At 39.7% G+C, this 288,358-nt stretch overlaps 5 protein-coding genes across 11 annotated transcripts; 3 read left to right on the top strand and 2 right to left on the bottom strand.

Moving 5' to 3' along the window:
- Positions 1-1,237: 1,237 nt before the first annotated feature.
- Positions 1,238-21,483, bottom strand: SH3GLB1 (SH3 domain containing GRB2 like, endophilin B1). Of its 3 annotated transcripts, none has more exons than XM_038144074.1 (11): positions 21,231-21,483; positions 18,314-18,455; positions 15,611-15,739; positions 14,785-14,918; positions 14,305-14,397; positions 12,202-12,288; positions 10,808-10,831; positions 8,467-8,556; positions 7,902-8,002; positions 2,684-2,915; positions 1,238-1,710 (listed from the first exon to the last, which is right to left on the bottom strand). In XM_038144074.1, the coding sequence occupies exons 1-11, from the start codon at positions 21,300-21,302 to the stop codon at positions 1,603-1,605; spliced, it is 1,212 nt and encodes a 403-aa protein (XP_038000002.1). In that variant the 5' UTR covers positions 21,303-21,483; the 3' UTR covers positions 1,238-1,602. The 3 variants fall into 3 exon arrangements, with proteins under 3 accessions (XP_038000002.1, XP_038000003.1, XP_038000004.1); XM_038144075.1 differs by having other exon boundaries at positions 12,250-12,288; XM_038144076.1 differs by lacking the exons at positions 10,808-10,831; positions 12,202-12,288.
- Positions 21,484-21,540: 57 nt separating this feature from the next.
- Positions 21,541-48,511, top strand: ODF2L (outer dense fiber of sperm tails 2 like). Of its 4 annotated transcripts, none has more exons than XM_038144927.1 (16): positions 21,541-21,977; positions 31,114-31,275; positions 32,763-32,825; positions 33,059-33,130; positions 34,879-34,995; positions 37,130-37,315; positions 38,627-38,736; positions 40,209-40,344; positions 40,893-41,003; positions 42,251-42,355; positions 42,962-43,108; positions 44,977-45,062; positions 45,147-45,309; positions 46,231-46,356; positions 47,011-47,063; positions 47,268-48,511. In XM_038144927.1, exons 1-16 carry the CDS (start codon positions 21,867-21,869, stop codon positions 47,497-47,499), a joined length of 1,980 nt encoding a protein of 659 aa, XP_038000855.1. In that variant the 5' UTR covers positions 21,541-21,866; the 3' UTR covers positions 47,500-48,511. The 4 variants fall into 4 exon arrangements, with proteins under 4 accessions (XP_038000855.1, XP_038000856.1, XP_038000857.1 ...); XM_038144928.1 differs by having other exon boundaries at positions 40,188-40,344; positions 47,011-47,121; positions 47,268-47,464; XM_038144929.1 differs by having other exon boundaries at positions 40,188-40,344; positions 47,011-47,406.
- A 31,939-nt stretch (positions 48,512-80,450) lies between these two features.
- COL24A1 (collagen type XXIV alpha 1 chain) lies at positions 80,451-205,980 on the top strand. Of its 2 annotated transcripts, XM_038144923.1 has the most exons (60): positions 80,451-80,758; positions 86,314-86,375; positions 92,628-93,928; positions 102,024-102,077; positions 105,339-105,392; positions 107,403-107,456; positions 109,491-109,544; positions 114,888-114,932; positions 116,077-116,130; positions 117,313-117,357; positions 119,107-119,160; positions 119,837-119,881; positions 124,508-124,561; positions 127,051-127,095; positions 130,948-131,001; positions 131,094-131,138; positions 131,527-131,580; positions 132,202-132,255; positions 133,908-133,961; positions 140,814-140,867; positions 145,208-145,261; positions 145,605-145,649; positions 151,125-151,178; positions 152,230-152,274; positions 161,163-161,216; positions 162,937-162,990; positions 163,689-163,742; positions 164,489-164,542; positions 169,950-170,003; positions 170,262-170,306; positions 170,404-170,448; positions 171,523-171,576; positions 174,388-174,441; positions 175,405-175,458; positions 175,677-175,730; positions 176,981-177,034; positions 177,624-177,731; positions 179,235-179,288; positions 179,748-179,855; positions 180,763-180,816; positions 181,592-181,645; positions 182,957-183,013; positions 183,955-184,008; positions 185,016-185,069; positions 185,175-185,228; positions 187,328-187,381; positions 189,030-189,137; positions 190,883-190,990; positions 192,450-192,557; positions 192,645-192,698; positions 192,994-193,056; positions 194,153-194,206; positions 195,784-195,819; positions 200,658-200,693; positions 200,789-200,815; positions 200,984-201,049; positions 201,795-201,963; positions 202,643-202,752; positions 203,853-204,068; positions 204,565-205,980. In XM_038144923.1, exons 1-60 carry the CDS (start codon positions 80,703-80,705, stop codon positions 204,709-204,711), a joined length of 5,073 nt encoding a protein of 1,690 aa, XP_038000851.1. In that variant the 5' UTR covers positions 80,451-80,702; the 3' UTR covers positions 204,712-205,980. The 2 variants fall into 2 exon arrangements, with proteins under 2 accessions (XP_038000851.1, XP_038000850.1); XM_038144922.1 differs by lacking the exons at positions 183,955-184,008; positions 200,658-200,693; positions 200,789-200,815; ... (3 more) ...; positions 203,853-204,068; positions 204,565-205,980 and having other exon boundaries at positions 195,784-196,849.
- A 639-nt stretch (positions 205,981-206,619) lies between these two features.
- ZNHIT6 (zinc finger HIT-type containing 6) lies at positions 206,620-239,337 on the top strand. The gene is made up of 11 exons (XM_038144481.1): positions 206,620-206,785; positions 206,818-207,013; positions 208,175-208,240; positions 208,325-208,431; positions 208,516-208,601; positions 209,839-209,942; positions 217,793-217,861; positions 218,596-218,676; positions 219,185-219,265; positions 234,115-234,239; positions 238,464-239,337. The coding sequence occupies exons 2-11, from the start codon at positions 206,943-206,945 to the stop codon at positions 238,547-238,549; spliced, it is 876 nt and encodes a 291-aa protein (XP_038000409.1). The 5' UTR covers positions 206,620-206,785; positions 206,818-206,942; the 3' UTR covers positions 238,550-239,337.
- A 7,150-nt stretch (positions 239,338-246,487) lies between these two features.
- CCN1 (cellular communication network factor 1) lies at positions 246,488-251,005 on the bottom strand. The gene is made up of 5 exons (XM_038144967.1): positions 250,849-251,005; positions 250,526-250,742; positions 249,842-250,189; positions 249,508-249,710; positions 246,488-249,398 (listed from the first exon to the last, which is right to left on the bottom strand). Exons 1-5 carry the CDS (start codon positions 250,906-250,908, stop codon positions 249,099-249,101), a joined length of 1,128 nt encoding a protein of 375 aa, XP_038000895.1. The 5' UTR covers positions 250,909-251,005; the 3' UTR covers positions 246,488-249,098.
- Positions 251,006-288,358: the final 37,353 nt, after the last annotated feature.

The raw sequence follows: 288,358 nt of genomic DNA, 5'->3' as shown, positions 1-288,358 counted from the left end.
GGTTATTTCTACTTCCTCACTATTATTATTGTTTTCTCTAATATTTGCATTTAATAGACAGAATAAATTTAGGATTTTCTTGGTAGTCAACCCAAGAGATGAACCAATGCAATACATTTGTTCTAATGCAACTTCTGCACTCTAAAAATGAAAAAAACAGTAATATTGGAAGTGAAATTCAAAATAAAAATCATCACTTTTTAATTAAATAGCCATAACACCTAAATCAACATAGTTTTATCCATCCCACTGAAATAATTTCTATTGCTGAATGTTTCATCACTACGTGCTTGCAATGACAATGTTCAAAATTTGGTAAGGAAATGTCATTGCAAACAAAGTTGCCAATCAAAAGCAGTTTGTTAAGCACTGGTACCAGTGTTCCCTGAGAGCTAAACTGGACTACTGGTAATGTTGCATTATCTGCAAGGTGAAGAATTTCCTTCTCAATGAACGGAGTTTCATTCTACAAGTCCAACCCAATTAACTAACTATACTGAAACTAAATGTAGAAGAAAGACAGGAAGATTCCCCTCAACTACACTTTTTAAATCTTTTTACAGCCTTAAAATCTGCAACTTATGAAACACTAAAGGGTGCAGTGTTTAGGAAAATGCTATTTTATTTACAAATAATACCACCTTTCATAAAACCATTTTTAGATTCAAAACATTTTTTCCTTCCTGCATTGAAAGGAGATTCTCTTGCAAAGCAAAATGCCTAACACTAATTGAATCCAATTAGAACATGACAACAAACTGCTGCATAAGAATTGGGGATGCAGAATTTCATTACAACCTATAATCTGAAAAATTGTATGCTCATCTATACAACTACTTAAATGTAGGGAGACAGTGCATATTTGGTTAGCAAAATGCAGTGCTTAATTTAACATAAAGGCTGATTTGCAGTTGAAAGAATTTTTATAATTACTAATCAAACTGAATTAGTCTCTTTTCTGGAAAGCAATTAAAGGAAAAAAAATACAAGGCAAGGTTAAAAACAAAGTCAGAATTGTATGTTCCTACTTTGTGTCAATCCATCTAGGTGCAACTGAAAATCTCAGCATACTGGGAACTTGCTTTAAGTTTTCAGAGGTGACTAAATGCACAAGACACTCCGCAGAAGCCATGTGTGCCTCAGCATGTCTGAGCTCCACAAGTGTTGGGAACAGAACCACATGGTTGATGTTTCATGTTTGGTTTTGGTTATTGAAATAATGTGCATTACACCTGCATCAGTTCACAATAAGTTTATTTTATGTGAAGAAAAGCTTTGCCATTAATGAAAAATTTCAGTAGAAAACAGTACCTCCTGCTTTCAATCTAGATTACTCAAAAGTAGAAGCTTGTATTAGTGAAAACTTCAGTAGAAACAAATCTGTAGGAAACGTTCTTGGCACATGAAGTAAAAGCTTTAAACACATTAAGTTTGAATAGAGTATTGACCGTGCAACCATGCTGGCAGAAAAGCCAGTTTTTAATGGCTGGTATTTGTCCCTAAAGACAATAACATGGAAGACACATAAACCTGCTTACATAACGTTAATTGTATATAAATATGGTGTTGCCATAATCGACAGTCTCTATTCAGGCCAACCTTTTAGTTTAGCAGTTCTAAATAAGTAATAGGCACTTTGCCTTTCTGATTTCCCCTTTCACCCATCAGCCAGTCTGAATCCATGCCAGGGATACTGTACACTGTTATCACCTACAAAAAGAGAAACACATTATTATAAACTTCATTTGCAGGAAAGAGAGTTACAGTCTATCTTCATGTATTATCAGGGTCTTGGAATTGAGATTAACCAGGTTAAACGGAGCATTTAATATGAGCATCCATGGAACATAATCTAATGCTCATAAAAATTATTTCACTGGTCCACGGAAAAGAACAGACACAATATCATATTTTAAAGTACCTTTTTTTTTCTGTTGAATTCTATTCATCAGTGTTTATTTTCTATTATGTTTTATCTTTAACTTGTGTATCCTCCCTCAGCCTTAACAGAAATTTCTGTGGAGTGCATGACAGAAAGACAGATGGTGTTGATATGCTACATCCTCACAAAAAATCTGAGCCCACAGCTTCTATCTAAGTCACTCTCTAGATAAGAAAAAAGTCAAATAAAAATATTGAAGTAATGCACATTAAAAAACCCCAAAATCCTGAATATTCTTTTTTCAATTTCATCTTCAGCATTAAGCTCCATTCACATTACCAGGTGAATGCACTGTGCTTCACCATCTACCTCCATCTGCTTTGCATAGACTCTCTGACTTACGACTGCAACCCAACTGGAACAGGAATAAAAATAGCACAACCTTCACCATCAAAGCAAGAAGTAGATGTATTTTCATATTCTTCCCAAATTGCAATATTCAATGTTTGAAAGACTAATTATATTGACAATAGTGCGAAAGGTGTGGTGTAAAGTAAAGAGCAGAACTGCATCTTGACTGTCCAGCAAATGCTCTTTCAAGCTAAGATGGTGCCACAGATGTTGACTCTGACTACAGAATATTAGACTATATAGGTACAGGACAATGCTCCAAAGGTATTATTGAAATTTAGTTATAAAAAATCAACTACACAGACTTTTTGATGCAGCACATCTTAACTGGCTACTCACAAAGATTCCCATTTCACTTTCAAATAATTAAGGTACATAGAAAACTCATACCTCATCTGCAAGTAGAGATAATTCACTGCTGTTTGCAGCATCATAATCATAGAGAACTCTTGCTTTTCTGCTGCCACTTGATGACTTCAGTTCACTGAGGCCTGAAGTAACCATTGAATTGCTCACTGAAGGCAATGAAGCAGAGGCTGAGGCCAAGACTGAGGGAGAAGAAACACTCTGCACAGGAGTTGTGGAAGACTGGTTGTTGTTAGAGAGGAAAGTAGATGGAAAGCTGTGAGAGGAAGAAAAAAAGAAAATACTTCTGAGTGAATCTGTTTTACACATGGCATTATACATGCTCCCATGCCTAAATTAGCATTCTTATTTTTATCAGCAATAAACACCAGCAGACAGCAGTAAGAGAACAACACTGAGACTTGTATAATGTAAATAAAGATATTTGCTCCTGATAAGTAGCATAAATCAAATCAATGTAATTTAAAAAGAATACTGCCACCTTAAAAAACCCTGGATATTTGTCTCTTAAAAAAAGGCAAAACCAAGAAAGCACTGTTGGTTAAACTTAATTCAGACTGCACTCTGATAAACATTTCTTTTGACAGCTCTGCCAGGAAAAGTAGCCTCCACCTCCTCCTGCTCATTCCTCAATTATGTGGTTACACAAAAGATTGTGCTGACGAGCCAGATCAGGGAAATATAATACAACTTAAAATCACAGCCTCCCTCTGAAAGCAAGAAAAACCACACTACTATTTTTGTAATCTAAATCAGTTCATTGATTCAGCTAACTTCATGCTGTTATTTTTTAGACAGAAAATGAACTTATAACAACTTAAGCCCCTCATTTCTAGGTCAGGCTGCTACTTGCTCAGTGCCAGCTGTAGTGCTGGCCAGACCCTCCCATGAAGTCAATTAAATTCATTAACCTGACTGAAAAAGAGGGGAAAAAAGTGTATAATCTCCTACTTAGTTAATGAGCTCAGTCAGAAAAAACTGTTCTGAGTGACAGAGCAGATACAAGGGAAAGCACAGAATAACATGACTGAAAAATGGAAAAAGCAAAAAGAAGAGCAAAGCAGCAAGAGATTTTGGCAGCGGAGTAGGAAGAACGGACCAGCAATGATGAGCTCTGAGAGCATCTCATGTCACTCTGCCCTACGTTGTGGAATGCAGTCCTGTGGCAGACTAAACTCAGTTATTTAGCAGCTGATGGAACAGTTTCTTGTCCCTTCGCTGCCTTACTTGGTTCTAACACCCATTTGGATTCTACCTCAAGAGTAGGTCAATAGGGGTTTTAAAAAGTGACAGAGACGATGCAGTAAAAAAGGGCCAGCAGCTACGAGTTAGACTGAGTCATGATGACCTGGAACTGTAGTTGTATTTCCTTCAATTATTTTGACCAGTGAATTCCCACACCTAACTCCCCTCATCAGTCCTTCTACATGGATGCCTCTTCATTAACATCTGGGATATGGGCATATTACCTCCCCTCTCCTTCTGTGTGCCTGCTCTTTTGACATAAGGAGGATCTACCCATACCATGCATATGAACCCACCAGAAAACAGCTTCATCTCATCCCTGCCCACCTCTGCTTCCCAGTCAGATTCTTTCTGAAGTCACAGTTCAGTGGCAACTGTACCCATGTAAATCCAGATCAGTATATTCCTAACCATGTCTGCACCATTACTGGTGCTCATATGATCATAAAAGGAGCTGCTTTAGGGAGCTGATAGAGGTAAAAACTGAACCCATTAATGCAGCAACTAATTTTTGGTTCATGTGACAATAAATAGTGGAACAAATGCAGCTCATATCTGTAACAACTGCAGCAGTCCTGCACACAAGGTTCCAGGTTCACACTATATTTAACCTGGTAAATGCGCAGTGCCACCAAAGAGGATAGACCCACTCCTGTACCTCTTTTTAGCACAAATGTTCATTCTCCATCATTTGAGTCAGATCTGGCAATCTGCCGCTATTGATTCAACAATCTGAACTAACCAAAAATCAGGAAGATAACTAACTTTGCATGAGAATAGCTTTTTAAACATGTTCATCTTGCAGTCACAATTGTATCTGACTGAAAGGAAAGAGCAGCAGTGTGGTATGGAGGACAGCACTAGTCCCTTGACAGTCAGACCAAATTGCATGTAAAAATTGGGAAGATTTTCAGGAAACTGTTCTGAATTTAGGCAGCAGCTTACTACAGTGCAAAGGAGAAAGTCCCACTTCCCTCTGTGGCTTACCTTGACCCCACCTGATCATAAAGAGCTGGTTCAACTCAACAAGAAGAGAAAGCAACTCCACCAAATGTTTTGGGGTTTTTTTTCTCATTTGCTAGATTAGTTTTTCAAACTAGTTCATCATGTTCCCTGAACAAATCCAACATGCAGAATAAAGGGAGCCAAAACCAGACCCCACATTTCTGTAGGTATAAGTCAGCTGTGTCCCATGATGTATTTATTACATGATGAGTTGGCATTCAGCCAGAGGGATTTCGTTTTAAATGACAATCAGCTGTTTCTCAATATTGCTAAACGATTCAATACACTGCTAAACCTGTTCTCATTTAACACAGTAATTACCTGTAAGTTATTCTGCTCAGTTCAAAGGGTCACTGGTTTGTACAGTCAGTAGAACAGGAAGCCAAAACTTTATAACCAGTCTGTCAATCAGTGGTGCATTAAGTCTCACTCCTGTTGCAAAGCCATATGTAAGGCCTTTTACCGGAAGGCTTCAGCTATACAGAGATTGTCTGGTTTGGGTTTTTTTATTTTGAATGCTTGAGTAACAGGAGTTTCACAGCTTGTAGAGTAAGATACTAGTAATAGATAATCTGAAAAAATTATGCCACAGCTTACATTTGTCTGTCAGGGAAGCTGAGAAACTTCAGAGCAAAAGCAGTTATCAGGAAGGAAAAAAGCAGCCAGAGTAGCAGAATATTTGAAATAGATTTGTTTAGTTTATACTGAGGAACTGAAAATAAGAAAAAAAGGAGATTTGATTTAAAGAATCAAACCAGCCTCACAGGAGGGGAAGGCAGTACAGAGATAAGCAGCTGGTGCTGCCTTGAAGAGAAACATCCACAAAAATATGTCTATTTATATAAAGAGAACTGAATGCAAGTTTTCCCTCCACCTTCCTCGCAGTTGCCTCTGGAGAGTCAGGAAGATCAGCACTCAGCTTTGGAACCAGGAAGGGGTGTATTCCCTAGATACTGACCCAGGAAAAATGACATATACATCTCCTCTGAGAACCAGGTTTCTGGTTTATTTTAAGTAACAAACTAATCTCACTTACAAGGCTGAATGCCTCTGGTCCATCAACAACCTCAAAACGAAACTCAGTCCTTCACAGTTCTTGGTCTTTTATGTGAGAATATTGCACAATACCATTCTCAGATGTGTAAAGCTGTGTAACTCAGCACTAGTGTTAACCAACAGAGCACAGTCAACATCTGGCTGAGCTGCCTAAGTTGTTTATTTGGTCTGTATGTGCCCACATAACCTCAGGAGCACAGAACACAAACCTACTCACCTGCTTATTTAATGCAAGGGCTACACACCACATCCCTGTGAATGGAAGCAAGGAGCACAACCTGAGACCCTGTCCCAGTGCTCTGTTATACTTCAGTGGGATTCCCTTGCACAAGGAAAGACACACCCAAGATTTAATACCATAACTATTTTAATTAACAAAGGCAGAGAAACTTCATTTCACTGTTAGAGGTATTTAGAATTTTGCAAAGCTTCCATGCTTTTGGTTTTCTACCAGCCATAGTAATTTTATTAAAAATACGAATCAGATCACAGCCACATAAAGACACATCCTTCTGTTTTCCTAAAGGCACTATTTTCTTCAAATAGACTTTTTTTTATACCTGGTAGCAACTTATGCAAATTTAAAACAAAAACAGCAGTTCTGGGACAAGCTACACATCCTAAAGCAGAATTTAAAGAGGAACATGTTCTTCCTTAGAATAAGGGTATTATGTTTAAGGCTTTCTGTTTAATAAATACACTAGGATAAAAGTACACATTTTAAAAATATCCTCTCAAAATAGTTGTGTAAATATGTTTCACTTAATTTCTAATTTAATAGTTGTTTTTCCTTAATACTGTAAATTTTTGTTTGTTTGTTTTCAAGCTTTCAATTCCATAACTTGTATTTATGTGCTACCACATTTTATAGTTGAATATCTGGAATGTATTAGATTGGGATGTAACTTTAAAGATGCAGCTTTTTTTAGATCGAAGTTTTAAATACTTTAAACTACAATTTAGTAGTTTAGTCTTCTTCAAGACTAAAAAAAATCTTTAAACTACACATTTAAACAAACTGAGGAAATCAAATGCCACAGGAAGTTGCAAGTCAGGAAAAGGGTAAGACTCAAGAACACTTTTGTTTTTACTTCCTTGTCAGGGAAAACATAAACACAGAGACAGTTACCTAGAACAGACACTACAGTAAACTTCTAAGTACAGACAATTCTTCTGTGCGTACATTCACGTAAATAACATGATCTGTGTAACTCTAAGAAAGGGTGATTTGTGAAGAACTAGAATAGAGAGACTTTATGAAATGTAAGTATGTAGATCTCTCTACATTCCCACCCATTACACAAAAAAAGATTAAGAGCAAAAACTAACGTCAGCTTCTTCTCTCACTTTAAAAATGCTAAACCCATGAAACAAGACAAACTTGTTCATTCTATTGTGTGTGCTCTGGATAACAGATAGGATGAAGTAGATTTCTGCCTATACAGTATCTATGCTGGCAACTCAGTTAAGAGTGGAGAACAGGGTTTCATCAGAAAATCACATAATGACCTGTAGCGAATTAAAAGGCAACAGGAATTTATAGTAAGTATAAAAACTTTTCCCACACCACACAGTGGTTTAGTAGCATGAAGCATAAGACAACTGAAATACTGAGACTACAACTGAGACTACAAATAAATCCCTAGAAATTTCTTTTTGTCACATAAAATGAGGTTACCAAGAGCTCGCCTTCCTCAATTACACAATATATAAAATCTCAGTAGATCATCTCTCAAAAAGCCTTAGTGCTGTGTGTAGGCTTAGGGAAGTAGTTGCACTGGGTAATTGCATATTAATTACCTGAGAACAGATACATTTCCTTTCAGTCCAGCATGCCTGTGTGTCCACCACTGTTTTATCAGTGTACGTTTTCCTACTATTAATGAGCATTTATTAAAAACTGAGCTTTTTCCTGAAGTTTATACAGTATTACTACCTTCCAAGTTGTTTCTGGAGATCCAACATATATTGGTAACATTGTGCATAATAGGTCATCTGAGCTTCCACAAAGTCATTCAGACAGCGAAGATGATGTGCCTGTAACACAGCAAAGAATTCAAGAGTTTAGTCTACAAGGGCACCCAGGTGCATTAGAAGGAGTAGGCACCTAGTCAGGTGCTAATGCCAATACTGGCACTTAGGGATAAACACCAGATAGGCAGAGTGCCCGGATTTACCAGGCAAACAGAATAAAATGTCACAAAAATTAACATACTTGAGTAAACATTTTTGTGGTTTCAACACTCAATTGATCTGATGAATGGAAAACTGGGTATGAAAATGAAAGCTCCTGCATTCTGAAGGTTAATGGGAAAGTAAAGTTAAATTCAGTGGATATTAAATTAGAATTAAAAGAAAAAACTACCCAACCTTCGTGGTTTGATGCTTTAATGCACTGAAGTGAAACCTCATAGACCAGAGTTCCCAAGTAGTTTACTGCAGCTATCTTTAGAAGGCACCCTGATATTGACTTTCCTCCTCAACACCTTTTGGGTACTCACATGTGTGCTGCTGATTCCTTCCAGCAGCAGTCTGGTAATCTCTGCTTGACGGTCAAACTCACTCTGAGTAATTCGCACCTCCTGTTCAGACTAAAAGCAAGAATGCACATCAGGAACTGGTACAGTGCTCTGTGCTACACCTGCCTACTGCAGCAGTCCTACTTGATGCAGAACTGCTCATACAAATGCATGAATTAGGTGTTTGAAATGGGCTTTTCTTTGCAGATCTTTACTAGGCAAAAACAGTAATTGCATTCTGGGTTCAGAAATGTTGAGGCCCTGTGAACACAGCAAGCAGCTGATTATCAGACACCTACTACATATGCAAAAGAAAGGCATTTCTTTGCCAGCATTATTACCCCACCTCTCCCAAAACAAACCAAGTGTTCACTGGCACAACCATGTCTGCACCAAGGGTTTTGTCAGCATACCAATGGCAGCCAAGAATAATGTAATTTTTTTCTATACATCAGCTTAAGAGATCTCCGATGAAATAATTCAGGGTAAATCTGACGTTATTTTTGCCATGTAATTGCGCAGCAATCAGCTGTACATAAATCTTCGATGTGATGTTTTACTAGGATGTCTCATAATTGAATGTCTTATACTGGCCACCAAACTACTACAGCTATTTCTGGAGCTTGTAATCAAGGAATCTTTGAAATAAATAAACCTGAACTATACATATTAAATAAAATCACCTTGCTAATGTTGTTTTACCAGACATGCTTTTAGTAAGACACTGGTAGTGGAGGATATACAGCTGTGCCTAGTTTTCAATATTTCTCTGAAATGCAGAGTTAGAGGAAGCTAAACTGAAGAAAGTTTGTCATTACCACCATGAACATCTTATATTCTAACTCAAAAAAAACAAAACCCCTGTAATTGAGCCAGAGATGACTGAATGGTCTGAATTCTTTGCTGGGAAGCTTATATTTAAATTTAAAGCATTTAAGAATCTCCTCCTCCAACTCTCAAACAGAGGAGGACAGAGTGCCTTTAGAAATGTGAATGGATGACTGCTCCACTGGCTGTACATAATGTTGTCATTTCTTCTCAATAGTCTCTGCTATTTATATACTAAATAAAAAAGGGGACCTTGAATTATGTAATTTATTACAAGAGCTAAAGTTTTCTGTCTTCTTTATGCTATAGTTAAGCACTTTGTAGTATTTCTTCTTTGCAAGACAATCTGTTAAATTTCACTACCCTTAAAATTGCTTGTCCTTGTCTCTGAAAGGCAAATAGCTTCAAGATTAGTTTTCAATACAGCAGTATTCTTTCCCCACTATAGGACCAGCAGACAGGTTTCCTGCTTCCAAATGTTACTTCACTTAATTCATTAAATAATTCTCAGACTTTGAGATCAAAGTTGACCTCATCCTCCTTTTACAGTTAACCCTCCTTTTACTTTAAATGGCTCCTTCCCTCTGAACTCGCACTCATCCTCACCTGTGTGCACCATAAGTCACAGAAAGCTGGAAGAGCAACTCCCACAACTCCTAAGATTTCACTTGAAGCTGCATATCCCAGCTTCTCCCTACACCTCCCACACCTGCCTAGCTAGTTCCCCATTAAAAACCATACTCCAAAGCCCCTGCTCTCCTTCTATTGACATAATTTTAATTACCCGTCCTCTACAGAAATCCACTAAGAAGCCCCTCCTTCCCTGTCCTCACAGCCTGTTGCCAATGCTGGTTTGTCAGAGCCAGTGAGCCTACGAACGAATGGCCCTTCTCAAGCACTGCAGCAGCCACTGCCCAACACCCCATTAGCTCCTCCGAGTTTGTTCCTGGCCAAGGGATAGCCCAACAGAGCAGGCTGTAATGCCCATCCCAAGGCTAATGAAGCTTACAAACCAGCTTTCAGGGCAGGTTGTTTTTAGATGTGCCTAACTTAAGCTGCTGAAGATCTAGTGACACTGGGGAGAAAGGTGAGGTGTTCCATGTTCTGGGTAAAACTTGAAGGTCAGTGTTTTCAGGAGAGTTTAGATTACTAGACGCAAGTATTTCTGAAAATTTTCAAATAAGCTTGTTCTTATGAGGATATCATACCAGTAAATTTTGAGATAAGTCCTGTAGTTGTCTATTGTATCTTGTCCCATGAGAATCATATGGTACTGGTATTAAGTGACAGCCAGAAACAGGTTACTACAAAACAAGTCCCAGGCATTGTTTTGCCACTTAAACCTGAAAGGCCCTGGAGGGGCCCAGTGTACTTTGATGTAATGCATCAGGCTGCCAGCATCAGACTGAAATCAACAACATGTAATATCCCTTACTACGGAGACCAGCACAAGTTATGATTTCAGAATTCTGCAATTTTAAAATTGTTTACTTACTTTTGTCACTTCCTCAGCCCATATCTAGTCAGCATTAAGAGTGGGGGAGGAGAAAATAAAAACATACAAACTTAGACACTGGTGGTACTCTATTACAGTATATAATCACACTTTGGCTTTCAAGTACTGTCCTCGGAACATCACAGGGATTTGAGGAGTGCTACAAGTCAGTTGCCCAAAGCTCTTCATACACAATGAATCTATTATGAATATGGAGAGCATTACATCTATGAAACAAGTTAGATACTGAAGAGAGTGTGACTTGTAGAACTCATGTTTTACAAGAATCTACTTAAAACAAGCTATTACAACACAAGACATAACTACTTTAAAAAATGACATGAATCAGACAAACCAAATTACCTTAGGAGGAACTTAAGTTACCTAAATGCGTTATAATAATGGAAAATTATGGAAAGCTATTCTCATTTTTACACTGAAACAGATGAATGCTTTCTCTTGCTAATTTTATTACCAGTTTTCTATTTCACAAGCACTTTGACTGAAACCTAAATTTAACTGAAACTGCTACAGAGGTATCTCACATTGAGTATTAGAGTAGTAGCAAGCAGCACAGCAAAATCATAGAACTGCAAGGGATTTAGTCTAAAAGTTAATTACTTCAGCTTGCTCTTTCAATTCCCTCTTGCAATGTGGTTCTTCAATTTTCATCTTCTGCCATTGTAAGATGATGACACAATCAGGAATAGGAAGAAATGCGTATAAAGGTTGCAGGAGCAAACTGTAACAGTTCACTCATTTTTTTATCTGAGCACAGCTGAGAAATCTGGAATGCTAAATTGAGATGAGACCCAATATGCTGTGCAGATCCAAACCCCAACCAGAACAGGCGGGACAGCACAGCCTATGGTGTACAGCACTAATTAATCACTTTCTCTTCCACTTTCACAACTATAGTGCTACAACCAGCTGCACTAGGGAGTCTTTGAAACAAGTTTAGGATACATTGTACTCTCACTTCAGCCATTAACTTGTGTGACATTATTCAGTTGCAGTTCTTTATGTAACAAGCAATGTAACACATTGCTTACATATTCTGTTCTGTTTCACATAATTCACTTTTACTCATATTAAAAAGATAGGAAAACGAAATAATTCCTATCTTCTAATAGCTGAAAATAATTCCAGAAGTGAAAAATTAACTCCTTTGTATCCTAAGTTTATATTCATAAAATCACAGAAATTACCATATAATACTGTGTATTTCAAACTATCAGAAATAATCTGATAAAAATAACATCCAATGCTGTACTGACATAAGTGTATTTAGTGCATTACACCAATTCATTATTGAATGGAAATCAACAAAAAGAGCTGGATAGCAAGAGGAAACATTTAACAGGAAAATGAATGAACACAGGAGGCCAACAAACCTTTAGCCATTTTACATGCAGCAAGTTGAGCATGTAAGAGACATTTACCATAATGTTATTGTCTTCAGGCTGAGAGATGTTTAGTTGCTTAAGTGTATAGATAAAAAACAAAAGCAAGTTACAAAACTGCAAATATAGCAAGTAAATAGATTATCAGCACAAAGCACTTCAATTTTAAGAGAAACAAGACTGTGAAGTGAATACAGATAAATAAAACAGTTTAGATTTTGATTTTAAACACTGAACTAAGCTGTTTCAGTTGTACAGTAAGCATGGGACAAGTAATTTTCAAATTATTTTTCCCAGTTATAAAAATATGTAATCACATGTAGATAAAATTTAGCACTTTAATCTGTCACAGGAAATAGTAAAGCATAAAAATTTGCATCACAGCTCAATACACTTCACTAACCTACTATCACTCCAACTGTGTTTGTTAGGTTTCTTCCTTTATAAATAATGGAGCCAGCAGAATATAACCCATTTGCAGCACACCTACATCCAGGTTAGTTCTCACTTCTATATTGCAGAGGATAAAGAAGAGCTGCAATTTTGTTATTTCTGTTGGCATTCTACAATCTGATACTTCTTACACATGCACATTAATTTTAATTACATTTTGACAACAAAGTATAAGCAAAAGAGTGAAGAGGTTTAGAGTTTCATGCTCTTCCAGCACTAAATTATGTGCATAAAACTGCATACTTGCTGTATGAATACTTAGGATCAAGTAGCAGCAGCAGCAATTGGCACCAAGCTCTGAATGACTGCACTGCTGATGGAATTAAAACTTCAGTCTAACATATACATATGTATATAATTTTAATACCAGGCTCAAGGGGAACAATTCCTTATGGTCTTTTCATTGCTTTAGAAAGTAAGGTACATACTTGCTACCACACCACAAATGAAGCTAATAATAAAAACACTTTTTTATTAACTTAACTCTGAACAAAGTCAAGCAAAGGAATAGTTTACTATCCAATGCTCTTCTATCCATTGCTTCAAAATTGCACTACTTGCTGATCAAAACCTTCTCTGTTCTCCATAGTTAGTCTAACAAGTAATGAAAGCTTGACAAATAGAGAAGTGACTCTTTTTACATAGAATTTACACGAGGGAAAATAGACTTGGGTATACAGATAGTTTAAATACAGAGGGACAGTGTGCACGACATGGACTGACACACAAGAGCAGAACTGCCAGGTAGAGATTATGTTGGTTTTTAGATAGATCATGATCACAAAGATGCAACGCACTTCAAAGCTCAAGATGATGTCTCTGAGCTCTCTCAGGACAAACACCCATTCTGAAAAGCCAGCAAAATCTGTCAGTCCTTCTGCCTCTCCATCGTGTACACTGTCCCTGTGTATTTAAATTGACTGGATTTCTTTATTAGCATGACCCTTACTGCATTAACCCTTACAGGAAAAATCACTTCACTGTCCATCATTAACTGCTGAACCTTTTTAAAGAAGTCAAAAGATACCTATGAAAACACTATAAATATATCCTGATGAAACTACATACAGTCAACAGTCCATTCCTTCACTTAGAGCATTTTAAGAGTTTAAAAAGCAATAACCTTTTTCAATTTAATCTCCTTGAATAAGCATTTTTTGAGGGAATCAGAATGGTTAAGTCATGTGAGTTGAAGCATCTCACCTCTGTTTGGTGTAAAACAGTAAGCAATACATAAAGAGAAACTACAAATACTTTTGACATAGACAAATTAAGTATAGATAGGTTCATCAGTTGAAAGCAATTATACACACACTTCAACATTTGCAGAGATTCAAGTATTTGTATTTACACCCATATTGGCAGGATGTATCAATTAATTATTGACAGTACAGGCTCATCTACTGTAAAACAGGAAGGAAGTATAACTTGATGGAATATTTAAAACTAGAGGACTAACACCTTGACCAGTAACTCACTTCTGTTACCTTGTGCTCCACTAAGTCATTTCTTACAAAAGTACCTAGAAAAACAACCAGGGTAAGAAGGTAGGACTGGAAACATAACCAAGCAGTCGAGTTGATAAATATGTATCAATATGTCTGAAAGTTATGGACCAACTGAAAAAAACCCTCTACTTACTGCAGCTCGAGCTTCTGCAACTTTTGCCTTCTTCAGTCTGGTTTTTGCAGCATCCAAATCCAATCTTTTATTTTGTAACAGTTTACGTTCTTTCTGAAAGTGAGTTAGGTTAGTTTGTGAGAATGGGTACACATAGAAGCAAAAGATTGTCTACTTGGAAATGCTTTTAATGAAGTATCATGTAAAAAAAAGTTCTTCAGTTAAAGAGAGAGGCAGAATTAGATCCTAATTATTCTCATACCGTTTATGCTCAATATGCATACTTCTTATAGAACAATAGTTACCAAACAAACATTTTCATCATCATTTTGTTTTTACCTCGGCAAAAAAACCAGAAAATACTTCAACGGCACAAATTTCACTTGATTCTTTCTATATTACCTGGAGGAAAGTAATAATGCACCATTATCTACTACTACATTTTGAAGACTGACAGTTACAATTGGTGTGCAACTCTGAAAAATGTACAATTCAACTTACAGTAATAGTTTTGTAGTCTCCTTCAATAAAATTTCTTAGGGGAGTGAGAAAGTTTATAGCAGAAGTTTGAATGAGTTCTCTGTCTGCTGCCCCAATTCGCTTTTGTGTTTCTCCACATTTAATGAGTGCATTTCCTGCAAAGGAAAAAATATGTTAATCATATTGTTCAGGCAGGAGGTTAACAAAACAGGTTGCCACAGTCAGGAAAGTTTAGGCCAGCAGTTTGAAAAACAATCCAATGCCATGAAAAGGGCCTTCAAAAGAAAGAAAATGTGCAAAAAACTCAACTCCACCCCCAGAAAAACCACTCCAAACCCGCCAAAACTAAACACCAAAAAAAACCTGAACATAAAAACAAATAAAAAGCCCACACCAAAATAAACACCCACATAAACAACAAGCCAAACCATTTTTATATAATCAATCACAGGTCAAGGCAAGATTTCAGTGAGACCACTTATAATGGCAACTCCATAGTGAACACCTATTTCAGAACTGAACACCATACCTTTTTATTTTAATCCAACAACTTCCTCTCCTACACAACATTCTTAAGACAGGAGTAGTTGGTAGCAAGGAAAAGATTAAGATATTGGAAAATAATGTGCTTTTCCTCACCGCCATCTACGCAAACTTCTAAACATGTATTTGCACATAAACCAAGCAATACTTCAAAATTTAGTTTTGATCTCCTAACGCTCAGTTATACAGCAAGTCAGCTCAAACTGATACAAATGTCATTAAACAGCTTTATCTAGAGGAAAACAAGAAATACATTTTTATATTGTTAAAAAAGCCTGTATCTGTGGGGTTTTTTACTTCTTACCATAGGCTGTTCCTGGGCCAAATTCATTCCCAGCATCAATCATATACTGGCCTAGTAACTCGGGGTTATTCATGCGACTTGGTGCTTTGCGGTCCAGTTTCTCGTAGACAAATTCTTCTATTCTGGCATCTAAAAACGTTTATTTTAAATAATTACTGTCATTTAAAGCACAAGTTAGAAAGAGAAGCAAGCAAACAAGAAAAAGGAACACAAAAGAAGAATTTCAAAATCCAGCCATTAAACTCAACATTAAGTGAACAATATTAAGCTGGAGATCCTGTTCCTGAAAACTGACCATGTTCCATGTTTGCCATGCCATGTTCAAGTGTTTCCTATAGCCATCTGGGAAAGTGAAAATTTATACTTTTCTTCTCCATTAGCATTGTTATACAGCTTTTCAGAATTTTGATCAGAAGTCTCCACAGTAAGAGCAGTAACACAACACTTCTTGAAAAAAAACCAATTTTTTGTTTCCCCTCCAGAAAAAAGACAAAAAATTGCTCACTAAAACTTGCAGTAGGAATTAAGTTCAACAACTACTCAAAGTTCCCATTAAGATATTCTGAAAGTTCAATAGCCCCAGAAATTATATCCTCCTTCCCATGCCCTATGGTCCCTTGAAATACTCTGAAAGAAACCATTAAAAGTTATTAGAAAATGTTTCATTTTGTGTTCTCGTATTTTCTTAGTCTGAGCAATGAAATGATCAGAAAAACTTGTCGAGACTATGTGAGCATTACTACCCATCTATCACAATACTAAGCCACAGGGAGCTTCTTAGGTGGAAAGGTCTCACACACATAAACAGGGACTCTGTAATTGAAAAAGCAAACTCCTCAGATACAATACCCAATTCCTCTGACCAATCGCTTTCATTTCTCACCTAGCTGGCTTTATTTATACAGTCAGTAAGAACTAATTTCAGTCTAAAACAGTACAGACAGCCAAAAGAAGCTTTCCAGTGAACAAACCTGCCACTTTAATACTACTTGTTAATTAGACAACTTTCAACAGCAGTGAATTAAATAACTACTCTCTCATGAAGGTCATAAAAATTAATCTAAGACAGACAATTTTGGGTATCAGCGCATTCCCTGGCAGCAAGAGTAAACAGAAATTATCAAAAGTGATTTGCTTTCTTTACTCAAGTCATAATCTTTATTTTTTTACTAAATCACAAAATAACTGGAAAGTAATCTAAAATTATTGGACTATTACAAGGGTCTGATTTACAGGTACAATTATAAATGGGACTGAAAGTGATTTTTCCTCCCCCAGACAGGGTCACTCCATTAACAACCACCAAAAGCAGCTCTCTGCAGCATGTGATCCTTCTCCCAAGTAGGCCAACAAACAGCTGAAGTTACATTCACAAAGATCACTGCTCAATGCTGAGTATTTTTAGCCATAAGAAAATGGACTGGAGAGCATAACTAAGACACTGCTACATATCCTTCTACTGAAACTTCTTTATACACTTTCACTAGCCTCCAGTCAGTGCTTCAATATTCAAAGCTTACAAGTTTCTGAAAAAGTCCAAGGGATACTACAAATACTGAACTGAATGAAACAGACAACTATTTCCTCTGGCCTAGACAAAAGTAGAAATGTGAGCTAGAATATTCTGCAAGTTCTACTGCATCCTTCCCACATGATTAGTTGGTTTATTTTTAAAATACTGTTCTTATGGAACTAAAAGATGCAACACACTTCCAAGGTAATACTTCAAACATCTCTGTAATAAAGAATTTATCCACTTGGCATTAGCGAAGTGTTAGCAGTGTATGATTTACCTTTACTAATAAATCCTAGCTCAGTATGGCATTACAAGGAGAATATTTGTTTTCAGTGCAGAGGTAGCAGCAGTTTTATTATATTATCATTTCAGCAAACTCAAATGAGGTTTAGATTCTTTCAGTGAAGTAGTTCACCCTCTTGACTTAAAATCTAGATCTATACACTAAGCAAACTCCCAGAGCTCCAAACTCTAGTACAACTATAAGGTGATTCTGAAACTGATGTCATCAACTTTACTACTCATAGCAGCAATTTCAGAAACAAAATTAATACACCATAAACTTCATTACTTCTGCCCATGTTTTTTTCTGTTACTGTTAAAGTAAGAGACTCAACGGAGATGAAATCATATTTGACACTTCTTTGTATTGCTTAAGTAGGGTGCTAATTCTTCAGTAATGGAATTAACACTCTACTAAAATACCTGTAGGTAATTTAAGTATTTTAGTTCATCCTGCCTGCTTCAAGCAGATTTGTATTGTGCAGAGAGTTTAAATAATTAAATAGTGATGAAGTTTCTTGAGCCACTGTATCTATCCCATGAAGAACTTCAGAGTTCTTATAGCCATCCAAGATATCTGGAATTCGAATGGGAAATTCAATTAAACAGTAAACAATTGAAAAAAACAATAAACTGGGACTGAGTAGAGCATGGAACCAATAGGACAGTTTAAAAAGCTCTGCATAAAGTTTTCCCCATTTGAAAGGTTCAGGAGGTATCAGCAATTGGCAGCATCTCCAATTCTTACCAGCTCTTCAAAATGTACTTTCCATAACTGCAGCCTTCCAATTTTAAAACTGCTGTATTTAGTCATTACTTATGCAATAGCTATTGCAGTAAATATTTACACGGGCATAACTATTAATTCAAAAGTTGAAAACAAAAAAACCTGAAGGGCTCCTTACTTGGATTTGGCTGCAATAGTACTTCTGTTTGCTTCATTATTTTTTCTGTCCATAATTTAGTGCATTCTGCTTTGCTGAGAAGGTTCTCCAGATGAGCATCCAGTTCAGTCTTCTCTGCCTGACCAAGCTTTTCTTCTGTGAACTGCAAGTTAATCAGGTTAAAAATATTCAGTTCATAGAAATAATTTTCCAGGACAAATTTAAAACAGTCACTTCGATTAGTTTGAAGATGATGTTTTAAAAGACATAACCATTTCCCAGTCATCAGTAAAAATCTAAGGACAAATCTGAAAGCCATTAAGTTCACCAACACCTCCATACTATCAGGAAAAAAAAGGGCAGAAAAATATGGGAAAGGTAATTTGTAACATTATGAAGAAATCCTCTGCTAAACTTGTTACTGAGAATTCTCCCATGAAGCATTTTGCCCAGTTTTGCAGAGTGTTCTTTAAAACATTAACCAAAATGGAAGTCCAGAGGTAATAAAGAAAATTAAAAGATTACTTCAATCTTGTATATTTTGTAATTGTTTGTCAATTATCCTTGTGTAAAACCTGAAGACAAAACAGATTCTGATTCCAGCTACCTTGAATATATTGAAAAAAATGTCCTGTCCAGTGGAAACAGGACAAAAATAGGGAGTTTAAACTACAGTAAGAAGATTTAAATTATAATTAGACATTAAAGAAAGCTTCTAAAGACAAGGATTAAAAGCTAAAACAAACTTTCTTGGGAAGTTGTGAAATATATATCTTTGGGGGTGGGGAGTGTGTTGCTTTTTAGAATAGGACAAACCAGTGTTTGATAAACTCTTTAGATGTCCTATTACGCCTGACAGAAACAGTAAGACCACCTCTGCTGTTCTCGTCCAAGCTGTGATTTCACTGACCATGAAGTACAATATAACATCATTTAGCTAAATAAATCCACCAGACAATTCATTTCGCTTGATACAAAATTCATGCCAAGTCTTACTAATCCACAAGCAGTTTGTTTTTCAATCCCAGACAGGGAGAAGCTGCACATTTCACATCAGGGAAGCAAGCAAAGCAGGAAGTGAGGGCTTCAGGGCAGTAGTTCCTCACAACGATGATCCCATCCCTTGACAGCCTGCTGTTCAAAGTCAGGCATTCTCAGGAGAATCTGGCTTATGATTAAGTCACTAACAAATTTATTAATTAGGAACTTAACAGGACTAGAAGCATTCTGACTGTCCAACTTCACTCTTAACAAGTTCCTTGGTGGCCAGTAAGATACAGAATATAATAGAAGTAAATTGCATTGTCTAAGTTTGTTTTAATTTCTGTCACATGTAGATTAACCAACTTTGATAGCATGCACATCTCAATAAATGCTTCTGGCATTTGTAGTTCTACATAAAAGCAAACTGCAGTCATGAGGAAGTTCAGCTGCTGTGTAGGGAAGAAGGGAATTTATTCACAGACGTACTACTACTACTACTGTTTAAAAGGCTTTTAAAACTATGCCAGGTGTTCTCAAAAACTTTGTACAGATTCTTTACAATACAGTAAAAATAGGTGTGGAACTATTTTTTTACTACTTACAGATAAGAGTATTTGTATATAAAATTATTGATATTTCTCATTAATATTTTCATAAATCTTCTCAGCAGTGTGAAAATCGCTAAGTGAAGACCACAACGTTGGATTTCACACATACACTTAAATGAAATCACAAGGTCCCATCACAAGATCTTACAATGAAGGGTGAAACTGCATCTCCTTTTTTTCCCGTGTCCCAGAAGACAGAAAGTGGAGGCAGGAAAGGAAGAGTCGGTCTGGGAAGCAGGTAGATGTGGAACAAGCCAGGAGTAGTTGGGTAAGCATGGAAATACCTCCACCACAAAGAGAAGCAACTATGACTGCTTTAACGTCATTTAAATTTGAACAATATTTTTTGACGAGTTGGCATTTTCAGAGCTCTGCTGTGCTGCTGATCATTGGTTCTGCTTGAGTATTGAGATTTAGGGCAATACATCAGACTGACGAGACCAGATAACAACGCTTACCACATTCCAAACCTGACTGTGACCCAGTGAGAACTCGCAAGAAACCAAGTGGATTACTATATACTGCTTGGATGCCCACCTCCATACAGCAAATCTGTTCAAGTTTGATTATATAAGGAAAGGGGATTACGGCTCAAGACGAGCGCTAAGGAACAAAAGACAGTTACAATGCCCTTACTGCGAAGAAAGGGGAAGACCAAATCTGAAACAATGGGCTATCGAACTACCTTAAAAACGATAGCGAAGGTAAAACAAACAGCCTAAGCAGACACATACCGGACTTTCGTATGTCGCATCAGAGCTCGATTTTTACCGATCAAGCAGCGATATGAACAGGTTTCTGCAGCCAGTAAACCCCAGGTGTTTATTTCAGGCGAGACACACCTTTGTCCCTTGCATGCACAAAGTCCGGCCGTGTCTCCCGGCAGTTGATGCCTGCGCATCTCGTGCTACCAGCGCTGGCGCCTTCTCCCCTCTTTGCCCGCCTGACCTTGGGCTGTCTCACCCCCGCAGCCCCCCGAGGCTGCTGTTGTGCAGCCTGCCTGCCGAACCGCCGGGCCTGCCCAGCCCGCGGCCCAAGGGGCCGGCTGGAGGACGCTTCTCGCCACAGCCCATCGCCGCCCGGCCCGGCCAATGCTCCGGCCTCGCCCCCGCCAGCACAACCGGGCCTGGCGCTCCCTCCGAGCCGGGAGCCCGCGGCGGGCCCGGCCCCTCCCGGCCCCCGGGGCGGAGCCCAGCGCCCCGGCCAGCGCCCCGCACCGGGCCCAGCGGCGGCGGCGGCCCAGCGGAGCCACCCGCGGCCTCGACCCCGGCTGGGTGTTCCCGCGCGGGGCCGCCCCGGCAGAACCCCGTCCCGGCGAGGCCCCAGCAGGGCAGGGCGGCTCGTACCTGCACGGCGCGGCTCAGGAAGGTGCCCGCGTCAGCCGCCAGCTTCTTCACATTGAAATCCATGATGTTCATCTTGGGCGGGGGCGCTGACTCAGCCCGGGCACCCGCGGCGGCGGCGGCCGCTCCGGCCCGTCCCAGTGGGAGCCGCCGGGGGCGGTGCCGGGCCCGGCCCGGCCGCAGCGGATTGGCGGGGCCGCGGCGTCAGCCCAGGGCCCGGATCGGCCGGGTGAGCGGCGCCGGCGGCCGCCCCGCCCCGGCCCCAGACTGCCCCGGCCCCGCTCCGCCCCGGCCCCGCTCCGCCCCGGCCGCCTCCCGCCCCAGCCCTGCCCCGCTCCAGCCCCGGCCCGCCCCACGCTGGCGTGAGGGGGCGGTGGGCGCGGTGGGGTGGCGGGGCTGGCCCTGGTGCCTTGGCGGAATTTTCGTGCCGGCTAGCCCCGAGCGTTATCGGCAGCCCCAAGGCTGCGGCTGCTTCGGGGCTGGGTCAGCCTGCCCGCCAGCACTGGGCGAAGTAGACTCTGGGAGCCGGGGCGGCCTTTGCCGTGAAGACTCGCTGGCAGGGCGGGAGGCACAGGCCGAGTCCCCTCGGGGGGGCGGAGGTGACCCCCCGGGCACGTCTGTCCCCCACCGAGCGTGGAAATGTCGCCGCTCTCAGGGAGCGCGGCCCGGCCTATCCCGGGGGCTGGACTCCGACCCGGCTCTGAGAGGACGAGTCTCGCCCCCGCTCCCTTTCCTTGTGTCCCGAGTTCAGTAAGTCAAACCTTGTCTTCACGAAGAACAGTTTTTAGATAAACTGTCAAAATGTAAGCTGGGGATGAATTTTTAAGAAGTCGTTCAGAAAGAAAGCGTTTATTAAAAGATGTTTGGATAAACATCTACTGAGATGCAGCTAGGCATTAGCACCAAAACATCACAAAGAGAGGTTTTGAAAACCTTGAGTACAGTAGCAAACTTCAATAGCAGTAATCAAGCAAATCAGGAGAAAATAGTCTCTACATTTAGTAATTCCTATTATTTTAACATCTTTCATCACGATGATTGAATATTCTAGAAGAAAAGAAAGGACCTTTGACATGGCCAGCAATAAGAAAATATTTACATTGTGGCATCATTGGCAGCAACTTAATATACCAAGCTTGAAAATTATCCTGGTTGTTCAGTGAAGTAATTTATTTCATAATCCAAATAGTAAGTAATGTGTGGCTGAATTTGATAAAGTCAGAGGAAATCCTATGGCATTATGACAAGAGGTGAATTCCAGAGAAGGGAAATAACTAACAATCAAAGCAATCTTGCTTGCTTGCCGGTCAGATTCCAGGAATTAAAACCAAAACAAAACCCAGGCAGTGTAAAGTTCCTGTTGTACCTTTTATCCTGCTAAGAACAGGGCCTGAAAACTATTGTGTGTATGTTTCCTTTCCTTGAATCATTTTACCTTTTTCAGCTTGTATTGTCTAGCTTATACATGGGTATAAATGTTTGCATATAAAAGCTATATGGCAAGTTTGTCTCCATTTCCTAAAATGAATATTGCTGGTACATAGAAGTCCCAGGAGTCTCTCTTTCAAGGCCCAGTACTGTATGACCTGATGAAAGCTGATTACAGTCATTTAAGTGTGGTTACAATTCATTGTGATGTCAATTTAGCATACGTGAAAAGACATCAACATCAGAAATTTTACATTTATATCTACAGATGCAATTATTTCACTTTATGACTTCTGTTGGCACTAAGTTCCAGCAGTTCACGTTGATGGATTTCCACAAAAGAGATGCCCAACAACTGAAAGCAGTGGTGGTTGAGCTTGTAGCAGAAGCACCAGCTCAGCTGCAATGTACCCCAGTAACGCCTTGGCTGTGTGTTATTTTCAGGCTGGAGTGAACAGCCATCAAGTCCAACTCTTCCCAAATCAACACATTTCTACTTCTTCCCTGAAGCTTGCAGCCTGCTGCTGCCCATGACGTGTGAGCCTCTCCTGCCAGAGAGGAAAGTGCTGCTTTCTGTTGCATTGTCCAATGTCCTTGGTACTGCTTTTCCTTCAGAAAATGCTTGGCTGGAAGAGGAATAAGACATCCCATGAGTTAGAGTGATCTTGTAGGATTTGGAAAACCTACTTTTAGTTGCTGCTTTCCTGAGAAGCCCCAGACAGAGTGGTACTACTTCTTAGGAAAATCCCTTTAGTAGCAAGTATTTCCACCACTAGCAGATGGGTTGCTTGGCACTGGATCTGGTGTTTCAGTTCTCACTTTTAACATCCTTCCCCTTTTTATGAATGCTCAGTGCTCAGAATGTGAGTGAGAGGGGAAAAAAAATCTTCAGCTAGTGATTACTACACTTATTCAAGAGGAAGATCTGTTATACTGCATGATTATATATTTCATATAAAACTCTAGTTCAGATAATTTTCCCCATTTTGTATTTAATGCATAAATAAATCCATTTAATGGATCACAACCTAGAACTCCATGGTTCCAAAATTCCACAGTATTCTACTATTCTTAAAACACTACTGTATTTCTCCCCTTCTTGTCATTCTCCTTCTTTGTGCATTGGCCTTTTACATACTGTTCAGGACAAACTCTGGAATATTTTTTGGCATCCTAGAAGGTTTTAACAGCCTTATTTTTGAGATTGCTGTTGCCATTTTGAGAAATTACCACATGTCATCTGCCTTGTTCTTATCGGAAGCTTCAATATCTGGTTCTAGATGGAAATCAGGTCCCTCTCTACAAGTACTCTTCAGACCTAAAAGCACTGTCGGGTATTTGGGTTTGGGTTAAGCTGATGGATCTGGCTCAGGAGAGGAAAGCCATACCTTAGCACACAGCTTAGTTACAAGCCAGATACTGACACAGGGAGTGCTGAAGGTGAATTCAAATCGTGCACAGTGTGTAGAGATATACACCAACACATTCTGAGAAAATCAGTTGCAAGGGCTGAGGAGTTGCTGTGCTGGATGAACAGTATCAAAGAGTAGCTCTGAAGTGTGGGACAGACAGCAGGGAAAGTCACTTGTAAAAGTGCTGGAGCCATAAGATTTTCAGGCTGAAGAATTGTCTCAGGCTGAAAAAGAAATTAAAGCCTGCCATGTGCACAATCTCTGAGAATTAAGAGGTGTGTGACCACTGTACCAGAAGGTATGGTGAACAACATAACTTTGCCTGCTGTCTGATCTTCAGCCTTTCTTGTAACATACCCCAAAAGAAGAAATAACCTTTCATAGCATTTTACTGCTGGATATAAATGGACCCTGAAGCATCCTGTCCTATGAGTAGAAATAGAATTTGCCCAGAAAACGCAAACCAACCAACCAACCAACCAACTAACCAACCAAAATTATGTTAATTTAAAGGTTTATAGTATAATTAAAATTTATTAATTAATGTAAAGAGTAATAGGTTAGGACTGAAATGATTCTCAATTGACTCCCAGTACTGCTTCCTGACAATATGGGAAGGTAGTGTTTACACCAAAGGCTTTGGAGTCAAAGATTTGAAAAATCAATCCCAGAACTGTCTTCATAAATCAGTTTATATCCTGTGAAAAATACTGTAAATGAAACAAACACACTCTAGTAGCTCTCATCTAATCCCAATAATTTAGTGGCCATGTTAGAATTCATACCTATTTAATTCTGTAATACACTGAGGGTCACATCTTGTGTCACTGTGTGTATATCCACCACTTCTCTTCCCACTCATGATTATGTAACTGAAGCATATATTTGCATAGTATATTTTTATTAATTCTTAACATATTTATGTAATCATTTAATGCAGTTTAGTGGTGGGAAATTAAGAGGTCTGGCAAAGTCACAACTGGCACCAGTCACAACCCTGTAGAACTCCAGCTAATACTTTGAAGAATAGTAGCAATCCTGGAACCAGATTTTCCAGATAAATGTGTGTAAATTGTTTTAACATTTATTGATGTGTTGAAAAGACATATAAAAATAAAAGGAGCAGAATCTTTATTTAATAATCAAAACTTGTTTTACTAAAATAGGTAAGGGCATTTGTTTGTGTGTGAGTCTATAGATTCTTTGCCAACATTAACAACTGTAAGCTTAGCTTGATAATAACCAGGCAAAGATTATAAAATCAGTAATGCCAGCTGCCTGGCCTGTGTATAATCAGGCTTTCATGAAAAATGTGGGGACTGGATTTGAAAGAGCCAGAAAGCAGCTGTTCTCAACAGCCCACTTCCGCTCAGAAGCTGCAGCGATCTGAGGGAGAATTAATGCTCCTTTTCACATTAGTGCACCCTTTCAGTGGTCCTTGTGGCAGCTGTTGCTGTGCTTCCCCTAAACACTTGAACTGGAGTTGTACTAGGGTTGCATGCAGCAACTGGCAAAACATTCAGTAGGCAAAAGTGCTGATATTTCAGGGAACTGGACTAGGTACAGCATATGTTGTTTTCATGGTCTTTGTCCTTTCCTGGAGCAAGGATAATATTTTAGTCCCACACCCCAGCTGTCTATCTTAGAAGAAGTTGGCTATCTTATACTTGGAGGAAATGGCTCCTGTAGAAATAGAATTAAAATTTTTGGGCTTCTTCCTTTTACTATGCAATGATAGTTTAATAACTGGACATATATTTGCAGCTTTACTGCTTCCCTAATGGTGACTGTGAGAAAGTTGTTTCATCACATTGTACTACAGTTTCTCCTCATGTGGCATAGGAATAATTAAACTTACCTTTTTCATGGAACATCATGAAATCCATGTAGGAAGCTGGAAGCTGAAATTATTTTAAGAGCATTGGGAAGACCATTTGAGAACACAGTTTGTATGGTTTTGACATCAACTAACACATCTTTTCTTGCTAGCTTGAGCTGGCATGTGGCAGTTGTGTTGGCAGCTGGGACTGCAGCCCACGTAGCTTTTGAACATACATACATATACATATATATACACACATATTTATACACATACATACATACATATATACACACATATACATATAAACATAATAATGGAAATCAAAAGCCTTACCCTGTCATTTTACATCTGCTTGTCAGAAAGCAGGACAGAGCAATTGTTTTCTGTCTTTTATAGAGGTGTTTGGGGTAGTGCTCAATCCTGCGTTACTTGAACTGACTTCTTCAGAGCTTTTACCATGGACAGAGCTCAGTGAACATGAGCTGATAATTAAAACAAATCTTTCTCTTGCTACTAGTAAGAGTCAGCCTTAATTAATAAATTCAACCTCCAGCTATTCATATTTGATTGTACTTTTAAATATGTATTAATATCAAGGTCAGTGTTTTTGGAACATTTGGAAAAACTGGAAATGTAGCTGGAGCCCACTAGATGTCAGTGCCTCCATACAATAGACTACTGCAGCTCTGCTTGCTAGGCAAATAGGACTGGGTGTCCCAGAGTAGCAAGTGAGTTGTCCTGGATCACAGGGATTGTCTATGTAACATCATATTTTTACAGAACTCTGGGAAATAGTTACAGGAACAATGCTGCAACCTATTTATTCCGATTGTGTGATGTAGTTCCTATCAAATATTTTGTATACAGCAGAACTTTATGCAATAAGATTTATCAGAAGCAAACAAAAGGAGATATTTCTGACTGAAAGGGCATTCACTGACCTAAAAGCAATTAGAGGGAACTAGTACTAGGAAATAACGCTTCATCTCTGACTTTTTTTCTCCAAAGGAGTCTTTCTACTCTAAAATAACAGCTATTCTGGCTTTGATATGAAGTGAAGTTACAACATTGATTATTGCTTGGGAAAGTGAAATTTTAGATCTGAATACACGGTACTCTGTCTCTGCCTGATGTCCACTTCTGTGTGAAGCAGTGAGTGTCTAAGGATTGCTGGAGAAATCAAATCTGGTCAGTACTGCACCAAGCAGTGCATGCAAGGATGGGGAAAGAACACTATATTGACAGGGTCACAGCAAATCTGCAGCTTTTGCAATAGCAGGCTATTGCCAAAATTGACCAACACACAAAGAAACACACTGGACTAATGAATTTCTGACGTGGGAATGAAAGGTTCAATTATACCTTTAAGGCAGATGAAGTCATGTGCTGTGACAAACACTCAGCAGTGTTCCTGTGGTATCTAAAGAAGCTTCTCTCAAGCACATCTCTTTTAATAAGGCCTGTAATTATGTCATTGTGGAGCTGTGTGTCCTATTTCCTTTAATTATTTTCCCCTCTGTGGATTGTGCCACTGTCATTAAAATGTGGTTTTGAAGACTGAAACTTGTAATTCATTCTTTGTTTAGGAGGTACAGAGTGCAGTGCTAATTATCATGCTAATTAGCCCTCACTGCTGGATAGTGCTTGGGGTATTTTATAAACTATGACCAGATTTTTAGAAAATTTAAAAAACTTATTGCTTTCTTTTTAAAATAAGAACAGTATTATAAAATAATAACAGTGGTGCTGAAGCAAAGGTCTGTCAGAGATGGTGAGTTCTCAGTTCCAGGCTGTGGGTCCTAGAGAGAGCAAAGCCTTAGCCCTTTGGCACATGCAAAGACAAAATCTCCTCTGGAATTCAGGAACAAACAGGCACTCACTCCAGAATGCATAATGAAGTGATTTCATATCTACTTGAATTTAAAAGGTTGAAATTTAGCATTTAATTTTTATTACCAGGCACACAGGCTAGGTAATATTCTCCAAAGAGTATATGAAGTGAGTAGCTGCTCTCTGAAATTCCATTGCCAGCAATAGAAGAAAAAATACACTGGCGTGTTTACAAAAGATGCCAAAGGATATGTTTGATTTTTATTTTGATTATTTCTGTCAATCTTATTTTTTAATGTAAGTTGCTGACACTGCTATTTCCTACAATATTAAAAAGTAACATTTCTATCAGTATGATTTTTTTAAACAAAATGTACAAATTATAATTATGTGCAGCATATATTATTATATGAGCATATGTGTCTATGTACCTATCTACCTTTGCACCTGTACAAATGATCATGTTTGTATCACACGATCACTCTGTTTTGCACAATGTATGATTTGCAAGTGATCTTTCTGCATATCTGTTGCAGCGTCTCAGATATTTTATGAATTGCCGCCTCATCTGAATGTGGTTATTTAAAAATATGTGGCTTCTCTACAGTGTTTGAAAATGAATTGCCAAAACAGCATCACATACGGTCAGGTTACATGAATACTTCATGTTTAACCTCAGAAAAAAAAAATTAAATTAATGGAAACACCCAAAAAGCAATCATCTGGAGGATCTAAAGCTCCCCAGAGGTCTCCAGGTTTCTGGGCAGTAACCTCCTGGGTGCGCCGGGCACGTCCCGGCCGAGTAAGGGGCATAGCCGCTTCTTGAGGCGCCTTTGCATCCCAGCCGCGCCCCTCCTTCTCCCGGGGAACGGGCGATGCCGCCCCGCCGGGCCCGCGGGCTCTGCCGCCCCGGTGCTCGCGGGGAGAGTCGGGCAGGGCCGGCCCGGGGAGGGCACCGCCGCCTTTCCCCGCCGCGAGAGGGACCGGCACGGCGCCGGCCGGCAGAGGCACCGGCAACTGCAATGGCAACGGCACCGCCAGAGGCACCGGCGATGGCACCGACAGAGGCACCGCCGATGGCAACGGCAGTGGCAACGGCAATGGCATCGGCAACGGCACCGCCAGAGGCAGCGGCGATGGCACCGACAGAGGCACCGCCGATGGCAACGGCAGTGGCAACGGCAATGGCATCGGCAATGGCAACGGCAATGGCAACGGCAGTGGCAACGGCAATGGCACCGACAGAGGCACCGGCAGAGGCACCGGCAATGGCAACGGCAATGGCATCGGCAGTGGCAACGGCAATGGCAACGGCAGTGGCAACGGCAATGGCAACGGCAGTGGCAACGGCGCGTTGCTCCGGCAACGGCTCCCGGCGGCGAGGAGCGGCGGGCGCAGGGGGGGACCCGCGGGAGGAGCGCTGAGCGGCATGCCGCACTGGAGCGGTGCTGAGGGGACAGTGCTCCACTGAACCCGTGCTGGGGGGACGCTGTCTCGCAGGAGCGGTGCTGAGGGGACAGTACCCCGTGGGACCGGTGCTGGGGGGACACCGGTGCTCGCGGGACACCGAGGGGCGGGAGCCGCCTGCAGCGGGCACGGGGGCCTTTGGTGAGGTGAGAGCCCGAGTCGGCCCGGGGCCAGGGCTGGCGTTGAGTGACCTGTGCCCCTGAGCCTCCCCTCTGTGCTGGGGGAAGTGGGAAATAGCAGTTGCGAGCTTTACTTTGTCCTTCGAGTGTATTCAGTTTTCTGCTGTGGAAGGATTTGCTTTCTGCGTACTTTGTGAATTCAGTTCTGAGCACTTGCAAATTGTGAATTCTTGTGGAAGATTTCAGGTGCATTAGCTGTGTTACATCTCTGCTGTGGCTGGGGTTTACGTGGTCCAGTCCAGCAATCCCACTGTAGTGGGAACAGCCAGGCATGCCAGTAATGTTTCAGTTACTGATTTGTGGAACTCCAATGTATGATGACATATATTGTTTTGTTATACAGCATTAAATCGAAATGTCATCATCATCACCACCATCCTTGTCTTTACCTGTGCATGACTGTAATGCTTCTTCCTTGAACTTTGATCATCAGGAAAAGTTTATTCTTCTTCACACTGTTGAGGCAAGTTCATTCTGTTCCTGTTAGGCTTGATTTTTTTAAATTGTATTTGTTTTCTTAACAAGGTTAAAAATATACTTCCTAGTTATAGATGTGAAATAGATGTTATTTCAAATAATGGTGAAGTGACAGTGCTGGACATGGCAACAGTATACTGAAACTATGGCAAAATTCTTTGTTCTTTTCTGCTTACATCGATTGGCTATGATAATGAAGCATGATGTTTAATCTTCCAAGGTGCTGTTTTCACTGGAAGTAATTAAATTCAAGAACTTGCTTTTGGTTGTATATCCATGAAAAAGCTACAGAGAGTTGCCCTGTGTTACACAAGCTGAGGTCTGCCAGGAAATCTAATCCTGCAATAAAACAAGACACACACATACAGATATATAAAATAAAAAGCCTTAGATGTTTGATTGTACTTATTTGCCATCAGACAACAATTGGAAGCAGAGCAGTCTGCATTCTGATTCTGTGAGTAAGTGAATGTTTAAGATGGAACTTCCCAAATTTGTTACTCATTTTCTCAATTATATGAAGGGCAATATGGATATAAGAACTGAAGCTCTTAGTCTGACAAATTCTTTTGATGGAGATGCACCTGGCACAGGCTGAGCACGGGAGAAATGCATCCTGGTGGGTGGAGAAGGCAACACAATCCACTTCTGAAAAAATAATGAGTAGTCAGTGGAATATTGAGTGGAGTAAATGATTACTTTGTGCTTGGTGAAGGCATCAATCATTCTGGAGTGTCAGGGTAGAGGCAGGAGAGAGGTGTTTAGAGAAGGGTGAGGGTGATGACAGGTTGCTAGTGCCTGATAAGGAAGTGGGGGAATGGGATTCATTTAGGTTTTAGGTCTGATACAGCTCTTGACTTGCCATGGCATGGGCAGCATAATTTTCTTGAGCAGCCAGGCCTGGTGAGAAGTTTTTCTAATTTGGGAAAGGGGAAAGCCATTGCTGCCTCCAAATTGGAAGAAGTCTGCTGTGGAAAACAGCAACACTGGAATCTGAGCAGGTCTTGGCCTTCACCTTCACTGGAGGTAGTCTGCCTTTTCCTTGTGGATTTGCTGTGTTCTGTGAGCAAACTGTTTGAGGGTATGTTCTGTGACATGGCAGGCTTTTATCCTTGTTGAAAGTCCTAAATGATTCTTTGATCTTTAAACTTTCTCTTAAAATATTCTCTGGAGGAGCTGACTTGTTTTATGTTGATATCCTTAAATTAGCAATATCAGTGACCTAACCGTGAGTGAAACTTAATGTTACATAATTATGAATGCTATTTCAGGGAAAAACACGTGTGCCACCTGGAGAAACAGGAAAACTGTGTTCACTGATTCAGCCAGATAAAAAGGATTGTCGCAGAACTATAAAAGCCATCCAAGATGGGAAGTATTTTACTGATCTGAGCAAAGAATCTGACAGTCTAGAACACCAAGTAAGAAAACATGTAAGGCATAAATACAGAATCAATGGAAATGTACATTTCTTACACTAGTCTGAAAAAAAATGTAGTCATATAATCTTCTTTATTAGACATATTGTGGGAAGATTTTTTTTTTTTATGTCCTATGCACTAAGAAAGTTCCTAAAAATTTGGAAGGAGTTTGTTGAGCTATGTTTATTAAAACAGGAGGTGGATCTGAGTGAATTCCTGAATAAGAATAGACGTGTAGGACTCACACATGGAACTCCCACAGAAACCTGATGGAGTGAAGAGTGTAGATTGCTCTTAAAATTAAATGTAATTTGCCATAACTGACTTTCTTAACTCTCTTTCAGAAGCTAACAAAATGGGTGTTTATCGCAAAGTTTATTTTTTAATTTTGAAGATAATTTTTAGGTTTTCATAGACATTGCTAGTTGTCTTACAAGCATGAGGCTTTCTGTTGATCTTTTAACAAAAAGAAAGTTCATAAAGAACAAACTGTGGGGAAGACTGTTTCCTGAGAATGGAAAGATAGTGTGAGTAATTTAGGTTTCCGGTCACTTCTCAGTTCTGGGAAGCCTTCTAAGTATTTTTGCTGATAAATCAATGTCAGGTCACAAAACACCGTTCCTGTTTATATATTATTTTTTTGATGACAGCAAATCTGACTCAGTATAGTCAGGAAAGATTAGGACTTTTACTGAATACAATATTTATATATTTGCTGTGCATGCAAATGTGGAAACCTGGATGCAGAATTGAGGTCCATGGATTGACTTTACAGATAGGCATGGGATCGAGATTACAGAACATTATGAGGAAACATTATACATGCAGGCCAGGATAAGATGAAGGAGTTCTACTCAAATTTTGGTACCAAAGTTTCCAATTTGAGTTTGTGGGTTTATATTCTCATTAGTGAATATAAAATATTTTGGATTTACAGTCTGAAAGCCATACAAGTCTACTTTTTTAAAATAGGAAGTTGTGCACGCACGCACACAATAGAATATTTTAAAATAAATGTTTAGTTGACAATATCATGGGCACATAAATTCTACAAAGAGTTAACTCAAATTGATTTTTGTGATCTTCCACCTTATGCTTTCTGGCTCAGTCTTCAAATTGTCCTAATTAACTGGGGCTCCTGAAAGGCTTTAGCACTTAATAAGTCTTTGAAATATTGTGAATTCTACAAATGCTTTTACCCTTTTACCATATGCTTAAATAACATTTACCTATGGTATTTAGAGCCCTTCTAGATAAAACAAAGAAATATATAGATGTATGGAATGACCCTGGTTAGTTTCTTCAGCTACAAAGTTCCATGCACAAAATAAATTGAATCTCCAGATTTTAACCACCAAGTAGCTTGTGAGTATGTGAGCTTTTCTAGTCATGTACCAGGTTTAAAAATGTAGCAACTTATATGTAACCAATTCAAAACCATTGAAAAATGCAAAATCAGTTATAATCAGAAGAAATTTTTTATGTTTCTTGTGTTGCAGTTAAACAGTAAAAACGTTGACACTTGGATGCAGGAGCTAAGTGAAAGTGAAATTCAGAATACTGTAAGTAAATTAAAATTTGATTCTTTCTGTTCTATGCTGGATATCTAAAATTGGCTACCTTGTAGAGTCATACAATTTCCAGTAAGAGTGGCAAAATGGGAGTATTTGTGATTTACCATCACAAAATGGAATCTTAGTTTTACATCTGAAATATTCATCACTGTGCATTTCTGATGCTTTGTTGTATACAAACATTAAAATAATTTCTTTTTTGTTTCTTTTTTCCCATGAAGAATCTCAGAAAAAAAATTCTTGAAACTGAGAAACAGATTAAAGAACTTTCATCCATGCTCCAGTGTGAAAAAGTGAGTGATCAGTTCCATTAGAATGAATATTTTCTTCCAACATACTAGATTCCTAATTCAAAAATATATACATTTTGAGTAAAACAATTATTTCAAAAACCTATGAAAAAAGTAACATCCTGAAAGGTGTTTCCTACAGAATTATCTTAAAATCATCAAGACTGTAGGATACAGTTAAAGGATACAGATAAAAAAGGATACAGTTATTCTTAACACTAATATCCTAAGGTGGCTTTTGACTTCTCATTTACTGATTTGCAATATTCTGGGGAAAAAGTATTTATAAGGAATAATATGGAGTAAGCTGAACAGATACTGTTCACAGTTGGTTTCCATGGCTCTTTTAGGAAAGGTAGAACAGACAACAGAGCTAATCTCATCAAAGGCTGACGAGTCTGACAAGAGTTCGTTCATTCTTGGCACCAAAAAGAAGGGGCTCAGTGCAAAAACCAACACTGAAAGGGAAGAATTTTCCTGTATAAGAGGGTACTGTAAACGTTTGAAATTTTGCTGGTAGTTTGGCAATCTGTGTTACAGATTGAATACCTCCAGGGCACTTTGTGTGTGTGCCATGCAGCGGGGTTAGTGAGGGACATTAGTGCATTAGTGAGGGACAGGGTGGGCTCAGTTAAACCTTTCAGGGGACAGCAGTGTACTTTGATATTTGTGACTCCTTGCAGGTTTTTAAGAGCCATTGCTCTTCTTTAAGAGTTGTTTTTTGCTTCACCAAATGAACATATCACTTGGCTGCTCGATAAATTTAACCAGCTGGTCATAGTAGAGGAGCCACTGGGGGCTCTTGTCATGTCCTTGTCTTTGTCTTGAAGCGAAGGAGCACATTTTCATGGAAACATCTTTTTGCTTGAGAATAGAAATGCTGAACAGAAGAGCCTATAAAAATTCTGAAGACCCCAAGCCAGCAAACCTCAGTGTTTGTGGGATCTATGTGTCATACCATGCCCTGACTGGAGACTACCTAATGTTGAACAATTTAGGGTGCCTAGCATCTGAAAGGATAAATTATTTTCTATGCTATCCCCTTGTTCCTTCTTACATTAATTTAAATAAATGGCATTTTCATCAACACTTGACTGAATCTGCCTTTCTTACTGGTGTCTGTAATGAACACATCCACTGGTACATTCTTTTAGTCTCTTGCAGTCTATATGATAACACAATACTTATCTACCTTATTATTTCTGACTTAGAATGAGCCAAAGGAATCAAGTTGAAAGAAATTTCATAGAATTACCTGACCTGAGTGCTGGTGACATAAGTTTCCTCTTCCCTTATGATTTACATGTCCCCCAAAATTGGAGTTTGAATTAAATGTATCAATAGTTCTAAAAGGAGGTGGTGGTCTTAGGAATTTAATGAAGGTCAATTCAGGTCTAGTTAGTCAGAGCACAGCTGATCAGTGTGGCTTAGTGTTAGTCATCCTGCTACCTGGATGCCTTTCCTTAGCCTGGATGTATGAGTTCATGCTTCCAGGTCTTATTCCTGCTACTTAAACTCAGATTAAATATTATACAGAAAATTATACATAAATTGTTTCAAGTTGGTGATTTCTGTTTAACATTAATACAGTCAGTAACAAATTACTGCTTGTGAATATACTTGTAGAGCAGGTTTTTTCTTTTCCAGGTTTTGAGGACATTCAAATGTCAGTTAGAAACTACGGCATAGTAGAAAAAATACAGAGAGCATCATACAGCATTGTGCAATAAATTTGTGTTTATCTTTCCTAGATCAAGGTACAGAAAGAGGACCACCTGTCAAAATCAGTAAAGGAAGTACAAGCTCACCTGCAGCGTCAGATTGTAAGAAAAGAAGCAGAAAATTATGAATTAAAAGTGAAAATGCAGGTCAAAATATTTTTACTTGTGTTTCAGTTTATTGAAAAAAAAAAAACTGAAAAACCCGAAAACAAAGCCTTGCTGTGACCTGTTTTGAAATCAAATTATTATTGGTAGAAGAAAAATCCCAAACAGTTAAAATCATAAGCATTTATGTTTTGCAAGATCTGCCTGACCACATTGCTTGAATTGCAAAATTGTTTATTGGTTTTTTTTTCTTTTCTCAACTTATGCCCACTTGCACAGTTCTGGTGGAGCAAAGTGAAGCATGCATAGACATGTTTGCACTCACTTAACTGCACTGTCTAGAAGAAAGACATACTGTCAAGAGACAGTGCAGATATATGGTCAAGAGATAAGCAAGTCCCTATGGTGACTTCCTGTTCTAAGAGAACAGCGACAGCCACACCCTGTTTCTTCTTATTGTCTGTGAAGAATGGATAAGTCTCTTAATACTGACTGAAAGTAAAACACTGATGACTAATGCCCAATCTCACTTTGTTTAAGGTAGATTAAATTATTTCCATTTTCTGTTCTAAAAAGCACAAGTTAAATTTGAGTGTTACAATCAGTTACTGGCTTCAGAAAAAGGCAAGGAGGAGGTCATGTGTGAAAGGCTGGAGCTGTATGTGGCCTCAGAATACAGTGTATGAAACTTGTCAAGAACATAGACATGAATGAGAAAATATTGGCAAAAAAGAATGTATTTCTAATTTCCAAACTCTTTTACTAGCATACATCCCCTGCTAATTGAATCATTTGAGATTGTTACCCAGCCTGTATCAAGGCAATTTCAAATCACATGTCTATGCCTACATAAATGTCTCATGTTTTCTTCTAAATAAAATTTGCTTTCTTGTTCTACCTAGTACAATTATAGAATTCCAACATTTTCATTAGATAAAATAACTTGATATGCAGCTGTATTGCCATTCAATTTCTATTTAAAAGTTTTGTTCAGTTTCAGAAATTTTTTGAAGTCGTTTGCTAGCTTAAATCCTGGAGATGATTTTGTTAATAACTAGACAAGAGCTTGTAAAAGCTTAGCATTGCCCCTGTGAAATTAGTTCTCAATTCGAATTTACCTCGGCCACTGGCTAACGCCCAAAGCCCTTATTCTTAGTGTGATTCTGACCTCCTGTGGTTATAATAGGGGATAGCAGCTTTTTCTTATATTGACAGTTGAAATCCATACATAGATTTAAATTTTGTTTGCTGTGTTTATTGAAGGTGTTTATCCACCACCTCAAGTCACATCTTTGTTTATTAGGTGCCCTGTAAGCATTTATATAGGAAAACCACTTTTTATGTATTTGGGTATTTTTTATAATTTCCTTTTTTTTTTTTTTTTGAAGTAGTACTTCTGGTTTTCGGTGAATCCCAGTACCTGAGACCATCTTGCACTTGGAAAACCACATACATTTTGCATTGATTCTGTAAAAGTTTTGGGGCCATTAGCAGGACCTGTACTGAGAGATATCCCCTCATGTATAATATGTATATATTATAGCAACTGTCAATGAGTATCTTGAATAAGGCTGGCACATTCACAGATTCAGTAGTTAACTAGTAGTACATAGTGTAGTGTCAGACATTAATCGTTCCTACAATTGGATATTTATCACTGAACTGAGAAAGTTGACACTGTTGGCTTACCTAAATTGCTGGAGTTTGGTGGAAGAATAGTAAGAGATATGAGAACAGGATTTACACTTGTCTTTATGAAACTAATTGTCTATTGGTAGCTTGGTCATTTTTGATAAGTGGATCTGAGATTCTCCTTGAAACAGTCTGGTATTGCTCTTAATGAATATCATCATGTAGTGTTGATACCATGCCTTGTACGTGGAAATTCTGCATCCATTTGCAAGAGCACACAGACATGGTTAGATTGCTGTCTTTCCCCCTACTCCTACCTGCTCCTGCACCTTCTCAGCCTCTTCATCTTTGTAATGACTTTCTCTCTGTGTTTTTCTTGTCGACTGTTGTACTTAGCTAGCTCCTTGTATCAACCACAAGATTTGAGATACCGAGATTATATGGAAACAGATGTTATAAATGTAACAGCTCTTCCTGATTATTTTTTAGCACAAAATTATCTGTAAGGCTTGGAATTGAAGAGTTGATTTTAATTATGCTACAGACTCTAGAAAATAAAATAGCAGAGTGGAAACATCAAATTGGTGAATACAAGTGCCAGAAGTTAGCCTTAAAGGAAACAAGTGAGCAAAAGAAGATAGCTCTGGAAAAAGCAATAAGGTCCCAGAAACAAAGAGCTCAACACTTAGAAGAAGCTGTGAAAGATGTAACCTCTAAAATAAAAGAACATGTGAGTGACTATGCTGTGAGCAATGTTGTGTTGTATTGTTTGAAATTGAACAACTAAGGGATTTTCACCTGTGGAAAATAGAAAAAAATTGTTTCATTATGCTGTGCTTGTATGTCTTTTGTTTTGTTGCTCATTTGTTAAGGAAATGGTTGCTGTAGGTGTCCTGAAAGCTGTTATTATTAACTGCTTTTGTTTTGTTAAAATTTAGTGGTTGTCTTGAGTCAAGAGTTTGAACATTTTAAGCTGTAGTAAGAGGAGTGTCATCAGCTTTTGGTTAAACCTCTCCTGGTCTTCCTGTTAGTTCTCTATGGCTAAGCACCGACTAACTCAGAAATACAGTGTACTAACTAAGAATCCATGACTGAGGTTTGAAGTGTTAGTTTTCTTTATTTATTAATATGTGATGTCTCATGTGGTTACTTAGCTTTCAGTTTCTAAGCTGCTTGTTCTGAACCTTTTCAAAATCCAAGTATAAAACTTCCTTAATACAAATTGTTCTTTGAAATCTTGCTTTGCCTATCAATAGTTTGTAATTGTTCAAAAAGGCCAGCTGCATCAGAGCTGTGCTTGTTGTCCTCCATGGATTTCCTAAGAAGAATATGTTTTCATACTCTTAGATGTGCTGTAATAATTTTGGATATATCAGTATTAAAGATATATTTTTCCACTTAGTGCAGCAGGAGATGATTAATAATGGTTTTTGTATTCTTGGATTTTTGTGAGAAGACAGTAGTGAATCTTTAACTAAAATTAGCAGTACAGAGGGACAGAAACTACCTCTTGAACTTCTGATGTTTTGTAGTCACACTTGTTTCCTTCCTCATTGAAATCCTGGTGTACTTTCAAGATAGCCTGTATTGGTTAATTCATTTAAGGGATTTTACCTAATGCTTCATTTCTTACCTAGCTAGCATTTTTCATTCTTAAAATATTTTGGCACAATTTTATTCATTTAGTAAGTGATGTCATTTATATGCAGTGGAGATGTATCAAAGGCAAATTATTGGTAAGAAAAGATTGTCATCTTAAATTTTGAAATGTTGTATTCTACAGTTGATATACAGTACCAGGGTTTAACTGTGTCTCTGCCTTGAAAGTAAGTCTGTACTTAGATTTTGATTTTTTTTAAATGTGGGTAATTTTGTTGATTTTATTTTGAGATGACAGAAAATTTATATTGATTTGTATAAGGGAGATCCAATAAAACCATCTTATATTAAATATCTCTATTATCTTAAAATTTGTAGAATTAAATGGCATTCTTCACTGGCATTCTTTCATTACATAATTAATAATTTCTGCATTCTCTAGGAAGCCAAACTGCATGAGATACTGTCAGCTTCTGATGTCTGGAAAAACCAGCACAATAGAATAGTTGAAGAAAAGACAATGTTAGCAGTTCAAATAGAAGATCTTGAGAAGTAAGTTGGGCTGTTGGTCTTTTTTGTTTATTTATTTCTGTGGTCACAGGGTGTTGATATTTAGTAGTGCAATACTCAATGTTGACAATGTAAATGAGTTTATTAATATTTTAAAATTCTGAGCAGAATTTGGAAGTCAGAAATAAGAACAAATTTAGGATTTTTAGCCTCCTCTCTGTTGCATTTCACTTCTTTTGAAGTTTTATTCCCCTTTACCAATAAGGAACATATTCTTTTTCCTGCATACTTCTGATCAGCCTGAACTTGCTGGCAGTTCCTATGCAGCCTCCACATAACCTCCACATTTAATAACTGATTCAATATCTTGAGTGTTAACCCTTGTGTTTACAGAATAGAAAAACGTTCTTTGTCTTGTAGGTCCTACTTCAGACTAGAGATGGCCAAATTATTTCAGTTCCACTAATGTCTCACCTCAGTAGAGGATAGAGAAGGGTTCCTCTCAGATGCCATTCAAACAGTTCACTCATGTAAGGAAAAGCAGAACAAAATTATCCAACCTTATTCAAACTACACAGTCAAATCTTAATGTACATGAAGGATATGTTATTTTTTGGGCAGATAATGACAAATATCCATTTACCATTTCTGTTAGAAATATGGACTATAATTTAAACCAGCAAAAGAAACTGTTAGATGCCTTTATTCTAGGTCCAAGACAATGTTTATTTCACAGAGAACTTGATTTGTGCTGAAATATTTAACAGCTCACATTAAAATGGCTTGAAAGGCTTTTGGTTTCATCCCAGAAAATCTGGAATTTCTGAAAATTCTTGCAGCAAATTTTAAAATTTAACCACAGGGCAGGTAGATGACATGAGTCCAGAAATCTGTCTAGCCCACTTGTTGGTCCAGTGTATATAGGGAGGCATCTAAGAAAGAACAAATACTCATTCTGCTTCCAGCTGGTTTTTGCTGTTTTCATTTCAGCTGAAAATACAAGTCTTTGCTTGAAATGTGCCATTCTAACAAGACTTGTTCTACTAAGCAGTGTGTGGCTGACTAAACAGCAAAACAAATTTTGTGAACTATATTAACAAAAAAAAAAAAAAGGCAAAAAATGAGGCCTAGCATTATTTGCTGCTTTTAATAATAGAAAGTAACATTCCTAAAGTAGCTAAGGTGTGTTCTTAGTAGGACATTATGTGATATACCCTATAAATTCAATATAATTATATTTTGTATAGTGTGCACATGCATAGTTGTCTTGGAAGTATGATTTGGTGTTCTATAATTGAGCTAAGACACCTTCCTTGGAGTAGAAACCCTCCTCTTTCAGAGAGTGTATTTCAGAATATAAGTAGATAATCCTTTATTTATATGTGTAAATGCATTCCCATATATATATATATATATATACACTATGAAGGAGAATGTGTTAAGGTTCAATTTAATTTTTTGAGTGAGAGTTTTGTAAGCATTGTGTATTATAGAGAACTTGCCTGTCTTACAAGTCAGATCCGAGGCCTGATGGAAGATGTGGAAAGAAGGGAGGAATGGAGAAGAAACTCAGAAGAGGAAATTCTTGGAAAGCTAAATTCTGTTAACTCTGAAAATGAAAAGATTTACCTTGAAAACAAAAAATTAAAGGTGAGATTATAAATCATTGTTGAATGGCTCTACCTTTCTCATACGTGAATGAAGTAACCGTGTTAATTCTCTTTGGACTGTCTGTCTAGAGACCCCAGACCTGCAGAATAAGGTTTGCCATCCATTTATAACAGTAAGAACAAACGAGATAGTGAAAATTTTCCAGTGGAAATTCATGGCAAAGCTAGGAACAGGGTTTTCTGATGATATAGCTGCTTAATCAGGATGCTGTTTATTTTACTGTCAATAACTGCACAGTTTCTTAAGTAGAAATTGTTCTTCTATGTTTGTTCAACTTTCTTTCAAATGAAAGAACTGAGTTTAATTATTAATTTATATTTTGAAAGAGTTTGCAGGTTTTTATCATCTGATATAAGTGTTCTGCGGAGCTGACAAATGAACTATAGACTATCATTTTTGTTTCACAGGAAGAATACTTGCATCACTCTTCCTAGCGCCAGCAAGTCACTTGCTGGTAATATCATATAGTAGAATGCATTATTTTAGTAACAATCTTAAAATTTTTATGTTTTCTACTTTTGATCAAGGCTTCCCTTGCTACATTGGAGAAAAGAGCAGTGTCTGTTGAATATGAGTTTCTTCATCTGCAAGAAAAAGCAAAGCTGCAGGAAAACCTTTTAGAACAGCGTAAAAATGAGGTGACTTAACCATATTTGAAATCTTCAAGTATGTTTTTTTAAATTTGTAAGCCATTTTGAGGAAATTATAAAGATTTTGCTTGTAATAAATCCATTTTGTTGTCATGGGGATTGTAATATTTTTGTAATGAGTATGAAAGAAGAAATTGCTATTACAGACCATATGGAAGAATATTCTCCACACAGTTACAAGTACACATTGTCTGTACTGAATTGTGTGAAGCCCGCTTGAAGCTCATTGAAGCCAACAAGACAAGATTGCTTTGACAAGATTTGCTTGCTAAAAAGCAGGTTAGTGACTCAGTAAACCAGATATTTTAAAAGTTTGAGTCTGATGTCTTCAGTGGATATACAGATGATATTTTACCTCTACTTGGCCATATTTTATCTTCATATTCCTAAGAGCATATCAGTATTCGAGTAAGCTCAAGAAATCCAAGTTCATTCAAGAAATATATATTAGAATTATGAGTATAGGGTTATATGAGTTGTTTTATTTCAGTGGGTAAATCCACATAGAAATACCAGCAAAACAAATAAATCAAATTTATAATGAGCTTTTTATCAATTCAGTTTTTGTATTTGGCTTTATTCACACAGAAGTTTTAGAACATTGATTCAAACTTGTATCTACTTATGCTATTGTACAGACACAATTTCACTGACATTCTTCACTTACTGATTTTTTTAATCAGTGACAAGAGAAAAGAAAGACATGATACAAAATCTAGAGTAGAGCTAGAGAGCCTTGTCTTTCAAATATATAATATAATATAATATAATATAATATAATATAATATAATATAATATAATATAATATAATTTAAAGTTTCTGCCAGCTTCAAGATGGTAGATGTAGTTCCAGGTAAGAGCCAGCCTTAGGCAGTGAGTGGAGTGCCATTCCCTAGCTCAGGGCTGTAGTGACTCCTGATGGGAAGTGTCAGTGACAGTTGTTATGTGGGGACAGAGGTGTGAGTCACACAAGCTGCTTCTACAGCACAACTGTAGCTCATTCTCCGTTGTTGATAACACACTGCTGATATGACAGTTCTCTTTACCTGGTAACCCTTTTGTACTTGCTGTGACAAGTAGGATAATGAAAACAAATAACTTCAAATAATAACAAATTTTGAGATACTGTTTAGAAGTCAGAGGTTTTCCTTTATGATTCATACTAATGATTCTACCTTTTCTATATTTAAATGAAGGATGTTGCAAATGTATGTGAAAGATGTATGTTGTCCTAGGTACAAAAAAGACAAATTGCTGTGGAAGAATTGAAATCCAGATACGAAACAGTCTTAAATGAAAACAAAAAAACCCCAGTAAACAAATGCTTAGAAGCAGATAAGGTAAGTTTTCAAGTAATAAAGAATGTTTCCAAATAATTCTGTAGGACACAGATCTTTTCTACATTTCTGTGATCTTGTTAGAAGTCACAAGGTACTGTCTCTTGGTTTTAATTTTCTAAGAGTTTTACCAACTGCTATGTAAAGCTGGTGCTTTTTGGGAACTACACAATTGCAAACAATTGAGCAATGATTTCTAGTGCAATTACTTAGTAGTTTGGCTACTATTTTAGAATTCCAGAATTCCTTTGTCACTTTCCAAAGTGTGATTTTATTGTTGATGATTTGAAACTATCTTTTTGACAGAACAGTTGTGAAAGTTGTACATGGAAGCCTATTGTAAGTTCCTTTCTTTTTAACTAACAGTTAAGACTGAGACTCCATACAGAGATGAGTTATACATTTTTCAGCAGGTGGAGCTGAACACTGGAAGACAGCACATTCTTAAGTATCAGAAAAGAACTTGTATCTTTGTCAGTATTTTATAACATAGGTGACATGTAACTTGTATAAAATTTTAGCTTTATTACCTACATGAAAATCCATTAAGTATTACAATTAATTCATGGTTTTGCATTTACATTTTTCTCCTGTGATGCTACTATGCAGGTGGGGCACAAAATGGAGGCTGAGTTAAAGGAGTTGGAACATGTTTGTGACTTGCTGAAAGCAGCTGAGGAAAACCAGCAAAAGCTTCTGGCCTGGGAAAGGATCCATGTGCAGAAATGCAAAACCCTCAGGGAGCTGGAGCTTCAGGTGGTTAGAACATGCTGATTTCTAAAGATAAATGAGAAAATTATGTGGTAAAATGTCACTGGGGCATTTTACTATTGGTGTGTGTGACAGTGCTGAGATTTCCTTTGTTATTTTATTCCTAAATCAAAATTTCTGTGGAAATTGGACAATGCAAATAAAACTGTTGCAAACTGTATTTATGTGAATTCATTATATGGCAAGACTTGTAACTTTTAGAATGAGTATATTTTTGATGTTTTTGAATACTTATGTCCTGAGATGTGTTGCAGAATTCTTCCCTGGAAATAAATGCAAGTTTAGATATTTTTTGTATCTAGTAGAATAATTTAATTATACATTAGTTTTGTTTTTAATGGCGAATGTATAAACCATACAATATTTATTCAGATAAATTATATTCTTGATGTATAACATTTTAAAATGTTTTAGTTGAGTAAGTACTTTTAAAATATGCTATAATAGGATAATTGCAGTTTTTAGCTGTATTTAATACTAAAGCTTGTATTTTCTCTAAAGCCTGAAAATGAGTTTTCCTCGACTCTTTTTTTCTATTTTTTTCTCTGACATCAATTTCTGTGGCAGGGTAGGTTTGGGGGTTTTTTATTGTTTTTTGTCTTTCTTTTGATGTGCTTTTAAGTTAGAAGAGCACAAATGACAAAGGTTTTTAAGTTAGTAGTGTGGGAAAAGGGGCCTAATCATCTTGCTATGTCAGCAGGAAAACTACAGCTGAAGTACTCTAAGTCTCTGTGGTCCTATAGACTTTATATAAGACTCTTGACTTTTGATTCTTCCAGGAATGTTCATAAACTCTTAAATCAAGTACTTAAGCAAAAATTAATTTTGAGGTGCAAAATTTATACATCATATAAAATGATGTATGTAATTTTAATCTAACTACGCGTTTACTTGAAAAAGTGCAGAAGAACCTCTTAAGTATAGCAAAATAATTGGGAACATAATCGCTAGTCTGGTGGAACAGTAGTTAAATTTCAGCATTAAGTCTTGGTGATTGATGTACTTTACCCTTGACTCTATGACCAGAATTCAGGAAAATTCATTTTGGAGCAATTGCTCTCCTGCAAAAAACCTCTCCTGGGTTCAGCTGGACTAAATTCTGCTGCTACCTGAACAGCCTGTAATTCTGGTAAACATAATCAGGCAGATGAGCTCCAGTTGCTGGATGGGACTGCTTGACATGTCCCAAAGAATGGTGTGGTCACCCCTTAAATGATGGCACCCACAGGCCTGTTTATTGCTAACATGCTGTTGATGGGTGAAAGAAGGAGCAAGAATCTCATTGCTACTGAGATTTGAAAGAAAACATGTAAAAGTTTAGCACTCTGGATGCTGGGCAGGAGAACACTGTCTTCTAACTTCCTTCAGCTTCTGCTGATGTATCTCTTTTCATGAACTTGTCTTTTTTTGATAGTCTCTTCTTTCTGAAATTCTTTGCCAGTGCTGCACTGTTCTCCTGTGATAACTGTATGTATATGCAGTGTTATTTTTATGCTTCCTGTGACTGTAGTGTGAAGGAGCCTTTTTTGCTGGTCCTAATACACAAGGCTGCATGAGCAGCACATGGAGTTTTTTAGGACTTGGTTACATAGCAGGTTTTCAGCTTTAAGTGTTCACACAAAATTTTAGTCTCCAACTTTAGCTGTATTTTACTAATTTAACATAATTATACAAGGTACAATAACACAAGATAACGTTTACTTGATTATAGTATAATGTTTGTCTGAATAAACAGCATTTATCTGAAATAACAGTTAAATTTTTTGATGGATTTTAGTAGACAGGCTTACTTTACTCCAGTAAGATCCTGTATACAGGTCTCTTCAACTAAAACCAAATTGTCATTTTCACAGGATAAGCATAATGTAACTTCTATGGGCAATCTTTGCTTAGAAGAAGAGATCTGTAACATTCAGAAGAAATATGGAGATCTTCAAAGGTAACTTGAAGAATCTGACTAAAATTCATTCCTACACTTTTCTGCTATAGAGAATTATAATGCACTGATCTGTTTTGTGTAAAGGCAACTAGGACAGATGGAAAATCAGAATGAAGAACTTGCTTACCAGCTCAGGAAAGAAGATGAGAGTCTTCAGAGCAGTAAATTGCAGCTTGAAGAGAAAATTGCAGAATATAATGCATTAACCAGACAACTTGAATCTGCTTTGGAAGAAGGGAGAAAAATGGTATTGGTGATTTAATACATCTCTCAATCTAGTTTGCTACTTTCTGTTTAAAAATAGCATTTAAAATGAGCTTGAGAAAAAAATTATGGGACAAGACTATTTTGCATGTAGGGAGAAATACTAAAGAGTTACTGTGAATTTCTGCATGTTTTAAATATGATGAAACACTTCAATTTCTTTGTCAAGTTTGGATACTATGGAAATAAATACCAAGTTTCATTTTACCAACATTTTATTATTATTTTAATTTTAATTGACAAATCAATATTCTTTAACCACCTTTTATTAAATTCTACACTTATGGCAAAAAGTTTCTGTACAAAAGCTTAATCTTACCTTTTCTTCCTCATAAAAGCCTACAGGAATGTTGGTGTTGAAATCCTTCTCTTTTTAGAGAAAGATTTTGCATACTTTCTAAATTAAGCAGAATTTTATCATTTGTAGAAATTATGCAAACAGTTAATCAAATTCAAGAGGAAATTCAGGAATTTAGATTGTAGTGAATTCTATTAGTTTAATCAGAAAAAAATTCAGATAAAAAATGTAGAGATAACCATCTGATTTTTTTTCACTACTGAAGATATTTCTTTGGGTTTGAGAAAACTAAAATTTTGGCTTAACTTGAAAATAAGCTAAAAAGTGTTCCACTCCCACATTTACATTTTTTTCCTGAATTGAAACAGCTTTCAAATTTAGCCAGAATATTTCTCAGGTTTGTTTAAGTCTGGAGCGTGGAAAATAAATTAGGTGTTAGATTAAAGAATAGGAAATAGAGCTATTAATGTTAAGAGATAAGAAAATAATTTGATTGGGCCTTTAAGAGTAAATATATGGTTAATACATTTATAATTTATAAATATATTGTGTATATATATATATATATAAAACATATAAATCCTTTCTCTCTCATTACTTTTATAGGTAGCTGAAGAATGGGAAAAAATGTCATACAAAGAACAAGCCTTTCAGACAAAACTGCTACTTCTTGAAGCTGAAGTGAGAAAGAGGCAAGAAGAAAAAAAGCAACTCCTCTGCTTACTTCACCATGTGAGTAAATAATGCTGTTTGTGATTCAAGAAATCACTTACCACATCACCATTTACAAAAACAAGTTCCTTCTACTGAAAACACACTACTGATACAGTTGAGACACACTTTTCAGAGCAGTAAAATAATTCAGCTTGACAATATGCTTTGTACATTGACATTTTCCATCAACCTAACAGATGTTCAGTATAACTAAATCACTTGAATAATATTGAGTTTACAACTCCTACTCAGTCGAGTTTTCTCCGCAAGACAAAAAAAAAAGTCTGAAGTTGTAATTTCCCTCAGATCAATTGTGTTCAGTAAGTATATCTACATTTGATTAGATGCATAACAATCTCATGATGATGTAGTGATAACCTCTTTTTCTTTCCTGAGTTAATGACAGTAATCTGAATTTACAATTTTTATAAATGATTGTAGGCCTTTTTTTTATTTTAAGTCTATCCAAACATGTTCAGTTTGGTCCAGACAACATAAATAAAAACTTCAATCCTTTGAAGCTTTTTAAAAAACCTTTGATTTTGTGGAGCCTCTGAAAACTTTTACCGGTAAATAAAGCTATAAAAATTAGGCACTTTGTGTCTTAGATTATGAGTTTCGTTGATTTATATTTTGTTTCTAAGTTTCTATGCATTTTTCTTTTTTCATTAGAATGAAAAGCTTCATGAAGTACATTTGAAAGAGCTGGAGAACTGCCTACAGAAGTCAGTGATCAAGAACCAGAGCATCCAGAATTATGTCCAGTTTTTGAAAGATGCATATGTAACAATGTTTGGCTGAATTCTTTAATCTATTTTATAGTAGAGAAACTCGTCAAGATTGGGCTCCCAGTCTTGTTGGAGGCAAAGCAGTTAAGGCCTTAATGTTATTTTGACAGATTAAATTTTATAATGTTAATTCTTCCCTAGGAAAACATCTGTTGTGGGCAGGAGAAACAGGTCAGCCCTTGCTGTGTGTCCTAGTGGCTGGTCACACATGGGGAATGGAGCTGCTGTTCCTGACAGAAACCACTGTGTTATCCGTGGCACAGCAGTGCAAAGGCCGAGTGCCTGGCAGCAGCAGGTGTGTATGCGTGGGGTACGCACACAAAATGGGTCTGTGAATGTCCTGGCCTGTAAAATCTTACCTGAGACCTTTTAGTCCATGGTAAATGCAGGTAATTGCAGATTATCTTTCAATTCAATGATATCTAACCAATTAAAACAGGCAAAAATTGAGATCATTAGGTTCCTTCCCTTTTTTCCCCTGCAGTTTAGCCCCATTATAGCCCTACACTACATGGGAGAGTTGCCACCACAAGGCTGTCCCATCCAGCCACTTTTCTCTACATCTCATCATCATGCTCAGGAATACACTATAGTAGTATTTTATAAATATGAGTAGGAAAAATTTTTAGATGCAGGTATAGTTTAAGCTCTGAATGTGCTGATATACCCTGTTGACACAGCTCCAGTGAGATATTCAAGTATTTGTCTCAGTTCAAGAGCTGCTGTTCAATAAGACTGACTTGTGCCTCAAGTAAAACACATGTACATATTCGGCTGATACAGGATTAATACAAGAAACAATTCCTGATTTAATTTCAGTTCTAAATTCTAATTAGTTTTGTAGATAAGTTTTTATGATATGTTTTTTAAAATAGTACATTCAGTTAAATATATGTGGTTTACAATGTGTAGTTAAATAATATGTATTTTTGACCAAAACCTTAAGTTTGTTTATGCATAGGCAATACCCATTCTATTTCATTATTAGTTGTTAGTAATGTGTTGAATACTGACCTTTTTTCTTGCAAATGCTTATCCATCTTAAGAAATACTGATATGTGCTAATGTTCTGCTTCTGTGCACTTTTTAAAAATAAAATTGTCATTTATTCTGTATGACAGGTTAATAGCAAATGTTTATTTTAAATTTGGGGGGTTTGCATTGCACACACAGAAATATTTGGATTCATTTAGTTCTGACTGCGCTACTTATAAAATATCAAAACCTTTTTGAAAGTCATCATGTATGAAGGAAAGTGTTCAGAAATAAATTGTTCAATCCAGTGCATGAGTGGTTTTCCAGAGCTCATACTGAAAAACTGTACACCTTTCATTAGATTTAGGTTTTTTTCCTTTTTAGTTTGTTTTGTTTCTTTTTATTGTTCTCCATTACCTTTTTGTTTGTGTGGGTTTTTTTTTTTCATGGCAGAAATAGGACTGATAGTCACAAGGATCATTTGGTTTTACTCAACTCCTTTTTGAACTGGTGTTAGCTTATCATGTCTTTAGTATTTTAAAAATTAATTTAGGACAAGTTATTGTGGATTGTTTCTTTCTAATAAAGAAAATTACAAAATTTTGTTTAACTAATGAGGGATCTAGCATTTACTTGAGATTTCTGCTTGTACTTTTTAGTAACTGTGTAATGTATAGCTAAATTAGTTCTTGCCGTGTTCATTTTGCAGTATAGAAATCTGTATGCTGTGCCACAAAATCCTTGGATACAGCTGTACTGGTTTGACTGCATTTTGGGGTTCTACTATTTTTCTTTAAAGCAATTTATTTTTACCGTCTGCATCACATGGCAAAGTGACACAGTTTAATAGTAAGAAATAGACTAATTAGGCTTCCTTTTGTTGTCATCTCTAGCAATTTTAGAAGCCTTTGGTAAGGATGGTGTTGCCACCATCTCACCTCTCAGCCTTTTTTCCAATGTGATTTTAATTTGTCATTTCCCAAAAAAAGCTGAATATACTGTTACAGTTTTCAAATACAGTCAGACGAAACATCTTATTGCTGTATAGACAGAAAAAGTACAAAACCCAAAGTTCCTGGTCCATACTGTGCTTGCTTTTGTGATTATATTTTTAGTCAGGTACTGTTCTTTCACAGGGCCCTTAGCAAGCAGGAATGTTTCTCTTCTGCTGTGTGGAAAGTCCTTGGCCAGAAAAGGCGTAAAACCCAGAGATTCTGTATAAAAGTCTGACCATGCTTTCAGCGATGAGCTCTTCCAATAGAAAGGGATTTTAGCTGGTTAACAACAGAGCAGAGAAAGAAAAAAAGATTCAAACACTATATTCTATATCCCAGTTTATTTAGATATACTAGTAAGAAGCCATTTTTACTGTAGGCTTACTAAGATACACGTAAGTGTGTACATTGTGTGTGTTATAGAATTTTTTGATTTTGAAAGGATTTTGTAGTAATTTTTTGCAGAAGCTGGCTCAGTATGAGCCAAGGTATGTAAGAGAACCCATGGCTGAACTGATGCCAAGTGTTCTTGTAAATCAAATTAAAACCACCTGCAGTGTTACAATATCCCCCCTATATCTGTATATTGCTTTATTTGCTATCAATGTTAATTATTTTGTTCTTTTTTTCTTTCTTTTTTTTTTTTCTTTTTTTCTTGCTATGGAGTTTTCCAGGAACGACTTCAGTGTGATTGCCATGGATCTGCTTTTAAATCAGTTTGTTGAGACTCTGCCAGCAGAATATGCACAGTTTAAAAGCATACTTCAGCTCTTGATGGGTCTGCACACACAGAAGGTAGCCAGGACTTACGGAGCTGTTAGGGTGAGGATGAGTGTGCTCAAACCCCTCATGTGCAGTGTGCTACTGCTGGCCAGGCAGGCATCAGCTGGGCAGGTAGAAACAGGCTCTGGGAAGCAAATCTGACTGTTGCTAGTAGCTTTGAAAATCACATTTTAACATGTGGTTCAGAGATGATACCGCATTTGAATCTGTAGGGTGCCCCTTTGTCAGAGTGGGATACAGTGCTGCACACGTTTCGTAATGGGACAGGATTTCAGAGTTACAGTAAATGAAGTGATTGGAGGTTGTGATAGATTCACTTTCTAGCCAGTACATTTCCATATTCAATTATAATGTCATGGCTTTAGTTAGGTTAAATTGTAAGCATGTAGAAATCCCGAAACTAGCAGATTTTACAGACCTGACCTGGATTCCCTACTTCCTACTGCAATCTTATATGCTTTAGATTTGTTAGCATGTGGAAACACAGAATTTAAACCAAAGAGCATAAGTCTAGGGCTACTTGGGACCCTACCCCTTTAATCCTGTCTGCCAAGTATTTGTGGCTTCAGTTTGATAAAAGATATTTTTGTTTCTTGTCTACGTCACAAAAGCTGCTATAAATTCTTCTGTAAGAGGAAGTCTTTCCAGTAAGAGCAGAGATACTCAATTATTTTGTACCAAACACGACTCCCTAGGGGATATCTTTATAGAAGATGCACAGCAATCACTGAGCTCTGTATGGATGAGTCCTCAGTGGAATGTGGTAGGTTACTAGCCCAGCAATCCTGTTGAGAAGTTCTTTTGCCTAATTAATAGTGAATGAAATCAATATTTGGGTATCAGGGAAAGTTTATGGAGAGACTGCTGCTCAAAGTGTCTTCTGCTAGAAAACGTGTCCTGTATTCTGACTCAGAAAACAGCCAATTAGACTTTTTGTGACAAAATCACTTTGTTGATGATCTTCCTACAGGAGAAGTGACCTGGTTTCCTCCACTGATGAGCTGTTTAGCAGGGTATGCAGCTCTTTCTGCTCTGGGGAGCCTAGAGCTGGCCAGCACAAACAGGGATCAAAGCAGGGCCCCATAGGAGGAAAGGGTTGTGCTAAGCAAGGAGTAGACACAATGATTTCATACAGATTTTTTTTTTTTTTTTGCTCTTCAGTTTCCTGTGGATCACTTTAAGGTTGACATAGCTCAAACTCGTATCTTAAGGCCAGAAAATTGAGACAACTGTGTTGATGTCCACCAACTGGGAATTTAAGCAGTCAAAAACATGAAATTATTGCAGTCATGCAAGTCGTGCATTTGGGTTCAGAATATTTTCCTGTCTACTTCTGGCTGAACAACAATCACACAGCAGCTGTCACTCAGTAATAAAGCTTCCAAAAGTTGAAGGCGGCATGTTTTATATTGCCATCCATATCTATATGCACCTTTCACTCAGGATTACTGACATAATGCTGTTGGCTTTCAACCTTTAAATAAGGCTGCTACAGCTACTAAGAGTCCAAAGGCAAATCATCCTAGTGATAAGTAAATCATCCCCCCTCAGAGAAATCTAGTGCCTTTAAAAAGCTGGGTTTATTTGGAACATTATATGTTTCCAGGAAGTAACTGACTTTTTTTTCTTTGAGTGTTTGACAGACCAGATCAAATACCTGATTAACATATTGTAATGCTTTCTTGGCACATTAATCTACTTCATTTGACAGCGATAGGGAAAAAGTAGAGACTTTTATGTGTAGAAACTGCTGCAATCCTGCCTCCCTCTTGCAGCAGAATAAACATAGCATTTTGTTGGCTGTAAAACTGTACCTTCCAATTTATTGACAACATAAATATTTCATGTGCCACTCTGCCTTTCAGTAGTTCTACTAAAAATTGAAACCAGGTCTTACTGGTTAAGTTTTGCGTGCTTTTCATCCAGTTCAATCTTTCAAACAGATCTTTGATAACATCTAATTTCTAGAGCAGCTGTTAAAGATCCAACAACCATCTCCCAATCTCCCATCAACGTTTCAGGCATGTGGAGCCCTTGTTCATTATCATTGTGACCACATTCCTATTCTTAGCAAAGCTTCTCCTTTGCAGAGCAGCAGCCTACTCTGCTGTGGCAACAGTCCACTTACTAATTTACAACTCCACCCACTAAATGCTACTGTGAATTATAAACTACTGAAGTAAACCATGTATTTTTAACAGCCTCAATTTTACCATCATGGCTGTTTATAAAAGTCAAAGACATTTTTGAAATGCAAAAATGCTAAGTTGGCATTTCAGGTTGTTCTCAGGACATTTGCTGTTCCTCTACAGCAAGGTTTCCCTTTCTTCTCTCTCCTTGAGAAAATCAGTATATTAATATGCTGCAAAACACAAACTGGTTTATATCAACATTTCACTCTCTTTCTAGAGGAAAAAATCTAGAGAAATCTGAAGAAAGAGCCAAACTTAGGATCTTTCAAGTATTTCTGCAAATCCTTTGCAAGAGTGGAAAAAATATGCAGTTTCTTTCCATTTCAAATAAATTTCTTTCTTTTATTAAGTCTTGTTTTATTAATATTGTGGTTCAGGGGAATTTTTTGTGGATATTTATGAATAGATAAAAATGGAGTTCAAGTTCTGTGAGTGTTTAAATATTGTTCTGACCTTCACAGTTGTAATTCCAATCCTTTTTAACTCAATGCAGTTAGAGTCGAGTATATTGTGAAGTCTGTGTGATGCAGGAATAGATATTTATATATTTCTTTGTACACTTGTATTTTATGGGATATTTCCCTAGACAGGACCATTCAGAGGTAGCAGCCCTGTGGACTTCTCTTTCAGTGTGCACATATAATTATGGAGGGGAAATCTTATCTTCTAGTGACATGTTTCTAATAGACCCATCATTCCAAGATCTAAAGCAAAAAGAAGCTCAACAGAATGAAATAAATCCCAGCAGCAGACACAAAAACTCCATGCTGCTGTGTAGCACAAGATAATCTTTGTATCCTCCTAGGTACTGTTCGTGGATAGCATTTTTGGCAGGGCTAGTGTGTGAACTTAGTGTGTTTAAGCACCACTCCCATATGCTAGGGATACTGGGGACAGTGGAATTAAGTTCCTAATTTTCACAAAATACAGCTTGCTAGGTTTTAGCTCTTCTGGCTTCAGTTAACCCAAGTTAATGTCCAGAAAAAGGACAAATTTTATAAAATAAGCCTCCTTTCTTTCTAGCAGCCTAATAATTTCTCACTTCTTAGCATTATATCTGGCTTTAAATGGTGAATATAAAATCTTTCATTTCTCTTTGTATTGTCATTGTATTTAATGAACTACAATTTTGTGTTAAAATAGGAACCTTTTGGCAAACTCACATTACTTGGTCTAATTACTCTCCACAGTTTCTAAAGGACACGTTGGTGATGTGGTTGTGCTTTCTTAGAACAATGTGGAAATTCTTGGAGTGGCTTCCTTCCTTTTAAATTTTTTTCCAGGCAGAAAAAAAACCAGTTTTAAATAATTTTCTAAAACCTATTTTGGAAGCCAGATCAGAGATACATTGGAGTCACCTTTGCACACATTAGAGTCTAATGCTTGAATATTCTAGTGAAGATGTAATGTAGCCCCAAGACTTGTTGCTCAATTCCATTTTGTCTTTGCTTTACATCTTGCTATTTCCATCAGCTGTGGAAGTTTCAGAAACTCTGGATGATGTACTTCACAGATATTATATGACTCTACAGTGAAGAGTTTATTTCAAACAACCATTTCATTTTTCTCAAAAATGGCACATTTCAGTGACAGCTGTAATTTGGCCAATCAAGTATCAGAAACAAGGCAATCATGCCAAAAATTCCTCAGGGTGAACTCACTCATTATTCTCTGATGATAATTTTCCTCTTTGCCTCAACACAAGTAGCCCAGATCTTACATGTAGACTACAACAGCAACGGCCCCCGCACAATGTATTCTTTACCAATCTCCTTGCTTATTCAAGATCTTTCTAAACTTTCAGGGTTTTCCTGTTCTTCTTTTTTTCAAAACCTTATGGTTTAAAATCTTATTAGTCTCACGGTATAATTTACTTAAATAAAGGAGAAGTGTACTTTAGCGTAACTGTTACCTCCTGGATAAATATTGGTTTATAGTAGTGAACCTCATACTTCATTGTGCATGTCAGACTTCACTTCCGCAAAATATGAAGAGATGCATCTAAGAACTGTACACTAAACATGGATAAGTTATTTATAGTTATGTCCAAGGTTGCCAGGTTTGATTCCAGATTTTAATGATGTGACATCTACTTTGATCTAGAATGATATAAATTGAGTACTTCCAAACAGAGATCAAAATGAAGACTCACATACACTTGCAAAGTTGTGTGAAAGAACATGTGGATTACAGAGGTCCTTCTGAGGTGAATGTCCAAACAGCATGCTTTGAATGGCTGGCTAGATGTGGATGGTTTTAGGTGCAATGTCTGACTGTGCTGTCAAGTTGCTTCAAGAATGAGATTATATCTTTTATGATAGATGAGGCTTCTGGTGGGGCATGTGAGATGTGATCAGACTTCCTGCATTATCTTACCATTTTATGTATTTGATTAGCCATGCAGAAGCTTAAGTTCTTGAATCTAAAAATCTGGAATTAATTATCCTTGTTTAACATTTATCACACTGCAACAGATTATTCGTCCTTTGAACTAGATTGTTTCCATACCAGTACATTACTCAAGATTAACTTGGCCTTATCAAAATGTTATTAAATTAAAAATCATAGGCCAATAATAGAGGTTTCTGGGTCACTACCCGTCTCAGGCATTTCCTTCAAAGCAATCAACTGCTATCAGTAAACTGCTGTGTTTATTCTGAGTCTGCAATGGCTTTTGATGGTGTTGCTCATGGAAGGTGCTCCCAGCCACTGCGACTGGAGTGTGGTTCCAGTGCTTAGAGATGGAAGCACACATGGTGGTGATTCCCAGCCCCACACTTGTATAACAAGTGTGCTGCATCAGAAATGTGCAGACATATAATGAATCCCAGGCATGGACAGAAACTTTTCAAAAAAAGGGGGTTGTGAGCAAAGTGAGAGTGTGGATGTTTGTGGTCGCAGCTATTGTGCCCTCATGTCCTTTTGTCTGGCATGCCCACTATTCCTGGCTAAATGAAATAATACTCTCATACAGAAATATCTTAGAACATTTGGTTTCATTCCTCAACTTACCCTCCCTTTCTTCTTTAAAAATGATGTTTTTGTAATACTTCATGAGAAAAGAAACTCAATGTGAACTTCAGTGTCTTTACTTGGAAGTTCTACGCAATTTGTGCCACACATCCTCAGACACTATTGTTAGTTAAGCAGAAACAAAGGTAAGTTTTAATTCACACAATGTGTTACATTAAATGAGGCAACTCCTAGTCCTGTGCTCAGTCGCTATCTAAAACACTTTTTGATATTATAATAGTTACTTTTAGAGTCAGTGGACAGAGGTTTATTAAAACTCTATAGGGGTTTTACCAGTGACATCAACATGACCAGGCATGTATCAGATACTTTTCTACTCACTGTATGCAAATTAAAGAACTGTTTTCTGAAGCTGAGACTCTGTCTTATTCAGAACTGTGGATTGTGGATTTATTCAACCCAAACATGTAAAGGGATGTCACACCTTTTTACTCAGTGATGCTATTCAGGGATCCTCAGCTTGCCCGCTTCAAAATGTCTGTGTTAAGTGCTCACAGAGCCCATGGGACAAAAATATCCATGCATCTAGCCACTTAAATCTGTGCAGCATGAGAAATTTTACCCTGCATAATTCAATGTCTGAATTTGGCAATTTCAGTGACATATTGCACCACAACTCGTATTTCTTAAATATGTCCTTAATAATGGGAAATTCATAGGGTAAGGCACCTGGTAACCATCTGACAGTGTCAAGGCATTTGATATTAATTTTAGAGCTCTTACTCTTCCACTGTGTAAAATTTAGTATTATATTACCATCTTCATATTTAATTTGCATATGTGCTGGCAAATATAAAATTTATATTTGGACTGCACACCTGTCTGTGGGTGACAATTGACTCTGGCTGTATTTTTTAAATCACGAACAAAAGACTGAATGTTCATTTGAAAGCCACTCAGGAGAACATATTGCTGACAGCTGTTTTATTCTCTAGGTACTAAAACATTAAAAGAGGCTATATTTGGATTCCTTTAAACAAATAATCAGGGAGGTTGTAGTTCTTAACACAATCTTAAAATCTGTGGAACCAAATGGTGAGTTGGGGTTGACTCATTGGAGCATCTGCTCAAGAAAAAGGATGTTGAATAGTCTTTCAATTATGTTGAACTAATTAGCTGAAACCATTCTTATTGAGTATATTGATCTTATAAAGGAGAGGAGGTAATGATTTGAGCTGGTAAAAGTAGATGAAAATTTTACTCATGTTGAACAGTAAAACTTTATATAAGGCACACAGAAAATCCCAGACTCACAACGAATACCCTGGAAGAAATTACTTCCTTATTATTCCACTTTATTGTTCTTAAATACTCCCTGTACATCAGACTTTGCTCATTTGGTCCCTATGTGTTTGAGACTATCTATGTTTCATTCAAAGACAAAGAATTCTTGTAAAGCTCTGCTTGCACTGAGCAGAAGTCTGTTCTAATGCAGCTTTCAGTGTTAGCAGCTCAAGCACATCCATCTCCTGTGTCTTTCCTACCAGGGCACCAAATTGAACAGAAGGGATGACAGTGTTGCAAAAAGACCATAAAATCGTGTCCATTCTCCATTTTGCATTACACAATGTATCGAAACCTTTCCTACAGTAAGTAAAAGCTCCTACAGGCTATAGCCTGTGATTTGTGTCATATTCATTTATACCAGACATTAACTTTAAAAAAATGTATGCTCAACATCAATTCAACATCAATGAATGGTTCCTATAGATTTCCTTTAACCGTCATATGGAGTTATACATATTTATATATACATATATATACATATATGTATATATACATACATATACATACATACATACATACATATATATACATATACATATATATATATATATATATATATATATATATATATATATATATATATATATATATAGAGCTCATTCACATTTTCCTCAACCTAAAACAAAGAAGGTATTGATGTGAAAAAAGTCCTCTCAAAAAGTCCAGAGAATAAAGCTATATTATATCAAAGAATTGTTGAAGAAGTAGGGTCTCCTTTTAGGATTAGTACCCAAAGCAACACTCACATAAGTGCTATGTTTTTAAGAGCTTTTGCAAATTTCCTGCTACAAAACTGGCAGGCATTTTCAGCACAACTAGTTTTTAAAGATGTATATGAGCAATGAAGAATATATTTTTACATCAAATGAAATATAGTTCTGACTAATTCCTTGTAATTTACTCATTTCTCTCAGGTCTCAGAGTTTGAGCAGTGTGGCAGCATGACCCAGGCCATGGACAGTTTCTGCTCTTGAAGCAAGGGACTTGGATGGAGGTTCTGTGCAGGTGCTTTTCTTTGCTCCTGAGTCCCCAGCTCCTCTCTGCAGGCAGCTTTTGCAGTCTGTTTGACTGGAAACACAGTCAATAATAGGCTTTTGTTGCTACCCCTTGGTAAGTAGAGGCACATCCTTGGCCTTTTGGCAATCAGCTGGACACAGCTGCATATTAAATCAAACTTGCATCTTTTCAAATGTTCCCAACATCTTGTTTATTTGTTTCTGGCATTGCATAGTAAAATGCTGAATTTTGTTTCCACTAGTAGTAATGGTGCTCCAAGGAAAGTCTAAACATTTTTGTGACTGTGTATTATTACCATACTTACTGTTTTTATTCACTCTTACACTCCTATGGAATTATCATAAGTACTAACTACATCTGATTGAATAGTTGATATTTAATCCAGTAAGGACAACCAATTTCTGTGTCATGTGAGCTTTGAACTTCCATCAATTTATGAAACATAATGAAGCATTTTTTATCTCATTCTGGTGGGGAAAATTTCCAGATCAAAAGAACTCTCTTGTGTTTCTTTCATTTTACTATTCACTGTTTTAATTCTATAGGCTGTGACCCATCAGATGAAGATGCTTAATTAACAGTTGGTAAGCTACTTTGATTTCAGTGAAATCATTAAACAATTTACTTCAAAGATGCCAGATGCATTATGTTTACAGTCAAATTAACACCCTTGATCTATTTTTAGTGAAGTTCCTCAAAAAATATATTGCAAGTACACTTGCAAGAGGGCATTAAGAATAGGCAAAAATTAAAACTAACAACAGTCATCAAGTTTGCTGCTGAACTGTGCTTTGAGCCAAGCACTGCTGACTCTATTTTACCAGAGAGTAAAGGTGCTCTTTCTTGCCTACTGATTGTGGTCAGTGATATCTGAAATAAAGCAAAGCCATTCCAAACAGTCTCCCATTTCTTTCTGGTGGAGAAGTGTGTGGATGAAGCAGGTTCTGCACAAAGACATGATGCATAAACAGCAATGGCAGGTTCAGCAAAAGTGTAAGAAATATCAAGTGGAACATTGTATGTCTGGCCACTGCAAGGGCCACTTCTTTACTCACTGGATGAAAAAGAATCATCAGGTACAATAGCAAAACAATACAAGCTGTGTAGAAACTGTTGCCATTAAGTAACGTCAATCCAACAATCAACACTGTCCATGGAGGTAATCTGAAAACCACTTTAGAAAAATAGCAAAATATTTCCATGTTTATTTGTTCTGAATTGAATGGCTAATTTATTCACTCTGACTTTTCTAATCTAATTGCTACCCTGTTATTCCCCGCAGAGAACCAAAAGCTCAGCTTCTGTATTCACCTATGATTTTGAAAATATCCAACAGGATTATTATTAAAAATTTCTGTCAGTGTTAAAACCCTCAGTTTCCCATTATTTTTTTCTGCATGGATATCTCTTGATAATGCATTAACTGTTAGAAAAGGACCAGCAGAAATATACTTCTTTCAGCAAAGGAAAAGCCTTTCTTCAGACACAAAAAGTATTTGCTGTGTTGTGGGAGTGAAATCTCACTCAGAAATAGAAGAAAAGCAGTTCCTTGGTCAATCTGACATTATTTCATTTCACACCTTTTTTTCCCTGTGCCTTTCTGGCTTACTCCCTGATTTTCCACTGTATGCCAAAGCATCAACACCCAGTCCCTTCAAGAAGGCTCAGAAGAATGTAAAAGCCCTTCCATGGTAACTGGCAGTTTCTGCCTTTCACTTCAGAGTGATCATGACAGGTTATACTCACTCACGTACTACTGCTTCTGCAATTTCAGCAGGATTAATGACACAAGGCATGCTGCTTTTCACTGAAAGGCTCACTCCAGTGTCCCAGGCTATCAGCTGGAAACAGTCTCCAAAGGAGGTTTTCTTCCAGGGTGAATACAGACTGTCATGAAAAAAACAATTACGTTCCATACTCCATGCATGCTTTATTCTATCAGGTCAGGTTTCAGTAGTTCAGGCTCATCAGTTGCAACTTTACTGCCAGGGACCCAATAAGAAATTCAAGGTACATATTACTTGGTTACAGACTGCCCTGGAAGGATGATGATACTGTAATGAAGTGGGAAGATGTGTAAGTTCTTTGTACAGCACATCTAATAAAAATGTTTTGCAGGGAAAGCTCTAAGGAAGAGAACATATGGCACAAATCGTACCATAAGTGCTAAACAAATCTTAAACTGTAAACATCCTCTTGGCTTAGAGCTCTTTAGCACATTTCTGCTGTCTCTAGGATAAGCCAATGGCTCCAGTATATATTATTTTACTAAGAGTTTGTTTTGTTTACAAGTTTTATGTAAGAAAAGTGACTCAGCTGCTGTGAGGGGCTCCTTGGCAGTGGCACTTCTTGCATGTCCTCACGTGCAGGAGGAGCAGCCTCAGTCCTGAAAGGCTTCAAGCAAATGGGTGGTTGTGTGACAGCTGAAGATACCTCAGCTCCAGCTCTGCTGGAAATAGTCATCAGGAGCTCATCTTCAAGATGGAGCTGCATCTGTGAGTCAAATATGACTTTCTGTGGATGTGGATTATGTCCTCCTGTGCAGAAGAACCTTTCTCAAATCTTTTAAACTTTTGCCAATTAACTGCAAATCTTATATCTAACATATGTGGAGCTCCCAGCTGGACTCAGTCAAATAAAGGCACTCCAAGAGTGTTTCTGGAGTGTTTTTGTTTGATTAAGTGCATCCTATGGTAAGCAGAACCATTACCTGCACTGGGCATTATATATAAATATATTTAATTTTCTGCAAAATTATCATTAAAATTTACTCTGCTTAGGGAACATTTTTCTGTGGAATCTATCCCAACCATTTGGTATGAGTAACATCTGTCTGATAAACAGCATAATTGAGCTCCTGTTTATGCTTTTACTGGTTTGAAAGATTTAGTTTTAAGTCTGTAGCACTTTTAAATTTTTTTCAGCTATTATCTACTGTGAAAAAAATCTAGTGCTTGGCAACATATCTGTATATAATGTTCTGGAAATAAAAGACACATGTTCTCTTGACAAAAAAAAAAAAAAAAAAAAAAAAAAATTTGTACCCTGTAAAGAAAGAGGAAAATCTATGAAGTAGAGAAAAAGAAAAGTTTTTAAAACATTATCAAAATCTATTCATTCTATTCCTTGGTAGTTACCAAGAGCAGAATGGTGTATGAAATTGCCATATGAGTCTTGTCAAGGCAAGACTGTGATGTCTTCTTCACTTGGGTTAAAAGATTCATATGACTTCCCTCTTCGGAATTTGACTTTTTAAATTTACTGGCACATTAATTCTAGTACGCTGAATCCCAAAAGGCACAGTCTGCAGTGAAATACATTTTCGGGGTATCATATGTAGGAAGGATGCTCTCTGTCCTTGGTGGTGAAATGTGGAAAAGGTGGTCAGCCCTTGACCACGTCTGGACACCGAGCTGTTCCGCCAGGGCCCTGTGAGTGGAGCCACCAGCTGGTACCAGCCCGTGCAAAAGCATCCTCAGAAGCAGCTGCAGATGCAAAGACAGGCTTTGATGCAGCTTTTTGCTGTCTGACAGGAGTTCATCCCCTCTCATGCACATCTGGTGTGGATTTATGTGCTCTAGAATGTAGAGAAATAAAAGCTGAACATAGGACTCAACCCATTTCACCTAAAGAGGTGAAAAGTGGGTGTTTAGATATTATCGAGTCTGTAGCTGGAAGCCATATACTCGCTGTGTAAAACTCAGAGGCATCTGGCTGGAAAGGCATCCCCTGAGGGCAGCCGGCAGACCCAGCAGATGCCAGACCCCGAGGGTGGGCGGCACAGGAGGAGGGTTTGCACAGTTATGTTTCACAACGTGTCTGGTGAAGTTGGTAACATCCCAACATGGAATAATCTTGTGTTCTTTCAGCTCACAAGTGCAAAAAAGATCCAGGAAAAAAGCTTGGGAACAGATTCTTGTGTACAGCATGTGTTCCAGGTTTTTCTGGGTACTACACAGTGTCAGTTCAGAAATATTCTCAGTAAATTAGGTTTTGAGTAACAATGTCACCTCTAGTGAGACAAACCTGGGTTATCAACCCATTGTCCTATTTTGGCCCCAGACCTGGTTTAACTATGCAAACCCAGGACTAGAGGATGTTGCAAGACATTTTTTAGCACAGCAGTGTACTACATTTAAGAGAAGCATTTTGATTTTTGCAGGTCACAGAAACCCAGCAGTGTGATATATAATTTTGGAAGATACAGTGATGGTGTTCAGTACTGGATATAGTTCTGAACCTGCTTTGGAACGTGGCATTTACAATGACCCATGTTCACCAATGGTACAGGGTCTCTCTGTGGTGTGGACAGACACTGAGCTGCATCTGCTTACACCAGTGTATTTATCAATCTCTCTAAATAGCTGGTTTACTATCACTAGTTGACTCTACTTCAAAAGATGCTTACAGGCAAATGGTTTTGCCACATAAATCACTGTAGCATAAAGGTGGATGTGCTTTACACAGAGGTAGAGCTCATGCCTTCTTTTCATGCTTACTCATATTAACAGGAATGTGTATGCAAATTTCCTATCCCCAGCATTTACAATAAATTGCTCTTGGGCACTTGAACTCCTTCCAGCTTGATTTAGAAGTTCAAAAGAAATGTAAATACATCTATCCTCCCCCCTCCAAAAAAACAGCTGGGGAAAGGGAAGCTGACTGCTTGAGTAAAAGCCTTAACTCCATATTAGCAATTTTTGAAGGTGATGTGGTTTTGATGACATAGGGCTATTCTCCTTCACCCTTTTGTATGTGGGTTGCTGTTCAATAAGCCAGAAAACCATAGATAACATTGATATGAAAAACATAAAACATTGACTGATGATTAAATACATGTTGGACTTCCTTATGAGGCTCCAGCTGAGATGTATTTTCTCCAATTACAGTGATCATCCCCCAAAAAAAAAATCACCTGGTGTCCCTATATATCCTCCAGGCCCAAGCAGCTCTCCTTTCAATTCGGGGTGCCTAATGAGATGTCTTCTTGCAGAACTGCTGCTCTTTGGATGGGTGAATGCTGGTTCTGGGGAGCTATTTTGGGTGTGTTTCTAAGGAGGGATGTGTAAGTAAGGCTGTTAGAATGAGTTGTGGCTGGAGTGTCCTGCTTAATATGGACAGTATGTTGGAACAAAGTTGATTCAATGTAAAATAATGTTGGGGTTGTTTCTGTCTTTTTGTGGAAAAATGGATGATGTGCTTCATGCTGCAGTTTTTAGTGGTTGGTGGAATGAAGCTGCTATTGCACATGAATGGGGCTTTGAACCTTACATGGTTCCTTTCTGTGATACTTATATATAAATATGATTATGTTATTCTATACTTATATATGGATAGCTCAAAGCCTCTTTATTCTCTGCCCAGGTTGTGGGCATGGGCACCTCTACACCCTGAGCTTCCACCACTGAAATCACTTGCGCTGCATGACACACACTTGCACTTCTGTATTATAACTAAATTCTACCAATCTACCTTGAAACTCATCTCAGATGGGAGGAATCAACATGTGGCTGTCTCAAGCACGGACAATGCTGTGAAGGGATTTTACAGGTTCAGAGCTCAAATTCTCAAGTTCAAAATTTGGACTGCTTCCTGCAGAAATCAGTCCTCAATTTTCACATCTAAAGTGCCTTTACCTCAACCTGCATCATCAAGGAAATTAGTTTAATGCTTTAAATATTTCTTCAAATGCACACCCTCAACAACATTTTTGGGTGCTGAACAGTTCAAGTTGTTGGGAGTTGAGAGAATTCAGTTATATTCAGGACTTTCTTTGCCATGTTAAAAGTATGGAATATGTTTGAGTGAATACAGCATTAGAAAAAAAACCTACTTTTTTTGCCTTTATAGGCGAAGTATATTAGGCTTGTTTCAGAAAGCTGATATGCAACTCAATTTGACTGCTGAGGCAGACAGCAGTAATTTAATTAATGAAGTTTTATTCACTATTAAGATCACAAACTCTATACCACAAACTGATAAAACATGTTAATATGCTTGTACATATGTTGACAGAAAAATTAGGGTCACGTCTAGTTTTAGGGCAGAAACTTGTCCAAGAACAGCTGGTGAGAGTAACGTATGTTGTACAATAGTCCCACCTTGTCTCATGCCATGCCCACTGCAGAGGGGCAGACAGAACAATCTCATCATGGCCTCATGGGGCACATCTTTGCTTTCTTTCATGCTCTTGCAGGAAGCAAGAAGAACAGGAAGAATACGAAGCCTTCAGTGGTGGGTCATGAGACTTACCCTACTAAATCTGCAACAGGTGAGTGGAAACACTGTCATGGAGGTGCATTTACGGTAATTATGCTCACCTCTGGCAGTATTTGTGTTCACTCAGCTGGTGATAAAAATATCTCTGTCTTGAAAGGGCAGGGGAAACTGTCAATGACGGGCTGCAATCCAAAATAGCAATCCACTATCTCTGCAGTAGCAACATTATTTCCACCCCTTGCTGCTGCAGGGAGCAAAACAGGGCTGGATTTACCTTATCCACCTTTAAATTCATTGCTCAGCAAGCAATACTGTTATAGGAAAGTATTTCCACTGTTTTGGCATAGCTGCTAGATTACTTGTTTATTCTGGGAGTGTCATTTTGGGGACATAATTAAGGAGGACTGTGGTCTTTGGAGAAGAACTCTGAGGGAAGGGGAGTGAGCCTTTCAGGAAGAGGTAAAGCACCATAGAAGAGAACAGAAGGTCTGAAGTGCAATTCACCTGTGTGCTTCCATCTCTATTTTTCCAGCCTGCTTTTTCACATCTAACCAGTTTAGAAATGCTTTTGAAGACAAATATCCCTATGTTCCTGGTGCTGTGGGTGGGCTCTTCCAAAATTTCTGGTGTACTGAAACCAAGGTGATCTGGAGCTGCCTGGTGGGTCACTTACTGTTCACTGCTGGTTTTAGATTCACTCCTGGAATGGGACAAACCCAGATTTTGCAACAAACTGGTAAATTGCACAGAGCTCCTTCCTCTTTCATCCAAACTATTTCAGTCAAACACGGCAAACTACATGTTTGAGAGCTGCATAGTACAGGCTTTTATGTAAAAGAAGAAAGCTTTCTCAACTCTGATGCTCTCACTAACCTTGTCAGCCTACACCTAATAAAAGAGGAAAATTATAAATATCCACAATATCTACTTTCTCACTGAGTCAGCCTTGCCCGGTCTGTATCAAAAGGGCTGCACACATGGTTTCTTTGTAGCTTCATATAGCACCTGCTCTGCAATGGAGTTTCACTTAAGAATGGTGACCTATGGAGGATGTTTGGAGTCTGCAGATGTGTGGGTGCTGAGCAGGACTGTGCTGCAGGTCACTGCCCCACTGCTGCCCCCACAGCTGCACACTGAGGAGCTGGACACTGCTCAGTAGCAACCCTGGGGGAACTGCTACTTCACAAATACCTCTTCTGCCATGAAACACCAGGTAATTTGATAATAATTTTTATTGCAGTGAAAGTTTTTAGGCCAATGATCCTCCTTTTCCCACTCAAACTCTGGAATGAACTCAGGGAAGCCTTGTACACTTAAGCCTAGAAGTCATTTGGGATGTCCTCACTGTAAGCTGCTGGGAAGCTGTGAATATGACATTTCAGCCATACAGAAGCCCCTGATCACATTACCTACATTCAGAATATTTCTTCCTGTCCCCCAAGCCTTGCCAAAGGCACTTGGGTGAAGACGTGCCCCAGGCAAAAAATATGGTGATGCTTGGAGGGAGAGAATGTGTCACTTGAGTAAAGGGGGCATTGCAGGTGCAAGGCTGCTTCATGATCTCTAGGCACACATGTTCCCTCCTTCCTTCTATAAACGGTTTCCTCCTTGATTAGTGGTCTCTTACCACTTCTGCTTCAATGGCCTAATTTAGAGCAGGGCTACAAATTTGCATCCCTACAGCCAGCTCAATGTCCTAAATTATAGGTGTCTTTTTATGTCTAAGGAAAATTTCAGGTTTGGAAATGGATGGAGAGAGAAAACGTTTCTATCTTTGTAGCACTATGCATTCTTTCCCATGTACTATTTCCTGTAAAGACATCTGGGGCTGATTCTTGTTTATGGTAAAGCTGCTTTACATGAATGCAAAAGGGAATTGAAGCCTGAGTGATGGTGTTTTCTACTAAAGCAATGCTGGGGGACTGGCAGAAATGGAAACCCTTCAGGATACCAATGTCTGAGTGCAATGGCCCTGTTCTGAGGTATAGTCACTGGAGCCATCTCCCTCCTCCCCATCTGGGATGCTTCTCATGGAAGTCATGTTTATAACAGTGATGGACACATATAGTTTATCCTGGTTTTGAGAGGGACAAAAGGGGAGAGCCTCCTCAAAAGCACAAGCCAGTAGAAATGAATTATTTTAAAGGGTTTCTCTGTTTTCATTTACTATGATTGCTGTTACAAACTTCCTGTTGTATCTGGCCCTTTGAGCCCTTTGAGTCTTTCACCATCAAAGGTCACCAGCCAAAAACTGTAATTTCCAGAATATTTGTAATACTTGCTCATTCTGATAAGCTTCCTGCAAAAAAGGGTTTAACCTTGCCCAGAGTTAAGAGGAAACATGACAAAGCTGACACAGCTTTCCCCTTGTTTTGAATGCATCAGCCACAGTCTCTTCCATTTCCTCCTGTAAAACAAGTCTGGGAAAGTCATCAAGGAGATGCATTCATTCATTTCAAAAAGGTTGTTGAATCAGGATGGAAAATGAGATGGAAAATGAATTAATGCTGGTTTTTACTGTACAGCATCTGGGGAGATGGCTCCTTTGCTTTGTCACCAGTTCAGTTCTGTTCCAATCCCAAGCCAGACGTCAGTATTTAATATGCTTTGTAGATATCAACTGTTTTTGTTGGATCATTCAATACCCTTCTCTTATGGACATAATATCCTAGAAAATTATGAAAAGTACCTGCTGTTAAATGAAAATGCCAGATGTAACAAATTTTTCTTCATTTACAAATGTTTTGTGAAGAGCAGCAATACTTCCTTCAATTTTTCTTGTTACCATCAGTTGTTGGCTGAAGAAGTGTTACTGAGTAAGTCTGTCACATGTCTTGTTATTAGATGAGCTAAAAAAAGCCAAAACCAAAATGAAGACAATTTTCAGGGAATTTAGCAGGTCTGGTTCTATTCTTCTCATTAGTGTAAATCTAGGATAACATCATGAAAATTGGCACAGTTAGTGGAAACCAAATTTAAGTGAGGACAGAATTGATTGATTGTACATGAGAAATATAAGCAGCTGACCTGAGCAATGACTGCATTTTCAATTACATTTGCCTTTAACTCTGCTGTCCAAAGGGAACATTGTCCACTGAACCAGCCCTGCACACCTGTCTGCAGTGTCTGAAGTGCCTCTGCCATCAGGACTGATGCTGCTGTAGAGCCTGTGTGCCAACTCCATTGCAGTGAGGTTTGAAACTAGAAGTAAAAATAGGATCAGCGCAGTTTCTTGTTGCTTGCATTGGTCAGATCACATGAAGAATGTGTTGGGGAAGATAAAATGGCCCTTCAGGTGGGAATTGTGCTACTGAATTTAAAGAACTGCTGTTCTGGTGGTGGTGTTGGACACCCTGACAGGGCTGACCTGTTACCCTCAGGATGGCATGACAGGATTCAACTGAGACTGGCATTAGAAATGCCCCATCAAATCTGTCTCACCCCCATTAGCCCATGACACAGCAAGCTATGCCACCTTGACACCTCAAGTTTTCTCATTCTCACTACTATGTCAGCCTGAAACACTTCTACACTTCTAGATCTTTAAAGACTCAGTTATTTTGAGCTTAGTGGAGTTTTCTTTATGTTTTTTCCATAAGCAACTTTAATGTTCAGTGAAAGGTAGATCCTGGTTCTGTGAAATGTTCCCAAAGAAGCTTTTTAAGCAGCATCTTCATGCTTTTTCCCCCCCATGGTTTCTTAGTTTTTTTTTCCTATTCCTGTCACAGGCACACAAATATCTTACTCAAATTATCTGTGACTTTTGTTGCCCTGAAATGTGTTCTACTTTAGATGGTGTTTTGTGGTGGTGTGAATGTTGATAACATATTGGCATCTATTTCTTCAGTTATGATGGCACAAAGGAAAGCAGTTGCCTGCTTGGTTTTATTGAGGCTGAATCCAAAACACAAGTGGAAAGCACTGAACCTCCACTGTCCTCATGGGTCTTTGCTGCTTATTGTAAATATTTTACTTGAAACTGGTAGAGTTGAGATGTGTCCCTGTGAGAGACCTCTGTGAAAAACAAGTTAAAATCTGCCTCTTTGAGAAGAATATCATAGACTGCAACATCTTCCTTATATATTTGTATATTAAAAAAAAAAAAGGGTTGCTTTTTGCAAGTAGGAATTCTACAGAAAAGAGGATGTATTTGCTCAGCTTGATTAAACTTCAAGTAAAACAGGATAAAGAATTTCAGTCTTGGTGCTTACAAGGAGCTGGAGTAACATCTTGCAGCATTTTACTGTCAGTTAAGGATGCTGAAATACTGTATGCAGTATGAAAAAGGACTCATGAATATAATATTTTTTAGCAAAAATGAAGGTTTCTTAACCACTCTTCTCAAAGATAAGACCTGCAAAGTATGAGCTATGCTTCTGAATATCATTCCAGAGCATGGGTTCACTTGCTCTACTGAGAGACTAAAATTGATCCCCTGCGATGTACTTATTTGTAAGTAATTCTTTTACTCCTTTACATGTGAACCAGTATCCAACTTGTCTGGTGGAAAATTTCTAAATGATTTGCTATTCCTCTCACTATGAATTCCTACTGTAGTACATTTAGAAATCCACAATGCAAGGTAAATTAAGACTGAAAATTTGACAAAGGGAAGCAGACCAAAACAAAGCCTTGGTGTGAGATGTCGTTACCTGCTGCTGGGAAAGCAATTCAAGACTTCCATACAATTGGAGACAACATTTCCTGAGGTCAATTACGCAGTCAGAAAACAGTATAGAACTAATTTAACAAATGTCAGAACATCTTGGAAAAAAGATAAAAACCAAAACACACAAGTACAAGGGCAGGATAAAGCTATTCAACAACTGTCATGAGACTCAGCAAATGGAGAGGGCTGCTTCTAACACTTTGAAAGCATTTTGTGCAGCTATAATCCAGCTGGCTGAACTGCTCTAAATATGCTCAGTGGAGGAAGGGCAAGATTTTTTTCCCCTCAATATGATGGGTGAAGAAAAAATTTTAAAAATTATGTTGTAATTCCCTTTGAGTTAGCTGTGGCATGCTTCGACCACTGAATGACATTGTTGGGTTGCATGTCTGTTCAATAAATTTTAATAAAATTACATTACCAAAAATTATTTTTACTTTCTATTTTAAATGCCTATATGTAGTGCTATAATACTAGGCTATGTAGCCTAGTATTTACTGATGAAACCTTATGACAGATGGGTATGCAACAGAGGGAGAGGGGAAAAGATCAGCATGGAAAATGAGTCCATGCTTATATACAGCCAAGAGATTAAACACTGGTTTGGTTTGCCAAGAAAACCTTTGCTGATTATGCTGAAATCTTCTGTGAGAGGTTATCAAAATGCTTTAATAAGGCTATTGCCTGAAGACCACAAAAGTTACAAACAAAGCCATATACAAGACACAGCTCTATGGCTCACTTTTGGGAGTGCAGCTTTGCTTGGCTCCCTAATTGCCTCTGTGTGTGTTCTTCCCCACACAGGGAAGTTCAGCTGTCAATGAAAGCAGGACACCAAACAGGGTACCAAGCACTGACTGCAGCTTCACAGAGCACAAATGGAAAGGAAAAGAGCAGGAAAAGGGAAAGGCACAATCAGAAGTGAAATACAGGACTGGGGTTCCCTGGGGGGCTTGGGATATGGTCAGGAGGTGCAGCTGAGTTAAATGGGAAAATCAAATACCTTCCATTAGTAGACTGCTCCTGGTTTTGTTTTAAAATTGGGCAGGAATATCATCAGAGTGTAGTATGCTACTGTTTGCTAAACTTTTGGGTGTGTGAGCTCAGGCAGACAACAGCAAACCTGTGCTGTGGACTCTAGCGTGGTGTTAGAAATGTCAATCCAAATAAATGACAACTAAAAAAGTCACTAACAGAGCTGGTATTTTTTGGGAGGATAATATCTGCAGATTTTACATACTTACAGGACAAAAAAATTGCCCAAAGCAATTTGAAGCGCCACCATCCATTGAGCTTCTTGAATTTACAGTACTTGGAATTACACAACAGACTGGAAAGGAAGCAGTCTTGTGTTAAGAAACTTCATGCTACTATACTAGAGATTGAAAAGGCTGCCAAGGGCCAGGCTGCTATGATACATTTATCTGATATTACTGGGGAGAATGGTTCCTGCAGGAGAGGAAGCCACTGAAGGAGATAAAACAAGTCTTGCATCCCATTGAGAACACAATGTTACTGACAGTGCCTGACTGAAGGGAACAATTCAGGGGAGAGACTGACAGCGTGGCTAGCAGCAACCTCCAGCTGCCTGAGCTGCTTCAAGTGCTGAGTGTGCCTCTGCAAAAGGGGCATTCTGAAAGTAATAAGGGATCTCAATGGCCCAAGAAGCCAAGCAGTTTGAGGTGATCACCATGCATTATGGCAACCAATGGCATTTGTTATGTTTTGCATGCATTTAGTACTCTGTTTAGGAATTAGCAAGCAGTGCTGGAGGATAACAGGATGATGTACTCCTCTGACCTGGGTTTGCTTCCTTCTTCATCCAGCTCCTCAGGCTGTGGCTAGAAAGTGTTGCGGGCTCCTCTTTGTATTATAAATTGAGACCCTTAGTAAAACAAAATTGTTTAAATGATTCCATTAAGGGTTTGTTCTGTACTATGTTATTCTGAGAAATGTGAGGTAAGAAGGTAGTTAATATTTTAGGCTATAGGAGGTAAATGAAGGAGATGTGTGTGTATGGAGTGTGTAAGCCCAGGGTTGCTGCTGTTTAATGGACTGCAGTCACATATCACACCATGAGTACATGTAATTGTGTCCTAAACTGGAGACTGAATCCTTAAAGGTTCCCTTGTTACACATTACTTCTCCAAACAAGCTACAGCAATGTAATGTGGTGTTACCAAAGCAGATGATTCATTCTGATACGTTACTTAAAACATGCCAAGGACATCATCAGCTCAGCCAAAAGCTCCCTGTCTGAAATAAACATTGATCTGATGGACTCCTGCATTAATTTTTAAAACATAACAGCAGGGGGCAAGGAGGGACAGGGTTTTTTACTGAGACCTAGCTGCTTACACAATAGAAGTGAGGTATACTCTCTGTGCTTACTGCTCTTTTTCTTCCTAAATAATTCTCCCCAGAAACTGTGATTGCAATGGCAAAGTTTTGAAGAATTTTAAGGCTATTAAAGCTCTTATTTCAGAATAATTCAGTTTTCAGTAAATAGTCTGGAAAAAGCATCCTGCATTGCACATTGTGCATAAGATTGCAGAAATGTATTTTTAGGGTCATGAGCTAAATTAACATCTGGTTCAATGGATATTTCAGATGTATTACATGCATTTGGTCTGAATGTAGCTCATTGCTTACTTTTTTCCCCTCAGATTATGCAGTGGTATTTATCCCATGTGCTCATAGCATGCAACCTATCCCTAACATCTGAGTAAATGTTGGATTTTCAATTGTCTGGCATACTTATAAATTCTCCACATTTTTTATTATTTTGCTTACAGCTAATTATTCTGGACACAGCACAGTCTATTTATATGCTTTGTAAACATTCCCTCTTCCAAATACCTCATGGTATCATTTTCTTCAGTGTCTTTATGGAAGACTGTCAAATGAGGGAAGCAGCTGAACTGGAGAGGCACAGGAAAAGAATGGAAAAATAACTCCCCTAACATCAGCAAGGAAGCAACAAGGAAGTAAGTCCCAGCAATTATTTCCCTGATAACTAGTCTGTTAGATTTATTTACAGATCTGGAGTAATATGTTGCCTGCTGCTATGCAAAATCATGACTAGATTTTTTTTTTTTTTTCTGTCAGAGTTCTAAGTAAAATAATGCTCCCAGAGATGGTGCTTCCAGCACCTCCTTGGGCAATTTATTCCAATACCTAGCAAATCTCAGTGAAAAACTTTAATATCCAATTTGAACTTCTAAAGGCCATTTCCCTTTATCCTTTCACTTGGGACATGGTAGAAGACCATGACCACCTCACGACATCTTCCTTCCAGGCAGTTGTAGAGAGCAATGAGGTTCCCCCTGAGCCTCCTTTTCTCCAGCTCAAACACCCCCAGCTTCCTCAGCTGCCTCTCATGATACCTGTGCTTCAGGCCTTTCCCCAGCTCCACTGCTCTTCTCTGAAAGACTCCAGCCCCTTGATGTCTGTCTTGAAGTGAGGGGCCCAAAACTGGACATTTTGGTGCCACTTGGATTCCTGTTGGTGATGGTCTGACAGCAGGGATCAGACTTCCAGTGCTTCTGCTGGCACCAGCATTTCCTCAAAAGTATCATGAGGATAATAAAATGATCTTCTTAATGCATGTCTTCATTTATTTGGATTAACACATCATCTCCAGTTCCATGTGTAGGACAAGACTGTGTTTGCCTGGCAGTAACTAGTACATGTCATTTTTTCCAGCCATCCACATGAAGCCCAAAAGTAAGCCTTACTCCTGAACTTGTTAAACCAAAGGTATTCAAAATCTTTTCCATCCTCCAAAGAGAAGATGTCAACTTTGAGATGAGACAAAGAGCTGGTGCTGGCTGCCAGAGGCACTTGTGAAATGTTCTCCTTCCATGTCACAACATAAAACCCCTGGGTGCATTTGGCATTTTGCTGGACCTGGTATAGATGATATTTCTGAAAATGAAAGTCATGTTCATATAAAGAAGTGTCACTGAAATATCCAGACGGATTTAAGAGAGGCTTTTATTTATTTATTGTTATTTTTGTTTAAAAAATTGAACACTTTTTGATTGCCATTCTTTGTTCAGGAGTCTGCTTTAACAAACATGGTTGTTCAGGGTCTATGAACACTCCAAATGAAATGACCCAAATTCAACAGTAAATGACAAAAACCCCAAAACCCCAAACAAAAACAGACAAGCAAAAACACTTGTAAAAATACTGTTGATTAGAAAATTATTTCCTTAAGTCTGGGGTCACTACAAGAATGGTGTAAATATTGTAAAAACATTTAGTGATATTTGCCCAACTTAATGTATCTTTAAACTATACAAATAATTTCTGAGATGCAAAAATATTAATTTTGTTGAGAATTTTTATTAAAATCCTTTTCTTCCAACAGGTAAATAAGAATGCTGTTACATTTGCATACGTAACATTCAATCACTGCAAGTGTGCTATTAAAAGAGAATATTTATCTTTGGAAAAGTGCAGTCAGCTTACATGTGTTGGCTGACCACTTTAAAGCTGAACATCTGATAACCATAAATGCTATTTTTCATAGGCACATTCTATTGCCATAAGTACTCAAGACAAAAAGGCGACCCCTCAAACAATAAACAGAAAAATAATAAACTGCAGAATTTTTATGATTTTTTCCCTCTTATTGGTTTTAGAGATGTCTACATTTTGACATGCGTGAATGGCTGTCTAGGCTGGATAGCTCAGAAAACTTCAAGCAGCCTCAGTAGTTTCTGAAGAGATGCAAAGAATATACTGTGCCTGTGGTTGAAAATGGAGGCTGAGGTAAGGTTTGGCATCTCCTGCTTCGATAAAATCAGCTGAAGCCTGGTGGTGCAGCAAATGGTTGTGCCAGCCTGATTTCTCTTGCCTTGCCATTACAACCCACACAGGTCAGGAGCCTTTCAAAGAGCAGCAGCTTAACTGCATCCAGGAGAGATGCTGCAGGTTTCCCCACTACACTTGCTGCACATCCTAAGGTGCAACACCCATCTGGAGGACCTGGAGCATCAGAAGCAGGGTTGGTGGCCAGTGAAAAGTAATCCAGGACTCTGTAAGGACTCCAGTGTGCAATGTGAAGTGGCAAACAAAAATTAATGCCGGTTCTTTGACAAGCTCTGAACTTTTCAGCTTTGAAGAAGTTAATTCATTAAACTGTTGCATGTGTGTTTGGGTCAACATGGTGCAGTTACTCATCTGTTGTTCAACTTTTGACTATGTCTAAGCCAACACTGGATAACTAAGCAACCATGAGGTTTTTATGGCTCTCTGTAATAAGAATAATCCAGGCACATCTGGTTTAATGAACTTCTTTGATCCCAGCAGCAAAAATAAGTCCCATCTCTCAGATGTATTAATATTTTTTTCAAATTTTTCATTTTAAAGTGAGTGTTTATAGCAGGATTTTATTCAGTTTCTTACATGACATGAGTGGGGAGGAGCAGGGGGAAGAGTTATCTGAAATAATTCTGTGCTTGGTGAAAGACTTAGTCCTTTACTTTCCTGCAACAGTAGTTCTTCCTCACATATCAATTTTAAAAGACTGAGGAACACAATCAAAATTTCATCTCTAAAAATAAAGTGATGAAACATCCTATTAAAAATACTGTGCTTCATTGGTGGTACAGCTGTAAGGGATTTATGAAAATTAATTATATAACTATTGTAAAAATATCAGCATTGAAGTTAGTGCCAATGTATTTTTGTCTTGGACTCCACATTTTCATCTGTCTGGTATTTTCAGAAAAAGCAATCAATCTAAATCTTTCTCTGTAGAATTTTTTTCCTGCCATTATGCATGCAGGGAAAAAAATTCTAAAATTCATTCAGGCATTAATTTTAGATACATGCCTGACCTAAAATTCTTGATTTGAAAGTTAATGTTCCTCATACAAAAATACCATGTTGTTATTGACATTTTGTATTTTTTGGCTTTCTTAAATCCAGAGATTCCAAGAAATCAGACAACAATAAGTCACTTTCTTTTTCCTTTATTGGCAGTTAAAGAGTACTAAAGATGTCCAATGATGTCTTACTCATGTGAGAGACAACAGAAGTGGGAAGTACTACAATTTCTGTTTTCATTGATAATGTTAATACCTGCCTGGAAATAGCCTGGGAACTCCTGTTCTGTTGAATGTAATCCACACTTCTTGTCAGCCTTAAATTGCTCCATTGTTCCACATGATTTTGGTAGGCTGTGTGTTAAAAGACTCAGGATATTTAAAAACCACTAGAGAGAATTGGTGGGAAGCTGGAGGAAACTTACTGGCACATTAGAGCAATCATTTATTGTTAATGATTGAGCCAACTAGGGGCAATTGGTCAAATTATTTATGTCTTGCAATTAAATTTCTTACTTCCAGAAGATGGAGTTCAAACTGTTCATGGTGTGATGATATTCCTCAAAGTTTGAGCAGGGGAAATGGACTTGTAGCTGTCTCAAACAGCTACAGATATTTTGTATCATTTTGAAGGTCATGAACAGGAGTCTCATGGAATTTTCTGCTTTTATAATTGGTGAGAAAATTCTGATAAGATTTCTAATGTGGGAACAAGCCTTCTTATTCCAAGGCAGAGATTTAACATGGTGCTGGCCACCAAGCATCAGTATCTCACCTCTCATCAGGTGAGAGGGCTTCTGCAAACACCCCTTGCAGTTGCCAGAAGGTAATTTTGCAGAAGCAAGCAAACTTTGTATTTTCAATTATTGCAGAAGGAACACATATTGTTGGCTGCTGGGCAGCAGTGTGAGAACCCATGCAGCCACAGGTCTGGAAGCAGAGATGATCAGGAAAGACTTTTCTAGGGCTGATGAACTGCAGAATGAAGCATTTCTCACAGTTGCTGACAAAAGGAAGGGAACATCTTCAAAAAGCACTGGCCTAATGAAGGGTTCTCTGTGGCTTGGGACTGAAATAATTCTCAGATGACTCTGCTGCTTCTTCCAGATGTGTGAGCAATTTTTAGTGCTGATGAGATTTTGCTAGCCAGCTAAGAGCATATGAGTGTGGCTGGTTTCATTTCAAATGGGCTCTGTTTTCATATTGCAGAGAATGGTTTTCAGGAAATACCTGTAGATTTTAGCCTGCAGAAAGATCTCCTATATGATGTCTCAAAGGGTTTTTTGCCCCATCCTTCCAGTGTGAAAGGGTGCAACAGAGCACTACCAAGGAGCTTAAGTGTCCTTGGGTGCTATAAGCTTGTGGGTTTTTTACCCAAACTACAGACTTTATTATTTTGCAAATGTAGTCTTTTACTTCCTTTTAGTGATGGATTCAGCAAGATTTATACCATGACCAAGAAAACAGAACCCTTTGGGGAAGACTTCTGCTATGGCCAGGAGGCTTTGGGGAGACATGCTGAGGAAGCCTTGATGCAGGGGCTCCTGCCAAGGTTTCTGAATGTCCATGGCAGGAGGTTACAGCCACCATACTTGTGGGACAATGCTCCTTTAACACACCCAGTGAAGCCCATCTTGCTCTGTGTGTCTCTCAGCACAACCCAGCAGTGATGGCAGGAATGAGACTCTTGTGTTTATGGACTTTGCCTAGAAGGAGTTTTTCAGTTCAATGAGTATCCCAGAAAATACCTCATGTCTCATACATCTTAGTGCCTGTAGGAGTGGGTGTCTCCACTTCCTGCCTGGATGGCAAAACACTCCATCAATGATGGGATAAAGATTAACCAAAAAATGACAGTTTCTGGGTTTTCTCTAACTCCTCCTGGTTTTAGTCTCAATGGTTGTTTCCAGGCTCCAGAGACCCTCTTTAACTTGGAAATAAGTCCCCTATTTACACTTATTCTTGCTCTTGTACTTTGTGTTCCCTCATTACTTTCCTAATAGCTGCTTCTGAGGCTCCTCTCTTCCTTTAATATTTCTTGTGTGTTTGGCTAGGCTTCTCTGCATTCTTGGTATGGCATACTATGTGCCATCACTGGAACAAGACGTCACAGCTTTTCAGGGGCTGTGTGTGTGGTTATTCCTCTAGTACGCTTGGCTTCAGTTGGCTGTTTGAGCTCTCTCCACGTGAGTTTCTATTCTGCTTCATCATGGGTTTCTGCTACAGCAGTGACTTTCCAGAACAGATAGTACCTGGACTTGTAAACAATTGCAAGTATCTTGGCTTCAGTGAGACCCCTTTTATTTGGAGCTGCTGGAGTCTTGTGGTCTGGAGTCTCTATCCTGTCTTGTGGTTCGCTAAGACTCTCTTCTGTTTCATGCTCCTAGCTGAATATCTTCCCTTGTTTGCTTTAACTAAGTATCTTAAGGAATCTCACTAGTCTATATAGTTATTTGTGGCTTGGCACTTTTGTCAGTCCTGACTCTACCATGCCATTTTTCTTGCTCTGTGAGCAAGGACCTCTGGTCCTCTGTACCCATAGCATCTGTCCTTTCCTCTCTCAGCTCCTTACCGTCACAGGTTTTTTGTGTGTTGGTCTTGTAAGGCAGGAAAATCCTCTCCACTCCGAAAGCTTCAGAGTGTAAATTGATGTTAATTTTCTCTTTAGTTTCTTGGTAGGAAATTAGAAGGGATAGGATTAATCCAAATAGTCATCAACTGTGCTCTTTAAAGGCATTTCCAGATTTTTGGCATATTCAAAACTCTCAGAAGGTAACAGGCATAACTAGAGAGAGAAGAAAAATGCTCATCATAACAATTTCTTTCATTTTTTACAAAGAATAGACAAGTCTAATGGTTTCAGACCTGGAGTCCTCCTTTCTTCAATTTTAGCCATTTGTTGTCAAAGACATGCTGTAATCCTTTCCATTTCTTGTATTTCTTAATCACATTTGATAACTTAGTAACTTTCTTTAACCAGAGCAATGTGTTAAACTTTTCTTTGGCTGCCACAGAGTATTCTAAACAATTTTGCTGAACTAGGTTCCAGCAGTTTTGGTACATAGCCTAACACCATATATTGTGGTGTGCAGAGAAAATCAGTTCTCCAAAAGGAACTCAATAGCAGTATGGACCTTTTGCCAAAAATTCCTAATTTTGGGACGGTACCAGGAAACTTGTGTGGGTCCCATTTTGCTCCTACTCAATTCAAAGGCAAAGCTCCTCCCAGTTGCAGAGGGATAAAGTTCAGGCTCCAGCACTCAGTCCTCACATTCCCATTTCACACATTTTCCTTCAAATTATTTTTTTCCTTTATTTTTAGGCTCTGGAAAAACCCCTGCACTCTTCCGTACATTTTCTGGAAGGCAAATCACAGATAGGAACCCTTTCCCTCATCTCTCACACTGTTTAAGAGTAGCTCCTGTTTTGTGCCCCAAAGCACAGCTGGAACTCAGCAGCTATAATCTGGAGTGACAGATGAGCAAGTCAGATCATGAAAGGAAGAAAAAGCTGCTGGAAAAGGAGCAAAAAACCAGAAGGAAATCTTGTAATTGTAGCAGAAAGGCAAAGAGTGATATCTCGGAAGAATTAATTTTGTATTTCAGTAATCCCTGAGTTTACTTGGAAAGATTATAAATTGGGGATAGGCTGTGGACAAGCAGGAGATAGCAGATGTGGAAAGATGGGATCTTGGGACATTTGCCATAGGAAATGAAACTTCCAGCATCACTGTGTTGCAATTAGTGCTAATAGGTTTGGAGCTTGACCATGTCTTAGGTGTGCGTAAGTATACAGACTGCTAAATATAGCTCTGGAAATAAACACATGTAATCTGATAGCTTTAAACATAGTTGGTTTTCTTATTAGACTGTAAGAACACTTGGAAGAACCAAGTATAATAATAGAACTAACGCTGATTTTTGCCATGAAGCTTAGAAGAGAAGCAGCTCTGCAGGGTCCTATTATGGAAGGAAAGCAACTGAGATGCAGAAGAGCATCAGCCACTTCTCAAAAAACAGGAGTGCAAGATCTTCCAGACAGAGTGACAGAGGGAAGGGGAGAAGGAGCATGCCTGGCACATTCCTGACCCATTTGTTGTACATGACTCAGAGATGTGTGAGCTGTGTGCAGTGAGGCAATGGAAGGGCACAGGTAACCCTTCTCCTGGCCTGTGCCTCCCCATGGCCAAAGAACCTGTCCAAAAAGCCTAAAGGCTGTGTTCAACTCCAGCAGGGGCTGTAACAAGGACACGAGGAGCAAAGAGCCAACAAGAAGTCAAGAGTCCTAGTTTGTGAAATTAGTTAGGTAGTTTTAGTTAGGTAGAATATAGAAAATGGAACAAACAATGCTAGTTTTTAAACTTTATACTCTCTTAAATAACTGCATAATCAGGGTGAGCAGACTTCATTTACACCTTGTGTGTGCAGCTGGCAAGAATCTCAAGTTGTGCCTTTTTCAGTGCAAATTATGCTAGAAAGGGAGATCTCTGCACAAAATGTCCCCAGCGCATCTCACCACGTGTTGCAGGATGGCTCCTGTACTTGTAGATGTGCGTTGCAACAAGGGCAGGATTTATCCAGGGTCACTCTCAGGCAAGATTTCTCTCCACAATATCCCTAATGCTGATGCTAAAAAGTTAAGAAAACAACTATTTTTCCACTTCATACAAGACATGTTATATAAGAGATCGATAGATTTCAGGGAAGGGCACTAAACCAAATCAGTAATGTTCATGTGGTAGTTCATTGTAATGCTGATAAACAAAACCTAATAAAATGCAATACTTCTCTTGTTGGAAGCCATTAAGTGTGATTTAAAACAGAAAAGCTCTCAAATATTTCATTGATGAAGTGTCCAATGTCTGCATGGGCAGGCATCATGTTCTCTTCAGTGAAAATACACATTTTCATGTTTTGCTGTCCGTATGGCCAATGTAAGGCACATAGACAAGAAAGTAAAATGCTGTCAGCTTCTGCCTTTGGCTTTCAAAAAGTGAAGTAAACAGGAAATCCCATTGTAGTCTATGAGAGCATACAAGTTCTAAATTATTTGAGATATTGAAAATTAATCTGAATTTGAAATCAAACACTCTGCTGTATTGCCTGAAAATAATGTTCCCCCTCTAACTTTGGGTTCCTATCCCCAGTAAAATTCAGCACCTTAGGTTTGCTGTTGGTTCCTTCAAAATTCCCACCCTCTCCCCCCATCTTTTTGCCAGTTACCAGCCAGCTGGATCACCCAGAGAAGTCCTTTTCAGCAAAGGGGGGCACCCTCAGTGACAACAATATCCAATTTTTATCTTTTACAGACTTTCTTTTTGTTTTAACACTTCCATTATTTTCTGCTCTTTGAGAATATCTTTGGTTTTATTTTATGTCATCTTTCTTCAACTTACTTACAATTGGAAGGTATTTGCTGTATGTCATGAAGGTATTTGCATGATGTCAAATCTTCATTCTTGTAGCACTCAGAAAGAGATAAGTACAATAACCCTAACTCACATCAAATTTCTTCTGAAGTCCACGGAAGTTTTGCCCGAGTAAGGCTGCAGGTCTCAACCACGTGTTTGCTGTACAGTGTGTACTGCAAGGTCTGGTATTGTTTAACGCTACTATGTTTGTTTTTAGCGACAGTTTGCATAAAGATGTCTTATGGGATAAAGTTACAATAGGCTTTGTGGTGAGGACAAGGTAAGAAAACTGGAAATTAAAGCTAAAAAGACCTTTGTCTCTCGAGGAAGACAGCGAAGGGTGTCATATTTCTTTGGCATTGTAATGCTACTAAATTACATCTGCTCCTCAAACATTTTTTAGAGAGAGGATTTCTAGACCCAGCTCCAATTTTTCTGGAGATAGAAAACGTCCGGCGCACTCAGCTTTTTGTGTTTAGGTCATTTCATCAACTCTCCCCACCCGTCCCCAGATTTTAATTTAACTTGCAGCTGCCTGCCGAGTCTCCTCAGCTGGAGCCCAGCGGCAGCCGAAGGCGCTTCTCGCCCTCAGGCTGCACTGAGGGCATCACCTGTCCCGGCGCTGCTGCCGCACCTGGGCCGGGCGGGGCCGGGCTGGCCGGGCTGGGCGCTGCTGGCCGGCGGCTCCAGGCGCTGGCCGGTGGCTCCGGGCGCGGGCCGGCTCCCCTGGCTCCGGGCCGGCTCCGGGTGCGGGTCGGCGCCCGGGGGAGCGGCGCGGGGCAGCGCGCACCATGAGGGGCCGCGGCCCGGCCCGCCCCGGGGGCCGCGTGTGCTGATGTAATCGCCAGGCAGCCAGCGCTGAAATTCAACACCGCGGCGGGCGGGAGCTCCGCCGGTGCCGGGGCAGGCGGTGCAGCGCCGCTCCGCCGCCGGACTCCGCGGGCAGCCGCGGGGCGCCCCCGCCGCCCGGCCCCCGGCGCCCCCCCCACCCGCCGCGCCCGCCCCCGCGGGCTGTACGCGGGCCGGGCCGCCCTCGGGCTTGCGCGGAGCTCGGCGGAGACCTCGGGGCCGGCGGGCTTTCATGGACAGGAGCTGACCCTGCGGCGGCGCGGCGCTCGGCTTTCCCTCGGATCTCCGCTGCCCGGGCAAATGCATACAAATGCATTTGGGAGCCGAGAGGACAAGGCGAGGACGCATCTCTCCCGCGGCACAAACGTAAGCGGGAGCCGGCGAGACGGGGCGCACCGCACCGCCACCCCGCCGCGGGGCCGGGCAGGGGATGGGGCTGCGGCTCGGCTCCCACCGCGGGCGGGGGACGACGACCCCGGCGGGCAGCGTCCCCGGCTCTACCTTCCGAGCGCCAGCCGTAACCCCGCGGGGTCCCCGGTGCCCCCGGCGGACCGGCGGGGTGCTGGCTGCTCGGACGGAGACCGCCTGTATCGCTGGCTGCTCCTGCCTCTCTCCTCCGCACCCCTGGTGTCTTCCTGGATGTGCCCTATCCCGTCCGGCACCCTCGTGTCGTCCTGCCCTCGCCCACACCGGGCAGCCTGGCTCTGGTGTCCCCGGGGAGCGGGGACAGCCTGACCCGAGAGCCCGTGCCCCCTGATCCCCGAGGGGGAGCGAGGATCCCGGGGCCCAGCCTTCCGCAGGGCCCGTAGTAACCTGGCAGCTCCTGCACCCCTTTGGTACCAGATAATAAATCGCGGCGAACAAGTACACGCAAAAGCATGTCGAATTTGCGTTAAAGAGCTAAGGCTACTCTCTTAATACCAGAGCTAGCCAGATGAGCTGCTCTGTATTCACATGTTTTTGCAATTGGCTGAGGTGTTTCTCATGCATCCTCACCTGTGATGCAAAGGTAGAGCTCTGTTCTCTGCAGTTTACCTAAAAGCAGCCTCAGTAAAATGATTGAATTTATAGTTGTGATGATATCAGAGAGGTTACTTGTGTGTGTCTCTCTTTGTGAAGGGGTGATTTTGTTCTGGCTGTGTCTTAAGTTTACTGAGCGTTCTGAGCAGGACAGAAGAATTTATTTAGTGTTGTAGTGAGGACGATGCTGCTAAAGTGTGCCTGATGTATAATCTGGCTGTACCTGAATGCTTGTGAGCAGATAAGGGGTTTCCTGAAGGTCGACTTCCTAGGAGATCTGTTTTTAATGGCTATGTCTTTGGGACTTCTTCAGGAATTGTCTGAGTGCAATTTCAAAGTATGTTTTTATTTTAAATCTATAAAGGGGTATTGCTGATGGAGAAACATTAACTGCATTATAAGAAAGAGGTACAGTAGCAGAGATGCAGTTTACTAAAGTTCAAAACGTGAGATAGCTTCAGAATATATCAATATGCTTCTACAATATTTACCTCATTTACTTCTATAGAGAGCGAGCAACCTGGTCACTTGCCTGTGTTAAGAAACCAGAATTCCTCACAGAAGGATCAGGTTTCCTTAGCATATGTCAAACCAGTAAATCCCTTGAAACTTCAACCACCTTTTCCTTGAAATACCATTAGGTCAGGCCTGTGTAGGGGTGTCTCTGCAGGTTAAGTAAGTAAAACAGCTGCATGACTTCTAAATCTCTCACCCCATTTATTGACAGGATATCTTAAGTATGAGCAGCCTTGTGTCACCCTTGTTTCTTGCAGGCACCAAATTGTAGTATATTTGAAAAAGGATCTACAAAATATACAGAGACAAACCCTGTGAAGGAAGAGTATTTCACATGAGTAGGAATTCAAGTTATATACTTTTTCCTTCATACAGAAAAAAAAGGTGGTGTAGGCTATCTGGAGAAGTGAACTAGTGTAAGCAATCAGAGATTTACTCGTAAAACTGTTCTAAAATCATGTATTTTCAATTTTTTTTTTTTTTTTTTTTTTTTTTTTTTTTTTTTTTTTTTTTGGAAATACTAACAGAGTTGACTGTTCTTCTGGATTTGGTAGTTTCTTATTTTAAGCCAGATGCTGTCCAAAGAATGGGCCACCAGGCAGGGAGTTTCCTGTCTCTGAACCCCAGTCCTGTTGTAGAACTCCTCTTGGGGCAGTGCTCCTCTACGTCTCATCTCCTATTTCTCCAATTTCCTGTTAATTAAAATTGTGAAATTTGGCAAAGCATTCAGGAGCTTCCCCCCCTTGATGGCTAATAGCATGGTACCATCTGTGACCAAATGGGATGTGAGTGTCACACCAGAGAGATTTTGCAGGCTGTTGTGTTCCCTCAAACTGTGTTGCTAGTAGGTATTCTAAAATTTGGGAAGCAGCACTGGACCTGCTGGCTAATTTAATTATAGTAGCAAATAAAGTTATATTTCTTTTTATATCTTGAAAGATGAGTTTGAGAGTTGCAGGGCATCTCTGTCCACAAGGTGCTGTGACCTTTCCAAAGCCCTTCTCAAGCTTGATGGACCCAAACTGCCATTCTCCTCAGCCATCCCTAGACAGATCCAGCGAAGGAATGTGTGTGGGGCAGGTGCTGTGTTTAAACCATCATCCCTGAGGAGCACAGGACTGAATGCACCTGTGGCAGCCACACTGCAGACAGGTTTACTTGTCCTTCCTAGCAGCCAGCTGGTGGTATTTCTTCCTTTAAACCTGAGATTTAGGAAACTAAGCTGGATCGAGGAGGATACTGCTGTGCACTGACCAAACTGGAGTTCTTTATGCTGCTGAGTAGTCTTCAGAGGATGGAATTTTTCATTGTAGTTTGCCACAACTTGCTTTGAAGCTTATCAGTTTTCTCATCCATCCATCACCCCTAATGCTAAAAACCCCCATGGATAGTTGCTGTCCACTCTGTAGGAAGAGGCAAATGGCAACAAGGTGTCAAAGATTATCAGAAAGATGAACTCAGTGTTTAGTGGTGCAATAGCTCCGTCACATTTGGTAGTGCCTTCCTTCAAAATGATTCAATAGTGGCCCTCAGCATGTGCTTGCATGTACAATAGAGCAGATGAAAAGGTAAAAGAAGGGGAGGAAGTTCAAGAGAGACCCCTTGGCTATGCCCTAAAGCCTGGGTATTGGAACAGCTTCAGGTGTGATGTTAAATGGGGAAAAATAGCCAGCATTTGGGTCAGCTGAAGTCTTCCACGCCACATGATTCTGCATTTTTCTGTTGGTGTGTCCTAGTATCTCCAATATCTGTGGGCTCAGCTGAGACAAGGAGCCAAGCTCCATGCAGCTATGGCAGATGATGGGTCAAGCCACCTACACATTATGCCTGGTGTATGGTGTGTGGCTGGAGCCTGGTGTCTTAGTGGCTGTGTTGGTGTGAGAGTGAAGACTGAGAACTGACTGTTCTGCAAATGTACAGAGTGGTGATCTCAGCCAAGAGGGAGGTTTGCATGGATTAGGTTGCGCATGGTTTCATTTACAAAAAATTTTCCTTGTGAAAAAAGATAGAAGGAAGTCTCACTTTTCTCATGCATTAGAAGACCCCCAGCACTATGGTTGTCTCTGGCCCCTGTTTTTTCTCTTAGTTGATAACTCATCTGTTCTTGACATTAGCTGGAGAGCGAGCATTGTGTAAGCCAGACGTTTGTCTTTACTTCTTACAAAATGTTTCTGTATATTCAGATACATCTGTGTAATTTACAGCCCTGGGAACACGTTGTAATTTCTTGCTTTCCTACAATGTTTGCTGGGAAGTGACAGAGGCAGGTACCTGACAGACACAGCTTTGTACCTGGCTGGTGTAGTAGAAGAGGCTGTTGTAATTATCCATTTTGCACCTATGAAAATCCATTTTGCACCTTTGCAAATCCAATTTGCACCTTTGAAAATAATTAGAGTCAAAGAGTTGCCCTGAGTTTTAGCTGATACAGTGCAATGCATGGACTTTTCTTCTGGCACTGCTGTCTTCTGTCACTGAGGTTCTCATTTGATCAAAAGATGATGCATTGTGTGATGCAGAAACTTTGAACTTGAATTCTGGGCTTTAGAACTCTGAAAAAATGAACTGAGTGTCCTGTAGTGGACGAGCTGTTTGGACAACAGGTGATGTTAAGTCTTTTTTAGGAGTGGCAGAGTTGCTCCAGTAGACATTTCATGGCTGTAGCAGGAGAAAGCTTGAAGGGAGGAATAGCTAGGGATTGTAGCGGTGGTTAATTAAAGAACATGCCCCTACAAGCATGTTGGGATGTGTAAGGCATAGTTTCCACTTTTCCCTCCCTCTGTGATAAGAGCTAAAGCATTGACGCATATTTTTGAATATCCTATATGTTCTATGCGTTTTCTTCTGAAAGACATGATGTATCTACCATTTTACAGTGGCAATGATGACTATCGCGCCTCATTGTTTCTTAAATTATTAATTTGTTCTGTTTGCCAAAATTTAAGCTCTCACAATATTCAAATCCACTTGATAAAACCAGGCTATTGCTCTGTGGTTTTCATGTACTTGGATGTTTCTGAAATGTTTGAATTCCAAACCCTTTAAAAGATTAGTAAGACTTTTCACTAAATACCGCTCTGTGTGTGTATGCACATGTACTTATATATCTTTTCTTTCTGTTTAAACCATATGTTTCTGTATAAAGAGTGGTGGTGTTTTCTTCCTACCTTTTTTTTTTTTTTTGTGTGTGAAAATCTGGCTAATTAGCTGGCAAAATGAGGTGACATAAAGTTATACTTGAATCCAGATACTCAAGTGCTCTTTGACCTGGCCCAGGAAGGTTTTTTAGTCACTCAGCTTTCCATATTATGAAAAAATCATTGAGGTTACAAACATTAATGAGCAAGAGGCTTGAGTGTGAGTTGATTGGTTAGTATCAGAATCATGTTTCTGATATTTTTGAAATATTTCTTCTTAGAACTGAGAAGATAGAAGTTACTGTAATTGTGCCGGGTTGTCCAACATTTACAGAAAATAGATTTCTTGTTTATTATAAGATTCAGTCACTGATAAGAGTGATTAGATGTTAATTTGGCTAAAACGATAATTAAGAAACAGTGGACAATCTGCTCTTAATCACAGTAAAAATGTAGTCTGTACAACATTCAACTCTTCGAAAATTTTGAGCAGATAATCTAGATCAATCTTATGTATGTTTACTGGAAAGACTGAAACACCTATGTGCTATCAACATTATTTTCATACTAAATCCAAAACACAACACTTGACCAGGTACTAAGAAGAAAATTGTTTCACTGTCTGAAACCAGGGCAGTGAGCCGGTGATAGCAATCAGTATGACATTCTTCTACCTGAGCATGGACTTGTAAGTTGAAATGTGATGGGATTTTTTTTTACTTGGTAAAGAGCATGACTTGCTTGTAGCATGATAAAATTTTATAATACAAGAGCAAAAGTTTGACACAACATTTTCACTTATGGGAAGGTGATGTGATCTAGTAAGAAGACTGATAAGATCTCAAAAGTATCTAAAGTGTCTAATGATCTCTACAGGAATTAACTTGTCATTTGGGGTTTTTTTTATGGTAATATATTTTTCTTTCCAGGAAGAAATTTACTATGTAGCAGCATTCATATTTGAAAGCTGCTGCAAGAAAATGTAAAGCAGATGCAGTCATTTTATTAATAAAAGCCAGTGTAAAATATATGTGCTATGTATGAGGGCATACACAACCTGGATCTTTGTGTGAAACGCCTTCTCAGTATCAGTGGAAAGTTGTACAGTGTGATGGCATTGATTCAGGACTTGCTGAAGTCAGTGGTATTCTGCCATTTGGATCTTGAACCAGGTCTCTAATTCCTTGGAGTTCTGAAACTGTAGATGTTTTCTCACTTTTTTTTTTTTTTCCTTTCTTTTCTTTTTAGGAAAGCTCTCCTTTTCGTTGCAACATGTGTAGCTGTGGGTGTTGCACAAGTACCCAAACAAGGTGAGAATGCTTTGTTTATAATAGGACATTTGTGTAATATGTGAGTAGATGAAAAGAATAAATGACTGCTGTTACTTGTAACCTTAGGTTCAGATCATTAATTCATGTGACTTAAAGAAAATACCAATTACAGCATAATGAGAGCAAAAGTTTAAAGCACCAGTTTGGAAAAGATGACCTTTCAAAAATTACTCAGATTTTCTGTCTATGAAATTGCTTACATATTTAAGCAAGCTCTTCATAAAAAAGAAGCCTTGTACAGTAAAAAGGCTTTGATTGTGTCTTCACTGCAAGTGGGTGTCCTTGGGGGTGGCAAGCTATGACTGAGCTACCTTTGCACTTAAGGCAGGCAAACCATGGCACATAATACAGGCTGGCATTGCTAAAGCAAAATGTGAAATTTGGTATTCATTTGGCTTTGCATTCAGATGCAGATGTTGTGAGGAAACAGGGTTGTCTTGTTTTTAGTTTCTTTCTTAATCTGCCAGCTGTTATAACAGCACCAGATGTGCAGCTTGCTCTGGAGACTGTTGTGGGAATGATAGGTCCCAAACTGGCGGATGCCAACGTGCCATTTAGTCACTTCTTATTTGCCATGAGTGCGGCAGCATCAGTTCTCCACCATGGTCCTCTGCTGTACAGGTGAAGCATGAAGTAGGTCATCCTTGGCTGGTGAGTGTGTAACTGCAAATACTCATCTGAATGCAAACAGATGGCTTGCGTGGTTAAGGCAAGACTCATTCCTGATAATGTTTTGCTAGAGCCCTTTGGGATATCTCAGCAGCCTCCCACCACTATTCTCACCAATGCATTTTTCCTGCTTGTCATTCCCAGAGACTGGCAAAGTTTGATTTTTCCTTCAGTCATGGAGTTTTTGTTTTGCCTCCCCCGTTGCCTTTGTAGTTTTGCCCTCCAGTGCTGCCCATTGCTTGCCTGGTAAGATTAGTTGTTGATTTTTCACATCCCGCTCAATGGGGGCCATATGCTTTTGTGATGATGGGATTTTCCCGGATTTTTATAATAGCTGAGCCAAGTTCTCACTGGAGGAGGGGCAGCACTGTTAGATGTGTGTGGCCTGCCCTGCTCCAGGCCTGCAGGGATGGAAAGGGAAGAGGCAGTTTTAGGGAGGCAATTTACAGTTTCCCGGTGTAGCGGGAGCAGGTGACAGATGCCAGAGTCAGCTGTGTGGTGACAATTTGAGTGTCTTCATCCCTCCAGCCCACCCTCCTCCTCTGCAAAGAAATAAACCTTTTCTCTCACTCCTCATGTCCCTCAGCCTGAGAATTGCTCTTCACTGACCCTTCAGGGGAGGACTGTGAAAGCTGCGGGGCTGGGGGTGCAGTAACACAGGGGAGTGGGTGGAGACTGAGTCTTACCTGCCTCTTGGCTGAGAGTGCATCCATGCACTGAGCTTTGTAGAAATGGGGTAAAGCCTCTGGTCTCAACATGCTTATATGGAATTATTTTTTATTTTGTTACCAGCAGATGAAGGAGTTTCCTTTTTTTCCTATTATCATTTTGTTGTTATTGTTATTACTGTTATTCAACAGCATGTCTAGATAGCCATATGAGGAGCCTTACTGAATGGAATCTCCTCTCCATCCTTCATGCACAAGTGCCATACATAACTTTATTTTCTTTAAATGCTTTATTGGGATCAAAATGATGCATTGAATCTTGATGGAACTTTCTCCCCATGAGTGAATTTGATTCCTCTTGCACTTTATTTGCACAGTGTGTAAACAAAGTTGGATAAAGCAGTTCAGAGAAGGAAACCTCCTTGGAAAAAACAGAGAGCATTGCGAGTATATCCTTCAGTTTCAGTATAAGTTGCAGAGCTGCATTATTGCATTTGTAGTGCTTAGTGTTTGTCCAGGAGCAGGATTGCATACCCATTAGGAACATGTTAACACCTCAGTTTTTAAACTTCCTTGGCAGTTGTATTTTGAAAAAAGAATATTCTGCCAAACACGAAGATGCTAGCTAATTAACATGCCTTCTCTCCTGACTTGAGGAGACAGCCTCTGCATGCTTAACCTGAGAAGATACACATTGTTCAGTTTGGTATGCTGCTGTAAATCATGTCCAGTAAAGTATTTGTAAAGATACAGTCTCAGACTTTAGGAATCATACTTTGAGTGAGGCTCAAGGACATGCAGAATTAATGTGTCTTGCTGGATTTCCTATGCCAGTAATCTGATCTGGCATCCAGGAGAGCATTTGCTGCAGCCAGGTATCTTAATGTACCCAGTTGCAGATGCATCATCACCTAGAAAATGGGCAATCTGAAGAGAAATTATTCTTGGTTCTGGTGGGCTGGCTGATGAATGGACCTTTTCTTTTCTCTTACCCACATTGGAAAAGGGAAAGGAAGAAATGTGTGTACTAAGATTGCTGAAACAGGGAGAACATCTTAGAGATCCTGCCTTCAGAGTAGCTGTGAGTATGGAGCAATGTGGGAAATGAGCAAGAGGGACTGAAGGGAATATGCATGTGAAACAATCCTATAGTCAAATCCCTTCATCCCTCCCCTATTCCTTTGTGGGTTTATTTTTGTGCCACATGAGAATCGGAAGGTTTTTTGCCAAAGCTGCTGTAAGGTTTTGCCTTACGTCATGATGCAGTAAGGTTGTGAATTTTTAGAGATCTCCTCGAAGGTGGAAGAAAAGCACTTGGCACCAAAAACCCTAAACAACCTTTCCTTCAAGAAGCTGAGCTGTTACGATTTGGGGGACTAATGGGTTGAATGAGCAGTAAGTGAAGACAGATGTTTTTCAGACATGAGTAAACAAAGAAAACTGACAACTGATAGGTAAAGCAAATAGTGGTTGTCATGCTGGGAGGAAGAATGAGAGGGTTGCCTGCTCCCAAAATCCAGTGTGCTGCCAAGAGCTTCTGAAAGCCTTAAAATAAAATAAATATGCATGTTGGACCAGAAGTGAAATGACTGGCCAAAAAAGTTTGGAACAGCCTTTTGGCTTGACAGTGGGTTAACACACAGCAAGTCAGCAAGGAGTAATTCCTTTATACTTAGTTTTTTGATGTCATTTTTCACACAACATTTATTTGTGTTAGGCTCTCTCAACACCTGTCATTGTTTGCAGAAATCTCTTTGCAGGATAGGAAAAAAAACCCAACTTATTCCTCATCATGCTGACTACTTTCTTTAATAACTTTTAAACTATGTGCTCTTTTCAAATCAGAACTGCCAAAAATGTGACCATTTTGCTTGCAGTTTGCCTTTTATTATTGATATGCTCGAATGTAATTTTTAAGCTGACTATTTTAAACCAGTTTAAGCTTTTTATTTTACACTTGAATTTATAATACTTTGGATAGATCACATGTATTACTATTTTAAAATAAAAATACGTAATTAAAATTTCTTAAAAGTACAACTACTTGCTAAGTGTTTCAGGTTAGGATGTGATACTTAGACACAATCTTAGGTTAGACTAGCAGCTCTTCTCCTTGTGCAGTCAGCTGGCCCTGCCAGTGCACAGAAGTAGTGGAGCAGTGTATTCTGCCTTGGGGACTGTTTGCATGTGTAAGACTGTTTGCCCAGAGCTCAGGACCTGTGTTTCTTCCCAGCTTCCATCCACAAGGGTAGCGCAAGCACAGATTTCTCCTCCAGAGCTACGGGCAGAGCAGGCAGGACGGGGTCCTGGCAAGGAGCAGTGGTTCATTAGCAGAGGCACTGTGCTTTGGAGCTCTACTAGAACCTGACCTCTGTTATCAGCCTGACAGATAAAAATACAGCCATGGTGAATTAATTGCTCTGAGGCAAAACATCTTGAGAACTTGGCATACACAGGACTTTCTGCAGAAATACTCTTTCTCCATACCTCTGTCTGCACTGGCTACTTGCCAGGATAGTCTTGGCCCGTCCGTGAATCTCAAACACGACCAGAAACACTACAAGGTGTGTAATTAATTTTCAAGATGCACAGTGTGTTCAGGTTGATGCTTTTGGTTCCAACTTATAAATCACTCTCAAGGAAATCTCAGGCACTTCTCATAATTTAGTGCTGAAACTAAGCCAACATCTGTCTGTTCTAAAAGTTTGCTATGAATACGTTCAGTAAACAGAGAAAGGGAAACTGGGAAAGGTGACCTTTTTTCCACTAAAAGCGTAAATATCAATTTGTATCAGTGGCTCTTTTCTTTTAATATTGCAGCAAATCCTTAATTTTTCTTCTTTACCCTAAATTTTTGTTGTGCCTTATAATAGTTTTATTTACTTAGTAAATGTCCATAGCAAAAGTAGCCTCAGCAAAATGCTATGGAAAGTGCCTGTGTCTGCCCAGCCAGGCTTATTTGATCAGTGCAGCTATTAGATACCAGAAGTAATTTTTAATATAGGTGTTTCTCTGAAGTTGTTCCTGTCAGAGGTGGAAACAGATGATCTCCTATGCTGCTGTGTAATGCTGTTTATGAAAACTAGTCTTTAGTTTCCCTTTGTGAAAACAACTCCTAAAATATAGGCTAGGGGGACCTTGAACTCATCTGGTCCTAACTCCTGCTGAGGTCAGAGTCAACACTGAAGTCACTTCAGGCTGTTGGGTTCTGTCCAGTTGGTCTTTGGGTAATGTCAATTCTTGCAGATTTTCAATGTCTCTGCCCCCTGGTCCAGCACTTGACCCTTTTGTGGTGAAACTGCTTTTTCTTTGTATGGAGCTGAAATTTCTTGCGCTGGAGCTTGTGACTGTTGCTCCCAGATTTTCTCTGTTTTCCCTATGGCCTCAATTCAGATAATGGACAATTTTATTTAGAGTCCCCCAAACCTTCCTGTCTCTAGGCCGAGTAAATGTTGTTTCTTCAGCATTTTCAGTATGTTTTAGCTCCTAATCTTCTTGTTCCATATTTCTGTGACTGCATTTTGATTCAACATCTGCAATATTTCTGCACTTTTCATAAACACCCAGGCAGTTTTACCAATCCATCTATAAATGCCATAAATGTTGTCTTATTTTGAGATTCTACAGAAAGGCTCTTGGTGATCTGTGGGTTAGCTCCTACTCAAGCCTTTATAGTGTTTCAGCTGCATCATAAGGGATGTAGCAGTGTCTCTATATTCATCCTGAAGGAAGATGTCTATGCCTACCAACTCCAATTTGCCCAAAACTGATTTAGGCAATAAGAAATTAATTGGGTCACCTTCAACTGTTCATTTCCTCAAAGGTGGCCTTGATTTCTTATCCCAGAACAGATAAGATTTCAGTTTATCAGGATGAGAGATAATTGTGTTTCTACCCATTAGGTGAAGATATTTAGCCAGGTAAAAGATGGAGATACTGTGTGACCCAGACTAAGGGAAGGCTTAAAGAACATAGCTCACATTGAATGAGAAACTGGAGAATCCAGCAGTGAATAAACTACTGCCCATTCTTCTGTAGGAAGATCTATCCAGATTTCTATATGTCAAAGCCAAATCTATAGAACATCAATCAGTAGGACAGCTGCCTACTCCGTGTCCTTATTGTGTCCTGCTGTGGAGTGCATTTTTAATTTAATGTCCTGTCATGATAGCTGCAGCCTTGTGCACTTAAGGGGGAGAGATGAGCCAGAAGACACGAAGACTTCCCCTTGAGTCCTGACAATTCTCCTCTTTCCTTGTTCCTCACCACTTCCACTGCTCCAGAGATCACCTTATCCATGGCTCTAACAAGTAAACTGTGTGGAGGGGAAGGAGGCATTACTGTGCTATAAATAGCTTGTCCTTTCTTATAAACAAAGCAACCCTTCCCTCAAATGCTTTGATTTGAACTTTTTAGATAAAGAGCAACAGCATGGATTTATTGCAGAAGGTTTTTTGCAGAAGAGAAAATTTTCCAAAAAAAGACTAATTCTCTGCTCCAAGAGTAGACAGGATTAACTAAATAAATAAGGAACTAACCAAAGTGTATTTACTGATCCCTGGAAAGTTTGAAGAGAGCAAATGAGGATTTTTCACTTTCATAAGTGAATTAACCTACAATGGGCATTTTGTGGATCTTTCTGTGTGTTTGTTTAGTTTGATTGTTGTTTTTTTTTTTTTTTTTAAGATGGAAATTTTGTTCTGGCTTTAATTATTTTCTTGATTTATGTGAAAGATCAGTGCCTTCTAGGAGGGATTTGGTGGTCTTACTGTGTGAAGTGTATATGCTCTGAAAGGTACAGATTTGTTAAAATGTTGTGTACATTTGTTTATATGGATCTGAATGTATGAGCTTGTAAATTAAATCAACAGTGTGCCTTTATTTCTTTTTACAGCAATAGATGTTCTTCATCAACTAGGCCTAGTGAAAGATGTCCAAGAGCCTTCAGAGACAGCAGTGCCCTCAACATCCTCTCTGTTACCTCAGGGTACTCGTCTAACTGCATCCGGAGTGGTGCTAAGCAATGATGCACACGTCGAGTCCCGCATCACTCAAGTCATACCGCCGAATCTAGGGCATCAGTTCACCTTATTGGCTGGGCTGTTCTCTTACAGAGCCAGTAATGCTTTTCTTTTCAGTGTTAGGAGCAAAAGCAGACTGCAGTTTGGTGTCCAGCTGCTACCGAGAAAGGTAGCGGTGTACACCGGAGGGAAGCAGCCCGTGTACTTTGATTATTGTGTTCATAATGAGCAATGGCATTCGTTTGCCATTGGCATTGGGGACAAGACTGTCTCACTGTTTGCTGAGTGTGGAAACAAGTACTACAGCAGTGAAGTACTTTCTGAAGTGGAAACATTTGATTCAGAGGGTGTATTTACCCTGGGAAGGATGAGCTCTCACTCTGTCAGCTTTGAAGGAGTTATATGTCAGCTGGATATTATTCCCTCTGCAGAAGCCTCTGCAAACTACTGTAAATATGTGAAGCAGCAGTGTCGCCAGGCTGAAACCTATCGATCTCTGCGTGGGACCTCACTTCTGCCAGATGGGCTGGATGCTTTTTCAGAGATGATCATTGATGAGGAAAACCAGGAAGATATATCAGCTTATAGATGGAAAGAAGTATCAAATGTGCCTGTTACCAATGTTGCTCAGATTCATTTTTTACCAGACCATTTTGAGTTAAGAAATGCCTCTGTATGGGAGTTTGCAGAGACTAAACCTCTGTTGCTGGAAGCTTGGCCTCAAACAGAACTCCAGGAGAACATTGATCCAGCTCTTCAGCAGCAGGAGATGAGCACAAAAAGAAACATCACTAAAACCCCTGCAGGATCGTATCCAAATAGTTCAGCTAATACCACAGAAGATGCAGGCAGACATAGTGAGCCTTCTCTGATCTCTCCTGTAAAACAGAGTAAAACTAAAAGCAAGGGAATGGAAAAAGCAAAACAGCATTTACATGAACCAAACAAAAAGCAGCAAATCTTCAACACAACCCTGTACAGTTTGCCTGCTGAGCTCCCTCTGGATAATCAACTCCATCTGGGGCAGGAAGGTGCATTTGATGCTGATGAGACTTATCATACAGAAAACACTTATGAAAATGGTATTGATAGTTATGCTTATGACTATGAAGATCTTGGCAAAATGTTTGAAAGGGGAAGTGTCAGAGGTCCAAAGGGGGAAACTGGACCTCCTGTAAGTTATCTTTATTACTCTTTTTACTATATTGCAGCAGTTTATGTTTAACAGAGGCTTTGAAAGAAACCTCTTCAAGCATGCCAAAGCTGTGACTGCAATTTCTCCCAACTATATTGTACAAATATTTGTCTGCCTTAAATGTGTCTTTTTCTCACATGTAATTTTAATGTAAGTGTCATATATTTCATTTACTGGAACAATATAAAGACATCCAAGATATTCACATTCTGGTGAAGTGGTAGGCAACCCAGACTTCTTTAAAATTTGGAATGCAGCTGGATGTTTGTATCTACTAATTACAGAGACTGCTCATGTAATGAAATTGCAGGCTATTTAATGCAGTTCACAAATATGGATGCTGGTCCATAAAAAGAACAACCAGGCTGCTTGGAAGATTGACACAGTTGTCTTCTTGTCTGAGCAATGCTGTCAACATTTATAGTTGTAGAAATAGACCAGCTGCAGAATTTAGTCTGCAATCATTCATAACCCAAGGTTATAGGGTTAAGCAAACCTACATGGAAAATGGTTTTTAGAACAATCTTACAAGATTTTGAGGTATTTTTCCAGTTCACAGGGTAAATGATTTTTGATATAATTGCAAATGCACGGTAGTTTTTTTAATAGAAACTCATTTATCCTTTCTTGTTGTGTGCACAAGTCTCATAAACTTTTTAATACATAGAAATGTGCCCATATATATGAAGCTACAGACCAGAAAGAACATCAGTTCCTGCTTCGCCTGGGAAATATGATAGATCATGCTTCGTGCTTGTGTGAGATTTTGGTAAAATTTTTAAACCATTGTGTGAAGTAAATAATTTCACTTGCTTCTTTTGTTTGGTTGGTTTTGGTTTCGTAAGTGTTTATCTGTGTGGTTATTACTGGAAAGCAATTTGATATGTGTTTAGCAGCTCCTAATATATATTTAAATATGTCCATAAATTTATTGTGTCTATTCTTTCAACACTGAAATATTTTTTACTTGAACTAGTTAAGAACAACTAAGAACCTATTCAAAAGTTCACTTTTTACTCTAAACAGGATCCAGGCACAAAGTAATTGTTACACAATTGAAAAACGTGTTAACAAGTAATTCACACTACTCCAGAAGTTCTCTTGCTTAATCTTTTTCGATTGTGAAGTCAGTATTTTTTTCCCTCTCTTTGTCCCTTATGATAACACTCATGGTGACATGTCACTAAGCATGTAGCTGTCATCAGCATGAGGTTAATTTCCATTTTTGGACCTTAGGAAGTTTAGTAACTACTAATGAAAGGTTTGAATTTTAGCCTGTAGCTTGTTTGTTGTGATTTCAGTCAGTCACAGCCAAGAAAGTTTAAATCAAATCTTTTTCACAGAAATGGCTGTTGATAGTGTTGGTTGTTTGCATTACAAAGAAACTCCAAGCAAATGCTCGGGGTTGTTTTTCTAGACTCTACACACAGACACTACACATGCAGTGGCAAAGCTGACAGCTGACTTGAAGGGTTCAGAGGTGTCTGTTACCATCTTCAATGCTGTCTTATAGACTGGGGATAGAGAAGTTTGTCTTGCTTAGGGGTGCAGACTGTAGTCTGTAGAGAATATGGTGCATTTGTACTGAGGTGCTTTGCTGGGTCAGGATTTAGATAACATGCCCAAGGTCTTAAAGATCTGTGGTAGAGCTGGGAAGTTAATCTAGATCTTTATGGGCTCCAGGTTGGCTGAAGGGACCAGCAGCACCTGCTGGAACAGAGGCAAAGCTAAAACATGGCTCTGCCAGAGAGACTGACACCAAAGGGGGAGAAACTAAGAAACAATTCTTAGTTTCTCTGCATGAACTAAGAATTGTGCTCTGTGGAGATTGTGTGGATTAGTATCTGCTACTGCTGTTGGTCTCAGACTTGAAGAGATGATCTTGGTTTACTTTCTCAGTCCAGTCCTCCCATGTAGAGAAGATGAGAATTAATGCAGCTTTTATATGTGGCTCTAACACTTTAATATGTAAATACTCCAGAGTCTGCAATGTGAAGCCTAAAAAACTCCTGCAACACTGAAGCAACTTGAAAACTTCACTTGCAGCAAAAAGTCCTGATGAGGCATGAAGCCCCCTCTTTTTACTTCTTCTGCTGTGTTGTGGTTGGTTTGAATCTTCTTTTAAGATTTGAACACAGAAGTTAATGTTCGTTCTATTGGAATTGACAGGCAAGAACTAGCTTTTGTGGTTCTTAAACTACTCAGCGTCTTTTAGCTTTTAATCATCCACCAGAACTGATTCTTGCCTTGTATAATTAGCCCTCTTATATTCCATGATCCCACAGCTGTGGCATTCACCCACCACTGCAAAGGGCTCCAGAATTCAGGCTTTCATTTATGGATAGGGTATAAAAAGGGAACAGCTATTTCTTCTAAATTATTAAGACCCTGATTAAAATTCTAGCAGCTGCAATGACCAAACCTTCCCTAGAAAGATATCAAGTGAGTTTAAACTGGAATAGTAGGATTTCCTGAAACACTACTTTCAAGGGAATGCTGCTCTGTTTATCTGATGAGCCACTCCTCTTTGGGATGCAGATGGTGTTGGCAATCTGTAGAGAATACAAAAATAAATGTGGTATGTATTTTTAACTGTTTACTTTCAAGCTGATATTTTTCATTGCACAATAACAACGTAGTTTGCAATAACATGGGGCATAGTCCCACACTGTTGGAAGGAGAGGCTGATGTGAGCTAAAGTGCTGATTTATGTTACTTGCTGGTAGGCAATTACAACTTCAGGCCTATCTGCACAGGATGTGGCCTTCTAGGAGAAATGATCTAAGAATAAATTTGCTCTATTGGAAAAGCTTTTCTAGATTTTCAAGATATTCTGCCGGAAGGAGGAATGGTAGAAGACCAAATGGTGGTGTTCCTTCTAGTTGGTAAAGAGAAGCAGTCTGGAATTGTTGCCAGGAGCAAGGGGAAATGGCAAGCCCTGCAATGAGCAGGATTGAGTCCTGGAGGAGCTGTCCTATTGCAATCCAGAGGTGTGAGAGTAAGAACACTGAGAGAGCAGTTCAGAGATCCCAAATGTAGTGCTAAATGAACAGCAGTAGCTTCTCTGACACACTTATTTCACTTATTTTACTCTCAGCTAACCTTTCACACTTCTGCTGATTGCACTCTTTGCTTATTCCTCAGTTGAACAAAATTGCCTCTTGAGGCTCCCCCTGACCACAGGGGATATGCAGGTCACCTAATCCCTTTCATGCATTTCCCTGCCCAGGCTGTGAAATCTCAGTTCCTGGTGATTCAGATAAAAAGTTTAGATTCTTGCTGTTGTTTTTTGGGGGTTTTTTGGTTGTTTTGGGGTTTTTTTTTGGTGTTTTTTTGTTTCTTTTTTTTTTTTTTTTTTGGGGGGGGGGGTTGGTTTTTTTTTTTTTGTAGCAAATAATAATGTTATTATTTAAAAATCAAACATTTAATTAAATTTCCCTAGAACTGCTGCAGTTTCCTTATCTTCTGCACAACAGTATTGAAAAACTTTAATCCATAACCCAAAGCCATATATATATTCCTCTGATGTTGATGACATTACTTTGACTGTTGTAGGAAATTTTGACAGAGAAAGGGAGACTTCCACAACTGCAGAGAAAGAAGGTTAACCATACAGAGGTGGCTGCCTGCTCTTGGAAAGGCGTTTGGAAAGAGAAGTGTGCAGATTTTATTGTTTCCACTGAAATGCAAGTGAAACAAGAATTAAAATAGGTGTACATTCAAATTTGGTAGGATCCTTGTTGCTCAATAGTTAAATTAATATCTGAATGAAGTGCTTAAAGAAGGTAAACAAAGCAGCTAGGAGCACAAAGAAAAATTCTGAGTGACAGGATTGGAATTCCAGATGGTCTAAAACTGGTGGGAGTAAACTTAGTGCAATAATACAGAAATTAAAAATACAAATGCATTATAGGGAGGGACTGCTTTGACAGTCGTGAGGATCATAAATTGGTATCATACTGCAGCAGACAATAAATACATCTTTCTGCTGTGATGTTTGATACCTTAGGAGTGGCGAGTATCAGAGACAGGTTGCTTCTTCTACTGGTTTGGGTATGATGACATTGCAGTTTGGATAAGTGTCCTCAACTTTAGATGAGGAGCTTTAAAAAGGATGTAGACAGATGGAAAGGATTGCAGATGATTGCAGTAACACAGGTAAAGTTGTAGAAAATATGATTCTGAGCAAAGTTTAAAACAGAAGTGTGTTTAGTAATGAAAGTTAGGAATAAATACAGTTATAGTTTTGCAAAGGGTTAGTTAATAAAGATAATTTTTTGCCTCTTCACATTAAGTGTGGCAAGACAGAGAAGGAAATTTTAGGTGGGATAGGAGGAAAACATAGCTTATCAGAGTGATACCTGAACAATAGAACAAATTACATTAGCAGTGTTGGAAGTGAAATTGCCTCATGGGGAGGTTTTAGAATCGGTTTGGAGCTTGATGGTTCTGTTTACTTCACTGCTGCACTGCAGGTGTTTTGGTGATGATGTGCAGAAAGTTTCATGGATGTTTTGTTCTGCTGAAGGACTGCCTGCCTTCATATTTGATGAATCAGGTCTTAAACTGGCATGTTTCTTTAACTTATTTTTTAAAAGAATAGTTTGAGATGACCAGAGTTTGAGTGGCTGAGATACAGTCAAGAGCCTTTTAAAGAGAAATTTCATAGTTGCTTTACAAGAGAATGTTCAGTGAGTAAGATTAGATTTAGTTTAGTAAGATTTAGTAAGATTCTAAATGAATTCACCAACACGTGCTGGTGCAGAAGTTTTAACTACCTAATGCAGAATTTATTGCTGTGCATCTGAAATCTTAGAGACTTGCTATATGTAAATGCAATGTTTCCTATTACGTCTGGATAATAGGTTAAGTTTAAAACCCATGTAGCAGAAGTAAACCAGGGCTTCAGTACCTAGGAAAATGATGTAAGTTATTTCATGTCTAGGAAAGTTCCTTACATTTGTTCCAGTGACCATTGGAAAGGCTGTGAAAATTTCTGGAATAGTAGCACCTACTTTTATTATTTCAGGATTAAGCAATGATTATTTGGAACTTGAGCTTCTTTGCTCAATAGCTAAATGAAGTTTTTACAGTTCCTAAAGGCAGTAAGTTGTAGTATCTTTTTTTAAGTTACAAATGATCTGTTTTGAGCAAACTGGTTTTGTTAAACAATTTTAAGTTAGCATCTGTAATATTTATACAAAATAATTTCTTTTTGTTTTGTTTGATAGTGGTGGTCAAAGTGTCAAATGCTAAAAATCACATCAACATTTCTAATTGCTTCAGGTTTGTTTAATTACTGTTTCCAGTAGTTGGAAGAAAAGCTATTCAAACAAGGGACTTATTCCTTGGTTTAAGAGAGATTGGATCACAGTCAGATGTTGATTTCTGTGGTTTACATGGATGCCTGAGAGGCTTAAGTAGCTTCCTAGGAAGTATAAAAATAGTCATACTGTTTTGAGGTTGTAGTTGCTTTCCGAGGTTGTAGAAATACCCATGACAGAGTAACGTGGAACTGCTAGCTGGGATAGCATGTCCAGGAAGACTTAGGTGTGTGCTCTACTGAAGTCTGCTCTCAGCAGAGGTGTTGCCTGACTTGCAGGGAGGAGTCTGTGCTGGAGGCTAAAGAGTAACATCCTCTGGTTAAGCAGAGTACTTTAATATTTTAATCAAACACCTGGATGGCTGGGGCTAGCTGCTTATTATTTGAACCAGAGACTTCATCTACAACAACTGACTTTGTTTTAAAATGCCCTGGGAAAATGTTTTTAATTTCTGTCTGCCTAGTTCAAAATTTTGCTGTTTCTTTTCTTTTAGGGGTTTCTGAAGGCTTAGTTGTGATTCGTTTTTTCTTTTCTTGTGGTTTTCTTTTTGTATGAAAAGAGATAGTTATGTTTGAATTAGAGTAATCAAAGTGGATTTGTGTATTCCTTTATTTGTTTTCTATTGCAAAGGAAGCAGATAGTGTTTAAAAAAATTTAGAAGCCACTTTGGGAAAAATGTTCTCATTGCCCTCATTCAATACATCAGCAACAAAGATCAGTGATCTTAATACTCAGTATGGTTCTATTAGGAAAGTGGTGGGGTTTAGCTGTTCATGTATTTTTAAGGAAATGTCCGAAACAGGGATAGAGAAGAACACAAATCACAAAAGAATGCACACTGGTTGCAACTATTTCACTTAACAAAAAATGTTTTCTTTTGTAGTCCCAATTATCTAATCAAAAGGCGTCTCTTAACTTACATTTTGAGAGGAGATATTGAACACATACTGCTTCAGCAGGGCAGGGTGGGAGCTCTCTGTGCCATTTCAAGTGCATTTTTGAACATGGACAAGAATGCCAGGTCAAGAGTTTTCCATGTATCTCTGTTACATTTCTTGTGCTATTAAGCATGGGGTCTTTCTACTTCAGAAAAATGAGGATGTTAGTGAGCATTTGTGCAGTTATAATGAATAGAGCATGCCCTATGCTAAAAGCATGACACGTAATGGTTTGATCTAAAGACCAGTGGAAGTGCAGGTATGGGTTTCAGCATGACTTAATGTAGCACGTATGGACATGCAGATATTCCCAACTACATTTAAACTCCTATGTTTATTATGATTATTTGGAGAGGAAATAGATAATATTTGTAGTTCCTTAAAACAATGGTGGTTTTCCCAGAACTGTGCATAAGTTATCTGTATTTTGGCGAAATTAGTGTAATTAGCTTGACAATGCCTAAATTCCATAATCAGCACTGTCTTCTCTGCAGTGACATTACCTTTCTAAGAAAAAAAAGTATAGCACAAAACTGTAGGTTTCTAAAAATCCGGCCTTTGTCTTAATGAAATGTTGCTTGTTAATAAAACCCTCAAGGCTGTTTGTCTTTTTCCTTCCTCACTTCCCTTCTTTATCTCTTCCCTCTTTAGCAAAACCCTCCTGTTGCTCATTTCAGCCACCACAATGGCCCTTCTGCTTTTCCTGGTATTCCTTTCAGCCAGGTTTCAGCTCTGTTGTTTGGTGGTGGGCAGTGTGGTACTCAGTGTTTTGCCTGGTGTCTCAGCTAAGAGGATGTCATACATATGGAACAGTGTGAGGAAGCCTGGGTGAAAGAGCAGGTTGAACCCCAACTGCTGTCATCCACTGACCTCCTTCAGGAGGTCTAACTTTGCTGATGCCCATATGCCCTTGCAGAAAGTACATGGTTCCTGTTACAGCTGGGGCTTGCTGTGCAGGCATGTGGATGGGGGTGAATTCACCCTTAAGAACAGCCCATCCCTCTGTAGGACTCTTAATTTGATAGTGGAAATATAATATAAGGTAGTGCAGACTTTAGTTTAGAGCACTCATTTGTATTTGAGTACAGTGAAGTTGATCCTGGGGTTTTGAACCTGAACAGCTGTTGTTACGCAGAAAAAGAAAGGTTTCTATGTTCAAAACAACCAGATATGCAGGGGCTGTTACACTGTCTAATATGGCGACTAATAATCTCATTCATTTGCAAAAGATACATTTGGCCATATACTAGCATCTTAAAAAATCTGCCTTATCTTTAAAGAGAATGATATTCATTATAATAGAAGGGCAAATGTACTACCAGTTATTCATAGTAGAAGTTTTAATAGGAAACTGAACAGTAATTTGTCCACATTTATTTTCTCTATTTCATATTTGTAGTTTCTGTGAGGTGGTATTTTATTTTTTCACTTTTACTCCGACCTTTCTGAAATGTTTGGCATGCCAGCAAGCCTATTGGAAAGGCTTAATTATTCTCTCTCCTTTATTTAGAAATACAGTGCACTTGCTTTCTTCATCAAATCTTTTCTTCCTTTAGTACCAATACACTTGAGTAAAACTTACTATCCAGATTGTTAGCTCCGATTTCTCTGACACAAGATACTTTCTAAACAGAAATCTGATTTGCAGTCAGATTAAAAACACACTCTCTTGTAATTTCAGAATCAGATTTCAAATTGAGGAGGTCAGCGAGAGCACAAGGTTGTCAGTTAGCAAAACTGGTCTTATCTAGAGTTGTGATACTGTCCTTGTGTCAGGTTTTAGCCTCAACTGCTTTGATTTTCTATCACCAGGGTCCTCCAGGTCCTCCAGGTTTACCTGGTCCTTCAGGGAAGAGAGGTCCTCGGGTGAGTAAAACAATTATGTTCTTCTGCACCTCTGGGCAGGTCACCAGTAATCAGACTGGAGTTTGCATAATTTTGTTTTTCTCAACTTTATTCATATGCTTATGGATTATTAAAGTGTATGATTCTGAACATTTGGCAGATAGGTTAAAGCAAGACAAACTGCTGATCCTCCTGTGAGCTTCCAGTGTAGTTAACTCCATGTATGGGTGCATACACTGGGCATTGTTATATTTATACCTGGCTTTTGCTGCTCCCAGAATTAACTTCTAGTTTTTCCATGCTGCCCCCATCTGCTGCAATCTAAAGCCAGATTCATTTGTTTTGGAGTGAGGGGGAGTGAGCAATGCAGCCTCAGAGGAGCAGGCACAGATACAAAATTAACCACTGCAAGACAGACGGGGGAAAAAATTCATCCCAAAAATCTCTTTTAGTGTCCTGAGCTTCAGCAGCTTGCTCCTAGGTTGCTATCAGGGTGCTTTGCTACAGAAATGAGCTCCAGTAGGAAATGGTTTGTTTTGTGTGGGTGGGTGCAGCCCAGCAGGAGCAGCAGCCTTGCCCAGTGCCTGGGGACAGAGCAGGGGCTTTGCCACAGCGACCTGTGACCACAGTGACCCACTGCCATGCACGGGGACAATCCTGTGCTGTGCCACTGTACTCATTAATTAACAGGGCAGAAGAGGCTGAATCTGTGTTTGTGCAATTGGGAACTAAAACCAAGTGCTTGAGCAGTCCCTGAGGTTGTGGTTGATCAGGGGGGTTTTAGGGGAAGGGCAGCTGGAGGGAGCAGGTGAAGGTTTGGTGTGGGGATGATTTCAGGCCATGGTAGCTGGAGATGTGAATGGTTGTGCTGCAGTCAGCAAGGCAGATGGAAAGTGGGAGAAAAGGGGCTCACATCTGTGGGCTCAGCAGATGTGTGGGAGGAGTTGTGGTTCAGCCTTTGAGGAAGGTTTAAGCACGATGCTGCTCAATAGCCTGTTGAAAGCCAGCACAGCACAGGACGTTCCAAACTTGGGAAGGCTAACGTGGGAAGCGCACTGGTCAGAGATCAAAAACCAAACTGATGTTCCAGAGCATTTTGGAGGCAAGGGAGGAGAGGAGACACATTTAAAAGTGTAAAATGAAAAACATTCCTTCAAGTTCATCTCTTCATGACTTCTTGGATCCTCCTGTGTAAGAGCTGACAATTATCACAACTCAGCCTTTTTATGTTGCACACTGCCTGTGGCAAGGATATGTCTGGCATCAGAGGCAGGATCTCACATATCCGAGTAGATCCTCCCTCACAACTGGGAAGTTTTCTTTGTCTCAGAGGAGGCTGTTCATATGTTTAAAGCCATGCCTGTTGGTGAGATTGCCCTTGCCCAGCTGCAATTTGTTTGGGATTTTTTTTCTGAAGGTCTTTTTAGAGGCATAGAGTACTTAAAAGCTCAGTGCTCTACTGTGTGAGTTCTCTGGATTAATTATTGTGTAGGATGTGCTTTCCAATGTGAAGGGACAGCTTACTGCTGTAATATATGTGGAAAAGTATGAAAATGGCTGAGATGAACATTTACTAGTAGTTCTGAGTTTAAAATATATTTATACAGGCCAAGCAAGTCTATAAAACTATTTATTTGATCAAAAAGAAATGGTTTTGAAATGTCAGTGTTCTTTACTTTGTACAATACTGATAAATTCAGGCAGGTGCAGCTAGTCATGATGTATGTTATGACAGGAGTTTTGTGAGCCAAAGTGCCCATGGAAACTTTAACTCAAAATTCAGTTCCTCATCTAGCAGCCTGCCCTGTGACTTCTGTTTTCCTTCACCTGAGTTGCCACTTGTGATCCTGAAACATGACTCAAGGTGTCAAAGGGAAACAGCAGAGTGCAGAGCTGCATTGCCTGGGCCTTCATCAGAGTGTGTGTCCAAAGCTGATCCTGACAGAGATCCACATGGTTGGGGCACTTGGGGCATGTATGGTTCATGGTTAGAGACTTCCATTGAAAACTGACTTTGCTCCCTGCATTTCTATGGTAAAGAAGTTCACATGTGACAATGTTTTGTAAGTGTCTTGGCTTGTTCCAAGTTTCTTGATAAGGAAATTTCAGCAGTTCCAGAATTAGTGATGACATGAAACTCCTGTGATGCCTCATTCCATGAGAATCCTTTTGCACTTCTGCACTTCAGTATTGTGCCCCAAGACAGTAACGCTGCAGGCAGCGAAAGCAGGAGCCACTGCAGCACTGCTGGCACTTTCTGTTTGTTTCCTTTCTCCTAAATCCCTGAGAGTGCCTCCAGAGTTGCCAGTGTGCAAATTAATCTCTCAAACAGCACGTGGGATTAGCATTTCTGAGGGGTTATGTCAACATTGTCATTAGTGAGAGGGAGTGCTTAAGAGATGCAGCTTTCAGTGTTACTGCAAGGTGTAATTCCTAACTGAGGCCTCGTGTGGTGGAAAGGCTGAGTTTATCTGTTGTTACACCACTGAATATACAGGAAAGTTCAGAATTATTCTTATTATATTTGGATTTTGTAAGAACTTTGGCCTTAGTGAATTCAACAGAAGCTTTGTTGCCAGTTTATCAGGGACAGATTTTCACCAGTTTGGTCCTTCACTACTTGGAAGATGAATAGCTGCTGACAACCATTGCAACAAATATTTTCCCTAATGTGCAATTTTTCAAGGGGTGAAGATTGCTGAATGCGTTGCAGGAACAGACATTTGTACTGGAAGGCATAGCTAGTCTTGATAGCTTATTCTGTTCCTGGAACAGTTGAAGTTGAATTGTTTTAGTAACAAGTCCATTTTCTACACTAGCTGTGGGAGAATCAGGAGAATCTGTGATTTTTTAAATTTTTTTTTAAAGAAAGTGGGATGCGTTGCTTTGAGACACCTTTTAAGTCACTAGGAACTCATCCATTTCCTTCCCTTTGCAGTGTATAGCTGGGTACCTCAGAATGGGATTTTATTAATTTTATTCCATGCCTTCAAGTGTTGTAGCTGGAGAGCAATATTGCAACTATGCCAAACCTGTTAAGAATTACCTGGGAAGACAATAGAAACAAATTTGTAATAAAAGGGGGGTACTCACCTTCACTTTTGATTTTCAGGAAGATGTCAATGTTTTATTTCTTGTGAATCCTTTTAAAATCCTAACCAGTGATTCTAAAAGCAAGAAAGATGCAGTAAAATTATTTTCTGCAATCCATTCATATTTGTTCAGTGGTGTCCAGAGTAATCCCAGTCGTTGTTCTCTCCATTTGTTTGGGTTTTTTAATAGGGTATTCCAGGACCACATGGGAACCCAGGTTTGCCAGGATTGCCAGGTCCCAAGGTGAGTTTATTTAGCCATGGTTACATGTTAAAACATGAACTTTTTAATAGTTTTTGGAAGCCCCAAAACTGTTTCCTATAATAGAAATAATTGGCCTTCTTTTGTTTACAGGTGGAGACTGCTACTATAAACATATTTTAATTAAATGTAATCAATCAAATTGAACTTCAGATCAAAACAAAATAGCAGATTATTCAGTGGAAAGAAAATCACCCATGTGTGCAGAATGATGACTTGGAAACAGTTATCTTTGCAAGTAATCTGTATTTCTCAAGAGTTCCTATAAATCAGCTCAGCCTCTGATAAACTGAGGTTTAAAAGCTTAATTGCTGTAAAGTTTTGCTTTGCTTAAAAAAAAAGGAAAAATGTAGACTGTCTGTCCCTATAAATCGCTATTTTATTGTCCATGTGCAAGCTTTGCTGTTTAAATATTCTAATGTCTTGACATTATTATTTATTAATACGCTAGAATAATTTTATGAAGATTTATGGAAGTGATATTTAAAGTCAAAGACAAAATACTGGACTTAAAGCTCAAATAACATCTTCAATCTTGTGTAACATAGGCCCTTTAAATAGATTTGACAGATCTGTGCAATTGCAGAATGCCTTCAACTCATATTTAGTTTGAACAATTTGATAGATCTGTTAGGAAAAAGGCAGCACCAAGATTTGTTTAGTATGATTCCTAATTGCAGGAATCTGACATGTCATGACAGGTGCTAAAATCTGCTTGAGGACATAAAAAGAAATTCAATAAAGCTTTCAGTGCCAAGTGCTGTAAAACCAAGTCATTCCGGTTTTTGTGTGGGCTTTTTTTTATCTAGTTCTATAGGGACAGTTTAAGATTCATAATTAATTTTTACTATATTTATGCTGGCTATGTAATAGAATACATTGCTAGGAAAATAATTCATTGTAACCAATTACTCCTAGGCTTTGTTTTATAATTTCTTTTCTCCCTCCACTGGATGATAATTTTGATCAGTTCTGTATCTCTGTCCATTAGTTTAAGAACAGAAGGAATTGTACATATGTATATGTACCTATATATATTTTATTTAAGCATCAAAAAATATATATTACTAGGGGCATAGTGATCTCTTTAATTTCTGTTAAATTATAAGTTATCTTTTGATACAAGCATATTCTGAAGTGGTTTTCTCTAAATAAAAATTAACCAGATGCTCCTGAAATTTTGTCTATGAAGATCCAGTTGAACACACTGAAACAAGCACTCTTGTTTGATAATAAAATGTGGCAGATGAGTTGCAAGAATTTTCTAGCAGTAAATGAAGGCAGAATTTTATTCTGTCTTTAAGCTGCATGAATGTTTCCCTCCTGTGCTGAAGGATCCTTTATGCAGTTGCTTCTGAACCATGGCACAGCATTAATATCCTTGCAGCAAAGTGTCCGGCCCTGAGTGAGGACCAGCAGATCCAAGCAATAGCCAATCCCTCAGCATTTAATTGCTGATAAACAATTGGGGTGTTTTTAAAGTAATGTAAGGGTATCCACGAGGTTTGGCTTTATTCTTGGCTCTTTGAAAAATAGATTAGTTAAGAAAATCTAATTTTGTGGATTCTGGCACTGTGGGAAGGCTGAGCCTGAGGAAACTTGTACAAGGTTATGGTTCATGCAGTAATACAGACTGATAATCCTGCACATTGTTGGAGGAACAATTGGTGCCCTGAAGTGATGGACACGGGGGCAGAACAATTTGGCTGGAGCATCTGCTCTAATCCTGCTTGGATTTATCAAAAAATCTGCTTTCCAAAGTTTTATGACTTTACAAAATTTGGAAAATGTAAATCTCATTTCAGTGTGAACCTGCGCTATTTAATTTTCCCTAGTTCTTTACTGAAAAAGCTATGAGAAAAGTATCTATAGTAGGAAGCACATTTACATTTTTTTCTGCTCTTGCTGTAACAGTTGAGACTACTTGCTTTAGCATATATTATTAGAAATTCTCTTCCAATGGTATTATTGAGCTTAATTTCTCTGTGACAGGGCCCTAAAGGAGACCCAGGATTCTCTCCAGGACGGGCAAAATGTGGAGAAAAGGTAATATTTTCTTAATTAGAGAAGAATGTTTTGTCTGTCCCGTTCTTCTGTGAAGTCTCATTTAATAGTCAGTTAAATTATAACAGCAAAATGTTTTGTATTTACTTTAACACGGGTCTATTTTAGCAGTTAATTGTGTTAGACTGACCACTGTAGACACAGCTGACATAATGAATCCAAGAAAAATTTAAAAATATATTAAAAGTTGAAACTTAAATGATGTATTTGATTTAATTTATAAAAATAAAATGTAAGGACTTTGGAACAATGAAATTGGATCAGATTCACACTAATAAAACAAAGTACAGATTCCAGTTTTCCTTAATACCTTGCAGTATTCCAGAAAGTTGAGTAAAACAGACTTTGGTGATAACAAGTGCACACATTACTGTGCATTGTATTGTATCTAAATGCTTTTTAAAATGGACTCTTGATGCTAAAATTTGTCCTTTTACTTCAGAGACTTTTCCTGCTACTGCCTCCGAAGGAACTTTAGCCAAACTAATTGTTGCCTTCTCTGCCGAAATATTTGAGTATAAATATTCAAATATTCCATTCTTCACAGAAATTGTAGGCTTGAAAGGTTGTGATTGTTTCATTTTCAGATTGACACTAAAGTTCCATACACAGTAATGTGAAAACACTTAACATGTAATTGGATGTTTGCATTCTAATATGTTAGCCTGTGTTCTATGTTTAAGAATATCTTCATTTATGCTAAGTCCTATTATGAGCATTTACTAGTAGATCAGTTGTGGAATATATCTGCAAAGTAGGAAGCACTGTAAGATTTGAGGACTATTCTCTGTTATGAAAAAACATTAGGGAATAACTGTGGTTTACTAGCTGCTGATGTGTACATAACTTATTTTTTAGTCCATCCCTGCTGTCAAACCCTAAAATTCACAAATATATATTGTCAATGTTCAAGGGCTGCTGAGAAAAAATTCAGAAATATATGTTGATGCACTGATGAGAAATTGAAGTGCAGCTTCTACAGAAATATTTTAATCTAGCCAGGTTTTTGGCAATCAGATCATAGTGTGGTGAGCTGTACATGGCTGCCTGACACTCAAGCTATGTTTTTTGGCATGAAACCAAGCAGCCACAGAACAGTCTAAAGCCCATATTTGTATGACTCTCCCTAAATACATGAAGACTGCATCTATAATCCAAAATTGTGGGATTGATATGCATTTTTATAGTTTTCATTATATTGTATTCTTAATTTGCTTGCTCTAATTAATAGACTTACATTTACTTGGACAGTAATTCACTTCCAGGATGTCTTCCTTGACTTACTGGGTTTGAATTCAGGTACTAATCATGAAACAGTGAATCTCTTCACTGTCAGTCCTGAGCAAGAAGAAGAGCTGAAAAAAACCTTCCCTCCTTCCCCATCTGCAACAGTGAAAATTTGTGTCTTTTTTCCATCTTCCCAGCATTTGAGATGCTCTGATTCCTTTTTGCCATATACCATCATGTGGTTGTGAAGTTTGAAGAACCTGAAGAGAGCAGCAGTGATCCCCCACAGCCTCTTTGTCCATATGCACCTCTCAAGCTGTCTTTCCCAGAGATCAGATTTATGCTGTGTTTTGCACAGCGCATACCATAATGGTGTCCTGGCTCTTGGCTGCAGATTGTTGGCGTAACATTAAAACAAACAATACACACTAGTGGTTATATAGATTTAGTAATTTGAGGTGAAACCACTTGTTTCTGAGGAAAGTGTTTCCTCAAGAGCTGTATGGCTTCTTCACTCCTGTTTATGTTGGCTAGAAGTAAACATTGTGAGGTTGTGAACCAGGTCTGTTCCAGCCATGGTTTGGCCATGTTGCACCCAATGGTTGCCGTTGAGGAACTGTTGCCTTTTCCATTTTCTTCCTCTAAAAAAGTAATAAAAATCAAACAACATCAGCTAGTTCTCCATACCAAATGTCCAAGAGTGCAGAGAAGATATGAAGTACTGCATGTTTATAACCCTGGGTCATGTTCCAGTAAAACATATTGATTTGGGATGTTTTTGTTGTATAGGGTGATCCAGGCCCCATGGGCTTTCCAGGCCCACCTGGGATCAAAGGCCAGAAGGTAAGATGCTGTTTCCATTTCCGTGTAACTCATCCTGCCTCAAATCAGTGCCCACCAGGTGGGTGTCTGATGGTCAAGAGGTGATAGAAGAACTTTGGGCTTGCTGTTGGCACTGTGTCTACAGTGCAAAACCTCCCCTTACAACTAAATTAAGTGAGGTCGTTATAGCAAGATGTAAATCACAGCTGTTTAGCTGGTGTTCTCCAAAAGGCATGGTGTGCCCCTGTTCAGAGAGAGGTGTTGCTAGGGAAGGTAGGCTTACCTGTGAAATGAAACCATTTTAATTTCAATTGTGCTCAATTTCAGGATAGTTATATGCTATAATACAGTATATTAAAGTGTTTTTTTGGTGTATTTTTCTGTATTGTGTATTTTGTGGCATAGAAAAGCTCTGTGGGATCATGAACTCAGTATTTCTGCATTTGAATTATTTGTCTTTTTCCAAACCTGTGCCAGAATTGCTAAAATAAAACTCCGGCGTAATAAGTTCCAATTTTGGGTGTTTTATAATGCAGTATTTTTTAATTTGAGTAATTTCGATTCCATTTACTGCATTTAAGAAATATATCCAAATTATCACAGTCCTATGTATACAGGAAATCATAAAGTAGACATAGATTTGGAAGGGAACATCAAAGATGATGATAGTCTATTTTGCTCATTTCCTCTGAGTGAACATAGCTTATTTAGAAGGAGAGGTGACCTTGCATAAATCCAGAAGGCTGCTCTGATTAATCAGATGGTGAGAAACTGGTGACAAAAATCAGCAAGCAAGATCAGAGAAAACAGATGCTAAATGATGTCTTTGCAGAAAATAGTTTGGTGTTGCAAGTATAATAGGAGAACATAGAGAACAGATATGGCAGCAGAATATTGAAGTAGTATGTAACACTGAAGGCAGCTGCAAAAAGGTAGAATCAATTGTTAGAAAGGTAGACCCTGGTATTTTTGACTTTATTCTTTAACATAAGGAGAAGGAATATTAATTAATGCTTACTTGCCATTGAATCAAAATAAAAATGGCATTGTGACAAAATTTATAGTCAGTAGTGTTATGTTGTAGAGTGGCTTCATTCAGCATTGTCTTGATCTCAAAATGTATTATAATTTTTTTTTTACCATCTAGTCACTAATTTATAGAATTGACCAAAACAAGTGAAAATGTGGCCAGAAAAGGAAGTTCTCATTAGCACCATGAGGATCATGGAAATTAATTTTGCTAAACACGTGGACCACTGCTCACTGAGCTGAGAAAATGTACAGCTGTGACAAGAATTTTCATTGCCTCTGTTGAGAGTTAACCTACAAACCTGGACAGTGATAGGTTTTGTCACTGTTGATCACAGGCAACCTTAGGATTCTGCAAGTACTGTGCTTTTATTTAATCAGGTTTATAGGTTTGCTTGGAAAACAAAGTATTTTATGTTTAAAGCTTTTTAGATGGGAAGCAGCTGTCAGTTATTCTGGATTGAGACTGACATTTGGGGACAAGGAAATTAAAATCTTATGGGCATCATACTTTCTTCCTGCCACAAGAATTCACTCCTTGTCTGATGGTTAGATTCTGTGCAGAATCATGCTCGCTTGATCACTGGAAATTTTACTTTTTGTTTCTGTGTTGTCCACATCAGACACTAACTAGAACCATGTTTGAGACAATCTAGGTCAAGCTGAAGTTAAGAATACCAGCTTTTGAACAGCACTACACCCACAAACAGTTAAAAGTATGTCACACTTCTTTTTTTAATGAAAAGCCCACAAGTTATTGTGATTTAAATAATTGATCTTTAGATATTGCTTTTTGATATTTGTAAATGGTCAACATGCTGTTAGCTCATTGTGATCTCAAATTATTTTCAAAGGAGTACTAGCAATGTAGCTATGAAGTAAACCAGCTACATGAGAGAAACTGCAGAAGAATGAAATACATCCTTTTTGCTTTGTACTCCAGCTCTGCTGAGAAATTATTTTATATTGACATATATTAAATTGAAATGTCATGAAATGAATGCTATAATTAAATAAAATAATATATTGTTCATTAGTATAAAATTATCACATACAATTATTGTATCTAATAGAACGATATTATTATATAATGTTACTTTTTAATATACAAGATATTTATTGACTAAATAGCCTACTTCCAACATTCTTTCTCATCCAGGTAAGAAAAAAGATAAAAAAAATCTTACATACAAGTTAGCGGTGTCCTTTTTTTTTTTTTTTTTAATTTTTAAATCAGCAGTCAAAACTTTCCTTATATTAGTCTGGAGACCTCACAGGGCAGAAGGCTCCCCTTTCCCTTTCCCCTGAGTGGCCCCACTTGCTTGTACAGAGAGGTCAGTACCTGCCCCTGCGAGCCAGGGCACTTGGGAGTGGGTTTGGCATCAAAGGACAGCGCTCCTGGGCGGGGGCTTGCCCGAGTCCATGGTAGTTCCTTACAACCACTGCAGTGCTCTGGGGGTACAGGTGCTTTGCAATGGCTCTGGGAAAGAGCTTTACCGAGATAGGGAATAAACTAGAGCAAAAATTGTAGCCAATCTGTGTGTGGCAGTAAATCATGGGAATCTGGGTCTATAAAATCCTGATAAAATTTGCATACTGAAGTAGAGCACAGTAAGAAATGTGGAAGGAAAAGCTTCAACCTGAGAAGGGCTCCATATTTCGTCTTTATTTTGACTTCATGTAAGGGTAAGGCTGATAAGCAAATTTCAAAAGCAATATACCCATGGTAAGATCAGCATTATTCTATTAAGTGTCAGCTTTATGCTACTGAGTGTCTCCCAGTGCTTCTTCTACTGAATCCTATTTTCCTTGAGCAGAAGGAAACTCCAGTCCTGTAAGAGAAAAGTAGAATTTCCATTCTTTGGGATATTTGGGCTGAGTTGCTAGGTGAAGTCTTAGTTGTGGAATAAAGACCAGCAAACAAGATAGAATGGAAATATATACTAAGGAAAAATAAAACCAAGCTGTTCTCTGATGAAACATTTTTTCAAAAGTCAGCGTTGTGAGGACTCCTGACAGCACATGGGTGGGAGTCCTTTTATTTGCTGCACTTACTTTTTCTCTCTAGCTGATGGTTGTAGCATTAGTCATAACACCTTACCTACTGATTTTTACAGGTTACAAGAACTTCCTGGAACTCTACTGTAGTTGCCAATGTTGTGCTAGATTTTAATTAGAAATACCTAGAAATTCTGGTAAATCACAATGGGCAGCAGTAAAATGGAAAGACTCAACCTAAATAGTCCTTGCTGTCATATACAGACTGCTGTACACAGGTTTCACCCAGTCTGGGTCCCACTGTGCTGCACATGGTAGAAGTCAGACACTTAAACTTTTTACATTTTAGTTGTCAGTAAATATTTTTTCTCTCATGCAGACTGGATTAATCTTACAACTTGATGTGTTTTTGAAATGTGCTTGAAGTTTGTAATTGGAAGCTTTAAACCATTCTGTTCCACGTTGAGCTTTTAAGTCAGATAATTAATCTTCATTAGAATTTGGAAGGTAATTAATTTTTCAAATTGGTACATGTGAACTTGTATTCTTATTCTTAATTTTCATTTTAGCTCAGATCAAACTTAATTATATAGCTATGCTCAAGAATAGAAACTCAAGCTAATAAGAGCTAAGAATTTGAAGAGGATTAGCTAAGTTTTAGGAAAAGAAACCTGTGTGTGGAAACTGTCTCTTTGGAATGGTACTCACTTTAGCATGGTTTAGTTCCATTCCCAACCAGCATGGAGTGAGTTAGAATTAATTAAGGCCATGTTAACTCTGAATAAAAATATGGACATACTGTTCTAAAACATGAGCTAAGAGCAGTTTTCCTCTGACAGAAGTGAAATGCTGCTCTGTAGAAATACACACAGCAGAAATCAGAGTCCTTCATCTCCCTTTTTGTGTGCCTCCTTTTGAGTCTGTCTGTACTGCTGTTAATCAGCTAAAATGACCCACTTGGAAATAACGGTGGTAAACTTTTCTTTCAGCATTTCTGTGTATAGCTTTCCTTTTTTTCTAGTACAAAATAAGAAAACTACTGAGAGGTCTCTTCTAGCTACACCTACTTCAGTTGATCATTTGAGTATAGAGAGAAGATAAAATTCTGTAATGGATAAAATGCATGAGATAAAGGATTGGCTGGGACTGTAAGAAATTGTTTCCTGAGGCATTCTTCAAAAGCTAAACAGTAGTAACTGGTTTATGCCAAAATTGTCACCAAGCATAGTAATTCTATCTTTTAACTTTGTATATGATAATAAATTTAATTTCATACAACAATACTGTTGTGGTCACACAGAAGCTTATCCAAAACTTTGGAATACCTGATCTGCTGAAATCAGTTGCGGAATTGCTTTTTATGACAGTGAGTCTCAAATCTCTGCTGACTGACTATCATCATGCTGCAAGGCAGATGGATGTTCAACATCAGCCAACACACTCCTGCTGCTCAGTCAATGCCTTTGAGTCCAAGTTTATTATAGATTTCTGTCCAGAATAAGGATTACTTTGGTCTTTTGTCTTTCAAGCTGTCGCTTTTGGACTTATGTATTCCCAGTATCTCTTGCTGGTGATGTGGAGACCAGACACTTGGCTTCTGCATCTGTCATGCAACAGTCAAAGCTACCTTTTAGGCCAGCTTGTCTGGATATGTTTAGTCCATTGTCAAGATGTTCAAGGAGGTGGTTCCTCTTTCAAATGCATTGATGGAGGAGGCAGACTCCAGCTCTATTTTAATTATTTTTCTTTAAGAGTTAAAATATGCTTGAAATGGTTGATGCACGGGGGTGAAGTTCAAGAGTTTAATCTCTTTCAGTGGTTCCAGCACCACAGAGATTTCTGGGATGATAGTCTCTCTACCAGTATAAATTCTACAGTATAAGAGCCAAAATTTCTTCTATATGAATTTTAAAAAGCAGTATTTTGTGTCCTGGAAGGTCTGTCTTTCATGAGTGTGTCCCAGAACAGTTTGAGATGACCCTCTACACCCTTCCTCTGAGCTGCCTTGACCAGAAAGGGCATTGTGACAAGGATTTGCAGTGGGGAAAGGCACAGTACAGAATCTATGACAGCACCCCATGTATTCATTTGTTTAAAAGAGTACAAGTCTGAAACTGCCTTTAAGCATACTGATGTCTTGAAATTGTCTAAACTGTCAAGTTTTCTTACTTCTTTTCCCTAGCTCAGTTTTCATATGAGCAGCTAAATGTAAACCATACTAATTCTGCAGGCAGACAAATCTGGATTTTTTTTCTTTGATAAAAAGAGAATAGAGTAGAAAAAGAAGGTTCATTTTGTTTAATTGTATTTATCACAGGTATCTTTTTCTACCTGCAGGGTCTTAAGGGTTACCCTGGACTGCAAGGGCCACGGGGTGAGCCGGTAAGGGATGCGAGCACAGTGCTCTGTACTCTGCAGATGAGCCATTAGGATAGGAGACTGTATAATCCATTACATGTGTTCAATATAAGAAAGCCATGTAAACTGCTTAAGGAAATATTGGACAAGTTTTGAGCAAGAATTCAGATTGTGTTGAGATCAGTGTGGTAAAGTAGTCTAAATGAAATGGAAAAGCTTATCCAGCTTGTTTTTTAACTACCACACCAACTGGAAGGATGTTGATGTAAAATACTTATAAGACGCCCATTTCAAACCTCTATTGATTTAACACATTTTACATCTCCTAGCATGTAGGTAATGTAGTTATTCAGCACTTTTTTAAACTGCCATGTCTGTTCAGGAAGGAATCTGAATGTGGTTTCCAAGACATCCAATTGCTAATGTCTCTTGTTAGCATTTATGATGCTCCTAACAGCAGAGTAGATGGAAGGAATCCCCTTTTGGATCACACTGAAAAGGAAATGGTGATGATAACTGATGGTAAACACCTGAAAGGAGATGAAAACTCAAGGACATCATTCATGACTTTCCTGAGTTTTATGCCCAAACCTCAATTGAATGAGTGGTGATTTTTATTACAGTCTCACAGGATGTTTTCTGTGACGACTGTAATCTATCAGTGAGATAGAGATAACTAGTGGGGGAAAAAAAGTTGATTCTTAACATCAGAAGAAGAAGGTGGAGAGAATTGTATGCATTCATGATTTATCCAGTGTTATATTGACCTGATTCTGGAAGAAACAAAACCAAAATTGGCTTTGTAAGGACACAAGGATTCTTTAATCAAAAGTTAATGAATTTGTTTCAAATGCATCTAAGACCAGTGCAATTGCCTCATTGCCTCCTGTAGCCCTCCTGAATTATTTTTGAATTCTGGAAATAAGGTGTCCATGTTGTATAGGCACTTTTTAAAGGATATGTGACTGAAATTGGCAGAGTTACTTCTGTATGGTGAGTCAATTTTTGGGTGTTCTGTGTAGCTTGCTTAAAGAGTCATCTTTCCATGTGCTTAAGCTGTGTCATAGTAGAGTAGATGTTAAAAGAGAAATGATAGAACAGACTCCAAAGCATGACATTAAACATGTTTGTTGTTTATTTTCCTTTTCTTTCTTCCTTTTCCTCTTAGGGAATTCCAGGAATGGCTGGCAGTATTGGGGCAGTTGGTTACCCTGGCAGGCAGGTGCAGTAACTATACAAATGTCATTGCATTTTATTTTTTTCTCATTTATTCTTTTCAAAAGTACCGTATCTAACTCTTTCGAAACTACTATTTGTAAAAATGTATTTGTTTACATTCTATCATTTTTCTTTGAAACAAACCTCTTTCTCTGGTAGTGGCTTGGAGGGAATGTTGAGTCTCATGGCTTTTAAACTTGGGTGTGTTAGATGCTGTTCCTTTCTGAAGTATATAAATGGCATTACCAAAGAACTGAATGTCTGAATACTTTACACTCCTTTCGTAAAACTCACATGGTTCTGTGTGGTTTATCTTCTTTGTCTGTCTATCTCTCTGGACTTTCAAGTCCAGAGGCAGTAGGAAACTACCTGTTCCTCCTGATTTTTCACCAATGTGTTTATTTCACTGCTGAAACTATTTATTCAGTCCATTAGGGAAGGGGAACATTTCAAGTTTGGTGTTTTTTTCCCACTGGGATATTTTAGGACAGCCAATAAAGCCAGAAAGCAGCTTTCTTTAAACAGAAGTACTTATATAAATATTGATTTATGTATAAAGTAACAGATACCTCAGTGCAGTAATACAAATAAGATAAAAAGTAGAAATGCTCAGCATCTTCCTCGTGTAAAGGTATGTGAGCCAATTGACAACAACTGACTGGTTTTTTTGTATCTGCTTAAAGAGTGAATTTCACCAATACTTCAGTGTTTTAAGTTTGAAGTGGCTATATATTTCAAAGTTCCAATTCAATATTTTATAGAGTAATGGATGATAACATGTTTTGTGTGGAATCATGTGTAATGTTTAGACCATTTGGAACACATATGCAATTCTGACACTAGCTTGAACGTAATTGAAATGTGTCCAAATACAAAAGCTCATAAAAAATCCTGTGCAATTATGTCACTGTAATGCCTGATCACTGTGTCTGGAAAAAAAAATTCTCATAGAAGAAATAATTTCCATGTAATGGAAGTTTCAGTCATGATCTGTGTGTCAGCCACGCACTAATGGGAGACCTTTCTGAACAAGGTCCCAGGGGACTAGTTGATGACACCTTCTTCAGTCTTAAAAACTTCAAGAATATGTTGCCAGTTTACAGTTAACAAGTGCTGCTGCAGGTCTTTTACATAGAGCATATCTTGTTGTTTAAAATTAATTACGACTCCTGTCTTTTTGTGACAGGGCCTAGCTGGACCAGAAGGTAACCCAGGTCCTAAAGGAGTAAGAGTAAGTAAGCATCTTAAGCATTTTGATATCCATGTCTATTTTTACCCATACAGTAGGTTAGAAAGGAGGTGAGGAATTTAATTCAGCTGTGCCAGTTGTATTCCTGCAGAACCACACTGCCTTTATAGAACCTACAAATGAGAAAACTCCGAGTTTCTTTCAAAATGTGTGCAAGAGTTTATTTTTTTCCCATGGTGAGCAGCATAGAGCAGTTTTCCATTGTTGCCCTTCCTCTCAGTTGCATGCAGGAGAGAAAAGAAAGCCATGCTGGGTGTGAGGGCTGAGTGGATGTTTCTCAGCCTAAAGCATTATTTCCATAATGGAAGTTGTCAAGAAGGGAGACAGATCTGACATTTGCAATCTGTAACAGCTACAGAAGTAGATAAAGGGAAACAGTCTTGTCACATAAAAACCATGAAAAGGATCTTGAGATTTTAGAATGATTCAGTCATAGTTATATGTATCCCAGGCACTGAAGGTTCTTAATGCTCTGCACATTCAAGGTTTGGTTTTGGTTATTCTTGGAAGCAAAATAGATTGGTTTTTATTCCTGGCTGGTTAGGGGTTTCCTCTGTGCGTGTGCCTTTTATCATGCTCTTTCTCTGTTTCTTGGTGGTTTGGGTTTGTTTGAGGGTTGTGGGTTTGTTGGTTTTTGTTTTGGTTTGATTTTTTTGGGTGGGGGCTGTGTAATTTAGTTTTCTTCGAATAGACACATGAGCATGCCTACACATGCTTGTACATGGATAAGTATTTCTTCAGACTGACTCTCACCATCAAGGAGAAGGCACAGGTTTCCAGAAACCTGTATGTTGCTGGTTGCATCTGGGATTGGAAGGAGGCTTTTGGTGGGTGTTTTCAGGCCCTCAGCTCATGTACAGGTTGCTCAGCAGTCGATTGTGTTTTCAAGTATCAATTAATACAATCTTACTGTGTTGCAAGAGTTGCTTTTGTCTTCCTTTTTTAGTGTAGTTACTAGAAGCCTTTACCTGCAGCAGCTTCTCAAACACATGTCTGGGGGTTTTGGAATGTTTGGGGTTTTTTAATGCCGCTTTTGATTACAGTGATGGGAAAAATTACTTTGGCAGGATCAAGTGCCAACAGATATTGCACCCTCAGGGCTCCTTTTATGTTTCTTCAGTTTATTTTTGTTCAGATTCTCATCTGCATTTTGACTTGTTCTCCCTTCAATGAACAAGACATAAGTGATCCCAGTCACTTTGCTAAAAGTTCCTGCTTCTCTGTTTACACAAAGTTAAAAATGGCCAATGCGTGAGTAATTTTAGGGAAAACACCTTAAGGCTAAATCTTGTGTATGAATTCTAAAAGTATCTTCCAGTAAAAATGATGACACAGCCTTCCTGACACATTGTCCTCTGCCATGGAGTTGTGTATCAACAGGATGTGAAGTATCTTGAGAGCTCTATGTTTAAAATATTCCTGTAATCAAACTGTGCTTTGCTTCTCAGCTCTTTTAAGTTACTGTAGAAAGTAGATTTGCCTTTGTTTTTCCTTACTCTCCTAGGTCTGGATGACAAGGTAGGTACCATCTTCCAAAATTAGAAAAAAAAAATCAACCTCCAAGAAATTAAACCCCAGTCACATTTGAATTTCTAGAGCTTCACTGGTAGTTTCCTGAATTTAATTCCTTCACTGATAGAGTCTGAATTTAATCCTTTTGTCATGAGCCCTAGCTGGCCAGTACTGAGGGACAAGCAGCCTTGAAACCAAGCATTGTTCTTACATTTTTAGGGTTTCATTGGACCTCCAGGTGTGGCAGGACAGCCAGGACCTGAAGGAGAAAGGGTAGGCCTAATGGAACAAGAATGAAATGTTGATATTTGTGTGGTAATGCACTATATGTTAGAATGGGAGGAAATGTACAAGGTTTAACCATTCATTTGGTTGGGGTTTTTTGGGGGTTTTCTTGTTTGTTTGTTTTTTGGTTAAAAGCAAAACTGATTTGAAGAAAATAAGATGACTGGGACATACCCAGTTAGTCTAATCAATGAAATGCCTTGGTGCTAACGTAAAATGAGGAACAGCTGTCAGGTATTATTTTACTTTAATCTACAGCTGCAAGGATTAGGGTTACTTTTTTTCTTCAGCAAAGTGTGAATGAATATTTTTCATTTAAGCAACTTCCTTTTGACCATGACTAATATTTGTTTCATGTTGGATGGTCTTTGCAGTAGAACCAGCCATGGAAGTGTTAATCTCTATCACTCTGCTTGAGCCTTTTCTAATTGTTCTTGAGCAAAAAGGCACAATTGTTCGGGTATTGCCCTAGGAAAGACAAGCAAAGTTTGTCTTTCTGCTCCAGGACATTGGCTCTATGATACTTTGCTCAAATATTTTTTGTAATTTTTTTAAATGGTGCTCCTCACATTGTGTTTTTTTCCAATCAAATGCAGGTTTAGTTACTTGAATTTAGGTATTGAAGAAAAGAAAATCTATTTATGATGGCTTATTTATTTCTTAGGGTATCCCAGGCCTCCGTGGAAAAAGAGGTCCTAAAGGGAGACAGGTAAAGATTCTAATACTTGTTACAATTCCTGCTGCCAGTGTAAACCCCATGGAATTAACTCTGTAGCTTTAATCAGCTGAGAAATGTTAGTTTTATTATTGTCCATAAATGACTTTCTATCACTTTCAATTAGTACTTTTCAGAACTGCAGATTCTGTGCAGGTTATAAGCACTAAAGGGTGGCAGGTTACTGATATCAGCTAGGAGGAGGGTTAGAAGGTGACAGAAACACACAAATACATTCTGTAAAATTGGTGTTAGCATGAGGTGTAGATATGATGCAAGCTTCATAAGTCTGGTGTTGGTTTGGATGAAAATCAGCTGCTTCTAATGTCTGATATTTCTGGACTGTAGTAAATTAGAGCTGTCCTCTTCTTAACATGTATTTCTACAGCTGAGAATAAACACAAATCTGCCAAGTACACATTATCAAGGTTTACATATTTCCTGTGGTGTGTCTCCAATGTCAAATGTTTTGTTTTCTGCTGCAACCATATTATTTTAGGTCTTTGAAGCTATCCAGGAGTTTCCAGTTTTAACTTTCTTGTGGTTTGAGATTGGAAAACACCAGAGCTCTCCAGCTGTGCAATCAGTTGTGCTCAGCAGTTCAGATGATTTTCATCTACCATGTTGAACAAATTTGTCCAACAGTAGTATGATGATGGTCATTTGGCCCTTGGTCTTTGCTATGGAAGTTGTAGAGGATTCTGTTTACTTGTGTTTTGTTTTCTCTGTGCTCTAACACCAGCCAAAAAGTCACTAGCCTACAAGAATTGCTTTGACATAAAGAAAGGCAAGCAAAATGACATTGTCTATAGACTGCTCTTTGTGAAGCTGCCATGAGACCATACTGCAGTTTGCATATAATCTGGGTGAAATGCTATTCTTTGCATCTGAGTGTTGGGTGAGAAGGGCTCTGTGCCATCAATCCCTTGCAGGAGTTGGCAGTGTCTTGTGCCAGTGAGTCACATGCAGCATTTAAAGGGCAGAAGAAGCTGAATGGGAATCAAAAGCTGGTGTTTAGTGTGAAATAGGAAGTGCAGAGTGCACTGGAACACTTTTTGCCCTCTACCATCAGTCTCTGTGGCAGGTTTCAGTGGGGCTCCTGCCTGCCAGTGCAGTGGTTTGTGTAGGATTTGTCCCTGTCCTTAGCAGTCTGTTGTGCTGGGGTCAGCAGTCCTTTTCCATTTACAGTAAGAGCAGAGCTTCTGTCAGTGCCAGACTATGTTCTGTAAGGACTTTTGTTTGTATAAATCTGCTCAGAGAGGATTCACATACGTGAAAAAGCACCAAAAGCACCTCTGCAGGATGTCTGTGATTACCTTCATTCAGTACTGATTTCTTTGTAATGTCATAATTTCCTCAATCCCAAGGTTCTTTCTAATTCCTTTATATGATCTGTAAAGTACTTATTTGACTAAAGGCTACTAATGTGGAGACCAGCCAGGAGAGCAATCGCATGGGAACCTGGCTTGGAGTACTTTGCTGGATCAGAAGCTTAGAGAAGACATGTTATTTTAACCCCCAAAACAATGACAGCTGAAATGACAGGTTTTTTGGCACAGTGCCCTGGAGTTAACAATGCTTTGGGGTAGGGCATTGTCACTAAAAGAAATTTGGCATGGGAATTCTACAGTGCCTGAAGTCAGGGTTCTCACCTTTTGTTCTATGGTACAGCTTATTTTTTTGGACAAAACAGTCCCTAATAATACTTGAGAAAATAAGAACCCTGTCTGACTGGAGGAGATCTTTTTGAAAGAAGTGAGATTTGAAGTATAATCTCATTTTTGGAAAGCAGTTTTAAAGTATAGAAGTGGATCATACAAGTGGATCATACAAGTGGACCATAAACATTTATAATTGACAAAATGCTGTTACTTAGTAGGTTTATTGAACAGTTGTTCATATGTGTAACATTTCTGGCATATTTGAAATGGAACAAAATATTCAATTGCCTGAATCTATAGAGTGAGGATTTGTTTTTATTTTATATTTGTTTTGCGTACAATATCATTTTAAGAAAATATTTCATGGTAGAAGTATGTGTTCAATTTATTTCTGTTGGCTAGCTCTGCAGTATTTCTAATGCATTTTCTGTGCTGTTAGCATGATGCACTTTACTTTTATTTGGGGGAAGATTTTTACATAGTTTTCTTCTATCTGTGATTAGTTAAATCCAGTTGTCAATGTGTCAGAACAAACCTTGTAAATTTTACCAAGAATTCAGTAATCAAGTCCATTGTAACTGTAAAAACAGTTCAGGTTCTGTTTTATATTAAAGTTATGAATAATCATCCTTTGAATGCTTAATAATAATGTTAAATGATAATATTGATTTAGTAAAACAGTTGCACAGTAGTTTTATGATATTGCTTCCAGTTTTATACTTTTGTGACTGTTCATTTTATTTTCATTTTTCTACTTACTAAGATTTTTCAGTATCAGTTCAAAAACACATGCTGTTGGGAATGTGATTATAATGGCTGGGTGATCTGTCACTTGTGTAACTCTTGCTGTGCTGGGATTTTGCTCTATCATTTATGATTCAGTGTGGTTGGTAAAACTGTCCCATAGCATCCTTCATTTTCCCTTTGAGGCCTCATTTGTAGTCTCAAAAAAATATACATGTGTGTTACGACAATTCTGCCTCTTCCAACATCTACCAATGGTAGGCAGTACAACCCAAATGTGCTGTTTAGGAAAGGGTAATAAATTGATCTTTGGCTTCTTCCTCTTGGTAGCTTTTAACAACACAGTCACTCTCAAATATCCATTTTGCATATGTCAAATTTTACATATATTTTGACAGCTGGAAAAAAAGACTAATGGTGTACAACCTTCAGAATCAATTAAATCTGCTTTATTGACCATTACCCAAGAACCTCTAGTTTTTAAATTATAAGGTGGCAAAAATATGAAGACCTGTATTGTCTGATCTTACAGCTATAGATTCTTATTTGTGAGTTCTATGATCAGATGATGAACGAAATATTCATTGTTGTGAGAGGAATTCCTATTTTTTTTCCTATTTTTTCCTATTTCTAGTTTTTCTGAATTAAAAGGAGAAATCAGAAAAAATCTCATCAGCTCAAAAGATACCACAGAAGGCTGTCTCATATTACTTCATATTATCATGCATGATGATTAGAATTAATAGCTATTCAGTTGTTTCAACATATTTTGGCGGTGCGCATGCATATATATATATATATATATATATATGCATAAAATGTGCCTTCCTTTTATAAAAGTTTGGCTTGTTACTAAAGCCAAATATGGCTTAACTACTTTGATTTATGATATGATTTTCCTATCTCCTTGACACAGTTTTATAGTGTCTTCCTGACTACTGTTGGAATACTATTTTATGGTGATGTATATCCCCCAATTCATTGAGGAAAGACTCTGCTGCAGCAAGCCCTGGGCTGGGCAGCTGTGTGGATGCCCTCTGAACAAAGCAGCTTGAAAAGGCCAAATGAGCTGTACCTTGGAGCTGCAGCAGGTTTGAACATGGCTTTACTGAGGGGAAAGGTTAATGCCTCCGAGTACTGTTCCTGTTACACATGGAGGGGTAAAAAGATACTGAAACACTGAAAGGACAAAGAGCATTTCACATAAAAGTTATTGTAAGGATGAGATTTGCTCCTTTTCTCCATGGAGATGGATTAGTAATGCTCAAGGTTTTTGTGGCTGATTTCTTGAGTCTGGTCAATCTCTCCGTTATCTCAGTACTCAAATAATGCTGTGGAATATTTTTCAATTCCAAGAGAAGTCTCTTTGTTTTGAGTGCCATAGCTGGATTTTTCCAGGTAGAATCCCTTTGCAGCTTAGTGTTTTGCAAATTTTCTAGTAAACTCTTATATAGACCTTACACTGTAGCTAAAAAAATGATTTTTGACTTCTCAGTAGATCTGCACTACCTCCCTTCTCCTAATTTCATAGAGTGAGTATATAGCAATCATGAAAATATTTCATGGTACTGCTTCAAACTAATAGCATGAGTTTCTAGTTAGCTAGATGTGGCTCTTCCACTAAAATAGTGAGGTCTGCCTAGCAATACTGAACTGATAAAAATTCATTTAAAAACCCCTCATACCACCCTCCCACCCCCAATCCCCCTAAAAATCCCAAACAAAAAAAATCAAATAACTTTTCCCCAGTAACTTATATGCTTCTGCAGTGGGCAACATCTGAAAGAAGTAAAGGAATTTTCAAAACCCTAACAGAAAGGAAGGAAGATTAGAGCCAGTAAAATGGTGGAATTCCATTCCATTTTCTTTCTGAAGCAAGAAATGGAAATTCTGTTTTAAGCTTCAATGCTTGACTTGGCAAATCAGATTTCTTTCCTGTTCTGATAATCTAGTCTCTGAAGTCAAAACTCTCATAAAATAAATGAGGCTTTACTGTGTCTTGAGTTATTGTTTCAGCATCTAGATGCAGACTCAGGCAAGTGTTCATATTGGTTAGAAAGGTGCAAATTTTGATTTCTAATGAATATGAGATATCCATGACACTCCCTGAATCTATTTATGATGTCTTAATTCCCCAAATATATAGTGATTCAGTTTTCAGACCACCTTTCATGTCTTGAATAATGAAGAACAGGTATTTTCTACTCTGCTTTAGGGTTTTCCGGGTGACTTTGGAAATAGAGGCCCCCCTGGTCCAGATGGAAGTCCTGTAAGTATTGAATTATATGTTGATTAACATGATAAAATACGTAAAACTTGGTGTTAACTCCCCTCCAAAATTAAAGGAGACTTTGGCCTCAAAAAGAAATGTCTTGAAAGCCACAGGAAACTTTTGGACTGTTAACTTTCCCATGGAAATTGCTAGGAAACTACTATAATAAGTATAAAAAGGAGGAAGAAAATATTCAGAAAGCTGCAGAGAGAACACATTTTCCACTGCAGCATGTGCTGACTACCTTGAGAATCAGATCTCTTGCTGTCCTCATTGCATGAGTGATGAATGTTCTGTTTTCCAAAGTTCTTGCATTAGCTATGACTTTATGGTGTTTAAATAAACCATTATTGCAAGATCACCTTAACAAAATAGGATTTGGCCTGCATGTAAAACCCCAGCTTTTGTGTGCTTGTGCATTTGATAGTTGATTTCATCCTTTGAAGTGGTACTGAGCACAGCTATGCTAGCATGTCATGTAGTGCATTGTAGTCAGTGTGATGACAGCTTTGTCCTTGGCAGTGGGTGCCCTTGCAGTGTGCTGTCCAGCCTGTGGCACAGTCATGTCACTTCACAGGCTGCCCTCAGAGGAGCTTTGCTGTCTTGCTCTACTTGTAGGGAAACTCTGGCTGCAGACTCCAAACTCAGTTTTCCTTTGGTGTCAGGAACCAGTGAAAGGCTTTGGGCAAGAGAAGAGAACAGCAATAAATGCTGGGTAAAAGAGCAGCTGATTTAAATCATCTTGTACTGTTGGGTACTCCTTTGGAAACTGCTATCAGTTTGTGTTTAAAGATGTTTCTGATATGGAACAGAGTCATCAACTAGGCAGAGTTTATTTTTTGAAGGTCTGCCTTGGCACTCATCTTAGAAACTTCTCTTAGAAAGCTTACATGAATTTTGCTGGTGGGTTATCAATGTTTAGTGTCAACATTTTGGAACACAGGAAAAAATTTCTTACTCATTTCTGGTCCCTAAGGCAAAGCTTTGCTTGTTGGAATGTCAGGTGATATCAGTATGGTTTTCATCTTGAAAACCCTCTGAGGGCTTGAGTGTCACCAACTGCTTTGCAAATTATATTAAAAGGTGAGTTCTTCCTTCCCCTCCTCATACTCCCAAGTGTCCCTCCATTCCTGATAAAGCAGATACTGTCTTTCCACCAGATCTGCAGAACAGTGCTTTAATGGAAACAAGCTCAGAAAGCCTGGATCTGAAATTACAGACTTGCGGGTTACAAAGAAGCCCGTTTTACTGCAAGCACTTGCAAACAAGTTCCATCTAATCTGCCAAGACAGCTGCTGATCTTACTGCCTTCTTTGACAGGCAGCAACCGCTCTCCCCTCCTCCCCCAAAGCTCACCCTGCAGGGCTTGTTCAGGCAAGGGGCCAGTGCTGCAGCTGCAGGGGTCTGCAATGCTAATGGCATATGTACAGAGCCTCTCTGTGAGCTGGCACTGGAGACCAGGGGCTGCCTGGGAGGCCTGTGGCAGCAGGAACTTGAAGGGAAGACATTTCTTCCCGTGTGCTGACTTAACACTTAGGGCATTTGTCTCCATGCCTAATTTCTTCTGCTTACCTGGCTAATGCCATCCTTCATTTCCACAACACCGTGTCAGGGTGTCTGAGGATGTCAGTCTGCCTTGGAGGATGTTGCTGGAGCATTCAGCTTCCCCTGTGGGTAGTTTAGAGCAGGTTAGGGAAAGTGTGAAGGCAGCCAAGGAGGGAGGAGGGCACCAAGCTGTCCCCTGGGCCATGTGCAGCCGCCGTGCCCAGTTGGACACTTTCAGAATGGGCTTAGCTTTGCTTGCTTAAAATTTCCCCTTCCCTGTGGGTGCCAGCAGGCTGCAGTGGGCCCTGTGAATGTCATCCACTGAGTAGCAGGTCCCAGGTGTTGGCACAGCTTGCATGAGACATGGTGACCTGGAGGACTGCAGTATCTGTTTCACGTAGGGCAAAGAGACTTAGCAACTGTTTTCAGCAAAGTTTTAGCCTCTTCTGAGTTAAACTGTGGCAGAGGCAGTAGTGAAGTACTACTAAAATTTATGTTCTGTATGAAGTACGAATACCATAGTTTGTATCAAGAAGTAATTTTTAATAGAGAGAGCGTAACCTTTAATTTGCAGAGGTCTTTCTATGAACTGAGATGGTGTTCTTATTTATTTTTCAAAGGACACTAAATGAAATTGTTTCTCACCCTCAAAAATTTGTTTTGTCTTCCTTCCACTTTAAGTATCATGGTAAAAAAGAATAAAAATCTCATATTCCTATATTAACAGTAGAAATGTTCCCATGATGCAAATATCTGGTGATCTAATTCTGCAATTCAGAGATTTTACTAAGCATATTTCTCTCTGCAGTGATAAGCTGTCACTCTTTGGAAACTCTGTAAAAATCAAAACTGACTTGCTTTGTAGGTCACTTTTATCTTAAATCTGGGATTTCTTTTTAAATGGTAAAATTCAGGTAATCTAAGATTAACTTTCTTTAAAGGGAATTGTTGGTGGTGTTGGTCCTCCTGGATTTCCAGGACTAAGAGTGAGTATACTTTTATTACTTACTTTGATATGGCTGCATTAGAGCATTTGTCATGTGTGTTTGTGAAATAATAAAAGCAATTATGAAAATTCAAGGATTTAAACAGCTTTTGTTTTAGGTAGCCATGGTTTTAAATAGTATCACTCTACAAAACTGCTATCATGTTGGCAGCATGGAGCACTTCTATACTTGGTGTGGATTTGTATGGTTGTTTCTGATCCAGTGAGTTTGGGTCTTTTATTTGAAATTACCAAGTTTGTTTACAATTTATTTGACTAAAACCAGTGTGAAGGGTGCAATGATCTCAAACATTTTAACAACAGCAGTCCTCATTGGTTCCTGACTATGGCTACCAAATTCAAAGCAGAATTAATTTCTAAGAAAAAATACTTTGTGTTTACAGTATCATATTAATTTTTTAAAAATATATGTAGAATAAGGCTGTGATGCTCACTGTGGAGTTGCACACAGTACCTGTATCTATCAGTTGTGCCAGAGAAGCTCTGAGTCCTACAGAAGGTGGGAAAGACTAATTCTGAGTAGTTTCACTCCTTTTTTTTTTAAATTCATGTATTTACTCACAGAGGGCCTCTGATTCTTGATGTTGTCTCAGTCATGTCTGCCTACACTCTTAACAAGGGAGAAATAGCAAGTGTTTACACTTGAGTTAAGAAAGCCATGATTGTCTCCAGTGTTTGCTTTGTGGGTTTTTTTAATATCTGCAGATCTGAAACATTCTTGATAAGTTTATACTTTACACTGATGGTCATCTTACTTTTCCTTTGAAGCACAACAGTTGAGTTCAATTGTTACTCTTCCTAATTATATGTTCATAACAAAAAAAATTCCTGTAAGTCATCCCTTGCTATTTGATTAGGATTGTTATGGCATTGCTATAGTGAAAACAAAAGCTTGGTCAAGAAACCTCTGCAGCTTCCAGCCTTCATCATGCAAACATGATTTTCTGTGTTCTTCAGGCCAATTGACACTCATGAGACTGGAGCTTGCACTCTTGAGAATTTGCTTAGGATTGTGGTTTGCTTTTCTCTCCTACATGACTGTCTTTGGAATTTAATCTCAAAGACTTTGATAATTGTACAAATATACCTGAGGTTTTTAAAAAATATGTCACTTCGAAAAAGACACTGTTACTGATTATGTTGACTAAAACTTAGCAGTTTAGCCTTACCTAGAGTTCATGAGCATAAATGTTTGCAGGATCAAAGCTGCATGTGCCTTCTTGCTGAGTTGCAGTCACTTACAGAGAGATTGAGTGTCAACAATTTTTTGTGAAATAGAAAAATAATTATCTATAACCAGTCCAAAGCTTTTGCCACTTGTATGAAATATAACCATAATGAGAGATATTTCTTGGGGGGAAATAAATGTTTAGATTTGGCATGTTTAGATTTTGAACAGCACAAAATTAACAATTGTTTAGAGTGTGAGCTCCATTTGAGTGGCCTTCTCGTGTTTCTATGTGGGACTCTTTCTCATGGTGCCAGTATGTGGGTTAGTCTGGTTTCCTCTTCCACAGTCAGATAACTGGGAGAGCTGTGCTCTGTTCCAGAGTTTCTTTGCAAGGGACCATTGCACTTTTTCATCTGTGGCAGAATTTCACCAAGACCCTGGGGGAGTTTCAGATGACCCCAGCAGCCCTGTTCCTCAGCCACCCCTGCTCTCCAAACTGGTCTGTGCTCCCTGGCCTCAGCTTTCTCTTGTCCAGGCAGATGCTAATGGTCATCCAAAACTGAGTAAAGAGCTACAGCCCTCGATGTTTGCTTTAAAACACTTAGTCAATAATAACACACCATACTACTACAAGATGCAATATTGTACATGGGATTAAATATATTTTTCTGGCAGAAACCAAGAGCGTTAATTCAAGTAGCTTGTCCAGCCCAGCTGGTCAATGTCAAGAGTTAGTTGTATTTTTTGTTCATGTCTTTGTTCATGAGAACAATGGCAAAATGAGCAGCATCAGCAAGCTGAGTCCAGTAATTCATTCCATCCATGATTTTTTTCAATATACAAAGCTGTTGCCAAGTTCAGAGTTTTGGCTGGCTTAATAGTCACTCTTTCAAGACTTAGCAAGGCCATGAGTCTTAATAAGATGAAGAGTTGCAGAAAATTTACTGCTAGATACCGAAATTAGTTTTTAATTTTTTTTTTCCTTTTAAAAAACCCACTTAATACTAGGAAAATATTAATCTTCCTTTTCTGGTATTTTATCATTTTGCCTGGAAAAAGCAAATTGGTTTTAGTTTCACTTGTCACCTAGAAATGTTGGAAAAGGTACGCTTGATTTAGCTGCAGGTTTTATTGATCAGCAAGTTTTATCCAAAGTGATAAGGATATCCTAGCATATAGCAAGGCTGTTGTAGGTGGAGAATAATTAAAAAACCTGACAGACTAGCTAATTCAACACTCTTTTCGTTTTATTTTTGTGCAGTTCCCATTCTGTGTTGTTAATTGAGTCACTCAATGTATCTAGAGACTGTGACAGGTGTTTAATGAGCCTGAATGTTGTAAAGCTGCTTTGGAATTCCTTCCTGTTGCTGTTGTAAGCTAAATTTCCCAGCTCAGTATCCATCAGTGATTTTTCCAATCAATACTGTTGTTACCGTAAGCGTGCATTTCAACATTCAGTCTCCCGAATGCATAAATGCCTTGCTGAACTAGAATATGTAGCACAGCTCAGAGACAGCAATGTAAACTATTTCCTTGATCAGTTAGTGTGACAGAATATATTGTTTAAGCAGTCATGGAAAGCTAAAGCAATGTAGAGTGGCAATTTTCTTGGGAGCTCTACCAAGCACCATAAGACACTAAGTGATTGGTCTTGCTTTTTCTTCACTGAGCCATAAGTCTGATGGTGGTTGCTAACATTGCTGAAAGAGTCTCCAGAAAATAATGAATGTGAGCTCAACTGGAAATGCATTAATGTCCATCTCATCTTTTCCATATCACTCTCAGCAAGTGGCAAACTATTTGTTTATTCATATGTGTTGTTAAATTTCTGCGTAGACATAGAGATATAACATTATCTTTTTGGGGTTTTTCCCCCCGAGCTTGAATAGGCAGAAAGCAGATAGACTTCTCCCTTTGTAATATAGTCTTAACTATTCTGAGTCAGGTCTTATGTTTAGCTTTTTCATTAATATTGCTGTTCCTGTGCTGATCTTGAAAGATGCTTTATTTTTGTGATTCACTTAGTTCTTTCTGTCATAAAACTGCCTAAATAAATCCCAGAAAGAAGAGTTGTAATAAGGGCTCTGAAGGTACACTGGAACAGAAAAGGTTAGCATGCCCACTGGAACATAGGTTTGATTCTGCACATGTGGTATCATCTCCTTTTCTTTTTTTATCACATCTCCTTTTTTTTTTTTTTCTTTTTTTTTTAACTTATAGAAGTCACTGATAGATGAGAAATTGAGTAAAAGGACCATTAAAAAGGCCACTTTTTGGACTATACTCATCATAGAATAATTTCTTCAAGCCAAATTCTTCAAGCCTACAGAGAAGTGCTCTTATGTAACCTTAAGAACAGTAGTGATGGCCACTGAATGTGCAGCTGCTGTACAAAAGAACGCTTCCTTAATGGGCATTGCCTAATACACTATGATCTTCTCTTGAGTTTATAATCTACAGGAGAAGAGGCAGGTTTTGTTTTGTGTGTTTCTGCTGAGGATATTGGAGGACTTATGATACCAATACCTTTTTTTTACCTAAGAAATAAACCTAAAAATATTTTGGTTTCTCTCTGTGGTGCAGAAAAACGCCACATTCTGTTAAGAGTCTTTAGGTTAGTCCATTTCACCAAATGCAGTCACCTTTCTTGCTGTTTGATAGGGAGACATTGGACCAGCAGGACCGAGTGGACCATCAGGAATTCCAGGGCCCACGGTATGGTATTTTAATCATCCTGCAGCCAGGTGCTCATGATGCTTTCCAAATTACAGTCAAGCATTGGATTTATGCTTTCTTTACTTTAACAGGGTTTCCCAGGGAGTGTGGGACAGCCTGGAATGAAAGGTGATAAGGTGATTTAAATATTTTCATTATCTTGGAGATACATCGTTCATTCAGGCTCCCTTCATTAAAACTTGAGCATAATGTACTTGGCAAAGCCGTGCCTTTTTCCTTTTGAGTTCTTTTGTCTTCTGATTTTTATTTTTTAAATGTCAGGCAAATGATCTGGTAGTTTAGACAAGCTTTTTTCTGAACAGAACACTAACTATTAAACATAAGAATATCCAGGTCTGAGCCTTTAGATTTTCCTGGAAGAGGTATTTCAGTGCGACACCTTGCATTGTCAAAGATCTGTGTTAATTTTAAATAGTGAATGTTGAATTAATCTTTCTCTATTTCTGAAAACTACCCCATTTTAAGCCACACACATATGTCTGTATAAAATTATATATTGTTTAGGGTGAACATGGCCTTGCAGGAGAGCCAGGAGATCAGGGGTACCCAGGAGACAAGGTAAGTTAAAACTGCATTGTTTTACAAAATTATCCAATTTTAGCAACTTCATCAGGCTTATGAGTCTCATAAAATACAGCAGGTTGGTTGCATAACAGTAGAGTGCAATAGTAATACTATCTGGATATTACTGCATTAACATATTTTTTAGAAACTCTGTGCCAATTAAAACTCAGTTATGGGAAGTGTGCACAAAGACAAGTAAGGGGCACAAGCAGAACAATGGCAGCTGTGTGTACAGAGACACATCAAACAAGGATTATGGTGTGATCTCAGTCTTTCTAAGAAACTGTTGTAAAGGTATTTTTCCCTTGACCCTTGAGGTTCATCTGCAGCTCACCTGGACTTACTGTGGTTAGCAGCAGCCCACGGTCTGGCATGCTCCTTCACATCATCAAACTGAGATAAATAAGGATCTTCTTTCCTGTTTGGCTAGTACATCAGAAGTCACTGAAATAGCACATCCTGTGAGAACTCTTTTGATGAAAGTTGAATGTTAAAAATAGTTTTCAACCTGAAGAATTCTTTTGAGGCCTGTTTCAGGTGTCAAAATATGGCAATTTATTACTTCCAACATAACACAACAATTTTCATGTGTATTTAATAGCTTTCTTTTTTCAGGGTGCTCTTGGTTTACCAGGACCTCCAGGGATCAGAGGAAAACCAGGACCCCCAGTAAGTTCACACATCAAATTTTGTTCTCAGTATATCACTGTATGTTGTTGATATTTTTTACTACTGTTGGTATTTGACACTTTTGTGTGATTATGTTCACAGTGCATGTAATCCCCTAGAAGTGACCTAATTCAAAATGCACAAAGGATAAGGCCTAAGCTGCTTTTATTTCTAGTGACTGGTGTTAAGGAGCAAGTCAGGTCCTAAAATGTGAGACTTTATTACCAAGATCAGTATATGTGTCAAATTTTAATAGAATGCTTAGGATATTAGATATTCTGGGACAATCACTGTGCGGGGAGTGGACATGTGGGTAATATTTGAAACAAATCCACTGAGAGCTTTGGGAACTCCCAGATGACCATTTGGACTAGCTGGATTTGGAGGGAATGTGTGAGATCTCATTAATAACAGCCAGTCATTTCTCACAGGGATGGGAGTAGTCATGAATTCCTGGCTTTACTGATTTTCAGCAGCTTTAAATGCATCTGTGCTCTGCTGCCACTTAGATGTTGAGGCAAAAAAAGGCATACTGCACAGGGTTACCTGACTCTCCCTCACCTGTTTCTCACCTGTTTAAGAGATATCTGTCTCTTTTCAATATATCATTAAAAGCTACCAATACTCACTCCAGTGACAATTTTTTAATGTACAATCAAGCCAAAAACTGCTAAAACTACTTAGACCTCATTGATGTCATCAGCCCTTAAATTCAATAACACTTTCCTTGTCCTATAGAATTTACAGTATAGACACAAATCCTGCAATCAAGTTATGCATATTTGCTTAAGCTCAAATGGGAAAAATCATATTTTTTGGTTTTAAAGGTGCAAGAATTTCCTGTTTCAGGAATAGGCTGATTCACATGCTTATCTTTTAAGATAAGCATGTGAATCAGCCTATTCCTAAAAGTGTTGTGGATTTTAAGTACAAGCTCAGTGTGACCAACCTTGTGACTGATGTTAAATTAATATATGAGATCTCAGTCCTGCAAGTTATAGAAATTTACATTTATAGAATAAATTTACAATGAAGTAACTCATGTTAAAAATTAGAGAAACATTTCTCAGGTCAGACCTTAATTTTGCTCAAGTGACATCTACTTATGGTGGCAGAAAGATTGTGAAAATGTGGAAGAAGAGGTATAACTTAGAGAAATTTGGCCCATTTTTAGATGGGTTGAAATTTGTATATAATGAAGCTACCATTACAAGTGGATAGGATCTCATTTTGTTATTATTAATCACAAAACTGCCGTTTCTTTGGCTATGACTGGATACTTAAAATAGATAAATAAGTGTGTAAACCAATATCTGCAACAGTTGCTTCCTGGACATTTAAATAATATGTAGCTTTTATTGTGAAAACAGCTATATATTTAAAGGTGTTTTTATATGGTTCCTCCCCCAACTCCCAATTTTCTCTGTCCTAAACTAATTTGAAGTTTTTTTGTTGGGACTTCAAAGATAGATTAAGAACTAGTTTTAGTAGTGTCCGAAGAGAGGCAGGTATAAAATTCCCTATTTAGTGAAAAAGTCATCCCAACTTTTCTGTTGGCTTTTTGTTAATGAATGTTTTTAAAATCTTCACAACCATCTGTTGTTAAAAATAAATTATCATCAGAAATCTTAACTGTCTGGATTTTTTTCAAGGGGAAAATTGGAGAACCTGGACCCCGTGGGCCATTGGGTCCTCAGGGACCTGAGGTAAGAAATTGCTTGATAGTGGTAAATTGAATGTTGGTTCTAAATTATGAAAATAAGAGGTAAATGGGTTTGTTTTACAAAAGACTGTTTTCTTAGTTGAATTAGGAAAATCTTTTTATTCAGTCATATTTGATGAATTCATTCTCCTCCATGAAGTACAAAAGATTCCAGCTCATATTTTTTTCTGCAAAATATTAATGTACAGGATCTTTGAATACAAAGTAGTTCTTCATTTGATTATGTGGTTAGGACTTGCTGTCTCTTGAATCCTGCTATGGGGTACACCTGGAATGAGACTCATGTGATTTCTCAGGCACACTTCCATTTGTAAATACTAAAACATGTTTACAAATGAGATTTTCCATTTTCCAGGCCTGGTTGCATATTTATCACTTACAAGAAACACAGAGGAGAAACCCCAGTCACCTGGGAAGCATTGCCAAGCAGTTGAATCTAGAAGTGAAGTTGCCTAAGAGCTCCATAGTGCTATGGAAGTCTGTGCAGAAACTCAGTCTCCAAATTGTCCCGTTTTGGTGCTTTTTTGCATTTATATCACAGGCTTTAAGGAAAAATGCTGTGGTCTGTACCAGAAAGACATGTTTATGCACAGACACATGTATTTGCTGGAGAGATGAAAGCAGAAATTGTGGATTGATCTTTCTAATCAACCTCCTGCAATGAATGTTTGGTTTTGGATTTGGTTTGGTTTGTGGGGTTTCTTTGTTTGTTTGTGGGTTTTCCTTTTTTAAAAAAAAAAATATGAAAGGAAGACATATACTAGCAATGATCCTTTTTCTGCCTTTACATGAGCACATCTCCTCAAACCAAGGCTCTATGTTCCTACTTTCTTATTAGGCAAAAGCCCTCACTGAGAGAAAACTCACTAGAAAGTGCATTGTAGCAGCACAAGGTGGTCTTGTGAGAGTAAGTCCCTCTCCTTTGGTCAAAGGGTGTGCAGAAGACACAAAACCTGTGCCTGCTGTCCACAGCTGCCACCCTCTGTAGCTCAGGATTTGAGATTCTTCGAGACTCTTCGTTGCATGATTTCTTTGCCTAGCTTCCAGCAAGGGAGACTTGAGGCAGGTTAATCCCAAATTGTTGATCTTGAGGCCTGTGTCCTGCTGCCCCTGCTGGTAGTCCTTCATAGTTCCTTATTCCAAGACAGACATGCTGCTCCTTTGTGTCTGGGGAAAGGATCATCCTGGGCTGGTTTCCCTCAGGGCAGATAAGGATGGGAATCTTTCTATCTGAAAAGCTCAGCATTTCCCCTTGCTCAGGAGTGCAGAACTACTTCATCATTAGAAGGCAAATAACGTGCATGATGCTAAATAATTAAAACTTGGGTGTTCAGGTATTTTTTGAGTAATTGTCCGCAAAATGGTCAGTTTAAAACTGCAAAGCAATGTTTCTCTTAACTTCAGTCATGCAAGACAGTTGCAAATAAAGTAAGAGGTTTTTCCACCTTTTACTTCATAAAAATATGGTCACCATATGGCAAAATAGAAGGGATGTAGGATAGCAGCATACTGGGATTTTGGACAAATTGAAGATATTAGAAGTTCTGTAATGAAAGGAATTTAAAATAAGCAGCTTAAAACTGAAGAGTGTGTGTTTCCCTCCCATTACATTGTCTTATAAAAATAAGCTGGTTGTTGTTGCCAGAAGTTATTTAGACACAACCAAATATATGAAATATGAGCAAATAATGTAGATTTTTCCACAAGAAAAGCCTACTGTCATATGTCTGATCATGTCTCTTCTTCCTAAACCAGACAGCTAGCAGGTCAGACAGGGCTACTTTCCTTGTGCCTGTTTCATTATCTGAATGGTCAGACTTGCTGTGACCCCATGTAGAAAACATGCATTATGTAGTATACTAAATGTTCCCTTGATGTTTCTGGAAACAAGAGTGTGATCAATTAGTGTCTTTCAAGGAGAGTACTTTGGATTTAGTATAGATGTTACAATCCATACCATATGCCTTCTATGAAAGATTTCATTTTTAAAAACCCCAAAACCTATATTGGGATTTGTTGGAGGAACAAGGCTGTGTCTGCCCAGTGGCAGAACCTCTCAGACTACTTCCAGCTATTCCTCTCTCCTTTTGTCCAACATTAAGACAGTGGGATTTAGAAATGTGCTCTGTCCCCATTCGTTTTGGGTACACGTGTAATAAGAACCTGGGGATCCTTTGATCTTTCCAGTGACACATTTGAGTGTTTCATTCCCAGTGCAAAGAATAAGTAGTCCTGTCCCTGATTTTCTTCCCATGGAAACTGCAGTAACTCTGGCACTCCAGCAGCTGAAGTCCATAACTATCTCTGCACACAGCAGTGGGAGCAGGGCAGGCAGACTCTGATCATCCTCCCTCATTTTGTGGGTTGAAATGCAGATCACCAGTGAGTTGCTTCCTAAATCTTTCCTCTGCAGCTGTGCAACCAAGGTACACCAGGTCAGAGTTGAAATAAGCCACCCACCTCTAGCCAGGGTCCATCTGGGACCTGCAGTGCTGCTGGCAGGAGGGCAGAGGGAGGGACAGAGGTCTGGCTCTTGCTCTCTGGGTGGCCAGACAATTTTGGCTGCCAAGTGACTCTTTCAGTGCAGGAGTCCTGCAGTGTCAGGCCAAACTCTCTTCTGGGAGTGTTTCTGCAGAGCCAGGGTCTGTCACGTGCCTGAATGCCTGCTGCTCACCAGCCACTGGGTATACTCAGGGAACACTTTATGCAGTGGGTTCTTCAGCTTTGTGATGCGTCTGAAAATGCACCGCCAAAATATGAAATTTCTGTAGAGCTTTGTTTTATTGGCATGACAACTGGAAAGTGCTGATCTGACTGTTCTAACCCACAATGTCTCAGTTTACTGTGTACAGTGAAGTATGGAGTGCTTGTTGTTAACGTGATTGAAATTAGACAAGCCTTTGACAGGCTTCCACATGTATTCAGAATATTTCATAGTTAAATTTTGCTCTAGGAATTGCATTTAATTATCCCCCCAAAATGAGAGTCAGTGATAGTTCCCTTCAGATGTGGCTTCAGAGTTTTATAAATAGGTTTCATCTGAAGCAGAGAGAATTTTTCATTGTCTTAAATAGAACTTTTTTCATCTTCAGATCAAAATACTGCACAGACATTAGCTTATATATAGCTTATATAGCTTGTATAGGACTGCTGGTGTGTTCCACACTCAAGGCAGCAGCCTTACAAAAGAAAAGGAGACATTCAAATAACAGTAAAGAGTCAAAAAGGAAACATTTTGTAAGTGAATCAGTGGCTGCTTTGAGGGGTTCATTTATAAAAACCCTCTGGTTTTAGTGCATGTTTCACATGCATTATCACATGGTTTTTTGAGTTTTTGCAAACAATGCCAGGTGTGCAGTGATAACATAGCCTTCTGTTTCAATATTGCATCAAATGAATTGCATTCTAATGATTTGTAGGAAATGTAGAAATAAAGATAATTTAAAGACTGAACTAATTGCATGTTCTGGCATATATCTGAGGAAACACTCTTGTTGTGAAATTGCTTATACTCTACTTGCCTTTGCACAGAATCTTCATCTGGTCCTTTCCCAAAGCTCTATGTCTGCATAACACATCCTTTCAGAAGAATAATAAACACGTATTGGAGAATTGTAGTTTTTTTGCAGAAACCTTTTGGTGATTTAATTATAATAAGTAGTAGCAAATCTCTAATAAGGTATCCTGTTGAAGTTCCGTAGCCATATCCAGTCAGTCTTGCTTCTGAAAATTTATTCTAAATTCTCATTGAAATTAATTGCAACCTGTGATTGAATGAACTCCTATTGGAGCAGGGAAACCTGGTGACTGAAGGGACTATTGCACTCCCTGGAGACATTTTCCCTTATGGTGTCACTCCACCCATGCTCGTCCTGATCCCCTTGAGGGCAGCCTAGGGCATGAAGATGCTGGCAAATATCATGTGAAAACAGTTTTGAAGTGGGATTCTGTGAATGTGAGAGAATTCCCAATGGAAATGGAGTGTAATATCTCAATATTTCTGATATTCTGCTTCCATATTTGCAGCCACACAGAAAAACAAAAGCAAAGCAAAAGCTTTGGCAGAGTTCTCATCTCTGAGACACTGAGATATGCCCTAACATAGTAACAACTTGGTCATCTCTGCATTTTTTTTAAATTAAACATTACATCAATAAATGAGAGCAATAAATATGTTAATTTTATACTTAAGTGTTCAGTACAAAAAGCAACACTCCCACAGCAAGGTTAAAGCATGTTTGTGTTAAGATAGTTGGCACTTGAGGTTTTTCTGATGCCACATTTCTTTTGATAAAATGAAGTGGATTCTAAAGTGCTTTGCTGGCAAAAGATCACATCTGTAGCAGGATATTGAAAATAATTTGTATCCTACCAGCTTCCAGGCTTCTGGCTGATGGAAATTGAGAATATGCATTTCCTTAGAAATCATAATGCCAAGGGCTAGTTGGTTCTGAACAGGCTCTGCTGAAAACTACATTGCAAATGGAAACTGTACATTAATTTCCTGGCCTTGCACTTATGGAAGAATAATGATTTTTTAATCTGGAGTAATTTCCTAGGGAGCTGGCTGCTGAATAACTCATGGCAAATTTAGGCATTGCTAGAGAGGTATCCCACTTCACCATGAGGAATCTGATGGGCAGGTACCATTGCTGAGGCATCTCAAGAGCTCTTTCCTGGTTCATTCTTTTTCTGGAATTGTCTGAAGTGGCTGTTTGTGTCCTGGATTATTACACTTAATTCAGGGATTATTCATGTGAGAACATCTTAGAAACAGTGTTCCAATACTGCCACAGCATCTGCCTTTTCTTCATGGTTGTGCTCAAGAAGAAAAGTCTTAAACCATCTCCACAGAAAAGACGAAAATTATGAGGATTTTAAACTTTTAAATGCATTGTTTAGTGTTGATGTTCTCAAGCCAGTAACCCTCCTGTATTCTAAGACTTGGCCTGACATGAAAAGATTTCAAAATACCATGTTTGTTCTACCTGTAATAGTATTTGTCCACACCTACATCTCATGGTCCTTACTGAATTCCCTCTAGAAAAATTTAAACAAATAAATAAAACAGATCTATTAATTTATAAAATCATTAGAATCTTTCTAAGCTAACATTTTTCTAGGCAGATTATTTTCTGGAATGTTTATTGCCAAGAGAAAATTATCTGTTTCAGCATTTAGCACTAGTTCACACATTAGAAATGAGCAGATTTACAGATATATGAAACAACTCATGCCTTGCTAACTATTTAAGGTATATAAATAAGTAAATTTAAAATTAAGAAAGGACAAGCAAAAAAATTTCTAAGGAATTGACCTAAATTTTCAATGTATTTCAGCAGACAGCAGCGGCCAGGATTTTAAAAACACCACCTCCTCTTTTGAGCTGTCTAGAAATCAAGGGTGATGCAGGTGAATGTTCTAGGTGTGAGTCTCAGGGCCTTGGTCACATGTAAATAATATGCTCTGTGCCACCTAGAGGCACGTTGGAAGTGTTGCACAGCTCTACTTGTAATTGCTTATTTATGGCAAAAGAAAGGGAAACCAGTGTAATTCACAATATTTTCACAATACTGATGTATTGTGGAATGTTGAGTGTTAGAGTTGTTGCCCATCTTCTGAAAACTCAGACCATTTTAACTCTTTAGTGGTTTTCTTTGACTCATTAGCATCCAAGTGCTAAACTTGATTTTTAAAAACTGTACTGTGTATGTGCTTTTTGTTTCCATTATTGGAAGAGGTATGCATATATTTTAATCTGTAATGATTTTCTCTTAATGAAGAAGGAAACTTGTTCTTCCTAGTGTTAGACCATGGGATAGCTTAGATGTAGTCATAAATATATTGCTCAGAGAAAGTGGCAGTCTTGCTGTTTTCAGATGGTCAAAATTTAATGAAATGTGGAAGTTTATTAAAAAAGCAAAATCTTGGCAGAGGAATGAATGAGCAGTGTGATCACTAAAGGGTCCACTACCAATGCTTTATTTTATCCTACAAATGTAAAATCATGTATCCTCTCTGGATGTTTATGAAATTTAAGTTACTGCAACTTAACTATTACTGTATTGCATAAAGGTCAGTGGCAGTATTTTTTTCCCCCTTAAAATACACTCATTTCTTCTAAAACAATCTAGCTGGAGCTGAATTCCTCTGACACAGAGGCTTCCTCATGGTGTCCCAAGTCAGTTCCTACTGGCCAGGTGGTTTGCAGTGATATTTTTAGTTGATTCCTTTCCTGTGCGTAGTTACTTTTTCTTTACTAACAGGTTGACCTACACTAGAGTGTATTTCACAAAGGCCAGTTCTGAATAATGCTGCATGCTGATGCCCTTCAGTTCGTGCCAGCCAGACCTCAAATGTCACCTGCTGATTTGGAGGCAAAAGCCTCTTACCTTTTTCTTACTCTTGCAGTGATCTTGTCCTTAACGAGTGGCCATGGATTAAAGGGCTTCAGCTGCTCTCTCAGCTTTATGAAAAGAATAGTTCATAAGGGCAGGACCTGGTGCAGGCTGTTCTCTGGTGATTTTTTTGTGCCTCCAAACTAGTCCAGTGGTTTAATTTCAAGCATTGCTTAGCGGATAAAAAGTCTTATTGTAAGAGAAATTAAATCCATGCTGACATCTGCTAAATTGAGTTTAACAAAATCTACCTAAAGTCTGTCACTTATCCAAGTCCTTTCAAGGAGACATAATGGATTTTGACATTTTTGGGATGGTAGAATAAATTTATTTCTTGTTTCTGTGACTCAGGTTTATTAAATGAATGAACAGAATCAAAACAAGTACATTGAAAACATTCCTACTCTGCAAATCATTTGTCTGTATGATTTCTTTAGGGTTTTCCAGGAGATATTGGTGTACCTGGATTAAATGGCCCTGAAGGTCCTAAGGTAAGATTATATGAAACCCTATTAAAAATAATAGTAAATAATGTTAATCTCTGAGGAAAAGGCTCTGAGAGATGGACACTGGCATTATGAGAGGATAATCCTACTGTCAGAATTTGCCTCAGGTATTTATATGAGGAAGTTATTTGAATGTTTAATGCTGTCCACACAGTTCTGAGAGTGATTACAGTGTTAAGTGGAAGAATGTAATGGCAAAATAAGTTTGAGAAAACGCTATGTAACTGGAAAGTAGCATATGTTTCACCTGTACTTAAATAGAATGCATGCCAAATGTATGCAGATCTTTGTATTGCTCAGGTTCCACCTGTACTAAAAATTGTTTTTAACAATTTTAAAAATAAATGGTATTTAAAGGTATGGGAAATGTGTCAAATTTATGCGCCAGTTTAAATTATAGAGAAGATAATAGATATAAAATTTAAGGATAAAATTTATCTACAAAACTGTGCCAGAATAATTCAGCTTCTGCTCTTTAGTATAGGAAGATTTTAGACCCAACTTAGGCAATAATTCACATGGATAGAGTTTTCAATGAAGCTTGGAATAAAAGCAGGTAAAGGAAATTTCTGTTGAATTGGAAATGGTAGAGAATAATAGAAAAAGTGCAGCTGGCTCAGAAATTAACCCAGAGGAAAATGATTGGATGATATCTAAAGATTAACTTCTTATTGAAAGGCAAATACCAATGAAGTTCCTCACTCATCAGCCTCGGGACTATTCTTACATTGTATTTTCTATGGTGAATAGGCACAAGTGTGGCAGAACGAAATCTGTATTTGAAGCCAAGCATCTCTAGATTATCTAAAAACCCCGCACTTTTTGCTAATTCATTCCACTTCAATTATTTCAGATTGATTCATGCAAGGACTAAAACAATAAATCCCATTATAAACTTAGACCAAAGACATTGCCAGATCTCTTTGAAATGAAAGCACAGTAATGCAGTTAGAAATTAGGTGAAATTGTAGAACATATAAGGAAAGATGTCTCATTAATGCCATGAGAAGGCTTTATCTCTGTAGTACATTACTGGCATTTTTATTCCAGAAGGACTCAGTCAAGTGAGACTAGATGCAGAAATAATACTTGAATGGCTTTATTCTGAGAGGCAGTTTGCTTATTAGACTAAAATGAAGGCCTTTTTTGACCTTTAAGTAAACCAGAGGGGAGAAACTGGTGAGGCAAAATAACTGTGCAAGACCAACAATATCATTTGACCAAGAACAAATCATACAGGTTGTCTGTGAATAAACAGACATGGAAATTACAACAATTCTGTCAACAGAGTTGTTAAATTCTGTAGCAAACTACTCAAGAAAACATAGGATGCGGAGCAGTAAATATTTTAAAGAAATGGTCTTATTTGTACCTGGAAGATTGATTGCCTTTGGCATGGAGGTATTGTTACATTCTTAAGAACTTGTCCAATAATCCAGTTGCTGAAGCCATAGCCAGTGTTTTCTGTATCTCTTCTCTTCCAACCACGGCAAGAGCCTTTTACCAAAATAGACATTAATTGACTAGGAAGGCTGAGAGCTAGTTATGTGATGGGGCAAATTGAGGAGAAGTTAAAATGTGTTTCTAGATGGCGTCCACCTTCAGTTCTAATTTATTGCTTTGCTAGCTTGTTTATAAGCATGTATGCACAATGTTAGCAGCCTTATGTGAACGAGTTTGTCCCACCATGGCAGTGGCTGTTGCTCTTGTGTTTCTGAGTTACCAGAGTGTTCACAAAAAAAAAGCCCCTGTGGTGGTGAAGGCTCTGTCTAGGGTCTAGGGAAAATACTAGAAGAGAAATACAACAATTCTGGTGCTGCAGCTCAGATTTATTTGCCCAAGATTAGATGTGAACGATGTAACAGATCTAATCCCTGCTGCTCAGTTTCTTCAGTGCCATCGAATTGTTGCACATTTTATCTGAGTAGTTTGTTAGAATTCTGTTATTGTTTAATACATATGTTACAGATTTGTTGCCTTTTCACAGATACTAGAGAAAAAAAGTTACTAAGAGGTGGACTATAAAGTTTGAGACTCCATGTTCTTTTGACAGAAATTACGCAGCTGAACCAGATTCAGTGCTCTCCAGCACATTTGGTATTAGAAACAAAAAACTTCAACAGCCTGCCCTAGTCAGGGAGAACCGATGGCTTACATTTGAAAAGGAGGGTTACCAAACTGGAAAAACTCATACTGCTCCCCATACTGAGAGAGAAGCTCTGCATGACTTTGGAAATGTTTGGCTTTTGGGATTCCCAGCTGCCTTGAGTTGACTGCAGTTCTAAAATTTTCCTCCAGCTTTTATTTTTAGAAAACTGTTCTCATTATGCTGCTATTCTCCTCATGTTTTTGTTTATGCTTCCTCAGAAGCAATACCCATCTTAAAAGCCGAGAAAGCAGGGTAAGCTTTATTTTTTAGGAGTTGGTGTGGGATAAATTCAACTTATTGGACTTTTAAGCTCTATTGAGTGTGATCAGCTGTCTCTAAATGCCAGTAGAAGTTCTGGATTGTAAATTTTCCCCAAATTAGTGAAATAATCAGCAAATCTGATCTTTCTAAATCAATGTTCAAAGGATTTATTATGTAATTTGGTATACAGAACATTATTCAGCTTGGAAACAATGTTTTAGAAGGTGTTTGATCTTGATCCACCACTTATTAAAAAAATAACAGAACACACATTTTTTAAAAAAGGGAATAAGAATGTTTTAAAGAAGTTCTGAAATAACTTTGTTTGTTCCCTATGTTATTCTTTGCAAGTATTTCTGCTCTCTAACCAAGCAAAGTGGGAGGAAAAGGTGGTCAGAATATGCTGACTACTACTGTAGTTTTTCCAGCAGTATGTGTTGTACCATGGAAGAAGCTAAGAACTTCCTTCCCCTGTTAGCTTATGTTTGTTTGTATAACACATTTTAATAAAGTGATTATTAGGAGGTTCACCTCTTCTGCAAGGGGTGGTGAACAGAGAAGTTATGTATGTGAAATACAGGATCCCCCATTTGCTGACTCCTGTTTTTTTCCAGGCACTTTGGCACATGTGTATTGACTACCTTCATTTTCTGTTTTTGCCTGAAAACCCAAGGAGAGATGGAAATGTCATTTAGTATTAATATTCAGTTTTCAGCCTGGAACTTTGTCTCTGCATTCAGTTCAGTGCAGTGGAAGGGTGTGTACAGTGCTGCTGCCATTTGCATTGTACAGTTACACTGCACTGAAATCCTTATCTCCTAACAGGCTTTGCAGTTAGAATAAAACAACAGCTCTGCCAATGAGAAAATGTCATTACGAACCATAGGAGAATATTACTTATCTAGTATTATTTTAATTACTGCTGAAAGCCCTCCTGGCACTTCTGTGGTGGCATGCGGTATGTCCCCCAGCACTCCACCCCAGTCCTTCCCAGACTGATGGGCTCTTGAATGACACTCACTACCTTGAGATGGCCTGTTCCATTTTTCTCTTCAATTTTACTTTGCCTGCTGAGTAAATTGTTACTGGACCAATGCCTGGACCAAAGTCTAGACTTCAGCTTCATTAGTAGGCAGTTAATAAGGCTTAGACTTTCCACCATGGCTTTCCTCAGAGGATAATCATATCTCTCCTAAAGGGCAGCTTCTTTGTTCTTGATGCTTTATCTGATACTGTTAAGCTTAGGTTTCCCAGAACATGAACATGTTTATACTTTTTTGTTGTTGTACTATGCCAGGTCAAGTGCTTTTCCCAATTATCCCATTGTAATTGGGGTGCCCGAGGTTTTTGATACCCTGTTAGCTGCAAAGTCTTTTTAACAAAGTTCTGAAAGTCTTAGTGTGAGCAGTCATGAAAACTCCGAGCTGGCAGAGGTTAAGGTGCTTTATCTCTGGGTAGCTGATTATAATCCTGATAGAAAAGTGGGGGCTGAAAATCACAAGCTAGTTGTCTAAATTCACTTTGTAGTTTCTTCCCATTGCAAAGTTGTCAACATGTGTTATTCCAAAGACTTCCCTAATACAAGGTACATACATTGATAATGCTTTAATCTTACCATGGTAGTGTGTTTTACCTCTTCTGAAAGAGTTGTTCTATCGTGTTCAAATATTTTCTTATTTCCTTCTCATAACATAAAAGTAATAATGCTTCAGCAAAATCTATATAGAAGATTTTATGATGCTTGGTTTTCTGCATCTTTGCCTGGCTTTCTATGGGAAACACTAAGAACAATGGTAAGACGTTAGGTCTGCTACCTAAGTTTTGGGTATTAGTCCAGGTTTGTAAGAGGAGGGAAACTAAACCAACGTGATTGTCAGTTGATGTGAGTTCTCACTGTGTTTGTTTGGATGTTTAGGGAGCTCTGGGTGACCGAGGGCCTCCAGGGCCACAAGGCCCCAAAGGAGTTGAGGTAAGATGAAAAAATTATCCAATTAAGAGATTATGTTTCAAAGTTGTGAGGGGTTTAGAGGGTTAGACAACAATGGTTAGATGTGTATGGTGTTGTCAAGCAAAATTTGAAGCTTCTTTTGCATTTTGGCAAGTCTTTTAAACAATTTTTAATAGCCTTACGGAGATGTGCATCTATTATGGGGTTTATTTTAATTTCAGTGTAATCTCACATAATATATGTCCAGAACTGTATATGATTGTTTTAGTTAAACTGGGATAATAAATACAAACAGTTGTCTGCAGACTTTCTTTTTTAAAACTGGACTTGTCATCAAGGTCATTGAAGTCCTGATTTCTTTTAGGGAGAAGTAGGACCAGCTGGACCTATTGGAGGAGTCGGCCCAAGAGTAAGTATGAGAAATTTTGGTAAGGCAGGCTGTTTTTCAGTAGGAATACTGCTTTGAAATGTAAGTTTACTGTGAGAAATGACTGTGCAAAAATGGCACCTCCTGAATAAATGTATATTTTTCCTCAGAACATGCTCAAAGCAGAGCTGGGAGGTGAAATTATTTTCCATACAAAGAGTTTGAAAGGAAATCACTGCTATAGTACACAAAATCTAGTGCTCCTCTGAGACAGATGAAACTGCCATGCACTTCCTAGGGATTGAACCAGCTGATACATCAAAATATTTCAACTGGGGAAGAACCTACTCAGCTCACAGGGAGAAATATAAAGGATGCATGCTTTAAGGAATCTACCAAAACCCTGGCAGGTAGTTACTGAAAACAAAGGTGGAATGTCACAATGCTGTTTATGCTGACATGTTTTAAAAGATAGAAACTTAAAACTAACACCCAATTTTTTTGTTAGTTATAAAAACATACCATTGTCTAAGAGTATTTCAGTGAACTTGAAGCTTATTTTTAGAAAATTGTTATGCTAAAATGGGTACTAATCTGCTCTAGGGATTACAGGAGTGTCTCTAAGTTTATTGACTGCAATTTGATTTTCTGCCATTATGTGATTTGATTATGTGTGGTAATCACTGACTTGGCTTTCATTCTGGATGACTTCCCATTTCTTGCATGAGTTTGAGAGTGTTTTCCACTGTTTTCTGTTTTTGGATGGATATATGCATATGTAATTTTTCCTGTTCGGTAGCTAGTCAAAGCTGGGAATTTGCTTTCTGTTAAAAATTATATTAAAATATTTATTTGCCACATAGATTAGGTGTTAAGACAAACAAACCCATACCAAAACAAAAAAAGGCAAAAGACCAAACACAAAACCTTCCCACAAAAGTCTCCTTGTTTTTCAGCTGAGGAAAACATGCAAAAAATTAAACAGAATTTCAAAACATTCTGTAACTTAGTTCAATATTGAGTTTAATCTGTCTGAGCTTCTGCCGAGAGTCTCATGGAAATTTTTATTTTGGCTGCATCATCCTTTGGGTCTCCTCCTTGGGCAGGGCTTCATGGCTGGACAGCAACTCCCATGTTGTGCTGTGGCAATTGGAAAAGAAGATGCTGCAGTGGGTGACTCGTGGGCAATGAGATCCCTACCTTCCATCCTCCATGTCACCGGGCACACACAGGCCACCACCAGCTGCTGTCAGAATGACCTGGGATGAAACATTTTTGTGTAACCTAGCAAACTGAAATATTTTTCATCTATTTTGGGTCAATTTGACCTAAATTATTTAGGTTTTTATTTCTCTCAGTGGGAAATGTGCATGCCATTGGCATGTCTTATGGCTCTCTGGTTTGTCTCTCTCAGCAAGCTGTTGAGAGCAGAGTATGTGCATCTGAGGTGAGCCCCAGGCTTGCTGGCTCTAGACATTTTTTAGTGGCTTGCTGGCTAGCATCCCCTCCTGAAATGAGAGATAGAGAAAAAGGGAATTTTGCTTGATGGGCAGCTCTGCCTGTTTTTCCTCCTTGTCCAGGGGCCCAGAGGCTCTTGCCTGGATTCTCTGGCTTCTCTTGACTCCAGCTGTTTCACAGCTCCAGGCCAACTTCTTTGTGCTGCTGCTCTGCACTCTGCTCCCACCTCTGCTTGTCCTTGGTGCTTCCCTCCCACGTGTGACACACACTGTGATTGTGTGGGTGCGAGTCACAACCAGGGCTGAGATCTCACATAGTGTAGCAGGACTGAGTCAATAAGATGCTGAACACATCTGTCTTTTTAAATTATGCTTCCTTGACTGCAATTTGATGTTCATTTGATTTACATAGCTTTTTCTTCCATCTTCTGTGAAAGAAGTTTTAAGAAGTGGATGTCACACCTGAACGTGTGTAAACACTATCCCAACTGTGTTGTCTCTGCACTATTTAAACAGCCATGGGGGCAGAGGAGGGACCTGAAGAAGCGGTCTGGCCATGCATGGCCCCAAGGCACCATCAGCTGTCAGCTCTGTCTTTAGCTGACAGATGTGTTTAACTTGTGTTTTGCAGCCTCCAGGAGTGGGAATTCATTTTCCTCATCAATCTGCTTCAGTTGTTTGCCTGGTTTACAGTCCTTTTTTCTAATGTCTAGCTGTTCTATCTGAAAGCCTTGCCTATCTTCTCACTACAGCCTTGCTTCCTGCCCCACAGACTTTATTTATGGGCGTGGTTAAATAGGTTAGTCCTCTTTTCAGCCACTGTTACCTTAATATCCTGGGGCTTGTCTGAGGTAGGTAAAGTATCCTTGTAGATGATGTACTGTAAACCTTTCGTTATTCTTATGAAACAATAACAGAGCAGGTTTCTAGTGCTTCTGGAATCCTCATCTCTTTTACAATTTCAGGTCAAAGTATCCAATCCCTAGTTCAAGTTTAGGCATGTGGCAAGCTGGCAGCTGTAAAATTTCACCTCATTTTTCTCCCTCCTCCCTCCCCTGCCCTTGTTTCTACCATTTGCTTTTAAAAACATGAGAGAGACCAAAGACCCCTGGGACTCACCTGACCAGTGCTGCCACCAAAACAGATCGTCTTCTGCTGGAACAGAAGTGAATATGAACCTGCACAGGGGTTCTCAGTCCCCGCTCAAAAAAGAATTTCCAGGTGTCTAAAGCAACTAGAGACACAACTGAGGATGTTCCCCTGCTTACTCAGGATGTATCTCAGTTCCAAAGACCTCAGTCTGTCTCAGCTTTGGAAGAGGTGCTTGAGCTGAATCTGATCACATCATTTGATGTTTCATTAATTCCTTTCCAAAACTTCCCACCCATTCTATTCCAAAGTCAAATACTTACATTCTCTTAAATTAATCCTTCTACCTAAAAAAAAAAAAAAACCTGATGTTTTTGGTGCTTGCTTATTTGCCCCATGAAAATACAGGAGTTACCATACTAAAGATGTGACTGTTGATTCAGTGTCCACCCACTTAACCCTCTCTCTCAAAGGCCATCCAAATATTAACACTGTAACTGTCAGTGTAGCTCAGCTCACTCAATGCAAGCATTGGTGCTTTGTTGCTTTTTTTTCTTTTCTTTTTTTTTTTCATTTTTTTTTCTTTTCTATCTTCATTGCTGGAGAAGAAAATGCCTTGAAAAGACTGGAGATTGTTTTAAACCAGAAAGTAAAAAGGAACTGTTGCAGGTGGATTCCTTTATGAGCTATATGTGTTAAACAGAAGCTGGAATTCAAATAGTCACAAGATGAGCAGTTTCTCCTGTTGATAGTTGAAAATGTTCTCAAATCTGCCCCACTCCCCCAGCAGTGCAGTATTTTTTGGAAGTGCCTTCCTGTGGGCTGAAGGCATGTGGGAAGCTTATGGAGAGGTTGAAATAGAGTGAGAGATATTTATACACACACCTGTAGTTACCGGTTCTGAGGTGGAAGGAAGAACAGTTGGTTGCTGTTTCCTGAAAGAGAAGGGTAGAACTTGCAGTTAATATTTTAGGAAACAGACATTTCCTTTGGGACTACCCTGCCCTGGAAGAGTAGTTTTCTCAGGGGTTTGCAAGTAGAAAAGCAGCCATCCCTACTTTAACCTTCTGTCAATGGCTTTTCCTCCATGCGTAAATGTATTGTATTTCTGTTTAAAGCCAAATCCATGTGTTTCAGATTGCTTTACCAGTTAAATCCACTTGTTCCATTTTCTGATCAACTTCCATCTGTTCTATGTCCTTTGCAGCTAGTATATAGCTGAGGAATGACAGCCAAGAAACCTTTACAAGCTGTAATACCAGTTCAGCTCTCATAAGGCTTAAAATTATCAATGTAGTTAATCGGGGCCACTAGTTTTCTTTTGATGAATTTCACTTAAAACATTTTTATCTTATACGGACTTGCTGAAGAGAAAGACCTTAAGTTTCTTTACAAAAAAGTAGTCAAATAGTACGTAGTGACCTGCAGGAGCCCATCACTTGTTCTTTGTTGAGCCTTGTAGAAAGACTTGACTTGCTTTATCTGGTTCTCTCAGAACTGGTTCTCTTCATGGTATTTTCTCCCTGCATTCTTGGCTTTTCCATATATTAGTCCATTGGCAGAAACAAAAATATGTTCCTAAAGTGATTTTATTTGTTGGAACATGTCGGGCAGAATGAAATCACTCAGGTGGGCAAAGAGAATAAGAGAAATAGAAAGGGATTAATACAAGAAGTCATGGAACCTGCTGAGACAATTTAATACCATTTTAAGCCATATAGAGAATTTCTCAGATGCCCAGAAACTAACACATACATACACTGAAAGACAGGAACAGAGCAGCTGAAGCAGAAGAGCCCAATGAAAAAATGCCATCTCTTGTTAAGAAAAGTTTTATTATCTTTTGCTTTAGTTGCCCTTTTCCCAGCTTATGTAGGATGGAAAACTCTTATTACAGACTCTGGTGATTCCAGTTATTCAGTTTGCTGGAACAGCTGCTGATAATTTCTTTTTAGGACCAATCTGCATGGTTTTGATACTGAATCATTAAAATGTTGAATTAATTTTCTTTCTCCAGTTGTCAGCCTCCAGCAATCTCATCAGCAACTTGCTCAAGAGCCAGGTCCAGTCCCCTGGACCTTTGTTTGCTGGGCCAGGGCCTTTTCCTCAGAGCAGATGGGGAAAGTTTGTCTAGGCAGGGCTGTTCTGTCCAGATAGACAAATGCTTAGGCCATGTTTTATGTTGTTGAGGAAGGAAAGTTTACTGGGAGGGAAAACAATTTCTTGAAAGGGAGACATAATTATGTTATAAACATCTAATTGAAAATTCAGGGAAGCTTTCTGGTTTGTGCGCCTTTGTGAGTCTGTGCGAGTGACAACAGAGGGAGGGATGCATGTTGTAAAGGGCTCCAAAGATCCTGTCCCTTTGTAGCCTCCTGCTCTGATTGTTGTTGCTGTATTTCTTCTGGCTAGCAGTGTTATTACCACGGTATCACTGCAACCAGATCTGTCAGCAGCAAAATGCTGGTGGAGAGAAATGAGGCTCAAAATCATCAATTTTCTGAATAAGGAGGAGAGGGTGTTTGAGCTGATTTTGTCTGGTTGAGGAAGGACAGTTATGACACCAGCTCCTGAAGTCTAAGCATCACATTTTATTAGTGTTGAGTCCCTATTCTGCTGGAATTAGCCAGGAGAGAACATTGCCTTGCCTTTTTTTTGTCTCCCTAATATGTTTTTCCAATGTGAAATTGAAATGTATTTCAATCTTGGATTGTGACAGATTTTCCTCAGTGTTAACTGCTGTAAGACTTAATACAAATTTTGCTTACTATTGCAGTATTTGATGAAATATTCAATGGTATTTTTTCAGATACAGATTTCTAAATACACTTACTTAATATAAAAAAAATTTAAGTATTACTAAGCTGTACATTTTTAGTGCATGTATTTTGATAAATAGATAAACTGAAATTATGAAATTATCTTTTTGAAATAAAATATTTACAATATTTTATTCTAATCCTTACTTTAGGGAAAGCCAGGGCAGAAAGGTTATGTAGGTGATCCTGGACCAGAAGGTTTGAAGGTAAGGGATGGTTTTGTTATGAAATATAATGTGTTTGGAAAAGTGTTGTACACAGCTATTTACAGTGACATATCAATGAAAGCATAGGAGCACACATGCTTCCAAAGAATAGAAACATGTATGATACTGATGGTTCTGTTTCTTGCAAGATCCCATTTTGAAAAAGAAAATTGTACAGGAGATAGGATTTCTAGGAGACAGGGATGTGTGAGCAAAGACTGCACCTGCTAGAATGAAATTGAACAGCCTGGGGATGTGAGGATGCCTGGACCAGGGGGCAAAAAGGGACTCAGGGCAGTTCCTACACTGGCAGGATTTTGGAAGGGTGAATGGGGATGAGATGAAGTGCTGCTGCTCAAAAGAGGAGCTCCTGGCACAGGATTTCCCAGTGCTGATCTGCAGTCTGTGTTGACAGTACACGAATAACTGTTCATCAGTTGTTAGATAACTGAGATTATAGTCCCAGCCAGATAATCAATAGTGCTTATACAGCCAGCGTCTCCCTGTGAAACACACAGCAAAATGCTCCAGTTATGTAACAGTGTTATTTTGGAGAACAGAATTAATTAATACTTAAGGACAGTTTCAAGATTTTGGGGGAAGGGGGAGAAGTTTGTTAAAATGTTATTCAAATGTCAATTTTCCTAATATTTCATAACAAAATTATAATAATCAATAAAGTGCACGGGCAATATCTACCTCTAAAGCAATAATTAATTAGTGAAGGTAATTTGCTGAAAGAATGATTTAAATAAAAATAGAATAATCAACTTAAAGTGTTTGCTGACCTAAGGGGTTTTGTGAGCAGTTAATTGATAGTTTTTATTTTTGTAGGCAAATCCTGAATACATTAGGACACCATTTTACCAAATCAAAATTAGCCACTGACAAAATTTGTTTTGGTTACTTAATTTTAGCTTTTAAAGTTTTAATTGGCAGATGTAATTTAGAAAATAAAGAGGATTCTAGGAAAACAGAGGACTTTAATATACACATATGAAAGAAATTACTTTTCTAGTGAACTAGATCATCTGTTTTTTACATTTAACAGGGAGAACAAGGAGACCAAGGAAACCTTGGAAAAACTGGTGAAGCAGTAAGCTTGAATTCTCTTTCTGGTTTAATTTTTAATTCTGTTTTATTTGTGAGTGAATGAATAATTGGTTGCAGACATTGCCTGATGAAGTTTGCCTCTATTTGAAGCTATAGTATGTCAGTTATACCTTTGTAATCTTTAAAATTCATCCTATTTAAAGAAATTTCCCATTTTAAACATTTTCCAAAATTGATTCTGCTTTTCTCCCAATATGTTGTGTGAATGTTGCAGGTGGTTGTAGGGATTTTTCAAGTTCATGTAAGTGAACAAGTGATCCTTTTCCAGTACATCATTTGAGAGGCTGCATTTAGCCTGAGATGTACTTTGCAGACTTGTTCTATGTTCCATAAAATCACACAGCTCAAGGTGACCTTGTGGTGACACGTAGTCCATCCTCTTCTGCCTAAGCAGGATCTGTTATCTTTGCATCATTTCTGACAAATATTTGTCTAACCAGTTATTAAAAAGTTCCAAGACCAGGGCTTCTCTATTTTTCAAAGTTCTTTCACTTGTGTAACCTGACTCCTTTTCTGCTGGAAACAGCACTTTACATATGGTGGTTGTTATTCTGTGCCTCTTTCATGCTTTCTTTTCAGGCTTAACAGTCCCAATTCAATTAGGCTGTTATGTTTTTGAGATAATTTAAGTCACATTCTAACTCCCCTGTAGTCTGTTTCCAATTCATCCAAACATCTATGAGTTCCAGCCCACTGCCCAAGCTGCTAAGAAAACTGAGAAAGTCTTGTAAGAGGCAATGTTTCCTATTTCTTGCATAGATGTGCTCCCTTTTACAGCAGTGTGTTGTTACTTAGTTTGAGATCCACAGCCTCCTACCCTTCATTTTTTAAAGGCTTGATTTCTCTCAGTTCTTCCACTGCAGGTGCTTTTTAAGTTGATAATTGTCACGAAACACACCACTTTGGAATTCTCTCTACTTCATCCTCTGCCCTTTTGTATTTTTAACTTTTGTCTGGGATTTATATTATGTTATTATCTGGGAGCAGATGTGAGCTTGTTGGCCCATGCTTGAGTTACCCAAATATTGTGTAGAACATGATTAAATTGATTTAATTTCTAGTGTTAACCTATGCTGAGGAGACATACCACACCCTGCTTTGGGCTGAGTGCTGTACTACTCACATAAACCCTGTTCACCTTAGTGGGTAGTCAGAGTGAGCTCCCCATTGTCTGCAAAACACTGAGCAGGTGTACCTGAGGCACCTCATGTGGTGGTTGGTCACTGCAGAAATGTTACCAACTGCTTGTTGGTCAAGTCAGCTCCACTGGGCACTCTGGAGGTTGTGCACTGGGGAAGATGACTGAGAAACTGGACTCTCAGTCTGTTAAAATTATCTGCTTACACAGAAAGCAACAGTGCCATGACATGCCATAAGATCCCCTTGAAAGTCATCCAGTGTATCTCTGAGTGCAGCTTTTTTATTACATGTGAGTTCTGTTTTTCAGCCTGTAACATGTTAGCAAAAACTGATAGCATTTACTATGTTGTACAGTGACGTGCACCAAAACCCTCAACTAAAGACAAATCTAGGCTCAATCTTAAATCATTAAATCATTAAATCAATACCAGTACACGAAATAGTTACAGAAGCTAGTTACTTGACCTTAACTTTCTGGATTTGACATAGAATTTTTTTTTTCTCCACAGTGAACTTGAATTCAGTGGACAAATTTTGCACAACTCAGATATTTTGTATGAGCATAATGTCTCTCACCACTAAAAGACCTCTATTATGTGTAGTAATTACTAGCTCAAACACATAATCAATGATGATACATTGCAGTGATGTTAAATAAAATCATCATACCAGCTACCTACCTATAATCAGGGTCAAGCTGCAAGAATTAAATTATATTTTCTGTGCCAAACAAGCCCTGTTACACTGTTGTAAAGAAAGATAATTATGGCCCATCATTAATTACCATTTCCCACATGTGGTATTTGGAGAGCTTACATGTGATACAGGATGGCACACAATACCTGAAAACCAGAATAGTTTCTAAGTTATTGATAAATATTTCTTATTTTTACCTGTTGATTGTCAAATATCTTCTCGTTTATGTACATGTATCTAATCAAATGAGCTTCATAGGCTCGTGATCTGTTGTTAGCTTTGCATTATCTGGCAGCACAGGACCAGTGCCCACTACATGATCTTTAGGGGGATAATATATATTTTGTTGTCATTGAGGCCAGTGGTGAAACACCAAGAGGGGACACAAGCACACTCAACTCTTAAACCTTTCAAAACCCCTTTCCTTCACCTTATTCACCACTGCTACCTGTAACAGTTAATCTTTTCCAAAAAGAATTGAAAAGTACTAACAGGAGGAAGGTGGTTTTTCTCATATGCATAAAATACTTTTCCAGACATGAGTCCTGATGCAAAATATTCACTTCTGTATGCTTTGGACACAGACTTTGCTTCCAGCTTCTCAACAGCTTCTGTTTGTAACAAGTAATTTCTCTTTCCCTTGGCATGCACATGGAGTGTGGACTTCTTAACTCCCAGATAAATCCACTCCCTGCTATTCAGTATTGGCTCTGGTGGCATGAGGACATCTCTGGCATCAAACATGCCACACACAAAACAAACAAACAAAAAGTTTGAAACAAACAACAAGTTTGAAAAACCAAGTGCAAGAGTAAAGTACAAGTGCTGCCAACCACTGGGACAGATTTTGAGATGGAGTCCAAAAAAGGTGGGGAGGGACATATCTGTCCTTACTTGTGCAGTTTGTGTGCTACCAGGTGCTTGGTGACACTAAATACAGAAAGGAACTGTACAAATAGCAGTAAAAAACGTGCAACTACTGTAAAGTTTATTTAATATTAAAGGCTAAGGGAAAAAGATATTGCTAAAATGTTGATAATAAACCCAATATCTAAAGAATTCTGTGTATTTGGTTTCTCTCTTCTGCACCACGACCTCACCAGCTTCCCTTTTTGGTTAGTCTATGATTTTCTGTTTCTTCATTACATCTATGGACAGACTTCTTCAAATTACAGGATATAACACATATTTTCAAGTCCATGGTTAAAATATATTATACTGGTTCTTAGCAATGGGGAATCCATCGTAGCATTCCAGTTTTCCAAATGACAACTAGTGCATTTCTGGAATAAGCTGTCCAAAGAAGCAATTTTGCAATAATAAATCCTGTAAATGCTGAATTCATTGGAAATTATGCCATGACCACATGTGCCTGTCTGCTATTGATACCAAAGGGTTGTACCAATATTTTTCTTCTGTTTCTTTCAATTTGCTTACTTCCCCTGGTATCATTCATCTTGTGTCATTGACTAAAATGTCTGCCACTGCTGTTTGAGGTGCCTAAATTTGAGGTCCTTTTCTGTAGCAGCTTTCCCAGGTCCTGCTTAATACCTGCTTTAAAGAGCACAGATGGCAACTCCGCACAAGCAGGGAAACTTCAACAGCAGGAGACTGGACTGTAACACTTGGTTTTTCAGCCTAGTAAGGTGGAATGTGTGCTGAAATACAGCTCTGTCAATAGGCGAGAAGCCACAGTATCCAACATTTCTTAGGTCACATGAAACTGCTGATTGTTCAGAGCACACTTCTGCCAAAATATTTCTGGATGCTTGTCCACTGTGGAAATAGAGTAGACTAAATTTATAAAATGTTCGCTGTGCTCGTAAGAGTAAATGACACACATTTAAGAGTAGACCAGGGATGTGCTTAAAGTCAGACTTCAGACATTATTCCTTAACTCAGTCCTACAACAAAAACTGTTTTTCTGGCTACAGCATATGTTGTGTTTGTTTAAAGGGGAAGGGAGGCAGATTCAGGTGGGGCTGCTTGGTTCAGCAGAGCCCTGAGCTGAGGTAGAATCCAGCAGCTGCTCCTTGCTGTAGGATATTTGGTTAACTGCAGCACCATCGGGTCCAATTGAAGAGGGATTGGTTAAGACAGTGAGAAGCAAGGGAACAGCAGACAGAGCAAATGTACACTGCTGATGAGACAAAATCTTTTGGAAGCTGTGCCAAAAGAAACAACCCCTTCAGCTACTGAGAAAATTCCTCTTGCATTTTGGGGGAGGAATATCTGACTTTGCTGACATGTGCAACTGGATTTTTTTATGCTTAGATAAGATGCTGTTCAGGAGAGCAAGTATTTGAAACTAACTTCAAGCATCTCATACAAATGATCTATTTGTTCAAAATGTCAGTGGTGATTAAAGAAATTAATTTATTGAATTATTCAGAACTCATCTGAGCTTGAAACAGTTGTTTTCCAGGATTACTTTAGTGTTTGATAATGCTAGTGTTTACCCAGGCTAAGCCACTCTGAATGACTAAGTGCAAGTTAATTCCTATTTTTCCTTGCCACCTCTGTTAAAGAAATTCAGCCTGTACACTTCTGAATTAGAAATCCTTTATGTTTATACACACATTGAGACAGAGTAGAAGGGTAGAACTGTCAGATGTAGTATGTGCAACTGGTGTCAAAAGGCAGAGTTCATGAATACAAATCCTGGAAAAATAATCTTCAGAAATTACACGTCAGCAAATTTCTCTGGTTGCACATAGTTTTTTGAAACAACAGACGGAAACCAAGCTGAAATAAAAAGTGCTTTGCCATGAAAAAAAAACCTTACAATGCAGCAGAGGAAAACCAGCGATGTTCAGGCTGTCAATGGCAGCTCCAGAGCAGGCTGCAAATGGTCAGTGTGCAGGAGTCTGTGAATGGCAATAAAATACTGCAGTCAGGCCAGGTGCCTTGTAGCTGGGCTGCTTTTGGGAAGAATTACCATAAAGCAATTACTGCATCTTTCAGAGAGGTAAAAATTAGCTGGATTGGGCACCAGGGATACATCATTCAGGGAGAATGGAAACTGCAATTCCTTTTGCTTGAAGAAAAGATTAAGTGAACTTTAACTGATGTGTTCAGGATGCTCAACAGAAGGAGTTGTTTGAATTATCCTGGAAACTCTGGGCTTTAGGGATATGCAAAAGAGAATTTTAAACCATAGGCCAAAAGATAAGTCAATTGAGGAAAGCCTTTTTTTCTTTTTTTTTAAGTCTGGTGAATGCATGGGACATTGCCAAGGGCTTCCAAAGAAGGAACTGCCTCAGCTGCTTTCAGAAAGCAGTTGGATAGAGATTATTGTGGGTTCTATGAAGGACTTAACAGGGAAGGGCAATAAAGGTACTTGTGTGTCTTACCTTGTGCCTCTTGTTTCTACCCTACGTGACCTGATACGCCAGAGTTCCTGCTGAGACCAGTGCAGAAACAGGTTACAGTATCTAGAAGTGAGCTTTATCAAGCTGTTGCTCATTTTTCTTGATGGATTTTTTGCTAGTGGTTCTCTTTATCATTTGGTTTCAGCTGTTTTTCAGGGTTCATAATAGTACCTGCACATGGTATCTGCAGTTTAGCTTCCAAGGTTTTGTCAGTGAGCACATCCTACCCCCACTTGGTCAGGCAGCTGCCCTTAAATGCAAGCATTCCCCTACAAGTGCTATCGAACAGAATTGCCCGGCTTTACACTGGAAGCAAAATTTAATCCATTTATTTATTTCTTAAAACTGCTGTAGATTAAGTGATTGGTGCCAGATTTTGCCTTTCAAATATTTTGCCTATTCAAATATTCAGGCAGTTGAATTTTGGAGTCCTCTAAAGAATTGAGGGAAATATCAGCTGCGAGGTACAAATATGGTGCATCTCTGCTCTTATTCACTTCCTCCATTGGCCATAGCAAACCACAGATTTTCACTCAGATTATCACCTCTGGTTCATTATCAAGGAACTTTCTCAACAGATAGTATTCTAAATGTATTATGTCATCTCATTAAATGAATGTTGAATAAAAATATTTGAGAATGCTGAACTGTAAATGAAATAGCGCTGGATTGGAAAATTTTCAATTATCACAGGAGAACATATTAAAGTACAACCTGGCAGGTAATTGCTGCCATGGGAATGTTTGGAACTAGCAGTATATTCATTTCTCACTACCAGGTTTTTCAATGGATTACTTGGGTTTGCATTAAGTGTACAATGTGTTTTCAATTATTCAACTACAGTCCAGTTTCTAACACAGAGCATATGCCCTGGCAAGATGTTTTTATCTTTCTCAGGCATGTTCTAGTTGTGAGATCTGGTCTCTGATTCATTTTCTACAAAATGCTCCTGTCAAGAAGGTTTCTAAAATGCTGTTATTATGCTGTTATTGTCACTGGAGACTTTTACACAAGTCCTTGTAAATGAAAGTTGATGACTATTTTTTTAATAAGTTGCTGATTTCTTTTTTTAATCACTTCAGGATTTTTGCTTCACTTTTTTGTTTTCTAATACATTCAGTTTTATATTTGGAATTCATCACTGCTCCCCAGAGGATTGAAAGGATTCTGGAAGACATTGATTCAACAGATCTGCTTTGGACTGTATTCATTTTCTTACATAAGATGGAGAGAGAGTTGAAACCTCAATCCAGTCCTAGTAGCTGGTCTTTATAAAAAGCCAGTCCAAATCTGGGATTTTAAGAGATGCATGATCTTGCAGAAAGTCTGTCAGGAATGATGTAGGGAAAGCATCATTTTATGGCTAATATGTTGACAGAGCAAGATGTTTTGCTCTCTGTACTTTCTTTTCACTGAAGGCTACTAATTGTTTGAAATTCAAGATTCTATTCTTAAGTAAGTCTTTTGGCTCTCTTGCCTGTGTGCATACCAGCCCTAGCATTTTCTCAGTCTCAGATACTTGACCTCTGTTTTGAATAGAGGGGTGGAAGAGCATTTAGTTAACCTGTCATGAATTTCTTTTCCCTTCATACCTTCTGAAGTCCCTGTTGCTTTTAGCATTTCACTGGCTTCACTTCTAGTCATCTTGACTATTGTTTTGCTTTCTGTAGATATCCAATTCCAGGTACGCCAAGTTTCTTTTGCATCTTTTTATCAGCCTTCTTAGTGGTTTTGCTGTAAATTTTCTTAACTACTTTTGAGGAATAGCCAATGTATAAGAAACTTTCTGTTTAATAGCCAGCTTCTGTCCTCTCTCTGGAGGCTGCCACGGGCTTGCCCTAATGTGCTAGGGAATACAGCAGCACATTCACAGTCACTGCTTCCTAGTCATTCCTGCTCCTGCAGCCCAGAGCAACCAAATCGGGAAGAGAGTACCTCTGAATTGAAAAGAGAACTTGATCAGAGGCTGTGGATTAAATGATTCGCTGCTGGGGCAAGGCACAGTTCTCCAACTTTCTGATCAGCATCTTCAGTCCTGTGAACAGCATGGCTTTGGGTGGGAGATCAGGAGTGTCTCTGTGGGAAGAGAATAGGTCTGAGTTTCACCTTGGCTCTAATTATGTCTTCTGTTCTTTCTGGAATAGGGGAATCAAAGTGATTCATCTTTAGCTTTTTGAAACTATACCTCCACACCTCTTACCTCGATAAGCAAGAGTACAGGGTAATTCTTTGTCTCACAGATTTCTGCCTGCTACTGAGGCCTACAGTTGGCTCTGACTGGGAGCTCTCTCTCTCAGAATTCATCACAAAAGTCCCTCGTTGCTGCCAGTGACGTCGGGGCCATTGCCTCAGTGCCAGTATCACCAGGACCCATCTTTGGCTGCTGCCAAGGCAAGAGACATCTCAGTTCTGACATATAATACACAAGTTCCCACACATAATATATCAGTCCAGTGGCCACAGAGGTGCCTGCTTATCTCTTTAGTTCCTTCCATAAAGTAATTTGTGCCAGTACTGTCAGCCTCAGAAGTAGCTGTATCACTGGCTCTTTGCCATATGTTCAAACGGTGGGATTTCCAGCATAGCTAGCAGTCCAAGAGAACAAGTAATCATAAAATCTCTACTTACTTTGCACCTGTTTTGTTAAAGAACTTGAGGCTGAACTGTATCCAGATTATACAGATAAAGACTGCATTTTTATTTTTTTAAAGTAATGTCTTTTTTTTTTCAAATTGCACTTCAATGCCGCTGTAGTGCTACTAATGCTGGTTCCTTCTTGCACACATAAAGATGGCAATGCCAATGTGTGAATTGACATCACTTTCTTTTTTTCCCCCTTTTTAAAGTGATACTGACATCATACAGTTGTGTGTTATATCAATACTGGGAGCTTCCACATTTCTGCCATGTTCCAAGAGCAGTCATGCAGTGTACTCTGGGCACTTAGTGCTTTTTCTTCAAGCTCATTGGGTCATGTTTTTCTCAATTAGAACCTTGTGCTATAACTTCTTTTTCTTTTAGCTTTCATAATAAAGTAGGTATTGTAAGCATTGGGAATAAGTTTTTAAAAAATACTTCCTCTCCTGTTTCCCATCCTGTATGGTCATACTTGTAAAATCCAGTGGAAATTTTTGAGAGAGCCTCAGGAGAGAATTATTTCATTTTTGAATGCCTGAAAGGCTCTGATCCTCTGACTTCAAAGGCATTTGGGGCTACAATTTAAAGAGAAAATTCTGACAACACCTGATCCAATATAATTTTTGTTTTGACTGCATTTTACTTTGTTCCACTGAATTTATTCCCTTTGAAATTTGTGCTCAGTCTGAAGCACTAGCAGAACAATTATCACCTTTATTGTATGTTTGTAAAGCTTTTAGTAGTGCGAGGTTGAGCTGAGTGGCAGATCTAAGTTGGTAGGGCAGTATTGTGATGGAAAGGGTGCAGTTTCCCTCCTGGCAGCAGCTGTTGGCAGTCAGTGTGCTGAGATGCAGGGTCCCTGGAAGCCAGGGTGCCCCGTGCAGCCCCCACTGTCCCACAGGTGCCCTTAGGCTGACTTGGGGCTCTCTGTCAGGAAGGAATGGGCCCTGCTCTGTTGCTGGAGAGCTGCTTACCATGAACTAGTAGAGACATCATGCAAGCAAAAGTCTGCTTTCTTTTTATACAGGGATCAGCTGGCTTACCTGGAGAAGCTGGGCCATCTGGAAACCTTGGTGAAAAGGTATAATAATGTATCTGACTACTCAGCAGCTTTGAAAACCATTGGGGTCATAAAGTACTGGTGAGAGATCATTTACTGACCACTGTCAGAGCTAATATTCCTGTAGGTATTCCAGAGCATGGGGAGGTAATAACTGGTAATCCAAATGTTCTTATTTGAGGTATGTATCTGATATCCTTGATTTTACATCGCAGTTAATTTAGCGTTGATAGATTTGATACTTTTCTTATATGACTTTACTATACTGCTATTGTTTCAGAGAAACTGGCATGAATTATACCTGTTTTATACAGTACTCACTGGTTTTGCACTACTACATAGTGAAGACAAAAGTAGAAAGGTAAAACTTGGCTGTATACATTAACTGAATAAAAAAGACAAGACTGAGTTTTGTCTGCTGTGCAGTTACAGTTGTGTTTGTGAAAGCAGACTCAATGTGACTAGAACAGTATAAATAGGCTTAAGTGTATTTGACATGGTTTTATTTAGGTGAAGTATTTTAAAACTGAAAAACAGGAAGCTATTACTGGACTGCATGTCAGCTTCAATTACGATAAAAACATAATTGTTTGTCAGAATGATGCAGCAGCATTTGTATTTCTTTCCTGCAGGGCTGAATTATTTCACCTAGACTGGTGTCTGCTATTTAGATATTTAATTGAGAAAGTCTTAATCTACTATTAGGAATTCCATTGAAAGCTGATTATAATTTATATAATCTGTGAAAGGACATACATCAGTGGAAAGCCCTGCTTTAGATTTAGACAAATCTCATATGGTTTTAGTAATAATATCATCTTAGAATTTCATGTCAAAGGATTCCTGTTCTTCGCAATTACACTTGGCCCAAAAAGATTACCTTGTGGTATCACTGCTAGTTTAGCTAGGAGGGGAAAGGCAATAAAAGGCTAATTAATTTATCATCAGCAAATGGAAGGAAGCTTCTTCATGGTGCAATAATTGTCACTGCTATGCTGTTTCTGTAGAATTTATTATCTTCCTCTCTTAATGGATTAAGTAGTGCAAAGTAAACATGCTATGTGGATTTAAATGAGAAATGTATTTCCAGCATAATTACAGTATGCAATGTAAAATATGGTGTTATTACTATGTCATGTGCACTATTTGTAATAAAAGTGTAACCTTCTGAGGATAATCTACAGCTAAGTCTGATGTTTGGGCTGGATATGACCTGAATGAAAGGTGAAATGGTATGGAAGACCAGAAAACACCCTTCCTGCTTCCCCTACTGAAGTTGCTTCAGCTGTTGTTGAAGGGCTGACCTTCCTTATAGAACTGTGCTTTCCTAACACATACTGAAGAAAAGAAGAAGAGAGAAAAAAATTGTCATTTTTCTTTGTTTGCTGTCCTGAATTTAATGGATTAAGGAATATACTATAAATATGGTGCACCCAACAGAGAGAAAACACCTTCTAGCACCAGTTCTCAGAGACTGATGTAGTCAAACCTCTTCTTCTGTCTTCTAGGAAAGAGAAGACAGAAATTCAGTTTTGTCATTTTTGGAAAGATGGATAGGCTTGTAGGAGGAAAGAATGCAGAAATTAAAAAAAAAAAGTTTAAAAAGGTCTCTCTACTGTATCTGAAGGGTAGTCTCTCAACCAATAGTGTAATGCACTGACAGGTCTGCTCAGCAGACATGGAAAAAGGGGAAGAATATTCAATGTTCTTTTCTTTTTCTTCTCTTTCTTTGTTGTTAAAGGGAGAGCGAGGCAGCCCAGGACCTGTAGGTCCTCCTGGAGAAAAAGGTGTCATGGTAAGTTACACGTAATGTAAAATCCACAGTTAGGTTACTTATAAAGGCACTTTGGTCTCCAAAACAGTAATAAGTTCTCACCCTCCTAGCTGCGCAGACCTTGTGGAAGAGTAGTCTTTATGATGCATGGTTCCTACAAAGTTTCCCCCCTTGGCTTTATCCCCTCTGCAGTGACATTGCAAAGTGACCTGCTGAACGAAACAGCAGAGCAGCTGCCTTTTTGAAAAATGGCTCTAAGCAGGGAAAATTAAAAGGAGGGAAAGTAAAATAACCATTTCCTGTGTAAACCAGGGTAACCCAGGATATTCTAGTAGATAAACTAGTAAATATCATCACCTCTAATTCCACTGCCCAGCACTTCCCAAACAGCTCCTGGGTGCCACTCTTGTGGGAAGGCTGGCTTCCTGCCAGGAGCCCTTGCCCTAAAGCAGGACACAGCACTCCACGCAGCGCAGAGGTCACTCCATGGAAGGGTGTTGGGGTGCAGAAGTGAGAGACCATACACCTGTGCCCATGGCCATGTTCTTGTTGAAGTTCTCTAGAAAATGTGCTGCAGGCTTGGCTGTTGCTATAATAGCAATTTAAATAAATTGTCTTTTCTATGTTTAGAAACTGTCTTTTCTATGAAATTGTCTTTTCTATGTTTAGAAACTGTCTTTTCTGTGTTTTAAAACTGTCTTTTCTATGTTTAATTTTAGGGCTATCCAGGACCTCCAGGAGGCCCTGGACCTGTGGGGCCAGAAGGATTACCTGTAGGTATAGGGTGGTGCTTTGGTTTGATATAAAACGAGCTATTTTCAAATTGTCTTTTTGCTTTGGTGAAGCTAAGAATGGTTTCTAGTTTGTACTGTGGTCTATAAAACTGCCATGAAAATGTACCCATCCAGACAGAATCTGTTCACTTGCTCTTTGCCAGGATGATCTATGAGAGAGGAAAAAATAATTATAATATTTACTCATCCATTTAAAAATCATTCTGTTGAGACAAGTAGGGAAATGGAATTTTACAAGGATGGTTAATAATTGCATAATATTTTTAAAATTCATTGGTGCCTAATTCAGTATAAATAGATTCATTATGTGTTTAGTTTCATTGTTAATAAAAAATAAATTATATTTATAATCTGCTGTGTATAATTATTATAATTTGTCTACCATGGGTCTTCAATACAGATAAAAAAAATAAACATTTTTTCAGAAAATATTCATGCTTTTTAACATAATGCTGCTGAAATACAATTATCTTCTAAAAATTTTGGGATATTAGAAGTAATCTATCCAAAGTCACATCAGTGTTTTATAAAAATAATGTTACATAGAGTCTGTTAATTAGATTTTTCTACACAAATTGTACAAACATGATTAATTGAATTTGAACCATGAGTGAAAGCGATTGAATTGTTTTTCTTGCATTGATTGTTGCTCAAGGTGCATAAGCCTTGTAATTTTCAGGAACCTGTTTAGAAGACAATGAATAATAAGTTTGTTTGACATGTAGGGACCTTCAGGGGCACGAGGACCATCAGGGCCACAGGGACCTAAGGGAAGAAGAGTAAGTACTAATGCTCCTTTGTGTTACTCAGAGCAGAGAGTAGTGTGCTGCAAAGATGAATCTGGAATATAACCCATTTACAGACGCTCCCTTTGTCCTCTGGACTTAACTAGTTTGTATTAAAATCAGATAGATTATACTTGTATAGGAGGAAACAATCTGAATCTTCATTTCTCCTCACAGTGAAATGGGCTTTGCACTTGGTTTCAGCTGAGAGCAAAACTAGAACCAAGATGACCCCTTGACTCTTTTCTGTACTCATAAACATGCAGAAGTTGTCATTTATAACCACCACTGGGCTATTTCAATGTTCTAAGGACAATTTTCTTTACCTGCATTTAGTTCTTTGGAAATACAATCAAAATCTCTCAAACACAGTTTTGAGGGAGGCAGAAGTGTAATCAGAAGACACTGTGTGCTAGAACCTTGAACCTGCACTTGTTAGGTTGTCATTTCCATTTCACTTTTATCAGGGAAATAGAAACCCTTTTCTCACTGTATACAAAACACTGATCCAAAGCCCACAGCAGTGAAGTGTCTCTCGCCTCACCTACCAGTTTGACAGCATATCCATGATTCCTAAGAGACTTGCACAGCTCATACCAGGGGCTGGACCAGAGTTTCTTCACAGCTCCATTTATTCCTGAGAAACATGTCTCTATGATTTTAGCAGCACATCATGGAGTACAGTGCTTATAATTAAAGATCACTCAAAATAAATCCCAACTATCCCAAGCTCTGTGAAAGCTCAGTTTTGGAATTGTGGTTTATGCCTTTGCCTCTACCCAGCAGGACTGGGAATGTCTAATGAAAGAGGGTCAGAACAGACTCCCACTGAAGCCACTGAGAATTTTATCTGCTCTCAAGAACAAAATATCAGACCAAAAGTGGAATCTCACACAAGGAAAATATCTGAGGTGCCCTGAAAGCTGGGGTTGTCGTGTCTGGATTCAGAAAGAGAAGTGTCAGAATCCAGAGCTCTGTGTGGAAGGCCTCAGAAAATGCATACACAGTCAGATACAGAAGTTAAATGGAAGCATATGGAAATTTCCCTTCATTGTGCGTGGAAACAAGAACGTATCCTGTCTTCACAGCTGGAATCTGTGAGAAGTCTAAGAAGCTCTGACCCTCTACTTGTGCACTGTTACAGAATAGAATTCTTTCAAGTCATAAATTCTGGGCTTTTCAGCAATGGTTTTGCATCCAAGATTACCCAGCAGCTTACTTCTGTCTGAAAGTATCCAGCTGTTCACTCTCCAGTGCACCCAGGAGCTCTGGCCAGCTGAAGGCAGGCTGTCTAGAAGTCTATGGAGTATCTCACCCTTAGGGGATTCAGGGAATGTGCCACTGAGCACAGCACTAGCACAGAGCTTCCTCAGCTCATGCTTGAGAATTGGTGCACTTGGCTAGAATCATGTGGAAGGTTTATTACACTTTATCTTTTAGTCTTAATCTCATGAAAACACAGAGGGAGAGCACCATTTTGTAGATACTCCAATGGCAGAATGCCACTGAGGGTTAGAGTATCAATATGTAGGAGAAAGAACTTCTTTCCATGACCAGAGGGAAGAAGTGCATTAGTCTGGAAGCCTGGCAGTGTAAGGAGCCATGAAGTGGTTGTTGCAAGATCTTCTGTTGTGTTTGCTAATGTGTGAAGTAAACTACAATGTTAGAGACTGCTTTTACTTCATGCTATAATCTTAGACTAACACAACTGTAGCTTCTAGTTTGAGAGGAAGAGATTCTGTATCATTAGGTCTCACTTATGAAATGAATCTAAGCAAAATTCCCAAGAGCTGCTAAAATTCCTGGCATTTAGTATTCTTCAGATCGGCATTTGGCATTTTAAAGCTCAAAATAATTGGTTTCTCTGCTCTTACTTTCCTGGAATGCAGATCATGAAATTTGGACTTGAAAATGCAGATAAATGACACAGTGAACTGCTGTAAATTTAGGGTCAGGCAGCAGCAACTCATGTTTCTAGCAGCCAGTAGGGCTGTCCCTGGTTTAGTGGTATCTGTACTGGCATGAAAAACCTCAGCTGCCTGGGGATATTTGTGCTTTGTTTTAGTGAGTGATATCTTTCATATTTCTCACAGGGAAATATGGAAATTAGCAAATTGTGTGCTCTTGTGAAACAAGTGTCCAGGGTGGTACATTGATAGCTGAATGTTTATCTCTCTCAATTGTTTGAAGGAAGTGAGAGTAAATTGATGTAGTTTTCTAATATTCTTCCATATCAGCCGCCAAAAAAGAGAAGTAGCTATGTATTGTGTTTGTGTTGTTTCTGCTCTTCTTGTATTTGAGAGACAGGATAAGAAAGAATAAAAATAGTTAAATTGTGCTTTTTACCTTCTTAGATGAACTTTTTCTCAGATTATCATCCTAGAGTTTTCAATGTAAAATGTTCCATTTTAGAAACAGAGCTGTACACATGCCAAAGAAAAAAGCAGTAGCAATCATTTGGCAGCCTCCCTCCCCAGCTCTCTTGCAACCTAATTTAAATAACAGCAGGCAAATCAAGTATATCTCTCATTCTGTACTAGCTATAGTAAGAAATTGTACAATCCAATTCATCTGTGCCAATAAGGAGTCACACCATACTATTTATAGGAATGTTATTGTGTGCTTTTGTCAGGATATTAAATTGCCTTTCCCTTGGATTCCTGCCCTATGTTCTGTGGCTGGCTAAAGGAAAGCACGGCCCAGAGGATCATGTTGCTTTCTGTTACTTTGCTTTCAATTCAAAGTCATATAGTAGAAGGTTGGTGTTTTAAATGGTTGGCTTTTTTGCTTAACTGTTGGTGATGAGATCAGTTGTCATGGGCTGCCAAGGTGAGCTCCACTGAAATGGAGATGTGTGTGAGTGCCAGAAAGGTTTTGGTCTGTTGTGTGCACAACACAGACTAAGAATCTCATGCAGTCTTCTGACAGGCCTGCTTCTCAAACTGCAAGCCATGATCCTCTTTATGATTAAAATTATGTCAGAAGTGTTGAAAGAATTTATCTGGTAATTCTGAATGATAGAAGATATAACCTAGGAAGACAATTCCTCATTACACAAATCTGTAAAATGGAAACATGTCCTTTTTTTCCTTTAATATTGAATCTTGAGATGCTACCCTCTGGTCAGCTCTGTGGAGAATGCACAAAGAGAAATGACAGGTCACATATCTAAAAATTCTGAGAAAATCTAAAACTATCCTGCAATTGCTTAACTTGATGCTGTCAATTTCCCCCTTCCTTGTGTCGCTATAGGTGGTTCTTCCACGGGTTTTCCTTGAGCTTCTGTCCCTTCTACCCCCACAGCTGAATGACCTGTCCTCACTCCATCTCAGTTTCTCCTTGTCCCTTCTCCTCCTGTTCTTTGAGACATTTCAGATCAGGGAACAATAAATCTGCTAAATCTGCCTTGAATTCTATCACAACCGGTATCCGTGTTACACATTGCAGTGGCAGAAACTACAGAAGAGCAGTAACATGAAACTAATTTGATCAGTACATTTAGCTTTCTTTTGAATTATGCTGTGTAGTAATTCAACAGTTGAGTTACCCAATTGCATAATCTTAACATGTGTCCCAATAGAAACGTTTTTATAAAAGCCTCCTTTGGAAACACCACCAGTGTTCCGTTTCTAATCTCTGAGGGCACTGAAGTCACAGATTTTTTTTCCATAGACTTCAGGATTGTTTGGTTTGGGACCTTTCACATTGAGTGACGTGCAGCAGCTCAGTGTTGTCTCCTGTAGCCTCTTTTCTCTCTAGCCCAAAAAAATGCCTGTTATTGCTCAGTCCTGGCTTACACCAAAACAAAAAAAGGTGGCCAGACTAGCCCGAGGATTGCCTCACAAAAGCTGTGTCCCAAACTACAGAGTATTTCATACAGCTCTCCCTGCCTGCCCTTTTTCCTTTTCCTATGCTTTCTGTGTTCTTCTGTGCTGGCCAGAAGTGGCAGTGCTGAAATGATGACAGATGAGTTCTCATGGGATATTTCTGGTTTTGCCAGAGGTTGTGGTTATATATCAGCTCACAGGAAAGGCCTGTTCCTGAGAGGTTTTCTTTTCAGGAGAAAAGCCTAAATGATTCTGGATACACACTGTTCCTGAGTTACCAGTCAGCCATTTTCACTTTTGCTCCAGAGAAAAATGTTCCAACAGAGGTTTTGATATTGATCAGTGAGTCCGAGTCAGAGAGAACAAATTCTGGTATGTTTTTTCTCAAAATATTCAAGAGAGATATGGAAGTCACAGATATTTTTGGAGGGAAAGTAAACTAAATTAACTCAGATGTGCTTCCAACAAAGTAATTTTACAAGCCCCTATTATTATAATTTAGAACAGTCTTATGATTGAAAATCAGTCATGGTTGGATGCCCTTCACTGTAAACCATGACCCAAGATGTAAGGCTCTCTACAACTCAGAAATGCACCTTAGAAATGGAGATTGTTTTCCTCTAGGCACTGCCATAGTAGTGTACTAACTCCTTCTGATGCCAGCCCAGCCCAAATGCCACCAGGAAAGCTGTTATGTCTCATCCTCCCAATGCACACTGCTGTAAAGAGCCTGTCTTGATACTTATCTAGCTCTTCCTTGGAAGTGGTCATTAGTTTTAAGTTGTTATTAACTGGTTTTAATTTAATGTTCCATACCTAAACAGTCATGGCTTTTAGACTCATGGAAATAACTTCCTAAGTCAGCATGGATAAAATATTATTTTCCATTTTGCTCATTACGTAATTAAGGATTTTTCATTTGCTTGTAAGCGAATGGATTTAGATTACCAATCTTAAATAATAAAACTCTGAATATTTTGGCAATAGGTTATTTGCTATATTATGCTACAATAATATAACAGGTTATCTTTGTTCATCTATTGCTTATAAAGATTAATTTACAAAAACATTTTAGTCAGAGCACAATAGTTCACAATTATAAATGTCTTCTAATCTTGCCTCAAACTGGTTTACTAGGGAAAGAATTTTATCTGCTTTTTTTAGAGTCTTACTAGCAGGATTAATTTTTGCATATACATCTTAAAATGTGCTCAAAAGCAAGCACTCTGTATATCCAGTGATTATCTAAGTCCTTCTAAGTTCATGTCTGTTGCATGAGTACAAGGTGGATGAAAAAAAGAGCAGAAAATATCAGCCTGCCATCTGGCTCCAACAGAGACACTGAATGTTTTGTTTACCTACTTTTTAAAAAATCTTTCTTGTTGAGTTCATAATTCAACAAACCAGAAGCTTATTTTATTCTTTGAAGCTTTATTTCACACTTGACTCACAATGAGAATTGGTTTTCATGCTAATAAAATGTCTCCCCTCTCCTAAAGCTTATGTAACATCTCCTTAATGACAAGCAAAAATAATGCATAATTAGTATTCCAAATCACTTGTTCAATATTTAGGGGCCAAGAGGTCTTGATGGTCCTCCAGGAGAACTGGGAACAGAAGGTGTTAAGGTGAGTGTTTGCATTGCTCAGTACTATATAAAACACTGAGGTAGACCATAACAGAGAAAATTAAACAAACAAAAAACCTCCAGCCCATCATGGCAGAAGCCAGTGATTTCCATTTAATCCAAGAGATTTGCAGATTTCTGGCTTTTCCAGGTACTTTGAGGCATTTTCTGTAGTTACCCAACATTTAAACTCACAGTAACTGTATGCAGTTTATCAAGCAAATGTATGTAGAATTTACACATTGTTTGTGTTTCTCAGGGAGAAAGAGGTGATCCAGGAAAGAAAGGAGTTCCTGGGCTCATTGTAAGTATTGCAGCCAGTGCTTGTAGTAAGTTATAACACAGTAACTGATTTCTGAGCTGTGTTTGGTAATTTGATTTTGATATTTCTCTTTAACCAGGGTAAAGCTGGAAATCCAGGAGAAAGAGGAGATCAGGGTGCACTTGTGAGTATGAAATTCACTAGTACTTCCACCAAAAAAAAAATCCAGATCTCATACTTTGTTTGACACTTGGGTATGAGGAAGTTTATCTGTTTCAGAGCAGCTGGGAAACTCTGACAGTTTGCACTTATTCATACAAAGAACCAGGGACAGAAATGCAGTTTTAAGGTTGAAAGTCTTTGTAACATAGAACAATAATTCTTTGATAGAATTTGGGATAGGTGTGTGTTATCAATGTAAGGATAAATGTAGAAATGTGTTAAATGAATATCATGTATAGGAGAAAATTCTTTCTTTTAGTGCTTCTTTGAATGGAAATCTAATGTGTTATATTTGAGGCTTTTTTTACTAAGCATGATATCAGTCCAAGTTGTACTGGATTTTCAACCAAGAGAGAAGCAGAAAAACAAAAACAAAGCAGTAACGGTGGTGATTTTGTTCTGCAGTTGAAACTCAAAATGTTGGTTGTCACCACACTTCTCTTGCCTTTTCTGGTCAGATTTAGCAGCTTGTTGCCTCTCACATTTGACACAAGGGGTTTTCATTTCCCCTTCATTCACTAGAACTTTTAGATGTATTTATATACACAGAAATAAATGAAGCAAAACCTCATTGGGCTAAAATGATGTGTACTAGCACATTTATTGCAAAGTGCAGGACACTGAACTATTACTCCTCCAGCTACAGTTTCTAGAAGACAGTGTGAGAAAGAAATGCTATGAGAAATGTTGAGCAAAGTGTGCTGTGAACCTTCCTGATTATCTAAAGTACAGCCCCTAGGGCAGTTTGGACATACAAACAGCACATGGATCTAAGGAGAATTACAATGAATGTAAACGGTGGTTCAGCTAAGATTCAGTTGTATGTAAAAGAGACTGAGGAAGGACTTATTCAGGACTCCCTCACCTGCAACAGAAGCCAGTGATATGTCAATGCATGTCAGAAAAAAAGGCTGCACATATTTCATGGGTGTTTCTGTGTTAGTTACTGTGTGAGGAAAAACAAGAGAGGAAGTGTCTGTTCAGAATACGAAGGAGCTTCTTTCCAGTGTTTTTTTATTTTATTTTAATCTTCCAGGGTTTGCTTGGGCCTCCAGGAGCCACAGGAGACAGAGGACCAATGGGAGAGCCAGTAAGCTGATCCTTATGCCTGTTTGAAGTTTTTCCATGTATTATACAAGCTTCCTGACAGCTCAAGCTCCATTTTACTAAGATCCAGTATTGCCAGCTGTGGTTAGGCAGGAATTGTGGGGTGATTGCTCCAAAACTGCAGAGCTGGAGTGTGTCTCCCTTGCTTAGTGTAACTTGTTCATAAGGAGACCTGTTAATCTTGTTGGGAAGCTCTGTAGTAAGGGGGGCACAACATAAGAGCATAATAGAACATAGACCACAGTATAATGTGGCTTTACACCACATTGAGCTAGAAATCTGTGTTATGTATTAAGTAAATGTATGTGGCAATACTTTAGTGGTATTGTTTTAGGCAAATATTAGGATTGTTGTTCAGGAACACAGGGACCACATCTATTTGGCAGGTTAAATTTTCAAGAAGAGCCTGCTGTAATAAACCTCAGACATTCCTCTGCTGGATGGATTCTTGTTACTGTGTCAAAGCCACGCTCACTTTCATGCGGCTAATATTGTTACAGAAGATCAGGCAGAACCTGCAGCAAATATATGCACTGACCTGCAAGATATAGCTGTGACAGGAATAGTATTGCAGCACCATCTCTGGGGGTAAATCAGATTATGTAAATACAATAAAAGAATATATGCTGTCTAAGTGGGATTCGGGAGAAGGCTCCCATTTTCTGGTGCAGAAATCTAGTAGAGTTGTCAAAAATTGTGTGTTTACATTGCTTCTGGAAAGCAATTTGTACAGTAAATTGCACATAGTTAATTTAAATCTCAAAAGTGAAGTGTTGATAAAAATTATATTACTTTTAGTATTATTAGTATGTAGTATTTTTATAATATTATTTCTAATAATCCATGTTTACAGGAAGTAATTGCACATTTTGAAGGCTAGAAAAACCCAAAAAATTTTTCTTTAGGATAGAATTGCATACTTAACTCAAGCTCCCAACTGTAGGAATGGCAAAATATTTCATAGAAAATGTGTTTTTTCCAATAGTTATCACTGGATTCCTGTTACTTCATCTCTTTCCTTTGTTATATCTTATCTTCATGTTGCAGCATCTGAGAGCCTTACAATGAAAGGTTTATATGTCAAATTCCTGCAATTTTCTGGCCAATTCTGAATTTTCATATCAGTAGCATGCCTGTCTGCCTTACCTAATCCAAGTGGTCTACTCCTGAGCAGCCTACATTTCTCTTGTGCTCACCATCTTCGAAACTACGTGTTCGCTGTCAGAAGAAAAACTTACCCTGTGAACAGGGTATCTTTTCTATCAAGTGCTGAAAGAGTAAAATGTCTTCAGAGGAAGGTCTGTGGAGTTTGAAAGAAGTGATAAAAGGACAGGAGATGTTGCACAACAAAACGCAGGGCCCTTTTTTCTTAGCTGTCTATCCAAGCAGCTTGATTTCATCCTCTGTCAGCTGGTCACTGTGTGGAAGCCAGCTGCTGAGGGTTTCTGGCCCTGTCACTAGTTCTACACAGAGCAGAAAAGCCCGAATTGTTGGTGGAGGAGCAGAGAAATATGAGCAATTAGAACTATTTGTATTAATAGGATTGATCTAAATTGCACTCAAACTTTATCTACTTGTCAGAGATTTCAGTAATATCCTTTGCAAGTTACCTGATGTTAATGGTTAAAAGGAGGTCCCATACTGCTATAAAATTTTGGCTTCTGAAAGTCTCAGGGGAAAGATACATTACTGATCCAGCAGCCTTATCTCCATGGTAATATGAAGAAATATTTGATTTGTGAAGCAAACTGAAGCTTTGTGACACTTGCCTAGTGGAATTCCATGGAGTTTCTGCAAATGAAAATCAGTTAACTTAGTTTAGGACAAAGTGAATTATCAAAGGGAAGTAACTGCAGTTTTAGTTGTTCCTATTTAAATGAAGATAGAGGTAAAATAGACGCATCTGCTGGAATTCTGTCAGTAAGATGCAATTTACATTGTTTTTACAAGGGAAGAGAATATTCACAGGTCAACAGGAGGAGCAAACCCATGTGCAGAGCCTGTAAGAGGAAGTGAAACAAAATAAGAGTAAATATTTGTTTAAAAGGCTTCTGTAATAAATAGAAGCAGCATCTTTCTTTTACATGAGAATTGTAGATCAAGAAAATGTTTTGAATTTAGAATGTTTAGACACAGATGAGTCCCAAAGGGATAAATAGATATGAACTTCCTTGAAGTTCAAAGACTGGTTACATGCAGAGAGCTGATTTATCTGGACGTACATTCACAGTGGCTGTAGAATCAGCTGTAAGCTGCTACAGACAGCTTCTCCTCCCCAGCACACAAATCCTGCTCCGTGAGTTCACATCTTACATGTGCAGAGAATGTGAACATGCCAGTTTGGGAAATGATCCCTGGGTGCCACTGCAGTAAATTTACTCCTTACATGTAAGGGTTATCATAAAATGCTTTTGCTATAGTTACCAGTACTGCTAAGAAGGCTCCAGCCTTTAGTCTGTTATGCCTCAGTGACTGTTCTGTCCATGGTGAAGTAGTTGTTTTCAGTTAATTCCACACCAGACTGTAGGCTTTTCCACAAAGCAAACCAGACAGTCCAACAAACCTTAATTAAACAAAGTCTCAGTTAGTCAAGCGAAGAGCTTAGTTCTGACAATAATTTATTTTTGATCTAAAAGAAAAGACATCTGTGGTATTATTTGAGATCTGTTATTTCAGTGCATCAAGGTCGGTACCATATGCCATCATGGAACTTGGTCACACTGTTGGATTGAACACTCTACAATGTAATGTAATGTTAATTGAATAATGCATCCAAAATTTTGTTTAATGCCAGGGTCCAAGAGGACAACCAGGGGATGCTGGCCCTATTGGAGAAACAGGTTTTGAGGTGAGATTTTAATCACTTATATAGCAATTACAAATACTCAAACAACTGACTAATACTGGACAATAGGTTTATAAAAAATTTTTATAAACCTGCAGCTGACTTAAATATCATGAGCTAGTCAGAGACTTACTTAAAGCTGCTACCAAAGAATGTCTAAAATAAGTAGCTTGTTCTGTTGTAAGCACTGTCTTTGAGCATATAGTTATGACATTTGCCATAGAAGGTGAAAGTTTAATTGAGCAAAACATTTTTTGAAAGCTATGTTCCCCTTGCAGTCAGCAGTAAAACACTATCAATCATATGTTCTTTCAATTTGTAGATAAAGAAAAGCAGCTGTAGAAAGCGTTCTTGCTCACTTCTGCTTCTGTTTTTAGCTTTATTTTTAATATTTCACTGAGAGAAATGTGACAGAATGTATTAGCAGCATTTGTAATGAAGTACCTGAGAGATGAGCTCACTTAGAGCAGTAGGGATTTGGCTTATTCAGAGAAATGCTCTTCCTCAGTCACCCAAAATCCAGACTTCTGACTAGCTACTAAGAAAAGGTTTATGTGTAAACTTTACAAAAAGCAGTCTGATATCATCAACTCCTTAGGGCTGAGGCCTCCAAAAAGGGTTTAGTTCTTTAAAGGCTGTGTCTCCTTGGCTCCAAGCCTAAACAGAGCTGAAGTTGTCAGTCAGATTTGCAGAAGATAGAGGCTTTGATGGTGAAGGGTGCAGGCGTAGTGGTACTGCTGAGTCTTCAATATGTTCCTGACCCGCACTGTATTTCCTGAGCTCCTTCTATACCCTTCTTTCTTTTCTGTTTGGCTCTAGAAAGAACAAAGAAATGTGTTGTCTAGATTTGATTTTTCAGACCTTCATCTTTCCCAGTGTCTTAGGCCATTCTTCTGCTTCAGTTTTGGGTGTATTATTTAGTTGTTGCAAAATAATTAATGTAACAGTAGCTCTTGTACCATGCAGGGACCTCCTGGCCCTGAAGGAGAACCTGGTCTGCAGGGGGAACCAGGCACAAAGGTAAATGTTGAAATTATTCTCTCTTAGGATGTTTATGTTTTCAAATTCTCATAAAAGCAAATCAGAGAGATCTGATTCATTGGCCAAGTAGACAGTGATCCAGGAAACAAGCCTTTAAGAAATATTGTTATTGTCGTGATGACTCCATCAGCTGTAAACCCTGTCATTGTTACAAATATTGTCCTTTAAAATTGAATGATTTTCCTTGTGATATCCAGGGAGACATTGGACCTGCTGGAAAGGCTGGAGAACCGGGTGACCAGGGTTTGAGGGTAAGCTGTGGACACAAATCTTCTTCCACAACAGAGAAGTATGTAATGAACAAAGTGCAGGTTGAGAAATCTTGATTTAACAGAAGAATTGGACAAGAAGCTATTTTCTGGTAGCCTCTTTTTTTAAAGAAAAAAAAACCCCAAACAAACAGTGTAATATTGTAGCAAGGTAAAAACAGTATTGACTGGGGAAGGGTGGCTTGAGAGCTGGTCAGCAGAAAAGGACTTGGAGATGCTGGTCAACAGCCCACCTGAACATGAGCCAGCTGTGCCCAGGTGGTCAAGAAGGACAATGGCCTCCTGGCCTGTGTCAGAAATAGTGTGGCCAGCAGGAACAGGGCAGTCAGTTTTTCCCTGTACTTGGCACTGGTGAAGTTGCACCTTGAGCTTTGTGTCCAGTTCTGGGTCTCATTTCAAAAGAGGACATTGAGGTGCTGGAGCATGTCCAGAGAAGGGCGATGGAGCTGCTGAAGCACAGACTTTGAGAAGCAGTTGAGAGAGCAGGGGTTGTTTAACCTGAGAAAAAGAAGGCTCATTTCTCTCTACAGCTACTGAAAGGAGGCTGTAGTGAGGTGGGGGTCAGCCTCTTCTGCCAGCTAACAAGGGATAGAATGGATGGCCTTAAGCTGTACCAGGAGAAGTTCAGATTGGAACATTCAGATTAGAAGTAAAATTTTCACTGAAAGAGTGGTTAGGCATTGGAATAAGTTGTCATGGGAGATGGTGGAGTCACAGTCTCTTGAAGTGTTTGAGAGGCATCTGGGTGTGGCACCATGATTATGGTGATGCTGGACTGATGGTTGGACTTGATGGTCTTGAAGCTTTCTTTCAACCTTGATGATTCTGTGTGATTCTGTGATTATAATGTTGAGATCTTTCTAATGGTAAATGGCCCTACAGTAAGTCTGTAAACATACCAATATAGTAGTTATCCACATAAACATGGAAGTTTCAGGACAGAACAGGTATATTTTTGAGGTTACTGTAATTACATGTTATACACTCTGAATCCAAACAAAATCTCAGTGCCACTGTCTAAATCTCCAGGGTTACATGGGCATAGTATTGCCTCTTTTTTCTAATGCTGATCATCTTTTGTGTTTTCTTGCATTGGATATTCACGGGCTCTGACACAGAAGATAAATAAACTGTAACAGCAATTAAAAGTTGTCCAAAAGATAATAAACTTGTATAAAACTAGTCAAGAAATATAGGCAATAACTTTGTTTTCAACTGTTTCTTTCTATAAGGGTGAACCAGGACCTCCAGGAGAAGATGGTGTTCAAGGAAAAGATGGTCCAAAGGTACATTAAACTTTTGCAGCAGATGTAAAGTACTCTACTTTAAGGACCCAAACCCTTTTTATCCTAGGTCAGCACCAGATCAACTGAGCCCAGTTGAGTACACTTAGTAACATAGGAGGTCCTGTAAAGTACAGGCTTTTCTGTATCTTTTGGGTACATATCTAGCTTGCAAGGGCTGCAAAGCTGAATGGCTTGACAAAGAAAAGCAAGCTTTACCTGAGTACAGCTTTTGTCTGTCGTGACTAAAGTGCTGGAGAAAGCAAGCCCAAGGCTGCTCTGCTCCCCAAATTAGATCAGTGCTGTGCCAGGGACTGTGGCAGGTGCCAGGATGGGGGCTGTCATAGAGAATAACCTCAGATACTTGGTGATGGATGAGGCAAAATGTGGCTGTAGGGGTGTAGGAATGGGATAGAAAGGGTTTTACCCTAATTTAGAGCCTCATCTGAATTTGACTGGTAAGGTTCACATCAGTTTCAGTGTGCTTTTTATTCAAACTCAGAGATCCAGATTTCCCTTTGCTTATGAACAAGTAATTCTGTAGAAGCAGACTGACTAAGGGATTTTTGGGGGTTTTTTCACTGTGTTTTAGGGAGACCCTGGAGACCAGGGACTTGTTGGAGAAAGTGGTGAAAAAGGAGAGATGGGATTACCAGGAATTGCTGGACCCCCTGGTGAACCTGGCCTAATGGGAATTCCTGTAAGTGTTTCCTGGTTGAAATGGACTTCTTGTTTGTTTGTTTTTAGCAAACAAAGTTAATTTTTCTTTCTTCCTTCATTTTCAATTTTTCTGGTTTTCTATGTAATTAGAGAAGACGGTATTTAAATAAGCTTCCAACGTGGTTCAGGGTTGGTAGAGAGAGGAGACAAATGCTTTTCCTATCTTAAATATGGGACCTCTTGGCAAGTAGTGATTCCTCACCATCTGTCATCCAGACGCACGAACCATACAACCTGGAGCCTCTCACTTCAGATCTCTCCTCTCCAAACAAGAGCATCAAACATGCACAGATCAAATAGTAGACAAGCATTAGAATTCACCGGCAACATTGTTAGATCAGTTTGCCTATTTGTTCTGGCATCACTCCTAGCAACTAAAATCCATCCATGAAATTGTATGCAGCTTCTTCATGAGAAATAACTTTGGAGCACAGCTTCCAAAGCAAGTATTGTAGCTTTAAATCAGACCAGCTTCCCTTACCAAAAACCATCACGGTCTCATCTGCAGTCCTCTGGCTGCCTTCTATGTAGCTCTTATTGATGGTGGGGTCTGACAAAACATTGGTTGCAACTCCAGCTGTTCACAGCTGGGAGCACTGTCCACTCTGTCCTCTAAGCATTAGTGCTACATTCTGCTGTCTTTTGTCCTGGGTTGTTCACTGTTGACTACTTTTCTAGGAAACGAAAAAAGTGTTTTTTTAGTTGTTGGCACCCTTAGTGCACTGCAGAACAAGTTTTGTTTCTTTGACTCTATTTTGAGTTGGTAGTTTTGGGGAACATTGGAAGTTTCATATGTTGAAATTATTGTAAAACAGCTCAGCCCTGGCACACACTTTTTTTAATCATACTTGTGTACAATAATCAACATCAGCAGTGATTTTGTGCCTCAGTGAGACAGGCAGTTCTGGCAATTCGATTTTTGGGAGGATGTGGTTAGGGAGGGATTTTTCACGTTTTTGTTCTACATGTTCCAAAGGCAGCTGTAGAGCTGCCTTCTCCACTAGTCCTCCCTGGCATCTGGGAGGGTACACATCACAGTTTTGGTTTGACCTCATTCCAGGGATGCAGACAGATCATAACATCCTAGTCTAAACACGGAAATCATTTTCCTATCGCCCATTGTCTGAGGGTTTCATTGGAGGTGAGAGCAATACTTCATTTTCCTTAAACAGTAGCTTACAAATCAACAAATAAGCTTCACAAATCTGTAAAGTAACATTTTCTGTGTGGACAAGATTTAATGGGGTTTTTTTCTCCCTTATTTTCAGTGCATTTCCACTACTTTGATAAATAATCCCTGAAACTTGCCCACTTGTTTATGCTATAATTTGAGACAGCCCTACTGACTTGCTTAAAGACACATTTTTCCTCCCACCTCTCTGCTTTACCAAAGCCTACTTAGTTATGCATTTCGGAGCAGAGGTTAAACATGTTTCCAGGCCTTTCTCAATAATTTCTTTTTCTCTCCCTAATAAATCTATAGGGCCCTGAAGGAACACCAGGAAATCCAGGTCAGAGGGGCCGTTTAGGAAAGAAGGTAGTATTTTTCATCTTTCCCAGTTCCCTTCCTTTTATCTGAAATTCAAATTTACATTACAGAATTCCACTGAACCAAAACTATCCCTGTTTTTTGTCATGCTTCAAGCCAATTTTTTACTTATTAGCCATAGCAATTAGAATTGTCATCATTCTGCAATCAATAACATTCAAGGTCTTAGGAAATTTAAATTTGTATCAAGATGTGGTTTTGCAACTCAGAGCATTTTCTGCTTTAAGCTTTGACTAAAAGAAAACAAAAACATAATGGGAAGGCTTTAGCAGAGACTCTTTTATACTGCAGAGTTCTGGGCTCAGACATTCTAATAACTACAGTAAATAACATACAGTAAATGTCGTACCTATTAAATAATGCTGTTACACATTTTGATTAAGTATCAACTGCATTTTGAAACTTAGTGTCAATCTCTTAGTATTTCTAATATAATAATACCTACAGGGGGAAAAGGGGCAGCTTGGCCCTCCAGGAGAAACTGGACCTGCTGGTGATTCTGGCCAACCTGGAAAAACTGGTCCTAAAGGTGCAAGAGGAACTCGAGGTCCCATGGTTAGTGCAAAGCATGCTTACTTACAGAGCTCTTTCAGCACCAGAATGAGACCTGTTCACCTTTCCAGACAGAAACCTGGGGCATGGATATGGAAGGAGCCACCTCAAGCTTTTGGTCACCTGACATTATGGGAGTGGGATGGCAGAGCATACCATGGAACACTCATGTCTCACACTCCACGTAAAACCTCGCTGCTGTGGATGTTTATAAACCTTTCCAGTTCCAAGAACAAAAATCAAGGGGTTTGCTATCACATACCATCAGCCTTAGCCATGGCTGAAACAAAGCACTTCAGATGAAAGCTACTACTCCTATCAAACAGGAATCTGGTCCAAAGTTAACTGAATTAAGTCTATTCTATTAACTTATAGCTCCTTTCATAGTAAGCTCCCCAAGCTTGCTCCATAGTGTGTGACAGATACACAGAAGCACCCAGGCTCCACACTAGAGAGGCAAAGTGCCTGTCTCAGTCCTGTGGCCACTGAATGCAGCAGTGTGCTCCTGAGCACATGAAGTGCAGAACCAAAGTTTTCTATCTAATGGCAAATATTTTCAAGGGAAGGAGTCAACTGTCTGAGGTGATAACCCCCCCACACACACACTTCCCTTAGCATACTAGCACTTATAAAGAGAGTTCTTCCTCACCTCTCAAAGCTCAGATCTTTTTGATTTAATTATGCACAAAGACTACAAGTTTAGGATTCAAAACATTGACCATTTTTTCCACATAGAAATTAAAAGCCCAATATTCCTTAATAAATGAAGTAGGACCTGCAAGAAAGTTGTCCATGGTGTCAAATGTCAATATATCAAGATTTTTCCAAGTGCTTACTTTATATAGTAGACATTGTTGTAGCACTCTACAAAGGAGCTCATTTCTCTCTCTCTGATTACTGCATTTAACAGGGCCATCTAGGAGGAATGGGACCTGAAGGAGAGCCAGGAATTCCAGGTTATGGGGTACGTTTTTTACTGAATTCAGGTATACATACATCCCAAAGTAAGTCTGTGGTACTCTAATTTCAAATATCCTAGGAATCTGTATCTAGACTACACAAATATTTTCAGGACAGCCAGATACTCACATATGTTTATATGGTGTGTTTGCCTACTCAGAAATGTTAGCCTTAAGCAAGGATGCCTGTTTTTTGTTAGTCTGCTCACAGGGAGATTTTACCACAAACTTTAAATTGTTGTTTATCCAATATATCTCACCCCCTCTGAATAAAGTTCCTCTAAAACTGCTACAGCTATTCATTATAAAGAGTGTTCAGCAAACACCACCACCTCTGCTTACTTACCTGGCCATGTAGTTTCCATTTAAGTAACAGAAACTGAATGAGGTTAGTTGAAGGACATGAAATATTGTAGCTTTCACTGAAAAATAGCTGTGAAAATCATCATAGGTGGACTGTGTCATCCTCTGTTTACAGAGCAGATTGTCCAGTCTCTTTTCCAAACAAAAACACCCATCACTGACCCTAACCTTGAAGCAAGAACCAGCCCAGCTCCATCACCTGCATTAAGCCCTATCAGAACATGTGGTTTACCAAAGTGCAGAGGACTTTTTCTGCACACAGTCCATTTTCTGCCATTGATTTGGTTGTCATGACATGATTTAGAATAATTTTCAAACAGAAAAAGAAATGCAGCAAGTAGCTAAAAGAAATTGTGGAATTAATTGTTTCTTTAATTATTTGTTTTAAAATAATTTGTGTTTGGTTTGCTTCTGCAGGGTCACCAAGGTCCTCCAGGGCCCTCAGGGCCCCCAGGCCCCAAAGGAGAGAAGGTATGAACATGGGTTTTACTGATCTGTTTTGTGAAGCTATAAAGGGAGGAAATGTTACTGCACACCCACTGTTTTCCACAGCAAGCAGCAAAAGCCACCATTTGCAGTATTTGTTAGTACTGTCAAAGACTTGGAAAAGAAATGCAAAGTGAGGAAATGGGTCATTCAGAGCTGGAGTCCAAAATTATACTGTTAAAATGTTTGAGGTTTTAAAGCACAAGGTACCCATTGTGCAAAACACAGTCTATTGTATCAGACAGCACCATTGCCCTTCGTGAGCACTGCTGACAAAAATAATCAGTGCAGAACCAGCTAAATATTTACTTAACTCTGAGTCTGTGAGTACACCCACAGATTTGCCTGAAAGTCCAGCTAGGATGGACAAATGTCTGTGGTTAATATAAAATGTTAGGGACAGGATGTGGCCCCAGTACTGCTATTTTAGTGTCAAATTTATTGTTTTCTTCTCAAGTCTCTAATCCTGAAAACAGATTTGTATGCTCACTGAAGCCTGTGTGACCCCAAGAAGGCAGGTACATGGATTCACTTCATGAGGGTTGGATTGGAGCTGCTCTTGCCACAGAGCTACAACCTGGAGGGAGTTTTGCAATAAATACTGTGAATAGGCATTTAGTGGCTGATGTTGTAAAAAGGCTTTGATATGATTTAAGAAACAATAACTGAAAACTGATTTGTTGACAGCTAGGTGTTTAGGTTGCTGGATCACTTCTGAAAAACTACTTTGACGCACTGTAGAAGTCCTTAATCATATTTAAAATGTGATTCTCTTTGCATTACTATTGCTAGGTATCATCTGGAGTAGATAATCTTTTGTTTATTAACTTGGATGGCAGTTATTTCATATTTAAATTTTAATCAACTTCAGACTTAATGTTGGAGTCTTCTGCACTCTTGTTTTTCTTTCTATTAAGTGTATTTCTCCAAATAGTGGAAGAAATTTTCTTTTTTCCCCTTGTCAAATATCCTGTTTATCCTTTTTTCCATTAAATAGAGACACCATTACATGGATATTGTTCAGTCAGTTGTTTTTTTTTTTCTTATAGCTGCCTTTGAGAATAAAGCAAACATTTAGGTTTTTTTAGTCCTTAATGTCTTTGGGACATTTTGGTGAATGTTAGAATGGTGTTACCACATCCATGATACTAAACCATAAGCATCATATTCACTTTTAGCATCTATACAACATCTTCTCTGCTTTTTATTAGCATTAGCTTTTTATTTGAACTTATGTGTATGGTAGATGAAGTTGAACTTCCAAGTTAACATTTTTAATACTTCTCTTTGGTTTAGGGTTACCCAGGCGAAGACAATACAGTCCCTGGACCACCTGGGCCCATAGGTGAACCAGTAGGTCTTTCTTTCTCAAAAAAATTATTCTAGTGCATCTCAAGACAAGAGAAAATGCGTTTATTTCTGAAGATCCATATTCTTGTCTCAGGAATCAGTACAAAAATACAGAATGATGGTCCTTTAATGAGTAATCTCAGTCTGAAAATGCTGTTGTGTGCTCTTTCCTGCTTAAACATCTGTGCCCTCTATTTAATTACACTAATGCCATTCGTCTGTGTTTAGATCAGCACATTTTAGAAAAGAATTTTACCCTCTCTGTTTACCCTGAGTTATATATAAATTGCTTTACTAATGCAAAACATGTTTAAAAACATGTTTTGATTCATTTCATTATCACTGCAAATTAATTCAGCTGATTTAGAGAACTGCATTTTGTAACCATTTTTGTACTGAATTCATATATGGAGTGTATCTCTGCAGCATTTACAAACCTGTCAAAATTATCAGAACAAACTTCAGAATTTAAGCAGATTCTGAGTACAGCAAGTTATTTCAGAAAAGAATCCTATTTTTAATGGATATGTCTTACAGAAGCCATAAGAGAGTTTTCCTTGCATGTCTTGAAACCAGAGTGACTTCAGATTTATCCATTCAGATTTTAACTCCATATATATATTTATATATAAGTATAAATCTGGAGAAGTTCCACTGAGGTCAATTCTCCCTCCTGTTTCATTAAGCACCATGTGACATTTATCTTGTAGCTTCTAATCTTCAGTTACAAAAAATTTTAGACTGTGGCTACTGTGTGACTGCAGTGCATTCTGTTTAGAAAAAAAATCATGTTTATTCCTTTAGGCAAGCTACCCTTTATGTTCCTGTTCCTCAGTTCTCTCTCAGTGGTTAGTTTAAGAGAAATCCCAGCTTTCTGTTCATATTTCACTGCAGCATTATATTCAGTTCAGCTGTTACAGTTTGCTCCCTGGTTTGCTCTCTAGGGTCAAAGTGGTGAACGTGGAGATAGAGGAGAACCTGGTGATGAGGGCTACAAGGTAATACCTCTTGGGTTTTAGTCTTTTTATTGGAGCATGGCATGCTCTGCAGACATGTGGAGTAGTAATGCAGCAGCAGTGTCATCTTCCCTCACCAGTGTGCAGGGATGCCTGGCTGGTCCCTCACTGCACTGCTGCACTCCTGGAACAAATTGGAGCATCTTTCCTATGGGGACATGGGAGCTGCAACTCCTCAGCTGGAGGAGACTCCAGTGACCTCAGTGTGTATAAATAGCTGATGGGAGGAAATTGAGATGAGGTAGACAGACTTGTCTCTATAGTGACCAGTGACAGGACAGGAGGCAAAGGGCAAAAACTGAAACTCATGAAATTCCTTTTGAAATGTTTTATTCTTACTGTGAGGACAACTGAGCACCAGAACAGACTGCCCAGAGAGGTTATGGGGTCTCTGTCTGTGGGAATACTGGAAACTTGACTAGGCATGATCCTGGACTATCTTTTCTAGCTGGCCTTGCTTGAGAAAGAGTCACTTTTAACCTAAACAGTTCTGTGTTTCTGTAATACTGTATTATTTAACATTTTTCACTGAAATTTAAGCACTACTTATTTTAAATCTAATCCTAAAAAATTATTCATGAATTATATTCAGTCTTTCAGCACATAAAAATTGGATGGTAACTCATGCTTATCACTGATGCAGTTCACTGAAATACAAGAGAAGCAGTCCTTGACACAGAATATCCAAGTTACACAGTAATACAGACAGACACAGTAATAAATGCATGAACCAAATCTATGATTGCAGAAGTGCAGAAATGTTTAAACAATATTTAATTCCCACTTGCAGCTTGGAGCAGAGAATGTAAAGAATAAAAGCTCTGTAGAGTTTGATCTTGGAGATCTGACCATACTTTATGTAGGTTGTGTCAATGAATCTGGGTCCACCTGCCACCTTCCAGGATGGGCTTTACAAGGACATCTGCAGCTCACTGAGCATGGCAGCCTGAGTTACTGTACTGCAATATGTCCTATTTTCTCCTTCCCAGGGTCATACAGGTCTTCCAGGGCTTAGAGGACCTATTGGACAACAAGGACCTCCAGTAAGTATTTCAAACAAGGGAGATTTCCCTATTGACTGTTGAAAACGTGTTTCCATTTGCATTCAAATGATTCCTTGCATTTATTTATGTACGTTCTTTTCAAAGGGAGAGCCAGGTGAATTGGGAGAACAAGGACTAAAAGGAGAAAGAGGGTCAGAAGTAAGTAGAAAAAAGTAAACCAAAACTGCACTTAATTGGTATTTGTAGAATTTTGTTGTTCACTGGCTATCCTTGGAAAACTGCTCAATAAGGCTAAAACTGAGTGTTTGGGTTTCATTTTCATACTTGCAGGAGAAAAAAAAAATAAAGTGGAAAATTGCATAATGATCTTGGTTAGTAAATAGGTGTTATTTGATAGGTGAGTAGTTTTACTTTGGAATGATATCAAGCATTATGAGAAGCTCTTTTGGAAACGTTTGAGTGATATTTAATTATCCCCTAAAGTGGAGTTTCTTGTGTTAAAGTAGTTCTGGAGGCCAACTGGGATTTTGCTTCTCTGATCTGTAAATGAAGCCTCCTGGTACTGCACTGAGTTTTCAGAGACCTGGGAATAAGGAATTTGCTACAGAATACTAGAGCAATAATGACAGAGCAAGTCATGACAAAGATCAAAACCAAATCTTTCTCTTTAGAAATATTAGCTCATCTTGGTGATGTGTTGAAAATTGCCAAAAGTGTTTATGTTCTTCCATGGACTGAATGTCATTGGCTTTTGAGATTTCAAAAGCTTTAGGCTAAAAGATTTCTTAAAATACCAATTACCATTGCAATTTAAATGAGATATTTTGTCTGAGAAGTTCCATGAAGCAACTCTGTTAGAGTTTCAAAATTTTGTAGGTAACTACAAGAATCTGTAGGAGACTGGAACTGGGGAGCAACAGAAAGGAAACATGATGTGAAGACATTGTGAACATGTACTCCAGCTGAACTCAGATATATTGCTTTTACAAACTACTCACATCCCAGGACAAAGCAGTTCCTCTTGAAGAAATGTTTTCTTTGTCTTGCAAATGCCCCTCAGATCACTACTGCCATTTGCAAATGTGGAACCAATATCCAGCATGGAGCTGCCCATAAGAGCTTAAAGATTTCCACTGAATTGTTGGTAGTGAGAACAGTGTCAGGGTCTTAACTGCAGTGCCATTACTGGTGCTGCTAGAGCAAGCCTTGCAAAGCTAATCCCACAAACTGCAATGCTGAATCAGCTGGGTTTTCTTTACATGCATCGAGAAATTTTAATGAAAACAATATTATTTGAATATGCACATTCCAGTTCTGACTGGTGGACTTCTTTATGCCATTCTTAACAAAAAAGGTGTTAAATTGACAATAGAACAACATTTGGCTGGTTTTGTCATATTTGCATAATTATAAAACATTTACACTTAAAATAACCCATGCTTTTTCACTTTATTGCATGTTGTGTCATATTGCAGCATGGTAGCGATAGCCTAACTTTTGCTTTAAGTGTTTTTGAAATAGCCTGGAAAATCTTGGAAAACTTCCTCTACTTGTTCTATGCTAAAAAGTGTTATTCTTGTCCCTGTTCTTCAGTGGTTGCATGTGTTATAGGTAGGATAAAATTGATGCTACCAATCTTAATATTCTGTGCAGACTATCCTGTAACACAGTTCTCTGAGAAGCTTTTGACCATTCTGAGCTTTTCTTCCTTGGTGCATGACCTCCTCTGTCACTAAACCACTTACAAGAATGTTATTTGCTCAGTATCTCTAAGTTTTCTAAGACTACCAATTTCTAGATCAAGATGAAAATAATTCTGGTATTAAGCAAATTTTACCTTTTGTGTAGATCCTAGATAAAAATAGATGTTCCCATCTGTGATATGTGACTCTATTGTTTTCTAGTATTCTCTTCCACAGACATTCATTCAGTGCATTTACATTGCCTACTTTTCATGGCTTCCCTTTTGGAGAGTACAGGAAATGCAGTAAAGGTGCACTTCCTCCCAGAGGGGGGCTGATACAGGGGAAATTACCAGATTCATGATGAAAAACATTTTATGATTATTGTTGGAAAAGTTTTAAAAACTGGTTCACAACAGGGAAGAAACATACACAATTGTGCCAAAAATGTATTTGCTTTTACTTGAAAAACTTTCCGCTGTCTCCTGAAATGTGGATAATCTGGTCTAGAGCCAGGCAACGTGAACATGAATACCAGAGGGGAACAATCCTCAGCTCTTCTTAGGGGAGTGAATTGAAGACATTTGTCAGTTCACAAATATTTGTGACTTCTAGGGGCCTACAGGGAAGAAAGGAGCAACAGGTCAAGCAGGCAAAGCTGGAATTCCTGTAAGTAACAAAATTCTACAGCCTATTTTAAAATTACAAAGCAAAGAAAATACTAACTAATAAAACCAAAATTGAATTGTATCAGGGTTACCAGAAGGTCTTGTGTTCACTCTAAAGAACCTTTTTATTATCCAGGAAGTGTAAAGGAACCCCTGTCATTTTTGAGTATGAATGATTTTTGAAATTTTGTTAAATTATACTGAATTATATTTAGTTACTCAGCAAATGGAAGTGACGTGCAACTAACAACAAGGTCCTTACCACTTGTGAAGTTATTTAATAAACTCATTTGTGGAGTCCATTTGGGAGTTATCACATTATATTCCACAGAACTGTACTTGTGTTCACTTCTGGCCCCATCAGTTCTTTGATCCGCTGCAGCCTACAGAAGCTTGGATCCATATGTCCATGATGGATACATGTGGCAAATGCCTTGGGGTTTATTTATTTCTCTTGCTTCCCTGAGCTGAAGTTTTAATGTTTTTTCTTGAGTTACTGCAGAGGAGCTGACTTGCATGCCCTTCTCCCTGAGGGAGAAAACTGAGCAGGAAGCAGTAAGTGTCCTGTAAACACAATGAAGAACAAAATGCATCAAGGTTATTTTGGTCCCCTAATAAATAATGCCACAAGCACATATTGTAAATAACTTTTACTATCTCACATCAAAACATTGTCAGTAACTGGAGAAAAGCAGCTGTTGCACAGAGCTCGTACCTGCTGGGCAGAGTGCAAGAGGAGCCTTTTGAAGACAAGGAACTGTGTGTCATTTGGAAATACTCAGCAATTTCTTTTGGAGGGCTGCAGGGATCATTCAGCAGGCAAAGGAAAAGAAGGAAAGTAGGGCATACAGAGAAATGAGGAGAAGACAGTAAAACTAGAACTTGAGGAAGTTTCAAAGCTCATCCTAAATGAAGATGCTTAAGCAACCAGAAGTTAGAAATAAGATTAGGATGGCACACTTCTTATATTCTATATGGCTGGTGCTACAAATACTTTTTCAGACAAAATGTGTTGTAGTTAGAACATTTTACATTTCTCAGAAATGGCATTTGTAGAGAGATTAGTGCAACACAAGATTTTTAAGACAGTCTGTGTCAGTCTAAAGGAAAGCAATTGTAAGGAAATAAATCAGTGTTCCTCTGTTGAATTTGACATGAGGCCTTTTTTGTGCAAGTATAGCAACAGTTGCCACAAACTTGCTGTATTACAAACTTGTATTTTTGATATGTCCAAATTTGAACAGCATAAATTTGTGAAAGTCCAGTACTGAGCATTTAGTAAAATAAAGGCTGAAAGGTATATGGTTGGGTTTTTTCCAGGGATAAATAGATGACTTTATCAGGATTCCTCACTTCAGTTTAAGAATTGACACTCTCAGGCATCTTCCAGGCCTGGCACACAAGAGGCCAGTCCCATGATTTCAGCTGAAGTTGCTCAGATCCCATGGCAGGGCTAGTCTAAGGTTAAACCAGCAGAATTCTAAACCAAACATCCTAACTCAGAGCTCCCTCTGCAACTGTTCATTCATATCACTGGGTCTGTTGTTATGTAGGGTTTAGGAAATACTGTGACTGAAATCCAGTTATGGGAGGGTGAAGATGAAACAAACAAACAAACAGTGCTATATTTGATTTGAATTCTTTTCAAGGGAAAACCAGGGCCACCAGGGCAGAAAGGAGTGGTTGGGTACCCTGGACCAGAAGGCATTCCTGGGAACCCTGGAAAGACTGGGCTGTCAGGGAAGCCTGGCCCTAAGGTAAGTTGCTTTCCACATTCCCTCTATGTCATTTTGCATTACAGATTTTCCAGGAAGGAAGAGACCATTCTCAGTTCCCTGAGTATCTTGGAAATTAGACCCCTTTTTTTTTAATTATTTTCTTTCTCTTTTGCTCCTGATATTCCAGCCAAGATACAAAGTTAGCATAAGGGAAGTGTGCTGTGAGAAGTTTCATTGGTATATGACAGTAGTAGCTACAGCTAAGTGAAAGTAATTTCTTAGAGAGGCTGCACAATTCTGATCCTGAAAATTGGCCTGAGAATATTTCCTCTTAGGGTCTGAGATAATCCCACATTTCCTTATTGACTTTGTATTTGTAACCTATGTCTTTCCGCCTAAATAATTATGAAGCTTTGTCCAAAGCCAGTGAAATAGAGTATTAGGTATGAGAGGTATCTAAAAGCATTCTTGGAAATGGGTTTTTTGTCTGACTGTTCTTTGCTGTGGGCCAAAGGTGGTGACCTGCTGCCACTGGGAGCAGTGACACAGCTCTTCAATTAGTCCCTCCAGAGAGAGGGAGAAGATTCCTTGAGTAGTTCTCATCACTGAGAGTCTGATCACTTTGATTTCCAGTATGAATTTCTCAGTATTCTCCCCAGATGGAGCAGTAATTGTTATAAACGATTACCAAGTTAGATTTGGTGTTAGGAATTAGCCAAGGTGCTGGATGAGGCACTGTTGTTTCAGGTATAAATTTCCAATCTGGTTGAGCAAAGAGAAAATTAAACAAGTTACCCGTAGGGGGCAGGTGCACCCTACTCAAGCTTCTCCAGTCTCAGGTCATGAACCTCTTCCAAGTTCTTAAAATTCTTTAGAGCTGGATTTAGGAGAATCACCCCAAAGAATTTTTACATTTTTTCCTTTCCACCGAAAATGTCATACAATCATAGTAAAGACAACTCTATTTCCCTATTGTAGTTTGTAATAAAGAGAAGCTTATAACTGATTTTTGCCACAATGAATAAAAATAGCAGAACTTTTGCGATGTAAGTTTATCAGTCCATCAATCTATAAGCCACATCACCATATTCAAAAGCCCAAAAATTATATTTAATATAAAAATCGTGTTTTATACAAACTTTTTATTTCTATGAGTGCTTAACTGAATGTCATGGGAAATAAGGATAATTTGTATATGCTTATATTTCTATTAAAATACACCACAGAAATCTTCATTTGTATGGTAGCAAATTTCCATTTTGTAGCATGTCAAAAGTGGTTTAACTCCATGTACTCACTAAATGTTTTTCATTTAAAATAGTTGCTTTTGTTGATAGGTTGATGTTCTCATATGTTTTCATAACAACTATTCTGGTCTTTCTTCATCTGGTAATGTTAATGTGTGTGAATCCTTACAGAGTGCACACAGCCATACTAGTATTACCAGCATGCCTGATCCTTATAAATAAACATGTTGAACTTTGAATATTTCTTTGGGAAGGTAGTCTCATTCTGTTTCATGTGGAGTTATTTCTTCTTGAAAGATGAATACTGAGAAGTTAAAACAATTTTCAGCCTTTTATTTTCGGAACATTAGCAGAAATCTGCATGATACTGCTGATCATTGTCTTTCTATATATTTTGGTGTACTATCATTGTGTGTCCATATATACAGACTGCATGAAGTGGGTTTGGCTGATTTTATGTTATTTGCCTGTTTCAGCACTCAATGAAAAACATGCTTGGCTGTTCTACTTGTAAACCATTATTTTCAATTTGTTAAGGGCAATAAAGGAAGCTCAGGCTTGCCAGGTCTAGCAGGTTATCCTGGAGCTCGAGGTCCCAAGGGATTGCCAGGCATGCCAGGGCCCATGGGAGCACCTGGACTAAAGGTAGGTACATACATGGGGTCTGGTTGTTTAGGTACAGTTTTGCTGGTACTGCTTATTCTTCATGCTGCATTTGGTGGCTGTGGAGCCACCACACTGCTGTTAATCAAGTGAGTAAAAGACATCAAGTCTTACTCACTTATTTGAAGGGTAAGAATTCAAGTTGTTTTTACAACATTTCTATAATCCCAACTCCAGAAGCCATCAAAACAGTTTGTATTTATTCACTCCAGCTTTAGGGTCAGATGTTTCCTGACTTACTTCCAAACTTCTCTACTACTAGAACAGTCAGGATGATTTAAACATCTAAGCAATCTAATAGCAGAGAATTACCGTAACTTCAAGCCTAAGTTTCAGGTTTGGGGGCTAATAAGTATATAATTTAGCACAGGACATAAATTGGTTTTGTTTAGCCCTTTCAGAAAGAAAGAAATCTGTGTGTGCTCCATTTTCCAGGCAGTTCCAGGTACCTGATATCAGCATATCCTCATATAAATTAGACTAATTTCAATTTTAAAACAAGAAAACAAGTAAGAATTACAGATACTTTTTTTTCATTTTGAATAGAATTTTCTTTATTTAGAATAGAATTTTTTAAATCTAAAATCATGATTTTTATCTTAACTCCTTTTCTTTGTGTGATTTTATTTGTAAGCCGTTCTTTAAAACCTTAAGTTACTTGGAAACTAGAAATGATGTCTTTGTTACCATTTTATTTAGTACAAACTGTATTCATTATTTGCAGTGTTTATTGCCAGTGCCTCCAGTCCGAATTTTACTTCTAGACAATTTTACTTTGCCTAGACAATGAGCTGTAGGAGGTAGTTCCTGCTCACAAGTGCCTGCAATCTGAAAAAAGCAAGGAATAGATGAGTTGAGGGGAAACTGTTGCCACATATACTACAGAATAAGCATTAATAATGCACATACTGGCTAAAGGCAAATAACACAAAGGTAAAACCTGGGAAAGATCATAAGCACAAAGCATGAAACCTGTATATTCACAGCCTTTATTGCACCTCAATAACCTCCTGAGCTAGACATGTCTTCTGTGCATTTGATAGTCCTCAGAGGATTTCTCTTGCAGGAACTTGTCTAGTTTCCATTTGAATCAATGTGGATTTTTAGTCTAACAGCAGGGAGTTCGACAAGTACACTGTGTCTTGCTCAGAAGATTATTTTTAAAATTTACTTTTAATCTTTTGGTTCTGTATTTCATTTTGTGAATTTTACTGCTTACGCTGAGAGATACCATACTTGAATTGATCCAACATGTATGGTCTTTATGTTTCAAATTCAAGGAGCAGTCAAGTCACATTTGCATTCCTGTGGGAAATAAAATGAATGGAATAAGTGTATTTCTTTAGGAGAAAGCAAGTTCCACACTTCTGACAGGAAACCTGTATTTGCATCTGTAACTTCCATAATTCTATAAAAAGATTTATTTTCTTCTTATTGACAGGGTGAGAAAGGACTTCTAGGTCATCCAGGAAAGCGAGGCAGAAGAGGCCTTCCAGGATCACCAGGTGACCAAGGAGCAGCAGGAGACATTGGGCTGAAAGGACAGATTGTACGTAACCACAGCGGTTGGTGCAAAACAAGTAGTCCAAGAGTTAGCAACGTGAACTAATGGTAAGGATGCCTGCTCCTATTACAGGGAGAAGATGGAGATCAAGGTTTAATGGGGTTTCAAGGATTCCCAGGTCCAAAAGTATGTGCTCGTTCTTTTCTCTTTGATTGTAAGCTATTTACAGAGTGAGAACATTATGAAAGCATAGAATTAATCGGCTTTAACACTAATTTGTTCAAAATATCTCTGAACTGTTGGAACATGGTAGGCAGAACTGTGTGCTCCCTGTCTAAGGACAAACATTCTGGGTCAGTGCTCTTGGTATTTTCACTCTTGCTGCTCTTAGAAATTATCTTACTTTCACAGATTAGAAGAGTTTGAAACAGGTGGATAGCTAATGTCCATGTTGGACTAAACTGTTCCTTTGCATTTGCAGGGCCCTGCAGGGGACATTGGCTTAGTTGGAATTCTGGGCCCGAAAGGTCCAACAGGCCAAGTTGTAAGTGTTTCACTACATGAAAGAGATTGTTTGGATGGTTTGAAAGTGGCGCACATTTTTATAATAGAAAATAATATTTTTTCTTATTTACAAGGCCAGAAGCCTCTACCCAAACCTTTCTGTCCGAGTCTAGATGCAGCACTGCTCAAGTCACATCGTGCACACAGACACACAAACAGAGCTGGGCCCTTAATCTTGAAAGAAAAAAGCAGGCTCTGCTGACTAAGTGTGGATCTCCTAGTGTAATCTTATGACTTTGTATTTCCTTGTCTATTGGACATTCTTCTTATTGGCAAAACTGCTGATTGTATAACTCTGATCTACAGCAAAAGAAAATAGGAATCAAACTTGGCCTGCAGTAAGACACAGTGGTGCTACATATGTAGTCTTTTTTAAATGAAGATTTTCTTTTTATCTCAAATGTTCCCAACCTTCATTAGCTCATTGTTCATGACATTCTGCTTTGCTACTCACCAAAAAACATGGAAACATCATTAGCATTTTTTGCATCAAGTGTGGAAGGCTGAAGCATGGGAGGCCTTACTACTACAACATGTTCTCTCCTTGCCATCACAGAACTGAATTTGTTCAGTTAGCCAGGTGCAGAGCAGCAGCTTTAGGGGACTGTTCTAATAGCTACTTTATTTTTCTAAACATTCCTATGTGAGATAAACACTGGACACAAACAGTTTGCTCCAAGTGAAATGGAACTGAAAAGTGGCATTTTAGCAGCACTTACTGGCAGCCTTACAGGAGTCCTTGTGGGCAGTAATATAGCCCAAGATAGAGTTGGCTGTAGCTCAATAAATATGTGGTCTTTTGTAATCAGAGTACTTAAGTTTCCAATGTTTCTAGTGCATCACTTTTCACATTAAAGAATGTGTAGGGGCTTTCCAAGCACAAGTATTACAAATGACTAAAATACTTACCTTACTGATTTTGTTGTAATGTGCACTCAGTATTTAGAGAGTACCACCATGATCTTTTGGGTATTTGACAGGTCTGTGTGCTGAGCAACTTTAGATCAGGACATGTCATGAAGATTTTCTTCATTGTGGAAACATGGTCAACTAATAAATTCTTTGCTTGTTTACAGGGATATATTGGCCCTGCTGGTCAAGAAGGCATAGCAGGCCCAACTGGCAGGCCTGTAAGTTTCCCTTCACTTTTGCACAATTTGTTTATTTCATTACCCTTCGGTTTAATCATCTTGTTTTTCAACTAGCAACCTTCTTATTTTTCTGTTTGCAAATAGCAACTAACAGGACCTTCCTTGTTATACCATGCTGGTAGGTTAACGTATGTGACTCCAGCATTTGTAGTACAAACAAGAAAAAAGTGACCAAAAGCAGTGACAAGAAAGTAATTGCAATGGCCTTTTGCCTAAGTACAGCGTGCAGAGAGCATGTTACAGGGGCAGTGGGCAAGCCAAGGTGTAAAACAGCACACAGTAATTACCACCTGGATATTCTTTCTCAGCCTTTGGTCTGAGATATCTCTACAGAGTATCCATGCTCAGTTTCAATATAGTTTATTTTTTATCTCTTGTGGGCTGAACTGTCCAGAGTGCCCCTCTAGATGCTCTGGTAGTGCCTGTGAGCCCTTGTAAGGCTGTTCCAGGTGCTGATGAGGTCCCTGTTACAACTCAAGCATCATTGTGGCCTCTCTGACAGCTTCCAAAGCCCCCCAGGATCCCTGCACTGGGGGAGCTCTGCCCTCATTCCGGTTTCCATCTCTTGTCACACTCATGGCACCAGAGCCAGATTTGTTTTGCAAGAGAACTCTGTGGCTCATGTCTCCAGACCACCACCCAACCATGTAAGGCAGTTGTAGAAACTCTTTGTACCATGAAGGTTCCTCTGACTGATCAAGTAGACTTGGATTAAATGAGAATGCCTAAAAATCAAAATAATCATTAAAATAGTAAATATACAATAAAAGTAATAAATGCAAACATTTACAAGTGAAATAGAAAGAAGGGGAATGTCCCTTATATAATTCTTTCCACTTGTTGGAAAAATCAGTACTTTGCCTTGCTCCATTCTTTTCAATTGCACTGAAGAGAAAAACTTCACAGTTGTGTGCACTTGTATGAAGGCTTTTAATAGACTTCGTATTGAATGTAAAAGTTTGCCATTATCATTATGAAAGCATTTTAGTTGAAGATTACTTCTATGTGTTATGAAACGCAGCCATTAAGATGCAAAATTTTTCCAGAGAAGAACTTGAAGATTGTTGCCATCCTTGGGAACACAATTCAAGTGCAAAACCAGCCAAAATGGGGACAGAAAAATAGTATCTAATCTGGCTATGAGAGTAGAATTAATAACATAGTAAAAACATATATGTGATGAATGGATTTCTTCAGTGACAGAGAATATTGAGTTTTGTTCTCTAAAGATGGTGAAGCACTGATATGTTGAATGTGGATGAAATTGTGGAGAACACAGCTGATCAACAGATAACAGTTAAAATTACTGAGAGTAAGCATACAAGCTGAAGAACACAGCTTTCCACATACAGGAATCAAAACACCAAGGAAGATGTTTTCAACTAATTTCATTTTCTAGTGGTACAGGAAAATTAAACCCCCAGAGTTGTAAATACTTCCACAGATGAGACTGGACTTTTCATATGAGCAGTATAATTCTCATGGATATTAATCTGCTTATTTCAGTCCTAGGCAGCTGGAAAGCATATCAGATTAACAGTTGCTCTCTCTTACAGGGACCAAGAGGTGAAAAGGGCACGAGGGGTGAAATGGTAAAATGAAACAACTTTTGTGCTTTCATTCTTTTGGCCGTGTAAAATCTATTCCTGTGTTAGGTTGAACGTACTCATGCATGCTCTGCATGCCAGGCAGTCGTGTTGTGCTCCTGGAGAGCCCTGCCCAAGAAAGCTGGTAGCCTGGGTTAGAAGTGTGACTTTCTTGTTCAAGTTGACTTAAGCAGATATCCCCTGTGGGTGTGGGCTACTGGGCCGTGGTCATATAGCAGTTTGGAGCATACTCCACATCTGTCCATGTTCAGATCTAATAGGCAAATCTTGACACACGTTTGCTGTCAAAGATCTAGTGGCTCACAGCACGCACATGTTCATAGAGCTGGATCTTCTTGCCTAGAAAGGGAGAAGCTCAGGAGAAGCCCAGACCTGCAGGTGGGTGTCCATGCAATGCATTCCAGCTGTAGGAACTGTGGGCAGCACTGATGGGTTATGAATTTGCTGTCTTTCATTTTTCAGTAGGAGCCGTTGTACATTCAGGAATGTTGGATTTAATATTAAATTTGTGTTAGAGCCAGTAAAGTCTCCAATTAATAATGGCTATGTGAAAAGTCATTAAGTTGTCATATTTACAGCAAATTTACAAACACAAAGTAGATATCTATGATATTACCTTCTATAATTAGTTCATTTTCCATTTTCCAGGAACTGGCAGATGTGATCCTGTTCCTGTTTGTTATACCCTGCCTTTCACCCCATCTCACTTAAAATTATTTTGTTTCACTTACTCTATTTTGCTTTTAGCAGCCACCTCCAAAAAATTCAATCAAACTGCCTTATAAAAGTTTTGAAAAATAAATCGGAAATATCCAAAACATTTTAAAGAGCTAAAGCTTGGAATGAAGCTTCTTTTCTGTGTCTTGGAGAACTTTCCTCTTTGATTCTAATGCTCTTGAGGCAATTGCTATCTCAGAATAAGAGGAAAACTATTTTCTCAATTCGCTGTTATCCATCTTATCTGTCTTTTTCTACTGTTTGCTCATAAGAATTGTTATGACAGCATAGAGCTAAAAATGCTGACACTTTAAAAAAAATCCAAAAATAATCCTTAAAAAAAACATCCAGAGTGGTGAACAAGAAACATCTGTTTCCATTATTGGTGCTGGTGTTTAAGAAGTTATTTCCTAAATAAGTTCTTGAATTCATCATGATGAGCTAATCTAGTAAGGCTGTCTTCAGAAGAAGAATGTTTAATTTTAAGTCATATACAGTGGCATTACTTTCCCCCAAGAAAGGGATTTATTTTTTACTACTTTCACATACAAAGGAGACCAAATTTTTTTCATCCAACTGTGTATTCTGAGCTTTAATTTATACCTTTAAAGTTTATATTGGCATTCTTCCTAGAATCACATAGCTTTTAACCTTTTTGTTGTATATTTAGTTATATTTTTCAGTCTGTCAGGGTTATAGAGTTCATTTCTAGAAAGAAATGTCCTTTTATCCCCAGAAAGACATGGAATGCAAAATCACGTCTTCTTATTGAGGCCAGTGGTAAAGCACACATTCTTTGTTAAAAATACACTCCTCACTAATTTAAAAATTCTTAGAAAATATTAATGTCCTTGGGATTGCTCATGCTTTCATAATTAAGCATATGTACAATTGTATGTAAAATCAGGGCCTCTCAGCATTAGTAAAAGATTGGGATCTTGGCCTTTGAACTTCTGTTCAATCAGAGTGATTAAAGAATTAAGAACACACTGAAACTAACTGGTTTAGTCTCTGCTTTTGTTTTCATGGACTGGAATTACACTTTTCTCACTTAAATTCTAATGTGACCAAAGGTTAAGTTAAGTAGATTTGTAAAAGTAATCCGGTACATTCCAGTAAAAAACATTTAGCAATTAACTTAGTTCATGAAAAGTGTAATTTAGCCTCATTTTTCTGCTCTGCAGCAGAAAGAAAGAACATTGGTAAAATCCTTACTCTGTGCAGTATCATTATATTTTAGAGATCTGTAAAGATAATTGCTATAGCTCTCTGAAGTTTTAATGCATTTAAGAAATGTGATATTCCACAAAGTAGCTCACAAATAGCATTCACTATTTACCTCTTTATTTCCCCATGGGTTTTACTGGCAAGGAAACAGTGGATCAAGACAAATGACATTCCTCTTTTGCAAAATACCTTAAACTCATTGGAACAGTGCAGGTTTTTATTTTTAAAACATTCAGTTCTATCTCAGAAACCACTATAAACTTGAACTGCTCTTGTCCCAAGACTTCTTGAGTCATTAAAAGGTGACATATGCCAAGAACACAGAACATTAACTGAAGTATTCAGTCATCTGAAAAATATACTGGAATGTCTAAATCTCAGCATTCAGAACAAGGACATCTATTCATCCAAGAGCAGTGGTTACTTAGGGACAATCTGTTGAAGACTTTGTATCTTTCCTTGATTTGGTATTTGCATAATCAAGTCCTGAACCAAGATAAACAAATATATCCTTACAATGTCAAATTTGTTTCTCAAGATTCTTTTTCACACTTTCTCTTTCATTTTATTCTAAACATACTTGGCCAAGCATGATCAGACAGGCCAGTAATATATCCACATGAGACTGAAGGTATCCTGGAGCAGTCTAACAGCACCTGAGCACCTGACCTGATTAATTAAATGTGGAGTCAGCCTTCCCAGCTGGCATACAACAGTATAGCTCTGTGAAACCCACTTGATTTGCAATAGCTGAGGAACTATGCCAAAATAGTGAATGTAATCTGTGTAAACTCAGAACAGTTTTCTAATAATTAATAACAACAACATTTTATGCATATTTAATAGTAATAGGATCTCAAATAAAATTTCAAGCTGGGCAATAATCAAACTCAGAAAAGTAATGACAGTTAGTTACTTCAAACAGAACCCACAGGGATATCCATATTATTAATACTACATATGCTAAAATTACTTGTTCTTCTATTTCCTTTTGCCAACACTAATGATTAACATCTTTTATAAAGATGGTAATCATTAAATGTTGTCTTAAAAGATGGCTTCCAGTCCCTTCTATAGGTGTAAGGGGATGAAACATAAATAAATAGGGTCGGGATGTATCAGCTGAAAAGCTCACAATATGTACAATCTAGAGACCTTATCTTATTAAGATCTTCTTGATTAAGTATCAGAAAATCATCTACCTAAACATCCGGAAATTGCTTCAGTTTTGAATTTCCTCTATTCTCCAAAGAACACATACAAGATACAGATCTTCCCTCAAAGCCATTTGCAGTCCATCAACATCGCCTTGCATGGAGCTGGTGCTTGGAATTATTTGATGGCCCCAATTTTCCCATCCTTTACCATCCAGCACCTGAGTCCCTCGGCGTGGCCAGCGCAGGTGATGTGCAGACATGCTTCAGTTGTGCAGCTGTCACTGTAACCCCCAGCAGATGCATTCCCTGGCACTGCCACATGCTCTGCCTTAGGACCTAAGTACTGATAAATTTGCAGCCTCAGTGACTTAGGTACATTGCTCCTATCTGGTTTGAGATCCTTTTTTTAAATCTACATGAATTACTATTAGATTGAATCTGGTCCTTTTTTAACCATTTCCAGCTGCCCTTGCTTTTGGCAGCTTGAGCACAACCCAAGTTCAGCAGTTGTAGCATGAAGTGACACTCACACAGACCTTGCTTGCTGTGAAATCCCACAGCAGAAACACTTGTTATTACTACATCAAGTGATTTACAGCTTAATTCCCATTTGACTAGATCAGTTTCACAACATTTGTCAGCATGACCACGTCACATCAGATTATTTCACTTTTGGCAGAGATTTTGTACTAGCATGACCGTACTGACGTATGAGGGCTTTTGTTGGAACAGCTTATTGTGCTCCAGTAATTGGTACAAGCAGCACTGACAAAAGAATGTTCTGCTTAAATTGACTTAGCTGTGTTGAAAGGGTTTTAGTAATTTAAGGTGCAGATCTAGCCCATGCTTTTCATTCCTTCTCTTTTTCTCTTCTTAAGGCACTGCCACCTATGCTTTTCCTTGTGATCATTTCTGCCATTGTTTGTTACAATAGCTCCTAGAAGCTTTGAGTATATAGAGCCTGGAGATAAGAATCTAACAGAGACACAAGTGTCACTGCATATTAATAAATGTCCACAACCATTCCAGCTCAATGTGAATAGTTGAATTAAGAAAGAACGATTCAGATGGGTTTATTGTATTGGAAAGGTCCATGTTCAATCCTAAGACAGCCTAAACCACAGATTTACCTGCATTGTAGGCACTGTAAGCTAGGGAAAAGCAGTTCCTTCTCTTCCTCTCCTCTGCAATCATCCTACACACTAAAATAAGGGCATAACTTCTTGAATATATCACTGTAAAACAATGAACATAACATGTTCTGGCTGAAAATTGACACTGCTGATAAATTAAACTGATAAAAGCCTGGCACATAGTCATGAATTAAAGTGGATCAGTTAGTTTTTTGCAGTTACTGATAACATTATTTACAATGTTCTTGGTGATTATTTACCCCTTCTAGTACTTATCTTCTCAGCACACATATAACACTGGCACAATGTACAGCACATTATATATTAATACTCTCTGTGACCTTTAATGTTCCCTTCATATCAGAAGTAATTGGAGAAACAAGGAACCAGACAACACAGGAATTCCAACATGAATATTCATATGGTAAATGGAGCAAGATACTTTAACAATAGCAACAACTTTACCACAGCTGATATCACACCTTCTTCCTTATACAGACTGGGACATGTTTGTGATTTAATAAATACATAAATGTAAAACCAGAGATTTTAACGTATAACCGTTGCATTCTATCTCCATTTCTTCTAGGGTCCTCAAGGACGGCAGGGCCAGCCTGGGCCACCTGTAAGTGCATAAAAAACTGTGCCTGTATTTTCCATTTTGATTGCACTATATAAAGATGTGAAGCACCTAATATCTGTTTTTTTCCCATTTTCCAGGGACCACCTGGACCACCAGGACCAAGGGTAAATTCTGTAACAAGCCTAACCTACCCTAAGTAGTGCTTTATTGAAAGGGAAAATAACAGGATCCTCTTCAAATGTACTCCTTGTTCCACTGTTCAAAGAATTTACCACCTGCACTTTTGTATATTCTTGTTCATCTTTTTATATTCTAAAATACCTGTTTTTTAGAAACAAGTGGATCTCAATGCTGCTGTTCAAGCTTTGTTTGAGTCAAATGCTGCCTTGCAGATGGAGGTATATATTTAAATGTATTTACATCATCATACAGGGAATGCAACTATAATTTTATTTTTGAGGACATAACAGGGTTTCTTTTCAAAGACTTAGTTTAAATTAATAATGGATAGCAAGTAATTGTAGAATGTAATGAAACATGCTAGGATTTACAGGATAGAGTTGAAATGAAATTAAGAGAAGCAGTAATACTTCTACCTTTTGTGATGATGGGTAGTAGTGAAAATTTACTGACTATCACACATAGTGGACTGTATCTGTTCAGACACAGATGACAATAGCAGCATTTAGGGTTTGATAAAAAAAAAATCAACTTATAGGTGTCTGCCTGCATTGGTTTAATGAAAATCCCTTATGTGGGTGAAGTCAAATAAATTTGCATATATTTTTTAGGTTAAGCCTAAGAATAAATTTCACTATTTCAAATCTGAAACCTCTAAGTTTACTTTAAAAATGCACTTATTTTTCCCTTTTTTCCTTGTATCCATATTTTTATGTCAACAGGTCATAATGACAAATTTGCATGACCTAAACCTGCTTTAACATCACCACTCTGACAATTTTAATAAAATGTCCTCATTTGTTTATCAGGATACGTTACCCTTACATTGTTTTACATGGTTGATTGCATTCATATCAACACTTTGATTCTGTCTGGCTATTCAATGGCCGTTTGACTCTTACTGCATATACTGTTGTTGTGACACTTCTCTGTGGTAACACATTTGCTAATGGCCCTTGGCAGAAATACCAGAATACTGAAGTAACTTTACTAGATCAGAGTACAGAGATACTCAAAACGCTCCACTACCTTAGCAATTTACTGCACAGCATCAAGAACCCTCTTGGCACACGGGACAACCCAGCACGCATCTGCAGGGATCTGCTCCAGTGTGAACCTAAAGTGTCAGATGGTAAGTGCCCACTTTCACCCGAGTACCTTTGAAGGGTGCTGCTTCCAAGTGTTGCTTTCTACATTAAAATTCTGATCTGATCGATTTAATGTTTTTTTTTTTTTTTTACTGTATTCTCTTGCAGCGTGCCTGTCACAAATATATTTATTTCATCTATAAGACAATATTTCTGAATTTTAAAGGTGGAAGTATGTAGCTATCTAATATATAAATATTAGCTAATATCAGTAAACAGATGTATCCAGAAAATTTGAAACTGAATGCAATTTTGTGATTTGAAGTTTTCCAAATATTCATAGCTAATCTTGCAAGATTCTAGATTCCTAATGAAAATATTGCATACCATACATTACCACTTCCAGATACACTGACAGTCATTGTATCTCAGAAGTTCCTGAATCAATATTTCAAATAAAAAATCCGTCCTATTTAAAGCTGTCAGTGTAATTGTAGTCAGAAGTGGTTTATTATTAATTAGTGGTAATTTTTCTCAGTATCTGTTATTAGTATAATTTTAATAGTGAAAACATTTTCATGTTCCTTTCATTTCCTTGTGAAGGTATAGTGATAATATATGTAATTTATGTAATATTTGCCAAGAAGTATGAATATTTTAGCAAATTGCTTAGTAGTAATTATATTTTGGTTTTATTTTCTGTCTGGAATTATATACTAATAGGAAAATACTGGATTGACCCAAATATTGGATGTCCTTCTGATGCCATTGAAGTTTTCTGCAACTTCACTGCAGGTGGTCAGACATGCTTAACACCACTGTCTGTGACAAAGGTATATGCATTGCTTCCAGAGACACTGTGTCTGTGCTTGAACTCTAAACAAATGCATGCTTATTTACTTAACTCATTAAAAAGAGTTAGATTTCAGGGGGGCATTATTGTGCATCTTTGTAGAAGGACCTCATATATGCTGGTACAGAAGTTACAGATTTTCTGGACACTATATAAGTTAGTAATTCTCACTGTGTGAGAATCCATCTATGCTGATAGAATTATTTTGTTTTGCTTTATACTTTCTTACACAAGGCATAAACATAAGCCTGAAATACTTCTAAGCTACATTAGTATCCCGTCACTCAGGGCTCCTAAGCATAGAGATGCTGGTGTTGTTACATTAGAAAGAATGAAACTTACTGCTTTCCAACTTAGGAACTTTTAAATGCCATTAGGGAGGGACTAGTTTTCTGTACATCAGTTCATGCTCCTCTTTACATGTAGTTCTTGAACTCTTGGAAATAGAAACTTTATGTTTGTGAAGGTCTGTATATACACTGTAGTCATTGAAGGTCTTCAGAAATACTGTGACGTTCACATACGCATTCCTACATTTGAAAGATCCCTGAATATGAAATAGTCTTGGAGAAATTCTTCTTGTATAATGAGTTACTATATTTTCTGTCTAAAATCAAAATATACTTATGAACTTTTGCATCTGTAATGGACTATCAGTATTGCCAGAACCTGTGGTCTAAGAAGACTAAACAGCAGACTGATGTGGCTTCAGTTAAAACACTGCTGCTGATAATATCTTTGTTTCAATCACAAAAGCATTTGTTTCAGTTTCCTTATTTAAAAATACTGTTTTCTGACCAGCTGTGCTTCAGCAGTGCTGTAAGCATCAGCAAATGTTTATATTTAAGCTTTGAAAATGTCCTATGAAAGCTTCTGTTTATAGTAATGACTGTAATAGGACCTAACATCTCCCTGAGGAATGCAGATGCTGCTCTTTGGCATTGACTCCACTGTATATAAATATGTATACATGCTCCCGTGCCCGAACACCACACTGACAGGTCCATGGCACTTGGTGTTGCTGAGCAATTCAGCACAGTCCAGCTGTAAGTCTAACAATGCTTTTCTCTTGGAATTCAGCTGGAGTTCGGTGTTGGAAAAGTGCAGATGAACTTCCTTCATTTACTGAGCTCAGAAGCAACCCACAGCATCACAGTCCATTGTCTAAACACACCCATGTGGGGATTGACTACAGCCGGGGGCCGGAAGACATCAGTCACCTTTAAAGGATGGAATGGTCAAATATTTAAAGCAAATACACTCCTGGAACCTAAAGTGCTTCTGGATGAATGCATGGTAAATACCTTCCAGCATCACACTGTCAAACGGATGACAGAGGTGCTGTTTAGACATTACTAACCTTCTGCAAATAAATAATCATTTAGATTCACATCCCTTAAAGCTTGCTTCTTTACATAGCTCTGCATATGCCAGCCTTTAGATACTGAATTCATCACCTCTTCAAGGGTAAAAGCAATTGCAGTGATACAGGGTACCTATACTTGCTGTTTGCATTGTGTCTCGTGCATTTTGAGACTGTACAAAGACACTGCAGAGACATCAGCACAGAAATAGGGAGGTCGTCCAGTAAAATTTAGCAACTGTTACCCTTAAAATGAAAATTCGGGCTTCAGAAATGGCATTTGTTAAATTACACAGTTTCTTTAGGAACTGCTGAAAGAATAAATGTTTCTGCGCACTACTTCTCTTTCACTCTGTAAGCACAATTTTCATTTGTGTTTTGAAGCTCATCCTTTATACGACTCTGATATGCTTCTCCTGTGTGTTTCAGATTGAAGATGGCAGCTGGCATAAGACACAGTTCTTTTTTCACACTCAGGACACGAATCAGCTTCCAGTTGTTCAAGTTAATGCACTTCCTCACCTCAAACCAGGCCAGCAGCACTTCATAGAAAGTGGCTCCGTGTGCTTCCTTTAAGATTTCTGTCCTAGGTTTCTTGTTGCATCAACATGGAGTTGCTGCACAGATTGAATACAAAAGTAATGATCCATTGCAGGCAAAATTACTAGGAAACTGAAGAATCATTTCAAGTGCTGTTGGTTAACGAACCTCGGGAAGAAAAAGACTTCCTCCTAAGGAGAAATGACATTGAAAAAATAAAAGAAAGAAAGAAAATACTAAAGCAATTTTCTTAAAGTATTTAAAAATAAATTTCTTGGTGCTTTCTTGCATAATTTTCTGGAATGGAGTATCTGAACATGGAGTTTTTCAGGACGTCAAGCGTTCTTAGCAATCTTTTTAACAGAACTGCACAAAAACCATCCTGAGGAAAGCTGGAGACATATGATACCGAGGAGCAATACCTGCTAACGCTCCTAAATGTGCAATAGCTTTTATATGAAAAGTGAATCATGCCACAATACAGTAAGTCTTCTTTTCTTAACCATTGCTTTATTCCAGTCCTTCGTGGACATACACATCTGAACAGATGGCACACTACCTCTTTGTGTTTCCTATCCATGTTGCCTTGGTGCTCTTCATAACACAGGGTGCTTGTGGCCTTAGCAGAGATTGAGTCCCTTTTTATCTTTCAGACTGTATGTGCTGGTTACATCAGGATCTGTTTCTGTTGTAAAGGTACTTATTTTAAACCATTGGTCACATACTTCACATAATTGAAAACATTATTTATGTGGATTTCGTGTTTAAAATATATTTTGTGTACTGTTTTGGAAATGGTGTATAAGACAGCATATTGTATATGATGCATATAGTCAGAACAGTTTCCATTACAGCCATTGTGAAAATTGTTGTAAGAAGAGCTACCTAAGTAGTTTTGACTTTTAAATTCTGTATTTCAGTTAACATTGCTAATGCCAAAGCCATCTTAAGATGATATATTCTGTATATATTTTGTAACTTCTGAAAAGATCTACTATAGTGTGTCTTCTGAATGGCTACTGTTAAATTATAATCAGCATTTCATCCTCTTAGAAATTCCGGGTTTTTTTGCAAAATTTATTAGATCATTTTGGGTTTTTAAAATTAAGCCTAAAATGTTCAGTGAAGTTTTTTTTTTTAGTAAATACAAAGTTTTACCATTAGGAAAAGCACTCTTTATATTGATATGCCTCTATCTATTGTCAATTCAAAGTTGTACAGCAGTACATGGCAAGGTGATACCAGACTGTATTTGAGGGAGCCCGGGAGTGTTCAAACAACCTGTCTGTCTTCATCTGCAGTAAACCATACCACCAAAGTATAATAAAATAAGCTTCCAAGCTATCTCTTTGTCTTGTACTATTCTGTTTCATACTGTATAGGTCATTCATAGAAATTATGGAAATCCTCTAGAAAGGCATTTTCCTTAGCTGGCAGTGTTTCTCTTCCCAAGGGGAAATGCATTTGCTCTGTGCCACGGAGTATTGCCAGAGCGAAAATATTTGCTTTTACAAAGTAATGTACGTGCACATCCCATCTTACATTTTCTATCAAAGCATTAATTTGACCACTTTGAGAAAAATCTGAGAAAACCAAAACCAAAGCAAGATTACAGAGGGATAAGAAAATGTCTCACTTTTTGCAAGATCAATACACTGACATCATGGTTTGACATTTGCTCTGAGTTTGGCTTTGGAGGTGATGTTTTGGCAAATGTTGGGGGTATTTTCTAAGCTTATAAATTTTTAGAAAACATCTCCTTCATGTATATTTTCATTCGTCTCATTGCCCTATTTAGAGGAGTTCTTAATTTCGGAAATTATCTATTTTCAAAGCAAGGAGTTTAAAGTCTTATAAGGCTGCTCGGATGTGCATTTCCGTAGTTGAGGCACAAATGCGCATCCCCCGCAGCCAGCGGGGGCGGCGGCCGGTGCAGCGGGACACGGACGGGTGAGGAGGGATGCCCGGAGTCACCGGGCTGGGGAGCGTCGCGCTGGGGGGCGGCAGCGTGCTGGCGTGCGGGGCAGTGCGCGGCTTGGGAAGCCTCCTCTGTGCTCTGGAAAGCCTCCTTGGCTGGAACATCGGTGCCGGAGCCCCGCGGGTCCCGAAGGCCGCGGGTCCCGAAGGCCGCGGGTCCCGAAGGCCGCGGGTCCCGGCGCGGCGGGTCCGGGGCCGCTCCGTGCGGCTGCGCTGGGGCTCGCGGCCGCCAGGCGGCGCCGCGGCGCAGCAGAGGCCGCGCGTGCCCCGTGAGGCGCCGCGGCGCGGCCATGGCGGAGCGGGATGGGGGCGCGGACGGGCCCGGGCGGGCCGCGGGCGGCGGGAAGATGTCCCTGCACAGGTACGGCACGGCGGCGGCCGCACGGGCTTCGGGAGCGCCTTCCCTGCGGCTCGGCGGGTGGCCCCGGGCTGCTCCCGCGCGGGGGAGGCCCGACCGAGCGAGGGGCTGCGCGCTGCCTCCGGCCGGGGCAGAGCCTCGCTGGAGCGGTGCGGGCAGCGGGCGCTGCTGAGATCCCGCGGAGCAGGGAAGGGGAACCCCCGTTCAGAATAGCTCCCCGTTTCTGGTTTGCAGCGTTTGAAATCCTTTTTCCCGCTTCTTAGAATGGCTTTGTGCTGCTAATTGTCAGGAGATGGTATTGCTGGGCTTGTCCTTCAGGCCCTCACTCCCAGCAAACAGCGGGCACGTGGTGGGGAGAGGAAGAGAAATGGGTTAGGGCTGGCGTTTATCCCCTAGGAGTTGAAAGCGGTGCGTTTGTATATTCTCGAAAACTTCACTGAAATGGAGGAACTGTTATTTCTCTTTTAAAATAAGAGTGATGATATAGAGACTTTTTTCTTAAGAGTGAGAGAAACAGCTGTTTTGATAGCCTAGTTAAAAGCATATGGTCGTATTTGTAGAGGAATATAATTTTTCACTGATATTTATTAGTTATATTGATGAATCTTACACATTGTGCCTGAAAGGTTCCCTGTCTTTGGAGTTTGCCCTGCTGACAGCCAGAAGTTGTTTGGCTAACCATGTTGTCATGCTGTTTTTGTTCCAGTGAAAAACTGGGATGCATTGTTCAGGGTTTAGTGTAAATCCGTGAAACTTATTTTCCGTCTGACTAAAGCTGGGAGTATTATAAACCAGCCTGGTAGAGTGCACAATACAGGTGATGCAAAAGGAGGAGGGCACAGGCCACAACGCATAAACTGATACAGGCTTGCTATGTTTCCAGCTCTTCAGTTAGAATGTGGGTTTTTTTCCTTCCAAGCATCTACAGTGTTTGTAATGTGTGTGTGTTTGGAGATACTCCCCATATTTGTGTTGTTTTGTCTGCCACCTTTCCTAATCCAGGCTATTTGTATTTTCTCTGTCTCCTTTCAAGGTGCACTTAAAATAGCTTTTCCTGAAAATGCTGATGGATGGCCGAGTGCCCGGTTTTTGAGCAGGCACATCCATAGGCCCATCAGGTGCAAAAATGCTCCATTACTGAGAAGTGTTTTTTATTTCTTTCAGGTGTGAAACCTGTAGTAAAGAAGAAGCTAAGTACAGATGTCCACGATGCATGAAATATTCGTGCAGGTATCTGTTATCTGAACTAAATAGTTTTGATCATTTCCCCCATTCATGTGCTGAACATGTTAATTCCTTTTCTTGTCATTTCAGCCTTTTGTGTGTAAAGAAACATAAGCTTGCACTGAGCTGTAATGGAGTCAGGGATAAAACAGCGTTTGTCTCTGTAAATGAATTTACGGACTTGAACCTTCTGAGTGGTAAGAAAATACTGTGTGTGTTCTAAAACGCTCTGGTTTTACTGGGCTGGCACTACATTTTTCTTTGTTCTGTTTAACCTTCAGATTATCGTTTCCTGGAAGATGTAGGAAGGACAGCTGATGCTGCTGCTCGACATTGTATTGTGCATAGTCCAGCAACAAAAAGACTTGTGAGTTTTTGAGTCTCCTTTTGCTCTGTTGGAATTAGGGTTGGCTACCTTTGAATTCCCACTGAGGTAGTCCCAGTCCAGATTCCAGAGCTAGTACCTCTTTTATGAAGGTGTGAATGACCCTGAATTTTAGAGCCAGAAATCAAAAGAAATCTCTCGGTTATGCATCAATACTGTTGATGGCTACATCCAGTTGCTTGGAAGAAAAGATCACTGACATTTCTTAAGATTTATGTATGACCAGTGTTGCTGTTGGATGATAGAAGTGTGTTAAGAAAGTCTGAATGTTTGTTTCCTTACACCTCCACAACTTTTGAATTTTTAAATACACACTTCCCAGGTAAACAATGGATTTAATGATCACCTGAAAATTGTTAGGTGGTTCCCTATATACCAACTGAAGATAACTAGGGCTCTTCAAAGACTAAGTCTAAGCAAGAGTGACATAAAAGGTGGCCTTCTAAGGGAGAGTGGGTTTTTGCTGAAGCTCTTTCAGCAGCCAAACACACTCCCCAAACTAAAAATAATGAACAAACAAACAAAACCCAAAAAGGCCCAACCAACTCTAATCCAAAATATTTTGATTCATTGATAAATCACAAAAAGGCATCAGGGCTATTTTGTTTTCTAGTGTTGTGAAGATACCTTGAAATATAGCCCTACGCTCAGGACTCACATTGATGACAGAATAAATTCAGAAGACTCCAGCTTCCTCTCTGGCTGGAGTCGTGTTCTGTGTGTGTGTATTGAGCACCATGATGTCCTAGAAATGTGTGCTGAAGATGGTGAGATGCTGTATGGTTGCCAGTTTTAGGGGTGTGTACTGGGCATGTTAATGGGATGATGCCCTTTGTGCTACCTTCAAATCAGAGTTTGGCACTGGCTGGGGTGGTGTTTGTATATCCGTTCTGCCAGCAGGTTTGTAACCCAGAAAGCATCCTTGTGGTGGTATTACACCCACAATGGTCACGCTGTGACTTTCATGGTATGTTAAAGAACTTCTGCTATGAGGAGGTCATTGGCATGTTCTTTTTCAATAGTAAAGAAACTTACAAAAATGTTTCAGAGGGTTTCTAGGCTTAGTTAATTTTTTTCATTCGGGATGGTTTTTTTAAAAATTTAGAGTATTTCATTAAATATGGCCCTTTCTATAGTATTTTCGTAATTCCTGTCAGCTTTTTATTGTTTAATTTTCAGGGGGTTTATGTGTTCAATTTTCTTTTTAATTTTTTTCCAGTTATACTTTTTGAGGAACAAAGCTCGAGGGTGCAATATTGAGCTAAAAACACTGCCTGTTGGATTCACAAAAAGAAGAGAAAATTCTACCACCTTTAATTCCATGTGAGTCTTCATTTGGTTACAGTCAGCAATATTTTAAGCGTAGAATGATGAGAATTTGACTTTATACCAATAAGCTTGCTTTGCGATCTGTTAGATGCACCTTTTTTTGCAAAAGCTCTTTAATATTTCATGCTTTAATGTTTTCATTTTCTTTAGCTTCTTTGAGCTTGGTTTAAGAGCTTACATAATTCATGCTTTATTTTGAAAAATGCTAACACTGGGTAATGGAACAAAGAACCAGTGCTGTTGTGGTCTTTTCTTTTAATTAACCCTTGGGCTTTTTGCTGGAAAAAGAAAATGCTTCTTTGGAGGTTTTATGATAGAGGATTGATTGATGTGGAATGCTTGCAGAAATCCCTGTCTCTGAGAAGGCTGACTTCAAATCTGAAGAGGGGCTTCAGTACCCGAATTGCATTCTGTGATGGGAGTTGCTGTGCTGGAGAATGGGAATGTTTGATGGGGCACAGCTTAGAGAGACAAGTGCAAACAGATACAAATTCAGGAAGAAGGCTAAGGAAAATTTAAATATTTCTTCCTTTATCCACTGTGTGGTTTTTCTCTAATATCCAGAGATTGTATTTTAAAGTATTTTCACAGTGAAAATGAAAGAAATTATGAAGTACTTCATTGTGACAGGAATCAGGTCAACAATTCAGCTCGGTGATATACTGGGGTCAAATATGAATGCCTTCTGAGCATCTCACAGCAGTGACATCCCTGATGGCTCATATGCCCATGGTGGCTCCTTTACTTGTTTTGATTATGGTCTCAGTTTTGGTAGCAGTTTGAGTTTTCAGGATGTGTTTTCCGTCTGTTCTGGGAGCTGTGCGCTCCACGGTGCCGGTCTCTGGCTGGCCACCAGAGGTCTGTCTCTGACAGAGCAATAACCCACCTGGAAACTGCTCAACACACCTACCTGGGTCGTTGAGGCTGCTCTAGGGAAAAACACAGGTGGGTTTAGTTTTGTAGATTTTAGCAGAATGTTAGGCACCAAACAAACAGATGTAGAAGTGTAACCTTTTAAAGTTACATATTTTACCAGTTCTGTTAGAGAAAACCCAGACTGAACCAATGGAAAGAAAGGATATCTGAGGTATTTTCTCCTCTCTCTGCCCCAGATTTATAGGTCTTCTCTCAGAACAGACCAGGCTTTTCGCAAAGGTTGTCTCCCTCTGCACTGACTTCCCTGTCTTTGGCTGCATGCTCTACCTTACACGGATCCCTTTTACTAGTCTCATGCTGGAAAAAGTACCTCAGGCTTAGAGCTGAGTTTTACTTTAATGGGGAATTTCCTCAGTGTTACAAATAAAACAACATAAGCACACTTAACAAGTACCGGGTGAGGAGCAACCCTCAAGAGCAAATGCAGGAAGCCCAGATATGGTGGGATCAGTAGGTAAGAGGACAGAAGGGACGCAGACACAGGCAGGTTTGACATGGTTGGGAAGATCCTGGGCATGGTACAGTGCTGTACTGAAAGACATTTGGCTTCATGTACCATTTTCTTTTTCCTCTAGAAAGCTTTTTTGGGAACACACAAAAGTGTAGCTTGTGTTGAGGACAAATTAAGAAAGGGGCAAGGAAGATGACTTCTTGGTAAATAGGCGTGGAAATATTTCACAGGCTTTCTGATAAAAAGCCTTACTGTTGGTGTCATTCATAAAGTCTTGGAGAACTTTTGTTGTTGCTGTGGAATGGTAGCTTCTCTGGAACTTCTACATCCCACCAGAAAGGACTTGGTAACGTTCTCTGTCCTGAAGAGGAAATCACTGTCCTTTTCTTGCAAATGCTGTCCAAGGGTGTGGAATGTGCTCAGTGGTTATTACACAAAGATGTATTTCCTCTCTGTTGCTGCTACTGTTACTCACAGAGCAATGGATTGTTTGAATTCAAAGATGCAGATTAAAAATTAACACCAGGTTTTGGGGATTTGTTTTTTGGTTTTTTGATTGTTTGGTTTGTTTTTTTAATTGGCATGTTCTGCCTGCTCTCTTTAAATTGATTCCAAGGAATCGAGTTTGGCCAAACCAGTGATTATCAGGCATTTAGCACTTGTGTCACAGGACTCATGACACCCATAACATTTTGTTGAATATCACATTGAAATGAGATAAAGCTCTGCAAATAGTCATTAATCCATTATATGAGCTTAGCACCTGACAGTGCTCAGGGTCTGGTGTGTCCCTCTCCTGTAGATGTGATTCCTTTCTCATGTTGTTTGTCAGTCAAGATTTGTAGACAGATTGCTTCAGAGGGTGGAGGCTGGAAGCTGCTCAACATCTGTGCGTGGAAAACTGGGAACAGGCTTCTCCCATGTCCTTTTACACTCTCCCTGCGAGCCAAGCTCTTGGGCAGTACAAGGCAGGAATGAGAGTAGTCCAGAGCTAGGAAGTACAAGATGTATTCTTGTGTCATCCCCTGCCCCTGCCAGCACTGGAGGATACATCAGTGTTGTTTTGAAGTGTTAGCCAGACTCTTCACTTCCTGGATTCCATGAGTTTGTTTGCTAAATCCGATGTTGTGGAAGCATACGTGCCAATGCTGGGCAACACATGGGTCAGAGTGATGTGTAGTATTGAATATCTAGGTACTGGGGGGTCATTAGAAAGTACTGTCTGAGTCCAGAGAGTGAACTCATGGTGCATCTGACTTCTTATTTCTTAAAGTACTGCTTCACCCTCATGTGGTGCCCTTATTTTCAATACAGCTGAGAGTTGCCCACTAGATACATTTTTCCATGGAGTTGATGGGGTGAATTGCTGGGATAAGAAGCCTCCAGGAAAGGGGTGAAGGATGAGGCCAGGCTGAAACCAAGGGCAGGAGCACCAGCTGGGAAGCTCCAGCCAGCAGGTCAAACAGGAAGAGGGGAATGAGCTTGCAAGTCCATGGCTCCTGTTCCCTGGCAGGAGATGATGTAGTGAGACACTGAAATGGAGCAGTGCAGTTCCCTGAGCTCTGCAGCTTGTGCTGCCCTACTCCAGCCCTCCCTGCTGCTTGCACTGTCATGGACATCTCCAGCCAGCTTCCTCCACACTCCACAGCATGTATCTTCCAGACAAAATCCTTTTTACCTCTCCTCTCCACCAAGAAGGGCCAGAGGTCTACAAACCTCTCTTGTAGCAGGCATGCTTGCAGCCTGGGAGCATTTGGTCAGAAGGGTATATGTGGGAGGAGGAGGAAGTTTTTACATTACCTCACCTCTTCAGTGTAATTGTGAGAAAAAAAATACAGTGTGGAGCTTTGGGACTAGCATAATTTAGGCAATCATTATTGTTGCACTTTGAGGTACAGAACTGAAAGTTCTAAAATGTCAGCTCTAATCCTTAGCTAGGTAGAGATAATTACAATTATTATTTGAAGTGTTGATTTTGAGAATATAGCAAGGAGTTTTCTTACCTGGGTTTTGACTTGATAATGACACCACTGGAGCTGTTAAACTTGAATTTAGTTGTTACCTAGTACATAGATTTGCTTGCCTTCTTGGACCGGTGAAGAAGAAAGTTAAGTTGCTAGAGGGACTTTATATTATCCAAACTTACACGAGCCGAATGCCCAGTACTTAGTTAAACTTCATTGCATTCTGACAGAGTCTTGGGTATTGTCAGATGAAAGGATAACTGGTCTGTCATTAAGCTTGATGTCCTTTTAATCACTTTTATGAATTCAAAATGAAAGAGACAGGAAATACTACAGTATTTGCACTTTGACGTAAGATATCCTGTATACTAATATTTTAAGAATACTAGTTGCTAAATTGAAACAGAATCATCAGTGAATCACTATCTTTGACAGGCTGCCAGTGAAATACTTCTGTAGAGCCAGAACTTTAGTTGATATCTTAAGATGTGATGAATTTGGAATTTTCAGTATTTTCAATATTTTTTCAATATTTTAATTTGCATATATATATATATGTATATGTACACACATTTAAAAATACCATCTAAACATGTTTAAAACAGTTCTACTGCATTCAAGACAAAACTGAGAGGAAAATGCTCAGGGGGAGCCTAGGTAAGAAAATTAAGCTTTATGAGATATTTAATATATTTTTAAAGAAATGCATAAATATTAGACACTTCTAGAAGTCTGCCATGGCATTTAACAGGTATGTCCAAGTCCAGAATCCTTTTTAGATCAGTCCTTTAATTCCCAGCATCAGTACTGTCTACAGTCACCGTTTTTTGAGCATCTTCTTAGGTACTGCTGTAGCTGTAAAGGTGGTGAAAATGTTTGTAGTTGTTTTGAGGGCCAGCTGGAGGAGACAGCCACTTTGTCAGACTGCTGCTGTCTTTGTAACATCAGAAGTAAAAATGTTTCTGTTGTTGCAGTGAAAAATTTTTAAATTGCCTGCATGTAGTTCTGGTGGAGCTGCAGTTGATGACCAAGGAAGGTTTTGGAAGTTTTAGGAGAAATGAAAGATAGATAGTCACTTTTTGTAAAACTGTAGTTGTGAAACAGCATGTGCAGTTCTGAATGTATTTTGCATCTACATCTCATGCAGGGGGAGAGGTGCTTGGCTCCCCTTTTCCCTCTGATGCATTTCCATGCTTCTGAAGTAGCCAGAATACGAGATGAAACCAAGCAGTGCAGGGATGGGCTATGATACTGCTTTTACTGACATCACTGATGTGCTTGTGCTTCACCCAGATCTCTGCTGTTTGGTAGTTTTGCAGTATCCAAAAAAACAGAGCACTGTTGGAGGGGCATTCCATGGCAGCAGAGTGACATGGAATGCTTCATGGAGTGAGCTGTTACTCAAATGCAGATGACTTATTTAATTATGCATTTTCATTTAGATAATGAACATGCTACATGTCCGTTGTATTTGAAGGAAGTACTGCCCCAGTGAGCCATAATGGAAAATGAAGTCAGTGAGATCTGGAGCCAGGATATCTAACTTTGATCAGAACTTGTTGTGAAGCAGCCTTGATAGCATCTACAGCTGACATCAAGTTCTCTGGGCACACACCAGTGATGGTGAGGGAGGCTTCACTTCAATAACAGGCACCCAGCAGGTTGTTTTTCAAGACTTCATTATACAGTGAAGAGTATGAGGCTATTCCTGTTCCAAGATTCTTTCTTTCTTACCTACTTCTATCCTGTTCTGAAACTGTTTTGCCTTCTTCTGCTTGCCATTTACTTCCAGGCAAGAGTACTTTGAAGAGAGATGAAGTCATTAATTGCCAGTTATGGTATTAGTTTGCTGAGAAAAAAAATCAACATTTGTGTTTCATCAAAGTGGAATTTTTTGATGAGAAATGAGCTTTTTAACTTCAGCTTCCCCGATTCACAGCACTTTCTGTGCACTATTCCATAGACTAGGTTGTGCCTGGAAGGGGGAGGGAGGGCGGAAGTCTGAGAAGAATCCTCTAAGCTGATTTTACAGCTGCAGTGATGAACTGAGCCTGCTTCAGTGAGCCCACAGGGAATCAGTCTTGCATGTGAAATGAGGATGTGATGTGTGACAGCCGTTTACAGACATATGTAGAGTGCTCATAGCAACAGGTAGCAGATAGCTAGTTCTTTTTGGAGTATTTATTTTTCAAGTGCCTGCATTAGAGACAGTCCTTTGGGCCATGTACATGTTTCTGTGAGCTGTGTCATGGTTTGTCTCTCTCATGCTTTGGCTGTCTTGCTTTGAAAATCAAAGTGTCACAGAAAGGGTCACTTAGAATAGATGAGCATGGCCTGTTTGAAAAAATTGTGGAAGATGGTGAGTTAAATGAAAACATGCTACCAAGCCTCATGTTAGTTAATAACAGAGAACAAAACCCTCATCTGAACAGTCCTTATAAACATTTTAATAAATGTGCCCATCATAATCGTTTTCTCCAGCTAATGTTGATGACCCTATTTCTGTGTCTAAAGCTTACTAACTTTTACTAGTTTCTCTGGGAAAGTGCTTTGAAATAACACCATTCCATGTTAAATGGCAGATATTAACATGTTTGAGAGGAATCACAAGCTTGTCAATCACAAGGGAACTGAACTGGTTACATAACCTTAGTGATATTCCAGTTTACTCTGTGTGTATGGTAACGTTGGTGCTTCCTTCAGCTGTCAAGATAAGAATTGCAAAACCTTGTTTTACTTATCTTGCAAAAAACTCCCAAAATTCCACTCAATGGTTTTGAGTTATTTCAAAACGTTTTGCAGTTTGGTAATTTAAGACTGTCATACCAATATGCAAAAGAGGATAAAATTCATGGGCCCAAATACTATGTCAACTTCTGGGTATATATATGCTATATGATTAATAATGTTTTCTGTGTTACCCTCCAGCTCTGGCTGTACAGTCTTCTTACCTCTTCCACACCTGATGTTCTCTAATTCTACATTCTCATTCTCTACTTCACAAACATGAGCAGAAAGAAGGGAAGGAATCACAAGGCATGCTGCACAACTCTGCTGAGGCACACATTGCTTTGGGGACCCTGGACTACATTAATTTGTTTTATTCTAATTATTACTTTCTTGGAGCTGGGCATTCCTGCTTGCTCTTTTTTTGGTAAATACTAATACATCTGATTTTACTTATACTCCAGAAAGTGTAGTTCAGTTGTAAAGCTCACTTTTCTCCTAGGAACAGCTAGGTAAGGGAATTACTTGTTTGATACACTCACTTTATAAAAAGGGCTTGCATTTAAAAATTGATATCGCAGTTAATTGATTTTAGCAGCTAAGTTTACCATTTTGCTAGTGGATGCACGTACGCTCCTCTCTGCAGCCAGCTAGAACCTGCTGGATAATGTTTCATTTGCCTGATAAACAAATTAAACAACATGTTGGAACAACACCGTGTTTACTTTTAATTGTAGACCAGAATCTTTGCATAACTGAGGGTGATTATCCTGGATGCAATGATTCATCATAATAATGTTTTAAAAAGTAGTTAAAAAAAAAACACCATTAGATATCCCTGTGCTTCGCAGGTGTTTGAGCTCCAATTTCTAAATCTTTGCTGTTTGTTATGAGTGTGAATTTCTGAAACAGAGCAAAAGGCCAGGAACCTACCTTTTAGATTGTGCTTTCTCTTAGAGAATTCTTTCAGAAAAGTTTCTGCAGATTTTCTGCAAATGAGCAAAAAGGCAAATAGAGACTGCCTGATGTAGCAAAGTATTCTCTAGAAATACTGCCTAAGATGATACTGCTCTCGAGCAATGCTTCAGTAGCTTCTGTTCTCAGGTATTACTTATGTTAGCTGGAAAGGGAAGGTGGGTCTTAAAAAAACAACTGACACACAGAAGAAAGTAACGTGACATCACTTCATTTCCACCAGAAGTTTTATGATCTTTCTGTAAAATGTTTGTTCTCTCTAACTTCTCTTATCCATGTTATGCCAGAAGGCAGCTCCCCTCCCTGCCCATGACACATTTTCTATTGAGGCCATCATTGCTGGAAAAAGTTGAGTCCCCTGTGTTCTGTAGGACCCAGCCTCACCTGGGACTCTGGCTATTACTGTCATAGAGGTTTGGTAATCTGTCCTGGGTGATATGCCAAAAAGCAGTTTCCTTTTCTGAAATTAAAGGGTAGCTGGAATATACTCTCTTTTAAAATATGAAATACTGTTGATCAGTTAATTGGTGATATCTTATTATATTTGTAAGGAGCAGATTTTCATTCCATGAGGATTTGAAATTTAGCAGAATGTGGGAGCATTACATCCTCTTTCAAAAGGACATCTCAGCTTCTCTGCAGGCCCCCTTTACTCTTTGCAGCCATTCAAAACCTTAACTGTGTAATTTCTTCTGCACCTATGCTGTAGGTTACCAAGCTTTATCACAGAAAAACAAAATGATAGTTGTTACCAGCTAAGACTAAGAATATGCATTTCTTTTTGTTTTCAGGGAGAACAAGTTCTACTGGCATTTGAAGCTCATATTTCCTCACTGTCATGCTGAATACACTTTAAAAGGGTACAGAGCTTTAAAAAAGATTTTTATAAAGTTTCAATTAATCTGCTGAAGTTGAACTGCAAAATATTTTTATCAGTTCTTACCAAGTTCTGTTATACAAGGTAAACTCAGGTATTAATTTTAGTCTTAAATAAAAGAGCATTTCAATCTAAAAAATATTCAAAGTTTGTAGTCCTTTTCTCTGTGTAAATAGAGAGTTTGTATCTTCATGATAGTAGTACCCCTACACCTGACATACTCTCTTCTCGTGGAGCAGATGTTCAGCACAATTTGCCACCCCTCCGCACCTGCACTCTGGAACTGACCTTCACACAGGGTGAAATGGTTGCGTTGTTTGCTTTGTAGGAAAGTCCACAAACACATTTTGAAAAGGCAAAAAAATAAGCTTTTATTGACAAATGTTTCTCCTTTTTTCCTAGCCTGAAGGGAGATGAGAATTGTGTGCTTGTCTGCTCCTAGGGCTGCAGGAACAGCATGTTTGTTTCGCAGGGTTAGAAACTAGAGATATGCATCTGTTTACTCCTCATAGGTGCCTGTGAAATCCCAGTGCTGAAACTGAGATAAAGGTACCCGTATCTGTGCAGTATGGATACACATTTATGATCCTCCCATAAACTACTCAGCTGTGCCACTGTAGCATGCTAATATACAGCTTCCTCCAGGTGACTCACAACAGGTATTAGTGTACATGATGAAGGATGTCTCACATGCTTGATTTTTATCTTTGCTGAAAGGGTGCCTGACGATAAAACACTTGCTGATATCCTCAAGCCATACATTGATCCAGTGGAGTCAGATCCTGTAGTTTGTCAAAGGTGTGTATTGAATAACTTTCCTGCCTAGTTGATCTAATGCACAAATAAAAGGGAATGGTTCTGAATACATGGCTTAAATTAGCTGCACTATCAGCTTGCAGAGCTGAGTTCCCAGTCAGCAGTACATCTTTAATTCCTGTGACAAAAAACATCCTAACACTCACCAACCAACTAACCCTGGGGACCAGCCACCAAATTTAAACCAGCAAAAAATTAAGAAGTTGACTCATGGCATAAAGACCAAGTAGAGCAACTGTAATTCTGAAAAATGTAAACCTAATTAACTTCAGTGGAGGTGACAGTAAACTTTCAGAATAATTAGGAAAATGTGCTAATAATTATAACCCTCATTTATAGAAAACACCTAGTATGTGACAAATTATTGTTGTAATGAAAAAAATGCATTATTTTGGCTGTTGACATGCCTAAGAGAGCCATCTCTTATGGATGACAGGAAGAAAAGTCATTGTACATCATTTCTGCATCTTTGCTGCTTTTTTATTTTCAGATTAAAAATCTATACAGCATCTCCTCAATCAGATGTACGAATTTTAATGAAAATAGAAAACAGGAGTCGAAACTCTGTCAGGTAAGGTGGTTCTTCAGTTTATGTTCTTACTAATTAAAAATAAGATTTAACACATTTCTTAGTTCTTAATATTACAATTGGACATTACATAATCTCATGGATTAAACTTCAATGAGTAATTACGAGTGGTTATAAAAAGGATTTGGCAAAAATGCTAATTCTTTGTCTTTTATTATGTCAGCATTGATGTTTCAGTGCAATTATTGAGTGAATGGGCCCATACCTAAACTGCTTCAGCAGCAGTCCATGTCAATGTAACAGAGCACATGTCTGTGTTAAAATGCTAAATAATTGTATTGACTCACAGAAATGCATACATCCATTTCTTTCTGGAAGTTTGCTGTGGATATGTTAACCTCCCAGAGGGAGTTGAAGTGATAGTCAAGGAGAGTTATCTTTTTAAATTAGTGCAGAAAAAATTATGTGTTTATCACAATCCAGTCACTGCATTTGAAATGACACATTTTTCTCAAAGTTACTTTCTCATAACTCTTCATGTTACCATATTTCTGGGTGTGGGCTTTTATGTCTTCAGAATTCAGACTTGTGCAGAATTGTTTTCTTTTTTTTCAGAACAGACAATAATCTTGAACTTCAAAATTATGCTTCAAAGAAATATTTTTTGCTAGTATAAATACCATTCTGAACACTCCACCCTGTTGTCATTGTTACTGAAAAGGATATGTATCAGCTTAGTAGTATAATTTACTGTGGTTCACCAGTGATTCCTAGTTAGGCATCTGAAATTACATTTTTGTCTTCAAATGTAACAAATGTAAATAATATGCTTCCCTAAAATATGGTACATTATTTCTAAGGGGGAAATAAGGATATATTGTAAGAATTTTAGCTGTAACTTAGCTTCCAGTTTATGCTGGGGATTTTTCCCAGTAATAGTAAAAAATGTGTAACATACTTTTCAATTCAAATTCAAGTGCAAACTCATAATGATTTTGATTGATTTTTTTTCTCTTTGCAATTTGATATATGGTTGTAACATTTGCCATCAGAATTGCCAGCTAGAAACCTCTTGTTTTTAAGTGAATTTGAAGATGCAGAGCCCTGGTTCTTATATGAAGGGAGAAGACATGAAAGGCCTTGGGCTGCCCAGTACCCTGTGTCTGAGTGTTCTAAGTGTGGGAATAGTGAGTTCTCATTTATGGATACTGAAATTGTAAGGGACCAGCTGTTTCAGCTGAATATTCAGAAGTCCATGGAGCCTGATGGGTTTCAGCCCAGAGTACTGAAAGAGGTGTTGGATGTTATGGCAAGACCCCTCTTGATCATGTGTTAAAGGTCTTGGGGTCTGAGGAGGTCCCTTGGCTGGATGTCATGTTTTAGCCTAGCAGGCAGCTAAACACAGCTCAGGTACTCACACAACACCCTGCATCCCCAGGGAGAGGGCGAAGAGATTCAGAAGGAAAAAATTAAAATTCTTATGTTGAGATAAAGATAGTTTAATAGGACAAAAAAGGAAAGGATGAGAATGATAAAAGAATTAGAATATACAAAACAAGTGATGCCCAGTGAAGTTGCTTGCCCTCCACCGACCAGTGTCCAGCCAGTTCCCAAACAGCAGCCCCAGTTCCCAGCAGCAGCCAACTTTGCCTTTAATTTGATTTAATTTGCCTTTAATATTGACCATGTGTGATATGGTGTCAAATATCCCTTGGCCAGTGGGGGTCAGCTGTCCTTGCTATGTCTTCTCCCAGCTTCTTGTGCCTTCCAGCCTACTTGCTGGTGGAGTGGTGTGAGGGGCTGGACAGACCTTGACAGAATAAGCAGTGGTCTTTCACATTTTCTTTTTTAAGAAAGAAGGAAAAGTTGTTTATTTAACAGCTGTGTAGAAGGTTTGGGAAATAAACTGGTTTAATATAGAAGTTGACTGTCTCATGTGCTCATTAGGGCTTTTTCATTGCTTAATCATTTGCCTCTTGTGAAGTATCTATAGCATTTCTGTATGTCACAGATTTGGGCAGGAATTCTTTTTCATTAAATTAAATGAACATAAATATTCTCAAGTCTGAGACTCAGCTGAATTCCCAGAATCAGCCTTTGTTGGTTGATAATGAGGTTGGAATGATTAGTATTTATCCCACTTAGTGAATGTAAAGTTTAATGTACAGGAAAACCATTAGAAAGTTAAAATAGAAGTGTATCTTGACTTGAGAACTGCGGTTCCTCACTTGGAAATTTTATGACTCTCTTCATGTAAGTTTGTGGAGCAGGCCCAGCTGAGGCAGTGCAGACAGGTCAAGGAAACAGCACACTGAATAAAAACTCCTCCTGTGAAAGGAAAGAACAAAGTTTGTTTGAAATGGTGGGACTGCTGTGTCAGCATAAAGTCACTTCTGTCAACATGAGCTGGGTCTGTGGCAGCAGGCGCTCAGAGCGGTTGTTGTGACAAAAGCTCTTTGAGGGAATTCTGATTTTTACTGTTGTTGCATTACAGATAAGTAAGAGAGAATTTGTTTTGATTTTTTGTCCCTTTCGTTCCTCATCCCTAAGTTAATTGGAGAGTATTGGCTTGTACTCTATGAATCAATAGCTGGAATTGCAGTGGAAGTACTTGTGACTGAAACATGACCAGCTTGCTGCTTAGTGGTCTTCCCTATGGATCAAAAACTGAGTGGAGACAGAGCTCCCTCACCTTTCTTTATCTATGTTTCTTTAACAGTGGGGAGTGTTAACTGCTGCTTTGTGTGGCCTTGAGTGCCACTGTCAGCTCAGTTTAATTTCTCATCCTGTGCCTGCTCATTCTGCGTGATTTTAGGCTGCATATTCCGTATGGCAAAATGCTCTTTCATCACTTTGAGGGCAGACTGGAGGCTACTGTAGGCTACTGATACATTAAGTCTACAAGAATGTTTTGTTATCTACAACTCCTGTGGCCACCAGAAAAATTTCTTCTCCACAAGCACTAGATGACAGAAAAGTTGAAAACATATGTTGTTACATCAAGTGTTGGTTTTAGGTTTAGCAGAACCTTCTGAAAAAAAATCCTTTTCATAGTTACAATTTTGTATTATTGAGGCAGTGCAGTGGTGTTTCAGAGAGTATCTAAACAGGATTATAAAATGTTAGTCTTCTAGTTTAAAGATAAGTATGTTACAGAAGGATTTTAGTATTTCCTGCACTTGTTTATGAAACAGAAGTTCGTGGTTTAGTTTTGGCCGTTTTCTGTGTTTCACAGCAAATCATCCTTTTAGTTTGAAGGTCCTCTGTAGAATACTTTAAATTTTTGGGGTTTTATTTTTTCTTTCTCCAGAAATATAAATTAGGCATGAAGTACTGGTTTCTGCTTTCTCGCAGGAGTTCTGTGGAACTTCAGAAAGCCACTGGTGTGCAGATATGCTGGATAGCTGCCAAAAATGGTCCTTGCTTTCTTCTTGCTGTGTGTCTTTTACCATCAGTGGTGACAGTTCTTAGAGAACTTTATACGTTCGTATTTCTGTCTTCTCTAAAACCAGCTTGTAAGAACTGCTTTCAGTATGAATTGGTAGCACTCCACAGTTCATGGGGGTTACCTAAAGCATAATTTCTCCTCATGTCTTCTCAACTTTAACTGTCATTTCATGCTCTGTAACTCTTAGTTACACTTGGTTTATTTTCTCATTTGCTACACTTATTTCATGAGGAATCTTGCAAAGGAGAGTTTCAAAAAGCAAGTGTTACATAACTCCCTTCTTCATTTAAAACCTTTTGTTTTTAAATGAAGTTTGGAAAAAATCTACCTTTGAATGGGTCAGAATACTTTTCCATTTGGGTACCACTTGCTTCGATCACCTGTGATGCAATATTTAGTTAGTGTTGGTGTCCATTCTCTCCTTGGCTGTAACTGTTCCAAGGAAGGTTTGATTTCTGCCTCTTGGATGATTTTTATAGTCTACATTCTTTCATAAAGTAGTTATTTTCTTTCTTCAGGATAAATTAGTGTCCTGACTGTCTTCAGACCTTTATTTGAGATGCCTTCAAAGTGACTTCATATGGTAAGAGTATTCCTTTTTCCAGTAAGGAAAGGAAAGGTGCTACAGCCAAATTACACAGTGTGGTTTGGGAAATATACCTTCTTATTTTCCTGAGAGTAGCCTTATCAGGCTTTGTGTAACAAAAAAAACCTAAACCAAAACAGCAACCAGCCCTTCCAAAAGATCAAATCAAAAAGATCCGTGGTCTTTTTTATTAGTAAGTTAGTAGTCAGAGTTAGGTTGTTTTGTAACTGCAGATAGTTAATGAGAAACTAATATACTCAGCCTTATCATATAGATGATCCTATTTCTCTAAGAGAAATAACTGCAACTTTAACTTAATTTGCAGTAGATACTTTCAGAGACAATTAAATAAATGTAAATGAGGATAAACCACAAAAATTGAATATCTCTTTTACTGGGTTAAATAACATCTTGCATGAATCTTGTTTAGATAGTTGACACTGTAATCACATATATAGGATTTAATAGAATTGAAAAATAATGCTTTCTTAAACATCAGTGTTAGGTCTCATATATAGTAATGTTCTTTTTTTTGCCTATTCAGAGTAGCATATGAGTGTTTCAGAATAAGTCGTGGCAGAAAACTTTGGTGATTTGAAGGTCGGAGTATGCACTGGCAGAATATTTAGGTGCCTGGAAAATACAGTCTGGTTGGCTTTAAAAGCTTTGCAAAGGCCACTGCTTTCAGTAGAGCAAATCCATGAAGGAGCTGCAGTACAGAACAGTCTCAGACTATATCCTGTCACTTTCCTGTTGTAAGACTGCCAGATCATACAGAGATGGATTCAGAATCAGCTGTAGAATTGTTTTCTGTATCAGTAGTACTGGTGTAGCTCATGCTTCAATTACTCAGAAAGCAAAAAATACTAAAAGGATTTTTGTACCAGTTCCAGCATCAAGGGGCTTCTTAACTGTCTGTGGTAGCACTGGCTGGGGCACATGAGAATAATGGCATGTTTGGCACTTCATTCTTGTGGACCACAGGGAAGAAAATCTGCTAAACAAGCATCAGAGGTTCTCCTCTAATAAATGCCATTGTTATATGGTGGTGAACACTTCTTTTGCTTTAACTGATTTAATTTAGTTGCTTTCCAGAAGGCTGGATGATGTTAGTATTTTTGGATCACTTCCCTGTCTCAAGATCAGCTGGCAGAAATGAAAGTTATTTCCTTGGATGACATATCTCTGTGCTCAAAGAGAATTTTCTTTTGTAGTCTATTGTTTTTAAATAACTATGGGTTAGATCACATCAGTAGTTGCAGTAATAAATTTAGGAAGGTGAAGCTTTTTGTCTTAGTACGGGCAAATAAGCCAACATACTTTTGGAAAATTATCCTGGAATTCAAAAAGTAGTAGAAATGTAATGGAACCACATTTTTTAATGTGGCATGTAGATGATTTATTTCCTTATCTTTAAAAATATCTATTTGATACTTGTTTTGTCATTTACTTTGAAATTATTAAAAAAACCCTGTTATTGACAGTAGCCTCAAATGTTGAGCTGTTTATGTTTTCCTTAGTTTTTCAAGCTCTCTTCCTTGGGCACTTCCTTCTTCATTATCATTTGTGAATAACTTCATGTAAAACCAAGAGAACTTACAGTCTTTGCTTTCTGCTTTTCACACATAACTCAGTTTCTTTTAAAAAGAAACTTCATCTTGCAGAACAAGTGTGCTAGAATTAGCACATTTCAGGCATTATTTCTTCTTTGCATTTTCTGCAAATGTTGAAAAGTGGTGTGCTTTATTTATGATTCTCTAGTCTTACTTAGGAAGCAATTTCTTTTCACATTTGTGTAGCAGACAATATACATGAGACAGGAATTAAAGATTCAAATCCTTGGCTGAACTGCTGGCCTTGGCATGAGTTGGAACAGACCCCAAGCTGGCTTTAACCTATGCCAGAAGATTGACAGTAGAATTCATTACTTCTCTGTAGCTTGCAGCAGCTGGCACAAAAGCAGCTCTGCCAGCTTTACAAAAGCAGGGAGCCAGCTTACAATAGTCATTCTTCACATTCTGCACAACTGTAGTCAGGCACCGGTGACTTCGTGCTGTTCGAGGGGAATTAGAATTTGGTCTGTAGTCTGTACACAGCGCTCCTGTGTATTTAAATTTGCTGCTGTTTTCCTCCCAGAGTGTTGGGTTTTGGTTTGTGGGGTTTTTTGAATTAAAACGTCTTGCTTTTCTTACTGAATCCTTCCTTACACTTTCCTGCAGATCATTTCAGACTTCCTAATTTGTTACTGCAGCCATTTCAGTGTCATTTTTCACATGCTCCTTTATCTGAACATCAGTCTCTCTGCTGACAAAAGCAATGCAGAGCAGCAGATGCCAGGTTACACAGCTTTTACTGTAAAAAACAGTCACTTTCCTTCCTAGCTACTTACATTTTTCAGTGAAATCCTGTTACACAACAGAGATGGAAAGCAAAAAACTACTCATTGCTGAGTATAGTAAGTGTGTATGGTCAGAATCCGTAGCATGCATAGTTAAATGTTTCTGATGTCTGACTACAATTACTTGACCTTTCAAAAGATTTTTGGGATGATTTCAAAAACACCCAGAGTTTGTCCATCTTACTATCTTGTGCAATCATTTTTTCTTGAAAGGGATTCCTTTATGAACCAGTAGACGCCTGTTTTTTTTTAAAGTAACAATCCAGTGTTTTGTAATCCATGCTGAATTCTTTTGGATAAACTGTTTTATAATTAATGGTATTGCATTAGGGTTTCTAGAGTGTCCCAGCTAGAGAGTTGCTGACTGAGACATTTATTGCACAAAGATTTATTTGAAATCATAACCTCCATTCCAGAATTCTGCTGTCTATAGTACAGCAAGTTAAAGCTAGACAACTCGCAGAGGAGGAATATGTAAGTAAAGAGGTGGAGGATGAGAGAACAGTAAAAGCATTGTGGTGGGCTTCAGCTGTCTTTTGACCTGTCCAGCCATGTAGTGGTGTTCTATAAGCACCACAGGCAAATCTGAAGACCTCAGACACTTCATGCTTGCAAAGCAGGTAGGCAGACCCCAAATTCTAAACCAGAAAAACTGTACACAGTATCCTCTTTTTCTCATTGTGTCTGGGTTTAAAGCATAGCCTACCCAGCATGTGCACAGGCAAATTTTCTGTCCTCTCTTAGAATGTGCAGCTAGAAAAGACTGTTTCAAGAACAAATCTTCCAGTTGTGCTCCAGCCTGCCATTTCTACTGGAGAACAGAGGGGAACTCCCCTATATATATGTACCTATGTAACGTGTATAGTGTGGAAAAAGTCCTCGTGCGAGTTCATCTGCTGTGTAGCATGCACATATAAGGCAGACTAGAAGGCAGGAAAACAGGCTGTGGAATTCGAGAAAATTCTATAGGTGGAAAAACCCTGTTGAATAATTGGTAGCCCCTTGGCTGAAGGAAGGAGCTGGTGAAAATGAACTGTAGAGGTAAAGTGATGTTCAAGCTCTGTCCTATTCCAGTACAGAAGAGTTGTGAGATCTATTGAGGGGCTTAATTCAGCTCTGTGGGTTGCTGTTAAAATACTCTTCTGAAGGAACAAGAAGATTTGCTGCTGGTTTTTTGGCAGAAAAAAACAATGAGGTGCTGACTTTAAGTTAGCATAGTTCTTAAATTTCAGGGATCAGGAGCATGGAAAGACTGAAAAGGCTTCTAGAAGCAAAGATACAAACTCTGCCTTGGACAGTTGAAGTGATAGGTTGAACTTGGAATCTGCAGCACTGTGAAAACATGGCAGCATAGCCATTAGTGTTTTTAAAGAGACAGAGGAGAGGACAACTTCTTAATGTTCTTGTCAGGAAGGAGAAAACCTGTTATTTCCTCCTGATCCTGCCAAGGGGAATCCCTCTTTTTTTAACTCTCTTTTGACGGAAGGGAGCTGGGGCTGATTGTTTCAACATTGCCAAGTAGGGAATTGACCTTCCTGCTTGTTTCCCAAGAGAATAATTTGTTTTCTTTACTTCATAGCTTTTCCTTTTAATTGTAAAGCATTGGTAACCTGTGACCTTAATGGAATGTTTGTGATACTGTGATTCCCATGAAAATAAGTATAAAATGTATGAATATGTTTCCACCATTCAATACAGAGTGTTAAAGGTATTTAGACTTTCTCCATATGAGCTAAATTTGGAAGTTAATACTTGCTGTTTGGGGATTCAAAATTAGAGAAAGGGCAATTCTTCCTGAAGTGGAGGTTCATGAGATTACCCAAGTATAATAACAAAAGTATTTCCAATTTACAGTGCCTGATTTCTCATTAGTTTCATATTTGTTTATTTTAGCAATGTATTGTTTGCTTGCGTTAATTTGTCAAATGAGATTTGATGTATTTGTTTTCTGAACTTGATGCATTAAGTGTGTTTCATTTCATCTCTTGATACTCCTTAGCAACCCATGTACCTCTGAAATTATTTGCGGTTAGGTTTCTTGGGGCTGTGTTTCAGTTCGCTGTCACTAAAGTAGATTTACCACATTGGCTTTTTCCCCGTGACCATGCCAATATTGTATTAGTGATACAAGATTCATATTTTGACTTCTCTGCATTTTTGGGGAACCATGCATAGCTTTTACTCATACTAAAGATGCCACTGATACCTTTTCAGTTTTTGAAAGTTAAAGCATTCACGTGTAGTAGCCAACTCACTGTCTTACAAATCAGAACTTTCCCTTGTGAAATTCCATATTCACAATAAGTCTTCTGGCTAGTGTTAACTTAGGCTGTTTTGTTTCTTTATCTAAGTCATATAGTGGCCTTACATGATTGTGGTTTACATGTTTTTCATATGTCAGCTCTATAATATTTAAAGAGTTGTGAACCTTAAGCTTTTGAGCAGTTTGTGAAGCTGCCTGGCTTCACAAAGTAAGTAAATTCCCATGCGTGTAAAGAGCTATTACTGTGATGCACTTGAATTATAACATCTTTACTTGCTGCTGGATTTTTGTTCTTTTTTTTCATTATGTCTTATGAGATGGGGAAAGTATTTGCATTCTTGAAATTCAGTATCACTTTATTTCTGTATTCTTTGCACCAAATTCTGCCAAATGCAAGAAACTGACATTTGCTGGTTTCACATTTTCCTTTTGTTTTATTGTACTTTGTTTTATAACTAAAAGATGCAGAATGTTCTGTACTTCAGTTAATCTTTAGATCATTATTGTGATCCTGATCCTGAATCCTTTTACCACATCACTCTTAAAGCTCAGTCCACTAAATTGTTGAAGCAGTTGCCTTATCTGCTTAATGGGTTTTGCCTTCAATTGATATATTTTTCCATTACTGCCATTGAACAGCTTTTAATGTCCTTTTTTCCTTTGTGCAATTGCCTCATTCTCAAGAGGCTTAAACAAGGACAGCCTTTGTGCATCTATGGTGACATACTTGTACTCTTACTTTGCTTCTCTCTCCATTGACTGTTTTGTATATTTTCTAGGGTAAAAGTGAACACACCAGTGAATTTTTCTGGACATCTACTATTGTGTCAAATAATTTAGAAGACAGTTGTTGTTCCTGCTGTCTTCACCTGGGTATTACTTTTTCTTCTTTCAGGATGTTTAAATTGCCTGAAATACATTTGTCATAAGAGGGGGTTGTGAGTTCAGTTTTTCTTTTCCCCATTTTACACTTGACTTTACAACAGTTCTTAGATTTCTTAGCCCATGAAAGAGAGGAGACCTTGGATTGTTACAGCTTGTCTTAATATAGTCATTATTTGAGGATGAATTAGGGCTGAAGTACAACAAAAAAAGGAACAGCTCCATAGCTGTCTCATTAATTGGCTGTGCCTTTATGTGCTCTGTGAACGTAGGTGTAGTTAGGAGATGGTGATCATGTCCAAGATGCTTTCCTGCTATGCTGGCAACTTTTCTTCCTGTATTTTTTAGTTGGTTCCTAGCAGGGCTTGTCATTAAAATGGTTAATGGTTAACTTAAAGTGGTTCATTGGAGAATGTTTCTTGTCCTAATTTTCATTTTTTTTCCTCCCAGAAAAAGTACCTTTTTGATAGAAGTGTTGCTTGAGATAGGGTTTTGACTTGAAAAGGGTTTGGCCAGGCATCTGGTCTGTCCTGGTGTTGATTAAGTTATGCAGGTATCAGTTATATGAAGGAGAGGTTAATGAACATCTGTTGAGGCAAATTATGGAGGTCCTAGACCAGGAAAAGAAATGTAACCAAGAGTGAAAGGAGAAGCTAGCAGGTTTTAAATACTTCTGTAAACTGTAGTATATATTTTTTCATATTAAAATATCAACTTGGGCTATGTTCCCATTCTCTATCCTTAAAAGAGTGTTCAGGGAGAGTATTCCTTCATATTGTTTTGCTGTTGGTAAGAGTTAGTTATAAAGGAAGTATTATGGCAGATCTTGGGGGGTTTTTTTGTGTTTGTTTGTTTCTAAGATCTCTGCTGTTTTGCACATTGAGTTTTCTGGTTTTGTCATGTATCTGGACTAATCAAATTCACTGGTTTACGTTTTTCAGAATGTCAGAATTCTAGTGACAAAGTTAAATATAAATACTGTGCATTATTTCTATACATTGTATTTGCTTTCTGCCATACAATTTTCCTTTCATACCTAATTCAAGAGAGCATTTCCCTACTTCAGTGTTCACCAAATCATAACCACACGAAGAGGTTATTCACCACTTAGGAATGAAAGTCCATCTGTTAGTTATTATTTTTGCAGTACTGCAGCACTTCAGAATGAGTGCTTGGGAGAGACTTTAAATGCTGTACCCAGTCTTTGCCCCCTTCTAGGCATATGCAGATACCTAGGAAATGCTACCCTCTTTGGTCTGGTGAAAAAAAATCCTTTTTTCTTCCCATACGTTAGTGTAAGCTTGGTTGTGGACTTTTAGGACTGGGCCCAAAATAGATAGCATGATTTATTGTATTTGAGTTATGCCAAGTAAATACCTCGATGTTTCCACTCAGTTCTAGGAAGAAAAGTCATCTTTGTGTAAAATATGTGCAAGCAGTTTGGTTGATCACTCTCACAGGGAAATCATGAGTGTTGTTACACAAATCCACATTTTGGTAATATATACAATTATTTAGATAGCTAAAACTTGTTTGTTCTCTTTTCAGTGTATAGAAGACCAAACTAAAGAAATAACATGGCTACAATTTATCTTTAATTCCAGATTACAGATTTTATTATTATTATTATTATTATTAAATAATAAAAAATTCCTGTAGATGACATTCAGGAAAACCTGATCAGCAGGGAATTTCCTGCTGTCTGAATTCATGGAGACAAGTTACGCCACTGCGATTATAGCCACAGGCTCCATTTGAGGGGAGCTTGTTGTGATGCAGTGACCTAATGTGGCATTCCTGCCTGTGGGAGACAGATTAGGAGACTGAATTGTTGAATTCCTGGAAGGTGGTGGAATAACTATAGATAGTGAAACTAGCCTTTGCAGAAACTCACAGATGCTGTCAGAAGTGCAGAGACACATTAATTCCAGTATTTTGTGAAAGGTAACAACTGTTCATAGAGCAGATACAACAGTTTGTATGGGAACTGATGTGGGATTGCTGAATCTTGCTAAATTTTCTCAATTGTCACAATTTTTGTAGGCTTTTAAACTGCCTGCTAGCAGGCAAATTCTGCTTAATTTTGGTTCTTCAAAAAGCAGTTATTGTTATTTCATTCCAGCTAAAATCAAAAGCGGTTGTCTAAGATAATCTCTTTGTGGTCTTTATAAATGGAGTCATTTCTTATTAAGAAAAAATCCAGGCCTATTTATTGCTTTGCAACATGGGCATAAAGCTTTGCTTGGGGCAAGAAAATAATCAGTAAAGTGTATTATTAGATAGTGGGTGTTGTTCAGGGAGGCTGAGGGAACCTGAGGAAGGGAAAGAGAAAATATGTGGCAAGTAAATACCAGGAAGGAAAGAAGATGGAGAGGGAACATGCAAAGAGAAGTCCTGCTGAATACAGGGATTAGGAAGCCATAGTGCAGACAACTTGCATGAATGGGACAGTGGGAGGAAAGAGAAAGCAGAAGGAGGGTGTAAAAGGAAGATGAGTGTTAGGGCAATGGTTTTGTTGGCATGGTCAGTTAGTTTGGAACCAGGCTTATCTCAAATCCATTCTGGCATGATGGGCTGAAGGAGCTCATTTAGGATGACAGTTGTTTCCTTCAGGTGGTCCTGGAGTATGGAAGAGTCCAAGTGAAAGGATAGACTTACACTGGTTGTTCTTCATTTCACTGGGTTGTCAGTTGAGGTGCGCAGTGAAGGATGGGTTTGAAGAAGGTTACAGCTCCTTATGGTTCTTCTCACACAGGCTATGCAATCCCAATGAAGCAAAACTAGTGGTTAAAAGTGGTGATGAAAGGATATCTGGTAATATCTGATTGTGATGTTCTCCTTCTTCTATCTCCTGCTTGTGATGACACCAATTTGCTGCACATACATGGAAGGTGCCAGTGTTGCTCTACATCCTCAGCTCATCCTGGTGAATAATCATTACAGGAAATTACAAGACTTGTAAAAAAGGCTGTTTCATTTCATTTTTCTCTAAACAGGTCTAGCCTTTTCATAAATAAAATCAGAAGTGTAAGAGTGTGTGTGTGTGTGTGTGTGTGTAGGCTTCTGGTTAAACCCTACAGAGCAGTCTTCTTTTGCCCATAGGTCTCTGTTGTTCACCCTCTGACCCTCTGATGTATGACTTTGTTCTAGCTCTGGAATGAGATTGGGAAGGTTTTTATCAAGACCTGGTCTTTCTGAGATAGCCTGAAAAATCATTCTTGCTTAGGAGCTGTTCTTTAGGCTTTGGAATTGATGTGACGAATAATAGTTTTGTTTTGAGATCTTTTAAGCATGCACAGTAAAGGAAGAGCCTCACAGGTGGATTAACAGAAAACCTCAACTTGCACTTGTGTATGAAGTAGAAAATGTGGTAGACTGAGGTCTTTTGGATAATAAATACAGTAACATACAAGTTAAAATAAGAGAAGCATTAAGCTCCTTTGTTACATTCTTCCTGAAGTTTACGACCCACATTATGGACTAAAAATTTAGATATTTTTCCTGTCACTGTCAACCAATAAAATTTACTTTTAACAAAAAAAGATAAAGCTCTGACTCAGTGATCTAACACTTCAGTAATTTACTATCATAAAATAGTTTTAAGTACAAATGTTTTATCTTATGCCAAGCTGGACGCTAAAGATGTTTTGTCTAAAATATGAGATAATGGAAAGTGTATTGTGGCATGTGAATTACTTTGGCCTCTTGGTGGTAAATGTTTGCTTAACCAGAAAGGAATGTGTTGAGGTCCTTGCCAAAGGAAAGGTATTGTCATACTTTGCATTTAAAGTAATGTAAATAAAGCAGTAAATATGTTTCTGTTCATGTGTGTTAATCCAGAACTTATGAATGCATTCATTCAATAAGACATGTAATGTACTGTTATCCCTTTTCAAGGATTTCAGTAAGAAGAGGTCATAATTACTTTGGCTTGAGAGAAACATGAAACCAAATATTTTCATGATGATTTGAAGTTGAATATGAGAGAATTTTTGCTCACACTAAGTTACCCTTAAATCCCAGGAACTCAATTCCTGGTTTACCTGCAATATTCTTCTTGTGTGTTGACTCTCAGTGTACTTCTTTTAATCACACATTATTGTAAATCATGAAGTATATAATTTTCTTCACCTATCCCTTTGGTTTTGGCAAAAGAAAACACAACTGTATAATATGTTAATGCTCAGAGGTGGCAGAGCAGCTATGGAAAATACCCCACGTACTGCCTACAGTATATTTTGGTTGTGAACTTCATTTGCCCTTAGCCGATACTTTAGCTTACTGATAATTTAATAATGCTGCATACAGAAAGTTGCATAACCCAGATTGCAGCGTAATAATATCAGAGCATCCTTTGGATGCCTCAGTATTGGTAAGTGAAGGCAACAAGGTCCCTCTTTCAGAACCTTTAAAATACTTCCCTTCCTCTCCACAAAATCCCACGTCCAGGTTTCTAGTTCAGGAGCTGGGAGAGAGCATTACAGTTTGAGAGAGTAATTGTGGAGAGGATGCTCAGTTTGCTTTTCATTACTGTGGTATCATTTGTTATGCACCTGCTTTCACTCTCTGGGCTGAAGAGGAGCCCTTTCCTGGGAAGGGACTGCACATCCGGTCCTGTGCCTCTGGAGCACACGGTCATGTGGGGATTTCTGCAGGGAGCTTCTCACTGATGGTGCTGTGAGCAGAGGTTTGCTCTGGCATAGCAGCTGTTGTACCATCTTCTAGAAATTATTGCTGTAATGCTCCTGCATTACAGAGCAAGGATATCTCTCCTACAAAAACAGAGCTCTAAGAGCTCCAGTATTCCTGTGATTTTACAGTTTTATCTTCCTAGGGCTTCACTGGTAATTCATAAGCAAACATGATAAATAAGGTACACTACTAATCAAGTAAATTAAAACTGTAGTGTTAAAGCCCATAAGTAAAATATTAAATGTTATTTTTCATTTAAAATCAGATTTTGATAAATGTATCAATTTTGATAACACTATGTCCTTATCTGATTTGCTAAACATATTCATTAAGACATAATAAAACATTTCAGCCCCTTAGAGAAATTTGACTTTCATTCTCCTTTTGTTCTTTGTGCTTACATATTAGAAAGGTTTAAAAATGTATGTGGTTGGAGAATAAGACTGGATATGTAATTTGAATCATGAGGTATTTCTTCTGGACATGGTATCACCTGAAAATCATGTGAAATGCCAGAAAGCCTTTTCTTCTCCCCCTCCCCTCTCCCCCCACCCCCCCAGCAAATGTTCATTGTGTCCTTGCTAGTGTTAAAATCCAAAGTAAACTTCCTGTTATTTTTAAGGTACAATGAACTGGATGCCAGCAGAAGCCTTCTAGATAATCTGAAAGGCAAAGTAATAATTGAGTATCCAACATTATTTGTGGTCTTGAAAACACTGAAGAATGATATGGTGGTCCTTGGCCCAGGTGAGCATATATTTATTTCCTGTTATGTTATACTTGGATATTTTAGTTATATAAAAAGTAGCTAAGGATATTGCCAGGAATGAGCAATATGCCTTATATTTCCTTCTGAAGCTTAAAGATTGCTGTAGAAAAAGCTGTTACAAATGCTTTTGTCTTAAAATTGCTGACTGATGGCATCCATCCATGAGCTGTATTGGATGTGGTTTTTTCTGACTTTGCTTACTGGTGCTTTACTGGGTTTTTTATAAATTTTTAGTCACTAAGGTGAAACAACTATTCAGACTTGTGCTGACTTTTTTGTGTAGCAAACCTTGACAGAGTTGACTATTTCTGAAGAGTCAGTCTGTCTGGGGAAGATGAATTTTGAGTAAACCTGATGATAATCATGCAAAGGAATAATTCTCCATTATTTTCTAGCATAGCTTCTAACGTTGGACAAATAATTCTGAATTGTGAGATAGTTATTAGAAATCATAATGGCAAAGTTGCTTTTTGGGTGGGTTAAAAGCACAGTTTTATCTTTTAAAAATTAATTTGTTGAGGGAGAACTTTGATCTTGGCCTTAATTTGGAAGAGAATCCAGATCTAGCTTTTCGTTTTTAAGTTAATTTCCATTTTTCTCCCCAGTATAAAGGCTTCATGTCCCAGCATCTGCTTCTAAAGCTAAAAGATTGCTCAAAGATATTTCAGGTGATGAAATGGGGAATCAGTTTTTATCTCCTAGTCCCCCACCTAGTCACCTTACTTATCAAATCCCGTGATTTTCAGTGATGGGCCAGTCTCTAATTTTGTGGAAACAGATTTTTGCAGAAAAGCTTTGATATATATTTGCAGCTACTGTTTCCCTGCAGCAGCTCAGCCATGGCTCTATATGTATAGAATTTGACTGATGAAATACAGGACTGAGAATATTGCACCAGTGATCTGGGCCTCCACGGAGCTTGGCTGGCCTGGCTGGATTACACTGAGTGATCCCCTAAGTGAGAGCAGTCTGCACCCAAAGATCTGGCATACAAAAATTCCTTTTGCTGTGCACTGCAGGGGCTTCTGAGAGTGGGAGAGCTCACCAGTGGATAAGGTGGGGGTCAGGTCTGAGTAACTGTGATACACACCCTGGGAGTGCACATACAGACACTGCAGTACGTGAAGCTGGCTGCTTTTGAGTTTCTCCATTATTTCTTTGTCTAAAAGCCTTGCTTTTCACTACTCAGCTGTACCCCTATGATTTAAGGTCAGGAGGGAATTACAGATGATTGACTCATGTACTTAATCTGTGTAGGGTTGTCATTGTCTCCTGAGCTATTAGGGAGGTTGTCCTTTTAAGGTATAGATTGAAGGAAGTGTTGATTGAACAACGGTATTTTGAGGTCATGCTGCTGCAGCACCTACCTGACTCTGTAAAAGGCAGAAGAGGAGGGGAAGAGAGAGCCAGTAATAGCTGGGAAGTGCTGACAGCTCTGCCACGGGGCAGTGCAAGTGTGTGTCTTGAGGACAGTAGCCTTCCTCTGCTGCAGGAATCATTTGATGAGTAGTCATCCCTGCAGGAGTTCTGAGAACACTAACAGCCATTTCAGGTTTTGAGAACCATCGATTTTTGTTGTTGTTGTTTTAACTGTTTCTATAGATTCCATAAAAATGAATTTAATAGCTCCCTGTTAAGGTGTCTTGGGTGTGACATAGCAAAAGTTACAGCTAATGGCAAAAATGCTATAATTTTCACAACTTTTATCATAGTTTATTGTCATCTTCTTGGTTAAGGTATTAATAATCAACTTTGGCCTTGAGTTAGGTTGGGAACCTGTGTTCTTGGTATTTTTTCTGTTCAGAGTAGAAGCATGTGACAGTAATTTCAGATTCTTTGAGGAAAAGCAGGTTCACAACATGAATATAAAAGTTGGAGGATTTTTTTGTTGCTGTTACTCTGCCTGAAGACAAAGTACCATTTTAGTTAGTGTGTCAAAATCGTTGTGCTTTTCTTTTGTATGTCATCTTTACAGAATATAGGAGGGAAAAGAAACAGTTTTCAGTTTGCTTTAGCAGTTGCATTCACAGATAATTGCTAAGAGTGCAAATCTTATGTTAACCTCCAGACTGTCCAGGGAGAAGCCTGTTGTAATCAGAGAAGTATTTTAGCCCCTTCCCATCTCCCAAGAAGTGACCTTTCTGCTACAGCATCTTCAGTGTTTGTTGCAGTCCAGCTTCTTTGCCATGTATGGCTTTCTGTATCAGTGACCCTCTCCTCCCAAGCCATCCACCCTGCTGATCCTACTGCTCCCAGTGCTGCCTTTCCTCTCTGCCTGCTGGCATGCCCACAGGGACACTTGTCCTGCTGGGAGCCTGGTGCTGACCTCCCTTTGCATTCCAGGCAAGCAGCTGCCACACTGCTGAGTGGACGTGTGGCAGGGTGTCTGCTGAGCATAGGGCTCAGGCAGCCATAACTGGCTGACCCTGTTTGCAAGGGACCCAGGCTAGAACAAGAAGCAAAGTCTTGGGGGAATTTAATTGCTAAAATGCTGCTTCCTTCCTGAGCAACCTCAGATCTGCCCCTTCCCCGGGAACAACAGAATCAAGTTTGCATGGCCACAGCAACAGGCACATGCTGGGGAAACATCACCATTCTCCCTGAGATTCAAGTAGTAATCCCCAAGGACTGGGGGATAGCTAGAGCTGGACACCTTCAAAGAGAAACTGCTAGGATTTAATGAGTATAAAGCCTATTTCTCCTATTCTTCTTTTCAGAAATGGCTGAAGTATTATGGCTGAAACTTTCAACTACATTAGGGAAATAAAGATTGAGGAAGGAAACTGCCACTGAAAAACTTAAACTCAGAGTTTAAATTTTACATTATAAGTAAACTGCAGACAGTTTTATGGTGACACAGATTAGGCAAATCTTAATTTATATACAATGCTATCAGCACCATACGAGTATGCTCTTTTTTAGTGAAGACAATCTATAATTCCTGTTAAATATTACTGTAACAGAAGTAAAACCTATCTGTCGAGTGTTGCTGTGAGTCAGAAGATTGCCACATTCTTTTATGTGATGTTTTGCTGCTTGACTTGCTTAACAGCAAAACCTACAGGTGCTCTGATTTCAGCATACAAGGTCAGTCATGGCTGAAGATAGCCGGGGATTATGGAAGCTTTCACAGGCCTTACTTTGTGCATTACTCAGTACATATCTGGCATATAAATGTTAATTGATTATACACTAGATTTAATAAAGACAAAATGTGACCTCTGATGTTTCTGGGTGAAATGCTTCTATTTTCTTGAACGAATTCCTTGGAAACTGTGCAGGTGCACACTGTGTATTATCTCTGTTTGCCAGCTGTAGAACTTATCTTGACCAGAGAGTAGCTATACTTCATCAGCTCCCTTTTGGTAACATTCTCTTAATGAAACCTCTGATACTAAATGCTCAAAAGCATCTCTAAATTCATAGATCAAATACTGAAAATAACAATGAGAGCAGAGTGTGATTCATGGGCCTGCTTTGCTGTAGTTTATTTTTGTGCTGCTTGAGTGTCACCAACCAAGTGGCATTTGATGACATCACCACAAGGTGACCAGGGTCAGGGCTTGTTAAAGAAGGATCTGTGGGGTGTGAGGCTGAAGACCAGTTTTGGAGATGAGAATTTCACTATATGATCTCAGCAGAGAACAATAGCTGTGCCCTAAAGCACAAGTTATTGTGTACTTGAACTTCACCAGCCTTAGCTTATGGACTTACATAGCTTATCACTATCTTTGGGATGCTGGAACATGTGGAATTTTAATTTTCCCTTTCCAGTTTCTCTGTAGTTCCTCATCTTAACTGATATGATAGGAAAAGTGTAAACTATTTATAATTCTTTACAGTTGTGATATATGTCTGTGACATCCCAGAAAATGGCATTTAAAACAAGCCAAAAGAATAGTTTAAAATTCACAGTAGATCTAGAGTTTTGTGGGGGATAAATACTCTGCTTTCCTACTTGACTGAAAGACCAAGATTTAAAAGGTAAAAGGAATTCTTAACATTGTCTTGCTCTCTCCTTCAACAGCAAGGTCTTATCCAGGGCTTTATCCTATGTCATGAAACTGGTTATGTCTTATGAAATCACTGTGCTAAAGAAAAGAGTGATTAAAAGGAGATGATACGAAACTGCTTGTGTTTGATGAGCAAACAACATTGCTGAAACTAATTGCTTGTTTGTTTTTTGTGTTCTATATCCCCAGATGGCAGTGAGCCTGCAGAGAACTCAGACAGTGAAAGCTCATCCCTTTCATCTGCGGAAGAAGGGGAGATTCAGGACAGTTCATGACAGTTCTTTAAGAGAACAGGATGGAATGAGCTTTTTTTTTTAATTATTTAATTAAATTTTTTTGATACAACTAAGTTCCTAGAGGTTTGGCTTAACTTCCTTTACTAAAGGTAGCACTCTCAAAGTGCTTGACTATTTTTGGATTTAATAATGCATATTTAGGGATGTAAATAAAAAGATGGGCAATTGTGGTTTCAAAAAAAAATACTCTAATTTAATTGCAGTCTTTAATTGCGCCATTGTTTTTCCTTTTTCCCTAATCAGCTCAGTGCCAAATGTTTGGGTTTAAATATCTGATCACATATTTGTATTTATATGTTGATTTGAGTCTTAAAGCTTAAAATTACTGGGAAACAAGTACAGTTATTTCATTAGATCAGTTTCCTTTTACAGTATTTCTGTGTAACACAGAGCTACTGAAAATGGTCTTATGTTACTTTTGATCTTCTCTGGTGACATTTTGGGTGCTTGATGCAATTTTTTTTTGTTGTTGTTACTTACTTGGTTGCATCTTGTTCCATGTGTTAATGGAGAGGTCAGACTTTGTTTTCAGGGTGGCATGTTGCAAGTGTGTTTTGTCTTCTCTCCAGGTCTTCTAAATTAGCACGAATTTTTAAATCCATAGAAATGGATGCATAGACTGGCACTAATGCATTGCAACACTGGACTTCTAAAGAATGCCTATATTATGCATCCCATATTCCTAGTACCTACTGCAGTTAGTTATTGTAAATACTTACTGGCATATCAGCGAAATTTGCCTACTTAAAAACAAATAAATCATAAAGGAAAAAAAATCCTGTACTGTATTGTCTGCTGACAGTCGTTAACTTCTGAAAAGATTCTTAGATCACAGGTCACCTATCCTGTGTCCGAGTCTCCTGTGCCTGTGGGCTGTGTTGGAGGATGAGAACAGCAATGCCACAAGTGGTGCAAGCCAGGTGAGCCCCTCTCCCCACTGCAGCAGGGCATTCTCAGGAATCAGCCTTTGCCTTAGTTTTGCAGGGGTCTGGCCAAGCCAGCATTTGTCTTCAGGACATGTTCACTCTAAACAGCTCTCTGAGGTTGCTGCTGCCTTAGTTCCCAGACTCTGTCTCGTGCTTGAGACAAGCACCTTTGTGTGTTGGTGGCCTGGGGTGTGTGCTAAATTGCCATGAAGGTGGTATTTCAGTCATAAGTCGTCTTCTGCCAGTGCTGATGTTGTGGGTAGAAACACAACAGAAAGCAGTGAAGGAACTTCTGGAGGTAACTGGAGGCTGGGGGAGCAATACAGGAGAGAGGGTTTAGGCTTCTGGACTCTCAGCCTGGGATTCAGGGCACCAGGCTGCTGGGTCCTCACCAGTCATGCTGCATAGAGAGGATTTCTGAGATGTTCAAAGTTTTAGAAGAGTTTTTTTTCCCTTGTAAAGAAATTTGAGTTAATAAGTTGTTTACCATGACAGCTCACTGAAGTTTGGCCAGAGCATCAGACCTTTGTAGTCACATACTACTTTTTCTCCCAGTAGTAACATGTGTCCTTTCTCTTGTGTGTTTTGCAACCTCTGGTGAAACAGGAAAGTTTTTCTTCTCGCCTGGCAGTAGCCACCTGTGCTCTGTTTTCTTTCTTAGTCATTGTTGGTCCTCTGCCCACCTCTTGTTTCAACATTTGTTTTTTTAACCCTTTTTTAAAGGACCAGGATTCCTAGCTATAGGTGCTGCTTTCATTTTTTCAGTTCAGTGAAAGTGAATAAGCTTTTCCTAATCAGTGATTGCTGCACACTGACTTGGTAGCCACAAATTACTTTAGACCAGTCTTGAACTCATTCATAGCAATACCAATAAAAGAGCCAAATAGCAAAACTGCCACAGTTCATTTGCCAGAAAATGTTTCATCTGGAGTAAAAGCGTGGCACTTCTGTTGGATCCAGAGCACAGTGAAAATGGGAGTGCTGCAAGTCGTAGTGTTGATCTGCATGTGTGTGTGATTAGCCTTTGACTGAGGAGCACGGATTTGTGATTTGCATTATTTTCCTGTGCTCTTGGGTGTTTTCATTAGTTGTACCAAAGGGTTTGCCTGTGGGGGTTTTTTCTTATATAAATCTACTGTAAGCTTCCTTGTGAGTCAAACACAACATAATTTATTTTTAAATGAAGATGCTGTTAAATCTGTCCTTTAGATTTACCTTAGAGAAGCATTACCTTATTAAGAAGCGTTCCTGTGGTGGTTACTAGAACTGAAATTTCCCAGACAAAGTTGGGAATAATCTCCCAGAGTTCAGTGAAACTGAGAGTAAAAGGTAGCATTTGCCATCCTTTCCTAGGTTACTACTTACCTATTTTTACATTTACACTAGTTTGAGCAGAGGTGATTGATCAAGTACAAACTAAAATGCAATTCAAATATTTTATTCAGTTTTCCTAAGCTTTTTCAATTTTTCTTTATAATAAGAAATCAAAATTCTTCATATTAGTCATAATTCTTCATAATAATGAGGTTCCTGCTTTAATCAGTTTATGCACTGTTGTGCTACGCAGATGTTTTTTAACACTTTGATAGGCAGTTAAGGAAAGTTCTTTTTTTTTTTTTTTTTTTGAGTGACTTAACCTGGGACAGGCACCTTGTAATAAACAGAAGAGAGAAAAAGCATCATCTGTATCTTTTAAATTTCTGGTCAAGAACTAGAAATTTAAGACATGGAGCTGAGGCTTCCTAGAAGGCTTCCATTCTGTCCATTTTGAAAACATACTATTGTAGTCCTGTTACACACAGATCCCTACAGGAGTCTGCCTTGATTCAGAACAGATCATGTCTGTGAATGGGAACTGTGTGATGTTGTTTTAATCTTCGTCATTCAACACCAGCTTGCATTGAGTGCTTGATTTTATGCCTACTATGCTTACTCATTTATTTTCCTCTATAAACTATTTGTCACAGAAGGAGCAAGCTATTTCTGTATAGTGTTGTTACAGCATTTCTTTTAATGTTTAGACTTTTCAGCATGCTTGAGCTGAAGGACTATCAGCTTACAAAGAGTAAAGGCTCTTGTCTTGAATGAAAACACTACTTAAAAAAATTAAAAGCTTAATGATGTCATCCCTTTCACAAACCTTAAAGGACAAAAATAGAGCATAGCTAAGCACACAGCAATAGCTGGGAGGTAGGACTGAGTCAGCCATGGGAGAGAACTTGGTTCTTTTCCTTTTTTGTATAACTTCCTGGGGGTATGAGGCATAATTGAGTTGTCATGGGTAAACAGCGTTGTCCCCCCTGTCAGTGTAACAGCTCAGTTTTGAATGAACGCATTCGAATTCTAAGTTTTGCTGCATTTATCTTGGCATTAGGAATTGTTGATCTGTAGAGGAAAAGAGGGTCATGCCACAGAATGTGTGGCTGGCACTGGTTCTTGGAGGCATGCTGGACCAGTTTTTGTGACTCAGTCAACAGTGCAGTTTTACTCTGCATTAAAGGAAAACTCGGTGCAGAACGTGGACTCCAGTCTGGAGCAGTACCTGGATTTCTAAATTCATGGGAGTGCTGGTAGCAAGTCCCAGCTATGTGTTGTGTATCAGCATAGCTGGGATTCAGTCCTTGCCCTGCCAGATACGGCTGTTCTCTGTTGACATCTGTAGGAGCTGAGAATGTATAACACCGTGCAAGAGCAGGCTTTCCAAGTGTAAATATACAGCCCTGAGGATGTAACTTCAGGCCCTGTTTAGTCACAAACATTTCATTCTGCTTGAAGTCCCACTCTCTTTTCCTGAAAACATTTATTCTTCTGCCCTCCAAAGGAAAAAATATCTTGAATTGATGTTTATGTTGTTGCTATGACATTCAGTTAAACTGTATGCAGTTGCAGGTTCTGTTAATAAGAGAAAAAGAAATGAACTGTGTACTTCAGTGAACAAAGATTACACTGTGTTTGTATTAAAATGTTGCTATGGTAGTGCATATGGTTTTATTTGCTGGAAATCTGTGGTGAAATGGAAAGAAGTCACATGTATGCAAAACAAGAAATGGCAGCAAAAATAACTCGAAATACTGAAACTGAAAGGGAAGTTACAGGTGCCATGTGCCAGGTAAAAAGAGGGGTAGTTGTTCTGCTATCTGTCTGTGATTTGATAACAGAAGTGTGTTCTCATTATGCCCCAGCAAGTCTCAGAGACCCATAGTACAGTGACTTTGCTCTGGTGATGCTTTTGTAGTGAGAGCTTCTTTCCCTTAATGGTCCTGTGCATTGTAGCTTTTTTGTTGTTGCTTTGGGAGCAAAGTACCCCTGGCCTGGCCTGATTTCACTGCTGCTAGCTGTTCCTGCAGAAAAGCATTTTCAGGATATTGTACTATAGTAGGCTTTTTGGCAGGAAAAATCAACAGGGTGATAAAACAGGGAAAACCACTAGAGCTTTGCCTACCTTTGGGGTAAGGGAAAGTCTTTGTGAACTCATGATAGAAATGGTGAAATTAATTCCTTTTTATTTGACTGTCACAGTAGTCCTTGTATTTATCTAACCCATTTGCATGAGACTTCTTTTTGTATCAGCTGCGTCAGTACAGCTGTTCATGTGGTTGCATGGCAAATCAGAATGAGGTCAAAACAATCTGCCAGAGAAGGAAGAATAGAAATAAGAAGGGAGAGGGAGTCTTTTTTTAGAGAATAAATCACTACACTGGGAGCTGGCTGGTTCCTGCATCATTTCAGCTGGTGGAAAAGCAAAACTGTTTTTAAAATTGCATTGCCACTTTCTTCCCATCATCCCTGTTCTCCCTCAAGGAGAAGAAAGAAACAACTGTGAAAGCTGCTTTTGCCTTTCCGTTCCTTGCTTCCAGGTTCTCTACTGGGTCTATATTGTAGCTCCTGAACTTGTCTGTTTTGCCAAGAGTGCCAGTAGGAAGTAGAGCTACGCTAAAGTGAGGTAGACCTTAAGTCAGTGGATGAGGTGTAGATACTAACAAAAAAGAATAGATGGGTGGCATTAAAAGCTTGCCAGGAAGTCCCTATCACTTTCACACAGCCAGCAGGGGCAACCATGTCCTGGGGACATCAGGCACAGCATCACCAGGATCATCACAGGCAAGGGAGGGGATTGTCCTGCTCTGCTCTGCTCTGGGGCAGCCTCACCTCGAGTGCTGGGGGCAGCTTTGGGTGCCACAATGTAAGAAAGACATTAAACTATTAGAGAGTGTCCAGAGGAGGGCAACAAAGATGGGGAAGGGCCTCAAGGGGAAGCTGTGGGAGGAGCAGCTGAGGGCATGGGCTCTGTTCAGCCCGGAGGAGACTGAGGGCAGAGCTCACTGCAGTCACAACTTCCTCATGAGGGGAGGAGGAGCGGCAGGCACTGATCTCTGCTCAGTGACCAGTGACAGGACCCGAGGGAAGGGCCTGAAGCTGAGTCAGGGCAGGTTTAGGTTGGATATCAGGAGAAATCTTCACCCAGAGAGGGTTTGGGCACTGGAACAGCTCCCCAGGGCAGTGGACACCACACCAGCCTGCCAGAGTTCAAGATGCGTTTGGATGACACTCTCGGGCACATGGGGTGACTCTTGGGGTGTCCTGCCCAGGGCCCAGAGTTGGACTTGATGATTCTGTTGTGTCTCTTCCAGCTTAGCATTTCTATGATTCTGTCATCTAAATTCTCAGTGGTATCTCTTTGTTGACCTTTTTTTTCCCAGCCTCTACCTTCAGCTGTGCTTGGGCATTCATATTGATTTTAGCAGCATTGTTCTACTACAGCACAATTACCTGCCTCTAGAGAAAAATGCATTTTCCTGTTTCAAGTTCCTAATAGACTTCTGGTTTTACAGCCATGGCATCTTGATGTCTGATTTTGTCAAGTTAATAGACCAAGTAGGAATTGTTCTCAAACCTGGTTGGTTTGAGATGCTGAAGGAAATGAGTAGTTTCAGAGAATCTGGTGTCTTTGACTTGGCTGGTATACTGGGCTTCTTTTGATCTGACATTCAGCAGTCTCAAAACACTGCTGGGCTACTGCTCATTGTTTCTCTCACTTGAGTCCCTTCATCCTGATTGAAACTGCCATTTGTCAGGAGATGAAATAGTTAATGTGTATGTCCCAGCTGGATTCCCATCTGGGCAAATGTGTTCACCCACCTTTGAATTTCTTCTGACTAGAAAATGAAAACTTACCGAAAATTGTGTAATATTTTCCTCCTGGATGGTTGTTACATTCCATCCCATAAGTGGTTGTACTTCAAGACAGATGAAGTTGCTTATGTGAATGGTGCCTTGGGGTCTTTCAGGATCTTCTCCAATATAAATTGTGTACATAGAAGTCATAGCTGTGTACTTTTATGGGGGGAACCATGGCATAGTGGATGCCATCCATTCAGTTTCTTGGTGTTTGGTATTTACAGCATGATAGAGAGATGCTTATTATATCACTCTGTTGGAGTCTTTTTTTTGCAGGATTTATATTTTCTAGACACCAAGTCTCACTGCAGTTTAATGCAGTTTAGTTGTCTGTGCACTGGAGTGTGTTTCTAAGTACCTCCAAAGCTAGTTTTGTGTTACTTCTTTCACTGTGACACCTCCCTGTTTCTGTGTGCTGTTTTAATTGTGGCTACGTAATATGCAGGAAGAAACTGTGAAGGTGAAAATGGGGACATGTCTACGTGAAAGGAACTGGCTTGAGGCAGAGCAGCTGGTAAAAATATACAGCTTTCCCTTGCTGTGTGCTGAGCACTTGGAGCCCTGCATCAAAATAGTTTCACTGATTAAACAAGTGAGCTAAATTGTGCACATGCATTTCTGAGGATCAGCTCAGAAGGGCAGGCATCTGGCAAGAGCGAGCCTCTGGTGTGACACATTTCACTGCTTCTGGGTAGGTAGGTAGGTAGGTTTGACTTCCCACCAGGAATGACTGCCCACTGCAAACTTTTTTGTTTCAGTCCTCAATACATGTGAGGGATTCATGCAGGTTCAGTGGACTGGAAATCCTCCTGCAGCAATCCCACTGATCACAGGGTCACTGCCTGTTCCTGCATAGCCCGGTGGCTGCCCACGAGTAGCAGGGAGATGGGCCTGTGCCCAGACAGTGTCAGCTGGAGGGTCCGGCAGCCCAGGGGACTGATCTGCCATGGGCTCTGCAGTAACTGATGTGTGGATACAGAGATTCTCGCAGCCCCACGAGGGTTCAGTAGTACCACTACCACTGGCAGTGCAGCATCAGCTTTTCCTGCTCCTGCTGCTGCTGCAGAGGAGCGAGCTGGCAGCATCCCTCAAGGACTTTGTGCAGTCATAGAAGTCTGTCTGTGTGTTCCTCCTTTTGGTTTGTTTCCTGTCATGGAGCACTTACGGAAGCTGAAACTTTCTCTTCACTAACAGTAGGGAAGATTTTATGCGTAACCTCGATATTCCAGCGCTTACGACCATCAAGGAAATAAGCGTGGGGAGCCCAAGGCTGTGCGTTCCTTCGATCCTAAACCTGTAGTGTGAGGAACGCTCCTTGTGGCGGCAGCACCGCTTTCGGCCGTGCCCCGTGCCGAGGCGGCGTGACCGTGCCGGCGGCTGGGAAGGGAGCAGCCGAAGGACCGGGGCACACAGGAGAGGGGACAGGCAGAGTGGCTGCTGTGGAGGGGACAGTGCTGCAACCTGCGCTGAAGGGTGAGGCGCTGTGGTGCCGCCCTCCCTCCTGGCGTGTCGGGACGCCCCTGGCTCTGCCCAGCTTCAGGGAGCTCCACACGGTGCTGGTGGCTTTACTTTCAAGGTTTGAATTCGCTCCAAATGCACAGGTTTTTGTTATGTATATTATTTACCGTGTTCCTAACTCCTCATCTAATATTCCTCTGGAAGCAGGATATTGATATTTTAGTTTTTGACAAGAAATACAATTACAGTCGAGTTCATTTCTTTACCTGTAAAGAAGCTTTAACCCGTAAGCCCTGCTGCTTCACTTCATGGAATCTGAGTTTATAATCCTTTATATAACCACACCCACTACTTAGGGTTGTTTTTTTTATTCTGCTGGAGCAACAGAGGATGTAAAGGTTTCAAAGCAAATACAAAGACGACACACAAAAAATGACGGTGATTCCCTTTGTAATGTTGTAAAAGTAGTTTTGCCATGTAATTGTGAAATGCAGAACAGAAGAGAGGACTATGCAGATGATGACTAGTTGGTGTGACAGCCCCACTTTGGGAGGCTTGCAGGTTTTTTTAGTGGGGTTCATTTTAATCTTTTTGTATCAGGATAACTTCACTTAGTATATTTTATGTTTATCTGACCTGCCTCTACAACCCTTATTCTCCCAACAGCACATGTTTCCAGTGAGCAGGGTACAGAAGCACCCCTTACCATGGAAAAGCCAAGGGGCAGGTTGTACTAGAGCCACACTCCAGGCAGCAGTCGGCAGGGCCGCTGTTGGTCTGTGACGTGTGTGTCACAGCTACGGTCTCTGTGTACAGTGCAGTCACACGTACATGTGATTTTTGGGGAGCTGTGATTTACGTTGGTGTGAAGATGGATGTCATTCAAGTGTGGGTGACAGTGGCCATGGCGAGGAATGCCCTGCAGCTGCTGGGTGTCTGGGAGCAGTGTATCCTCTTCCTTGCCCGACAGTAACCCAGTGTGTAAACCTGATGGTTTCCCAGCGAGCAGCTGACGTCGTGAAGTGTTCAGTGCTAGATCTACATAAAAGCCAAACAAAAGTGCTTCTTTGCCTTTTACCCTTCTGCTGTCAACAAATACTGTACAGACAAGTTTAGGTTCAGCTGAGACTGGTGGCCAGGTGGTGAATTCCAAAACAGCTCTACTTTTGAACGCCTTCAGGGAGAAAACTTGACTGAGCAGAAAATAGGGAAGGCTGTAATTTCTCAGACAAAGCATTAGCTGCCAGAGATAAGCTTCTGAGATATTTGGCTATTTATTTTATTAAGATATTTATGTCTAATTAATAAAAAATTGATCCTTAACCAATTCTGCTTATAACTTATGACACTCCTTCACAATTCAAAAACCTCAAAATCAATCTCTTTTTTTATGAGCAGTATCTTTCTTACTAAAGATTGTGGGAGAATATTTTGACAGAGAAATACCCACACAAGAAGAAAATAATACCCTGTTGCAGGTTTCCTGTCAGTCTTTTCTGTAGCACAGCTTTAGGCTATGCAGAAGTGTACAATGTTGGATGCTTTCTCAGATCCTGCTCTAGTTCATTTCTTTAAAGGTCATTTTTTTTACTATGTGCTAGTAAGCTCCCTTGCTTAGCCAAATGTCATCTGTGTCCCACAACGTAAAGTGTAATTGCATATTTAAAATTGGGAAGGGGAAGTGAGGAAAAGAGTAGCTCCCCTGCTTTCTACTCTAGTACTACTAGTTTCTACTCTGGGACTAGTACTTGAAATTCCTCACATTCTTCTCTTAACAGTATGTTTACTTTTCATCACTGTGTTATTAGGATTAACAAAAGTCATTGCTTCAAGCTCATTTAATTTGAATTTAGTGAAAGCAAACTACCTCCTGCAGCCTGTAGGAAGCATTCCTCTGCCAAAGAAATGTAATAATTTGCAAAAAGCAGCCACCAAAAAACGTGAGACCTGATGACCATTTTCACCCCAATGTTCAACATCACCGTGCATGCACTGCATTCTAATGAAGTACCTTATGTTGCAAATTCCAGGACAGTTTGAATAACCGTACAGTCTAATTAACATTTCAGTCTATCAAAGATTTGCATTCAGTGCCAAGAAGCTCTTTCTGTGTATACTTTCTAAAGCATGGGGTTGCAGACTGCAGACAGCCCTTCAAAACATCATTTATCCGAATAATAGACTCGGCTATTTAGTCCATTTCTGCATCTGCAGTAGAACTTTCTTTCAGAGAATCCAAACTTTTCAGACTTCCAAGTTTTTACAGAAACCTCTTGGATGTGCTGTATTTAAGCCTGTTGCCTATCAGAATACTCTACTAAGAGTAGTTAGGTAAATATTTCTTTATTAAATGATTAATTCCATAAATAAATTCTTTTAATTCATTGAATATAAAATTAAAATCATTTACAACTTATTCCAGTATTACAGGGGCTGGAAGGGGTAAAAAAACCTCAGAGGAAACAAACAAACAAAAAGCTACAGTTTGATAAATAAAATACTCAGCTTTAAAACAACTGATTTCTGTTTGCCATTAAACTACAGTTGGTACATAATAGCTGCCACTGTGAACACCCCACAGGTGCCCACCTCAGGAAGGAATGTAACTTCCAACTTAGTTGGGAAAGGGTGGGAGAAGATTGAAGGAAGGGGAAGAAGCATAGTGTTAAATTGAACAGGATAGAAAAGTTTTCATAACCGGAAAAAAACATTAATCTGATCACTTACAAACAGAAAACAGTATATAATTAGATAAGGTGCTCCAAAAAGAAGCAGTAAAGTTGCTCCAGTATTATGAAGCTTTAAGTATGCTTAAATCTCTGTTGCATTAGTGTCCAGTTGCACAGTGCACTCCTGTAACATCTTGATGTTGCCCTCAAATGGGCAAGGCACCACTTCCATCAAAGGTCCTTTCTCCATGGCTGGGTACTTCAAAATTCTGTTTTGCGTCCCACCCCCAACACAAGTTAGTCCCTAAATTTATGAATGTCGTTGACTAGTCTGTAGTAGGGATAGGCTTCATTGGCGTGCGGGCAGTTGTAGTTGCAGCGGCAGGACTGGATCATCATGACACTCTTGGTGAAGGTTTCCCCGTCATCGCAGCGGAACCTGACCTTGACAGTCCTGGTCTGCTGGGGCGTGCAGCACCTGCCATCCACGCAGGAGCCGCAGTACTTGGGCCGGTACTTCTTCACACTGGAACAGCCAGCATAAGTAAACTTCACCGGGGAGGGGGACTTCCTTGTCTTGGTACATTTCTTTCCCTTCTGCAAAGGGAAGGCAATAACATTATTAGCAAGAGATTCTTTTCCAGCCTTTACCCCCTACCTGAAGCAGCTTAGAGAGAAGAGGAATACCAGAAGAGTCTGTATTTACCTTTAGGGAGGCATAGCTGGGCTGGCCACATGGCCTCACTTCACATATCCTGGTCTCTTTGATGAGCTTGCAGTCAGGATTGTCGTTTGTCACCCTTGTGGAGATGCCAGTTCCACACGTCTTTGAGCACTGGGACCAAGAGGTTGTTTGCACGATGCACTTGGGATTCTCAAAAGTTCGGCTTTGTGGCTCGGATCCAAAAACTGGAAAAGAAAAGGAGGGGTTAGTCTAAATATATTCTCTCACTAGGTTTCTTTCTTTCCCTCGGGGTCTAAGGTCTAGCCACCCTCTAGCCTTCTCCCCTTAACTGTCACACAGACAAACCCACACTCACCGGGTAGCATTTTCAGGCCTCCCTTCACAATGGCAATTAGCTCATTGTTCCTGGTTAATTCGCCTTCGGAATCATCCGGACCAAACTCTTCGCTGAAAAAGCCTTCCAGCTGCTCCAGTGCATCCTTGCTTTCGTCACAGACCCACTCCTCGCAGCACTGCCCGGGGACTTTGACCAGCCTAGGGCTGGAGCAGCCCAGGTTGGGAAGAGAGAGCTCCTGCGGGCAGAGCGGGATGCAGCCCACAGCTCCATCTATGCACGTACACTGGTGTTTACAGTTCGGCTGGAAGCTCTCGCCGTTCTGGTAGATTTTGGAGTTATATTCACACGGTCTTCCCTCGGACTGTGCTGCAGAGATCAACAGGAAGAGAAAAGGGGGTGAGCGGCGGGAATCGCTGGTTTAAGCACAGGTATTTGCTGGTCTGTTAAACTCAATGTACGGCGGAGCTCCCTACAACCCCCCGGGGACGCGGGGCCAGAACAATAACTTAGTCAGGAATCACTTTTCCTTATGTGCGTTTAGCGGAGCCCAGACATACTGAATCGCATTCCAGACTGCTGAAGTCATGTGCCTTTCTGCCAAGCTACCGACAACAAAGCATAACCATACATGGGCTCGAAATTACCGAACCCCGGCACCGCGGGGCGCGGGGTCCGTCCCGCGGGAGCGGGGTCGCTGCTTACCTCTGCAGATGCCCTTCAGGGCGGCGGGGCTGGCCCCGAAGTTGCACTCCAGCCCCTTGGTGTGGTCGCAGGGCTGCGATCGGCTGCAGTCCTCGTTCAGTTGCTTGGCGCAGACCTTGCAGCAGCCGCAGCCGTCCGGCACCAGCCCCACGCCCGGGGCGCACTGCGGCGCGGCCGCCGGGCACTGGCACACGGCGGGGCAGGGCGAGCCCAGAGCCTGCGGAGCGGAGCGTCCGGTGAGCGCCGGGAGCCGAGCGGAGCCACCCGACCCGCCTCCTCTCCCTCCCTCTCTCCCGGACAGCGGGAAGACCCCCGGCACTTACCAGGCGGGCCAGGCAGAGAAGAGCGGCCGCCAGAGCGGGCCGGGTGCCCGCGGAGCCCATGTCCAGCGCCGGTGCAGCAGGAGCAGCGTGAACGGAGAACGGCAGCGCGGCCGGCGCGGTCTGAGGCGGCGGCAGGCGCCACCGCCTTATATAGGGCGCGGGGCCGCCGCGTGCGCCGCGGCGCTGACGTCGCGCGTTCCGGGCCGCGGCCGCGTCCAGCGCTCGCGGCATCCCAGGAATGCGGCTGGCGCGCGCCGCGGCCGCCCCGCCCCGCCCCGTCTCCCGCTCGCGGCCGCCGGCGCTGCCGCGGGGGGTCCCGGCCCGGCCGGGCCGCGCTGGGGGCGCTGAGGCCTCTCCGCGCCGAGCGGGGCCCGCGCCCGCTCCCGGAGCGCGACGCTGTCACCGGGACGGGCCCTTCGCACCCGGGGCTGTGCCGGTGGCGCCCCGCGACCGGCCACCTGCGCGGGCAGCGGCGGGGGAGCTCCCCGGGCCGCCGCGAGCGCCCGCGGCTGCCCCGCGCTGTGGCACGGCGCGCAGGGTCACCCGGCCGTGCCGGGGTTCGCTCCGTGCTGCTGCTGCGGTGCCAGCGAGCATCCGAGCGATGCCCGGGAGCCGGGAGATGCCCGGCGGCACTGGGGCCCGGCTTCCAGGCCAGGAACGGGATGAGCGCGCAGCGAAGAGCCCCCTCAGCCTGTGTGTCCCCGGTTCTCTGTCCCCCGCTCCAGCTGGGCACCCTTGAATTGTATTGCCTCGTTGAAGTTTAATATTTGGGGATAGGGAGGAGAGTTTCAGCTTCTGTTGTGGCGTCTTTTCTTTTCCTGGCTGAAAGTACTTCCAGATGGGATTTAGACCCCAGACGTAACAATATTTCCATATTTGGTATAGCAGTAGCCCGCATTTTTCACATTTTTCTGCTCTGTTATCCAACCACAAAGCATTCTTGACAGCTTCAGATGTTGTTAAATATAGCCTTAACTTCTGTTCCCAGGGCAGGAAATTCTTTGGAATTCCTGTTTTTCACGCAATCTGTCTATCATGATTTAGGAGAACTCTGCTGGAGGAGCCAACTGGCGTTCTGCTGCAGTTTGCTTCTTTATTGAAATAGCCCAGCAGTTGGGTCTGCTGCCCAAAGGCGTTACAATGAGTCCCCATTCCAGGGATTTTTCTTTGCAAATGAGATTACTGTTCCCAACACAAGTTTGGGGTTTTTCTTGTCGCCGTCAAGGCCGGAAGGTAGAGAAGCGGATTCAAAGGAGAGGCGAAAGCTTGCAAAACCCCCTCCAAAGGCCATGAAAAGTGGAGGGGGAGAGGGCGAGGGGGACAGCGGGTGGGGGGGATGCGGAGAGGAGGGATGTGATTAGCCTGGCTGCGACGTTCCCGTACAGCGGGTGTCCCTGCGGGCAGCCCGGGAGGGGAGGCAGCCGCAGCCCCGCCGCTCGGAGGAGCCGAGCCCGGTCGTCTCGTCGCCTGCCCGGTGCCACGGCCCGAAGGGTGACAGCGAGGACGGTGCGCAGGGCTCCGGTAAGTGCCGCTCCCGGGCCCGCGGGCCCGAGTGCTGTTCCCCGTGCGTTCCCACACCAGCGGGAATGATGAGGCACCTCGCGGGACCCTGCCGGGGCCGCGGGACGGGGGAGCCCGTCTGGGGCGGCGGCAGCGCCGCGGGTGCTCGGCGGCAGCGCCGGGTGGTCTCGCCTCGCCACCGCGCACCTGCCGCTGCCGGCCCGGCACGGGGGCCGTGAGGACAGCCCGGCGCTGCCCCCGCTCTGCCCCCGGCGCTGCCCCGGGATCTGCCCCCCGCTCTGCCCCCGGCGCTGCCCCCCGGCCCCGCAGCGGCTCCGCGGGCGGCGCGGGGCCGGACCGGACCGGACTGGATCGGGGCTAGGACGAGGCGGGGTGGGCGATGTGGATGGGGCAGCCTCTCCCGCAGAGGGATGCCGTGACCCCGGGGACGGGGCGGTGCTGTGGGTGTCCCGCAGGGGACAGGATGACGCTGCCTGCCGGGCTGCGGAGCCCCGCTCCTCCTGCTCCTCCTCCTCCTCAGGGATGTCCCGTGCCCGGCAGAGTGGTTCATGTCCTCAGCACTGCAGACCTTCCTCCCGGCCGCGGCCAGGCCTGATGGAGAGTTCCCGTTGTAGGGTTTTTCCTCTCCTCAGTTTCTTGTCTTCATGGTTTTCTTTTCATTCAAGTAAATTGACTTGACGTTTTTTACTTTGTGGTGATTTGGGGAGTTGGGAAAGGTGTTGGGATGAAAGCTCCAGGAACACTTTGCCCAGAACTTGTACTTCAGAAAGCGGCAGTGGTTTCGTTCATTACTTGTATGCCTCAAAATTTGGCCAGAACAAACAACAGCTGAGAGGGAAAACCAGTTCTCAGTGATATGCAGCTCTCTGGAGACTGCCAATATGCATCTTGTAGTGCCATTTCTGATGACAGAAATTATTTTATGTGTCCATCAAGAATTGGAGAGACCACCAGCAAGCTTTGATGACTGACAGTAATGGTAGTAATGACTTTCAATCCCTACTGATTTAGCTGAGCCCCAGCTGGTGACAAGGAGGAGCAGGGCTCTAGACTTCAAGCTATCCACCATGCTGGTTTTCTCTTAGTTTTACAAGTGTAGGAGTTTTTCTATGGTACTTTAGTTTTAAAAATCCAAAGTACTTTTTTAGATGGAGAATCTGACTGCTACTTTTTTCCCAGGATAACTCTTTACACAGCAGCATTATGATGAGGAGGAAAACGTTTGTCACTCAATACCTTGATCAATGAAAATTCTCAAAAAATTTCAAAAATTTCAAAAAAGAAAAAGCTAACACACTATTATGTGTGTAAATTGGTGAGTTTTACTTTTCAGGGATTTATGCAAACATTTGTTTGTTTAATTACATTTAATTTAAGGACATGCACCGAGCATTTTGCTTTGATCTATGACTTTCCCAGCATTCAGCAAATGCCACAGGAAAAGTCAATGAATAGTGCCTTTCTCACTTGGTTTCAGGTCTTACCACACATTCACACAACTTTGATGGGAAACTAACTGAAACTACATTTGCTCAAGAAAAGGTCACTTCAAAAGCTTTGAAGAACCTTTTAACAAACCTATCCTGAATTTCAACTCAAAGTTGACAACACTTGAGATAGGCTGAGTTTGTTTGGAGTTCAGGTTAGACTGTGACCCTTTCCCTGCACACACTTCCCTGTCTCAAACCATGACCCAGCATTTGCACTCCAGGCTGTGCCTACATATCCTGGATGTACATCAGGAAACAGGAAGAAGTTTGGAGTATCTTCCTTTTTTAGATTTTTTCAGTGTAATGTACTGTTCCAGAACTTTGTTTGCCTTCTGGGAAATAGCCCCTGCTTCATGTCATGAAGAGTACTTTACTGGTTTCTCACTTTTAGTGCTGTAGGGAATCACTGGGACCTTGGCTAATGCAAAGCAGGAATTTGATGCTGTTGGCTTACATAGCAGCTATTACAGATTTACTGAGTATATCCTGTCATTTTCACAGGCCTGTGTCTCTCCAGGGAAAGGACTTTCTGGAGAAACAAATCAAGAAAAATTAACTGGCTTCATTTCCCTCCACTCAGCAACATATCTTCATAGCGGTACATAGGGACCATGGAGCAGCAAGAAGGGTTGTGTGGGACAGAGGCTCCCCGAGTGCTCCCTCTGGCAGTAAGTATCTAGCCCCAAACTGGAGCACACCAGAGGTTTACAACCATGTGGACTCTGGAGAAAAATCTTACTAAATCCAGCATCCAGCCCTTTTTCTGTACTGTGTTTAATCTCCTCTTTCTCTTTCTCTTTTACAGATCCACCACTGTATGTTTCTTCCATCTCTCCTACTCTTTCTTCTCTTTTTTGTTGTTCCACCATGTCCTTCTCTCTTCTGCTATGTCCTGGTTTTGGCTGGGATAAAGCTGATTTTCTTCCTAGTAGCTGGTATATTGCTGTGTTTTTGATTTAGGATGACAAGACTGTTGATGGCACACTGTTTCAGTTGTTGCTGAGCAGTGCTTGCAGTAAGTTGAGGACTTTTCAGCTCCTCCCCCCACCCCACCAACGAGGCTGGGAAGCACAAGAAGCTGGGAGAAGACACAGCAGAGACAGCTGATCCCAACTGGCCAAAGGGACATTCTGTATCATATGACACATGGTGAGTATGTAAACTAGGGGGAAGCTGGCCAGGGACCCCTGCTTGGGATCTGGTCAGGGAATGGCGGGGAATTGCGTTGGGCATCACTTGTTTTGTATGTTCCTTTTTCCTATTACTATTGTTATTACTGTTACTTTGCATCCTTTTCTGTTCTATTAAGGTGTCTCTATCTACTGTCTAACCCATGGACTGCACTGCTGCTCCCCATTCCCTCCCCCAGCCCGCTGCAGTCCGTGAGCGGCTCTGTGGTGCTCAGCTGCCTGCCGGGTTAAACCACGACCGTGTTTACCTACCTTGGGCTGGGCCTCTCCCGCAGCCTCTGCCAGGCCGCCGGTTCCTGCTGCACTAAATCAGTCCTCCCTGAGTCAATGGCTCCTCTCAGTCACTCACAGGAGGTGCAAATCCAGTGGGGCAAATTAAGCATAGCAATGCACAGGCAGAGCAGCCAAGTAGCCAGGAGGCTTCGGCAGCTAAAATTCAAGTGGGTTCAGAAGTTTTTCCTTGCTTTGATGTGCTCAGAGTTTATGCTGAATTCTTTTGAGTATGGCATTTCCTATTTGTTTTCTTCCTCTTCCCTACTGCCCTCCCTTCAGCTATGCTCATGCCTGTCAGTTTTTGTACAGTCTGTGCCTTGCTTGTGGTTTCTAATATGTGGGGGTTTGCTTTGCAGTATTTGTGCAGTGAGAGACACTGTGCTTTGTAGGTGTGCTGCATTTTCCCCTGGCTGCTGTCAAGGTGTCGTGCAGGTTCCCGTTGTGTGGAAGTGCAAGGGGGACTTGTGAGCCTCCTCATCCAGCAGGGAAATAGAGGTTTATAGAAAATCTGATGTCATATTCAGTTGTGCTTATTTCTGCTTTGGTGTGTGAACTGCATGGCCGTACCTGCAACTTACATGGAAAAGGGACACAGCAATGTGACAGAGGCAGGAAGCATCCCTGCTGACAGTCAGGGTTGGCGTGCTCCTCTTGAACTCCTGTTGGGCTGTGTGTCTGTACTGCATTGCTTCCTCACACTGAGCTGGATGCAGAAATGTGCAGCAGTTACAGCCAGCTCCTGCTTAGCTCCTCCCCAGTCAGAGACTCAAAATACCTTTGTCATGGTCATTCAAGGATGTGACATTAACTTTACTTAAGCACCAGTGACTACCATTACCTCAGTGAGATGAGTGAATTCCTTACACATCTTCACCTACTCTCATGAAGGTGTACTTCAACACTGGGCTACATGCAGAAGATGCCGTTTGCATCAAGCACCTCCCTATAGCTGAAGTTTTCAATGGTAAGGCTATTGTGGGCTGTGTCTCTCCATGCCACAAAATAAAAATCATCAGGTGGTCCTAGCTACACCTGGCTGCACGTGTATTAGTTATGTCTATTGTTTTCATCTCATGCATTCTTGAAACTTGCAGAAGGTAGCAATATAGCCTGTAATCTCTTTATAAATTCCAGAAAATAATTCACAGCTGTGTCTCATGACCCACATGAAGGAGGCTGAGGTGTCAGGGGCATACACAGGTTCTTTCCCAGCATCTGCTGAGACAAAGGTCTCAGGTAGAGATCTCACTGCAGAGAATTCATCATCCCAAGTGACCTCAGTGAAAACATTTAACTTTAAACTGTGGTCTTCAGAGTGCAGGATTTCCCAGTGGAGCTGTGCATGTGCACTGACATCAGCTAAGACAAAAAAACCAAGCTCAGAAGAAAGTTGCTCATGACTGCAAGGAGTTACTGGAGCCAGCTGAACCTGAGATTGCAGTCAACTGGGCTGTGCCTGAGAAATCCTTGATCAGAGCACACTTCCAGAGTGTGATCTGTAATGGTTGTCAGCTGCAGTCTGCCTTAGTCGACAGCCTAACTGCACCTTGGAGACAACCAGCTTCTGCTTGTATCTGTGTTGTGGGACTGTCTGCTCAAAACATTCACTCTTTGGTAGGTTCAGGTTTGTTTGTTTTCCTTGTCTACATTTGAAATATATTACAAACTCTTCTTTTCCCAAAGGTGCTTTCTTTCATTATAATTAATAATCACAACTACATTTCCTTAAGGTTAGTCTGTGTTAAGGGTATGGGAACCCTTTGCCTTCCTGCTGATGCTTTCCCTCCCTCCCTCCCTCCCTGCTGTTTATGACCTGACAGAATAGTTTTCTCTCACTGATTTGTGGACATTCAAAGGAGTTGCCTAGCCTTTAATTGTATTAACAAATTTTTGTAGATGTTTTCTTGAAAAATTAAGGAAGTATTGATTAATTTTTTTTCTTTGCACACAAATGGGAGGAGAAGCCTGCTCTGGCAGGATGCTGAACGTGCTCTGCCACACAGTGCTTTCTGTCACTTACTGTGCTTTCCAGGCTAGCTGCTGGAAATGTCACAGAATTAATTTCAGAATCCCCTAAGGTGCCTGTTGGCTATGTCCAAAATCATTACTCATTCTCTGCTATGTACAAATTTTCTCTTACTAAAACACAGTGAGACCTTAGCTGTGTTTGCTGCATTACTGTTCATTTCTATTCTGCTCCATCTGGACTCCTACCCTTTCCCCCAGTATATTATGTGAGCACCTTGCAGTGCAGCTAGCTGTGTTCTTCTCTTGGGCCTGCTTATTTCATGAGCTAAGTGATGCAAGGAAGCCAGCCAGCACCTCCTCCAGGGATACTCCACTGCTGGAAATTAGTTGCTTCTGCCTCTTGCTTTTGGTCTGTGATAGTGCAGTGGAAAAATCAATAGCAGACAAATAATTAGACACGATGTCATCCTTGCAGATAGGGAGGACTTGCAGGCAGACAGCAGATCATGTATGTGCCTTAAGAATGCTTATGGAGATGGGGTTATGATCCAAGAATGTGCAAATAGCTGCCCATCCCAGTGTTGTATGCCTGTGATGGGGAAGAAGTGCTAAACCATCTCTAGACTTGACTAGCATACAAACACAAAAGATTTGGCTTGTTATGGGGAGCTGGTTGGGGTTGAGGTGATTTTTCTTGGTGAGCAAAAAAGAAACTACATGAATGGAATATTTCTTTACCTTCTCTCTGCTGGGAGCTAAAATAAAACTGGAGGGAGCGAGGTGGTGAGAGCTGCTGTGAGGAAGGGTGCACACATGGGCTCCATCCAGCAGCTGTGTGCGGAGCCTCAGGGTGAAGGACACCTCTTTGAGCCAGCCAGGAAGCCTGTCTCCTGGCCACTGCTTTCCCAGCCACCAGTGTTCTCAGGAAGTAGAAGGTTAGCAGAGGCTATCAGCAGACTGCTTTGGTGCAGAGACTTTTTTATGACTGCATTAACATCACTTTTCCTGTTGTTGTACATAAGTTATGGCTCCTAGTGTCAATGTTGAGATTAAACCAGAAGCTCTTCTGCTTGGAGCAAGCACTCTTGCTTTGGAGCAAGCACTCAAAGCTAGCTGATACACTAATTGTAAAAGAAAATTAGTGCTGGCCACCAGCTATTGACTTTCAGATAAGTTTGCTTTTGTATTTTAATTCTTTTAACACTTTGCATCCATCTCTATTCTTTTGTACACACTCAACCACGAGTTTGCCACTGTCTTCTCTCACTGCCTAGCCTGGAGTCTGCTTCTATAGCCCCATCATGAGCTCAGATCTCAGACTTATAGGATAATTTCGGATCAGAGCAGAAAAGTGGTGGATAGGATGGGTCTTTCAGGTGAGCAGTGTGTGATAACATGATACTCTTTGTAACTGCCTCTAAGAGGAGAGCCTCTGGTTCCAAGGATGTACCCGTGTAGCCTTAATAGTGCCATGTCAAAATAAAAATCATTGATTAAAATTGTGCCTTGCTTGTGCTGCTAAAAACACTTCTAGATTATACACACTGAAAACAGTAAATATTTAATGTACAGGTTTACTTTTCCTGGTTTATAGAAAGCTCAGTGGGCCTGACAGAGCAGCTAGACAGATGTGTTTATAGCGTGCTCCCCGGGCAGGTACAATGCTGCAGTGTTTGGCCTGTGAGCTCTGCAGGGACATGCTTAAAAAAATAAGTGTTCCATTTACATTGGGGGGAAAAAAATCCTGAGAATGTTTCTATTAATATTAGCTGGTGTAAAATCCCAAACTCTACATTTCAGGCCTTACATACTTCAAAAATAGAGGACTGGATGGTAGGGATGTGCAGTAAGAAGTGTTTCCTCTCTTATGTAGCCAGGGAAAGGGACAGTCATGGGCAGTTCTTCTGGCAGGAGATGGTTCTTGCTGAAATGCCCCTGATGAAAGTGGGGAGTGCAATGGAGGGTTCAGGAGCAAGCAGAACAGAGCAGCAAACCCTGTGCTTAGGGAAGCCTGGGTAGGTGGGGATGCAGGCCAGAATGCAGTGCTTGTGGTTTTTCACAGACAAGGAGCTGGTGCTCAGGACCATGGCTGAGATCCTGGATGTTTATCAGGAGGCACATTTCTAAAAGCTGAGAGGAACCAGATGCTGTGGGGAAAGCAAAATGTGCAGAGCCCTCCCCACCCAATAGGCTGGACACACCTCCCACACGCGTGAGATGCTGACAGGAATGGTTGGGAACCCCACTTCCACGTTCAAGAAGATTTTTTTTATATCTTAGTTTTGACATTGGTTGAGGTATTTTCTGAGGACTAGCTTCTCTTCCATTATACTGACATTAAGGCTGATATATCTGGTCAAAATTAATGGCATCAATGATTTAGCACACATTGATTAACTGAAACAACTGACATTTGGGTTTTGGAAAGTTCCTAAGGAATGGGTGGCTGCATCTGCCTCTCTCTGATTTCCTCAGAAGTTATCCTTGGTTGAGAAGTGAGTTTATTTCAGTAATCTGATTAAATAGTTGGCAGTTTTTGAAGAAAAAAAAACAACTGAACTTTTAAAAGAAGATCTTAGGCTGATTAGCTTTCTGTTGAAGAAAAAGTAGAGTTAGGAAGCAGAAGCCTGTCTTAGGGCTAGCTGCACTTTATGATTAAATATATGTAAGTATGTCTAAAAGAATTTAACAGTCATCTCAGGCGCGTGAGAAAGCCAGGAGTCCTGGTGAGATGGTTTTGCTTTCTCCCCAGCTTCACCTGCCAAGGACATCTTTCCTGATCGCAGGTGACCTGCCATCCTGGTGACACATGGGGCTGGGGCTGTCCTGTGGCACCATGGTGGTGAAAGCAGCTCAGCACCTCTCCTTCCTGGGGCCTTCCAGCACAGGGCTGAGGGGCTGCCTTTATCTTCAAGCACTGGCTGCAGCTCCCTTGCCTGCCAGCTCATTTTGGGACAAGGATGCACAGACCACCCCACTGCCCAGGGAGCATCAGGAAAGAAGGGTGCCAAGAGAAGGGGGATCCTGGGCTGAGGACTGGCACTGCCACAGCAGCCCTCGGGGCCATTGCACATCCAGGAGAAGGGGCAGAGCAGCACCATCTTTTCTTTGCAAGCTGAACCACAGCCCATTTTTCATTTATGGCCCTCTCACACCTCTTTGCTGTGCATCAGTTGTGAGCTCTGGCTCAAGCAAACCCAGCCTTGCTGGACCCAAACTGAGACTCGCTGATTGCAGCAGTCCTGCTGGCCTGAGGCAGCCTGCTGGCTGCTCCCTGGAGCCACATTCCCTGCATTTATGACCCCCACATCCCTTGATGCTGGAGTGGCACACAGGGCTGCAGTAAAGCAAAGGCTCTGGGCCCCCCAGGGGTAGCAAAGAGCACATTAACCCTCTGTGAGACCTGGCAAGGACTGGTGACTCTCAATGGGTTTTTTGGACACTCTTGCCCAAGTGTCACACATTTAGGAGGCTGCACAGTTGATGCACAGTCAGCTCCTGAGGGGCAGCTGGCACGGTGACAGTAGCCTTAGAAAATGAACTAATTGTCAGCTCCAGTCTGGATGTCACCACCATTTTAATGCGAATGGACTTTTTCCTCAGCCAGCCTCCTGTCTGAATGGAGAGCACAGAAACATCCCAATATTTATGGGATTTTAACTAGATTAGTTACAAACCTATAAAGCAAAGAAAGAGACAGTTCATCCAGTATTGGGGAGGGGAGTGTTAAAAATGCCACCTCAGATAAAATATTATGGGAGTTGAGTAACTGTAAATAAGAACTTAGTCTATGAAATAGCTTCTTATGTGAGCTTGGGATGAGGGCCAAGAGAATGTCTAGGGCTCAGGGAAATTTATTAGCCCAGATCAACGGGATTTCTGGGACTCAGGAGATGGGATGGCAAAGAATTTGCCTGTTGGAGTCGGCACTTTCTCCATTCATGCCTGAAGCAGGACTTTCACTTATAAAACTTTCAAGATGGTTCGTTTGCATGTTTTACTTTTTCTTGGTTCTCATTAGCTGCTGCAGTTTTGACCTGGAACTTGGGAGAGCTGGTTTCAAGCTCTGGGTTTCCAGAGTCTGCCAGCATGGCCTTGGACAAGTCATTCATTTCCCTGTGCTCCAATGTCTCTCTGTAGACAGGAGATAAATGTTATTGCCTGACTCCTGGGGATCAGGAGGGTGTGCTAAGGACGAGGTACCTGAAGCAGAAGTGACAATACAACAGGTGCTTGTGAATGATAGGAGCATGTGCAGAGCAGCTACAATGCACAGGTTGACCCCTCTCAAGAGGGGCAATGGTATTTTTGTGGGAAGCAATCAGTCTTCCCTTTGATTCCAATCATTTTAGTCAATGTCCTGATTTTCACTAGTCAGGCACCTTTATTTTGTACCCTCTGCTGGAGCAAGCTGGCTGTCCTGATGGGGTCAATGGTATCCTGATACCATCAGGGTCTTCTTGCTATGGATTTCTTTTTAAAAAGGGCACATGTACTTCAGTAGCACACAATTTGGGAACCCACCAGCTTTTGTCCCCCCATTTTTCATCTCTCTGTTTCCCGTTTACATTCTTCTGCTATTTTTTGCCAGTATCCAGTTTTCCATCTGGGTTCTTCTAGATGTGTCTTCCCTTTTGTCTTCTCTGGTATTTCTGCTTCCACCTTCACCCTCGCTTCCACATTTTTTCTGTGTTTTATTTTTCTTATGTTCTTCTTGGAACCCATCCTTAGCCTCTCCTATATATTTCCCTTTTACTCTCTCTCTAGAGCCAAGAGCTTTTCAGTAAACAGCATCCCTCCCCTCTCCCTTCTGACTCATTGCCCACTGACAGTGGAAAAATTCCATCATGAAAGTGATGTAAAAATCTCCCAGTTTAGAGTGCAGGGTAGGTTAGGATGACCTTGCTCCGCCTGTCACGTGAAGAGCCACAGAGCCTAATTCCTCAGCCAGTGCCAATTTGCCAGTGTATGTCTCATTCCGTGATCCTTTGTTCCCACAGCAGTTTAAGCACCTCTGGGTGTTGTGGGGATGCTGCCCCATGCCCTGATCCTCCTGCTCCTGTACGGTGCCTGTTGGTAATGTACTCAGCCAAAGTGTGGGAAAACTCTCAGACTTGAACTCTGCTTTGTATTTCCATGCCATATGAAACTCATTGAATATTTGCCGTCCCTCCACATGGCTGCTGCTCTTGGATTGCACCAACATATGTGAAATCTATTTGGTCCCCTTTTTAATATGCTGCTTACACTATAAATACAAAAGCAGGCAGCGCTTCTGAAGAGAAATAAATGTAATTGTGGTGGTGGTTGTTGTTATAAATAGTGCAAAGGATTTAGAAGCTATTTAGTCTTTTTGGGCAGGATCCACAAGTGTTCTGTGTATTATAACCTTAAAGCTCTTGTATTTAGCTATCAAAACCTTCCCAGTTGTGATTGGTCCAGTTCACTCATTACTGTTTGGCTCCAGTGCAGGGTCAGGATGCTCTGCTCTTCACGGGAGCAGGGCTTGGCCTCCAAGCCTGTGGTGTGCTAGATCACATCTGACCCATACATGCACACAGTACCTTAATCATGCATTTGCATGTGTAACCAGGCTATTTGCATAAAGAGCCATGGTATTTCCACACAGGAATTTTTGAGGTTTGTTCCCAAAATTAGTGCTGCATTTTTCCTCTCCTGGAGTGAAATGCAAATATTTATTTATTGACAGAGCTGGAGCTGATCGTTTTCCCTGTCCAAGCCTGAGATGTCTGTTCTGTCAGATGAAAACAAGTAGTATTCTGATTTATTTTTAAAGTACATTTGTTCATAACTGCATTTAAAACAATTAGTGCCTGCCCTCTGCCAGTCCCAGCAGAGTGCTATATATATATTTGTGTGTGTATGTATATCAAAAGGGGCTGAACGCCCAGAAATTCTCTTGGCAGCCCTGCTGTCTGGTTAGAAGAGGAAGTGAGCCACAAAATTTGAACATTCAGTTCTGAGACTTGAAAGCTTTCTGGATTTTATTACTGACTCAACAGGGTTTTCATTATGTATGTGGCCAAGAGGAGAGGTTTACGCAAGAGGAACATATTGTAGTTGAATATGTTTGTAATTTTACACATTGTTAAATAATTGAGATAACTAGATGTCTCCTAAATGGACAAAATAAATTAGGTGTTAGCGGCAGCGTCACTGTGGCACAGGCAGTCAATATGAAAGAGTGGCTGGCCCCATCTGAAAGCTGATTTCCCGTGCAGAGGGGACCTGATTCAGTTGCTGAGGGACATTTTGCTGTTGATGAGAAGGAGAGCCATCTTTCCCTCAGCTTGTCTTGAAGTCTCTTGCTGACTCTCAGTCTAGCCTCTTTTACTCCAGATGATAGCATCTTCAGCTTGCTTTTTTTTTTTTTTTTTACTTTAATTTAGTAACCCAGTGCTGTTCAAACTGCAGTTTGAGGCTATGTTTCTTCTGCTCTCATTTTCATGTTAGTTTTAGGAAGAAAAATATTGTGGAAAGCAGATTATCACGCAAAGAAAGTCAGTGTGGGATGCATGGAGTAAGCTGTAAATACAGACCAAGGCCATGTCCCGCTGTCCTGGTTGCCTCCTGCAGCAGAGGATGTGCTGTTGGATCCCACCCTGTGGCCAGTCAGCTCTGCCACAAACCAGCTTGACAGCAAAGTGAATTCCTGTCCCACAGACAACACGGTCCCAGCTAATTTTGCACTTGTTCATGTGATGGGTATTTATTCTTCATTGTCTTAAAAAGGTAGTTATTTTTAAACCTCTGTGGTCTCTGGTGCCACACAGTCTTAGTGCATGTGTTCTACTGTCAGTGGGAAAAGCTATCTATATGTGCCTCTGCATTTTACACGTGGGAAACCAAGCCATAGGGAAAATAGAAGATCACTGGATAATTCAGGCTGGAATTCTGAACCCAGTCTGAGCCTCTCTCATTCCTGTTTGTGCCTCATGTCTTTCTGGTGTGCACCACTGTGATCAGTCTGGCTCTGCCTCGCGGATGATGCTCCAGAGGTGCCAGGGCTGCTCTGGGGGTGGGCTTTGCTTCTCTATGATGACAAACAGCCTTCCCTCAGCCCAGCCACGTTTGCTGCTGGCTCCTGCCCAGTGTGCATGCAGGGAGCCGTGCCTGCATCACTCCTCCCTCCTACTGCAGCCCCAGGGCAGGGAATCGCTGGTCCCCTCCAGCAGTCACCGTGAGGCTGTGCTGTGGCTGCACTGTGCCCCTGCCCTTGACAGCAAACCCCATGGTCACTAGAACGTGCCTGACCTCGTTTTCTGTCTATTTAAAAACTATATAGCTTTGGGCATATGACACCTCCAAAATTGTAAATAAAGCTGGGTAACCTTTCGTTTCTGCCTCCAATCTGTTCCGTTTATTTTGTCATGTATTTTCACAGTGAAACATTAGTCCCTGTGCCCTTGCGAGAGATTAATGTGAGGCAGTGTTTAGTGCAGCAACAGTCAGGCCCTGGCACTGAACCACGTGCAGGTCAGCAAAGCTCAGTGTTTCCTTGCTGGCACTACAGAGTCAGTTTCACTGAGGGTAAGCGCCATATGCAAACCAGATCCCGTTTTAATGTGGGAAATGCAGTGTGTGCCTGCCCAGCTGTGTACCAAACAGATGGGTTTACCAGCCTTTTCCCACTCACCCCTGTGCTGCTGTGCTGGGTGACCTGTGGCAGGACTGTGCAGTGATTGGGATGCTCGCTGATCTCGCACCCACAGTAGGGACTGCACTGCTGAGCTTTCTGGGGATGCAGGGGGAGCTTGGGAAGCTGACAGTGCTGATGTCCAGAGAGGTAACTGGGAGCCGTCATCACAACTCCCTCCCTCTCCCTCACTGCCCTGAGAGCTCAGGGGTGTGTGGTACATGTCCAGCATCTCCTGGCCCTGAGAAAGTTTTCATTTGTGGCTTCTAGTCTCAAGGATGTGGGCTGCTCCTGCTTTATATTTAATGTTTATGTAAGGTTGTTATGCTGGCTTTCTTACTATAGGCATTTTTGTTAGTCACTTCTGCCTGCTAGTTTGCCCTCTATTTTTGAGTCCACTGGATCTATTTCAGCCAACCCCGCAGTGAAAGTATTTGTTTCCAAGAGATTAAGCCAGAGGCAGAGCCCAGGAAGGGAAGGTGAGGAGCTGGGGGAAGAGGGTGTTGCCGATGCCCTTGGAGAGCTGATGGCCTGAGCCCAGCTCCAGTTAGAGGCTGGAGGAGGAATCCAAGGTGGGAATGCAGAGGGGGAGGCTGTGAACACCCTGACCACAGAGAGCGTCTCCTTGGTGCTCGTATGGTCTTCAGACACTGGAAAGTCCAGCCACAAGACACAAATATATAGGAAATGAAGTCTCATTAGTTCTACTGCCCACAACTTGCTCATGGCTCCATCAGTGCTTCCAAGTGTTTGGTTTGGTAGAAGGGCTATTGGAAAATGGGCACTTGTCTTTTCTGAGTCACCCTACCTTTCCACCTCCCCAGGATCAGGGTGTTTCCCAGGCCAGGGTGCTGTTAGAGAAGGTGATGTCCAGCTGTCCGTCATCACACAGGCATCCAGCCTGCATCTGGTGTGCTGGCACATAGCAAGCCATCCGGTTCTTCATGTTTTTGCCAGAGATTTTACTAGCCAGAAAAGTGTGGCATTATAAGAAGGCTGTACCAGCTTGTTATTCATATCCTTTCCTGGGCAAGAAAGAGCCAGAAAGCATGTTTTAAATGTAGCCCATGGTCAGATGGTGTGGCAAGTGCTGGAAGCTTGGGATGGTCTGGAAGAAAAAGAATTTCCCCTTTTAAAACCACGGAGCAGTTCTTGTTCCTCCACACTCCAGCTGGTTAGCTTGGCCACGCCACCCAGCCATGGACCCACCCCCAGTGCCTTCCAGCACCCCTGGGTGAGCCTTTGCTGCTGCAGAGGGGGCCTGTGCCCTGCTTCTGGCTGCCAGAGAAGAGAGACGAGGGCAGGAGTTCAAAGGTGTCCTTTCTTCTTCCCTCGCTGGCAGCTTTGCAGCTCATTTGTGATGCAGAGAATCTGTGGGGATGTCAATGTCACCGTGGGAGTGTGAGCACCCACACTGGGACTAGAGCCAGCAGTGCTCGGCTGGGAAGAGGGTCAGGGGTGCTGCGGGTGGTGGAGCTGCCTCTTGGGGTTGGGCTCCTGTTGGGACATTTCCTGCTGTCCTCAGGAGAGTGATGGGAGGTAGTAGCACAGGACCTGGGAGAAGATGTGTAACCAAAAAAAAAAAAAAAAAAAAAAAAAAAAAAAAAAAAAAAAAAGGAAAAAATAGCCCTTCAGGAGTAGTGCTTGGGAAAAATTACCTGAATGCTTGGGCAACCACTGTTCCACCCATGCTAACAGAGGCTCAGATTTTGTGGAGCTGAAAGCACTGCCAAGCTTTTTCCTCCTGCTTGTGAAAAGCTGCACTTCCACCTCCTGTCTCCCCCCTCCAGAAACACAACAGCTCTGTGACACAAAGTTTTCCAAATGTGATACATTTCTCTAAAACTGCTTTCAAACGTTCCTAACAAGAAACCGTGCTACTCATTTTGCCCATGCTTCCACACGGCCGCCAGCAGCGTGGGTGCGCAGCAAGGCCGTGGGTACAGCCCTGCCTTGGGCACAGGGAGCTGCCAGCCATCCCAAACACAGCACCACCAAAAGGGAGGTTATGGCTGGGGAGGTGCCATCGGTGCCCTCTTTGCCCTGTCCCAGCTGTCCTCGCCTGCTGGCCACCTCGCTGCTGGTCTGAGGGCTGTGCCCAGCTGAAGCAGGCAGCCAGCAGCTCGTGGCCAAGCCACAGCCCAGAAAGGACACATCTGGACAGGGCGTGTGAGCTGCTGCTGGGGATGAAGCCGTGCACAACCTGGGCTGAGCCAGCTCACCCCTGCCTGCAGGAGGGCTCCGTGGGTGGGTTTGAGAGGCAGGAGGGCAAAGGCAACTGGAGTGGCTCTGCAGAGCTAAGGAATTCAATGGAAATGCTAATGCCTCCTGTGACCTTTCCGTCTTCCTCTGTAAATAGACTCCTTCCTGAACAGGAGGGGAAGGCAGTGCTTCACTATCAAATCTAGTCCATTGAAAACAAAATGATGGGGAGATTTACCTCCTCTGAGCCCACCTGTCAGTGTTTGCAGTTTTACTATCATTTTTTCCAACATCTTCCCAGTGTTTTTCTCTCTTCTGTTGCTGTACACAGAAGCAGAGGAAACTTGCCTGTGCAGAGGAAAAATGAACCAGGTTTTCTTAGATGTTCTAATAACAGCCTGAAAAAGCTTCACACGTTGATCCCATGCCATTTTAGTCATCAGAGGCCTTATTTACAAGTATAGCTTGCTCTAAAAAAACCCAAAGCAAAAGCACTGTAGACCTTCTGTAAGTACAGATCATGTGACTGCTTGAACAAAAAAATCTCCAAAGAAAATTTTAAGTAAGTTCAAAACAATATTGTTTGTCTGTTTTTAAAAAAATCCAAACATGAATATTGTCTTTAGGAGAAGATGGTACCATTTAAAAATGCTAAATGAGTGTTACAGTACAAGTACCCTTTGCAGATCTCCTGGTCTTGTTTCAGCAGTGTTTGAGCCCTTTGCTGCATTTGTCCTTTACAGCAAAGCTATCAGCCTGGAAGGGCTGCAGCCACCTGGAACCCCTCAGGATAGTCTGATACTTCACAGGCAGGGACTTTAAGGAGTGAGATTTGTAAAATTTTTTATTGCAAGTGAGGATGAGTGGAGGTTGGATGAGAAGGATGCACAGAAGGCAGTGGTGCCAGCAGGGCGTTGTGGAGCTGCCTGTCTTTGGCAGGCTCTTGCAGGTGACTCCAGCTGTCCTCATGAACTGCATGTGGAATTTCTTATTTATTTTGCTTGTTTGAAGAAAAAATTAAAACGGTTTCACTGGAGAGAACTGGTTCTGATAGCCACAACAGTGCAGCACGGAGGTTAAGCAGCCTCAGAGGATTTGCAGCAGTGCTAAGACTGCTCTAAATTTTTCAAGCTATTAACAAATTGTAGCAGTTGTCATCCTGGAGTGCACTGGGGTCCAGCCAAAATCTTCTTGTGTCCACTGAGCTGCTGGCAGGTTCTCTGCTTGGTGATGGCACAGGATCACATGCAGTAGAGCATCACCTCAGTGTGGGCCAGAGACACAGATCATCTGTTTTGGCCTGCCCCAAAACTCCCTGGTGCAGAGGATGACACAGGTGGTTTTTGGAACAGTCTCGTTTCAGTTAGAGGAAATAAAAAAGGTTAGAAGGCAAGAAGGTGAGGTGATTACACCATGTGTGTATCAGGTGTCACACTGAAAAGAGCCAGCGTGAGACTGGGTTCATCTGGAATAGAGACCAGCAGAGTTAGAAGCAAATATTTTATTTCCTTAAGGAAAATAGCATCTAATCTGTGTGGGAAATAGTAAACTTTGTTTCCAGAGAAGTCCTGCTTTTTAAAAACTTTTATTTGCCATCATACACATTGTATTAGTTAAAATGAAGTATTTTAGTCAAAGCAAACGTGACGCAGAAGATTCAGGGTGCCATTTGATAAACAATGGGCTGCAAGTTGTCAAGGGGAAAAAAAAGAGGCAAGTCTGGCACATGCTAAAGCCATTCCTTTCTGGGCAGGAAATAAAATAACAATTTCTTTCCCATACAGCTGAAGTCTTTCATAGTCTGCATTGCTCTAAGTTCGATGCTGGCCAGGAGCAGCAGGACATGTGCCTGTAGGGATGCCCTTTACAAAGAAAGGTAAATCCAGTGGGACACTGCCAGGCTCTCCATGACCCTGTGACTGATGCAGGGGTTAGAAGCAATATTGGCTGCATCTTGATACAGGGTTAATTAGTTTTCTCTGCCAAAAAGCAGTGGGCAGCATCTGCAGCACGCTGAATGGTTTTCTGTTGGGGCCAGGTCTACTCACAGTGCCTGGTTTGGTCAATGGTTGTTTCTGTGCCTCAGATGCCTAAACTGATTTGTTTTACAGCATTACCAATTACTGACTCAAGATGGTGACACAAACAGTGCAAAGTTTGGATCTCATCTTTCTCATGGCTGACAAGTTACTCTTAAAATAGCATTTATCTAATGGGGAAAATCCCACAGATCTAGGCAAGAGGATTGTAAAAATAGCCACCATTACTGGTAAAAGTCCCAAAGTAATTTTTGAACCATGCTGTGGCTAAAGACTGTGAACATGTACCTGTTATCAAAAAAAAAAAAAAAAAAGGAGTGAAAGGCTGGCAAGAATTCCCCCTTTTAGCTGCCTGGCATCAGTGAGTACCTGCAGGTCAGCAGAGAATGTATTTATAGTTTTAACCACATGAAGCGAGAAAGCCTTATGCTTGCCCTGTATTTTTCCATCAAAGAGGTGAAGAGTTTGTGAATAGATCTCTGTTCTTGGACCTTCCTTTTTGACCCTGAATCCCTTTATATAACAGTCTTCTGTTCCTCCTGTGGATGTGTTTTTTTTTTTCTGGGAAAGTTATTTTTGGAATGATGGTTTATAATTGATATTGATGTATGCAAGTAAGGCTTTTCTATATATTCTCTGTGCTCACACTTGTTTTATATAATCACCACCAAAATTCAACCCACTTGCTTTCAATGTTCTTCCCATGTTTACGTCTGCTTTTCTTTTCTTCTCATTATTAAGTTTTTTCAAACACTCTGTTGGACATCAAGGATTCAGTTCAAAGTCCAGAGCTGCAATTATGTCTGTTCTGTTTGTGCACAAGTATTGCTGCCTTAGTAAATTAATTGTCACATGATGCCATCTACCTGGGCTTTTTGTTTGGGGGAAAGCTAGTGAGCTGTTTTAATGTGTTTATTTGCACTCAAAAAGACAAGAGAATGAGTCAGTGCATGTTCAGGACCTATTCTGCTTCTTCCATAAACACCAGAAGGGAGGGTAGAATGGGGAAAGAAAATTCTTTCTACTCAGTTTGTGGAAACCTAAATCTATCCTTCTTACAAATAAAGACCAGAAATCCCAGTCTTAAAACCCTCATGTACAGGAACAGCTGAAATTTTACGGGACAGTGACTTCACAGCACAAAGCCACACCAGTTTTACGTAAGAGCTCTCTGTCCATCTGCATTTTGAGATGCTGTCAAAATGCAGGAATGAAAATACATTCCAGCAGAAGGATGGAGACTGGAAGCTTTTGCTGGGAGGGTGCTGTTGCATAGAGGCATGTTTTCTTTGTTTCATTTCTCCACTTCTCTGGAAAAACCTAACAAACAGAGCTAATATTTCTGAGGGAACAGGTCCTCTTGCAAATGGCTTTTTTCAATGTAAACTGTACTCAGACTGGGATGCCTGCCAGTATTATTATGCTCCTAAAATCTCGCTTATCCATACCATTGGGTTGGCCTTGCCTTTCAGAGTATGCAGGTTTCCCAAACTCAATATGGGCTTCAGAAGCCTTAAAAATCTTTAAAATTCTTCACTTCTGCTGAAATGCCTTAAGACCTGGCAACTAAATGTATGAAAGGCTCCACCTTGTTTGTAGTCAGAAGAATGCTTCTTTTGAACAAAATCAGGTTCAATAACACATATTTGAAAAAGTCCTGGAAGTTTATGATGTCAGTGACTTGTCTTGGGAGGCAAATAATGCTGGGCCTCATACTGGTTTTCTTTAAGGAAAATTTTTACTCTTGTTTTGTTTCCCATTTCAAGAGCTTTTTTTTTTGTGAATGAGATAATCTGTTATTCTCAAAAGTACAGCTAGGTACTTTTTAGACTGTTGATTCCAAGATCTGAACAGATACTCTTCCAACAGGTGGTAAAGTAATTTTGTCTCTAACATGTATATAGATCATTACAGACTGCATGGTGTTCATGGATGGGGATGACCATTTTCCATCTGTTTGTTTTATTCCCTGTCTTATTTGTCACTATTAAATGATTACTGCAGTGACAGAACTTCCCAAGTATGCATTACTGAATTTCTATTTCAGCCTGAAAGCAAGATGATAGCCCTGTGGCATGCACACTGCCAAGGGAAGACAAATATGAACAAAGTGGGGCTTTCAGTTCCCACATCTTTGCAAGATCTTTTCTTTAAGCCTTACAGAGTTATTTTAGTAGTGAGCCTCTGCCAACACAGGCTCAGCTGCAGAGCCATCAAGGGCAGAGGCAGAGCTGAGCAGAAAGCAGGGCAGGAGAAGGGTGGGCAGGAGAGCTCTGCAGGTGATGCTGTGCCCAGGGAGCGGGCAGGGGGACAGATGGACACAAGCTGTGCCCAGGAGTGGGAGCTGCCTCCCGTGCGGCCAAGGCTCTCTCTGGCCAGCGTGCCGTGCTGCAGAGAGCAGCCAGCTCTATTCCTGTGCTGAGGGAAGGGAGAGACTGGGAACCTTGTCCTAGGTCCTGGTGAAGGCAGTGGGCACAAGCTCAGGGGATCCGTTCAGTTCAGCCTAACATGTCAAGCTGGACCGATTGAGCAAAATTACATAACCCAGCACTACTTCTTTCTTGGTTACCAATACTGTCAGTTAACAGCATAAACCTAAGTTATAAAGTGTATTTTTATTCCACTGCTCTGTTCCATTTGTCTATAAATATTTCACACTCTTAAATAAATGCCATCATAAACTGAAGTGCTTCTACAAAAACCTGGCATTATTAGGGACCAATCCTGATCCCTCGTCCCTAAGAGCAGCTCCTGTTCTCAGAGTGTAGGTAAGAAGCAAGTTACCAAACATGCATCAGATTTAAAGAGCAAGTGTTCAGTTAGCAGTGTGGCACCTCACTGAAATGGCACAGCTATGGGTTACAGAAAGTCTGGGCAGGCCAGTGCCCAGCTGGCAAAGTGCTCCAGGAGTGGTGGGTCAGCTCAGCCTCAGGGCTATGAGATCCAAGAGCACAGGCACTGGCACCAGCTCTTATTTTTAGGGTCCTTAGTCAGTGTAGCCTCGAACGATAAGGGCTGGTTGCTTTGCCAGCTTTTGACAGCTGCAGGTTTCTGGTGGAAGAGCTGGCTGTTTCCTATGGAGAGGAGCTGCTCTCTGTGGGCAGGGACTGTCCAGCCAGGGCTGCAGCTTGTTTGCAGTCCAGAGTAAAGCAGCTAAGAGAAGCATGAACTTTCCTGCATCCCAGTACACCTCTGGTGCTTGGACTGCTGGTGCTGGTTTTGCAGAAGGGTGGGAACTGTTGGCTCCTGACACCCATCTACAACTCTCTGATGTATTTCTCCTTCTAGATGTATATTTTCCACAAATCTTAGATTTTTAGAAATGGCAGCATAAAGTTGATTTCTGTTCAGCAGCCTTCTTTGTGACCCTCTTCCCCTGCTCCATTGAGCTTGAAAGCCGATTGGCTTTCCCCATAGTGGATGCATGGGCCAGCAGGAGGGCTCTGGACCTGGGGGCCAGCAGCAGGAGCAGCCATCTCCTACTGGCAGCCAGCAGACACCTCTGCCAGGACAGCAGAGAGAGGAAGGAGCTGTGTGCCCTGGCACAGCACACATTAGAAGTGAATGGCACTGAGGAAAAATTCCCCGGGAAAGGTGTTTGCACAAAACACCCAGAAGGCTTCCACGCATTTTTTGAGGCGGGGACAGGAAGGCATTAGGGGGAAAACTGTGGGTTGGAAATGTATTTCCAACTATTTTTAAAGTAAACAATTTCCTTTTATTTCCTTTTGAAGTTATGGGTTTGTTGCATAAATTGTGCATTTGACAGAGTAAGTGGTGGGATGTTATGGTAATTACTAATGTCCCTTGAATATTTGGTTAACCACTATATATAATCCCAAATGCAGTAGCCTTTCCAGGGAGAATTTAGATCTACCCCTTGGGCAGGATTAACTGTTACTTTCTTGTTTCAGCAACTTTTCAATTATTTGATTCTACTACAAGATGTTTTCCATTTTGAGAGGAAAAAGATGTCCTTTTGACATCTGACTTTTAAAAAGTTCCAAGTACCTCTATGGTGAGCTCTGAGGTGACTGCCTGGGTACTGGGCAGGAGGGGTGGGAGAACCATCCCAGCTAAAGTCCAAGCTCTGTTGCAGAAATGGATTTCTTTCCTCCTTGGATGCAGACGCAGAAAATTAGTTGCTGCAATGCTGAGCCCTGTGTTTCAGGTCAGATTCTTGCTGAGATATTAACACTTGAGAAGATACCCATTCCTAACCTGCTTCTCCTTATGGCAACCAGAACATACCCACCCTATCTCCAGTTTTTCTTCTGCCTGTTATTTTATTCTCATCCTCCTTGTCAGTTTTTTCCTAGGAAACTCTCCCTTGAGTCAGCGCCAGTACGTGTAGGCTCAAGGCAGAAAGGTGATCTGTTCTTCCTAAGCTCAGTTTTCTCTGTGGGAAATGACATATCCTTGGGCTATCACACTTGCTTTGTGAATTTGAAATGTTGCTTGAAGATACAAGCACATCCACTTAGGTGATTGCCTAAATCAGAATTTTGCTTTTGTGTATTGAAACAGAGAGAGAGACCTATGCTTTCAGGGGAGTTTCTAGTCTGGATCATTTGCCTAGGCTGGGACTCTAAATGATATCAGTATCTCTCTGCTTAGCTTTTTCGAGCATGCTTTTATAAATTTTTATCTGTATATAGTTGTTGCTATTCATTTTCAGGCCATTTGCTGCCTGGTTGGGATGCTCATCTTCCTCTTCATTACTGAGGCAATAAATGTCTCTCAATATGCAGGTCCCAGCTCCCCCATGGTGTGTCCTGTGTGGATTCCAAGCACTCTTCCTGCATGGGCTCACTCATCCATCCACAGCCACTTCTTCCCTTGTTTTCCATCTTTTTGACAGCTTGTCTCATAAATTCACTCAGGCATCACTGGCACATCTCCTCCCTACTGCTCTAATAGCAGAGGAGAAAGCATGTCTGTGATGCCTCGATTTTCAGGACATTAACTACAAATAAAATAGCACATTGCAGCCACTTGCCAAGATAAATCCTTATAAGCAAGTTAAAATAAGATCTTACTCATTGGAGTACAATTTGAAGCTTAAGAAAATGTCATCCGGAAGGCTTCTGTATGAAATAAACCCTAGTTTTATTAGGTCTAGTTCAAAAAAAAATTACTTCAAATACAAATTAAATACATATTTCACTAGGGATTGACCTTTTCATAATCTGCAGAGGTTACAGGACCAAACCTTAACAAGTTTAAATGGAGAAATTATGACAATATCTCTGATGTCTTTTTGGGTGTAGAGCAGGGAAACAATACGGTCTGAGGGATTTCTGCATTTAGATATCTGCAATAGAAATCTGGTAGCCCAAATATTCTAAAATGCAGCTAATTTCTTGTTTCATTTCCATCTTCACATGCTCACTTGAAGGCTTCCAGCACTGGCTTTTTTAATTGGTCTGAGAAGCAGTCAGCTGAAATGATACATAATTCTAATCACCCACAAATAAACTGGGCATAGGAATGGCATCACTCCTAATCAGAATGAGTAAACATTTATCAAACACTATAAACAAATGTTTCCAAAGCAATTCATCTTCGTATTATTTGGAAATAGGAACAGCCTTCCCTTTGGTAAATTGGCAGTGCCCAGAAATTTGCTAGGTGTTTTCAGAGAAATTCTCCTATTTGAGATGGCACAAGTTTCCTGGCCAGAGATCCTAATACTGCAAATTTAAGCATGACCAAGAGCTGACAAAAGAGGGGATGAAGAACCTGGGGGTGGGGACCATGGTGACACTAAATGATATGGGTAGCTGGGAGAAGTGCTTGGTTCCTTCTCAGCCTTCCCCTGTGTTCAGGAACCTGTCCTGTCCCCCCAGCTTGCTCCTTTGGCACCCCACCAGACAAGCACTCAGGGAAGGAATTAATTCATATTGCAATGTGGCATAAAGCTGAAGCAAATAAATGGGCATTACTGTGTTTGCATTGTGAGCAGGCTGGTGAGAGGGAGTTTGAGGAGGGATTTAAAAGACAAGATGTGATAAACTGAGCAGAATTAGCAAAACATTACTGTATGGAGAGGTGGCACAGAAAAAAGAGAAGAGAACATCAGTCTAGGTGAGCCTGGAAGGAGCACCAGGGGTGTGTGTTTATCAGAGATGGTATTAGGGTCTGATGAGGCCAGGGCTGGATTTTCAAAGGAGAAGCAAGAAGTAGATCTGAAGATGGTAAAGGCATTTATACTGAGGTCACAGGGACCGTGGGCAGCTCCCACTGACCTTATGCTTACTCTGAGAAGCCCAAACCTGATGAAGGCTGGATGAATAATGAGGAGCTGTGGCTTTGAGGGATCTCAGAGTTGGGCAGTTTGAAAAGAAACATTACAAGCCAGAGGGGTGGCCCAGAGCAAGGGTGGCAGAAGGGGTGCCACGCTGCAGTCACGACCAGGTCAGCCCAGACTTCTCGGTAGAGTAGTAGAGAAATATTGGAGCCTAGACACATTCTGGGAGGACAAAAAGGGTAAGAAGAAGTGGAAGTTACCCAAATCAGAGAGCTTGAATGGAAGGGATGTGGTGAGACTACCGGCAGGAATGGAGAGGAAGAAGAGGCTGAGGAGGCAGGTGAACCAAAGCGCAGCACAAGGCACAGCTGCTTACTAGTACTGCTTGCATGAGCTTGGAGGACTTTGGTGTCTGTCTGTCATCCCACAGCCTTTCATCAACCCCATTTAAATTTTAAAGTATATTATGGCTCTTGTATAAAAGTAACTCCATGCTATTCTTTCTACATATTTCTAACTAATTTTCATAAAAATAGCAGGTTTCCAGTGAGTACTGGCATTCAGGCACATGTGTAAAGGAGTCGGTCTCCACTAAACAGATGTACACAGAACCCAGCTGTGAAGGTGCTATGACATTTAGAGCAGACATCTGTGCTATTTAACAGGAGATAATCCCATGCACACCCAGCTACCACGCTCACAGCCCTTTCCCAAACTATGCTGGATGCTCAAATGTTATGATTACTCAACAGAAAATAATCCAACAATTTCTAAGCAGGTCTTGATTCTGGGTTGAGTGAAGGAAGTTCATTTGCATTTAAATACCCTTAAGCCCCTGAAAGAGTTTAAGTTTTTCATTATGTTTGGAAAATAGCTTATGCTGCTTTTCTAGGCCTCAAATGTTATTCTCTCATTTGCAACCAGCCCTTGTTGTTTCTCTGCAAGTCTTCTCATCCACGAGCTAGTCCTTTGCATGCCACCTCTTTCTTAAGGTGGCCACCTGTATACAGATGTCTACATATTCTCAAATTTAGCTGTGTCAGGCATTTCTGTAAACTACTTCTTCCCTATGTATGTGAAAAATATCGTAGGTTTTCCTAGACCCTTCTAAGACCACCTTCACTTGAAAGCTTTTTCTTGTTTTGGTACTGCTTGTTATAGATGACAGAGCAACAGTTTACGGGTGTGGTTTTCATCCTGGTGGGTCCTTTGTGATACCTCACTTAAAACTGCTGTTTGTGTTTGCCAGGATGATTCTGTGTTAACAGGTTTTTATTATGAAAAGCACAGCTGACCTTTAAAGTCCAAAGGCCATATTTATGAATGACTCAGCCTGCTCTCAGTGTGGCTGAAGCTTACAGTATGCAAACAAAAGCCAAAGCATACTTCTCCCATGTAACTTTTTGAGAAAGCAGTATTTGCCTCTGGCATTCACCAAGGGAGCTTTGCCTTTGTGTGCAAGAGGAAAATTGGGCAGGCTACAATAAAAGGCATTGTTGGTCCCAGCATGCAAAGAATGATGATCCAAGAACTGAAATAATAGAAAAGTGTCGTGAGGGAATTTATTTCACAAACATGTCAAGATAGCTTCAGGCTTACTCAAGTTTTAATTCAAGCTTCTCATTCTTCTTAAATTCTTTCCAGGCCAAAATGGATTAAGTAGTTGCTAATCTCCAATCATTCAGCATTTCCCTGGGATCGGGGTTTGGGGATGGCATTGGCGTGCCGACATTTCAGCCTCCGGTTCCTTAATGACAGCAAACCCCAGGGAATCCCAGAGTATGTACTCTGTACTGGGATTGGGGTTTGTCTCCTCAAATTCCATTGTGAAGGTCTCGGCAGGAAGGGCCTTCTTGCTTTGTGTCCTGGAGAGTATCTGTCACAATAGTCAGCAAGTCTGATCAATATTGCACCCAAAATGTTCATAAGAGGTTATAAGCTATCTTTTTTTATGGAGCTGGTTTCCAGACCCAAATATTGCCTGACAGCACTGCTCACAAATCATTGCAAATAGGAGAAGAAAACTGGTCATGCTGTGACATATCTCGACAGATACTGCCAGACTTAAATTTTAAAAAAAGAAAAAAAAAATTAATTTTGTCTTTTGGCACGCTAGTCCTATTGGGATGTTGTCCAGTTGAACTGACAACAAAACAAAAACAGTAATAATAAAACATTCCTATATAAACATTATCAATTCTTTTTTTCCTAAACCTCCCTTTTTAAAAATGAAGTCTTTTAAGAAGTTCAGAACATGTATTTTCCCCCCTCTTCTTCCTCATCACTGCTGGAAAATAGGAGCTAATGTCAGTTAAGAATTTGCAGTAGCAGCTAAATGTAAAAACAATGTAATTTATGTCCTGTGACCCTATCAAACATAACTACAAACCATGTTCACAGCCCTGCAAATTACACAGCACTTCACCAGGGTGAGAGATGGCACATTACCTATTGTGATAGGTGATCCCACACCTAGAACTGACTGGGAGCTTTTATGGAATACCAAGGCACCCCTTTGGTGCCTAACTGATGCAGGACAGCTGGTCTTTTTCTCCTTCAAGGAGGATTCCCCTCAGGCTTTATTTGCAATGGTTTATGTGCATGTGAATTATTTGTATTAGAAGAGAAGCAGTATGGCATTTATTGGTGAACTATAACACATCGAGATGAAGCGAAATTTTTAACTACTTTTTGCATCAACAACAGAAACAGCTGTTCAATATTTTTACCTTTCTCTGACAGTTGAGACCATTTTCATTAGCTCTACGGTGCCCCTGTGCTTCTCAGGCAGTATAAGATCATTTATGCCTGCCTTTAAGGCCTCTCTGCCCTTCCAGAGCAGTGCACCAGAGGCTGAGGATAAATTGCAACCAAAATGCTATTAAAGTGACCAAAAAAAAGTGTAACACAAGCAAATACTTTATAATGTTAACAATACTCTTAACCTTCCTCTTCCTTAGATGTAAATTAAAAGGTTATGGACGGCTCACAGGGACTGATGGGTTCCCTCTGGACCTTTCTTTTTTCCCTTGGTGTTTCCCATAGCTGAGTTGTTCCTTGGTGAATATTGTTGAACCCTGTTCAGCTAGTCTTATTTAATATAATCTAACCATTTTGTGCATAGACAAAGTGATTTATGCAACAGAATGTTTTGGGCATTGTGGTCTGGAGCTCTTGAACTGACTAGAATGCTACATTACCTTTGGTTTTTTGGAGCTTTTTAGACCTCTTGCTCTTGAATCCATGGGTACTAAATGGGTTTTCCCAATATAATTAATAATAAAACGTTAATCATCATGATAAAATAAGAGGCCTAAAATTTAGTGGCTCTTTTCATTATCATATTTTGCATACCTTCACTAATAGTATTAGATTCAGACCTGACTTTTTGAAAACTTCTGGAAAAAACGCATATTTTGGCCAAGATCAATTAAGAGGAATTCCTGGAAGCTGCTTCCACTGCTCAAACTCAGCCCTCCATTAGTTACTTTTATTTATACAGCTCCAAAAACATGTCAGGAAAATGAAAGTAATTATGAAATTCTGTGAGAAATTTTTGCTATATTGTTCCTTATGAGGGAAGTAAAATCTGCTCTTTTCTCAGAACCCAGACATGCCTCAGTTCACAAAAGATGGATGAGCACTGTAATTACCAAACACATAAAAGATTGGGCTTCAATTCCAAGAGAATCAGACGAGTCCATCCAAGAGCAGTCAGTCTCCAGTGCCTTTGGCAGGCTCCGTGTGCCTGCTGGGGGTTCCCTGCCATGCAGGGCAGCGTCCTGCTTGGGTGCCCTCTTTGTCAGCACTGCACCTCGGACACAGCCCACGCTGGGCAGCAGTGCAGCTCCTGTGCAGTCAGGGATGGCTGGAAAGGATGTGGAGAAGCTCAGTGTGAGCAGAAGAAACAAATGGCCATGCATGAGTAGTCAGGAGGGCAGTGATGAATGGGAAGTGCCCTGAACAAGGGGAGGGTGGGCTGAAAAATTCAATGGGAGGTGAAAAACACTGGAAATGTGGTGGATGAGCGAAAACACTGCCCAGAAGGGCCTTGTGAAAATCTCTGTGTGGCACAGATGCTGGTGACCACCACAGAGCATCTGCAGTGCTTCAGGAGGATTCCTCACTGGTGGGGCTGGGTGCAAACAAGGATTTATTTGGAGTTTTGTGTTAAAATATACATCAGTGCCAGCAACAGCAGGTCTGACTGTAATGAGCTTAATGAATGTGGCATAAGGGATGTTTCAGGTAGAAGGCGAAATGCGGGATTTCTTGTGTGTATAATTAGGACACTTGGCAGCTGGGTAAGCTTTAATTGCCATCCAAAGCTCCTGATCTTGCCAAAGAATGAAGAGTGTGAAGAGAGCTATTGATTTCCATCTGGACAAACAATTTACTTTTTAGTGCTCATCAGCCTGATGTGTGTCTTCATTCCCTGTCACTGCTGTGATCAAGCTAAAGCTGCTTTCATTGGCAGAATTCAGGTGGGATTTCAGCTGAATATGTGGTTAGAATTGCAAGGCGTTAATGGTAAAAACTGCCTCACTTGCCACACTGGCAGTGCTCAATGTGCTGTTAGTTTTGAAAATCTCCACCTATCTGGGTCCTCACATAAAGCGTCTCTTTGCTGTAATGTCCACTTGTGTCCCAAAAATAAAACAGGCACAGAAGGAACCTTCTTCTCTCCCTGCTCAACAGGAGAAAGTTAATGTTGATTTTATATGATGCATGTTTGTTTATAAATGTGGTGTTACTGAGCAGAGGATTAGATCAAAGAAGTAGATTTTGCATTTCTCTTTGAAGACACAGATGTCCATAGTCAACGTGATCATTTCTGGGAGAGGCTTCCAAATTTCATAGGCTAAATGCCACATTTTTTCCTGTCCTGGATAGTTTCATTGTTCCAGGGGGATGTTACTGGTGCAGGTCATGATCTTGAAAGAAAGAAACAAAGAGAAAACTATTATGTAGTATTATGTAGTGATGCCACTAGGACAAAAAAAATGAGTATTTTGGAAGAAAAGGTTGAGGAGAGAGAGAGGAAGTAAAATCATTTTTGCAAAGTGATCAAAAAACCACACTTGCTGCAGTTTGCAATATGCAAATAGCATCATTAGGCACCAACATTTTTATACAGCTACTCAATCTAACTTTGTGCATGTAATGGAGTTTGGTGTGCCATGCAGGGTGGATGTGTGCACAGCTTTTTCTGTTTACCAGGAGAGAGCACCTTTCCCATGAAGACAAGCTGAGAGAACTGAGTTTGTTCAGCCAGCACAAGAGAAGGCCCAGGGAGCCCTCACTATGGCCTTCCAGTACTTACAGGGGACTTACAAAAAGGAGAAAGAGCAACTTTTTACATAGGCAAGAAGGAATAGTTTTTAGCTAAAACCAGAGAGATTTAGATTAGATGTTTGGAAGAAATTCTTTACTGAAGGATGGCAAGTCCCTGGAGCAGGTCGTGCAGAGAAGTTCTAGATGCCCCATCCTTGTCAGTGTTTAAAGTTGGTTGGGGCTTTGAGCAGGTGTCCCAAGCCATGGCAGGGGAGTTGGAACTAGAGAATTTTTACAGTCCCTTCCAGCCAAGGACCTTCTAGGTCCTTTTCTATGAATCTATGAAATGTCTAACATGGATTAATATGGTTATTGACTAGCCATGTCTTGATACATTTTTTCTTTCTTTAGGAAAGATTTAACTTGATGCCTAGGGAAAAAAAGGATCAAATTCAAATAGGCCCTATTGGAAAGAGTTGACTTTAATAACTAATCCCATTAAAGTAGCCTGCAGTGGAAAGAAAGCCTTATATATGAACAAGAGAATAGAGATTAAAAAGGTGAGTTTTAGCCCCATATTTGCCAAATTTAAAATAGGAAAATGATGTTTTTTCAGTTGGCTGATCTTGAATTATGTCTTGCATATTAGAATACATTAGAATCACAATGTTACTTTTGTATGTGTGTGTATCTATCTCCCTTTCTAATCAGAAGGTGACAATATACACAGCAAAAGTCATCTGGTACTTCACACAGCTGTTGAAATACAACAGTTATTGATCCTTATTCCCTTGGCTAATCAGGATTGGGTTACAGTCTCATTTTATACAAAGCAGTCCTACCGTTGGTTACAAAATGCTTCCTACATGACACTGTCTTATCATCTTCACTGTTTCTGGAGAGAATTTGAGAAATGAGTCATGGTGTGGTATGTCCTACTTAGGATACTTCAGATGTTGCTTTTTACAAGGTGCTTCCCCCAGTCTTTGACTTTCAGGTCTTGAAAGAAGACTACTCAGAAGTGGAATCACCTGAAACCATTAATTATCTTTAAAAATGTGTCTTTCTCCTGTGAAAAATAAATGAAAGAATGCTTTCCCCTGTGCTATTAAAAAGCTGATTTATATTATTTGTAACTGAAAAGAAAAAGTAAGTACGTAGTTCCATTCTTGCTTTTAATGCATCTGTTAAAGTGAGCAGATAATTATACTTTAGATCTATCTATCCATACTCTAAAACTATGATCATAATCATTAAATAATTATATTTTCTATAGATGCACAATAAAATTTCTTCCATCCCCACTTACTGCATTTATTACCATATGGTATTTCTTCCTTGATCCTGAAAGGAATAAGAATATGAGAATTTTGAAGCACTAGTCTATATGTATTTATAGCAGTAAGGAGTAGAACTGCCAAAATGCATGAAATTTTCTGTTACAGCTTTCAGAGAAATCAGTGAGAAGTCTCTGCTTTCAGTGCTGATTTTATCTTTGCAGTTAGATTGTAAAAAGCATAACTGGTCCTCTGCACTTGATTTCACAAGTACATTTCAAACAGACCCGAATTTACGTGGTCAGCGAAGCTACTGGCACACATATTCACTACTTCTCCAACTTCTCCTAGACATTTATTAAGACAACACTCATTTCTTTCCAATAACGTGGTTAGCAGTGTTTGTATGTCTACCTGAAATTAAAGCAGTTGGATTTCCACAAAATATTATGTTACTATCAAATGTAGAAGGACAGAGAAATCTAAATATCAACATATCAGACAGAGGTGTAAGCATTGGTGCAGAACACCTGCAGCACATAGGAAACAGTAATTTACAGGTCATCACAAGTTCTCAGGATTTCAGGGGGAAAAAAGATTTGTAGCCATCAGTTTCAAGACAGGACAAGAAAAGGTGATTGAGATATTTTATTGGTGTAACAAAACATCGGTCCCTGGAGCTGAATACAGGCATATTTCCATGGAGCTAAGAGGAAGGAGCTGATTTTGGCTAGAATTCTTCCTAAACAAGTGAAAGGACAGGAGGGTTAGTATTATGTATAGAAGGTTGCTGTTGAATTTAACAGCAGTAAATCAGTTCAATCTACCTTTTTCTCTTTGTGGTTTGAATATGCTCAATGTGGAAATCTTTATTTTGAGTTGTACTGATTGGTGGGAGAATTCAGATGGACCCTGTGAAAACTGGGCTAATAGCAACTTCATGAAGGTCAACAAGGAGAACTCCCAACATTTGCAAATGGGTAGATCTGTACACCATAGGAACTAACCAGGAGCCCTGCAGAAAAAGATCTGAGGGTTACTGAGGGCTCTAGGTTCAAAGTCTGCAAATAGTGTATTGGGCTGCACCATCATGATCATGGGCAGTAAACCAAGAGAAATTGTTATCCCCACCTACCTGATACTGGTGAGGCCATATCTGGAATACTGTCCCTGGTCTGGAGCTGCCCCATGAAAAGAGATTGAGAAACTGGAGACTGCCCTGCAGAAGACTACCATGGTAATTAGGGGTCTGAAACATGTGGCATGGAAAGAGATTTGGAGAGCTAGGCTCCTCTGGTTGGCAAATGAGAAGGCTAAAAAAGGAACTAGAAGCAACCTATGGGTACTTGAAAGACAGTTAAAACACAATGGAGACAAATTCTCAATAGACATCGAGGGTAAATCAGGCAGAAGTTATGCCTTGAGAGGTTCAAATTGGACATAATAACAAAGCTTTTGCACTACAAGGATACATGATTCTAATACCAAATACACAGAGATAAGCTCTGGTCTTCTTACTGACATTTGGAAAACAGACCTTAAAGCCCATAGATGCTTCAGCTCAGCAACTCCTCAGAATGAAATATTAGGTACATCAAGGGTACAGGTTTATCTGCTGAAGGCAGTGCCCTGCAGGTTTATCTGCTGCAGATTTATCTGCTGCAGGCAGTGTCCTCTGTGCTGCCTCCGATCTCTGTCGTGTGGTGGCACGACTTGCCAGTGACATTGTTGGGAGTAGTTTTGCCTCTTTCTGAGCTGCGCCTCAACTGCACCATTCCTCCACTCTGTTTCAGCTGGTGAATTTGAGGTATTGGGAAACCTCCTGGTTAAGTGATAAGGAACTGCAGTTCAAATGAAACGTACTGATTCCTGATCACCCATTGCTCTTCAAGCCTTCCAACTGGGGTCAGTTGCTTATACTATCTGCCTCCATTGAAGCACCTACCCACTGGGGCCCCGTGGGGAGGCAAACAGCTGTTAAACATTCCCCTTTGAAGAAGGCAAGGTCATTTCAAGCCTGTTCTGAGAGGAATTATAGCAAGAGTTATTGCTGCCTGGATACATTAACACTTTAGCTGATCCATGTATCCCTCATTGTTTTATAACCTTAACTCTGACACTTAGGACAGCTATTAATAAGCTTGGTAGAAAAGCCTGTTGAAAATCTTTAACTTTCTTAGCTTGATTTGTGATGTATTTATCTGCTTGTTTGTCTCTAGCACTACTCTTAGTGCTGAGGAAGCTGGCAAAAGAACTCCTTGCCCTTTGCAGGAACACAAAGAAAATCACAAAGTTGTTGGCTCGTGTGCATGCACATAGATATAGAAATGTGTATATCTATATATATACACACACATACATTCTGTTTCATGTGGATATAAAAGCTAATTCCACTTTAACAAGTTTCATGTAAATTTAAAGCTTCATAGTTGCATTTGCAAGTTATTGACCAAGTCAACACAAAAAATGTACAAAGCTTTTATAAATCAAGGCAAAAGATGCCTAACTGAAAAGAAAGGCTGTGAATTAATTTTCAGGCAGCTGGCTGCTAGAAGGAATGAGAAATGCAAACCATGAAAAGCAAAAAATGCTGCAGCCAAATGTCACTGCCTCTTCCTGCTGAGCTTGCGAGGGCTTTTCAGGCAATGCGAGGGAAGGACAGCCTGCCACACCTGCAGGGTGCTGCCAGCTGGTCAACTGGCTCTACACCAGGGAAGTGAAGTCTTAGGATAAACATTAAAAGGTAACTCAAGTTACATTGCAAAGGGCTTGGATCCTTTCAAAAATATTAACTTGCATCCATCAGCATTTTTAAGCATTTGCTTTTTTAGGCAACCGAGACATAGTTTAGATAGTAGATATGAAGGGAAGACAAGAACACAGTATATGCATTTTTCCTCTTGTACCAGTGCAGCCCAGTTTAGCAGCAGTGATTTCAATATGCAAATAGCATCATTAGGCACCAACATTTTTATACAGCTACTCAATATCCCACCCTTCCCTCAGGAAGCCCCACAGTGGGGGCTTCCCACAGTGAGCACCTACAGCACTTCACAGCAGCTGGTTTTGGATTCATGAGACCCACTAAACAGTAGCTGCATAAGTATGAATGGCATGAACCATTTCCCCTTCTACTGCAGAGCTGATGCTTTCTTGCCAAGCTTATAAAATAGCAAACTTTATTAAAAATGTTGTTGATAGCAGAAATAATTTGTTATGTTGCAGTCATAACGAGAACCATTTGCTAGGCACTTATCCTAGCTCTGTGTCCTCCTTCTCTTAGCTGGAGTAGCATTTCTGGCATATTTCTGGGAAGTCTGTCCATCAGGGACACAAATGGTGCATTTCTATAATTTTCTGTAAGAGATATGTTAATTTATGTAATTTAGTATAAATTTCCACAGACTACTAATCTCATCTCATACCTGTGATACCTAAGCTATGCTTTTTTTTTTTTTTTTTAAATTCAAGGAGTGACTTTTCTTCTGGATAGAAAGAAGGGTAAAAGTGGTCATAAGGCATGGTGAAGGTGAGGAGATAGGAGTACAGAATGCAGCTCTTGCCTCAGTGATCTGTTTGCTCAGCCAAGAAAATCCAGAAGTTGATTCTGGTTGTACACAATAACTGCAATCTATTGTAACACAACACGTGGGAAGACTACAAATGTGAGGAATGCCCTGTGCCCTGCATGTTGTCCAGGCTGCTTGGTGCCGTGTCACAGCAACAATGCTGCCAAAACTGACTTGCAAAGAATCACCCTCTGACAGCTTTGTCTCCCAACAACTGTGTAGCTGTCAGATCATGGAATTCCTCCTTCTCTGCAGGATGCAAAATGCCAGCTGAGGAAACACCCAGATCATTATCCCATAGCAGACAAAATAAATATTGTATTTCCCCTGAACCAGCTACATATAGAATCTATCTGACCCCAGTAAGACCCTGAGATAGCATGGGTTCAACTCAGGCAAGGGAAAATGCTGCTCCCCAAAAGGTTTTCTCCACCGGCTGGCTGATGTACTCTTGATTGATGCCATCCAGAAGAAGTTCTGGATAGCATAAATGGTCTCTTCTTCCAGAAGTATCTGTTATGTAAAGAAGAGATGGCAAACAAATCTGTTCAGCATTTGGAAAATGTAAAAGCACTTGAGGGCTTGTCCATGCAGTGGGGTGAAGTGCCTTGTTGCCTGCCCAATGTGTTCAGCTTCTCTGAATGAGGAGCCCAGACCATTATTTAGTAGAAATACTGACTCACTGAGTCATTGTGGTTTTTTGCAGTAGAAAAGAAGAAAGAGAAAACTTCTGACAAGTATCTGGGTGAAAACCCCTTTGAGTCGCTGCTTAAGGCATGATTAAAGTAACATTTTTCTCTTCTATGGCTGTGAGTAAGACCTGGTCATGTACCTCTTCTAAGAGAATGATTCATTGGTCATAATGGGAGCTTTTCCAGCAGATCAGTGTTCATAATGATGTTTGGCTGTGCACAGTTTTCTATCGAGCTGAAGAAACCACTTGAACTTGTCTTCCTTTTCAAAGTGAAATTCAGCGTCTCTCCATCCTTCTGGTGCAGATTCCCTTTGTTACAGTGGGATGTGCTGGTGACTGAATGGTTGCTGTCTTGTCCTGGCTTTTCACTCTCTAGAGTTTCAAGTAGCATTTCATTAATAGTGTGAGAGATGTCCGTTAAGGTTTTAGGGACAGTGGTGATGTTCCAGCATTTCCAAGCAATGGGAAATGTTTTCCAACTTTGCAGCTGCCTATCATGCCTGAGCAATTGCCTGTGTGGTATGCATTTGTATTCAGCAGTGATCCAAATTCTCCTTTGTCATGGTCACAAAAAATCTTCAACAGCAGTGACCGTCTCTGACCTTCAGTGACCCAGGTAAAGGTTTGTTCTTTTATACTAGTCTCCCCAGCAGGACAAAGTTACAGGAAAATACTGGATATTCAACAAAGTAGAGAATATTTAAATACTATGTTGGTGCCTGTAGCTGACCTATTTTGCATTATTGCATATGATGAATTTCAACAGCACTCCCATAAGACTATGTGAACACATTCTATTTTGTAACGTTAATTTGTGAGTAAACTGATATTTTGATAATCCTATTACAAATATGCACAATATTGCTCTGGGTGCATCTGTTCCTAGATTGTTAATGATGCCTTTCTATTCACCATAAATAATAGAACAATAATCACAATCAGAAAACAGATCTTAATTTGTATTTAAACTGCATAGTTTTACACATTTATGGGAATACAGATGACTTTTTTACTGTAGTCATTAGTTCTGAAACCTTGTTTAAACAGCTACGATACGTATCTCCAACACACAACTGTGTGCCTAGCATGCACTGTCTCATAGCACTATGTCTCACAAAGAGACTCTCCAGCCTCGTTGCCCATAAAGGTATTGAGAAGCTGTCAGAAGTGATACCTGACCAGCTCCCAGGGAGCAGCTGGGGCCACCTGAGCTGGACTGGTGACTGTGCCTCTGGGGCAAGCCTCACCTTCCTAGGGAGCATGACACGTGTGTATGAGATCACAGTGTAGTGTCACCTCTTAGCCTGTACTTTCAGTGAGATCTAAAAATTGTCACCAATTACAAATACATAAAGTGATTGTGGATGTCAAAAACATCTGTATTGACTATAACTTTCCAATCCATTGGCTGCCCGAAACCCTGTCAAGTTTTAAAATTACTGGATAGTAGCACTTTTTCTTCTGGCTAAAAGTGATGCCAACTAAAAAAAAAAACAAAAACAAACAAACTGTGCCAATGGTTATGTTCCAAATAAGTAATAAGTCCAAACAGGCTTTAACAATGGTGGAAGGATTACATGTTATACCAGATACAGTATGATACTACTTGTAGAGGTTTTTCAAGAATTTGAAATATCCTACATGATAGCAACTCAATTACCTGTCCATTGGTTTAAGCAAAGTAATATTTGCACATTATTCAGTGAATGACAGTTATTCAAATAACTGCTCCTATGCACATTAAGTAAAAGCAGCCTTTACAGAATATTTGGAGAACGTGTGGAAAATGCAGATGAAAATCTAGTGAGCTGCCATTTTAGAAACACACTTTGGTATTTCCTTCGTGCATATTCCCAAATGCTGAACATCAGCAGGTATCTGTGACAGCATGGCCAAGGCAACTGCCTGGGTTTTGTCTGAGCTCTGAAGGGGGAACACAGAGCTGTGTGCTAGTGGGGTCCCCTCCGTTACCAGAGGGACACTTGCAAAAGCCTTGGCAGCAAAAGCAGAGCTGGAAGGAAAATTCATTTTCCTTCTTTTTTTCTTGTCTGCTCTGGTGAGGACAAACCTTGGAGACACCTGCGTGGCTTGGGAGCTGGAGCAGTG

The sequence above is a fragment of the Motacilla alba genome, chromosome 8, assembly GCF_015832195.1.
Source record: "Motacilla alba alba isolate MOTALB_02 chromosome 8, Motacilla_alba_V1.0_pri, whole genome shotgun sequence".
NCBI classification, from domain to species: Eukaryota; Metazoa; Chordata; class Aves; order Passeriformes; family Motacillidae; genus Motacilla; species Motacilla alba.
Note: the sequence above shows the minus strand (reverse complement) of the source record. Positions and strands in the feature narration are given on the sequence as shown.

Bases quoted from the DNA above. Each gene is read 5' to 3' on its own strand.
- ODF2L (XM_038144927.1), top strand. From the start codon at position 21,867: ATGTCGCCGCTCTCAGGGAGCGCGGCCCGGCCTATCCCGGGGGCTGGA. The intron at 37,316-38,626 runs GTGAGTGACTAT...TGCATTCTCTAG, and splicing joins CCTCTAAAATAAAAGAACAT to GAAGCCAAACTGCATGAGAT. The intron at 46,357-47,010 runs GTGAGTAAATAA...TTTTTTCATTAG, and splicing joins TCCTCTGCTTACTTCACCAT to AATGAAAAGCTTCATGAAGT.
- ZNHIT6 (XM_038144481.1), top strand. From the start codon at position 206,943: ATGGCGGAGCGGGATGGGGGCGCGGACGGGCCCGGGCGGGCCGCGGGC. The intron at 209,943-217,792 runs GTGAGTCTTCAT...TTTTGTTTTCAG, and splicing joins TCTACCACCTTTAATTCCAT to GGAGAACAAGTTCTACTGGC. The intron at 217,862-218,595 runs GTACAGAGCTTT...CTTTGCTGAAAG, and splicing joins GCTGAATACACTTTAAAAGG to GGTGCCTGACGATAAAACAC.
- SH3GLB1 (XM_038144074.1), bottom strand. From the start codon at position 21,302: ATGAACATCATGGATTTCAATGTGAAGAAGCTGGCGGCTGACGCGGGC. The intron at 18,456-21,230 runs GTACGAGCCGCC...ATTAACTTGCAG, and splicing joins TCCTGAGCCGCGCCGTGCAG to TTCACAGAAGAAAAGCTTGG. The intron at 10,832-12,201 runs GTTTGTTGGCCT...AATGCTGACTAG, and splicing joins TGCATGTAAAATGGCTAAAG to ATATGGGCTGAGGAAGTGAC.
- COL24A1 (XM_038144923.1), top strand. From the start codon at position 80,703: ATGCATTTGGGAGCCGAGAGGACAAGGCGAGGACGCATCTCTCCCGCG. The intron at 114,933-116,076 runs GTAAGGGATGCG...TTTTCCTCTTAG, and splicing joins AAGGGCCACGGGGTGAGCCG to GGAATTCCAGGAATGGCTGG. The intron at 193,057-194,152 runs GTAAGTGTTTCA...GCTTGTTTACAG, and splicing joins AAGGTCCAACAGGCCAAGTT to GGATATATTGGCCCTGCTGG.
- CCN1 (XM_038144967.1), bottom strand. From the start codon at position 250,908: ATGGGCTCCGCGGGCACCCGGCCCGCTCTGGCGGCCGCTCTTCTCTGC. The intron at 250,190-250,525 runs GTAAGCAGCGAC...TGATCTCTGCAG, and splicing joins CCTGAAGGGCATCTGCAGAG to CACAGTCCGAGGGAAGACCG. The intron at 249,399-249,507 runs GTAAATACAGAC...TTCCCTTTGCAG, and splicing joins CCAGCTATGCCTCCCTAAAG to AAGGGAAAGAAATGTACCAA.